The sequence below is a fragment of the Hippocampus bargibanti genome, linkage group LG05 (assembly GCF_051943395.1).
Source record: "Hippocampus bargibanti isolate YZ-2025 linkage group LG05, ASM5194339v1, whole genome shotgun sequence".
NCBI lineage: Eukaryota > Metazoa > Chordata > Actinopteri > Syngnathiformes > Syngnathidae > Hippocampus > Hippocampus bargibanti.
This window is the reverse complement of record NC_142738.1, coordinates 19830001-20037500: the sequence shown is the minus strand read 5'-3', so window position 1 is coordinate 20037500 and position 207500 is coordinate 19830001. Positions and strand designations below refer to the sequence as shown.

At 43.9% G+C, this 207500-nt stretch overlaps 3 protein-coding genes across 8 annotated transcripts in view; 2 read left to right on the top strand and 1 right to left on the bottom strand.

The window, feature by feature from the left end:
• The window catches only part of mtss1la (MTSS I-BAR domain containing 2a), a 37216-nt gene extending 30502 nt beyond the window's left edge, over nucleotides 1–6714 (top strand). The window contains exons 11-15 of one of the 3 annotated variants that reach the window (XM_088997199.1): nucleotides 2041–2115; nucleotides 2279–2434; nucleotides 2774–2950; nucleotides 3397–3562; nucleotides 4633–6714. In XM_088997199.1, the coding sequence (XP_088853325.1) occupies nucleotides 2041–2115; nucleotides 2279–2434; nucleotides 2774–2950; nucleotides 3397–3562; nucleotides 4633–5429 (1371 nt within the window). In that variant the 3' untranslated portion in view covers nucleotides 5430–6714. The remainder of the gene's footprint in view (nucleotides 1–2040; nucleotides 2116–2278; nucleotides 2435–2773; nucleotides 2951–3396; nucleotides 3563–4632) is intronic. The other 2 variants (XM_088997200.1, XM_088997201.1) reach the window with 2 other exon arrangements.
• A 19489-nt stretch (nucleotides 6715–26203) lies between these two features.
• Nucleotides 26204–204375, top strand: LOC148898164 (neural-cadherin-like). Of its 4 annotated transcripts, none has more exons than XM_088997193.1 (33): nucleotides 26204–27396; nucleotides 102744–102941; nucleotides 106508–106733; nucleotides 108489–108693; nucleotides 109773–109884; nucleotides 111133–111382; nucleotides 115157–115299; nucleotides 121616–121788; nucleotides 123600–123768; nucleotides 124843–125013; nucleotides 125157–125329; nucleotides 130168–130335; nucleotides 134968–135217; nucleotides 138712–138839; nucleotides 140206–140392; nucleotides 143501–143644; nucleotides 144856–145139; nucleotides 147606–149214; nucleotides 149981–150074; nucleotides 155292–155476; nucleotides 157115–157344; nucleotides 157822–158099; nucleotides 159519–159733; nucleotides 161633–161760; nucleotides 162650–162777; nucleotides 166047–166173; nucleotides 168311–168503; nucleotides 168703–168869; nucleotides 182011–182275; nucleotides 182857–183040; nucleotides 190033–190283; nucleotides 194659–194828; nucleotides 200087–204375. In XM_088997193.1, exons 1-33 carry the CDS (start codon nucleotides 26403–26405, stop codon nucleotides 200645–200647), a joined length of 8760 nt encoding a protein of 2919 aa, XP_088853319.1. In that variant the 5' UTR covers nucleotides 26204–26402; the 3' UTR covers nucleotides 200648–204375. The 4 variants fall into 4 exon arrangements, with proteins under 4 accessions (XP_088853319.1, XP_088853320.1, XP_088853323.1 ...); XM_088997194.1 differs by having other exon boundaries at nucleotides 194659–194813; nucleotides 200087–204374; XM_088997197.1 differs by lacking the exon at nucleotides 194659–194828 and having other exon boundaries at nucleotides 200087–200335.
• On the bottom strand, nucleotides 38974–42317 carry LOC148898165 (uncharacterized). Its single transcript, XM_088997198.1, has 2 exons — nucleotides 41204–42317; nucleotides 38974–41101 (listed from the first exon to the last, which is right to left on the bottom strand). Exons 1-2 carry the CDS (start codon nucleotides 41944–41946, stop codon nucleotides 39223–39225), a joined length of 2622 nt encoding a protein of 873 aa, XP_088853324.1. The 5' UTR covers nucleotides 41947–42317; the 3' UTR covers nucleotides 38974–39222.
• Nucleotides 204376–207500: the final 3125 nt, after the last annotated feature.

Here is a 207500-nt window from a genome sequence, read left to right as displayed (position 1 = left end):
CTCAAGAGCAGGCCCTGAACACCAGAGCCATCGAGGCAGGGATACACCAGACAAGACCCAAGGTGTAGGTTGTGCAAAGAGGTACCTGAGACAATCCAATACATAACTGCAGGGTGTAAGATGCTGGCAGGGAAAGCCTACATGGAGCGCCATAACCAGGTGGCTGGCATAGTCTACCGAAACATCTGTACGGAGTATGGACTGGAAACCCCAAGGTCAAAATGGGAAACACCTCCCAAGATAGTAGAGAATGACCGAGCAAAGATCCTGTGGGACTTCCAGATACAGACTGACAAGATGGTAATGGTAAAACCAACCAGATATCATGGTCAAGGGGAAAGGAAAGCCGTTGTCGTGGATGTAGCGGTCCCGAGTGATGGAAACATCAGAAAGAAGGAACATGAGAAAATCGAGAAATACCAAGGGCTCAGAGAGGAGCTGGAGAGAGCCTGGAAGGTAAAGGTGACAGTCGTGCCTGTGGTGGTCGGAGCACTCGGGGCAGTGACCCCCAAACTCGACGAGTGGTTGCAACAGATCCCGGGAACATCGGATATCTCGGTCCAGAAAAGCGCAGTGCTGGGAGCAGCACGGATACTGCGCAGAGCCCTCAAGCTTCCTGGCCTCTGGTAGAGGACCCGAGCTAAAATGGGGACAGACACCACCCATGAGGGGTGAGACGAGGATTTATATATATATATATATATATATATATATATATATATATATATATATATATATATATATATATATATATATATATATATATATATATACATACATACATACAGTAAAGTCTCGCTATATCGATAGTACTGCTTATTACGATACTATTTCTATGAACGCAAGGAGACAATTACATGCGCGCAGGATCGGATATATCGATCCTCCGGTTATATCGATATTTTTTCGGACTCCCGAGAATATCGATATAACGAGACTTTACTATATATATATCATCTCATTTTCCGTACCGCTTATTCCTCAATAGGGTCGCGGGGTTTGCTGGAGCCTATCTCAGCTGTCTTCGGACACGAGGCCGGGGACACCCTGAATTGGTTGCCAGCCAATCGCAGGGCACACAAAGACATACAACAGTCACTCTCACACTCACACTTAGGGACAATTTGGAGTGGTCAATCTGCCTGCCATGCATGCATATATATATATATATATATATATATATATATATGTATATGTGTGTGTGTGTGTGTGTGTGTGTGTGTGTGTGTGTGTGTGTGTGTGTGTGTGTGTGTGTGTGTGTGTGTGTGTGTGTGTGTGTGTGTGTGTGTGTGTGTGTGTGTGTGTGTGTGTGTGTGTGTGTGTGTGTTTCTTTGTCCATGTTAGTGCTTTGTTCCAGCTACAGCTGTTGTTAAAGCGCTATATAAACCAATATGTATGCATTGCATTGTATTTTGTACAGCCACCCTCATTTCAAGCTCATATAACTCCAGACCCATATCATAGTTCACTTGAGCTATCTAGCTGGCTATCTGGCTATCTAGCTAGCGATAGCAAGATAGCCAGGCTAGGTATATATATATATACAGTAAAGTCTCGTTATATCGATATTCAAGGGAGTCCGAAAAAATATCGATATAACCGGGACTATCGATATATCCGACCCTGTTTGCATGTAATTTTCTCCGTGCGTGCATAGAAATAGTATCTATATAACCGGGACTATCGATATATCCGATATCGATATAACGAGACTTGGATTGTATTGGATTGGATTGGATTTGCCTTTATTAGTCTCGCAGTGGAGACATTTACATTTCACAGCAGCAAAGTTATGAAATAAATGAAAGTAGAAGAGCAAAACACAGGAGCTGCTGGAAAGGCAGCCACTCTGAATAGGAATAGGCTCCAGTACACTCCGCTGCATAGTCTCTCAAAGAGAGAGACAAATGCATCCCTTCTCCTGAAATTCATCAGCAATCCTGTCCAACTTGTCGTATTTGTTCTAATCTCGGACACCTTTGTCTCACTGAATTAATGTTCATCTCTCCCTCACTGTTCCTATTCCATCTCCCTTCCCAGAAATCAACAAGCTCGGCCTCCTCTGAGGCTTCAGAAACCTGCCAGTCTGTCAGCGAGTGCAACTCCCCCACTGCGGTTAGTACTGCATGCGAGTCAGCAATCAGCCAAGATTTTTGATAACCCAGTCACAACTCTATACAGTGCAGTCATTGTGAGCTCGGTCTTTAAGAGGCCTACAGGCAATTGACTAGTTGTGGATGGTGAGCACTCTGACTCAGACTTGTGTGTCATTCTGCAGTTTGGCTCATGCTCATCCTTCGGCACCTTCCGCCCTGCTTTCTCTCACACTGGCACCATCAGGCCTCTGTCTGTCATACTTCCTGCGTCCCCCACATTTAACCACTCCCCCGGAACCAACACCCCCTCACCCACAACAAAGATTCCTAACTGGAAGGTTTGTTTTCATTTGCAGTTCAACTTTTGGGTTCCCTCACTTTCAACTCCGTTGCTTCTTTGATTCTCAAGTTGCCTGTCTTTAGATTAACCTTGCAGTCACCTTTTTGTTGCTCATCATTTCAGTTTAGTCTTTATTTCCCCATACAGTTATGGTAAACTGAGATGTGTCACTCATTCAACAGACTATAACTGGCTTGATACGCACCGTAGTCTGCCCATATCTTTCTCGGCATCTGATTGATCGATAAGCCAAAGGTCACGGATCAATCCGATGCTTTAATCAAAATGGAAGGGCGACATGTGCTTGGTTGTCTTATTGTCGCATTTGCTGCTCCAGGAGTGGGCCAAATCAAGCCAGTGTGAGCCATCGTTGGCCAGCACTTTGCAGCGAAGGAGAGAGTCTCTTGATAAAATCAGAGACGTCGAAGCTTCGCCCGGTCCGATTGGGTATTCTGGCCTCCAAGGAGATGATGCCCACCGAGCAAGACTCGCTGCAGGAATGATGGCAGCAAAGGTAGGAAATCTTAAAAGCAAACAAGCACTCGATATGTACATACCATGATCAATAGTTATCTCTAAAATCAACAAGTGAACAACTATAATTTAGAATCTTAGTAGAAGGGAAGAAGTTTCATCTTGAGCGAGAATATGTTCAGACTTGTCTGCATCCAAAGAAACTAAGTGATGAAACCTTCCATAAAAACAGCAAAAAAAAAAGAATCATTATTGACTGTTCAAACCTGTTTAGTCAGTTCTGTTCTTTGCACTTTAATCCAAGGCATTGACATTTCCTAATTTATAAAATCTAAAAGAATTGATCAAACAAAGACATGTACTTTGTGTGTCAATTGTGTTTAATGTTGCTGTTTGATGCCCAACTCATGTCAATGGCAAAATGACCCCATGATGGGAAAGATGCTCAATTGTATGATTCGGGAATTTGCTTGTGTTGTTCTACAGCATGGTGAGCCTTTGTCGCCAGCAGCCAGCACTCTGGCAATGGTATTGACCAGAGGCCTAAGCATGGAGCATCAGAAAAGCAGCAGAGACTCTCTGCAGTATTCCAGTGGCTACAGCACCCAGACCAACACCCCCTCGTGTTCTGATGACACCATACCCTCACAAGGTCAAACTTCAAACGTGGTCACACATACACACTCAAACACGGAAACAAAGAGTTATTTGGCTTTGGAGTGAAATGTCAGGTTTTTGGATGTTTTGCTGTTCCCTAACGAACAGCAAAATGGTTGAGTTGTTTCACATGACATTTATTGGTGAACAGTACCCCACCTATGTGAGACAAGAAGAGTCACAGAAAAACAGTTGTGGATATCCTTGGAAATGAATCCGTTGATTCATGACTCAAACACCTGATGTAAATTTTGCTCTTCGGTGATAAGATAGTTGAGGTCAAATAAGTGAAACATACAGTAGGACATGTACATTTAACGTCGAGAGAAAGTTAACCCATTCACTGGCAGACGTGCAAAAATGTTTCCACTTCAGTGCCAGGGTTTTTGTCGATCGAATTCCAGCACGCACAGAATATAGAGTTTTAGGACTACATGAAAATTCAATGCAACATAAGAAGCCTTTGACTAGCTTCTTTCATCAGAAAAGTGTTATTTCCTAATTTATATGGGTGTGGAGTTATTTGAGCTTGAAATGAGGGCGGCTGTCCAAAATACAATGTAATCCATACATTGGATCGGTTTGGATTTGCCTTTATTAGTCTCGCAGTGGAGAAATTTACATTTCACAGCAGCAAAGTGATGAAAGGAATGAAAGTATGAACTGCTGGAAAGGCAGCCACTCTTGCGGCGCCGTCTTGAAGTCAAAAGAACAAAAAAAACTAAATAACAAATAATATGCCAATACAAAGACACAGAGAGTCATTCTTAAGTACTTTCTGTACCCTCTTTGTTACATGAAGCAGTTCTAGATGAAAGAGGAGAGGATCAAAGCGTCTTTCCACCAGTGGATCGGGGACATCATGGTCGAATGTGCACGTCGACTACACGCTAAATGTTGAAAGCAAACACGCAGCTCTAGCATCCATTGACGAAAAGAGATTGTCTCACATCTCCTGTCCCACATAAATCATACATATTGGTTTAAATAGCGCAACAACAGCTGAAAAAATTTAAAACATGTACTGTGGAAAACACTTCAAACTTGAGTTGCTATCATCCCTAGGTTCTGATTATGAGTGCTACTCTCTCAACGGGGATGCCGACACTGAGGCCCAAACGGAGTTTGACACGTCCTCCACCATCCCGCGCCACAGTAACATCGCCCAAAGCTACCGCCGCATGATTCAAACCAAAAGGCCTGCCAGCACAGCAGGCCTCCCTGCAGGGAAAAGCCTGCAAGGTGCTTCTAATGGTGGCGGGGTTAGCAATACTGTAACTCTCTCCTCTGGAACGGCTACTATTCGTCGCACGCCATCCTCCAAGACCGGGGTGAGACGCACACCTTCTACATCTGGCCCAATTCCCATACAACCTCCCATTGTGCCTGTGAAAACCTCCACGGTGCCCGACTCATCGGGTTGCCCCAGCCCCTCCCGGCATGGTGGAAGTAGTGAAGAGCTGCTCTGCCCAGATGATCCATATGCTAGTGAATACATAAAAGCTTCTCAACAAAGAAGCCTCCCCGACACATTGTGGGCTTATGGAGGTGCGGACAGAACGTCTTACGATATACAGGCCCAATTTTTGGCCGCCCACAATGCTGAGGAGGACTCACAACTGGCCGCCAACCGCCACAGTCTGGTAGAGAAGATAGGAGAGCTGGCGGCCAGCGCTCATGCTCTCGGTGAGGGTCAGTTCCCTTTCCCGAGCTCACCATTAGGGCATTCAAATCATTGTGCACTCCAGCAATCATCTTCTAAAGCCCAAGGAGGCGTGGACATGTTGGTTACTATACGGAGGGGCGTAAAGCTCCGCAAGACAGTCACTGATGATCGTTCAGCCCCAAGGATCCTGCGGTAGATGAAGAAAGTGTCTTGCAGAAGAAATACGGCAGCACTCGTGTAATACACCAACTAATGCACAAAATAAAACATGTAGTATGTGCATGAAGATCATTTGAGCTATCAATGATTCTTCAACAACATCCATCATTTCATGTCATGTATGTATTTCATACGTACATATAAAGAAGCACCATTTTTCTCACATTTTTGATTTGATTTGTTTTTTTGACTGTGAGTCTTGTGACTCTTGCTCTCTGCTAGCAACCCCCTTTTTTCTGTTCTTCATGCTTCAGTTATCACAAATCTTTCCTGAATCATGTAAAGCTCTGTGACTCTATTTCCTCTTATGATTAATATAAAATTCTTTTCTTCCTCCACATTGCACCCTTCGTTGGAAAATGATGGTCGAACAGCTGTGTGAGCCTATCCGTGTGTCGTGTTTTCCTATCTTTACTGTACAAGCGCCATTATTACTGCTATGTTTCACAAGGTGAACAGCAGTTGGGTGATTCATCTAGAGCAGGAGCAATATGGCTGTTCTTTTATTGCTATATTATACTGTCGATATATTCTGCTATTAAACAAGCTTTTTACTGGTAACTATGTTATTTTCTTTGATGCAAAATTCAAAATCCATAGAAAGCTTCTTCAAAGAAAATCAATCGGACGGAGTTATTGCTAATATTTTTGACATTGTTTTTGTTCTTAATTTACTACTACAGTAACATTTGATGAGTTCAATTTCTTGAATTTTACAGTTGAGGTGAAAGCATGCAGAATATCTTATTACCTAAAGTTAAATTACAATTTCTGCTAATACAATGACAACAACGGCCCATTTGATTTTCAGTACGAAGCCTTTAATTCAGCAGTTTTGTAGGTTGTTCAGTCAAAATGCAAATGTCATGGTTCTAGATTGTTTAACACATCCGCATGATAGTGCAGAGGCCGTGGGTTTGAGTCCTTCCTGTGTGGAGTTTGCACATTCTCCATGTGCCTGCATGGATTTTATATAAGTAATCCGGTTTCCTCCCACTTTCCAAAAAGATGCATGGTGGGCTGATTGAACTGTCTAATAATGTGTCCCATGGTATGAGTGTGAGCGCATTGTAACATAATAAACATAATAATCAGTCCATCCATCCATCCATCAATCCATCCTCACAAGGTGTGCTGGAGTCTATCCCAGTTGTTTTCGGGCATTTGGCGTGGGTAGAATAATAAATATTAATATATAAAAAATAATAAATGATAATAATAATAATAATAATAATAATAATAATAATAATAATAATAATAATGATAAAACATTGTTACATTTACAACGATACAACTAGCTATGATTTCGATACAGCTGAAGCTCAGACAAGAACTGTCCAAAGAGGCAAGACTCGATCACATTTGGTCACTGCAGTCTTTCCAAAATTCAGATGAGGGCGCTGTAGATCCTTGACGAGCTGGCGAAAAAGCAAGTCACGGAAGATTATTTTTTGTCAATGCCTGTTCATTGCTCCAGGGAAGACATTTGGCAGGTGTGAGAGACAGTTAATGCAAGTAAGAACAGATGAGGAGATGTATACTTTCCTGGAATGATATCAGTGCCGTTGTCAATAGAAAACTGCTGGAGTGTGACAACATGCAGCAATCATCAGATTGCAACCGAAAAAAAAAAAATAAACAATCGAAGAAAAAAAAACATGGTTCAAACCTGTTCACACAAGCTGTCAAGAGTGAATACTTTCAAGAAAACAGACTAACCTGCATAAAAGAGAAGCAGCACACATTTGAAAACTCAACCAACAACATAAAGATACAATGAGATGGCAATGAGGTTAAAATCTTAGCGAAAGAAAATAGATGGTTTGAAAAGGGAATAAAAGAAGCTATTTTCATAAAACAGCAAAATCATCCACTAAATCGCCATGGTGGGTGAGGTTCAATTTGGATCGTTCGTACAAAAGACTTAGGCAACATAGGCTTAGTTATGCTGATGATGTTATGGTGATACCAGAGCAAATGGGGCAATCAGGTCAGTCGTAGATCTAATACTCAGTCAGAAATAATCAGAGTAGCCGCAGGGAGTAGTCCTCTGCTCCCCCCAATCTGAGAACAGGGACCAATCATTGCAGAGGCCGGCACAGTCACGTCTGGACAGTAAGGATATATATATATATATATAGGGCCGAAACTACCAGCAAAAGACTTTAGTTCACTGACGAAGCATCTCGGATAAGAAGCGAAACGTCCAACACCTTCAAAGAAGTTCACATGACGGCTGAAGAAACCTTTTCATTGACATCTCCTGTACGACTGAGAGCTTACACAGACATAAAGATACAAATGAATAGTCTTGAATGAATAGTTGAATGAACACAAATTCCTCAAATAAAAATATAAGATATAATACGTATATAGCCATCTTACTGTTCCTGATAACTTTTGTTGTTTGTTAAGTTTTGTTGTTGCTGTTGTTTTTGTTCTGTTATCATTGTGGGTTTTACCACACGTTCCCTGAATGAAGTAATGGTAATTTCCCAAAGAATAAACGTCATTCTTGGACACATTCACAATCAGTTCTTCAGGCCCTGCCGCATCTAATGTGTCGATCAAACTATTGCTCTAATGGTTAGAGTCATGGGTAGAGTCTAACCAATCAGATTTCAAGTTGGCAACCCAAAACGGGCGACAATCTTGAAGGCGCTGGTCAACGACAGAGTTTTCACAAACTATTATTGGCTAGTCACTAGCGGCTAGTGACTAGCCAATCATAGTTTACGAAAACTCTTATCAAAAGCCGCTAGTGACAAGATCAGATTGGCCAGAGCTACCACACTGTATAGATAGGGAGCGACATAAGCAAATATATTGTGTTGATTTAACAGTTTTGTCAACCCACAGTGACTGAAGGACGAGAAGAAATGAATTTACTTTTTCTAGAGGGACTCTTCATCCATCCATCCATTTTCCATACCGCTTATTCCTCATCAGGGCCGCGGGGGGGGGGGTGCTGGAGCCAATCCCAGCTGTCTTCGGGTACGAGGCGGGGGACACCCTGAATTGGTTGCCAGCCGATCACAGGGCACACAAAGACAAACAACAGACACTCTCACACTCACACCTAGGGACAATTTGGAGTGTTCAATCTGCCTGTCATGCATGTTTTTGGAACGTGGGAGGAAACCGGAGGACCCGGAGAAAACCCACACGGGCCCGGGGAGAACATGCGAACTCCACACGGGGAGGCTGGAGTGGGACGCGAACCGGCGACCTCTGCATTGTGAAGCCGGCATCCTAACCACTCAACTACTGGGCCGCCTGACAGACTTTTCAAGAAAAAATAAAAATAAAATACATAATTAACTCATTCACTGCCAGACGTGCAAAAATATGTCCACTCCAGTGCCATTTTTTGGTCATTTTCATTCAAATTGCAGGACCCACAGAATATATAGTTTTAGGACGACATAAACATTCAACACAGCGATAGAAACCTTTGACTCTCTTCTTTCATCAGAAAAAACAGTTGATTTGTAGCTGATTTGGTTCTGCAGCTATCGGCTGTTAAAATCAAGGCGGTTTGTTGTTATTGGCCCGATTTTTCTAAAAAAAAAACCCGATAAAATGAGCTTTTTCTGTATTGAAGCAAATTCAAGCAGAAAATTAATCAAGGACCGTATTTTTAACTTCGAGTGACACCTCAAACACTTGGACAGTTGTTTATTTCTATGAAACAACAAAATAAAAAATACTTTTGGTGACAAAACTACATTTACGTATTTACATTTATAACAGATTCAGAACCAGAAACACAGAACAAAAATAATGTATTTACAGATGTGTGCATGTAATTGAACTATTTACAAGTGTGTGCGTGAGCTGTATACAGGTGCATGCGTGAGCATCTGCGCGTGAATTTGGCGGGATACTGCACTACTTCGACCAGGCTCTGTAAAAATATTTACTAACATCAACATACTCTATCACCTTCATCCACGCTGCTTGTAAAATGCTTCACCATCAAAACAATAATCAATCAATGTGTGTTTTTCAAAACGCATAAATGTATGCACAACAAATTTGGTGGTCTGGTCTTGGATGTGTTATTAATTAATTAATTTAATTTTCACCTCTGACACGTTGAGAGCATCTTGCATGATTATTTGTGCAAGTTAATTTTAAAGCTGGTTGCACACATTGCTCCATAATTCATAACGCTGCTGTTTTCGGCTCAACCACAGTTTAAATACTATGGTGGGTGGAAGAAGCCTTTGGGGCATCACAGATCAAATCTAATTAGCCGTACCTAATGCATTGGAGAGATGTCTTTATATTTATCTTGCTCCTTAACTGCTTTTTGCCTGAGGATCTTATGAGAGATATCCTGAGGGACTCATATGCGCAAGAACACTACAATAAACACTTCAGTGTTACTGCTCCTGTCAGCATTTTGATGGTGCCAGAAATGACTCCTTGAAGGGGGCTGCATGGTTGACTGTTTCAAATATTCACTGTTACCTGGTGACTGAATTACCGTATTTTCTACTCACTGGATTATAAGGCTCAGCTTCAATAAATGAAATGTTTTCCGTTTTCCATATACAGTATAAGGCGCACTGGATTATAAAGCGCCTGGTCAGCTTTTGAAAAAAATGGAAGGCTTTTAGGTGTGCCTCATAGTGCGAAAAATAAGGTAGTGTACTTAAAACAAGACAATAAAAGCTGCATACTTTTACATATCACTTGACTATTGTATGTTTTTTTGTGAATCCTACGCATTCTCGCTAATATGGGTAGGCCAGCTATCAAAATGCCACTACCCACCCACTCAAAATTAAAATATATATTTTATTTTATCACACTGGCTATTATGTGTTCAAGAAATTTTAGTATTGAAAAGCTAAAGAAAGAATGAAATTGTATGTGATTGACATTAGTTCAGCAAGTGAATGAGACATCTTCACACTTGCTCCACTTTTCCACATCCAATATGGCTGCAACGTTGGCACAATTTCGTTTGACTCAATGTCTTTATAGCCACACCCTTCTTCAGGCTGAATTCTGGTGTCACGTCTGAAACTTGGCCTTTATTTTAACTTCTATTCATCTCGAAGTGACCCAGTGGTCCAGTAGTTAGCACGTCAACCTCACAGTGCAGCGGTACCGGATTCAATCCCAACTGTGGACTCCCTGTGTGGAGTTTGCATGCTCCCCTGGGGCCCACATGGGTTTTCTCACAAAAGTCCCTAGGTATATGGGTGTGAGCGTGAATGGTTTTTCGTCTAATGTGCCCTGCGATTGGCTTGCCACTGATCCAGGGTGTCCCCCACCTTGTGCCCGAAGACAGCTAGCGCTCCCCACGACTCTTGTGAGTATAAGCGGATGGGAAAATGAATGAATGAATGTTATGTCATGATTAAAATGGTATCCACAATTTCTTTATATTCACTGAGAATACTTCGATGAAAAGGTGTCTTCAGCCGTCATCTGTACTTCTTTGAAGGTGTCGGACGTTTCGCTTCATATCCAAGAAACTTCGTCAGCAAACTAAAGTCGAACTGGTAGTTTCAGCCATATATATATAGATCCCCACTGTCCAGACGTGACGGTGCCGGACTCTGCTATGATTGGTCCCTGCTCTCAGGTTGGGGGGAAAAGAGGACTAATTCCTGCGGCTACACTGATTGCTTCTCTTGTCTTGACTGACGACTGGCCTGATTGCCCAATTTGCCCTGGTATCACCTCATCAGCCTTACTAATCCCATGTTGCCTAAGCAGGCTGTTGTACGAACAATGCAAATTGAACCTCACACCACCATATCGGTTTAGTGAAGGATTTTGCTGTTTTATGAAAATAGCAGAATTTACTCCCCTTTCAAACCATCTATTTTCTTTCGCTAAGATTTTAACCTCATTGTCATCAAATGAGTGGTTGCTAGCTCTTAGGTGCAAATGTACTGCCGATTGAGGCCCACTAGTATTATCCCTGTGATGTTGATATAGTCTTTTTTTGAGAATTTGTTTAGTCTTCCCAATGTATTGCTCTTTACAATTTTCATGTTTACAATGTATTGAATAAACTACATTACTTTGTTTTTCATTTGGCACCCTATCTTTTGGATGCACTACTTTTTGCCTTGAAGTGTTTATCGGTTTGAAATTAGTAGGAATTTTGTGTTCCCAAAGGACTCTGTAGTTTCTCAGAGACTCCTGCAATGTAAGGTAATGCTACTTCTCTCCTTTTAATATCTTCGGAATTGTTGGTTTCATTCCCTATTTTTTCCTTTTGACATTTGTTCAAAGACCACTGCGGGTAACCACAGTTTGTGAGTGTTCTCCTGATGTTTTGATTCCTTTTCTCTACCTTCGACGCTTGTTGGTATTAGCTTTGCCCGAGGGTTCTGATAACTCCTAGATTGTGTTGTCGAGGGGGGTTATAATCGAAAAGTAAGTATTGGTCATTGTAAGTGGCTTTTCTGAAGACTTCTGTTTTTAGCGCTCTGTCCTCTTTTATAATTACTTTACAATCCAAAAAGGCTAGTTGGTTCTCTTTAATGTCCTCGCGAGTAAATTTATTGTTGGTGTCTACCGAGTTGAGGTGATCTGTGAAGGATTGAATTTCTTGTTCTTTAATTATGACGAAAGTGTCGTCCACATATCTAAACCAGTGCCTCGGTTTTTTCTCTGGGAAGGATGCGAGGGCCTGTTTCTCCATTTCTTCCATGTACAGATTAGCCACTATGGGTGAAACTCGTGAGCCCATAGCACAACCATGAATTTGTTTGTAAAATGTTTCCCTAAATTGAAAATACGTAGTGTTAAGGCAAATTTCCAATAATTGGCAAATATTTAAAAACTATCTTAGCTCAGTTGGTTGGTAACACAGAATATCATGTAGAGAACACCACAGGGTTTGTAGAGAGTATCAACGACCTCAAATTGGAGCCTGAGGAAACATTGACATCTTACGATGTGACTTCTCTCTTTACATCTGTCCCAACCCCAGCAGCTGTCTCAGTGGTGAAGACGAGACTGCTGGCGGACGCTTCTCTTCATGAAAGAACAAAACTTAAACCGGACCACATCTGCCAGGTTCAATTTGGATTGTTCGTACAATAGACTGCTTAGGCAACATAAGATTCGTCATGCTGATGCGGTGATGCGGAAAATTGGGCAATCAGGCCAGTCGTCAGTCAAGACAATAGAAGCAATCAGTGGAGCCGCAGGAATTAGTCCTCTGCTCCCCCCAACCGGAGAGCAGGGACCAATCATAGCAGAGTCCGGCACCGCCACGTCCGGACAGTAGGGATTCATATATATAGGGCCGAAACTACCAGTAAGACTTTAGTTTGCTGACGAAGTTTCTTGAATAAGAAGCAAAACGTCCGACACCTTCAAAGAAGTACAGATGATGGCTGAAGAAACCTTTTCATCGATAGACCATTCCTGTATGACTGAGAGCTTACACAGACCCACTGAAAATACTATTTTTGGGTAAAAAACTTGATGAAGTGCCAGTAATACTACACGGTTGTCACATAATTGGACTCTCGATCCTTATGTCTGCATACAGAGCAGCATGTAGTATTTTTAAAAATCATTTTCATCATCAACTTGGACTTGAATTGTTTGTTTCAGTTTGAGTGAAGGGAAGAGATTTAGTCAATTATTAATGAAGGTAGCATGAAGCCTTTTTTAATGTTGGATTGGATTGGATTGGATTGGATATGCCTTTATTAGTCTCACAGTGGAGAAATATCGGCTGCTCTCACCCGTATATACCCCTTATGCCCCATAGCACTTCTTTCTCTGATAGAAAAGAGGGATGATGAGGCCTCTTCATGTGTTCCATCTTAAAAGAAAAAAAATGTTAAGGCTTTATAGTTCTTGTGTTCATGTTGGTCTTTCAACACTAATCGCTCTGAAGTAAAGCACATCTGACTTTCTGGTCAGGCTTTATAATTGAATTAGACTTTGGCTACTGCTGAGATAAAATAAATAAGTAAATAAATAAATAAATAAATAAATAAATAGATGGATGTAATTTAAAACAGGTTCTTTTCTTGTGTCTCTCTGATGAAGGCGGAAGTATACGCCGAAACATGTCAGGTAATTGAACACCTAAAATACACTGTCTGTAAGAAAAGAATCTGTTTTAAATTAGATATCAAGTAGACAGGATTAACTTAATCCAACAAATAGATGGATGGATGGACTGACGGACGGATGGACGGGCGGACGGACGGACAGACGGACAGACGGGCAAACGGGCAGACGGGCAGACGGGCAGACAGACAGATAGATAGATAGATAGATAGATAGATAGATAGATAGATAGATAGATAGATAGATAGATAGATAGATAGATAGATAGATAGATAGATAGATAGATAGATAGATAGATAGATAGATAGATATAGATAGATAGATAGATAGATAGATAGATAGATAGATAGATAGATAGATAGATAGACAGGCAGAGAGAGAGAGAGGTAGAGAGAGAGAGAGGTAGGTGGGTGGGTGGGTAGGTGGGTAGGTAGGTAGATTGAATAGACATTGTCCAATTTGCATTCATGGAATGGTTCAACGAAAACTTTGAGAGGAACCGATTTCACACTGATTGCGATACTTTTCCACTCTTTGAGATTAGTATGGCAGTGCCTATCCGAAGCCTTGTGGTCATCATCTATCCATTGGTCCTCTGTCATAACCCAGTCATGACCCAGTGGTTATTGCGGTTGTTTCCATTCACAGGCAAGCGCTTGTAAAAGCATTAGTGTAGGTGCGATGGCTATTGTGTTGCGGTGACATTCCACACAGTTTGTTCCATTGTGCTCCAGCTGCCGCCCGCGACGCAGAAATATCGAAGGACTCACTTCTGGTTATCGCCTTGAAAATAACATTTTTCTGCTGATAGTGGACTACTAAAATTGCAGTGATGGATGGCGCTTTTACATTGACATGGAGTTTTCAGCCGTCACTTTGATGAATATTCACAAAGAATACAGATTAAGTGTAACTTTGGTATGGAATCAATGTGCATACATATGCCATACAACCCTCCACTGTCAACGAACACGAATATTGATCTGTATATGTCAAGTAGCAAGACAGGATACGTCAAACTGACGACGAGCCTCTCTGATTTCCAATTCAACACTCCCCTCATCTGCCACTTTGTGCTATTTGATATTTACACTTAAGATATATGACTTGTCATCTCGAGAACTTTCTTTTTGAGTGAGACTCATTGATGCAGTACTCTGGGCTCTTGTTTTACACAAATAAATGAACAGTAACTGCATCGGATGTTAACATACACTCTGAGGAAAGAAGTCTTATGATACACTTTTTAATCAATTGGGTTCAGTGTGAGATGTACATCTCAGAGAAATACATTTTACTTCCACACTCTATGAATTGGACGAAGGCATTGCCACCTTGCAAATCTTTCCTCAAAGAAATGACAAAACCTATGATGTCGACCAGGGGTGTCAAAGTAATTTTTTTTGCCGCGGGCCACATTGTAGTTACGGTTTCCTCTCCAGGGCCGTTCTGAATTTGGGGAAGCTGTTAGAACGTTTCATCACCTCCACATATTACATATAGAACGCACAATAAATTAATACATAACTTGTTTTCTAATTTGAGGTTAAACAAATGACTGTTATTGTGGTTTAAATGGGACCATTTGAAATTTGGGTTCGAACTTTAACAAGATTTCTGGCAATTGACACGCTTGTTTTGCTTTCGTGGGCAGAATAAAATGATGTAAAGGGCCAGATTTGCCCCCCGGGCCTTGACTTTGATAGCTGTGATGTAGACTATGGAATGGAATGCAATCCTGCTTGCCATATCCCCTTCCATTCATTTCAGCCATTATTCACTCCTCGCTGTTTTCAGAAATCGTCCCTGTCCCCCTCAAAACGGCGGCTGTCATAACAATTTTTAAAAAGCCTGGATCTGATCGCAATGACTTCAAGAACCTTCGCCCCATTTCTCACCTTCCTTTTATTTCCAAAATCCTAGGAAATGTTGTGTACTCCCAGAATGATCTCCACGAACCAATCTGGTTTCCGCCCCCACCACAGTACAGAATCAGCTCTCTTAAAAGTCACGAATGATCTTCTTTTGGCAGCTGACGCCGGTTTACTCTCCATCCTCGTCCTTCTTGACCTCACTGCAGCTTTTGACACCATTTCTTATCCAATCCTCCTTGACAGACTTTCCTCCATAGGGATCACGACACGCCCCTACGCTGGTTCCACTCTTATCTCTCTGGCCGCTCAAATTAACTCCTTCTCTTCACAATACTCTCCTATATCTTCTGGTGTGCCCCAAGGCTCTGTCCTGGGACCGCATCTCTCTATCAACTACCTTCCTCCCCTTGGCAATATTCTCCGTAAATTTGGTATACAATTTCATTGCTTTGCGGATGACACGCAGCTCTATCTCTCCAGCAAACCCGATACCTCTCTTCTGTCACGTCGGCTCGAGGAGTGGCGACAGAACTCGATGGACGACGAAAAAAAGGGAAGGGGTTGGATCCAAAATACACGATGGACAGAATAAGTTCAAGAAAGGTCTTTTACTGAGACATGCAGGGTAAAACAGAAGGTGAAGCAACCGAATAGACGAGCGGGACCAACATGCGTACTGCTGGGTGACAGGGTAACAATACTGAATACATCGGCACGGACCGAGCGGGAACAGGTGGCTTTATAGCCAGAAGCCACAATCAAGGAAATGAGCAACAGGTGAGTGAGTCCGGAGAGCAAGGAGGGGAGGTGCGCGCTCCTGGTGCTAAGGAGGATGTGACATCTTTCACCTTCTTCCCTTTCACTCTGCCTCGCTGAAATTAAATCCTGGTTTACCCATAACTTCCTCAAACTTAATAGTGAAAAAACTGAAATTCTCCTCGTTGGTACCAAATCCACCTTGAGCAAAGCTAACAGTTTCTCTCTCACTATTGACAATTCGATCGTTTCTCCCTCCCATCAAGTCAAAAGCCTAGGTGTCATACTTCACAGCACACTATCTTTCCAATTCCATATAAATAACTTAACCCGATCTGCGTACTTCCACCTACGCAATATCAATCGTCTTTGCCCGTCTCTCACCCCTCACACCTCTGCTATCCTCGTTCATAGTCTTGTCACCTCCCGGATAGTCTATTGCAATACAATTCTACTTGGTGTCCCTCAGAAACTTCTCCACAAACTTCAACTCGTCCAGAATTCTTCAGCCCGGGTCATCACCAGAACCGCATCCTTTCACCACATCACCCGCGTCCTCCAAAAGCTCCACTGACTTCCGATCAAACATAGAATCAATCTTTAAGATTGTCCTTTATACATTCAAAGCTCAGGACCACATGAGTCGCCCGCAGGCCTGTTCTAAAAATAGCTCAAATAATGCCACTGAACACCGGTAATAAATAATACACCATGTTTTTTTTTTTTTTTTTTTTCCTCCAACCATACGCTTTCGCGCTTTGACTACCGACAGGCAACAATATAAAAAAACGCCTTGAAAAGTGTTTAATATAAATCAACTTTGACCTAGTATAGTTGAAAGGTCAGTAATGTGGGCATGCGTAAACCGCGGAGTTTGTGGAGAGCTAGCGGGGGCAGCGAGAACGAGAGGAGCCAAAAATGGCTGAAAAAAGAAAGAAAACGTATCATTTTCACGATGACTGGGAGGTAGAGTTTTTTTTACCACTGTGAAAGGATCCTGCGTGTGTATTATTTGCGGGGCGACTGTGGCGACGGCAAAGCGGCACAATGTGGAGAGACATTTCACAACGTGTCACAAAAGCTACCATGCTAACTACCCACCGGGCAGCGCACTAAGAGCGGAAAAATCCCGTGAGTTAAAAGCAGCGTTGCGCAAACAGCAGTCTTTTTTCACGAGACCGGTTAAAAACTCCCAAAAAGCAACAGAAGCCTCGTTTAGAGCTACGGAATTCTTGATAAAGAAAAAGAAAGCTTTTTCAGACGGGGAGGTTGTCAAGGAAGCAATGATGTTAATTGCTAAAACTATACTTAAAGATGAGAAGTATGGAACTGATGTTCCACTCTCTCCGATGTTCAACTCGGCGCAACTACAATGGTAAGAAGAGTTTCGGCGATGTCTGGGAACTTGGCAGATCAGCTCGACCGGGATCTGGCGAGATGCAGGTGGTTTAGCATCCAGTGTGACGAGTCGGTGGACAGTAGGAGTACGGCGCAGCTGATGGTCTTCATCCGGATGGTGTATGATGATTTCTCCACCAAAGAAGAACTTCTGACAATACTACCCCTGAAGACAACTACGAGGGGAGTTGACATCTATAACGCGGTCAATGAGTTTTTGGTGGAGAAAAAGGTGCAGCGGGAAAAGCTAGTATCAATGACTACAGATGGGGCTCCTGCTATGGTCGGCCGACACACAGGATTCATCGCTCTCTGTAAAGGTGACTCAAACTTCCCAAACTTTCTGCATTACCACTGCATTATTTACCAGCAGGCCTTGTGTGCAAAAGTGATCGGCTTTGAGCACGTAATGACTCCCCTTCGTAAAGATCATTAACAGCATCCGCTCCAAAGCTAAACAGCACAGAACATTCAAGGAACTTTTGGAGGAGCTGTCAGCTGAATATTGTGACCTGCTACTACACACAGAAATACGATGGCTCAGCAGGGGACGGATTTTGCTTCGTTTTTTGTCACTTTTGGGTGAAATCAAAGAGTTCATGCAGTCCAGAGGTGAGGACACCTCACTGCTGGAGGACACTGAGTGGACACTTGATCTTGCATTTTTGACAGACATTACTGGGAAACTGAACAGTTTGAACTGTGAGCTGCAAGGCAAAGGTAAAACCATTACTGATATGATTAGTGCTTTAAATGCATTTAAAGCTAAGATAAACATTTTCTCTGTGCACTTACAGAGAAAAAGGGCGCTGCACTTTCCCTCTGTGCAGATGATGCTGAAAGACAATGCTTCTGCATTTGAGGCCTTTGACAAAGTTGCAGAAAAGTACTCTCAGGTCATAAACAGAGTTGGGCAAGAGTTTGAGAACAGCTTTTGTGACCTCGGTCAGCTTGAGCCATGTGTGTCGTTCATTTCTAATCCTTTCATGAACGTGGACATATCATGTATTGCTGAACACTTAAGTGCAATGTTCAGCCTGGATGCTGAACAGCTAGAGATGGAAATTGTAACACTGCAAAATGACCTCCCCCTCAAAGCCCATCAGACTGCACCAACTTTTTGGTGCTTTATTGACACAGAAAAGTACAGTGGTGTGTGCACAGCAGCTATGAAGGTTGCAAGCCTGTTTGGTTCAACTTATCTTTGTGAATCAGCCTTTTCTGACATGAATTTCATCAAGAACAAACACAGAACACGGCTCACTGATGCACATCTACAAGACTCACTCAGAGTTGCAGTGTCAAGTTACACACCAGAGTACAACACACTGGTGAAAAGCATGCAATGCCAGGCTTCCCACTAACTGACAAAGAAACAGATAACAGATTTGGTGTCCAGTTCAAAGTGTGATATAAATTATTTAAAAATCTGACTGTTAATTTTTTACTTCTTGTATTTTTGTATTTAATTGATTCATAGAAACACTGGATATGATGTTTTCATCCAAAGTGCTATGGACTTTGCATGCCAGGGGCGTCCTTCCCAAAGTAGTGCATGATTTGTCAAAAAATGTAAGTGGTTTGTTAAAATGAGACTTTTTCTTTTCCTACAAAAGTCATCATTTGAAAAAGTTTCGCTTAAAGAAAATATAAAATAAAGTGTTGCATATTGATTTTAATCTCCTTATATATTTATTGTGAGAAATAATTTAACATGATCAGTTTCTTCACATAGAGAAATATCACTAATTATTAATAATAACATAGATTTGAAGGTAAATTGAGCAAATTGGCTATTTCTGGCAATTTATTTAGGTATGTATCAAACTGGTAGCCCTTCGCATTAATAATTCCCAAGAAGTAGCTCTTGGTTTCAAAAAGGTTGGTGACCCCTGCTGTATAACATCCCAATAAAGCATTGCAGCATTTGTTATCTGCACACAAGACCATAACATACAAGACTCTGACAAGATAATTTCTAGCGCTTGAGGAACAGTTTTGTGAATATATCACTTTATTTGAAGACCAACGAGTCACTTATCTGCCTTTTTTTCTTTTTTTTTTATCTTGGTGGAGGGGTTACAGTGTCTCAAGGATACTTGCAGCGTCAATGTATGAGGCTTTATGGCCCTGACATGGTCACCCTGAGCAAATAGGTTTTCTGTGAAGGACCACACCGTGGACAGTTCAAAAACACCTTATAATGAATTAAAAAAATTGACTAAGTTTTCCCTCGCCTGGTTGTTGGTTTATGCCAGGCCAACCTCTGGAGTCAGGTTTGCAGTTGCAGTTGGATGGATACAGAATTGGGCTTTGTCTGATCCCCGGTGACTGAAAGCAAGCTCTTGGCATGTGGAATTTCACCTCTAGGGGAGTGAAAGCTTGTGTGCAAGGCAGAGACGTTCTGATGTGATGCTATTCAATGTGTATTAAGGGGACGCTATATGTGAATTTTGACTCACGAACTGCGATGCTAAATCATCCATTTGAAGTCCTGCTATATCGTACCATACCAAACCATACAGTTGGCTGTAAAAAAAAATAAAAAACACGTTTTACTTTCAAACTTATAGTAAATGTAATTGACGTCATGCACACTGTGATCGCATCATTTCTAATCACGGGCCCTCATGCTGGTCAAAGGAGACTACAATCCTGCTCCTCTCTCTCTTACGTACAACTGCAACTTCTGATTCATTTTCTTTTTGGCTTGTCCTGTTAGGTGTTGCTTCGGTCCATTGTCCTATTCCATCTCAAGCTATCCTCAAATTTGTCCTTAAAAGACAACTGGCTTCATGTCTTCCCTTAATGCATTTATTAATCTACTCTCTAGCGCTCTCTTGCCTGGAAGTTCCATCTTCACGACCCTGATATCAATATAATTGCTATCGTTCCTCTGGATTTGTCAAAATCAACAGTCTGTTCTCTTTAACTGTCCTCAAAACATCTAACCATGACTGGGCCTCTGATGAGCACATTTTCAATCCTGTCCAACCTTGTCACTCCCAAAAAATGTCAACATCTTCATTTCAACCACCTCCAGCACTGCTTCCTGTTCTTGCTAGAGTGCCACAACTCATGGCCTGATTCACCATGATCTAAACTTTAGCCTTCAGCCTTGCGCAGATTATTTTATCACATTAAAAAACCTGACAAAACAAACCATGCAGATGTACAAAGTTTCCTCACGGAAGGCACTATAGGGTATGTTGATTTGAAAAGAAGATTTTGTTTGGTTATTTATGATCGTATTGTAGCCGTTGAGGAATGAGCACACACGATGAATATGTGGAGACGTGTTTATTCCAACGGCTAACAAGTGGATCTGAACTGAACAGCAAAAGCAGTGCAATACATGCAACATGAACTGCCCCCTCCCTTGCACCTGCTGGGTGAGATGCCTGGTCCTAGTGCCCGCCACACAGCCCCCCCCAGAACACCCAGAAGGAAGGTCAAGGTGAAAATTTTGCAGGGGGCTTAACCAGCCTGCCCCAACGACTACGCAGTCCGTCATTAGGTGGTGTAGGTGATTCGGGCGAGACCTCAGTGGGGGAACGACACTCAACCCTGGCATGCCGCGGTGAGGCTGGAGGTTTCGGAGGGCGTCCGCGACGTGGGGCCTGGGCCGGCGAAACGTCCTCGCCTGCAACTAAATGAGCCGGTTTGAGCCTGTCTATTGAAATTCCCTCCCTCCGCCCACCCATATCGAGCACAAAACTCTTTTCACCGTGTTCGAGCACTCTAAACGGGCCGTCGTACGGCGGTCGGAGGGGAGAGCGGTGGGCATCGTGACGCACAAAGACGAAACGGGCTGACCTAAGAGCAGACGGAACAAATATTTTGGGGACGCAGTGGTGAATTGGTGCTGGAGTCAGGGGCTCTGCTGGCAAAAGGGGGAATGAAGGTGCACCCGAAGCTTCAGGCAGAAATTCACCAGGAACGCGGAGTGGTTGACCGAGCACTAACTCTGCGGGGGCGGCGTTAAGGTCTTCTTTAGGGGCCGAACGTAACCCGAGCAGGACCCACGGAAGCTGGTCGACCCAGTTACCGTCCGACAGCGCGGCGCGTAGCGCGGCTTTCAGTGACCGGTGGAAGCGTTCGCACATCCCGTTAGCCTGCGGGTGGTAGGCCATAGTGCGGTGTACCTGCACACCCAAGGACTGTGCCATGGCCGACCAGAGCTCGGACACAAACTGGGGGCCTCTGTCCGAAGTGATATCGGATGGCGTGCCGAAACGTGCGACCCAGGACGACAGAAATGCGCGAGCAATATCTGCCGAGGTCGTGGAGGACAGGGGGACTGCTTCCGGCCACCTAGTGGTTCGATCGACCATGGTGAGGAGATGTGTGCAACCCTGCGAAGGAGGGAGGGGCCCGACCAGATCCACATGCACGTGGTCAAATCTCCTGTCCGGAATTGGAAAAGTTTGCTCGGGTGTGCCTGTGGACTTTGGCGCGCTGACATGCCACGCATGCAGCTGCCCACTTCCTGACGTCCTTCCGTAACCCAGGCCAGACAAACTTGGCCCCAATAAGTTTGACTGACGCCCGGACGCCAGGGTGTGAGAGGGAATGAATAGAATTAAAAATTCGCCGACGCCACTCCTGCGGAACCACGGGACGAGTGCGACCCGTAGACACATCGCAGAGGAGAGCGGGACCCCCTTCACACAGTGCCACCTTCTCAAGTTTCAGGGCTGTGCCTGCTGCCTTGAGTTCGTGGATGTCCGGATCCTCAGATTGGGCGGTGGCCATCTCTGAAAAATCCACCCCGAGCTGGACTGGACACACAATCGCGCGTGACAAGCAATCGGCCACAGGGTTACATTTGCCGGCCACGTGCTGAATGTCTGTTGTGAATTTAGAAATGGCCGCCAAATGCCGTTGCTGTCGGGCCGTCACCTTTGACATGGCGAATGTGAGTGGTTTGTGATCCACATATGCGGTAAACCGGCGCCCCTCGAGGAGGAAATGAAAATGGCGCGATGCAAAATAGAGTGCTAACAACTCTCTGTCGAAAACACTGTACTTGCGTTCGTTATCTTGCAGTTTCCGACTGAAAAATGCAAGGGGCTGCCATTCGTTCTCCACAAGCTGCTCAACCACCGCCCCTACGGCAACATCAGACGCGTCGGTAGTCAAAGCTACCTGTGCGGTTGAGATTGGGTGGACCAGAAGACTTGCACCCGCAAGAGCTTCCTTGGCCCGTTGGAAGGATTGTGCTCGTTGCGGTGCCCACTCGACGGGGTCGTTAGCCTTCTTTTTTCTCAAGGCGCCGTAGAGGGGTTGTAGGAGGTCGGCTGCGTGAGGAAGAAACCGGTTGTAAAAATTGATCATTCCCAAAAACTCCTGCAGAGCCTTAACTGTGGCCGGGCGGGGGAAATCCACCACTGCTATTACTTTGGCGGGTAAGGGGATGGCGCCCTGTGGAGAAATGCGATGCCCCAAGAAATCGATCTTGGACAGACCAAATTGGCACTTAACAGGGTTGACTATAAGGCCGTGCGAATCAAGGCGCTTGAAAACTTCGGTTAAGTGCGACAGGTGTTCCTCCGGTGAAGGGCTGGCCACAAGGATGTCGTCTAGATAGACAAATACAAAATCAAGACCTCGCAAGACTGAGTCCATCAGTCTCTGAAAGGTCTGTGCCGCCCCCTTCAGGCCAAAAGGCATACGGAGGAATTCAAAAAGGCCAAAAGGGGTTATTACTGCAGTTTTTGGCACATCTTCTGCCCGTACCGGAACCTGGTGATAACCGCGAACGAGGTCAACTTTGGAAAAGATCACGGCTCCGGCCAAACGTGCGGAAAAGTCCTGGATGTGCGGAATTGGGTAACGATCGTGTGTGGTTACATTATTAAGCCGACAAAAATCACCGCACGGCCGCCAAGAACCGTCACTTTTGGGGACCATGTGCAATGGTGAGGCCGACGGGCTGTTGGAACGCCTCACGATGCCCAAGCGCTCCATCGTCGCGAACTCCCCTTTCGCCATTGCCAATTTTGCCGCGTCGAGGCGACGAGCGCGGGCAAAAACTGGCGGGCCAACCGTGGGAATGAAATGCTCTACCCCGTGTTTAGTATCGGCATTGGAAAAGGCGGGTGTGGTTAACGACGTTTAATCGGTCAGCAGGCATTCATAAACGTTACCCGATGTTAAATAATTTGCATGCGTTAACGCCCCGAGCCCTCCGGCCTCACACGGAAAAGTGGCGAAAGAGATGGCGTCAATCAAATGACGGTTGGCAATGTCCACAAGAAGTCCGTGAGCACATAAAAAATCTGCGCCAATTATGGGAACTGTGGTCGCGGCAACAATAAAGTTCCACTTGAATTCCCGTCTGTGGAAACGCACAGTCACCGACCTGGAACCGAAGTTAGCGATGGGCGAGCCGTTAGCTGCGCACAAGGCAGGCCCGCATCCACCTGCCATCTTGTCCGCAGCGGTGGGCGTCAGCAGGCTTACTTGTGCCCCGCTGTCCACAAGGAAACGTCTTCCTGACGAGGAGTCCGTGACGAAAAGCAGCTCGCTTTCGTTGCTGGCGCCCACGGCTGCTACTGGGTGTTGGGCGTTGAAAATTCCCGCCGTCTCGTAGGAGCAGGGAGGTGCGCAGCGTCGAGCCTTGGCGCCAAACCGCTGATGGAAATAGCAGGTGGCTTTCCCGCGCCGCTTCTGCGATCCCACTGCGGCCACGACGGTCGGATGAATTTGCACGGCTAACCGCCGTATCGCCAGAAGCGCTCGATCTGCTTCTTCCGCCAAGCCACGATAGTCGCTGGTGGCTAGGCGCGTCGAGTTAGCGAGCACGGCGCGCACTTCGGGTGGTAGCTGGCGAAGGAAAATGTGGGGGAAAAGGAATCCGCCATCATCCGCATTTAACAGCGACAGCATTTTGTCCATTAGATCCACTGCTGTTCCGTCGCAGAGTCCGGGAAGCGAAAGAAGTCTGTCTGCTCTCTCGGAGGCCGATAGCGTGAACCGTTGGAGCAGCCAGTGTTTGAGCGCGTCGTACTTCCTGCATCGTGGAGGCGCGCGCAGAAGTTGCATCATGCGATGCGTTGTCGGTTGGTCGAGGGACGCCACGACCATGTAATATTTTAGGTCATCTGTCGTGACGCCTTGTAGGTGGAAAAGTGCTTCCACATGCTGGAACCACGAAGCCGGGTCGCTGTGCCAGAACTCGGGCAACTTCGCGGCGTAGGCGGCAGCTGCGAGTTTGGGCGCCGGTCGTGGCGACATGGCCGTAGAAGAAACATCTTCGTCCGTTGCCATGAACATTTCCATTGTCGGGGTCACCAGTGTAGCCGTTGAGGAATGAGCACACACGATGAATATGTGGAGACGTGTTTATTCCAACGGCTAACAAGTGGATCTGAACTGAACAGCAAAAGCAGTGCAATACATGCAACATGAACTGCCCCCTCCCCTGCACCTGCTGGGTGAGATGCCTGGTCCTAGTGCCCGCCACAGTATTATTATTATTTCATGTTTTCTGTTCCAGCCATGGTTGTTGTAAAAGGGCTTGATAAATAAAGGTGAGTTGACTCCTCCTGTCAGGCACATCCTCAAAAAACGTTTTCATTGCAAAATCATATTTTTATTTAAACCTGTTGTGCTTGGCTGCTTGGTCATGCAGAAGCTCTGATATGCCTTTTTATGCCGTATTGCGGACAGAGGAAGGCAGTGCGACATCTTGTGAGGAACTGACATATAGGTAGCCAGGAGGACAGGGCAGGAAATTACAGGACTGTAAAGGCGAGTGTGTGAAGCGGCATGTGGTGTGTGATGGGACTGCCTGAACACCTGAATAGAAAGCCCGTGAGGGAAAATACGTTAGACAGTAGACAAGCATAATAATTAGGAAACTAGTCATCTGCAGTGTATGTCTCACAATTACTTTATCTGGCAAAAATAATCTGGTGTTCCTGTGCTTTATTGTTACCAGTGTTTTGCACTTTTTTGGTGAACCCTCCTTAAACAGATTCAGGTTTCCTTTCTTCCAAATAATCTTGACATTCGTTCATATTGCGGATGAACCCAACTGTTGATTTGGGCTCTATGAAAGTAAACTCTCTCTATCGCTCAATAGGTCTTTTTTATTTTCCTTTGCTTAATTCATCCATATTGTTTCAATATGTGACAAAATTGTCTTTGTCAAATCGATTCAAATTTTTTCTCTTGTAAAAGTTGTAGTATGGGATGCATTATTTGAAATGATGAAAAATGTATCAAATACAGGGGAAACGTATATGTTGACAGGCATGGCATTTAATAGAGACTATTCAAAAGCAAGGAGCAGCGGGCCAATTTAGGGCAATGTTGAAAGTCCAGACAGCTCTTTACAAGAACATATGTGTTTGCTCGGTTTGTTCATCCGTGACAGGCTGAGTGATTTTACCCTCTGTCGAGAACATTTTAATCTCAGGGCGGATTTGTGACACAAGTGCATGGCGAGGCTTTTTTTAAACTACTTGTGCACTGGCAAATAGAAGGGAGCTGCTGACCATCATGCAGGGTGGGGCACGCAGGGGAATAGCTGCCCCCCCGCCCCCGTCACTCCAGCAGCGCGCCCCCCTGCTAATGTTCAGCCCCTCCCTCTGCTTGGCGCTGACCGGCGTTGTGGGTTCTGAAAGCTCTATCTGAGCACAGCCGACAGCCTGCAGCGCTGTGGACAGTCTGAACAACGCCGTGCTGCGTGTGGTCAACACGCGAACGCCTCAGGATGCAAAAGCTTTAACTTCAAGGTTTCTCCAAGAAGGATTATACTTAAATATGAGGGCGAATCTTTTTTTCTCGTCTTAATTTTCCGTCCACCCCTGAAGCTCTCGGAGGCAGCTTTTATGTAACTTGCCACCAAGATGATTTGGGCTGTTTTTGTTCTCTTGCGTTGCCTTTTGACGCCAGCGGCTGGAAACGAAACATCGGAACGTCTGCCTTTCTTCTACGGCCATATTTTTGAGAACTCACCCGCGGCTTCGAAAGTGAACGGACTGAGCATCCCAGTGAAGCGCATCGGCGCGCAAAAATTGTGCCCGGTGCCGGGAATGCACCTTATAGTATTCGGCGACGGCAGCGAGGATTTCCACGCTTTCGCCCATCACAAGCGGGGGAATATATTGTTAAAAACTTCCAGCGTCCTGGATCGGGAGCTGCGCTCAGAATACCTACTGAGAATCGCGTTGTGCTGCCACACCTGCGCGAAAGATTCCGTGCTTGTCCTTGTCGCTTCGGTAAAAGTAAACGTTTTGGACACGAACGATAACGAGCCGACTTTTTGTCAACCGAAAGCCGTGCACATAACTTTAGACGACACCACTGCTATTCGAAGTGTTGTTTACAGGGTGAAAGCTGTTGATGCAGACAGTGGCAAGAATGCAGACTTGACCTACACTTCACTGCCCCAAAATGGCTCTTTTTATGCCGTCCCCAAGACTGGCGAAGTTTTGCTGCTCGACTCCATTCTGGGGCTCCAGTACGAAGTCCAAGTCTCGATTTTTGCCACAGATCACGGATGGCCTGCGTTGAGCAGCAAATACGTGGTGATCACATTTTCCCCGCGCAAGTGGTTACAGAATGCGGGTCGAGAGAGGCCCCGGCGCACGCCGAGAGCTTCACTTCACCCAGTGGCTTTCGTCTCCCTCAACGTGTCTGAAGATGCCAACATCGGCTCAGTCATCACGAGCCTGAGTCCCAACAGGTTCCTATCGGCCAGCTTTGATCTCATCTATCCGGATTCACAAAGCTCCCCTGTGTCTGTGGGTCGGGACAGTGGAGATATCACCATCACCAGAAGGCTGGATAGGGAATCAGAACCCTTTGTGGAGCTCACTGTTAAGATCCAGGACAAACGAGGTATGCAAATATTGCACGACAGTGTTACTAATGCCCACTTTTCATGCATCGCGCACCCCGTCTCTCTCTTTCTGCTGTTGTAGTATATGATTACTTGTCTAAGTTGTCTTGCTGTTCGGTGCCATATTATATGCTCACAAAAAACAGTTACAGCAGTAAGGTTTCATTCCACATGTGTGTCTTCAACTATAACTTGTTTGCTTCAGCCGAGGGCAGCCATGTCTCTGATTAGTGTAATAATTTTTCATAATGTAATATTTTTTTGCAATACATTGAGGTCTACCCATTCAGGGTCATCTTTTCAAATCAAATCCAAATTTTATTTGCATATGTCTGGCACGTTTCATGTATTAAAAATGCAATATGATGTGCTTCAGAGATAACGTCACCGCTGTCAAAGTCAAGGCCCGGGGACCAGATCTGACCCGCTACGTCATTTTATTCATTTTATATTGTTGTGCGTTGTGTACGTAATATGTGGTGCAAATGATACATTCTTATGGTTTCCCCAAATTCATAACCTCCTTCGAGAGGAAACTGTAACTATAATGTGGCCCTTGGCAAAATGTTTGACAACCCTAGATAACATCACCATAGGACATGCTTTCAACAAATAACAGAAACTTACCACTCTGATCTCCACTTGTCAATACAAAACCCGCTTTTCACGTTCTCTTATTTTTTGCATGGGTTTTCTATGCTTGCTTCCTCTTATAACACATAAACATGTATAACGTAACGTAAACACTTTAGAAAAAAACACATTAGTCCAAACTATGGTGAATAATATGTTATTATTAATAATTTAGATTAAAATCTCTGTGAAGACATACATCACGGTCATGATGCCCCACAATCATTATCAACAATATTTTAATAAGCCAGCAAACACATACATAAAATGCAACCCTCATTACTGATATTTCCATTTTCAAATGATCCCTTTGACAACATTTGTAATCATAATGTCTTAGGCAGAATAGGATTAGGAATACTGATGAAATACCGGTGGAAGTGGGGCATTCAGGCCAGTCGTTAGTCAGGACAATAGGAACAATCAGTGGAGTGGCAGGGAGTAGTCCTCTGCTCCCCCCCCAGGGACCAATCATAGCAGAGTCCGGCACCGCCATGTCTGGACAATAGGGATATATATATATATATATATATATATATATATATATATATATATATATATATATATATAGGGCCTAAACCAGGGGTGGGCAAACGCATTGGGTTCTAAAATTTGACAGAGGGGCCGGGCCAGGAGCATTTGGAGGGAGTGTTTGGGCCGGAAATACTCCGATCAAGTTATGTCCATAATTTATAAAATCACTTCAAATGACTTTGACTGAGCGTATTTTACAAAGATTCCACAGCATATAGCTATAGTTTACGTTTTAAGACTTGCGCTGAATATATGAAGTCTTGTTTTCGAGTTGATGACGATCCCCATGTGACGTCACGTTTGGACCGCCCCTGACCGAGAAAGCGACATACAATGCATTTTGGGTACTTTGTTTGGTCTGAAAACTTCGTGTTGGTCCGTGTTGATGGTGAAATTAGAAGGAAAACACATAAATAACGCCATGGTGAATCGTTGTGTGTTGCACCAAGACAACTACAGTAAAGTCTCGTTATATCGATATCGGATATATCGATAGTCCCGGTTATATCGATACTATTTCTATGCACGCACGGAGAAAATTACATGCAAACAGGGTCGGATATATCGATAGTCCCGGTTATATCGATATTTTTTCGGACTCCCTTGAATATCGATATAACGAGACTTTACTGTATTTGATATTCGCTGACACAAATTCCCAGCTGACAAATCAGCCCATTTCCAACGGCGCTTGGGCGCCATCTTCTGCTTTTTCTGGGTGCTACATTGCTGTCATTGACGGCTCGAATTGATATGGGAGGACTCCTAGAATCAATTGCAAACATTTATGCTTTCCTCTTCAGAAGAACAAGAACAAGAAAACATCTTCTCCGAATCTGAAGCCATTGTTTTGATTCTCGAGCAAGGCAAGACGTCTTGGCGTGACGTCACGAACAGAGGGGTGGGACCTTCTGAAACTGACCATTTCCGGATTCATTTTGAAGTCATTTTTATTGGTGTTTTTCATTTAACTAAAAATATCAGCCTGCCTGATTTGGGTATTTTAGATGCTATAAAACGTTTTTCTGATGTCAGTGGGAAACAAAAACAAAAAATGGTGCCGGTTGTCCTTTAAATGTAGTATGTACAAACCTCATAGCACAGTAAGAACACTACAACCCAATTTATTAACTGTCTTTCAAATGTGAAAAATATCCCTGATCAGTTAATAAATTTGTCTCAAGGAATATGCAAGATATGGCATTTACAGACTATTTCGCAGATACTTGGAGGAGGAAATGGAAATAGATTAAAATAACATATGCACTGTGATTTATCAAGATTGCGTCTGTTTTTAAGTTTCCATCGAAGGGGCAAAGTTAAAGAAATCAACATTTATTGAAAAATGGAATCACTTTCAACATTCAAAACATATTACACAACGAAATATTCAAGCTCAATAATACCTACTTGTGTTAAATTCCGCCAAATCATAGATGGTTTGTCCTGACTGCGCGCTCAACAAACTCCTCACTGACGCTCTCGCCTTCACGCGCTAACAATACACGTGTACCGTCGCCGAGCACACAAACATAGACTACCTGCAGTTGAAATTTGCATACTCGGCTCGGCAGCCAATCAGAAGCCTGCTTCTTTCTTCCGGACTTTCGCAAGCGTTACAAAGTCGTGCAATTGCATGTCATTTTCCAAAATAGATGCACAGAACCTCAAACTAGAAGAAAGATTCAAAAGAAGCTAACAACATATGTGACGCTACAAAATGTAAATTTACATTAAACCGTGACTGTAAAGTGTACGTGAGACTTATGAAAGGGGCTTAGTGGCTCGTAGGAATCAATGCAAACGTTGCATTGTGCACCACCGTGACAATCGACTACTGTAGCAAAATTTACAGCCATGCGCATTTGCCGTAAATTAAGCAAGGTAGCATTTGTAGTTGGTGCATTCTTGATTTTAAAAAAAACTTTATACTTTGTGACAATGTTTCTTAATGGGATTGGTCTCATTTTGCTTCAAGTTGGGAAAAATGGGGCAGGCAACTTTTCAGTTATCTGCCCTGTTGTTCGCTAGCTTTTTGTCATGAGTAATAGACACTGTTTGTACTATAATTTGGGCAAGTTCGGCGGGCCGGATTGAAAAGCCTAACGGGCCGTATGTGGCCCGCGGGCCGTAGTTTGCCCATGTCTGGCCTAAACTATCAGTAAGACTTTAGTTTGCTGACAAAGTTTCTTGGATAAGAAGCGAAACGTCCGACACCTTCAAAGAAGTACAGATGACTGCTGAAGAAACCTTTTCATCGATGGACCACTCCTGTACGACTGAGACCTTACATATATGTCTTAACGCTGGTAAACTATTTTTATAATGAGCTACTTTTGTAATCGTTCCGAGCTCAATGGTGCCCCGGGACAGCATTTGCTGACTGTGTTGTGGCATTGGTCCTTTCTAACTACTTTTAATATACTCGAGTTGCTGAAATTAAAGTGTTTACAGAATGAGTGTATTTAATGAGGTTGAAAATCTGTGCGTTCTTACACCTGCACACACACAAAAACACACTCACTACACACAGTTACAGCCATTTATTGATTAAGATGACAGATTACAGATATTTGGAGTCTTAAACAGGAAATTTCTAAAACACTGTGGAGTTTTCCCTCTTACTTCTCTAAGAAATGTAAGAATTTCAGTAGCTTGAGACTCTCTTCTGCAAATACATTTATTTTCGACATCCTTTATTTTTCTACACTGCACATGTTTTCAAATGTTACTTTTGAATGACTGGTGACCAGTACAGGGTGTCATGGCACCTTGACCAAAGTCAGCTGGGATAGGCCGTGGCTCCTCCCATGACACGAATGAGGAAAACAGACATGCTGGATGGATGGATAGATGCATTTTAGTTTCATCGATTGCGCTGATTGAAACAGTACAAACAATTTTTGAGGAGAAGGGCAAAATATATCCATCCATCCATCCATTTTACGGACCGCTTAATCCTCATTGGGGTCGCGGGGGGTGCTGGAGCCAATCCCAGCTCCAGTTTTTGGGCACGAGGCGGGGACACCCTGAATTGGTTGCCAGCCAATCGCAGGGCACACAAAGAGAAACAACAGTCACTCTCACACTTACACATAGGGACAATTTGAAGTCTTCAATCTGCCTGCCATGCATGTTTTTGGAATGTGGGAGAAAACCGGAGGACCCGGAGAAAACCCACGCAGGCCCGGGGAGAACATGCAAACTCCACAGAGGGAGGCCGGACCGGGACGCGAAGCGGCAACCTCTGCACTGTGAAGCCGGTGTGCTAATCACTTGACTACCGGGCCGCCAGAGCTAAATATATCTATTCCAAATATCCAAAGTCAAAGAAATGCAGTTTCTATGCATCATTAAATTCAGCAGATATAAGAAACTGTCGCCGGTCACTATATATACAGCAGGCAAAATGTGTTTTCTTGTTATGCAGAAGGAATTTGCTCACTTCAAAGGAAGTACCGTTTTTGCATTATAAGGTTGTTGATTGTCTGTAGTAAAAGGCCCATGATTCTAAAGTAGCTGATAATTATAGAGAGCACTAGCCTTGAATCACAATATAAGAGTTGAAAAATAGTGTTAATTTTTTGTTTTAAACCAGATTCTTTTCTTACAGGAAGAAGAAAAAATCTGTTTTAAATTAGATATCAAGTAGACAGGATGAACTTAATACAACTAGTGTTCATTTTGTTGAACAGAATAGTTTTTTTTGTGATTGTTCTCTTTTGGATGGTCACAGTGTAGGCACATTGCATGAGTGATTTTGTTGACAATTTAAGTTTCTCTGCTGCAACCTGGAAAATTAAAGCCCCCACTCGTGCATTTTTATTTTTATTTTACTGCAGATCTGGCAGACGACTGCTCCTTGAGCTTAGTATTCTTGTTCTTGACCACTCCTTTTATTGCCCTAGCAGTGTAGTTTGGGTCGTTGTCATGGCGGAGGCCTCATTCATGACCCCAAAATGAGATTTTAATGCAATATTTTACGGCACATGGTTGCATTCAGTGGCCTCTCTTTGAGCTAAGTCGCTCTGTACCGCTTTCAGGAATAGATAAAAAACATGCTTCCACCTCCATATTTGACTGTGGGGATCGTGTTATTTAGGCCATACTCAGATTTTGCCCTCCACCAATCACAGCATGTCTGATTAATGCCAAATAGCTCAACTTTGGTCTCATCTGACCACAGCTCTTTCTCCCAAGCCGGCCTCCACATTGCCTCTCAGAACAAGGGGGCATTGCAGCCATTGCAAGATTCCGCACTGTTATGACTCAGTGTGTTACCTACTACTTTCTTGTAGGACTGACAACGAACGAGCTTCTTTGAGGTTGTTCTCTCAACTTTTTCAAGATTGTCCTCAATTAGGCCATACTCAGCAGGTTCTGGTTTTGCTCAGAATTTGTAACCCTCCATAACCAACTCATCTAGCTCCTCTCGACATGAAAGAGTTGCGGCTTGCCTCTGTGTCCCTCCTGGCTGACCAAGCTTCTCATCTTATCTCTAAGGAAGAGCCCTCACCAGCCTGCCATTGAAACCCACTTTCTAATAATGCTGTAATTAGTTGTCGCAAATGGTTTTGTATATCATTGCAATCTTGTGCAGGTCTCTTTCATCTAGCCCATGGTCATAACTAGATTGGAAAGTAAGAAATTGAGTCCTGAAACAGGTATGCTTCAAACACACAACACATTGCGATCAGGAGTATTAAGTGGATTGTTTTGCACAGCTGGCACTTCGGCACCTGACATTCTGTGGGAGTCAGAATGTGTGCTGATCTGGAGAGGGTATACATTCTACAACATATTCTTCAACTTTAATATTGGTCTTTTTTTGCCTCAAACTGTTGACTGCCACTCTTCTGCCACAATCAATCAAAATCCATTACAATCAGGCACTGTAAATTGATTTTTCGGTGAACAAAATAGCCAATTGGGGACAAACAGCGAGGGAGAAAATTATTAATTCCCTCACTGTATGTTCAATGGACCAGTTACGATGACGCTATACCATCTAGCATTAGACTGCCGTGACATTTTGTGCACCTTTGGAGGCGCAACGGAAATGCACCACTCTTTGTGTAACATGTTGGTTATGTTTCAGCATGTGATTAAACTACCATTGCCATATCTTCTAGACCAGGGGTGCTCATTACGTCGATCGTGGAGGTAGTACTAGTCGATCACAGCGTCACAGTAAAAAATACAATTTGTCAGCCTATTAATACATCCTGTCACTTGATTGACATACAGGGCAACCATTCAGATGACAACTGAATTTTGACCTTTAAACAACGGCGCTAAACGCGGTAAAATTTACAAGCTAGTCAGCGAATTCCCTCAGATTTTAAGCTCTTGCTAAAACATATGGTGATCAAAATGAGTGAGAAAGCTGGACCAATTAAGGGGGCAAAACATATTACTTTCATACGGAATGGGAAAATGTGGAGTGCCATTTTCGGACTGTTCATGGAAAATACGACATTGACTTCCCACCGAAAAGCAAGCTGAGAAAGAGAAAGGTGGACGAACTACAATCCCAGTTGTCCGGACAGCATTCATTTTTCACTCAACATACTTCAAAAGCAAAAGCCGCCACCGAAGCATCGTTCCGGGTGAGTCACGCCATCGTTAAAAACAATAAGTCCTTCCAAGACGGAGAGATGCTAAAAGAAGCATTCGTTGAAGCAGCTGACTCCTTGTTCCGAGACTTTAAAAATAAGGCAGAGATATTATCTTCAATCAAAGCTCTGCAGCTGTTAGGACATACAGTTACACGGTGCTGTGAAGCCATGGCTGAGGATTTAACCCAGCAAATGTGGAAAGACATCGGAGATGGTGAGTGTTCTCACTGCTGAAGTCCAGGGCTCATGGACAGTTCTGGAACTTACTCACAGAGGAAAAGTACCCCAACATGAGGAAATGTGCTACCTCCTTGATTGCATTATTCGGCTCCACTTATTTATGTGAGTCAGCCTTTTCCTACATGAAGATCATGAAGTCCAAATACCGTTCCACCATGACTGATGAACATTTGGAAATGTGCTTGAGGCTGGCTGTTTTTTCAGTGCAAGTTATCAAAGTAAACTCAGGTAATTACAACAAATGTTAATAGTTATTCATTATGTTATGTATATGTAGTTATTATGTGGGTTGTGCAATATTGCCGTATTCTGTAGTGGGTAGATCATTTTGACTTGGTTGTTTGTATAAGTAGCTCGTATGCTGAATAAGTGTGAGCACCCCTGATCTAGACAGTACTTTTAATATTAAAGGCACTTTGTAAAATAAGCTCTTTATTGATGAGCTGCCATCCATTTTCCAGATATTTCAATGAAGTATGTACAATGATATCCATCTATTATTGAGATGGATGTTGAGGAATCTTTGGTTGACTGGGTGGCTTATGTGGTTGATTGACATACAGTAGTTGGTGACTGTGAAGAAGTTTTGGCAGCTAATCCTCGCAGAGTGGCACACCACCATGGCCCTCCTGCTCTCATCTACTGGCATTACCCTTCTAATCCGCCTCTAGTTTACTCTTTAGGCTGAGGGATTTGAAATCACACTGCTAGAGTCTGACAAGCCCTCAAATTAGTGTTGGAAAGGTGGGGTTCACATGTTGTTCGTGCAGCTTCTACATTGTGTGTTGCAGCAGGTGACATAGAGGGAAATGTGGAAAAGAAGACAAAACAAATTATACCCGGTAATTGTGCTGCGCATAGCAAGAAACATTGGACCTCGTTTTCGTTTGAATTGTCTGATGCTAGTTGTGTGTGTGTGCCGGATTATAATTGCATACTTGATTGAGTCCCTTTTTTGCATGGTGGTGATGCATAGACAAAATAAACCGCTTTAGCTGGAGAGACACTTAAATACCTTCCTCCATTTGATCTCTTCCTCCCAGGTAACACTCCCTTCCTGATCAAAGGCCCGGTATGTCCTTTTATACTTACTCCAGATTTCCACACAGAATCTTGATCGGAAGGATAGGCCTTTTCTTCTACAATGACTCATGCCAAATCCTTGCTCACAGATGAATGACGGAACCAGTCATCCTCACCTGATTTGTATTTGGGCTCTTAGCTTTTATATATATCTTTGTTGTGATGGTTGAAATGTATTGACCAGCAATTTCAAAACTCATTGGACAAATCAATCCATGGGCACAGTTTTTATTTAATTCTACTCGAGCTAATGTGTCTTCCTGAGATTTCTCTGGCACAACTCCCACTTTAAGACACAAATGTTTCCATGCAATCAGTACCTTTGATGATCACACTCGAGTGGCAAATCAACATTTATATACCCCGCCATTTTCATGAATGGCTGACATTTTTAGGTGTCAGTAGAGCCAGACGAAAAGGATACCTTTCCATCCATGCATCTGTTAATGACTTATGAATGTAGTTTGATTTAGTCAACTGACCGAAGAAGTTCTTTGCAACAAGGCCCCATGTGTTGCATCGTCTAATGAACTTGTGCGAGTTCAAAATGGTCGGTGAAGCTCCAAGTCACAATCTGAATGACAAACAGGAGCGCTTCATCATCTGTTTGAAAAATATTCAAGTCAAGTAACACTTCCTGCGTGCTGACCTTACAAATAGTCCAATATGTAAGGACCCAGGGCTCAGAAAGGAGGGAATTATTGTTGTTTCCTTTTACATTCTGGTAACATATTTCCATATAACAAATCAGTATTTTTGACATGTGTGCCTACCTTTGATGACATTCCAGAGTCAGACACTTTTCTTCCCTGACATTAACATTTATATTTCCCAATTTACTTATTTCTGTATTTGTGTTTTTCAATAATGCTTCGAACTTGCATGAAAATAGATACACGTTTCTGTTTATATGCATCACTGCGACACATCTGCTCCTCTGGATAATTGTTAAGCTTGCTTGTTGTTTAAGTGGTCCAAAAATGCACATGGCATCTGTTGCTTATTTGGCAGCCTGCTTTGTGATGTACTGGGCATTCCACCGAAGCGAGGCTTTGTTGTTGAAGATACGGCCGGTGCAACACAAATTTGGAGGGAAGAAATAGGTATAAAGTTAATCCTGCTGGGACGATGTCTCAATAACGTTGCACGTTGCAGCTAACATGATATGGGTGAATTTGACGAGGGGACAGGTGGACAAATGGGTGGATTTTATGGCATGTATTCATAGATATGACAACAGCGGGCCATACAATGCTCTTATCACGGTCAGATTGCTGCATCCTTTTCTGCGTTGTCTCCATTGAAGATAGGAGTTTGCTACCTTTCAAGGGAATGCTATTTTATTGGTGATGTATGAAGGTTGCTATGTTGAAATCACCAACATCCATCCATGCAGACGAAGGCCACGCGCTGGGTCGGGACAGATTTGCATGGGTCACACAAATAGTGTGGAGGTGGAGGAGGGACATATTATTCTCTTGATGTATGAAATAAAGTAGTGAGAAGAATAATGTTTGCTTTGGTCAGTTGCTCTAACCGTCACGGTTTGCGAGGTGGTGATGGTTGTGGATCCCAAATAAGCAGGCAGGAGGCAGCAGCAGGTTGTATTTGACAAATTGTCTAAAAATAAAGTCTGCAGGAACAAAATCTAAAACATCAAAGACATCCGAACAGAAAAGTACAAAGTATCAAATAAAACCACAAGTAAAAATCTGCCAAGATGAAACAAACCTGAATAGGTGCAGCAAACTCATACAATGACCTGACACGGAATGGTCATGCCGGGAGTCCTTTTAGCTGCCACTGATTGGAACGAGCAACACCTGTGCAGGTGCAGGCGGGGCCGACAGCGCCACCCGTTGGTTGTCAACCAGCTCGTGACAGTAACAAAGTGTTTATCCAGAAAAATATACAGTATATTTCCCACCTACCATGCTGCATATAAAAAAAATGTTATAATATGATAACAATAAGAGTTTTGACATGCTTATTGATGCGACAGTCATGAATCACTGGCATTTGTTCATTATTTGTACCTATTCATATACTGCAGGTTTGTGTCATTATTGATCACTTACAGTGAATAAAATGGATTCGTATATCTGAAATAAAATAATGATAGTTACTATCATTATTTTATTTCAGATATACTGAATGGATCCAACTGATATGCTGAATTGATCCAACTTTTGTGACAACCATACCTACTATCAGATAGTAGGTATGGGTGTCACAAAAGTTGGATCCATTCAGCCGATTTTGAAATTTGGGGATTTTTTTTGACCAAGCAAAACATTTGCATTTGCCAAATTGCAATTCGTCGACACATTTGCCTCTAAACTGCAACCATCCGTGGGGGATTTGATCGTATCCTGTCACAGCCTCTGCAATGTGAGGAAAAAAAAAAACAGGTAAAATCAATGGAAGTAGGCCATGACTCATGGCTCACAACAACCCGGTGTACTGCTGTTTGGTGGTGAGGGAGCGAGGGAACTCCTGAGCAGTTGTTCCGCTGAAGGATCGCACAGACCCACTGAGGGCAGCACTTCAGATTTGCTCTGGTGGGGACTCTTTTCTTTGGTTGTTCCCTCATGCAATCTCGTTCTTTTACGCTAAGAAAGATTACGTTATGGTATGTTATGCTTTAGAACCCATCTTAGACCAAAGGCGCATGAAATCTGAGAAGCAGTAAAAGAAAAAAAAGAAAGGACCCACAAAATATTTAATTGCTCCTTAATCTGGTGGGGTATAGGTTGCAGTAAAACCAGCTGATGACACAAGTGATATTGCAATTCAGGTTCCATGGTCTTGCGTAGAAGAAAAATCTGTGTGTGTTTGTGTGCCTTTGCATGTGTTTATTTTGCTTGTACAATACAGTATTATCCAGTTATCTATATTTTTCACAAGCCCTCTCAATGTACAGCGTATCATTTAAAACATATTAAATATCTATTATACATTGTGTTTATAATTTGGTAATATTTGAAAATTAGACCTTTATGATAATTGTGTCCACAGACCATAGACCCAAAATACCAGAGCTAACTCAAAATAGACCGACTAAACAATTGTATTTACTCAGGGTGCATGGAAGGGGGGATTACTACTGACCCGTTTAGTTAGAAGGGTTGTCTCTCCATTTTCCCTCTCCGTTTCACACTCCCACTTCCTTTCTGACTGCAAGTATGCTTCATGCTTTCTTTGGTCTTGTTTTCCTCTCGCCCTCCCATACCTTATTTGCCTCTGTGATAATAAAGAAAAGACCATTTCATAAAAGGTATTGAAATTGTACTGTACTTCAGATTTCCCTATGCGATTTTGAGCATGGTTTCTTGTGCGTTCCATAATTTAACATACTTTTACATTCATCTATCAAAGCTGCTGTTGAGTTTAGAAAAAGGCTGAAACCATCTCTGAATCAGAATCAGAATCAGAATCAGAATCAGAATACCTTTATTCGTCCCGCAATGGGGAAATTTGCAGTCCACAGCAGCAATTGAAGAGGGATGGGGTTGGGGTGGGAGTGAAAGGATAGAAAACAAGATATTCTAAGCATAACAAAATAAAAATGTCAACTGTATACTGTGCAAATGTAGATGTGCAAAAACCGTTCTATAAACAAGACTGTACATAGTGCAGAATCAAGAGATGCATTTAGATATATTGCAACAACCCATATTTACAAGTGTCCAGTTTTTTTTTTTTTTTCACATGTGATCATTGGGAATTGTGAAGCCTGACAGCAGTCGGTAGGAACGAGCGGCGGTACCTCTCCTTCTTGCAGCGCGGGTGTAATAGTCTCTGGCTAAAGGAGCTACCCAGAGCTGTCAGGATGGGCAGGAGGGGGTGGGAGGGGCTGTCCGTCATAGCTTTTAGTTTAGCTAGCGTCCGTCTGTTGCCCACCTCCTCAAGAGAGTCCAGCGAGCAGCCCACGACAGAACTGGCCCGCTTGACAAAGCGCTCCAGTCTTTTTCTGTCCCGGGTGGTGATGCTGCCTGACCAGCAGACAATGCCATAGTGGATGGCTGATGCCACCACAGAGTCATAGAAAGTCTTTAGGAGTGACCCCTGAACTCCAAAAGACCTCAGTTTCCTGAGGAGGAAGAGGCGACTCTGTCCCTTTTTGATTAGGGCATCCGTGTTTGTTGTCCAGTCCAGTTTATTGTTGAGAGTAACACCCAGGTACTTGTAGGAGGTCACCCTCTCAATGTCCGAACCCTGGATGTTCAATGGTGCAGGTGACGATTGTTTCCTGCAGAAATCCACCACCAGCTCCTTGGTTTTGCCAGTGTTGATCTGGAGGTGATTCTGCTGGCACCAGTCCACAAAGTCCTTTGTCAGTCCCCTGTACTCCCTATCGTCTCCCTCTGTAATGAGGCCGACAATAGCTGAGTCGTCAGAGAACTTCTGAAGGTGGCAGGTTGGGGTGTTGTAGTTGAAGTCCGAGGTGTAGAGGGTGAAGAGGAATGGAGCCAGGACTGTTCCCTGCGGCGCTCCGGTGCTGCAGAGAAGCCTGTCCGACTCACAGTTCTTTACCCTCACGTACTGTGGCCTGTTTGTGAGGTAGTCTGTAATCCAGGATGTGAGGTGATGGTCGACTCCGGCATGCTGCAGCTTGTCCCCCAGTAGACTGGGCTGGATGGTGTTGAAGGCACTGGAGAAATCGAAGAATGTGATCCTCACCGTGCTCCCAGCATTCTCCAGGTGCAGCAACGCCGTATGGAGGAGGTAGATGATGGCATCCTCCACACCGATGCTGGGCTGGTAGGCAAACTGCAGCGGGTCCAGCGATGAGCTTGCCAGCGGTCGCAGGTGGGCGAGGACGAGTCTCTCCAGCGTCTTCATCAGGTGAGACGTCAGCGCCACCGGTCTGTAGCTGTTGAGCTCTTTGGGGTTGGCAATCTTGGGCACTGGGACCAGGCATGACGTTTTCCACAGCTGTGGAACTCTGCCCAGCTTCAGGCTCAGGTTGAACAAGTGCTGGACAATGTCACACAGCTGGTCGGAGCAGGTCTTGAGGAGTCGGGAACTGATGTCATCCGGACCTGCTGCCTTCCTCACCTTCATCCTCCTCAGTTGGTTCCTCACCTGCGCAGTTGTGACAGACAGGCAGGAACCAGGAGGCAGAGTGGCGGCTGAGGGTGTGGCAACGGTTGGGAGGGCAGTTGTTGGTTGCGGAAAGCTGGTCGTGAGAGGGGGCAGGGAGGGTAAGGCCACAGTGAGAGTTGGTGCAGGTGCAGCTACAGGTGAAGTTGACGGTGGGCCGGGGGCGGCTGGCGTCTTGTCAAACCGATTGAAAAAGCGGTTGATTTCATCTGCCCAGTCCTTGTCTTTTTCGTTCAATGTCACTGGGCTTTTGTGGCCTGAGATGTTTTTCAGGCCCTTCCAGACACCAGCGACATTGCTGGCTTGCAGCTGCTCCTCCATTTTCATCCTGTAGGCCTTCTTCCCCTCTCTGATCTTCCTCCTCAGTTGGATCTGCACGGCCTTCAGTTCCTCTCTGTTGCCCGACACAAAAGCCCTTTTCTTCTCCTTCAGGAGGACTTTTATGTCGGGATTAATCCATGGTTTGTTGTTGGCAAAACACCGCACAGTCCTGGTGGGTACGGTGTTTTGTTCACAAAAGTTAATGTAGTCTGTGATGGTGTTGGTGAGTGAGTCAATGTCTTCCCCATGAATCTCAGTAAAGAGCTCCCACCTGGTTGAATCAAAACAGTCCCGCAGAGCTTCTTCCGCTTCTGTGGACCATCTTTTGATCGTGCGGGTCACAGCTGGTTGCCTCTGGACAAGGGGTTTGTACACAGGCTGGAGATAAACCATATTGTGGTCTGCTCTTCCGAGAGGGGGGAGGGGGGAGGGTTTGTATGCATCCTTGGCGTTTGAATAAAATAGGTCCAATATGTTATTGTCTCTGGTGGCACAAGTTACATACTGTGTGAATGTTGGGAGGGAGAATTTCAGGGAAATGTGATTGAAGTCCCCTGAGATGATAAACAAGGCGTTGGGGGACTGGGTTTGCAGCTTGTTTACAACAGATATGAGGGCATCGGAGGCAGCGCCGCCATTTGCCGTAGGGGGAATGTACGTCGTCACGGCTATGACGTGTGAGAATTCCCGTGGCAGGTAATGCGGCCGAAGGCTAACGGCTAGCAGCTCGATGTCCCGAGTGCAAAGTTTTTCCTTCACCGTGATGTGCCCAGGATTGCACCATTTGTCATTCACAAATACAGCAATCCCCCCTCCTTTCTGCTTACCGCTGCCTTCATTTCTGTCCGCTCGTACGAGTTGGAAGCCCTCCAACTCTGCGTGGGCGTCCGGAGTGATTGCCGAAAGCCATGTCTCCGTGACGAGTAGCAAGCTGGCTTCCCGGTACTCCCTCTGATGTCGCGTTAGCGCCGCCAGCTCGTCCATTTTATTTGGGAGCGATCTCACGTTCCCCATGATGACGGACGGGAGAACGTGTCGGTATTTCCTCGTTCTTTTGCGGCGATCTTTCCCGGCCCGACATCCTCGTTTCCTCCTCTTCAATTCATCGGGGATGTCTGGTGCGGCGGCCGCTAGTCCGCTATTAGCCCGCCACGCTAGTAGCTGGTCTCGACTGTAAACAATGGGATTCCGCGTGCGCGTGGATTCCCCGTTCACAGGAGCGATGATAAAGTAAAAAATAACGGCGATGAGCAAAAGAAAAGATGCCCATCTCCTCTCCGGAGGTTTATGGAGCGAGATCAGGCAAAACAAAAACGGAAAAGTAAAGAAGTGAAAAAGTAGACAAGAAAGGGAAAGAGCTGCTGTGGAGGCAGCCACACAGGGGGGCGCCATCTTGACTTGACTCTGCAACACAAATCGGACCTTTCTGCCATTTTAAGTTATATTTTGTCCATTGACTATCAGGACAAAATTTTCTCACCCATGAAGTTTCATGGCCATTTTTTTTCTTGTACAACAATTGTGTTTTTAATTAAATAGTTGGTTTAGCTTGTGCAGTACAAGTCTGTATGTTGAATTGTATATTGTAAGAATGTCACACTGGGCAATGAATTTTATTCTGTGGGTGGATTAAAAAAACAACTAATTTACAAAACACCAAAATCAATCATTTTGTTTATGAGTGTAAAAAACACAGACATAGTTAAGACACTGATTATCATACTACCACAACATACCAAAGGAAATCAATGGTTTAGTCACATTTACTTTTTTAATAGCACTGCAATGAATGGGAGAGTAGAGCAGAGAGGAAGAGTGGTGGAATGAAGGAGACAGTCAGTAATAAGAAAAGGAGAGACGAAGAGCATTCCTGGTGGTGAATGGAAATTATAGGCTCCTCTCTAGGTCTGGTGGCGATGTTGATCGTGAGGTACTAATGGAAGGGGGAGGCGTTTGGTCCCTGTGTCCTCCTTGTGTGGTCTGGTAAGGGTGCCTTGGTGGAGCTGGCAGAGCACACAGGGTCATTTAGAAAGGATGCATCCTCTTCACTGGCTCTGTCCGTTCCCATTGAATTGGCACAACTTCTGACATGGGGGTGACTGCTTTTCCTCGACACATGAGACCCTAACGTACGTGTTATTTTGCTGTTGTTTTTTTCCTCTTCTGTTTCTGAGAGAGGGGGTGTGTGGGTGGGAGAGAGAGACTGTGTGTGAGAGTGAGAGAGAGAAAAAGAGAGAGTTTAGAGAGATAGCAAAAGAGAGAGAGGGAGTGAGAGAGAAAGAGAGTGAAAAATAGAGAAAGAGAGAGCGACAAAGAGAGAGACTAAGGGAGCGAGCGAGAGAATAAAATAGAGACTAAGAGAGACAGAGAAAGAGAGAGAGAATGAGAGAGAGATACACACAGAGAAAGAGAGAGCAAGAGAGAGAGAGAGAGGGAAAGACAGACAGAGAGAGACAGAGAGAGTGAGAGATAGATTCGGAGCCCCGATTCTGCATGAGCAGGAATCCAACAGGTCAGGTAAAAAAGAAAGACTAATGTAAGTCTCTGAATATTAGCGTGACATACTTTGAAGAAGAAATACATGAAAACCGGGTGGCAACAGGCAACACAAAGGAAACTTTAAAGGGTTTATTGTATTCCTCAGATCAAAGCAACAACAAAACATATTCGTAGCAAACCCATATTTTTCTTTTTCTTGTAAATCTTCTCCGTATCACCAACCATGTGTTCATGCACTGCTGTTTTATGATAGAATTTTTTATATTCTCTCTTGCACTTGTAACCGTGGCTCGAAAAGTCCTACAAATAATTCATTGTTATTAAATTATTCCTTTGTATGATGGATTTGCGTCATATTGCACTTACACTCATGCAGGTTGTGATCTGGAGAGCAGATTTATGCAGACCTGCATACGCTCCTACGGCAAGGTAGCTGCATTTACATAATTTAATGATGCGGACACTCTTCTTTTCCTTTCGGCTTTTCCCCTCAGGGGTCGCCACAGCGAATCAATGTCCTCCATCTATCCCGGTTTTATGCATCCTCTTCTCTCACACCAGCTACCTTCATGTCCTCTTAATGATGCGGACATTCAAGGGTTTATTTTTTTTTTACCCGTGCAATTGCTCATTGATGGATGGCCTGGTTCCGTTAAAATTGTGTTTATACAACAATAAACAGATCCTGATAGAACAGTGGAACCCTTAAAGGACAACCTACACCATTTTTTGTTTCCTAAATGACATCAGAAAAACGTTTTATAGCATCTAAAATACCCATAATATTGATATTTTTAGTCAAATGAAAAACACCAATAAAAATGACTTCAAGTGTACCAAAACTACTTCAAAATTACCTCATAAAGTTTCAGTTTCAGAAGGTCCCGCCCCTTTGTTCGTGACGTCACGGAGAAGATGCTTTCTTGTTACTCATCCAGTTATGAATATGATTCAAATAGTTCTGAAGAGGAAAGCATACATTTTTGCAATCGGTTAAAGAAGCCCTTCCCTGTCATTTTGAAGCATCTGGAGTGCAAAGTACCGTCCTAGAAAATGCACAAGATGAGCTCCGTTGGAAATGGGCTGATTTGTCTGCTGGGAATTTGTGTCAGCAAGTATCAAATAGTCGCCTTGGTGCAACACACAATTCACCATGATGTTATTTATGTGTTTTCCTTCCAATTTCGCCATCAACATGGATCAACACAAAGTTTTCAGACCGAACAAAATACCCAAAATGCATTGTGTGTCGCTTTCTCGGTCAGGCGCGTTCCAGACGTGACGTCACGGTAAGTATCGTCACCAACTCAAAGACAAGACTTCCTGAATATTCAGTGTGAGTCTTAAATTGTAAAATACAGTAAAGTCTCGTTATATCGATATTCAAGGGAGTCCGAAAAAATATCGATATAACCGGGACTATCGATATATCCGATCCTGCGCCGAACTGCATTAAACAAAAGCCGCCAAAAGAGGGCAGCCAAGCGCCATATAAGAAACGGAGCTGGCCATTAGCTCCCTTTTTTTTGGGTGAGAGATGTTCCCCCAATGTTGGCTCAAAATGGCACATATAATTCTTTAATGATTGTAAACATGTATGCTTTAATCTTCAGAACTACAGTGTATTTGAAACATATTCATAACTGGATGTGTAACAAGAAAGCATATTATCCGAATCTGAAGCCATTGTTTGGATTCACAAGCAATGCAAGACGTCTTGGCGTGAAGTCATTTTTATTTGCATTTGAATAAAAAGTGACATCGGCTGTCCTTTAATACACAGTATGGAATGTTAATAATTTTCAAAATCATCGCGCTTCAGCAGACCAAACAAGAAACATTGTTGCAAAAAACGATTGCATTCATATACAGTACAGTGGGCATGTACATAACACAACAGGGAAACTGCAACGCTTACATCTTACTGTATTATGTATACAATTTAAAAAAGTCATCAATCTTCTTCTGCTTCCCATTTTTACCTTTTAACACAAACACTTCAATCTCGTCTGCTACACACGAGCTAGCGTCTGAAAATGAAAATGGCTCTGCTACACGGGTGCTGGGCACGTAACCAAGTCACCTGACCAAGTCGAACAATGGCGCGACTGATGGCGTGACACGTAACCAAGACACGTGACCAAGTTGACCAATGGCGCGACCGATGGCGTGTCACGTGACAAAGTCACACGGCCAAGTCGACCAATAGCGCGACCGATGGCGGCTCATGTGACCAAGTCGACCAATGGCGCGACCGATGGCGGCTCACGTAACAAGACACGTGACCAAGTTGACCAATGGCGCGACGGATATATCGATATAAACAACAAAAATGGCCGGCGGGGGATGAAAAGGAGCACTGTAATAACCGGAGTATCGTAATAACCAGGTATCGTACTAAACGGTACTAATTATACATAAAAAGACTAGAAATGTGCAAGGGAAATGAAAATAGTATCGTAATAAGCGGTACTATCGATATAACCGATATCGATATAACGAGACTTTACTGTATAGCTATATGCGGTGGAATTTCTGTAAAATACGCTCCTCAGTAGAAGTCATATGAAGTGATTTCACAAATTATGGACACAACTTGTCCGGAGGCATCGGGTGTCCTTTAATGTTGACGGCGACATGAGCCATACAAATTTGAATTAAATTTTCTGAAAAAAATTAAATACCTGAACACAACAAAACTACGTATCAGACGTCAGAATTTCATGTGACATCAAACACATTATTTACCTTCAGAGGACCGAACAAGAAAGCAACCACTTGAAGTGTACCCCTTGAGGCCCAAACCTAGATGCAAGTCTGTTTTTTCTTTTTTGTTTTTCCTGTTCGATGACTCTAGTCATAGAAAAGGCTGACCCAAAGTTTAAAAAAAGTTAATTTCCAGGTAGTCTACATTCAGGTATCAATGAATTCATGCATGAATTCATTAATTTAAACAGAAAGGATGGATCTTGACTTGCATCACAGGCAGTCTTGATTATCGTCACACCTGATAGTACATCTCCACCGAGTCAGCAAGACAGCATTGACTATGTAAAATTATGGGAATGACTCAGATTTTCCACAATCGGAGTAAGAAAATGCTGCATTGAATTGGAGAGACGAGAGACAGTTTTCAAATCATTGGTCTGCCTTTGTCTGCAAGATGACTGCATGCATTCACTGTCATGGCATCCCAGAAAATATGTTCACGAGTTGTTATGAGTGAGCTTTAATATAGCCCGTGACATCAAAAACCCATTTTGATGCATTTTTTTCTTGATAAACCATATATTTTAAAATTTTAAACTGGACCAGCAGATTGGTGCTGTTGTTAAATCCAGTTTCTTTTATCTCAGGCAGCTAGCTAAAGTAATACTTCTCCCTTCTCATGAGCACTTTGAAACAGTAATTTATGCGTTCGTCACACCGGGGCTTAATTACTGTAATTCACTTTACTTTGGATGCTTGTTCTGTTGCCACAAGAGGACACAAGCCAGTGTCTTATTGTGATGGTCCCAAGCCCAAATAAATACATAGGGTTGTGTCAGGAAGGGCATCCGACACAAGACAAACATGCAAATCAAACCTCTGAAGATGGAGGACACACATTTGCTGTGGCGACCCTTTGAAAAGAAAAGCCGAAAGGAAAAGAAGACTTTACTTGGGAGTCAGCCAACCCTCCATTAAGCATTTCCAGTTGGTCTATAATACTGTTGTTCACCTCTTGATTGGTACTCATAACAGGGAGCACAGAACTCCTACCCTGCCATGCCTTTGCTGGCTCCTTATACCAGTGACGTGCAGTGAGGTTCATGACTGGTGAGGCACTGACGTCATCACAGTCAGAATTACAAACATATGAACTCTACAGAGTAGATTATTCACCATTTGATTGGCAACAGTTAACGTGTTTTGTTTAAAATGTCATGTCAGAATTCTTTATATAAACTGTAGCGTAGAAAAAAAAGAATTTAAAAAAATGTTTTATCGTGTTAGCTTTACTTATAAATGAAGTCCATGCGCCGCTCCTTCTGAAGAAAGGCATCGATACCTTCTTTGTAGAAGCCTTCCTTATCTTTCTTCAATTTTAAAAGTCGCTCTATGTCAGGGCATTCGAGGCTAGAAGGCAGGGCTCGAGTGACGAAAGGAAAGCGGGTAGGTTAGATCCAAAATACACGGCGAGACAGATACTCGTGAACAAAAAGTCTTTACTGATGCACGCATGCAAAAATAACAGACGGCATGGAAGTAGCAATGGTGGCTTTCAGAATACTCCGACGAAGACGGTATTGCGCGATCGGTAAATATAGTCAGAAGGCACAATCAAGGGAATGACAAACAGCTGTGGGAACGCAGGTGCGTGATGATGGGAGGGGCCGTCTCCAGGGAGCAGCGGAGGAGGTGACAGGAGGGGCGGGGCGCGCCCCGGGCGGCGACGAGATGTGACAGTGCCCCCCCCTCAACGGACGCCTCTTGGCGGCCCACCAGGTTTGGAAGGGTGAGCCGCATGGAACGCCCGGATGAGAGACGGGTCGAGGATCCAGGCACGTGGGACCCACTGTCGTTCCTCCGGTCCATGGCCCTCCCAGTCGACCAGGTACTGCACTCCTCTGCCCATGCGCCTGGAGTCCAGTATCTCCCGCACGGTGTAGACCGGTCCGTCGGCCAACATTCGAGGGGGAGGTGGGGGGGGGGGGGGGGGGGGGGCGTGGGGGCTAAGGAGCTGGTTTCCACTGGCTTGAGGAGGGAAACGTGGAATACGGGGTGGATCCTCATGGTGGGTGGCAGCCGGAGCCTCACCGAGACCGGGCTGAGGATGGCCTCGATGGGGAAGGGACCCGTGAAGCGTGGGCCCAGCTTGGCTGAAGACCCTGCCAGCCGAAGGTCCCTCGTGGACAGCCACACCTCCTGCCCGACCTGGTAGCTGGGTGCCTGTCTCCGATGACGGTCCGCCACCCGCTGGTTCTGGGATGCGGTGCGTGTCAGGGCGTCCCTGGTCTCCTTCCAGACTCGGTGGGCCCGTCTGAGGTGATGTTCAATAGACGGGACCTCCACCTGGCCCTCCTGGGTGGGAAACAAGGGAGGCTGATAGCCACAGGCGGACATGAATGGGGACCGACCTGTGGCTGCGGAGACCAGGGAGTTGTGGGCGTACTCCACCCAGGGTAGATGCAGGGCCCACGACGCCGGGTTGTGGAGGCACACGCACCGGAGGGTCGCCTCCAGGTCCTGGTTCTTCCTCTCCGTCTGTCCGTTGGTCTGGGGATGGTATCCAGACGACAGGCTCGCCGACGCCCCTAGGGACCGACAGAAACGTTTCCATACCTTGGACACGAACTGCGGTCCCCGGTCCGACACAATGTCCGTCGGAATCCCGTGGAGATGGACGACGTGGTTAACCAGGAGTTGAGCCGTCTCGATGGCGGACGGCAACCTGGTTAACGGGACGAAATGGGCCGACTTAGAGAATCGGTCCACTACGGTGAGAACGACCACGGGAGGGGGGGAGGCCTGTCACGAAGTCAACGGAGATGTGGGACCAGGGTCTGGACGGCACCGCTAGCGGCTGGCGGAGTCCTGCCGGGGGCTGGTGGGAGGCTTTCCCACGGGCGCAGGTCAGGCAGGCCTTTACGAAGAGGGTGATGTCCATCGTGAACCCCGGCCACCAGAACCGTTGGGCGATGAGTTGGATCGTCCTGTTGACCCCCGGGTGACAGGCTATCTTGGAGGTGTGCCCCCAGACGAGCACCTCCGTGCGAAGAGGGGGGGGGGGGGTGGGACGAACAGGTGATCCTTAGGGCAGCCCCTGGGGATGGGGGTCGTCCCCTGGGCTTGCTGAACTTTTCTCTCAACCTCCCACCTCAGGGCACCCAGGATGTGCTGGGCCGGCAGGATGTTGGTGGCGGTCTCCTCCCTTTCTGCCGGCTCATGGATGCAGGATAGGGCATCGGGCTTGGTGTTCCGTGACCCTGGGCAGTAGGTGAGACAAAAGTTAAAACGGGTGAGGAAGAGTGACCATCGGGCCTGACGTGAGTTTAGTCTCTTGGCCGACCGGATGGCCGCCAGGTTCTTATGGTCAGTGTAGACGGTGAAGGGGTGTTTCGCTCCCTCAAGCCAGTGTCTCCATTCCTGCAGGGCCAGGACGACCGCCAGCAGTTCCCGGTTGCCGACGTCGTAGTTGGCCTCGGCGGGGCTGAGCCGGCGGGAGAAGAAGGCACATGGGCGTAGCTTCTGGTCCGTGGGAGAGCGCTGAGACAGGACGGCCCCTACTCCGGACTCGGATGCGTCAACCTCGACCGTGAACGGGAGATCCGGGTCGGGATGACGCAGAACAGGGGGATTGGTGAAGGCCAGACGGAGGCGGTTGAATGCCCCCTCAGCGTCGGGCATCCACCTGAAGGGAATCTTGGAGGACGTGAGGTCCTGACTATACCCGCGAATGAAGCGGCGGTAGAGGTTAGCAAACCCCAAAAACCGCTGGAGCTGTTTGCGCGACTTCGGGATCGGCTATTCCACCACCGCTTTAGTCTTAGTGGGGTCGGCCCTGAGCTGCCCCTGATCCACGACGAACCCTAGGAAGGACAGAGAGCGGACATGGAACTCGCACTTCTCTGCCTTCACATAGAACCGGTTTTGCAGGAGCCGCGCCAGGACCCGTCGGACGTGTTGCCGGTGCTCCTCTGCGGAACGAGAAAAAATGAGAATATCGTCAAGATAAACAAAAACAAAAACATTGAGGAAGTCCCTGAGCACATCATTGATCAAATTCTGGAAGACGGTGGGCGCGTTCGTGAATCCGAACGGCATCACCAGATACTCAAAATGTCCTAATGGTGTTTTAAATGCGGTTTTCCATTCATCCCCCTCCCGGATGCGGACCAAATGGTACGCACTGCGAGGTCTAATTTGGAAAAAATGGTAGCTGATTGAAGGGGCGTGAAGGCTGAGTCCATGAGGGGGAGGGGGTATTTGTTCCGGATGGTGATGTCGTTCATACTCCGGTAGTCGGCACACGGACGCAGGGTTCCGTCCTTGTCAATAAAGAAGAACCCTGGGCCCAGCGGAGACCGTGGCGGCCGGATGAGTCCCGCCGCGAGGGAGGAGTCTATGTAAGTGCTCAGGGCTTCCCGTTCTGGTTGTGAGATGTGGAAAAGTCTGGAGTCCGGTAATGGAGCCCCTGGCTGCAAGTCGATAGCACAGTCATACGGTCGGTGAGGCGGCAGGGATTGGGCGTTGTCTTTGCTGAACACCTCCCGCAGGTCGTGGTAGCAATGTGGCACGCCCTTGAGGCAGATGGCCTCGGGCGGGCCACCGCGGGAGGGGTCTCGCCCTGCCGTAGCCGACCGCAGGCAGTTGGCGTAGCAGTAGGGGCTCCAGCCCTGAATGGTGGGCCCCTCCCAGGAGATGGACGGGTCGTGGGTATTGAGCCAGGGGAGACCCAATACCAACGGTGCATTCCGGGAGGGCATTACTAAAAATTGGCGGTGTTCGACGTGGTTCCCGCTACCCAGAATTTTAGCGGGGCAGTGAGGTGGGTGACTCGGGCTAACAGTCTGCCGTCCAGCTGGCAGCCCAACGAGTCCGCCAGCTGGGGTTCAATGATGCACCCGTCGGCCCCCGAGTCCACTAGGGCCCGCACGGTTTGGGAGCTGGACGGGCCGATTAATTCGCTGTCCAGCTCCAACCGCGTAACGGGGGTTGTGGATTTGACCTCCAGAGGTCGCTGTGGTCGCCGTTTCGACGGGGACTTGCGTGGACCTGAGGTCTTCGGCTGGGGGCCTTGGGTGCGACGAGCCCCGGGGATAGTGCGGTCGTCGTCCCCCCCCCCCCCCCTATGATCATGGGTTCGGGGGATTCCTCCAGGCGCCGCATCCGCTCGCTGCCGGGTGTGGTAGACCTGGACCGGCTTCGGGGCACGTCGAGCCGCCGGCCGCGCTGCTCCCTCTGTCGCTCCCGAAGACGGTGATCCAGGCCGATGACTATGGCGATCAGGTCGTCGAAGGTGGTGCCAGCGTCGCGGGTAGCCAACTCGTCCTTGAGATCGGCGTTCAATCCGCGACGAAACACCCCCCTCAGCGCTCGGTCGCCGTAGCCGCTGCCAGCGGCCTGGATGCGGAAGTCGACGGAGTATTCCGCGGCTGAACGGGCCCCTTGGACGCAGTCCAGTAGTCTCCCCTCAGCTTCGGACTCCGTCACCGGATGATGGAAAACCCGGCGTAACTCGGCGACGAAGTCCGGGTATGAGGTGCGCAGCTCCGGTCGGGACTCTCGGATGGCCAGCACCCATGTCTCGGCTTCTCCCGTGAGCAGGCTGGTGATGAAGGCTACCTTCGCCTCATCGCTAACGCAGGCGTATGGATGTTGCTCAAACACGAGCGTGCACTGCGCCCGGTTTCGCCTGCGAGGCGTCAGGGAAGCGGTAGTTGAAGAGCGTGCCAACTCACGGGCGGGGAAGACTTGGTTGTGAGGGCGGAAATGCGTGCCTCAGCCGGCTCGAAGCGTTGAGCCAGCATGGTGGTAATTTGGCTGACTTCCGCGATGGCTCGGGCCAGCTGGCTCGAACGCTCCGCTTGCACGGTCAGGGCGGCGAGGAATCTGTCTTCGCCGGCGGGATCCATGGGTGGTCGGAGTATTATGTCACGGCACTCGAGGCTAGAGGGCAGGGCTCGAGTGACGAAAGGAAAGCGGGGAGGTTGGATCCAAAATACACGGCGAGACAGATACTCGTGAACAAAAAGTCTTTACTGAGGCACGCATGCAAAAATAACAGCAGGGAGAGGTGAGATCGGTGACGGCAGACCTGACGGCATGGAAGTAGCAATGGTGGCTTTCAGAATACTCCAACGAAGACGGTATTGCGCGATCGGTAAATATAGTCAGAAGGCACAATCAAGGGAATGACAAACAGCTGTGGGAACCCAGGTGCGCGATGATGGGAGGGGCCGTCTCCAGGGAGCAGCGGAGGAGGTCACAGGAGGGGCGGGGCGCGCCCCGGGCGGCGACGAGATGTGACACTCTATTTCTTTCATTACATATGTAATCCTCCATTCTGAAAATAAGGCCAAGCAACGCTGTGTTTACTGTAGCTTGCTGTCACTAATTCAAGGCGCAAGAAGAACCTCTGTAATCACCAGCGCCCCCTGTCATGCGGCAGGAGAACTGTGTGCCTCACCTATGCACACATTTTTTATCAAAACAAAATAAACACTGTAGTACAGTGTTTATAATGTAAAGTGATTCTACATTATATACACCAGCTAAACTGTAGAAATTTAGTTCATATACTAAAAGTGTTTGAACACTATAATAGTGATATGCAGAGGGAAAGCAATGTGGTCTCACTGCAGAGCAAGCCAGCACAGTTAGCATAGTAATTGCGCAATCCATGGTGAGGCTCAGCCGGCTGCTGCCTCACCGCTCGTCTCGACTTAGTATTTGAACGGTAAATGTGAAAATTCAGCGATTTTGAAAAAAAAAATCCAAAAATGGTGAAGTTAAACGGAAAAGAACTTTAAAGTACAAATCACGAAATAAATAGAACTGTTTCATTCATTTTTCATTTGCTATTTCCATGATGACAGGTAAGGCACGGCCTCACCTGCCTCCCCTGACTGCACGCCACGGCCTTATACATTTCAGACTTCTTTTACGATCCTTCTTCTTCTTTTCCTTTTGGCTTTTCCCTTCAAGGGGTTGCCACACCAAATCAGTGTCCTTCATCTTTAGAGGTTTGATCCGCATGTTTGTTTTGGCCAAGCTTTAACGTCGGATGGCCTTCCTGACACAACCCTGTGTATTTATCCGGGCTTGGGACCGGCACAAGAAGACATGTCCCTTTGTGGCTACAGAACAAGCAACTCGCTCAGTAAAAGGCTCCCAAACACAAAATATTAATCGGCACAGCAATATTCAAAAAAGCAAAAACTATACTCACCATTTGATGACAATGCTCTGATCTTACCGTGAAATGGGCATCTCTTTCCTTACTAATATTACATTGGATTGGATTGGATATGCCTTTATTAGTCTCACAGTGGAGAAATTTATATTTCACAGCAGCAAAGTGATGAAAGGAATGAAAGTAGAAAAACAAAATACATGTGCTGTTGGAAAGGCAGCCACTCTCGCGGTGCCGTCTTGAAGTCAAAAGAACAAAAAAACATCACAAACAGAACAGTCCTTTAAGATGCTTTATCATCCAGTCACAGTATCCTATGATTTGTTTTCAAGTCTTTAAATGGCCATCTTAGGACTGTGAGCTCCTCTGCCCCTACACACCTCCAGTCTGCGACCAGACATTATTAGAAGTACCAAGAACTAAACGGAGCCTTTTCCATTCCTAGCCCCTTTCCTGGTCATGACCTGCCACTGCCACTGAGCAAGCCCCCTTGCTCCTCATCTTTACATCTCAAAACTCATTTGTATTCTTTGGCATTTGACTCAGGCTTTATTTTAGTTTTACTGTGTTGTGCTTTCTGCTGTCTTCGTTATCAATGTATTGTTTTGTTGTTGTATGTGTGATGTTTGTTCCATGTACAGCACTTTGTATTCAGCAAGGGCTGTTTTAAAGTGCTCTATAAATAGTACACAGTTCAGTTGAATTGAGTTGAGTTAAATAACCGACAACTACAGCTACAGTTTCAGATTGAGACAGACAAATGATCATTTCCAGCAAACAGTTCAATTATACAATTCAACAAAAGTCTCGGTAATCACACAGAACTACAATTGATGCAAATAATGACAAATAGTTTTGTACTCTCAGAATCAGAATCATCTTTATTAACACAAAGGGAATTTGTTTCTGGTCGAACAAGCTGCACTAGTATCATCAGCAAAAAAAAATGCAAAGAGGCACTATACAATTCCATTTGGGCTACTGTTCAAAGAGTTAATGGCTTGAGGGAAGAAGCTGTTTAAATGTCTGCTGGATTTGGTGCGCATGGATCGGTAGCGCCTGCCTGAGGGGAGTAGCTGGAAAAGGTGGTGGGCAGGGTGCGGAGGGTCCAGTATGATTTTCCGCACCCTAGTTTGGAGTCTTGCAGTGTACAAGTCCTTGAGAGTGGGTAGGGCGGTGCCAATAATTTTTTCCGCTGTCCTAACTGTCCGTTGAAGTCGGATTTGGTCCATTTTTGTGGCGACCCCGAACCAAACAGTGATGGAAGAACACAGGATGGATACGATGACAGCCGTGTAGAAATGTTGCAGCACCTCCTGTGGCAGGCCATGCTTCTTTAGCAGCCTCAGGAAGTACATTCTCTCTTGGGCCTTTTTTAGGGTAGAGTTGGTCTTGACCTCCCACTTCATGTCCTGGGAGACTGTGATTCCTAGGAACTTGAAGGGCTCAACGGGTGACACCAGGCAGTTGGATAGTGTGAGGGGTAGCTGTGGTGATGGATGTTTCCTGAAGTCCACGATCATCTCTACTGTCTTGAGCGTGTTCAGCTCCAGGTTGTGACGGCTGCATCAGAGCTCCAGCTGCTCCACTTGTTGTCGGTACGCAGACTCGTCGCCGTCTTTGATGAGACCGATGACCGTGGTGTCGTCTGCAAACTTTATGAATTTGACAGCTGGGTGCGTTGAGGTGCAGTCGTTCGTGTAGAGAGAAAAGAGCAATGGAGAGAGGACGCATCCCTGCGGGACTCCAGTGCTTGTGGTTCGTGTTGAGAATGATATTTTCCCCAGTCTGACCTGTTGTGTCCGTCCTGTCAGGACCCACTGGCAGATCGTAGGGGACACTCCAAGCTGGAGAAGTTTGGGGATGAGGAGTTCTGGCTGGGATAATGGTATTGAACGCAGAGCTGTAGTCCACAAACAGGATCCTTGCGTAGGTTCCTGTGTTGTCGAGGTGGTCGAGGATGTGGTGCAGTCCGATGTTGACTGGATCCTCCACAGACCTGTTTGCCCGGTAGGCAAACTGAAGAGGATCTAGCAGACGTCCGGTGATGTTCTTTAGGTGGTTCAGCATGAGGCGTTCAAAGGACTTCATGACCACAGACGTCAGAGCAACAGGTCTGTAGTCGTTCAATCCCGAGGGTGCTGGTTTCTTTGGAACTGGCACGATAGTAGACTGTTTGATGCAGGATGGGACTTCACACTGCTGCAGGGATCTGTTGGAGATTCGTGTGAAGACTGGAGCCAGATGGTCAGCGCAGACTTTAAGGCAGGAGGGGGACACTTTGCCAGGTCCCGCAGCTTTCTTAATCTTCTGCTGCTTGAAGAGCCGTCTCACGTCCAGTTCGTGGATCTGTAGGGCAGAGGGCGGAGATACCGTAGTTTCTGGTAATGGTGGGCATATGAGGGAAATGGGGGTTCCCTTTTCAAATCGGAAAAAGAATGTATTAAGGTCATCAGCCAGACCATTGTTGTACACTGCTTGGGGTTATGGTAAACGATAATTTGTTATTGCTTTCAGGCCATTCCACACCGATGCAGAGTCGTTAGCGGACAATTGTTTGTTAAGCCTCTCCACATAACTCTTCTTTGCGATGTTAATTTCCTTTGTCAATCTGTTTCGGGCGAGTTTGTAAAGCGCTCGATCGCCGCTTCTAAATGCGGACTTTTTCTCTTTCCTAAGCTGCCTGAGTTTGGGAGTGAACCATGGCTTGCTGTTGTTGAATGAGCGGAAGGACTTTGTTGGTACACACATGTCCTCACAGAAACTAATGTATGTATAATCAGTGCAGTCGAAACATTCTTGTAGCGCTAGCTTCATCAGTCCATTTTTTAACTGTCTTGACTACCGGTTTTACACATTTGAGTTTCTGTCTTTATGTGGGAATTAAGTGCATTAAATAGTGGTCAGAAAGACCCAATGCTGCATGCGCAACAGACCGGTATGCGCCTTTGAGTGCTGTGTAACAGTGATCTAGAATGTTTCATTCTCTGGTGAAACAGTCAATATGCTGGTTATATTTGGGAAGTTCACGGTTTAGACGCTTTTGAGTAAAATCGCCCAAAATGATCAGGGGTGACTCTGGATATTTTAGTTCGAGTTGGTTTACATGGTCCGCTAGCGTTTGTATACACGCGTTAGCATTAGCTTGTGGCGCGATGTACACGGCGACGAGAATAAAGGAAGCGAACTCACGTGGCGAGTAGAATGGCTTGCAGTTGAGAGACAGTGATTCCAAGCTAGGGCTGCAGTGTGCGTCGAGCATCGTGACATCGGTGCGCCATTCTTCGTTGATGTAGAAGCATATTCCACCACCTTTGGATTTCCCTGATTGCTCCGTGTGTTGCTCTGAGGAGACGGAAGCCGTGTAGGTGTAGCGCGGAATCTGGGTGGCGGTCACTGAGCCAGGTCTCAGTGAAGCACAGCGCTCCAGAGCGTGCAAATGTTTTATTGTTTTTTTTGTGAGAAGAAGAAGTTCGTCCATCTTGTTTGGTAGTGAGCGTAGATTAGCGAGGTGGATCGATGGGAGCGGCGTTCGAAATCCACGCTGCCGTAGCTTGACGAGCACGCCGGCTCGCTTACCCCTCCGACGCTGGCATCGCAAAGCTTCGTACAGAGCTGTGTCACATCTCGTCGCCGTCCTGGGCGCGCCCCGCCCCTCCTGTCACCTCCTCCGCTGCTCCCGGGAGACGGCCCCTCCCATCATCACGCACCTGGGTCCCCACAGCTGATTGTCATTCCCTTGATTGTGCCTTCTGACTATATCTACCGATCGCGCCATTCAGGCGCCGTCGGAGTATTCTGAAAGCCACCCTGTTACTTCCGTGCCGTCAGATCAGCTGTCACCGATCTACCTCACTCACCTCATCCTGCTGTCCTTTTTTTTATGCGTGCCTCAGTAAAGACTTTTGTATACGAGTATCTGTCTCGCCGTGTATTTTGGATCCACACTCCCCGCTTTCCTTTCGTCGCTCGAGCCCAGCCCTCGAGCCTCAAGTGACGTTACATAATACTCCGACCAACTATGGATCCCGCCGGCGAAGACAGATATCTCGCCGCCCTCACCGAGCAAGCGGAGCGTTCAAGCCAGCTGGCCCGAGCCATCGCGGAAATCAGCCAAATTACCACCATGCTGGCTCAACGCTTCGAGGCGGCTGAGGCACGCATTTCCGCTCTCACGACCAAGTCTTCCCCGCCCGTGAGTAGGCACGCTCCTCAATTTCCTCTTCCCTCCCGCTACGCAGGCGAAACCGGGCGCTGCGCTCAGTTTTTAATGCAGTGCACGCTCGTGTTTGAGCAACATCCATACGCCTGCGTTAGCGATGAGGCGAAGGTCACCTTCATCACCAGCCTGCTCACGGGAGAAGCCGAGACGTGGGTGCTGGCCATCCGAGAATCCCGACCGGAGCTGCGCACCTCGTACCCGGACTTCGTCGCCGAGTTACGCCGGGTTTTCCATCATCCGGTGACGGAGTCCGAAGCGGAGGGGAGATTACTGGACTGCGTCCAAGGGGCCCGTTCAGCCGCGGAATACTCCGTCGACTTCCGCATCCGGGCCGCTGGCAGCGGCTACGGCGACCGAGCGTTGAGGGGGGTGTTTCGTCGCGGATTGAACACCGACCTCAAGGACGAGTTGGCTACCCGCGACGCGGGCACCACCTTCGACGACCTGGTCGCCATAGTCATCGGCCTGGATCACCGCCTTCGGGAGCGACAGAGGGAGCAGCGCGGCCGACAGCCCAGACAGCCACGCAGCCGGTCCAGATCTCCCACACCCGGCAGCGAGCGTGTGCGGCGCCTGGAGGAATCCCCCGAACCCATGATCGTAGGGGGGGGGGAACGACCACACTACCCCCGGGGCTCGTCGCACCCAAGGCCCCCAGGCGAAGACCTCAGGTCCACGCAAGTCCCCGTCAAGACGGCGACCACAGCGACCTCTGGAGGTCAAATCCACGACCCCCGTTACGCGGTTGGAGCTGGACAGCGAATTAATCGGCCCGTCCAGCTCCCAAACCGTGCGGGCCCTAGTGGACTCTGGGGCCGACGGGTGCATCATTGACCCCCAGCTGGCGGACTCGTTGGGCTGCCAGCTGATCGATCTCCACCCCCCAAAGGAGATGGTCGACCTGGACGGCAGACTGTTAGCCCGAGTCACCCACCTCACGGCCCCGCTCAAACTCCGGGTGGCGGGGAAGCACGTCGAGCACCGCCAATTTTTAGTTATGCCCTCCCGGAATGCGCCGTTGGTATTGGGTCTCCCCTGGCTCAATACCCACGACCCGTCAATCTCCTGGGAGGGTCCCACCATTCAGGGCTGGAGCCCCTACTGCTACGCCAACTGCCTACGGTCGGCTACGGCAGGGCGAGACGCCTCCCGCGGTGGACCGCCGGAGGCCATCTGCCTCAAGGGCGTGCCACACTGCTACCACGACCTGCGGGAGGTGTTCAGCAAGGACAACGCCCAATCCCTGCCGCCCCACCGACCGTATGACTGTGCTATTGACTTGCAGCCAGGGGCTCCATTACCGGACTCCAGACTTTTCCACATCTCACAACCGGAACGGGAAGCCCTGAGCACTTACATAGACTCCTCCCTCGCGGCGGGACTCATTCGGCCGTCACGGTCTCCGCTGGGCGCAGGGTTCTTCTTTATTGACAAGAAGGACGGAACCCTGCGTCCATGTGTCGATTATCGGAGTCTGAACGACATCACCATCCGTAACAAATACCCCCTCCCCCTCATGGACTCAGCCTTCACGCCCCTTCAGTCCGCAACCATTTTTTCTAAATTAGACCTCCGCAGTGCGTACCACTTGGTCCGCATCCGGGAGGGGGACGAATGGAAAACTGCATTTAAAACACCATTAGGACATTTTGAATATCTGGTGATGCCGTTCGGACTCACGAACGCTCCCGCCGTATTCCAAAATCTGATCAATGATGTGCTCAGGGACTTCCTCAATGTTTTTGTTTTCGTTTATCTGGATGACATTCTTATTTTCTCTCGTTCTGCAGAGGAGCACCGGCAACACGTCCGACGGGTCCTGGCGCGGCTCCTGCAAAACCGGCTCTACGTGAAGGCAGAGAAGTGCGAGTTCCATGTCCGCTCTCTGTCCTTCCTAGGGTTTGTCGTGGAGCGGGGGCAGCTCAGGGCCGACCCTACTAAGACTAAAGCGGTGGTGGAATGGCCGATCCCGAAGACGCGCAAACAGCTTCAGCGGTTTTTGGGGTTTGCCAACTTCTACCGCCGCTTCATCCGCGGGTATAGTCAGAAGGCACTCCCCCTCACTAACCTCACGTCCTCAAAGATCCCCTTCAGGTGGACGCCCGACGCTGAGGGGGCATTCAACCGCCTCCGTCTTGCCTTCACTAACCCCCCAGTTCTGCGTCATCCCGACCCGGATCTCCCGTTCACGGTTGAGGTTGACGCATCCGAGTCCGGAGTAGGGGCCGTCCTGTCCCAGCGCTCTCCCATGGACCAGAAGCTACGCCCATGCGCCTTCTTCTCCCGCCGGCTCAGCCCCGCCGAGGCCAACTATGACGTCGGCAACCGGGAACTGCTGGCGGTCGTCCTGGCCCTTCAGGAATGGAGACACTGGCTTGAGGGAGCGAAACACCCCTTCACCGTCTTCACGGACCATAAAAACCTGGCGGCCATCCGGTCGGCCAAGAGACTAAACTCTAGACAGGCCCGATGGTCACTCTTCCTCACCCGGTTTAACTTTTCTCTCACCTACTGCCCAGGGTCACAGAACACCAAGCCCGATGCCCTATCCCGCATCCATGAGCCGGCAGAAAGGGAGGAGACCACCACCAACATCCTGCCGGCCCAACGCATCCTGGGTGCCCTGAGGTGGGAGGTTGAGAGAAAAGTACAGCAAGCCCAGGGGACGACCCCCATCCCCAGGGGCTGTCCTAAGGATCGCCTGTTCGTCCCCCCCCCCTCTTCGCACGGAGGTGCTCGTCTGGGGGCACACCTCCAAGATAGCTTGTCACCCGGGGGTCAACAGGACGATCCAACTCATCGCCCAACGGTTCTGGTGGCCGGGGTTCCGGAGGGACATCACCCTCTTCGTGAAGGCCTGCCCGACCTGTGCCTGTGGGAAAGCCTCCCATCAGCCCCCGGCAGGACTCCTCCGGCCGCTACCGGTACCGTCCAGACCCTGGTCCCACATCTCCGTTGACTTCGTGACAGGCCTCCCCCCCTCCCGTGGCAAGACGGTCGTCCTTACCGTTGTGGACCGATTCTCCAAGTCGGCCCACTTCGTCCCGTTAACCAGGTTGCCGTCCGCCATCGAGACGGCTCAACTCCTGGTTAACCACGTCGTCCGTCTCCACGGGATTCCGACGGACATCGTGTCGGACCGGGGACCGCAGTTCGTGTCCAAGGTATGGAAACGTTTCTGTCGGTCCCTAGGGGCGTCGGTGAGCCTGTCGTCTGGATACCATCCCCAGACCAACGGACAGACGGAGAGGAAGAACCAGGACCTGGAGGCGGCCCTCCGGTGCGTGTGCCTCCACAACCCGGCGTCGTGGGCCCTGCACCTACCCTGGGTGGAGTACGCCCACAACTCCCTGGTCTCCGCAGCCACAGGTCGGTCCCCATTTATGTCCGCCTGTGGCTATCAGCCGCCCTTGTTTCCCACTCAGGAGGGCCAGGTGGAGGTCCCGTCTATTGAACATCACCTCAGACGGGCCCACCGAGTCTGGAAGGAGACCAGGGACGCCCTGACACGCACCGCATCCCGGAACCAGCGGGTGGCGGACCGTCACCGGAGACAGGCACCCAACTACCAGGTCGGGCAGGAGGTGTGGCTGTCGACGAGGGACCTTCGGCTGGCAGGGTCTTCAGCCAAGCTGGGCCCACGCTTCACGGGTCCCTTCCCCATCGAGGCCATCCTCAGCCCGGTCTCGGTGAGGCTACGGCTGCCACCCACCATGAGGATCCACCCCGTTTTCCATGTTTCCCTCCTCAAGCCAGTGGAAACCTGCTCCTTAGCCCCCACGCCCACCCCCCACCTCCCCCCCGGATGTTGGCCGACGGACCGGTCTACACCGTGCGGGAGATAATGGACTCCAGGCGCATGGGCAGAGGAGTGCAGTACCTGGTCGACTGGGAGGGCTATGGACCGGAGGAACGACAGTGGGTCCCACGTGCCTGGATCCTCGACCCATCTCTCATCCGGGCGTTCCATGCGGCTCACCCCTCCAAACCTGGTGGGCCGCGAAGAGGCGTCCGTTGAGGGGGGGGCACTGTCACATCTCGTCGCCGTCCTGGGCGCGCCCCGCCCCTCCTGTCACCTCCTCCGCTGCTCCCGGGAGACGGCCCCTCCCATCATCACGCACCTGGGTCCCCACAGCTGATTGTCATTCCCTTGATTGTGCCTTCTGACTATATCTACCGATCGCGCCATTCAGGCTTAATGAAATGTAAAGGTATCATTGTGTGTTACTGTACCTTCAAATGACAGTATTCTGAAAGCCACCCTGTTACTTCCGTGCCGTCAGATCAGCTGCCAACGATCTACCTCACTCACCTCATCCTGCTGTCCTTTTTTTTATGCGTGCCTCAGTAAAGACTTTTGTATACGAGTATCTGTCTCGCCGTGTATTTTGGATCCACACTCCCCGCTTTCCTTTCGTCACTCGAGCCCAGCCCTCGAGCCTCAAGTGACGTTACAAGCTGCTACGCCGCTCGCGAGCAGCCCCGAAAAACCTTGTAGATTTTGGTGCGCAAGGTTGGCTCTCCATCCGCAAGGTAGGCTGTCTCACTTTGAGGTCAATTTTTTTGTCATCATTCTGAAAACACACGGAAATTCAAGTTTCAAATTCTTATTTTATTTTAATTCAATATTTTTTACTGTAAACATAAAAACATACATACACACATGCACGGACACACACACACACACAAGCACACGCACACACAAGCGCACACACACACAAGCACACGCGCACACACACAGACACACGCGCACACACACACACGCACGCACACGCACGCACACACACACACACACACACACACACACACACACACACACACACACACACACACACACACACACACACACACACACACACACACACACACACACACACACACACACACACAAATAAAGCTGACAATGATTATGTCAATGCTAGTGACCTTGTAGGTCAAACTCCTCACATACTTCAACAATCATTGATCAACATAGCCAGACACTTGAAAGCGTGTGAGGTATTTCTGCATAAATACACACCCAACATTATAATACAATTACCAGTACTCCTACTGGTCAATAATTATCTACACTTACTGCACAACCATCATTGTATTGAATTGCACTGCTGATCACCTTATCTCTGCCTGATGAGTCTGCCCATTGTCGCATAGCTGTCATTTGAAGGTACAGTAACACACAATGATACCTTTACATTTCATTAAGTCTTTCGATACGTTTATGTCAGCTTGGAGTTGCTTATTATTGGAATACTAGCGAGGTTTTAATATTGGAGACAAATTCCTTCTGTATTCAACATACTTGGCCAATAAAGAAAATTCTGATCCCGATTCCGAGGATGTTGCCGTTCGCATTTGATGTGAGTCGATTGCTGCACAGGACAGATTTACCCAGTTTATTTGAAGACTATGGTTTTGGCATAGTACACAGAGCACCCATGTGAGTGTGAACCAATCTGAATGAAAAATCTGCAGGTGAAGCAAAAGCCAATTGAAAGAGAAATCTATGTAGTTGAAGGTGCTACGGTGCACTCACACTGAGACAAGAGAGCAGCTCGGTCACAGGGAAACACTCCCCATGCTTGAAGTGACAGCGGTGAAAGGCGCAACAGGTGGACAAGGGGGTATATATCTTCCCTTTTACTGCTTAGTTTGATGGTTTTTATGGCCACTTGACATTAAAAGAGGCAATTCTTCATGGACACGTGGACAGAAGCAGCCCAGAAGCAGCCCAGAAGCAAGACCTTTCTCTCCATAGTGTGTCTCTTTAATGGTAAAATGTTTGTAAAAAGCCTTTATAATGTGTCAGCCAAGCAGCTGGCTGTGTAAAAAATATCCCATGCCATATCTCAAGCCGATAAAATCGGATATATAGCTATATTCATCATGTTGATTTTCAATTATTGAGAATGTTTTTTTCAATTCCAAAGCGCGACAGTTCCATATACGCATCGGAGCTCTGCGCTGATGCTCCTTCCTTCTTACCACGCGCTCCTCAAGCCATGTATCCATCCAGCCGCAGACTGTCCAACAGCACCGACCTTTCCGCTGAACAAAGCGAGGCTGTGAAGATGCTGCCCATTACAGGCTCAAAAAGGCACAATCGCCCCAGCGATGACAGTCAAATGGCACCGACTTTCCTCACAATCAAAAACAGTACTGACAAATTTCATGCTGCCGAAAAGGTGAAACTGCTCAGCACAGTCTCCTCCATGATGAATGTCGTGGCCAAAAATGCTGAAAAACAATCTGTATCCGTTCCACACGACGCACAACAACACAAAGTGACAAATGAAAACACAAAAACAAGACAAAAACAACAAAAAAGCAAGCCGACAAATATTCAAGAAAAAAAACACTCAATATGTTGAAATAAAAGCGATTGTCTCTGTGTTGTATTGAAATGTGCCAGAAACAAGTGCACATGACACATATAAAATACATAAAAACAATGTATTGTTCCAGCTGCCAAACCTAACTTTACCTTAGTTTCGAACCTAACCTTACCTGCGTTTTGCGGACATTCCCATTAATTAATCAATGCCGTTTTTCACGAAATATTTAACTTCCTTCCAAGTTCTCCCTTTCAATTCTCCTGTTGAAGCCTGAATGCAGTTCATGCATTCGTCTTTGCCTGGAACCTTGAGAGACCTGATGGAGTCCATCAAGGTTTTTTACTTCCCTATATAAAATGGGACAGTAAATTAATATTCCTCCAAAAGTTAAGACACAGACCAGTGCTGTCTAAAGTCATGATTGGTCTGTTTTGTAACAGTTTTGTAGTTTTTATACATCAAATGATAACACATTCACAAGCCACTAGATAACAGTTTAGCTTCAGAGATCTTCACCAGCTCCGCCCTACCATCCAATTTACCTATTAGTAGTAAACGCAGAATAAATATATTGAGTTCTACAAAATCAGGAATATGTACTTCAGTGCTATGTTCACGATGCAGGTCTGAATGCAATTCAGATTTTTTTCTGTGGGATCAATTTATTTTGTAAGGGTTCACATTGCATGAAGAAATGCTTATCTATTTACTACTGAGAAAAAATGATTTTAAAGATTCCATTCCGATTTCTATACACCATCGACGTTAACTTGAAGTTGTTCAATACTAAATATCCCATAGAATTGTTATGAGGAGGAAGAGATATAGAATTTTTTTTTGTAGGATAACAAAACATTATGGTAATCAAAAACAAAAATAATCATATTTCCCCTACCCATACAGTATATAGACCCCTACCACTGTTGCTTGTCAGATGATAACTCAGTTTCCCTTTTGTTTGCTGTGGTGGAACAGGCACCTTCTTGACGATCACGATCTGCACAAAAAAAAAAAAACAGGTCTCTTGTTTCTATTTATAATTGTATTTTATTTATTGCATTCTATTTGTGATTGTATTTTATTTATCATAGTACCTATGCTTGTCTGGAACTGGAAGGTGTATTATTATTATTATTATTATTATTATTATTATTATTACTATTGTAAATACAAATAAAACACAACATATGTGTAACATCTGTAATATACCCGACAGCAAACACATAACTGGATTTCGGGTGGGTACGTTGCTGTCTTAGCATCAGTGACTGCTTGTCCCTCCTCCCACTCTCCTTGTGCAAGATTAGATTAGATCACATTACATTACATTACATTACATTACCCTTTATTACACTCACAGTGGAGAAATTCACAAATATTGTTCTGAATTTACAATTATTTTCTGTGTAAACATGAATATATACTGACATGTATGACACCAATGGTCTACAATTTTCGGGAAGGCATTGAACAAAACATATTTTGACCTATTTTTTTTAAGTCATAAACATACCAGATGATTGTGGCGATGATGTTGATGTAGGAGTACATTTTGTCATATCTTTATCGTCCTCATAATCAGTGCCTGACATATCAGTGTCACCACATAGTTTTTCTGAGGAACAGAGGAAACACAGATAAAACTTCAACTGGCAGAGAAAAAAATGGGTGCAATTATTTCCTAAAATATGCAGATGTGTTCTTACCATGGGGATCAATGTTGATTTCATCCAAATTCTTGCTATTAAACTGGGACAAACTTCCCATTTCCAGAGCGATGAGTACCTTGCTCATTTTCGCAAGCTGCAATGGCCCCTCCGGCAGCCGATAAAATTGACGGTGCACTCTGATGTCATGGCCCAGGAAGTCTGCCAGCTCTTCCATTTCATTGTCTTTTAAATGGAGAACTTTGGACATTGTGGCCATGTGCTTTCTCAATTTTGTGGAAGACAATGCTTCCAGATTTTTTTCCCCGCAGTTTCGGGCTATCTGACGAATTACATCAGATCCTCTAAAGTGACTGGGAGCTTGTGGTCTTGCAAAAAAGAATGTGTTTTCATCCAGTATCCCATATTCATGACGAGTATTGGCAAGTACCTTCATGGATGTCTGCACTTCAGGTGTAAAGAGAATGGGAACCTTTCGCCCTCATTTACCTTACATCTGTGTAAGCTCTCAGTCGTACAGGAGTGGTCCATCGATGAGAAGGTTTCTTCAGCCGTCATCTGTACAAAAGTGAAGGTTTCGGACGTTTCGCCTCCTATCCAAGAGGCTTCGTCAGCGAACTAAAGTCTGCCTGGTCGTATCGGCCCCATTTATATATCCCTAATGTCCAGACATGGTGGCGCCGGAGACAGCTATGATAGGTCCCTACTCTCAGGTTGGGGGGGCCGAGGACCCCTCCCTGTGGCCCCACTGATTGTTCCTACATTCCTGACTAACGACTGGCCTATTACCCCCACACCCACCGGTATCACCTCATCAGCATAACGACCCTCATCAGCATTACGAAAGTTGCCCAACCTGTTTTGCCTAAGCAGGCTATTGTATGAACGATCCAAATTGAACCTCACCCCACCAGACCGGTTTAATGAAGGATTTTATTGTTTTATAAGAATCGCTTCTTTTACCCCCCCTTTCAAACCATCTATGTTCTTTTTTCCTTTTAAAAGTCATGACCTTCATATCAGAACCACTGTATGAAGCTGTTTGCTGGTGTTCTGAGTCAGATGAGTCGGCACAAGTCACACGTCTTTTCTGTCTCTGTGGATATATATATATATACAGTAAAGTCTCGTTATATCGATATTCAAGGGAGTCCGAAAAAATATCGATATAAGCGGGACTATCGATATATCCGACCCTGTTTGCATGTAATTTTCTCCGTGCGTGCATAGAAATAGTATCGATATAACCGGGACTATCGATATATCCGATATCGATATAACGAGACTTTACTGTATCTTCTTTTCCTTTCGGCTTTTCCACAGCGAATCAATGTCCTCCGTCTATCCCGGTTTTGTGCATCCTCTTCTCTCACACCAGCTACCTTCATGTCCTCTTTGACCACATCCATAAACCTCCTCTTCAGTCTTCCTCTCGGTCTCCTGCCTGGCAGTTCAAGGCTCAGCATCCTTCTCCCGATATAGTCACTCTCTCTCCTCTGGACATGTCCAAACCATCTCAGTCTGGCCTCTCTGACTTTCTCTCCAAAGCCTCTAATATGAGTTGTCCCTCTAATGTACTCATTCTTGAACCTATCCAACTTGGTCACTCCCAAAGAAAACCTCAACATCTTCAGCTCAGCTACCTCTAGCTCTGCTTCCTGTCTTTTCTTCAGCGGCACCGTCTCAGTCCAAACATCATGGCTGGCCTCACCACTGTTTTATACACTTTTCCTTTCATCCTAGCTGAAACCCTTCTATCACACATTACACCTGACATTTTTCTCTAGCCGCCCCAGCCGGCCTGGACACGCTTCTTCACCTCTTTTCCACAATCTCCATTGCTCTGGACAGTTGACCTCAAATACTTAACATCCTCCACCTTCTTTATCTCTTCCCCCTGTAGCATCACTCTTGCATTTGGATCCCTCTCATTCACACACATATATTCCGTCTTGCTGCTACTGATCTTCATTCCTCTCCTTTCCAGGGCATATCTCCACATCTCTAGTTTCTCCGCCACCTGTTCCCTGTTATCGCTACAGATCACAATGTCATCTGCAAACATCATGGTCCAAGGAGATTTTTGTCTAACATCGTCTGCCAGCCTGTCCATCACCATAGCAAACAAGAAGGGGCTCAGAGCTGACCCATGGTGGAGTCCCACCTCCACCTTGAATTCCTCAGTCATACCGACAGCGTACCTCACGACTGTCTTACAGTCATGATACATGTCTTGTACCGCTCTGACATACTTTTCCGTCACTCCAGACTTCCTCATGCAATGCCACAGCTCTTCTCTGGGCACCCTGTCATACGCTTTCTCCAGATCTACAAAGACACAATGCAATTCCTTCTGACCTTCTCTGTACTTCTCTATCAGCATTCTTAAAGCAAACACTGCATCTGTCGTACTCTTTTTTGGCATGAAGCCATATTGCAAAAATGTTCACAAATGTTCACTTCAGCTACTCTTTGCCAGAGTTTCATTGTATGGCTCATCAACTTTATTCCTCTGTAATTAGTACAACTCTGCACATCTCCTTTGTTCTTAAAAATGGGCATGAGTACACTTCGTCTCCATTCTTCAGGCATCTGTTCACCATCTAAGATCTTGTTGAATAACCCAGTCAGGAACACCACCGCCACCTCTCCAAGACACTTCCATACCTCGATTGGTAAATCATCAGGCCCAAGTGCCTTTGCCCCCTTCATCCTCTTCAGCGCCCTCCTCACTTCATCCTTGATAATGCTTGCTACGTCTTGGTCCACAACAGTCACGTCTTCTACTCTTTGTTCCTTCTCATTTTGCTCATTCATCAATTCTTCAAAGTACTCTTTCCTTCTTCCGATCACACTACTGGCACCTCTTAATACATTGCCATCCCTATCCTTAATTACCCGAACCTGCTGCAGGTCCTTACCATGTTTGTCTGTCTCGCCAGCCTGTAAAGATCAGTCTCACCTTCCATGCTGTCCAGCCGAGCATACAAGTCATCATAGGCATCTTGTTTGGCGTTTGCCACCTTTACTTTAACCGTGCGCTGCATCTCCTTGTACTGCTGTCTACTCTCATCCGTCCTCTCACTGTCCCACTTCTTCTTTGCTAACCTCTTTCTCTGTATACACTCCTGCACCTCCCCATTCCACCACCAAGTCTCCTTATCTACCTTTCTTCCACTCGATACACCAAATACTTTCGGACCTGTGTCTCTGATTATGGTCGCTTCAGTTTGCCAGTCATCTGGAAGGACCTCTTGCCCTCTTACCTCCTTCCTAAATGTCATGCAACACTCTTCCTTTTTCAACTTCCACCATTTTGTCCTCATTTCAGCCTTTGGTTTCTTCATCTTCCTCACTGCCAGCGTCATCCTACACACCACCAACCTATGCTGTCTGGCTACACTCTCACCAACCACTACTTTGCAGTCACTGATTTCCTTTGCGCCATTGACACAAAATGTAGTCTACCTGTGTACTTCTGCCTCCACTCTTATAGGTCACCCTATGTTCCTGTCTCTTCTGAAAAAAGTATTCACAATAGCCATTTGCATTCTCTTAGCAAAGTCAACCACCATCTGTCCTTCAGCGTTCCTCATCTGGAGTTCAAACCTGCCCATCACCTCCTCATCATCTGAAGTCTCCACCAATTACAACCCTCTCACTTCTCGGGATGTTCTGTATGACTTCATCAAAGTCCAACCAAAATTTCTCCTTCTCCGCCGGCTCACATCCTACTTGTGGGGCATACCCACAAACAACATTGAACATCACGCCTTCAATTTCTAGCTTCAGACTCATCATTCTATCTGATACTCTTTTTACTTCTAAGACATTCCGAACAAACTCCTCTTTTAAGATAACCCCAACTCCATTTCTATTTCTGTCTTCACCATGATAGAACAACTTAAACCCTGACCCTAACCTTCTAGCCTTGCTCCCTTTCCACCTGGTCTCCTGGACACACAGTATGTCTACCTTCCTTCTCTGCATCATGTCAACCAGCTCTCTACCTTTACCTGTCATTGTTCCTACATTCAAAGTTCCTACTCTTAGTTCTATACTCTTGGCGTTCCATTTCTCTCTTTTCCTCTGGGCACACCTCCCTTCTCTCCTTCGACCAACAGTAGTCCATATTCCACTGGCACCCTGAAGGTCAACAGTACCAATGGCGGCCGTTGTTAACCCGGGCCTCGACCGATCCGGTATGGATGACAAAACATCATCCGGTGTGGGTCCTTGGGCAAGTCCCTTCACGCTAATGCCTACCTCATAATGATGAGAGACAATAAATGGAATGACATGCCGGCTCAGACGTCGCCCGGCCAAACAAGGTCTGCGTCAGGTGCTGGGGAACCAGAGCTCCTGGATGAAAAATGGGCTACTGGAACAAAGCGGAGATGGGCGAGATGCGATAACATGGCTCTGTTGGAATGCTACTACTCAAATAACCCTTGTCAGAGGGGTTACATGCAGAGAATGGGGGCTGAATGGTTACTTCGAAACCCACAGTCACGGTTGACCACGAACCAACTATATCCAACAATATCCACAAACGGCAATTGCTATCACAACTTGAGATTGATGAGGTACAACACAAATTCCGAGGTGAAGGGCCCCAGGCTGCCACATCAGAGGAAGAGGTTCAACCAGAGATTGGGAGGCAAGCCCCAATGAATGATGAGATTGGGAAGCCAGCCCCAATGAATGAAATGCTGAGCGAAGCAGCAACTGACCTGAGAGATAAGATCATGGCAAGATTGAAAACTGGGCAACTAAGAAACCGATTACAACGGCTATGGGAAGTACCACCTGAAAGTCTCATGGAAACTGTGAATGCAGCACTGAGAACGATCCCGACCGGAACGATCACGGAAACCAATGAGCTTATATACGCCTCAGCATCAGTGATCGTAGAGATGCTTGGCTACAAGAGCAACCATGAGAAGCACGAGATTCATTACCCACCATGGAAAAGACGGTTGGAGGCTAAGATCAAGGTGGCTCGGAAGGATGTGAGTCAATTGACGGAGACCCAGAGAGGTGTGAATAAAAGGCCAATACCCAAGAGGTACATGCAGATAACCATACCTGAAGCACTCGAAACTGCCAAACAAAGGCTCCAGGCCTTGTCCAGTTGCCTAAAGAGGTACACGAAAGAGAATGAGGCCAGAAGAATAAACAGGCTGTTCGCAACACAACCTGCGAAAGTGTACGCTCAGTGGCAGGGTTCTAACAGCAGAGCAGTCCCTCCAAGGCTGGAAACTGAAAGATACCGGAAAGGCATATGGGAGAAGGAGGTCGCACATAACAGCAGTGCACAATGGCTGGTGACTCTGAAAGAGGAGCACAGCAACCTCCCTGAACAGAGCCCAGTTACCATCACAGCGGCAGATATACAAGAAAGAGTTTCAGGTATGAAAAACTGGACGGCACCAGGCCCGGATATGGTCCACACCTCCTGGCTAAAGAAACTCACAGCTCTCCACGAGCGCCTAGCAGCACAAATGAACCAGTTGCTGATGGATGGGACTCGCCCAGGATGGCTTACCGAAGGGAGAACAATCCTGATCATAAGGATTCCTCAAACGGTGCAGTTCCTTCCAACTATTGGCCAATAACCTGTCTCTCCACAACATGGATACTCATGTCAGGCACAATTGCGGCTAAGATAAGTGGACACATGGATCAATACATGAGCAAAGCACAGAAAGGCATTAGTAGAGATACTAGAGGTGCCAAACATCAGCTGCTGGTTGACAGAACAGTCGCACAAGACTGCAGGTCCCGACATACCAACCTGTGCACAGTCTGGATTGATTACAAGAAAGCATATGACTCGATGCCACACACATGGATCACCGAATGCTTGGAGTTGTATAAGGTCAACAGGACCCCTTGATCCTTCGTTGCAAACTTGATGAGGATGTGGAAAACCACACTTGAAGCCAATGGCAAGCCACTAACGCAAGTGTCCATCAAATGTGGCATATGGATGACATAAAGCTGTATGTTAAGACCGAAAGGGACATAGACTCCCTGATCCACACAACCAGGATCTACAGCAGTGATATCGGAATGTCATTCGGGCTGGATAAATGTAGTCGGATGGTGACTAAGAGAGGCAAGGTATTCCACACTGAAGGGGTCTCACTCCCTGAAGGAACAATACTAGACATTGAAAACAGCTACAAGTACCTTGGTATACCACAGGCCAATGGCAACCTCGAACTAGCAACAAGGAAAGTGGCTACGACCAAAAACCTCCAGCGGGTGAGGCAAGTCCTCAGAAGCCAGCTCAATGGCAAGAACAAGACCCGGGCAATAAACAGCTATGCCCTGCCAGTGATCAGATACCCTGCAGGAATAATAAGGTGGCCAAAGGAAGAGATTCAGACCACGGATGTTAAGACCATGCATGGAGGGTTCCAATTCCAAGTCCAGCACCCTGAGACTGTACACAAGCCGTAAGGAAGGAGGCCGGGGACTAGTGAGTGTGAGAGCCACTGTCCAGGATGAAACATCCAAGCTCCATGAATACATCAAAGAGAAGGCTCCAACGGATGATGTACTCAGAGAATGTCTCAGACAATGGGGAACAGAGGATGAGGTGCTGGAAGAGGGACAATAATGGGAGGACAAGCCCCTACACGGGTGTACCGCCGAACCATAACAGAAGTGGCTGATCTCAAGAAGTCCTATCAGTGGCTAGAGAGGGCTGGCCTAAAGGACAGCACAGAGGCACTCATCCTGGCTGCTCAAAAGCAGGCCCTGAACACCAGAGCCATAGAGGCAGGGATATACCACACCAGACAAGACCCAAGGTGTAGGTTGTGCAAAGAGGCACCCGAGACAATCCAACACATAACTGCAGGGTGTAAGATGCTGGCAGGGAAAGCCTACATGGAGCGCCATAACCAGGTGGCTGGGGACAGCACGGATACTGCGCAGAACCCTCAAGCTTCCTGGCCTCTGGTAAAGGACCCGAGCTAAAAAATTGGGGCACAGAAACCACCCATGAGGGGTGAGGCGAGGATTTATTTATTTTTACTGCCGCAGTTGGTTTTTCAGAGTATTTCAGTGTGGGGGACTTTGTCTCTCCAGGATAGCCCAAGGATGCATTGTAGGCACTTGATGTGGAAGGCCTCAAGCATCCTGAGGTGGCAACTGTACAGGGTCCATGCTTCGCAGCTGTAGAGGAGGTTTGACACAACAACAGCCCGATAAACTGCAGTCTAGGTGTGGAGTTTGAGATCTTTGTTTTGAAAGACTCTCCTCCTAAGTCTGCCAAAAGATGCTGATGCATGTTTGATCCGGTTTTGTATCTCTCCGTCGATGCTGCAGTCGTCAGGGAGAAAGCTGCCCAGGTATTTGAAAGAGTCCTCTATTGCTAGTTGCTTATTGGAGATAGTGGATGAACTGGAGGAATGGATGCCCACTGACAGATTACGTCAGTCTTTTCTACATTGTCACAGAGGCTGAGAGACTAGCTTGTAGTGCTTCTGGTGTGTGGGCCACAACTGCACAGTCATCTGCATATTGGAGTTCGCTGACTTGCTCTGGTCTTACTTTCGTGACTGCATGGAGCTTCCTGGTGTTGAATAGATTTTCATCAAGGTGGAAATCTATGGTAACCCCACTGTTATTTCTCTCATGGAGCAACAGTGTCACACACAGGAGGAAGTTGTTGAACAGGACTGGTGCGAGGACACTTCCCTGGTGTACACCAATCTGCCACATTAGGGTCGCATACACTCACACAGTTTTTTGGTCTGGAATGCCCCCGTGGGGACACTTTAGCAAATGTCATGAAACGTCTTTAAAACATGGTTTGAAGTTTCTCAGAGCAATTTTCCTATGGGCACCTCATTTTGAAGTCTCTCAGAGCAAAAAAAAAAAGAAAAACGGTTACACACACACACACACACACACACACACACACACACACACACACACACACACAATAGTCTCTAATTAGTCACAGTATAATCAGAATCAGAATCATCTTTATTGCCAAGTATGTAGGACACACAAGGAATTTGTTTCCGGTAGAACACGCTGCACTAGTATCGTCGTCAAAAAAAAACTGCTAAGTGGCACTATACAGTTCCATTTTGGCTACTGTTGAAGAGTTCAAAGAGTTAATGGCTTGGGGGAAGAAGCTGTTTAAATGTCTGCTGGATTTGGTGCGCATGGATCGGTAGCGCCTGCCTGAGGGGAGTAGCTGGAAAAGGTGGTGGGCAGGGTGCGGAGGGTCCAGTAGGATTTTCCGCGCCCTTGTTCGGATTCTTGCAGTGTGCAAGTCCTCGAGAGTGGGTAGGGCGGTGCCAATGATTTTTTCCGCCGTCCTAACTGTCCGTTGAAGTCGGATTTTGTCCATTTTTGTGGCGGCCCCGAACCAAACGGTGATGGAAGAACACAGGATGGATTCGATGACAGCTGTGTAGAAATGTTGCAGCACCAGTATAAATCAAGTTTTATCAAGTTATATTCTGTATGCTCACTCACGTGCCTTGTGAGTGAAATCATAAATGCACGATTTAGGCATGAGAGCAACTGTGGGTGTACTTAGGTGTTATCATGTTGATGTATACTTTTACCTCTGCTCATGACAAGCATGCACTGTTTTATTAATTAAAATAACTAAATGTTCCTTATAAGTTGACTGAAAAATATTTGTTCATGCTTTTTTGATAAGTGGAAATTGCTAGCATTTGGAGATTTATTTATTTATTTATTTATTTGGGTGGGGGGTGACATATCTTATTGGTCTGTTTTGTTGTTGGAGGGCGGCGTTGTCTTATAAGTAAGCCTTAACATCAATTGATTGGAAGTATTCACAGAGCAAATACAACAAAAATAGCTGAACTAATCGTAAAATGACAAAAAAAACATAATTGAAACCTGCACCTCTGCACTATGAGGCAAGGTGTTTTGATTAATCAAAACACATTGTTGGTGTTTTGATTTAGTTGCAGGAAATTTAGGTTCAACTAATTTTGATTTTCACAGTTTCATAAACCATTTGTTCGTCAAAGGTCTTCTCGTTGCCATGTTTTTCTGTGTGTAATCTGCATAGGTATGATAGCCAACATTGAATGTCTGTAGTGCTTGAGCTAAAGGTAACATACTGTATATAGTATAGACTAAACAAGAGCGGTTCATGACTGACTGTTGAGGGACCCCGGATATTAGAGCCAATCGATCAGATTTGAATATTCCAATCATCACAAAATAAGCACACCATTTTTGGAACGTTCCATTGAATCATACCGTGGGTTCCGGCCTGTTCAATCAATCCTATGTATCAAAACAATGCACTTAGATCCAATAAGACTTGCACTGTCAGTGTCCCTGTGCTCAGTGTTCCATTTTATATCATTTGTTAGATTAATCATCTCTTTCTGTACCATGACAGGGTTGAAAATGTGATTAGAATCTATCAAAGAGTCTAATTGAATTGAAAAGGTTGCTGAGTTGATTGAAAATCACTTACTTGACAATCTTGGTTATGAAGGGAAGGTTTGAGATTGGTCATCTCAAATTGGTAATTTGATAGATAACAAGGAATCTTTTTCGGTCTCTTTTTTGAAGAGAGACTTGATGGCAGCTCTAGTGGTTCAGGAAATTTGCCTGACTGCAGTCAGCAGTTTATTATTTGCTGTTACTCAGAATTGATTTGACATGAGTTTTGAAAAAGTTAGATGGTATTGATTCAAGATAGATGATGGTTTCAGATGCTGAACTAAATTCCGTATTTTTTTCCAACCATATCCAATTCTGATCAAGGTAATTCAGTTTTTTCCCCAGATGATTTCAATGGCCTTTTTTGAAGATTGGTGCCTATGCTCTTAGCGTACAAACTAGCAAACATTCTGTTCATATCGCCGTGTCTCTAGTCAACTACCCTGCCTCTCTGGGCATTTCGGTACCACACAGATGCATAATCCGGGGTGCAAAACCGTTTCCAACTGCACAGATTACATGTGGCGTTGACAATATCCTCCACATCGGGAGATCTTGCAGTTTAGCAGCTAAAGTCTCGCCTGTACCGCGGTGAGTCTATTTCTGTTCCAAAGTCAAGCATGGCGTACTCTGGGGCGTACTTCACTTGGACGGCCCTCATTTTGATGCTAATGAGGGATGCTGCTAGCACTGACTTGAAACAGACAATGTCTATGCCAAAATGTACCGGTGCAAGGTCTTACAAATTACCCAAAGAAAGACAACTGTCACTCTGTATTGATGAAATTATTATGAATATAAGTTTTGTTGTCTTTTCCCACTTGTGTGGGAAAAGACAAATCTGAAATAGTGATTTTACTCCACCATTTTTGCATTCAATCTATATTTTCTTTCGAAAAATAACTTTACAATGAAGACCAGACAGAGACAGATGAAAAGAGATGAAGGAAAAGAGAGAGATAAAGACTCCTGTGCTGGAGAAAAATGACAAAATCACTGATAAAGAGAGAGAGAACATACAGTGCAAATAATAGTCTGCTTCCAAAAATGAAAATGGCCAGAGTGATTTCTGGTTATACTTCCCACTGGGAGTACCTATTAAAAGTGCAAATGTGAAACACCATTATGAGACATGTATTACATTTTTTTACATATTTTTCAGTTTGAAGAAAAACAATCTTTGTCTTTCTGTTGTTAAAACTGTTGAAGAATATTAAAATGATGTTTTTCCAAAAAAAAACTTACCCCATCTTATGTCACTAATGTAATTTATAATTCTTTCAAAACTCATCACAGTTTAATAAAACTGGTCAATCAAAGACTGTAAGACAGAAGGCATAAACGGATAATGGAGCAATGTGTCAATCATTTTTTTCCGTGCATGCCATGCGCGTGCACATTCACAGCTCGGTTGTGCTTTTTTGAGTGATGGTTAAGTTAAAAAGAACTGATTGGACAGCTGTCAAGAGTAAATATATACAATGAATAACTGATATCCTACTTGGACTGTTGCATTGCTGGGCCTGGAAAACTATGCCTTAAATTTGAATTTTTAACAGCGAGCTAAGAAAGTTAAAAAATGGACTTTATTCTGGACAGTATAAAGGACAGTATAAAACCAGTCACAGGCAATCTATTTGTGACTTGTATTGAAATCATTTGATTTGACTGTAGTATTGAATACACACATATTTATACAAGGACGTGGGTACTTAAATGCATATCAACTGCCGTGTCAACCGTTGAGACCTTCAAGTTCCTGGAAATCACAGTCTCCCAGGACATGAAATGGGAGGTCAACACCAACTCCATCCTGAGAAAGGCTCAACAGAGGATGTACTTCCTGAGGCTGCTAAAGAAGCATGGCCTGCCACAGGAGGTGCTACAAGATTGATCTGTCTACACAGCTCTCAGTGAATCCATCCTGTGTTCTTCCATCACCGTTTGGTTTGGGGCCGCCACAAAAATGGACGAAATCCGACTTCAACGGACAGTTAGGACGGCGGAAAAAATCATTGGCACCGCCCCACCTACTCTCAAGGACTTGCACACTGCAAGAATCCAAACAACGGCACAGAAAATCCTACTGGACCCTCCGCACCATGCCCACCACCTTTTCCAGCTACTCCCCTCGGGCAGGCGCTACCGATCCATGCGCACCAAATCCTGCAGACATTCAAACAGCTTCTTCCCCCAAGCCATTAACTCTTTAAACAGTAACCCAAATAGAACTGTCTAGTGCCTCTTTGCAATTTTATAATGATTATACTAGTTCTACCGGAAACAAATTCATTCTGTGTTCTACATACTTGGCAATAAAGACGATTCTGATTCTGATTCTGATCACAATAAATAGTTCCGAAGATCTTCTGGACTTTTGCATTGTGTAATTTTCTCAACCTTGACCTCCTTAAATTTTAGTTGAATACCCCTGGCATACATGAAAGCAACCAGATGCTTTTTGTTGGGAAAAGCAAATGGATGAGTGGCTGCAATGAACTTTCTGAGCTCGCGCATGCCCTGAGTTGGAGAGGGAAACATTGCTCAGGGAGATTCAGTGAAGCCACAAATAAATAACTCCTATTTCACCAAGGGATAAAGTGTAGGGAAGCATGCAGCGAATGATGCAGGATTAAGTTTGATGTTCACCAAGAGAAGAGAGGAGAAAAAATGGCAGTTGAAATCGGAGTTGAAACCATGATGCTCTCTTTTATTTCAGCCAGAAAGGTGCACTGCTCAAACAGGCTTTCATTCCGTCATTTGTCTCTATCAGCAGCCATCTCATAGAGTTAGCGTGTACCGGAGAAGCTATCTTTCTTTCTCTTTCTGGTTTGATGATGGAGAGGTAATTTCACTTTTGTGGCAGCGTGATCCTAATGCTGAGGTGGGTGAGCACATGAAGGGATGGGGAAAGAATACATCTGGATGGAAAACGCTGAGAGAAAGCCAGCCTCCACATTGGCTCACACTTGCAGACTCAATAGCTATGACATAGAATTGTACAGCTCAAAAATCTGTTTAAATGAACCTGATCTTGAAAATGCATTTTATTCAGGTTAATGATGTATATAATAATCATCCTCATTGTAATTATCATCATCATCATCAGGGGTGCATATAAGCGGTGTGCCAGTGCACATAAGTGTGGTAATATAAATAATGCCCTCCAGTTCAAGTCTGTCACCGTGCTTTTGCGCACGAGATTAAAGGAGCACAAGCACTCACTTTGACTGGTTGAAACTAGAGGTGTGGAGGTATGCCCTGGAAAGGAGAAGAATGAAGATTAGACGCAGCAAGACGGAATATTTGTGTGTGAATGAGAGGGATCCAAGTGCAAGAGTGATGCTACAGGGAGAAGAGATAAAGAAGGTGGAGGATTTTAGGCCAGACTGAGATGGTTTGGACATGTCCAGTGGAGAGAGAGCGACTATATCGGGAGAAGGATGCTGAATCTTGAACTGCCAGGGAGCATACCGAGAGGAAGACCGAAGAGGAGGTTTATGGATGTGGTCAAAGAGGACATGAAGGTAGCTGGTGTGAGAGAAGAGGATGCACAAAACCGGGATAGATAGAGGACATTGATTGGCTGTGGCGACCCCTGAAGGGAAAAGCCGAAAGGAAAAGAAGAACAAGAAGACTATTGTTGACTTGGAGTATGACATATTTTTGTCATTGAAATGTCTATTGGATTGCCCTTCATAAGCTATTTTCCTGCTATTTACACTTTTTTGTCGATGGAGGAGTAGTGGGGGGCTGGGTAACTACCTTTGCACACCGAAGCTAAGAGCACAATCATGCTCAAATCAGACACAGTGCAAATGTTAATGATCCAAATAGAAAGTAACGTGAGAGTATTTCCCAGCAGATGTGCCCTTCTGCAACTGTGTTTGACTGTAAGACTGACCGAGGAAGGACATCATCCAGCAAATTGACACCATCCACTCTGAAGAAGCTTTGTATTTGTCAAGGGAATTTCAATGATGGTTACGCTGACTTTGCCAAATGCTGTGGTACCCCAGGATATCAGAGCAGGTTCCACCGAGCGCCCCACTGAATGACAAAAGCATTTTGGCAGACTCAGCCAGGCCCAAAATCTTTTACAGACCCATCTTTTTCACTGGAGTGTGAAATTATTTTCGCTCCCTGCTCATTATAGGATTTTAGAATGCATTACAGTTAGAGCTTTTATGGAGTGCCACGGCATTAATTCAATTTGCCCTGTTCACGCTTTCGTATTATCACGCTCGGTTCACGCAACAGGGGGAGGAAGTCGCTGAGCAGTGCACGCTGGCCTTATCTCGAAAGGATATAAACTACACTACCCAGCTCAATCAGTGGCTTCTCTCACCATTCATCCACCATTCCTCTTCCTTTCCTCAACATGTCGTTTCTTGTGGCAGCCTCCATCCCGCCTTCAATCCTCAATCTCTCTCTTCATTTCCCACTGAGCTGATGATTGATGGAGGTTGTCCTCAAAGCCCTTTCGAGATCTTTCCATAGAAACATCAACAGGCACACACACACATGCACACACACACACACACACACACACACACACACACACACACACACACACACACACACACACACACACACACGCACACACACACACACACACACACACACACACACACACACACACAGACCCACGGGCCAAAGCTATGCGCAAACGAACGGAGCCACACGCGTTTAATAGGAAACAACGTTCGCCTGAGACAGAACAGATCCTCCACTGCAACCAGAACTTTGTTCTTTGTGTGCTCAGTGCATGACCACACCCGACACAACATTTGCTGTTGTGCAAATGCGCACTTGTGGGCTGAACATTGCAAACGCATCAGAGTGGCGCAGCAGCGGGAGTGCAGACTCTGACAGGGTTGCTCGAACTTAAATATTGCGTGCTCGCATGAATGCACAGTGACAAATCGCACAGGAACACGGTTTATCCATTGTCCGCACTTTGCTGTAGAGTACACAAAACATGTGGCATCCAATTTAAGTTGCATGCATTCTGCTTTACATCAGCATGTGACTGATGCGCGGCTTATAGGGAAATGGCAGAGGAGGAGGCGAGGGAGAGGATAAAGTCCTCATTTAGACAACTAATCCAGCGAGCAGCCTGTGCTGTGAGAACCATCATCTCCTGTCATTAGCGGCCAGCAAGATTAAACAAGATCAATGTTTATGACGCCATGTGCTCAAGTCAAATGTACTATTAAAACTGCTGGATGATTCATTCTGTGATAATCTGTCATCATAAATATAGCCGTGCACGATAATATTGAACACACAGTATGTAGGAGAGCAACTGAATCAGATAGAACAGCACCAAATCAAAGTCTTTATGCAAGACATTTTCACCAAATGGCCATGACTCAAAGTAAAGTTTAGATTCTGACACTCATTTCAAATATTCCGGCAAACCTTATTTGCAAGAGTGAGCGCATATTTATTCCACAACGGGAGGCGCTTTTTGAGTCAGAGCTTCCATAAAATGCACGGCAGGCAAAAAAGATGATCACCTCAGACATGCATATTTGTGAATGAATTACTGAATTCATTGAGAGTGTTGTAGCAAAAAGGGCCGCGCTAATTATGAGTCAATAATGTGCAAATAAAGAAAAAAGTGGGAAGATTCCAGCACTTCAGAGGGAATTACGTGGCATGTTTACATGCATGCTCTTTTCTTCGTCAACTTTTCCTTTGCTTCATTTCGAGTAAAAGAGCTTAGCAGGCTCTGTCCTCAGCTTCAGGTCTTGATCGTTAATGTGGGGCAGCGGCGCGTGTCTATGTGGTTCTACGGCATGGCTGCCATGGCTAACGACACAGAGGCATCCCACTTCCTTCCTCCTCAGCACATCACAGGGCTGTGCAGACCATATGGTGTGATTGGATCACAGAATTAAAGCCGCTCCCTGTCGAAGTACAGCAGCAGAACACCACTGATGTTCAGTGGGTAAGACCTGACACAAATTTGAAGCTGAGTTCAAGTAATACAAAAAAAAGTCGACACAGACGTGATCAAGTCGGAAACACACAAAATCTAACCAACTTTGACCACGTCTGTGTAAGCTCTCAGTCGTAAAGGAGTGGTCCACCGATGAAAAGGTTTCTTCAGCCGTCATCTGTACTTCTTTGAAGGTGTCGGACGTTTCGCTTCTCATCCAAGAAACTTCGTCAGCAAACGAAAGTGTTCCTGGTAGCCTCTGCCCTATATATATATATATATATATATATATATATATATATATATATATATATATATATATATATATAAAATGTCATGATGATGAGGTGGTACCAGGGCAAATTGGGCAATCAGGCCAGTCGTTAGTCAGGACAATAAAAATCAGTGGAGCTGCAGGGATTAGTCCCCTGCTCCCCCCAACCTGAGAGCAGGGACCTGTCATAGCAGAGTCCGGCGCCGCCACGTCTGGACAGTAGGGATATAGTTGTATTACATTTATCCTGTCTACTTGATATCTAATTTAAACCAGATTCTTTTCTTCCAGACAGTGTATTTTAGGTGTTCGATTACCTGACATGTTTCGGCGTATACTTCTGCCTTCGTCAGAGTGTCCGACACTCTTCAAAGAAGTACAGATGACGGCTGAAGAGACCTTTTCATTGATCAACTTTGACCACCTTTTATTTTAGAGCATCACATTGTTTTTTCCGCTTTCTCTCTCATACATAGTCAAACTGCCATTCACAAGTATCCAAATGATGAAGAACATGATGTCCTCTAGATATTGTTCATGAGCTCCGAAAGGGGCTACATTATGTCTCCTTCGAATACATGCGCAGCTCTAATCAGCAGTCATCTCGCTGTGAGGGAGCAAAATAGATTAAATTGCCTCGCCGAGAGATGGGCGTCATCTTCAAACACAATCATTTTTGCTGTCTTCATTGTGTGTATGTTTATCAGCCAGTAGACTTTAGTCAAAGTCTGGATCCTTTCTCTATAAAGGCAGTTTTATCTGTTCGGCAAAAGCTGCGTCACTGAAGAGCAATTTAGTATCACACGATTAGGGAATGTTTGCCATTTCTGTAATTTCTGTACTTTATTCTTTGGTAACATTTTTAGCTTGTCAAGTGTTAATGAGTTACGAACATCCTTGGTCAAAGTTCAGAAGGAAAATCTTTCAAAATTTCTGAGTCTCTGGGTTTTTGCACCCGGACTCTGGCCCCCTGAGAACAGAGCGCCAACCACTCTCAAGCTCAGTTAATTGGACCTTGGAGTGCGAAAGGTTGCGAAATACAAGACCAAATAGATAAATAAGCACAACTATACTGACTCAAGCTTCAATTTGCCATCAGTGCTTTCTGGCTAAAAGGGTGGGCAGAGTGGTTGATTCATCGCCACGCTTAAGGATGGTCCTCTCAGCTCTTGGACTCTTGGACACATTTCACCCTCAGACTTTGTGAAGTGACAGCAACAGTCTGTCACAGCCCATTCTGTGACATACAAATTGTTGTTTAAAATGTTGTTTTGTGAGTGGAGGCAAAACAGCTCCCACTTTAATCGATAGCGCAAAATCAATGCAGCTCCGCTGGGAAATGCCACCGAAAGGCTGTCTGGAAAGCAAAGGTAAAGCAAAAGAAAAGTTGTGTATTAAAAGTGAAAACAAAGGGTGTCGAGGGCTCATTGTGTCAGTAAAATGAACTTCATTGCTTTGTTGTTTACATATCTTTCCAATTGAGAACCTGAGAATGCGAAATGTAGGGACACTGGGTCGCAATTCAGTAATTGCCTCAATTACTGCCTCCCTTGTAGCCCAACGTGTTCAAATTAATATAATGAGAATGAGAATAGAATGTCCCCACATGGGAAAAATGTCACCGAAAATAAGCGTGTTGTGCTCATTTGTCACGCAGGTCCAAAACAGTTGGAAAACACGCATTATGGACTGACTGATAGGAGGGCGAGAAGAATTTCGCCAGAGAGCACCCGCCTCCTTGCTTTTCCTGTAGTAGACAACATGTGTGACGATGGGCATCAATAATGTAGACTTGCATCTAACATGGGTGTCCTCAGCTGGCGTGTAGTCTGCCCACTCACCTCTCCCCTCGAATCTCACGCACACACAGATATATGGAATTGAGTATTTGGGGCTAATGCTGTGGTCACTGCAGTAATGAGATGTGCATTGCTGAAGCAAACAGTGGCAGACATTGTCTCTCATTCCACATCCGCAGCATTAGTCAACCGACCCTGCTTTGACATCTGCATGCACAAACCTTTTGTCATTCTTACCCATTTTTCAGATTAACCACTTTGATATGCCACTCCAGTATCCCAGGCATGTCATGTTAATTTTGGAGGCAGGTGTTCAGATTCTCTTGCTGTGGGGGTGTCAAAAGAATCAAGTATTCACACTAATTGTACCTTGCAAAAGAAGGCTAAAGGCTCGACAGTGCAATTTTGTGTGATAACAACGCTACTTGCCTCTGAATTGTAAATTTGCAAATATTCTTCGTATTCTGGATGGGCGAGCTGTGAACACTTGAAAATTGCAATACTAGGAAACCTCAAATCTTGACTGCCTTCAAAGCACACAACAAAACGTACCACTGTCTTACAGTAAATTGTCGACCAGTATCACCAATTGCACACATTTTCATTTAGAGGGACAGTGCGTAAACAAATTCTGTGAACATGACTTATTAGAGTATGGGGCCTTGCACTTTTTCAAAGGGCATGAACATCTTCTCAACATGCCCACAACATGATGATTGAGACAAATAATATACTGTAGAGTAGTACGCCTGCCCTTTGCCTGTGAGATATACTATAGACGCTGTTATCCTACCCTCATCTGCTCTGTACACGCACACCCTACCCCACCCCGCCACCACGGTAGTTTGTCTCTCTTGCCCTCTGAACAATTTAAGATTATGTTTCACCGAGCTGATCTCACATCAGTCCCGTACACCTGCTCTCTGACTAATCGGGCTGCCCTTTCCTTATCGCCTTCTCCAGAATGCACTCTCCTTTTCGCTTTTCATCCTTCCATGCATTTCTCATTGCCCCAGGAGCGTCCACTTTTGCCTAGCGTAACCTTTCTCTGTCTCAAGGTCATGCTCTGGAACCATGCAGTCAATAGTTAAATGATGGCCTTTTGATGCCTTGAGTTGCTCAGTCTCGTCATTACTTCACCTTCATTAATTATTCTTTGTGGTCAGTGCGCTGTGTTCTTTTCAGCAAAGTTTTTCTGAATGCTTAAACTAACTGATTCATATAGAAAAAAATATCAAATGATTGATATTGTCTGCAAAAAAAGGAGGCATCAACATTCTTTTGTACTAAATTTGTCATTTTGGATGAAACAACTAAGCATTTTCACTCAATTTCCACATGAGTAACACTCCTAGAAAAACACCTTAATTGGCTATTATTTACACAATTCTGCCAAATGTCTGGTCACACAGTCAGAATTTTTTTTTAGATAATTACTGTAGTTCTCTTAGCAATCAGATTTGAGCAATATAAAAAAAAGCCTACATTTAAGCTGTCAGTGTGAAGTCCGGTGGCGGAAGCAGGAAGTGTGCAATGAGTGAAAGATAAGACACGCAGTTGAAGAGACAAAATGGAGAGAAAGGGGCAGTACACAAAGGTAAAGAAGGAAGGAGGAAATCGGAAATGGCATTATTGATGTCATCAGAGCGACAATAGTGACTATGAAATCAACCATGGGATGACCCAAAGGGATAAACATAACACAGAATTAGTTTTCCCTCTACAGTGTAATTACTTGACAGTCGTGTGTGTCTGTGTGTGTGTGTGTGTGTGTGTGTGTGTGTGTGTGTGTGTGCGCGTGTGTGTGTGTGTGTGTGTGTGTGTGTGTGTGTGTGTGTGTGTGTGTGTGTGTGCGTGCGTGCGTGCGTGTGTGTGTGTGTGTGTGTGTGTGTGTGTGTGTGTGTGTGTGTGTGTGTGTGTGTGTGTGTGTGTGTTGAAATACAGTAGTGACTGTGCCTTTTGATGTGTGTTTCCAAGTTTTTTTTCTAAGGCTGTACTTATAGGTTAGTGGAACAGAACTGCACACAAATTCATTGTGCTTTTGTTTGTTGAAACTGATTGTTACTTTGACACTGTAACACCTTACGCTAACGTGGGAGTGAGCCAAAGCACCTCTGATTCAAAAGACATTGCAAGCTGTATCGCAATTGTTTGATGATATAGTTCAATCAAGATGCAAATGAAAACAAGTGGTATAGAAAATGGCATATATGAAATACAGTATTGTCAGCATATACCACAATAGTACAGAGTAAACAGGGAGCTCCTACAAGCAACCACTGTTGTTGCATGATCAAATGTACAATACAGTATATGATGGCAGAGTGTCGTGAGACGACGTAGGTAATATTAAATTAATCAGTATAATCGAATTGAGTGCAGGGAGATCTGCAGGGCCATAAAAATAAATAGTAAAATATAAGGTATATTTTTAACGATGGTGAGCCTAACCACATAAAAAAATGAAGGTAGTGAAATTACCCAGAAAGTAGCGTAGGGTTCATGGGGCTAATTAAAATTTCCAAGCTTGGCATATCATTATGTAAACCAATTAAGGTTATCACAACTCTACTGGAGGTGATCTATGTGATAGTGTGTTGAAAGCTGCCTACACTCTCCTCGAGTACCTTGCATGTGCTCTGCTCACAGCTTTTTTTTTTATCCCGTCTCCCCTTTCCAGGTCTGGGAAACCCGACAGATTCATTATGCGTAATACCTTTGAAAATAATATTTATTTATTGGTCCTGTTCATAGACAGACTTCATGCAAAATGAAGTGGTGGCTTTGCATGTTGTACTTTACATTGTTGTACTTATCCGCATGTTGTGGCTTTACATTGTTGTACTAATTGATAATCACCCGGATTTGGAATCTTAATTCTATAAAAATGGTGGTGGCATGGCACCGTCATTGTTTCCTTTTTTTTCCAATTTCATTGAAGTATCTTTCAGTGAAAGACATTTCATCAGGCTAAATCAACTCAGACGTGGAGGAACACTTTCCTCCAAGGAAAACCCAAGATGCATTCTTTCCATTGACTTTATTGACGGAGAAGTCATGTTTTGTTTACTCTGCTTTCACTGTTGACTGCTATTCATTTTGCTTCATGGTTACCTCAGTCCAACAAACTCACGAGTGTTGACTTGTTAAGTGTTCGTCTGTGAAATCTTCCTTTTGTGTGTAGTGTGTTGTGTGATCCACCTCAAGTTGTGGATGGTGACCCAATTTGAGAGTCAATTTGTTTTTCCACATTAAAATCAATCACTCCAATTGATTGCTTCAAAATGACATATTAATGCAGTGATAAAATAATCAATCTTACTGAGAATGTGTTGCTGTGTATTAGTGTATTTTAAGCAGTGAAAAATAGCCATCGCATCCATGTCTTTTCATGATGTGCCAGCACACTCATGGAAACAAGAGCCCACATTTATTTTAAAAACAAGTGTTACCAGGAACTATCAGAATGTAAATACAGCACAATACGACCTCATCGAGTTTGAGAGACATTTGTTTTTGTGACTGTGCCCAAATAGAGCTTCACATTTTGTGTTTAGTTAGAAAAAGACACAAAAGCCGTTGATTATAATACAGTACTATTACATTAATTAAAGAAATAAAGTAAAACATGCTTTTAGGTAACTCAATAATACATTGTGGTTTTCATCATAAAACCAGTGCAATTCTTCCCCGCTACAGTCAATGCTCATGTAGAGCACATTTTAATTCTATTCATTCTGACATGTCTAGAAAATAGCACTTCTGTCAAACAGAACAATGAAGCTCCAACAAACGTGTTTGCTGAATACAAAACGTTTCCAATCCTTTTAGTGATGATGTCTTTGTGTTTATTCAAGGAAAGTCTTACTTGCATCTCATGGAATCCTTAGTTAATTATAAAATACTTTCACTTTCATCCCTGTGGAGTCATCAGCGGGATGATGCAAATCCATTGGAATGTTCTCACAAAGAACTCGTTTTGGGTCATGTAAGTATATCAACCTTTGTTATGGTCTGCTTTCTCCAAGGTCCTTTGTCAGATCCATACGTGACAATTAACGAATAATCACATCTTTGGATAAAATACCAGGCAGAAACATGAAGAGGAGACAAAACATTTCTTTAATCTTCTGTCCAGAAGGGAGGCATGTTCCCTCAACAGAGGTGGAGGAAGAGCGTCAGCCACCTGCCCCCTTCCTTGATGCATTCATAACATTGATGAATCAGGGCGTGGTATGCAAAACCCCCTAAACCGCAGATTACCATTTACGGAAAGTCACCGTTCTAGAAGGGAAGAAGAAAAGACGTTCTAAATAAGTTAAGTTGTTTTAGGTGCATACGTGATTGATTCTTCTGTCACCTTATGTATCTATCACCTTCAAACAAAAGGAAATAGAGATTGTATTCAGTGGCACGCATTTTCAACTATTTATAGAGACACCTTGCAGTTCTAAAATAGACGTGTTGGGGCCTCTGCTCATATCCAAACAGTCCCCTGTTGTGAGTAAGTAAGAAAAACAAATAAATAGCTGTGAGGCAAATACAAAAACAGGCAAAACAAAATGTTAATCTGATGTATTCATGCTCTGCTGCTCATCCTAATAGAAAAAAACCCTCCACAGATTATTAATTGTGCATGAATAGTATGTAGTTTAATTGTTATATCCTTCACCATATACTGGGCTGTATAATTAACGTTTTAAATATTTATTTAGTTTTTTTTCTGTTTGTCACATTCATTATATAAACTGCAGTGGCTATTTTAATGACCATGTTATATTGTGAAATATAAACCACATACCACTCCAAATAAGCATGTGCAAGACTGACTTTTGCAAACTAAAAGAGACAACATTAACGATGACATCCCGGTAATCACAGTATCCCCTTCAATCAATGAGAAGGTTTCTTCAGCCGTCATCTGTACAAATTTGAAGGTTTCGGACGTTTCGCCTCCTATCCAAGAGGCTTCGTCAGCGAACTAAAGTCTGACTGGTCGTATCGGCCCTATTTATATATCCCTAATGTCCAGCCATGGCGGCGCCGGACACAGCTATGATAGGTCCCTACTCTCAGGTTGGGGGGAGCAGAGTACCACTCCCTGTGGCCCCACTGATTGTCCTACATTCCTGACTAACGACTGGCCAATTTCCCCACTCCCACCGGTATCACCTCATCAGCATTAGGAATGATGCCTAACCTGTTTTGCCTCAGCAGGCTATTGTATGAACGATCCAACTTGAACCTCACCCCACCAGACCGGTTTAATGAAGGATTTTGTTGTTTGAAAGGGGGGTAAAAGAAGCGATTCTTATAAAACAACAAAATCCTTCATCATTGTCAAACAACGCAGAGGGACACGGAGGGCAAACATCACAGGTTGTGAGTGCCATAGAGGCCCACCAAGATGTTTAAACTGTCAAAATATTTGTCACGGCAGTCAGTGTTTAAAAGGCTCCAGGTTTCTTTTATCTTAAGTGCGTTTTCTTTTTTATTGAGTGGCAACTAGCTTTTGGGTGGCTCATGTTTATAGTTTCTACTGCTTTTTTTTACATCTGCATATTTCATTCTTTGCAATAACCAACATTTTTTTTCTTCATGGACTGCAAGTACTGATTTAGATTCATGGTGTCAGCCATACTAAATGGGTGTGGACACAACTAAGTCGTGAAAGTACTTACGTGGGCGCATCAAATTTTTGTACAGTGAGACCTCAACTTACAAACACCTCAACTTACAAACTTTTTGTCTTACAAACGTCAAATTTATGAAAATTAAACCTTATAATAAACACTATTTTCATAATACACACCCACCACGGCTGGCGGAGTGATCTTCGGCGGAAGCACACGACCGAACAGCACCAGAGGTTAAGTTACCAACAGTGGAAGCTTATGGAAGGTGACTATCCTTCCATAAGCCACCAACGACCATCAAAAAGGTACAGAAGACTTTATTTTACAGCAGTTTATTTCTTTAATTACAGTCCTCATATAATGTGCCTCTCTTTGTGACTTTATGATACAATTCCCTTTGACCTCCAACGCCATTTCATCAAGCCATAAATGACCATCACAAATGTAAATAAAGTGACTTTATGATACAATGCAGTGTATTTATTTCATTACAATACAATAGCACATTTATTATACACAGAATAAGGTATGTTGTGTGTAGTTTTAAGGCTTATTTAGTTGACAAGTATATTTTATGGAAACCCGGGAACGGATTATTTTAATGGTTTCCTATGGGAATTTTGTTTTTGAGATACACACTTTTCGCCTTACACACTCTGTCTGGGAACCAATTAAGTTCGGAAGTTGAGGTCTCACTGTATTTTATTACCTGGTATTTTCTGGTTTGGGCTACCAAAGGCCTGCATAAGCCCCTCCCCTCCCCAAAAAGGTTTTGTGTTAAGGTTTCTAAAGTCCTGAAACCAGTGGCGGGTCGTGGATTTCATTGCTCGGCCTTCAGTAATGCTGCGTCTGAATCAATCCAACTGAAAAAAGTGTGATGTGGAGTGTGTTTTACTAAGTCAGAATCAGAAAGCCTTTAATCGTCCCACAAAGGGGACATTTGTAAGTCCACTAGAGGGTACCATTAGCCAGAAAATAACTGACCGACCTTTCTTAATAAAGTCCGTCTTTATCAGTAAATCTCCAACCAAATCCATCTCTTCTCCTCCTTCAGCCATTGTGGGTTGAAAAAACTGCTATTAAATTGTGCAGCTCGCTAAAAGTGCTAGCTCTGGCCAGTATGCTCTTATCACTAGCGGCGAGTGATGAGAGCAGTTTTCGCAAACTATGATTGGCGAGTGACTAGCCAATCATAGTTTGGGAAAACTCTGACGTTGAGCAGTGCCTTCAATAAGGTGTTGGTATCCCTTTTGTGTTGTCAACTCGAAATCTGATTAGTGAGAGCAACAGTATGACACATTTGTTGCGACAGGGACCGTAGAACTGATTGTGAAGGCGTCCAGGTAGATTTCTGACCCTGGTAACAAATGAAACACAGGCAATGTGGTGTGACAACATATTTTCAAGTGTTAAACTTCAGTCACAAGCTTGTAGTTGACGTGCACATTCCACCATGACGTCCCTGATCCACTGCTGAAAAGGATGCTTTGATCCCCCCTCCTCTTTCATCGAGAACTGCTTCATGTCACGAAGAGGGTACAGAAAGTGCTGAAGAATGAATGTCTCTGTCTTTGTGTTGTCATATTATTTATTTAGTTTTTTTTCTCCTTTATGTTACTTCCCGGTTGAGTGAACGCTGGTGCGTGTGGCTGCCGCTGCTCACCCACAGAACACATATCCTGGGACTGTAAAGTGTCCTTGAGAGTTTTGAAAGGCGCTTATAAATGAAATGTATTATTATTATTTTTACAGTGGTACCTTGAGTGCGTAAGGCGAAAAGTGTGTATCTCAAAAATTAATTTCCCATAGGAAACCATTCAAATGAGAATAATTCGTTCCCAGGTCTCCATAAAATATAATTTTCAACTAAATAAGCCTTAAAACTACAAACAATATACCTTATTCGGTGTATAACAATTGTGCTATTGTATTGTAATGAAAGAAATACACTGCACGGTATAATAAAGTTGTTTTATTTACCTTTGTGATGGTCATTGTGATGGCTTGATAGAATGGGGTTCAGACTCCTCTTCCTGTGTTATGAAAGTCCGTTTAGGCATCTTTTTCCAAAAGAGGCCGGGCGCATCTGCATTAAATACTTGCTGAGGAACGTAGCCTTCTTCTTTCACCATTTCGAGGAATGATCGCTTGTAGGCTTCGGCAGCTTTACTGTCAGAACTGGCCGTCTCACCATGACGAGTAATGAATCCCTGTACGGCGCTTAAAGTTCTCGAACCATCCGTTGCTAGCTTTAAAATCATCAATAAACGGCGAACTTCCAGGTTGCCGCATGACGACATTGGTGTGAATTTGCCATGCAACACACGCACCTTTAATAGCTTCTTTGTTGTGAAGGATGGTAGCAATGGTGGACTTAGCATATTGCTATTGGGCCGTGGAGTCAGACAAACGCACACCTTGTTCTATTTCTCAATGATTTCCTTCTTCTCCTCGACTAGTTTTGTTTTGTGTCTTTTTCGGCTGAACACGAGCCTGTGGTGGGGTCTTTTTCGGTCCCATAATAGCAAACGTATCCGTAAAAAATCATTGAAGACGATCGACGTGTGCACTCAGTGAAAGGGGGTGTGGAAAGGTAGGCCGGCTGGGCCGCTGTTTGGTCGTATGGTTTGGTGTTCTTCCGCCGAAGATTCTTCCGCCAGCCATGGTGGGGCGGCGCTCCATGTGTATCAGTGACGTGCAGTCAGGGGAGGCAGGTGAGGCAGTGCCTCACCTGTCATCATGGAAATTTCAAATGAAAAAATAAATTAAACAGTTATATGTATTTAGTAATTTGTACTTTAAAGTCTTGTCCATTTAATTTCACCGTTTTAGGATTTTTTTCAAAATCGCTGAATTTTCACATTTACCGTTCAAATACAAAGTAGAGACGAGCTGTGAGGCAGCAGCCGGCTGAGCCTCACCATGGATTGCGCACTCACTATGCTTACTGTGCTGGCTTGCTCTGCAGTGAGACCGCATTGCTGTCCTTCTGCATATCGCTATTAAAGCGTTCAACACGTTTAGTATATGAACTAAATTTCTACAGTTTAGCTGGTGTATATAATGTAGAGTCATTGTACATTATAAACACTGTACTACAGTGTTTATTTTGTTTTATTTTTATCAAAACACTGTGCGTAGGTGAGGCAAACAGTTCTCCCGCCTCATGACAGGGGGCGCTTGTGATTCCAGAGATACTTCCGACTCCACGTCTGCAGAATAATAGAATTAGAGACAGAAAGCTACAGTGAACAGTTAGCAAGTAAAGTGCAACCCTGCAGTCATGTCCAGCAAGAAACCGCCTTTTCTGCTTTTGCTGCCTTCTGTTCTCAACTTTTGACAATGTCTGGACTCAAATGGGATATTGCGACCTGAAAAATTTACAACGGAGCCTCATCAAAAATGAGCGAAGACTCAACATCAGCATCCACAATGCTAAGGTAAAGGAGAACCGGGAGATTTTAAAAGATCTCATCAATGCCACCTGCTTCCTTGCCAAACAACAGCTGGCATTTCGTGGAAATGATGAAAGTAAAGGCTCTGCTAATCGTGGCAACTATGTTGAACTATTACATGCTTTCTCTGAGAAAGATGACAGGATAGCGAGTCATTTTGGGACATCCACTGTATTTTCTAGCCTGTGAAACAGAATACAGAACGATTTAATTGAAGCAGTTGGTGATGTCATTAGAAATGACATTAAAAAGGAGATCGGTGCAGCCCCATTTGTTGCTGTAGAAGTAGACGAGATTGTCATTTCCAGCACTGAAAACATACAGTCGGAACAGGACTGATCAAGGACGACTTTCTTCACTGGCAGTGATCTCCGTTGAGACAGAGAGACTTTTAAAACTGAAGAAAGATAAGGAAGGCTTCTACAAAGAAGTTATCGATGCCTTTCTTCAGAAGGAGCGGCGCATGGACTTCATTTACAAGTAAAGGTAACACGATAAAAACGTTTTTTTTAATTATTTTTTTCTATGCTACAGTTTGGATTGGATTGGATTTATTAGTCTCACAGTGGAGAAATTTACATTTCACAGCAGCAAAGTGATGAAAGGAATGTAAGAAGAAAAACAAAATATATGGGCTGCTGGAAAGGCAGCCCATATATTATATATATATATATATATATATATATATATATATATATATATATATATATATATATATATATATATATATATATATATATATATATATATATATATACGTCAGTGCTTCACCAGCCATGAACCTCACCGCACGTCACTGATGTGTATCCTGAAAAGTAGTGTGTATACCAAGGTTTAATTTTCATAAATTTAGCGTTCGTAAACCGAAAAAAGTTGTAAGGCAAGGTGTTCGTAAACCGAGGCCCCACTGTATTCTTCTTCTTCTTCTTCTTCTTCTTCTTCTTCTTCTTCTTCTTCTTATTATTATTATTATTATTATTATTCCTATTACTACAACGCACAGTGCATGCCATTTTTAAGGGTTCTTCGCATACATCGAAATATGCCCATATTTACTGCTACCGGCTCTTCTCAATCTAGACCATGTGTTTAATTAACCTACCATGCCCACCGGGGACATACCTGTTTATAATGCTCAATGAATGTGTGCGTGTGTGCGTGCGTGCGTGTGTCTGTGTGTGTGTGTGTGTGTGTGTGTGCGTGCGTGTGCGTGTGTGTGTGTGTGTGTGTGTGTGTGTGTGTGTGTGTGTGTGTGTGTGTGTGTGTGTGTGTGAAAGCGAGAGAGGGAAAGAGTTAGAAAAAGACAGCGTGTTTGTTTTCATTTCCCGGCGTTGCAATTCATTGTGCAGTCTACCGGCGAATAAGGCGCTTTCACAGTTTTTGTCGAAGAAAGGGATTAGTGAATAAATTGTTGACAGAATTGTCATTGATTATCTACTAAATGGCACTGCGCTGACATCGACTCCAGTAACCGCAAATGTTACATGTGAGGGGCCCCGCTAGATTGTGAGAAACCAGAACAAAACATATTGTTATCCAGGGCTTGAAATTTGCGGTAGTCTGGTCTCCCGAGGCGACTTAATTTCCCATTTGGTGAGTTTGTTCAGTTACTAGCCAGCCCGGTTGACTAGTTGAAAATATATTCTAAAAAAATGTTTTTAACTTGAAAATATAAACACATCGGCGGCCCGGTATTCGAGTGGTTAGCACACCGGCTTCACAGTGCAGAGGTTGCCGGTTCGCGTCCTGGTCCGGCCTCCCTGTGTGGAGTTCGCATGTTCTCCCCGGACCTGTGTGGGTTTTCTCCGGGTCCTCCGGTTTCCTCCCACACTCCAAAAACATGCATGGCAGGCAGATTGACCACTCCAAATTGTCCCTAGGTGTGAGTGTGAGAGTGACTGTTGTATGTCTTTGTGTGCCCTGCGATTGGTTGGCAACCAATTCAGGGTGTCCCCCGCCTCATGCCCGAAGACATCTGATAGGCTCCAGCAACCCCCGCGACCCTAATGAGGAATAAGCGGTACGGAAAATGAGATGAGAGATGAGATATAAACACAGCGTTAGCCGAACCTCCGTACAGTACGTGTAAACAAATGATAAATTGTGCTGTTGAATGTATTACCACTGTGCATGTATATCATGCTTCTCGTTGAGTCTCGCGTACTCTCACGTGATATGACAAACTGATTTCAATACTCTTGACCATATTATCGTCCATATAAATACTTGTCTTTCTTGTTTACACCTTCAACTGTCAAAACAGCTTTATAATGTGGAATTTTTTGAAAGGTGTTTTGAAAGGCCGCCACTTGAAGCGGGGTAAAAGCGACCAAGGTCGGAAGAAGAGAAAAGGGTTGCTGACAATGAATACAAGACAGAAAAACGTCAAAGGCTTTAAAAGTCTGCATGGGAGCACGTCCGGCCCAAGCTTCATTGCGATGTGACCGCCGACTCATGTTTTGTACCCCGTGTTCTGTGTTTCATAATAACCACAATTTGACGCGTTGGTATACGGCAGTTGCAATTTCAAGTATGAAAGTGTCGTCGCACACGAGGGCAGTGAAAATCACCGTCGAGCAGTGGTTGCAGAGACTGCCGGTGCAGCTGTTATCGGTAGTAGCCCTGCAAAAAGAGTGATCCAAATGCTTAACAAGGTAACAAGGCTTATGATCATGTTTAGAACATGTCATGGAAATGCGAAGCATGCATGGCCTTTCACGGATTTTGTGTGGCAGTGTGACTTAGATGACATGATAACATGAAGTTGGCAGGACCCCTCCTTTGCAAATATAGCATTCTGCTGACTTAATTCTGTGGCTCAATTTTATTTCATTTTATTTCATACTTATTTGTCAAGTTTTGCAATGTCCTAATTCTTCTTTTTTTATTTTATTTTATTGAACAACAGGATCAAAATAGTCTTGAAATACAATAAAATGCATATTTACTATTGTAGTTTTCTATGGCATTTTTACACAAGGAAGAACTTACTGAGATCAGACACATTGTGGCTAGTTGATTTTCTGATTGGCTAGTAAAATTGTGATGTAACTAGTCCGGCTGGCTGGTAAGAAAAAATATGAATTTCTAGGCCTGTCAGCAGTGGTAAACAGTGAGCCAAACTGACAAGTGACTGGATGCACCCTTTGGATGCAGTCAATGGCCAAGATCCCATGCAGCATGGCTTTTTAGGCTGCTTGGACCATAATATAAACTCTCCAGAGCACATAATCAATACAAAAAAAACCTAATACATATGTAAATGAGAAGCTCTTCTCATTGCTGTTCTTGGATAAACAATGGATGTTTATCATCACAGGAACCAAACATGTCTGCTTACTCAGTTACGTAATTTGATACAATACACATTTAATGAGACAGACAGCAAAATTCCGATTTGCAGCTCTCATGTCAACACTCGGGGATAAAAACGTAAAGAACGAACTAGCACCGCAGGTCGTACATTTAATTGCTCTTTATTTGCACATGCAGTTTGTTCCTTCTTAAAGAGCTATTTTCAAAACATATTGCGCTCATGAGATACCGGTCCAAAGACATCCACAGAGTATGACAGCTGAGTGCAGTTTGCACCTGTCTCTTCCCTGATTGCACACATGGCAAAGTATAAAAGTCGGCTTGAAAACCGTGACGGTGGCGCATTAAGGAAGATACTCTTGGCAAAATGTATACAACTTTACAAAATTATTAAAATACTGCACAGAGTATGAAACGTATTAAAAACATATAAAATAAGTTTCTGTGCAAAAGACATTGTGTTAAATAACATAATAATAATAATAATATAATTTATAATTTAACATTTGCAAAACTGTAATATAATGATATTTTCACAACGTTTTGTATCAACAGACAATAAAAGTAGCGGCAATATGACAACAGTTTTTTTTATATGTGTTATTTACATCACTCACATAGCATGTAGCTATTAGCGCTCATTTTTTATCATTTGCATCGAGTTGTGCAATTCCTATCGAATTTAAATACCAGTTACATTCTGCTCGAAAGTTGTGACGCATTTCACAATCTGCGAGTGCTTTGTGAATGAGACTATTTGCTGTATTTTTCCCTTTCAGCGCCATGCAAAAGCAACACAATCCCTGGGTGAATTCGGCTCTCAATTTGTGACAAGCCATGTGACATGACTTGTGTATTGGATCACGTCGATTCAAAGGAGGTCTCTAAAATTTTTGCCGGTGTACTGCATGTACAACATTTTATCATCGTGTCTGTGTACATAGATGGTGCTCTTATGATCCAATCCAAACAAAAGTTGGACAAAAGAGGGAATTTTTGCCAACTTTTGTGTTTCTGTTCCTTTACCCATACCCACCGATTTGAATTGCGTGGATGTTTATGCCCTCATTATCTCAGAATTTGGTCTGAGCCACTGTTGTGTAGTTGAGTGTGTGTAGCAGCAGGGTGGCTAAATTAATGTATTCCACACACTGTTCAGTCTCCAGCTGTCATCTGCAAATTCTCCTTCAGGTTTAGAGCTTGGCTGAGTCATTTTTTGTCTATGTTTGTGTTGTGTGTGTGTGTGTGCGTGTGCGTGTGCGTGTGCGTGTTTGTGTGTGTGTTTGTGAGTGTGTGCGTGTGCGTGTGCGTATGTGTGCGTGTGCATGTGCATGTGTGTACGTGTGTGTGTGTGTGTGCGTGTGTGCGTGTGTGTGTGTGTGTGTGTGTGTGTGTGTGTGTGTGTGTGTGTGTGTGTGTGTGTGTGTGTGTGTGTGTGTGTGTGTGTGTGTGTGTGTGTGTGTGTGTGTGTGTGTGTGTGTGTTAGTGCATGCGTATCTGTGTCAAAAATTATTGACAAAATATTACTCCTCGCTGAACTGATATTAACTTTCCATTCACCTGCATGTAAGACTTCTGTCTCGCTTGGGCCATTTCACTTTTTGCTTGCGGACATACATTATCTGACTGCATGCAAATGTTTATTTAAAGTATTCCCCACTGGATACAGGAGAAGCCATGAATCGATAACAACCCTAGGCAGACAGGTTTACAGGGTGGCAAGGGATAGTAGTTACCACCTTTCCCAATTATCCTTGACCTCCAGTTGCCACCCTTGGCTGTGAGCAATGAATGTATCAATACTAAATGTTATTTTCGACCTCACTGTCAAGCGGGCGCACGGGATGTGGAGAGCCCTCCAACGTTGGGTCATGGCTGCCATTCTGGGTAAGAAGGCCGATTATGATGTTTGTTTTTCGGTCACTCAACTCAGGGAATTGCCCGAGGTAAAATAGGGTAAATGACATGGGGGGGACCTAGCTCGCTGCGGAAGGCCTCTGGTGGAGAGGCCATGAACATTGCAACATTTTTGAATAGCTAGCTCATACAGTTCCAAAGTCAATTGAAACATTCCAAAGTCCCATGAGCAGCGTGGACTTTTACAGCGAAAAATGCTCATCCCACGGTATTGCTTTTAGTTTAAGTCCTTCTATCTTTTATAAACATTTCAAGAATGCAGGCAGACACAGCATAGTTCAGTCAAAGTTGAATGCACTCTCATATTAATACAGCACAATAGTTTTAGTTTTATATCGAGCTGTAAAATTATTGTGTTGTTTGCGATTAATTAATTACAGCTGTTTTGGGGCGTTACTTGTTATTAATCGAGCTAATCTATTTATTTTCTCTGCCTTTTCCGTCTCTGCCGGTAGGTTGCCTTTTTCTAAAAGCCCTTTTGATGTGTTGGCTGACTGTGTTGGAGTTGTTGTGGGGAAACAACTATCAGTCACAGCCTGAAGCCACATTTATTGGCTGCTATTATGTTGGGCTTGTTTGGGCAAAGGTGATAGATAGCTCACAATGGTCGAAGGGGGTTCTGAAACCTGTCCCAGCTGTCTTGCAGAGCACTCAAAAACAAACAAAACAGTATATTCCCCCCCTGTGGTCGAAACTAAAGGTTGCAAGTAGGACTTTGACTTGTTTCAAATGAAGCAGAAAGTAAATGGCTCGGATTGCATCTGTCCAAGTCTACTGAAAAATGCACTATTTTATCTTTTATGTTTTGATCTGCCGCAATAATGTAATGAATTTTAAATGAAAATAGTGGTTTACTCAGTAATTTTTTAGGTGAGACTAAAATAGACATAGCTGCTCTGCTGCATACCAGATGAGAAGAGAAGCCATACTTACAGTATTTACTCCCGTTGCATTCACCTTTGCTTGTTGTGTCCATACTTCATTATCACTCCAGAACTTGATTTTATTATAATTATCTGCCATGGCTCTGATTAGTGTTTGTAACAGGCTAATTAGATGCAGTCTTGTAAAATCATGGCTACCAGTACCAGAGAGACATGTAATGGAAAGACACCAGCAAGATGCAAGGACTGTGTCATCCGCAGAGATTTGATAGTCAACTAAATATTTAAGAATTGGAGCTATCATATGTAGATTGATTAAAGGCCCTGCTTTACACTAAAATCTTTATGCTGTACCATTCTTTATCGAGTGAATTGTTACGTTTAACAAAGCAGGATCATGCTTAAATCACAGAAACCACAGCTGTCGACATTTTGGCGATATCATCTGAGCATTGATTAGTTTCTCAGTACCCATGATACAGTGGCAATTTATCCGAAATTAACTATTGTCAAGATCCCGACGAGAACTTCTCTCAGTATAGAGCAACTTTAAAGCTTGGGCAGGCAGATAGATTAATGATTTCCCCATTGCTTCTTACCCCCTCTGTTATTATCCTTCTAACAATCCTTTTAAGAACTGTCACACACTTTGCAGCATTTATGTTTCTGTTGTGGGGTCTACGGAGGGTAACATACTGTATTTCCCATCCAAGTGTATTTAACTCTAAACCGATTTCAGAAGAAGGAATGACTTTTTTGTTGGTTTCAGCTCATACACACACACACAGACACATATACATATATATATATATATATATATATACAGACACATATACATATATATATATATATATATATATATATATATATATATATATATATATACACACATATACATATATATATATATATATATATATATATATATATGTATATATATATATATATATATATATATATATATATATACATATATATATATATATATATATATATATATATATATATATATATATATATATATATATATATATATATATGTATATGTGTCTGTGTGTGTCTGTGTGTGTGTGTTTGAGCTGAAACCAACAAAAAAGTCATTCCTTCTTCTGAAATCGGTTTAGAGTTAAATACATACATATATATATATATATATATATATATATATATATATATATATATATATATATATATATATATATATATATATATATATATATATATATATGTATATGTGTCTGTGTGTGTCTGTGTGTGTGTGTATGAGCTGAAACCAACAAAAAAGTCATTCCTTCTTCTGAAATCGGTTTAGAGTTAAATACACTTGGATGGGAAATACAGTATGTTACCCTCCGTAGACCCCACAACAGAAACATAAATGCTGCAAAGTGTGTGACAGTTCTTAATTATATTAGATAATTATAATAAAATCAAGTTCTGGAGTGATAATGAAGTACGGACACAACAAGCAAAGGTGAATGCAACAGGAGTAAATGCTGTAAGTATGGCTTCTCTTCTCATCTGGTATGCAGCAGAGCAGCTATGTGTAAATCTTCAACAAGTGCATGACAGGAGACAAAATATGGGATCAAATAACAGAAAATGCCATAGGCGCACTTGCCTTCGCAGATTTGTTTGAAATTCACTGTACAAGCTCAAACTATCAAGGCATTTACTGGTATAAAATGTCATATGGTGGATGACAAGAATGCAAAGTGTGCTTGACCGAGACTCATAAGTATGCTGTTGTGCATGTTTGTGTGTGCGTTCCATCTTGCTGCAAGCCATTCTATTTATGTTTCCTGCTGTTAATGATATCCTTGGGTAGTTGCTACATAAAGTTCCTCAGTGCCCTGGTGAATAAAGAGAAAAGTGGTGTCACGTGCCTATGTGCATGTATATATGTACGCTTCAGTACGCCTATGTACACGTATATCATGCCTGTGTGTACATTGAGTGTACAATGCCCATAGTAAAAGGACACACACTGTGTGCGGGATGAGGGATAAGTGGTAACATTAGTTGCAGGGGATCATAGATACACAACATATAGAAGATGCTCATCAGGAAATAGAGAGGAAGAGGCAGAGGTTTGACACATTGAACGTAATACTACTATACAGTTCGTAAGCCAAGGTATCACTGTATATATATATATATATATACACACAAATACACACAGTGGAACCTCGGTTTTCAAACGACTCACAGTTCGAACAAATTGGAGTCCGAACAAAAAATTCGAGAAATTCTTGCTTCATAGTTCAAACAAAAATCGGAGTTCGAACGCCGGTACGACGCGTGAGTGTGTACGCGAGGGTGGGATGGTGAGCGGCGTGCGGGTGTAGATCGCTCTCTTCGTGACCAACTCTTCGTGACCAACTCTCGCGTTTAATATAGGTGTATGAAGTGTTTTAGCCCCTAATCGTGCCTCCAAAGAAAGTCAGTGCAAGCATCAAAGCTGCTACAAGTGAAAAAAGAAAAGTAGTGCGTACAACTATTGCATTTAAGAAAGAAATAATAGCAAAATATGAAGGAGGTGTGTGTAACGTTACGAACACCTCGGGCAAAACACCTCGGGCAAAGCAACATATATATATATATACAGTAAAGTCTCGTTATATCGATATTCAAGGGAGTCCGAAAAAATATCGATATAACCGGGACTATCCGACCCTGTTTGCATGTAATTTTCTCCGTGCGTGCATAGAAATAGTATCGATATAACCGGGACTATCGATATATCCGATATCAATATAACGAGACTTTACTGTATATATATATATATATATATATATAGAGGGCGGCCCGGTAGTCGAGTGGTTAGCACACCGGCTTCATAGTGCAGAGGTCGCCGGTTCGTGTCCCGGTCCGGCCTCCCTCCCCGGACCCGCATGGGTTTTCTCCGGGTCCTCCGGTTTCCTCCCACACTCCAAAAACATGCATGGCAGGCAGATTGACCACTCCAAATTGTCTCTAGGTGTGAGTGTGAGAGTGACTGTTGTATGTCTTTGTGTGCCCTGCGATTGGCTGGCAACCAATTCAGGGTGTCCCCCGCCTCGTGCCCGAAGACAGCTGAGATAGGCTCCAGCAACCCCCGCTACCCTATATATATATATATATATATATATATATATATATATATATATATATATATATATATATATATATATATATATAAGATGCCAATGTTTACCGTGGCTCCAATTTGAGGTCTTTGATGCCCTTTATAAACCCGTGGTGTTCTCTACATGATGTTCTTTATTACCAACCAAAGGAGCTAAGATAGTTTTTAAATATTTGCCAATGTTATATGTTGAGGAGTCAATGCTACAAACAATGGGTCTGAGGAGGAACCCTTCTTTATGTATTTTTGGCAATCCATACATACATGGACTTTCCCGAGTATAATATAAAATACATCTGTTTGGATTGGATTGGATTGGATGTACCTTTATTCGTCTCACAGTGGAGAAATTATTAAATTAAAGTTCTGAAAGGAAGAGGAAAGGAAAGAAGTAGAAAAACAAAATACAAGAGCTTGTCGATTAGTTTTTCTTTCTCTTACTTTTGGAAACAGTCTATTATTTATTTCTTGCAACTATTGGAAGGGAGCCTTTTTTAGTTGCTCATAAGTGTTAGAATCACTCATTAACCCATTTATTGTATCTTCATCATCCAATGTGTTGAGAAGCACTGTACACTACCCTTGTCTGCTGGTAAAATAATAATATTATCATCTTTTTGTAGAGTAGTTAACTCCTTTCTTCTAATGTTATGTTGGACGGTGGTGGTTTGGCACTATCAAAGCAGAGTTCTGGCACCGCCACCTCTGTCCATTAGGGATACATATCGGGCCAGAGCAACCAGCACAATTTTAGTTCGCTGATGAAGCTTTTCGGATGAGGAGCGAAACGTCTGACACTTTCAAAGAAGTACAGATGACGGCTGAAGAAACTTTTTCATCGATGGACCACTCCTGTATGACTGAGAGCTTAGACAGATATATATATGTTCCTGTAGTTTTGCTCACCCGAAAATTTGGTGTTCCTTCCAACTAATGCTTTAAGTTGTCTAACTGATCCACATGTACTTGTGTATAAAGTACTTGAAGTAACAGTTGTAATGTTGTGTTTTTCTTCTGTTTGTCTTCCGATGACAAACCAGATGCTTTAAGGGTACAAATATAGGAACTGACCTCAACGTTCCAATACTTTTGGCGATGAATGTCAAAATCAGATATGCACTCAGTGACGGGTTACATGTCTGTGCTCCAGATTCAGCTGGCTTCCCGTCCACCCTGTAAACACACACACACACACACACACACACACACACACACACACACACACACGCACACACGCACACACACAGATACCCCCCCCCACACACACACACACACGCACACGCAGTCACACACACACACACGCACACATACACTTACATGACAGCTGTCACTTTCAGTAGCCATAGTGCCATTACTATTGACTCTTTCCTCCAGGCCCTGACTGGTACTTGAACAAGGTGAAGCTGACGATCACTGATGTCAACGACAACGTCCCTGAGTGGAGCATGAAGCCTTTTCCATACCAGGCTGGAATGTCGCCTGATGCCACTGCAGGGACCTTTGTCTATCAGCTCTGGGCCCTCGATGGGGATGAGGGGAGAAGCGGGGAGGTGGAATATTTTTTGGCTGATGGTAAGATTTTTGCTACTAACATTCACTCGAAAAATAGTAGGTTGAATTGTGTGTGTGACGCACAATGGAATCATGGGAATAAGTAAATCCATGTAGTCAGGCCGTGGTACAGTCACTCAGAGAGACAGCCACCGGCACTCACACATTCATTCATGCATCCTTGCGCTATTATTTTTTTTGGGGGTCCAAATTACAGCATCTTTCATCCTCTTAGTATCTCATTCCTAGGCATGTTCATAGTCATTTCGCAATTTGGGCCATTTTCTGTGCACTCCTGCAGATCTACTCCCCACTTTGCTCTGGTAATTATGAAAAGGCACACAGAAAGTGTAGGAGGTGTTTGAGGGGATAGAGGTTTGTTGGCATGTCAGAGACGGAGGATGTCCTAATCTTCCCAATGAGATTTTACGAAACACTACTGACTTCCCTTTGAGTCATATTAATCTATTGCAGTTCATCCCTGACGAAAGGTAAAGGGTAATTGCCATGACAGAGCCGAAACTCATGCTTGCCCAATACTATGGGTCCACTAAGTAATTCTGAGCAAGTATGGCATTATTATTTCAATTGAATTGATGTAAACCTCATGTAAAAATAATGTATTATGCCTTTGTATTCTGCGGTTCTGAGTGCGGTGTACTCCACCGTTGATATGGGCTGTTCAGTCCTTGTATAACATCAGATTTGTTCCTCACAGTAGTTAGGTATTCATCAAGCTGCAATCTTCTACTCTCAGGAAAGTATTGTTTCGAATGAGAATCCATCATTTACAAATTTGAGAGCATCATAGTTTTCCATTTATCAGTTTGTCTTTGTTTCGATCCCTCTCTCGTGATGTGTATCGTGACTTAAAGAACACGATCATGCATACCTGTACATCATCAATGCCTAGGCTCTAATTTAAAGACAGGGTGAGAAGATTAATTTTCTTGGAGGATCTCGAAGTTGAGCTGCTGACCCTCCACGGGGAATGAAGCTAGATATGGTGGCTAAGGCATATGGTTAGGGTGCCTACTGGATGCCTTACCGATGAGGTGTAACAGAACGTCCTACTGGGAGGAAGCCCCAGGGTAACCCCAGCGCACGCTAGAGAGAAGGTGAAACCCATTCTCATCCTCAGTGTAAATCTAGCTCAAATGTGTGCACATAGGTAGGATTTTCTTTCTTTTGCTAAATTCCTAGACTTGCACGGGTGGAAGAGGAGAACGGTAACGTGTAAGATCTTCCCTTGTGAACATTCTCGATGGCGAAGCATGTGACACTGGCCCATAATGTTCTCAGATTTATGAATGAAATACACTGTCATCCAACGCACACCTCCTCAAAGCTCAGAATCTGTCATCCTGCACTTTGACCAAATCCACGACCAGGCTGTGCCAAGTCTTAGTAGCCTTGCTTTTTATGAAATCTAAAATTGAAAGTACTTTTGGTCACCAAATAGTCAGATATGGGGGGTGGGGGGGGTTGTGCAATAAAATACACCAGAACACCCCTGGAAGGGTAGCGCAGTCTCACCCAACTCCACCCCCCCCCCAAAAAAAAAAAAAAACTGGCACAATTACCTCTGCAGGAAAATATGGACGCTCTTGTTTTTACACCGAGCTTTGTCTCCTTTATATCGGCAAAATGGCAGGTTTGCCAGGGGCACATCCGCTCTCTCCGCTAGAATGCCCATTGAGGCGCAATACAGTCTGACAAATTCCCAAACACGTAACACAAAACAAAAATGAAAATGAAGATGCACCCGTTTTTACGTCGAGCTCTAGCGCACTTGTCCACGGATAAAGGGCCCTGTGACCTACCGATTGCAGACAGACGTACAGTAGCACAAGATGGAGGTAAGAAAAAGTCAAAGTCAGCTTTATTGTCAAACGTGCTAATATGCATGACATACAGCAAAAATGAAATTACCCAGCGTGCAAGACATGCAAGGCACTTATAACGTGGCTAAAAGACATACAATTGACAACAGACAATACTTATAATTTCTGTATGTAAAGTGAGGTAGTGTCGTCTGGAAAGTGAGGCAGTGTCGTATGTAAAGTGAGGTAGTGACATATGTAAAGTGAGGAAGTGACGTACATAAAGTGACGTAATGTCATAATTGCAAAAACAATGCACTCTTTGAGAGGTGTCTCCCCTCCCTCTTCTGTGCACAAAAACTGTCCAATTCACTATTTGCAATGATTAATTTTTGCCTTTGTTACCATTAAAATGACAATGCTGTTATTGTTTTTCTCCATTACTATACACAATAGAAATTGCTACCAATGATCATTGTCGAGCTTTCACACGTTTTATTGCTCACTTTCTTGTAGAGTTTTGGTTGCCACAACTGTTTTTATTTTGCTGTGTGCAGGAGGAATTGTTTTCATTTTTGTTATTGTTTTGGGGCTTCAACGACGCTTTAAATGTGATTTCCATCCATCCATCCATTCATCATCCATCCACCCACCCAAACATACCCATCCATCCATCCATCCATCCATCCATCCATCCATCCATCCATCCATCCATCCATCCATTTTCCAATTCGCTCATACTCACGAAGGTGTGCTAGAGCTCTTCCCAGCTGTCTTCGGTCAGTAGGCAGGGCACACCTTGAACCAGCCAATCGCAGGGACAAACAACCATTCGCGCTCACATTTACTTACACGAGGGACAATTTAGAGTTTTTTTAGAATGTCGGGGAGAACATGAAAAATCCACATAGGTAGGCCGAAGCTGCAATTAACCCGATACCTCTGTGCTGTGAGGTCGATGCGCTAATCATTGGACCAAGAGGCCGTCCCAGAGATGTGATTTTGGTCAACTACTTTGACAATGAGAGAAAAAAAAACAAGAAAAAAAAACAAAGAGGATGATGTAATATATAAATACAGCACACATTAATCAATCAGTAAATAAAGTCTTGGACTCACTGACTTCACAACACCACATAAACACACACACAAACACACACACACACACACACACACACACACACACACACGCACGCACGCACGCACGCATGCATGCATGCATGCACACACACGCATGCACACGAAATCACACACACGCACACGCACGCACACACACGCACACACACACACACACACACACACACACGCACACACACACACACACACACACACACAGACACACGCAAACACACACACATGCCCATCCACGCTCACACTTGCATTTTTGAAAATATAGCAAGCAAAAAATATTGATTAAAAGTGATGTATGTAGATTGAAAGAATCCCACTAAAATAAATTAAAACCAGATATGGTGGGGGTGAAATGAAATTAACTAGATCCCAACAAACTAATTTATTGACGATAGCGTGTCGCAAAATATGATGCATTTTCAAGTGCCCCTTTCACCCTTCCATTTTTCTGGATGTAGCACAGAAAAAATGAATGTAATATATGTATAATATAATATTTGTATAATATGTATAGTGTGTGTGCGTGTGTGTTTATTGAAAATATTATACTGTGTGCATATATACAGATACACAACCAGTATAATACCCCAATGCTCAACTTGGTATATTATGCAACTGTTGATTCATTTATAGGTGGTGATGGCTGCTTTGCTGTGGACAAGCAGACAGGCCAAGTGGTGACGACAAACCAAATGCTTCAGAGGGACCGAGAGTACTTATTAAGTGTTGTGGCAATTGATGGCTTGGGCGGACGCAGTCCGCCTGCTATGCTCTCTGTGATAGCAGGAGCCCGGCCGCCACAGTTTACCAATATGAGCTACTCCATCTCCATACCAGAGAACACGCCTGAAGGACAGCCGTGAGTAGCGCGTGTAAAGAGTAATGAATCAGGCCTGATGCAGGCAAACAACATCATTATCACCCCCTACATAGTACACTGAACTACATTACTTCATCACATTCATATTTCTCAACCTTTAGTGGAAGTGCAAGTTTCTGTCCAACATAACAGCCTCTCTTGGGCGAACAGGAATTCAGCTTTATCAGTAACTCACAGTAACTGACCTAAACCCACATGTCACACTTAATGAGAATCATTGCAAGACGTTCCATGTGCCCAAAAAATGATTTTCAATTTTCAGGGCTAATTTGAACCCGAGTCCACAATTCCAACCAAGTTAGGAAAAGACCAATTTCAATTAACAATTTTAAGGCTGTGTGAGGTGTGTTATGAAGTCTTAAAAAAGGACAGTGTTGAGAGTTCTGAATTTTAAACCTGATATATATTTCTGAAGTCTGTGGTCATCATGTGATCGATCAGTGATTTTAATGTAAAACATTACAATAGTCTACAGACGACACCACACATATATATATATATATATATATATATATATATATATATATATATATATATATATATATATATATATATATATATATATATATATATATATATATATATATATATATATATATATATATATATATATATATATATATAATTGCTTTCTTGACTGGCTTAGCGTGTTTCAAAAAGTGTTTTAAAATGGCCCCTTCATCCTTCCATTTTTCTGTATGGAGCCCTCAAATGAAAAAAGGGTGGACACCTCTAATGTAAATATATGGGTGTGTTGCGTCTGTGTAAGCTCTCAGTCGTACAGGAGAGGTTAGGCAACTTTCGTAATGCTGATGAGGGTCGTTATGCTGATGAGGTGATACCGGTGGGAGTGGGGGTAATAGGCCAGTCGTTAGTCAGGAATGTAGGAACAATCAGTGGGACCACAGGGAGGGGTCCTCTGCCCCCCCAACCTGAGAGTAGGGACCTATCATAGCTGTGTCCGGCGCCACCATGTCTGGACATTAGGGATATATAAATAGGGCCGATACGACCAGTCAGACTTTAGTTCGCTGACGAAGCCTCTTGGATAGGAGGCGAAACGTCCGAAACCTTCACCTTTGTACAGATGACGGCTGAAGAAACCTTCTCATATATGGGTGTGTTGTATGTGGTGTTTTCATCTTCAGTAAGGAAAAGAGGCCATTTTCTCATCATTGATAGGGGTCAATAATATAAAAAAAATCTGTAAATATATTTAAAAACGCGAAACACATATCCCGCTAGTCAATCCAATTGCATTAGAACAATCCATCATCTTTGAGCCAAACCTTTGTGTTTGTCCAAATTTTATCTGCATGTAAGAAATTATACTACTGAGAAGAGCATTGAGTTACAGCTTTCAATATCATCAATTTACAAATGTAAATGTTGATGTGTTGAGACTCAGCCATGCATCATTTGGGTGACACCATGCAATTGTTTGTCGTATTGATTCATATTCCATGCCACACACACTTAAGATGGCACATCAGTGAATTCCATTTGGAGTCTACAAACAGTAATATTAGCATAATCAAATTTAATTATGAGAAAGTATTGACAAGCATCAACCGATTGGATTCTTAACATTTGGCCAGCTAGCCATGTGATGGCTTCATGATTGATATATAATATAAGAACATGTTTGGATTTTAATGAGCAATTTCCCTTCTTGGCAAATGTTCAGGACTTTTTGCCCTTTTCTCTTTTTATTTTTGGGTGTTTCTTTTACAGCTTCCTAGTTGTTCTTGCCATTTCCTTCCAAAAGCAGCCAATTAGCTACAGCCTGCTGATCAATCCGAGCAGCCTTTTCAGTATTCAGCCTGAGTCGGGGGAGATCAGTTTTACCCGGACGTTGGATTATGAGAGTGACCAGCGACGCTACCTTCTGATGGTGCGAGCCAACGAGGATCAGGGAAGCCTGAGCTCAGCCGCAGAGGTTAGTTTCATTTGAATAATGTGATCCAACCAGCTAAACATGAGTCACAAAAACATGCAGGCACTCTGGTCCGAGAGGACAGATAGATTTCATCTATGCTGTATGTCATGCATATTAGCATATTTGACAATAAAGCTGACTTTGACTGTGACTTTGACTGAAATAACTGTTCTTATTTGACTGAATTTCACTGTAATGAAAATACAGTACTGTACTGGTTTAATACTTTGTCCTTGCAAATGTGGGAGACCAACTGGCTTTCTCGCAAATGCTCGGTGTCTCAAATTGGCTGACAAGGCCACCATGATTCCAATTCAGCATTAACATGCTAACACTAACACTGCAGCGGAGAATCAACTTTTATTTGTCTTTGTATGAAGGAATGACATTAAAATCTTAGCAAATATTTCAGAGGCCCAAGTTGTTTTTTCCCTTCATTTTTTCTTTCACTTTTCGGTGTGGGGGTGACAGTAATTCTCTTGTTGAAAGTATCATCCAAAGATGAGCCGCATGAAATATAGAACACACTTGGCAAAAGAACCAGAATCTAAAAATGCAATTCACAAACAGAACATTTCTAGATAAAGTATTCATGAATTCAGTCTGATTTCATGTAAATTATTAATCCAAAGAGTTTGTATCCCAATTATTATGCCAGGCAATTACTCCCCTCCATGGGTTGAGAAGGAAATCTTCCTCTACGCAGCGGCAGAGCCTCGGAAAACCTTTTCCAGCTATTTTCGGACTATTACTCAGCTGTCACTTCACACTTTACACACAACGGTGACACAGAGCTCAGAGGCTTGGAAGGCAGCGGAGGGTCTTTTGTCTAAAACACACAGTGAAGCTCGCACATGATCATGAACATTTCTATTTTGGGCTTTGGGGGAATTATGGAATGGAAGGTAAAGAATTGGTTGAACTGGTGACTTAAAAAAGGCAAGATGCAATTTGGATTTATTTTTCGGCCAGGCTTCTGTGCAGAAAAGGTTTTATGGTGGTCTCCTGGATTTAAAGGAGAGAGGCTAAATTTCTACTCAGGTTTCGTTTCTCCTCTCCTTTGCTGTGGTGCTAATCAGATTCAAGTACTGATAACCGATGAGAACGACTGTGTCCCAGAGTTCATCCAGTCCATCTACAGCGTAGATGGAGTTCCAGAGACCGTGACCACAGCAACATCTCTCCTGCAGGGTAAGCACTTGACATGATGTTTTAAATCCAACTCCTCCACCCTCACAGTGTTGTGAAAACCATTAAACAAAGAACAAACAAACAAACAAACGCAGAAAAGATCAAAGGAGGGCCTTAAGAGGAAATGTAAGTCATTTTTTTTTCCAGAGAAACATTATGTTTGACTCATAATGGTTCTACAGTTTTACACATTTGAAAATGAGGTCTTGGTCATGAGGGGTCTGTCATGAGCTAATGAAAACAATTCTGAGAAGTAGGTATACGCAGTATGCATGTCAGAATATCTCTGCTGCATAGGGCTGCCTTGCAATGATAGTGTGAGGTTGCGACTGCTTGTTTGGCCGTTGGTCTTGTCCAGTATTAGAGATAAATGACACTTTAATCAAATTCATATTTGGCTGTTTCAACACAAAATTACATGTGTGATTACTCTCAGCATGTTGACTTTTTGTCAATTATATTACACAGCAGGTATATGCAATATGATTATATTTACATATGCATATGCACACCTACAAACAAAAGCATTCAATGATAGCACCGCTGCGTTTTAGATTTAAAAATGTTGGACGCTTATTTTATTAAGCAGTCACATGACGGTGGAATGTGTATCCCTTGTGGGCCTTCACACGTGATTCCTCAGCTCTTAAAAGTATTGCCTTTTGGAACCCATTCTGTGTGGGGACATTTTAAGATTTTAATTTGAAAAGAATGGAACACATACCCTGCAGTGCTGTACACTGCAAAGCGATTAGTGACAGGAAATGGCAACAGTTTCAAACTAAAGCACTGGCACAAACAGTGCAAAAGGAGCCCTGGAGAATGAACACAATGATTAGAATGATCCGAATGTTAGGAAAGGTCTTTTTTAACATACACAGAGCAGTTAAATATTGCAATACTTAAAACATGTAGCTCTTAACATAAGTTTTATAATTTCAGTGTGGCGGGGGCACATGATGTGCTTTCACAGAAGGGAAAGTAAATGTGCTTTAAGATGCAATTGTAACGCCTGTTCTGAGGCGTCTCAGACGAATAGTTCATCTGCACCCGAAAATTGACCCAGGGGCTCCACAATAAATTGCCAAGTAAGCAGGTTTTACAGCTCAATGCATAGTCAAAATGTTGACAAGAGATATTCTATCATCTTACATGTAGGAATGGAACAATGAGGCTTCCACTTGAAATTGACCTGCTGAGTTTGATGAAGAACATATAAATAATTGTATTTTTTGCCAATGCTGCCAGTGATGGCCACTGACTGTGACTCTGGATTAAATGCTGAGCTAACCTATTACACCCTGAGCCCGGACTTCAGCATTTCACCGCATGGAACCATCTTCCCTGCCGTTCGGCTGGACTACGAGAGGCCGAACCATCTCTATGAATTTGTGGTGATGGCAGTGGATGGTGGTGACGGGCCACACTCAGGCACTGCCACCGTCCGTGTGAGGATGGTTAATGTCAATGATGAAGCCCCAGAATTCTCCCAGCTTGTGTGAGTAATTTTAACACGTCCAAATGCTATTCCTCTGTAATATTCAGGAGATTGTCCAAGATTTACCTTGTAAGCCATCCGTTTTCTCGACTACTTGTCGTGGGTGAACTGGAACATATCCCATCTGAGAAGGGGTACACCCTTGACTGGTCACCAACATACTACAGGGTGCATATTGATGAACAATTACCACTGAAAAAGGGACTGTACTTTTTTCAAGTTCAATGTGCATAATGTACATCGTCATGTTCTGTCTTGATCGTGTTTCAGCTCCAGCTGGAGTGAAGGGTGTTCCCCACCAAGCCTTGCTGTGTATTTTAGACCTGCCAATCATCAAAATGCAAGCTCAAACTGAGGTGACAAAAATATTGATCACAGAAATAGACAAAGAATTAACCGAAGTCACTGGTCACACGAAACCAGGTAAAACAATGCATGAAACAAAAAGCGCAAAAGCAAAGTTCAATCGTACTCGGAGAATACACAAACAAAATATGAAACATATCAGGCAAAAATAATCAACAGCAATAATAGAATAACCACCATTCTTAAAAGCAGGATCTATGAACAAACTAAGAATGTTTATGAATAGTGTCAAGAGGACGAGAAAATAACACCTGAAGCACAGCACTGAGCACAGTCAATAATGTGACAGTTTCCCAAAATGCACAGCAAGGATTGATGGGAAAACACGGCACAGATGCGCCTGCTCTAGGAAAACACCCTTCTTTCCAGCTGGAGCTGAAGCATTATCAGGACAGATCATGACAAATATGTACACCCCTAAATATTACGTTTATCAGAGATAATTATAGCACTTTTCTTGATCCCTTTCACACATTAACGAGAAGATGCTCGACAAACCAAGCGATCTTCAAAAACCTTGTTTGTCCTGTGGCATCATGTTTCAGTGGGGTATGTTTTAACGTCAGGTAAACTGTGGTCTCGTAGAGAGAGAAAGGTAGTTGCATCAGAGATACAGGTTGTTATATCACACAGCAAACTTGCCTGCCTGCCTGCCTTCAGTAACAAATAAATGTGTTTCATGTCGCAAGACGTGTCAGCTTTAGGGTAATGTGGTACACTTTCCAAGTGTTCCCCAGAAAACTATACACAATATAAATTTCAACAATATACACAATGTTGGGATGAAGTTATCATGTGTGGAGACAGGGAAAGATAAAACTATTCCTTTGTTATGTCATTTTCAAAACAGACATCCTTGCTTTAAAAATATACCAAGAATACAATTTTTGATGATGAATTATAAGCAATCAACTAGTTAGCTCGGTGTTGTAAAAACATGTTATGTGGCGCACGAAGGAATGCTCACCAAATGTGACACATTTTTTTCCCCTGTAATTTATGGCCTGAGAGCAGTTTTCAGAGAAATATATACCACAATTGAGCTTTTATCATTGCATTTGGATATGTTTGTGATTGTGTATGACATTTTCGAGCTTACACACAAATTCAATGTGTAATGCCACATAACTCCATTGTCAACCTATGGATCCCCCGGACAGCATTGTATGCCTAATTTAAAGTCACATAGCAACGCTATCAAGTTTAAGTCAATTGCTTCTTAATGTTTTCCACGGCGTAGGGGCCGTTTCCATCATTGCTGTGCAAACATGCATCCTATCCTTTTATAAATATTAAACTTCTATCATACACGAACAAAATCATGAATTAGATAAGTGGCGGTGTGGCTCAATTGTAAGATATACAATACAGTACCCTCTCATTGTGAGCCAGACATAATTGAAATGTGATGAAAACGTCAAATACGCAATGCTGCAACTCAAAAAAAATATTCAAAGAATGTGCAAATGAACACAAAAGGTCAGGTATAATTATGCAGATTTTGTAGGGATGTATCCTTAATATTACATGTACTGATTAGTTTTTGGTTCTCTGTTGTTTCATGTCTCTTAGCATTCAAGGGAAAACTTTTGAAACATGAACTGTACTTTTCCAGGTGAGCTTCATGAAAGATGCTCTGATTATTTGATCAGAAAGCATATAAGGCAACCCAACCCCACCCCTGTCCTCTCCCCAAAAAAAGACACACGGACATGACAAGAAACTGACGTCACATCACTTTAACAGTCAGCAATCACACAACTCTTTGTCAAATTTTCTGTGACTTTGAATTCCGGGCAGTTTGCCGGGGGAAGTTTGGTTGTGGTGCGATGGAAGAAGGGCCATAAAAATCAAACACAGTGACAGTTTCTGGTCTGCGCTGTGTATGAAATTAAAAGTAACACCAGATGTCTTAAAATAATCCAACACTCCCTGGAGTGGTCCTCTCAGTTCACATTTAAATGAGTTACAAAAGAGGGGCAGACAAGCAGAAGAGCACAAATGTAAATATTCTGGATTCTTAATGTAGGACATCGCTGTGTTTTGCATGGAGCCTGATAATTTTCTCAACTGTTGGAAGATTCTGCAGGAAGACAAATCAAGGGAGTGGATGTGTGTTAGCCCTACAGCTGTGGTGATGTTGCCTCTGAGGTGACTGACAGATTGCAGGTCAGCCATGATGCCACAGACCCTGCTGCGGCTTGGCGGAGATGGATCAGCTATCGGTGTTCTTCTGTAAACCATCAATCACCTCTGACTTGTCAATGCAGACATGGACACACCACTGCCGTTACGCTGCAAACACACACATACAGTACTTGCACTGAAACAACTCCAAATCTTACAGTGCAGGACTTCTGCTGATGAACAAAGTTAAACTGTGAGAAAGAAAGTTTCTTCAGCCGTCATCTGTACAAAAGTGAAGGTTTCGGACGTTTCGCCTCCTATCCAAGAGGCTTCGTCAGCGAACTAAAGTCTGACTGGTCGTATCGGCCCCATTTATATATCCCTAATGTCCAGACCTGGTGGCGCCGGACACAGCTATGATAGGTCCCTATCCCCCTAGGGACCTATCATAGCTGTGTCCGGCGCCACCAGGTCTGGACATTAGGGATATATAAATGGGGCCGATACGACCAGTCAGACTTTAGTTCGCTGACGAAGCCTCTTGGATAGGAGGCGAAACGTCCGAAACCTTCACTTTTGTACAGATGACGGCTGAAGAAACCTTCTCATCGATGGACCACTCCTGTACGACTGAGAGCTTACACAGATGTGAGAAAGAAAGAAAGAAAGAAAGAAAGAAAGAAAGAAAGAAAGAAAGAAAGAAAGAAAGAAAGAAAGAAAGAAAGAAAGAAAAAGAAAGAAAGAAAGAAAGAAAGAAAGAAAGAAAGAGAAAGCGTCTTTTGAAAGCGTCTTTTGAAAGACCCCACCACTCCCTTACTTTGTTGTTCTTACTCTCTTACTTTCCTCTCCTCGTGTGAACCTCTCACCACTCACATATTACTTTGCTCGTCGCATCAGTGCCAGCTTTCTTTTGCGCCCTCTTCTCCACATTCCATTTCTCTTCATTGGAATGTCCTCCATGAGGCACAGTTCATCCCCAGCTCAGAGTACTGTGTTCCAGAGGGGGTAAATCGCTCTCCTGTGTCTTGCTGGGCATCTCACTGCCCAGCACTTTAGAGCGGGCAAATCACTGTTGACATTTTAAAAGGCACTGGATCGAATAGCCCACGGTCGACTTGGGATGTGAAAGCACCGTTTGTGCAATAACTCCAGCGTGCCACGAGACACAATCATTTGTTTCTGGTCCAGCCAACTAAGAAGACAGGTTAAATCACAGTGACACAGAAAAGCCCCAAGTATAAGTCTCATCCTTTGCCCTTGTTAAACTTTTTTTCTCTGCAGATATCGAACGTTTGTTTCAGAGGATGCAGGCCCCAACACCCTTGTGGCCACAGTCCTTGCCAAAGACCCTGACGGCGATGGGATCAACTATTCCATAACGGCTGGAAATGAGGAGGGAAACTTTGTCATTGACAGCCAGAAAGGTGAGGTTATTTCATTTCACAGCCATTCTTCACATTTGCTCTTTCTCTAATTGTCAAACAACTCCACCAAATCACACATTCAATTTTCCTTCATAAATGCCTGTTACACGAGGGCCCTTTTCTCTCAGTTTCACATTGAAGACAGTATTGTGTTTACATTCACAAAGAAAATGTATATATGAGTTCAAACATCAAAAAATTAAAATTAAATTAAAAGTGTACTGTCATGAAATAGAAATACATTTGTTCTCAACAGCTGAACAGATTAATTCAACAAAATACTCTGCTCTAAAAAAATAGAGGAACACTTCGAAAACACATCAGCTCAAAATGGGGGGGGGGGATGATCTTGAATATCTTTCCTGATAATGAGCAGGTGATGTACTAGTAACAAAAGGATGCTACATAATTTGATTAAATCTGATTAAAATGATCACCCTATTGATGGGGGAAATCAAAGATGTCAAATAATTTGAAATTTTCTGTGCACCATTCCAGACAGTTGAATAGGGAAGAACATACAGGTACAGCGGTACCTCAGTTCTCGACCATAATTCGTTCCAGGACCCTTTTTGAAAAGCGATTTTTTTTTTTCGAACACTGAAACCACCTCTTTGCTTCTGTCACTTGCGAGTTGACAGCGGGGGGGCGGTTCTCAACCTGCTGTCTATTCTCTAACCACGGACACGGGGGCATTTATATGTACCTGGACTCTTCCTTCGATGCACGAGTGTATCCGGTCCGAGGTATTTTCCCTGCGTCCCGTAAATGTATGTCATCTTCCGGGATTGCATCATTCGCTACGAGCCACGCTGACTCCACTTTCTCGGCGGGTTTCAAGACTCTGAAGTACATTTTTGAGTCAGGGTGTAGTCCGAAGCATGCTTCTGATTGGCTGCCGGTGCCGAGTATGCAAATTGCCAAACGAACGTTCGTTTGGCAATTTGCGAGAGGATTTAACAAACATTATGTGTCATAATTTTTCGCGTCTTCGAACGTTCGTTTGGCAATTTGCATACTCGGCACCGGCGGCCAATCAGAAGCCTGCTTCGGACTATACCCTGACTCAAAAGTGTACTTCAGAGTTTTGAAACCCGCTGAGAAAGTGGAGTCCTCATAATATTAAGCAGGCAAAACAACGCAAACGTTGTACGCCCGCACGCGACAACAGTTGGTCAGGAGAGAGGGATACGCCCGTGCGCCGCTCAGCTCCCCATCCTCTCAGCTCCCCTTCCTCTCAGCTCCCCATCCTCTCAGCTCCCCATCCTCTCAGCTCCCCATCCTCGCATACGCACTCACGCGTCGTATTGGCGTTCGAACACCGATTGATGTTCGAACACCAAAGCAAGAATATCTCGTATATTTTGTTCGAACCGATTTGTTCGAACAGTGAGGCGTTCGAGAACCGAGGTACCACTGTACTTAGACACTAGCTCTGATTGATTGGCTTACCATGACACATCACTCCACCCTTTAGCCAATCACAATCACTTCTATCGCATCTTGCCAGGGCACCGTTGAAGTGTAGCAACACAGAAACTTTGGCAAGTGTTTGTCCCTGCTCATTCAGTTAGACAATGCTTTTCAGACAGCCTAGAATCATAAGAAGTCGTGCGCTATTCTCGAACCTGGGCGCACCCAAAGTCTTGGATAACAAATAAACAGACCAGAGTAGACGAGGTACGGCCGGTAGTGTCTTCAATTTATTCATAGTAACGTGGTATACGCAATTCCGACCGAAAAATAAGTGAATACACCTCTGCCTATGATCCAAAACCAGCAGCAATCGCAATGGCATTTGTCACCCAGCCTCTTCAATTCAATTTCACAACTGCACTATCATACCTTCCAATCTCCAGGCTGTGTTCCGCGAGGGCCTCTTCTCTTTGTGTTATCACTTTTATATTCCTTTCCTCTACCTTTCTGTATCCTCAAAGCAAGAAAACTTTGAAGCTGATATCCTTTGTTTCCTGCAATTCCACCACATGGCGTTTCATTCCCCGTCCCACGTAGTAAAGAGGCCTGGCTCATGAAATAGTTCATGTCATTGGGAAACAAGGTTGACATTTAGGTTGTGACTATTAGGCGCAGAGCCTCTATGGGGAGCCTGAACCTCAAATGCATTGGCCAAGAGGGGTGTTGAGCTCACATACATATATCAGCATTCTCTCTTCAATTATGAGCATGGAAAGGGATGAATGAATCACAAAGCGAGCGAATTAAGAAGCCTCTTCGTTCTGTAACTTGAATGGTTTTTCCACACTACATGGGCTGCTTTCTCATTCTTTAGCCTCTGATGATCTTATTACTGTTAATAACAGTAGATGTTGACTCACAGGCTACAGCTTTTTATCACACCTTTTATCTTGACAGCTCAATGAAAGTAGACAAAGGGGTAAAAAAGCACACCAGTTGCTGAGCCTAATTAATGTCGAACCTGATTTACTCAATACTTTGTTGTTGTTTTTAAGTGGATGAAGCAGCAGCAAATCGAGTAACTTGATACAATGCGTATTTCAGAATCAGAATCAGAATCAGAATCATCTTTATTGCCAAGTATGTAGAACACGCAAGGAATTTCTTTCCGGTTGAACACGCTGCACGAGTATCATCATCAAAAAATTGCAAAGAGGCACTATACAGTTCAATTTGGGCTACTGTTCAAAGAGTTAATGTCTTGGGGGAAGAAGCTGTTTAAATGTCATCTGGATTTGGTGCGCATGGATCGGTAGCGCCTGCCTGAGGGGAGTAGCTGGAAAAGGTGGTGGGCAGGGTGTGGAGGGTCCAGTATGATTTTTCCGCACCCTAATTTGGATTCTTGCAGTGTGCAAGTCCTCGAGAGTGGGTAGGGCGGTAACAATGATTTTTTTCCGCCGTCCGAACTGTCCGCTGAAGTCGGATTTTGTGCATTTTTGTGGTGGCCCCGAACCAAACGGTGATGGAAGAACACAGGATGGATTCGATGACAGCCGTGTAGAAATGTTGCAGCACCTCCTGTGGCAGGCCATGCTTCTTTAGCAGCAGTGACGTGCGGTGAGGTTCATGGCTGGTGAGGCACTGACGTCATCGATGACGTCACCGCTCGTCTCTACTTCGTATTTGAACGGTAAATGTGAAAATTCAGCGATTTTGAAAAAAATCCTAAAACGGTGAAGTTAAATGGACAAGAACTTTAAAGTACAAATCACTAAATACATCTAACTGTTTAATTTATTTTTTCATTTGATATTTCCATGACAGCTTTCCATGATGACAGGTGAGGCACTGCCTCACCTGCCTCCACTGACTGCACGTCACTGTTTAGCAGCCTCAGGAAGTACATTCTCTGTTGGGCCTTTTTCAGGATAGAGTTGGTGTTGACCTCCCACTTTATGTCCTGGGAGACTGTGATTCCCAGGAACTTGAAGGTCTCAACGGTTGACACCAAGCAGTTGGATAGTGTGAGGGGTAGCTGTGGTGATGGATATTTCCTGAAGTCCACGATCATCTCTACTGTCTTGAGTGTGTTCAGCTACAGGTTGTGACGGCTGCACCAGAGCTCCAGCTACTCCACTTGTTTTCGGTACGCAGACTCGTCACCGTCTTTGATGAGACCGATGACCGTGGTGTCGTCTGTGAACTTTATGAATTTGACAGCTGGGTGCGTTGAGGTGCAGTCGTTCGTGTAGAGAGAGAAGAGCAAAGGAGAGAGGACGCATCCCTGTGGGGCTCCAGTGCTCGTGGTTCGTGTTGAGGATGATATTTTCCCCAGTCTGACCTGTTGTGTCCGTCCTGTCAGGAACCTGAGGATCCACTGGCAGATCGTAGGGGACACTCCAAGCTGGATAAGTTTGGGGATGGCGAGTTCTGAGATGATGGTATTGTACGCAGAGTTGTAGTCCACAAACAGGATCCTTGCGTAGGTTCCTGTGTTGTCGAGGTGGTCGAGGATGTGGTGCAGTCCGATGTTGACTGCATCCTCCACATACCTGTTTGCCCGGTAGGCAAACTGAAGAGGATCAAGCAGAGGTCCGGTGATTTTCTTCAGGTGGTTCAGCACAAGGCGTTCAAAGGACTTCATGACCACAGACGTCAGAGCAACAGGTCTGTAGTCGTTCAATCCCAAGGGTGCTGGTTTCTTTGGGACTGGGACGATAGTCGACTGTTTGAAGCAGGATGGGACTTCACACTGCTCCAAGGATCTGTTGAAGATTCGTGTGAAGACCGGAGCCAGCTGGTCAGCGCAGACTTTCAGGCAGGAGGGGGACACTCTGTCAGGTCCTGCAGCTTTCTTGATCTTCTGCTGCTTGAAGAGCCGTCTCACGTCCAGTTCGTGGATCTGTAGGGCAGAGGGCGGAGATACTGTAGTTTCTGGTAATGGTGGGCATATGAGGGAAATGGGGGTTCCCTTTTCAAATCGGCAAAAGAATGTATTAAGGTCATCAGCCAGACCATTGTCGTACACTGCTTGGGGTGATTGTAAACGTTAATTTGTTATTGCTTTCAGGCCATTCCACCCCGATGCACAGTCGTTAGCGGAGAACTGTTTGTTAAGCCTCTCCGCATAACTTTTCGTTGCGCTGTTAATTTCCTCTGTCAATCTGTTTTGGGCGAGTTTGTAAAGCGCTCGATCACCACTTCTAAATGCGGACTCTTTCCTAAACTGCCTGAGTTTGGGAGTGAACCATGGCTTGTTGTTGTTGAATGAGCGGAAGGACTTTGTTGGTACACACATGTCCTCACAGAAACTAATGTATGATGTTACAGTGTCTGCATATTCATCCAATGTGCAATCAGTGCAGTCTAAGCATTCTTGTAGCGCTAACTTTGCTTCATCTCTCCATTTTTTAACTGTCTTGACTACCTGTTTCACACATTTGAGTTTCTGTCTGTATGTGGGAATTAAGTGGATTAAATAGTGGTCAGAAAGACCCAATGCTGCATGCGCAACAGACCGGTATCCGCCTTTGAGTGCTGTGTAACAGTGATCTAGAATGTTTCCTTCTCTGGTGAAACAGTCAATATGCTGCTTATATTTGGGAAGTTCACGGTTTAGACGCGTTTGATTAAAATCGCCCAAAATGATCAGGGGTGACTCTGGATATTTTTGTTCGAGTTGGTTTACATGGTCCGCTAGCGTTTGTATACACGCGTTAGCATTAGCTTGTGGCGCGATGTACACGGCGACGAGAATAAAGGAAGCGAACTCATGTGGCGAGTGGAATGGCTTGCAGTTGAGAGACAGTGATTCTAAGCCAGGGCTGCAGTGTGCGTCGAGCATCGTGATATCGGTGCACCATTCTTCGTTGATGAAGAAGCATATTCCACCACCTTTGGATTTCCCAGATTGCGCCATGTCACGGTTGGCTCTAAGGAGACGGAATCCGGGTAGGTGTAGCGCGGAATCCGGGTGGCACAGCGCAGTAGAGCGTGCAAATGTTTTATTGGTTTTTGTGAGTAGAAGAAGTTCCTCCATCTTGTTTGGTAGTGAGCGTAGATTAGCGAGATGGATTGATGGGAGCGGCGTTCGAAATCCACGCTGCCGTAGCTTGACGAGCACGCCGGCTCGCTTCCCCCTCCTACGCCGGCGTCCGAAAGCTCCGTACAGAGCTGCTACGCCGCTCGCGAGCAACCCCGAAAAACCTTGTAGATTTTGGTGTGTCGGTGAAAATAGTCCAAGAGTGGATTCCCCAATGCTCAGTAATTCTTCCCTCGTGTAACTGAGTCACGTAGGGTCGCAAAAAAACAAATGAAAATGACAAAACCAGGAACAATACTCGGGAGCGTGTGACCGAGGCTGCCATTTGCGGCGCCATCTTGGATCCCTTTGAGGTGTGACAAGTCACCACTGTGAAATTCTCATCTCATTTTCCGTACCGCTTATTCCTCATTAGGGTCGCAGGGGGTGCTGGAGCCTATCTCAGCTGTCTTCGGGCCCCGAGGCGGGGGACACCCTGAATTGGTTGCCAGCCAATCGCAGGGCACACAAAGACGTACAACAGTCACTCTCACACTTACACCTAGGGACAATTTGGAGTGGTCAATCTGCCTGCCATGCATGTTTTTGGAGTGTGGGAGGAAACCGGAGAAAACCCACGCGGGTCCGGGGAGAACATGCAAACTCCACACAGGGAGGCCGGACCGGGACGCGAACAAGCGACCTCTGCACTGTGAAGCCGGTGTGCTAACCACTCGACTACCGGGCCGCCCCACTGTGAAATTGTTTTTCGAATTTCAGCGACATATCTGGTTTTCAGATTTTTGTACTGCCACCTGACCACATGCAGTTTTCATTTTCACTATCTCATGTCGTTTAATTTGTTCGTGGCCTTTTCAGGTTTGATTCGACTCCGTTCTGCACTCCTACCCAAGCTTCAAGGCCTTGAGTACATCCTGAATGTAACAGCCACAGATGACAATGCATCAGGCGGGCTCCATCCAATCTCATCCACTGCACGAGTTATTGTGGGAGTTGATGATGTGAACAACAACAAACCTATATTTGAAGGGGTGAGCGACAAGTTTTCTGTCTGTCTGTCTGTCTGTCTGTCTGTCTGTCTGTCTGTCTGTCTGTTTGTCTGTCTGTCTGCCTATCTGTCTGTCTGTCTGTTTGTCTGTCTGTAACACTCTTTTTGCTAACACTACAGTTTATAAAGGTGAGTAAGTTGTATTTTTGTAACTCATAGAAGTGGTAGAATATACATTTTTCTCCACAACTGCCAAGTTCCAATCAAAGAGAAGCATTGACCATTTTGTGTTTGGGAGCCTTTTACTGAGCGAGTTGCTTGTTCTGTAGCCACAAAGGGACATATGTCTTCTTGTCCCGGTCCCAAGCCCGGATAAATACAGAGGGTTGTGTCAGGAAGGGCATCCGACGTAAAAGCTTGGCCAAAACAAACACGTGGATCAAACCTCTCAAGATGGAGGACACTGATTTGCTGTGGCGACCCCTTGAAGGGAAAAGCCGAAAGGAAAAGAAGAAGAACATGCTTTTGGTTGATGCCAACTTGAATGAAGCCTACACAATCAAATCCTCTTCCCACACTTACTTGATTTACTCGCGTTTTATCCACATTCTCCTCATTGTGTTCTGCTTTGACAAATTGAAAGTGAAATATTTTTAAAGTAGCAAAAAAAAGCATTTTGCATCATATATAGATGTTAACTCTTTGTGGTAGAGAGCACTTGGGTTAATGAATGCTCAGGTACTGTTCTACTCTAAACTCTCTATTTGGCTATCAATAATTTGAAGAGCATTTTGCTAATAAGGTGCCTGGTGTTCAATTATTCAGATTTTTCTTATCTCAAATCATTACTGTCCATTGAAAATAATAGAAATGATATTTGTGTACCCAAAACACATTTTTGGACAGTACAGTACTGTGTTGTAAAATGGGAATATTGCATCGGATAAGAAATATATTCGATGCATTGCTTTGCCTCAGTTATCTTCTTAGGTATGTATACACACGAAGAAGATGCTATCCAAGCAAACCACAGCAACAAATTTTGATGGCATGTTCAATCCCCCAGTAAGGCCATAAAAAATGATTTCATTCTACTGACAATATGTTTGTATGGGGCCTTTCGCATCTTGCCTAGATACGACAAGGGTAATTACAGGATATTGATTTCGCTGTGCGACTTTGGCTCAATTGGTAGAGTGGGTCAACTGATGACTGAAGGTTTGGGTCTTTGAATCATGACTGTTTTGTTTTGTTTTGCTTTTGCTGGTACTTGCTGGTCACACCATAAGAAGTAGCACGAAAACACGACAAAACCGTGTCGGGCTTTTATTTTTTCAGGTAAACCTGCTTAACTATTTTGGTCTGAGCAGGGGTTCATACTTGGTGTGATTCGTTGAATAAAATGCTGACATTGTCTGTGCCAATGTGTATGGGCCTTGAAGTCTTCTGTTCTTTTATTGTTCTTTGATCCATTTCCCATACTTAAGTTGTGCATGCCTGCTCCTGCTCTCATCTTTCTCTTTTTCATGGCCATTTGGTTGAAAGAGATGCATTTATAACTGATTATAAACCACAAGGGCCCTATGGAGAAGCTTTTTATCTGGGGTGTATGTTCATTAGAGGTAATGGATTGAGTCCTGGCAAAAACAAAGCTGCTCATTGCTGGATCTTCAAAAGGTTTCACTCGAGTCTTTTCACTTTCATAGATGGGGTCTACTGGGTCTCGGTCTGTCGGTAGAAACAGGTTGTGTTTCATGTGAACCTAATTAGTTTATCTTGTTTTATTCTCAGTTTGCCAGCATTTTACCTCATGTGTGGAGATTCTTCAGCGTTTTTTTCCCCAACTTATTTCAGTGCCAGCAATATCGTGAGCAGGCGACAGTGCTGGAGAATAAGCCAACAGGTACTTTTGTGTTACAAGTGCATGCTGTGGATGCAGATGAGGGAGCAAATGGAAAAGTCAAATACGGCTTAATGCACAGAGACAGCGCCATGCCTGCCTTCAGAATTCATCCAGACTCAGGTAGAGCAATCACAGACATTCTTAGCTTGAACTCATCAATTAAACATTGAGTGCAGACTATGAAGCATTGTAATAGTTTTAATGGACTTCAACTTCAGCTGAGAGCAGAGACTTTCACTTTAACTCTGGCTTTTTGCGCTTATGGGACCCCAAAAAAAACAGCAAAACATGAATCCATGAATCCATTTCTTGTACCAATTGAATGCTGGGAAGGCTAAAAATATCTATTAGGTACAATGGAACCTGATTAATACAACAACCACAGTGTGGCATTTCATTTCTAAGACACCAAATTAGTATGTCCTCGAAACATTTTCTCAATGAAGGACATGGCGTACATTATTTCCTATATCATTGCTTTATGCTTAATGATGATCTTGCCATTGGCTTGCATAAAAAGTGAACAATTTTAACTACAGTGTTAGCTGCGGGAAACACAACATCCTAACCGTCCTCAATAGTCTACCAATTTGGTTCTTTTATTGAGTTAGAATATGGAATTGACAGGAAGCATTGTAAGATCTAACAGAATAAATATGACTAAATATTTTGTGCAAAGTGATATCTGAAAATGTGGGGCCTTATTTTTGTTCTGGGCTCACATATAGCACACTTATATGGGTGACATTTTCCTTCTCGCTGTATTTTGCTTGGCTTTGCAATTGCAGACTTGAATGTAACAGGTAGTTAGAACCTTTATAGTGTTTTCCTGGCATTGTTATATCACAAATTTGCATCAACATATAGACAGTCCTGAAGGAACGTAAATTGCAGTGTACCACTTTCGGATTATGCAGTGGTTGTGGGCAATTGGTCATCGCCAGTCTATCAATATAAAGCCCATGATGTTAAATCGTCATGCGGTTGTCAGCCTCATTATCATCTACAATGTTAAAAAGTCTTCAGTCAAAAATAACCTGTCAACTGATACTTCCTATGACGATTGGTGTAGGTGTAAAGGAAGGATAAACGCATGAATCGATTGAGAATGTTTGAACGTATTGTTGGATATGTAAATAGTCACTCAACTGCCAACATTTGACAGCTGATTACTCGTCTGTTGTGCCCATCCAGGATTTATCGTGACGGCCCAGAGGTTTGACAGAGAGCGGCAAAGAGAGTATTCTGTTACAGTGACGGCCACTGATTGGGCTGAGGAGCCGCTCATTGGAATCTGTCAGCTCACTGTCCAAGTCGTGGATGAGAATGACAATAGCCCCAAGTTTGAAAACATGCGCTATGAGTGTAAGTCATTTATACCTACTACTTTACATTAAAACGCATAACGTTTTGTATGCAGTATCAAGTTAAAACAAATAAAATAAATAAAATACATTTTTACTTCAATGACCAGAGCTCTCATATCATCTAATGCGTGTCCCCTGTAGACTTCTTGAGAGAGGATACTCTGATCGGCACCAGTTTCCTGCGTGTGGCAGCTCATGATGATGACTTTGGAACCAACGCAGTAGTAACTTACTCTATGTCTACGGAGCAACCAGAATACCTGAAGGTCAATGCGCTCACTGGATGGGTGTATGTGAACCAGCCAATATCACAGGTCAGTCAAATAAGACTGCAGATGTGCAAACACACTTATTCACACACTGTGCTTGTATAGTCTATACAATCACAGTGTGCAATATTTTCAGATGGAAGAGAATGGACAAGAAGAATAAATTGAATTGAATGACAGATAGATAAAACGAAAGTAGACAGATTAAACAATAAAAAATAGAAACCACATCGCGTATGACACCAGATATACAGTAAGGACAATTCAACACGTGCATTATTTTAAATAGGATGCATTGTCTTCTTGAGCTAATCATTCTGAATAGCCAAAACCTTGATTTGAGAGCTCATAGCTGCCGGAGACAATTCATTTACTTTCATTTGAAGTTCTTTAGCTGTAATAATTAGGTATATTCACGTGAGATGCTTTGTGTGGCACTTCATAGTTACTAATTAAAAATAACATTCACATTTCCGCGGCCCGGTAGTCGAGTGGTTAGCACACCGGCTTCACAGTGCAGAGGTCGCCGGTTCGTGTCCCGGTCCGGCCTCCCTGTGTGGAGTTTGCATGTTCTCCCCGGACCTGCGTGGGTTTTCTCCCGGTCCTCCGGCTTCCTCCCACACTCCAAAAACATGCATGGCAGGCAGATTGAACACTCCAAATTGTCCCTAGTTGTGAGTGTGAGAGTGACTGTTGTACGTCTTTGTGTGCCCTGCGATTGGCTGGCAACCAATTCAGGGTGTCCCCCGCCTCGTGCCCGAAGACAGCTGAGATAGGCTCCAGCAACCCCCGCGACCCTAATGAGGAATAAGCGGTACGGATAATGAGATGAGAGAGATGAGATTCACATTTCCAAAATAATGGCATGATGTCTGCGTACGCTCTCAGTCGTACAGGAGTGGTCCATCGATGAAAAGGTTTCTTCAGCCGTCATCTGTACTTCTTTGAAGGTGTCGGACGTTTCGCTTCTTATCCAATAAACTTCGTCAACAAACTAAAGTCTTACTGGTAGTTTAGGCCCTATATATATCCCTACTGTCCAGACATGGCGGTGCCGGACTCTGCTATGATAGGTCCCTGCTCTCAGGTTGGGTGGAGCAGAGGACTACTCCCTGCAGCTCCACTGATTGTTCCTATTGTTCTGACGAACAATAGGAGCTCGCCATTTTGTCCCTCTTTTTTTTTGGGGGGGTGAGAGATGTTCCCCCAATGTTGCCTCAAAATGGCACATATAATTCTTTAATCGATTGCAAACGTGTATGCTTTCCTCTTCAGAACTACAGTGTATTTGAATCATATTCATAACTGGATGTGTAACAAGAAAGCATATTATCCGAAGCTGAAGCCATTGTTTGGATTCACAAGCAATGCAAGACGTCTTGGGGTGAAGTCATTTTTATTGGTGTTTTGCATTTGAATAAAAAGTGACATCGGTAATACACAGTATGGAATGTATGGTAATTTTCAAAATCGTCACGCTTCAGCAGACAAAACAAGAAACATTGTTGCAAAAAAACGATTGCATTCAAATACAGTACAGTGGGCATGTACATAACACAACAGAGAAACTGCAAAGCTTACATCTTACTGTATTATGTATGCAATTTAAAAAAGTCATCAATCTTCTTCTGCTTCCTATTTTTACCTTTTAACACAAACACTTCAATCTCGTCTGCTACACACGAGCTAGCGTCTGAAAATGAAAATGGCTCTGCTACACGGGAGCTGGTCACGTAACAAACTCACGTGACCAAGTCACGTGACCAAGTCACGTGACCAAGTCGACCAATGGCGCGTCCGACGGCGCGTCCGACGGCGCGACCGACGGCGCGACCGACGGCGCGACCGATGGCGCGACCGACGGCGCGACCGATGGCGCGACCGATGGCGTGACCGATGGCGCGACCGATGGCGTGTATCGATATAAACATAGCAAAATGGCCGGCGGGAGATGAAAAAGAGCACCGTAGTAACCGGATTATCGTGAAACCACGAATCGTATTAAACGGAACTAATTATACATAAAAAGACTAGAAATGTGCACGGGAAATGAAAATAGTGTAGTAATAAGCATTATTGTCAATATAAACGATATCGATATAACGAGACTTTACTATATATATATATATATATATATATATATATATATATATATATATATATATATATATATATATATATATATATATATATATATATATATATATATATATATATATATATATATATATATATATATATATATATATATGGGTATATATATATATATATATATATATATATATATATATGGGTAGGGCGGTGCCAATGATTTTTTCCGCCGTCCTAACTGTCCGTTGAAGTCGGATTTTGTCTATTTTTGTGGCGGCCCTGAACCAAACGGTGATGGAAGAACACAGGATGGATTCGATGACAGCCGTGTAGAAATGTTGCAGCACCTCCTGTGGCAGGCCATGCCTCTTTAGCAGCCTCAGGAAGTACATTCTCTGTTGGACCTTTTTCAGGATAGAGTTGGTGTTGACCTCCCACTTCATGTCCTGGGAGACTGTGATTCCCAGGAACTTGAAGGTCTCAACGGTTGACACCAAGCAGTTGGATAGTGTGAGGGGTAGCTGTGGTGATGGATGTTTCCTGAAGTCCACGATCATCTCAACTGTCTTGAGCGTGTTCAGCTCCAGGTTGTGACGGCTGCACCAGAGCTCCAGCTGCTCCACTTGTTGTCGGTACGCAGACTCGTCGCCGTCTTTGATGAGACCGATGACCGTGGTGTCGTCTGCGAACTTTATGAATTTGACAGCTGGGTGCGTTGAGGTGCAGTCGTTCGTGTAGAGAGAGAAGAGCAATGGAGAGAGGACGCATCCCTGCGGGGCTCCAGTGCTCGTGGTTCGTGTTGTGGATGATATATTTCCCAGTCTGACCTGTTGTGTCCGTCCTGTCAGGAAGCTGAGGGTCCACTGGCAGATCGTGGGGGACACACCAAGCTGGAGAAGTTTGGGGCTGAGGAGTTCTGGGATTGATGGTATAGAAAATTCAGGCCATTTTTTATATCACCACAGAAATAATTTGTTGACTCTGAATCTGTAAAACCTTCAAATGCAGTGAGTTGTCAATGGAACTAAGGGCTTAACAATTCTATTATTCTCTTACGAAAGTATTGTAGCATGAGATAATGCAATGTCACATCACAATTCTGTTTTCACTTCCAATAAAAAAATTCATTATTCAGCCAGCACAATTATTTGGTGAAACTAAAGAAAAATATTCTTGTCTGTGATGTCCATTGTGGAGACAGTCACAGCTGCTTTAATGGACGATTGAATGGCAGCCTTGTGATTGTTCAGGCCGAGCCGCGTCTTTAAATTAAATTTACATTAAATGTGTCAGATTAAAGGTAGAAAATATCCAGGAAACCTGTGCAATGTAATATTAGCGAACTTTTTCAATTATTCCCCTGAACAATGTGTGAACTTGCATACCTTTACTGTCTTTAGCATATGAATAACATCAATAAATTCCCATTAGGAACAATGTAGTAATTTGAATGTGTACCATATTACATCTTTTCTGCAAAATGAGGCTGTGAGAAGGACAACAAACAACCTAATAATGTCCCAGACCAGACATTTTAAACATTACAATTCATTAATAGCACATTTATAATTGGAGTTATAATACAACTAGTGGAGCATGATTCAGAAACCACCTGGAGCCATTCTTAAATTTACAACAGCTTTGTTCAGTGTAGGTTTGGACTTTTAGTTTTGCATCAAGTCAGTTGAAGAAAGTATGATAGACTTTTGATACCCACGCGCTAAAAATGGTGCTGAATAATACACAACTCTGAGTGCTATCACCAGTTTCTGGCTCATGAACGGCTGCATATTTGAATAAATAAGAGATTTAAAGGACAATCGACGTCTCCGGACAAGTTGTGTCCATCATTTGTAAAATGGCTTCAAATGACTTCTACTGAGCGTATTTTAATAAGATTCCACCCCATATAGCTATATTTTACGTTTTAAGACTCGCGCTGATTATTCAGGAAGTCTTGTTTTTGAGGTGGTGACGAGTCCGTACATGACCTCACTAAAGGAACGCCCCTGACCGAAAAAAAGACGCATTGTAGCGGTCCTTCCATCACGTCAATGTATTTTGCTGTAATGTTTAGTCTGGGGACCTCATGTTGCAAGCTCCATATAAGGAATTTATCAGCCTGTGGAAACGGAGGTGGTCACAGAAGGTCGCCATTATGTGCCTCTTATTTGGTGAGAAATTTCCCCTCAATGTTGCCTCAAAATGACAGGGAATAAGTTCTTTAATCGATTGCAAACGTATGCTTTCCTCTTCAGAACTATTTGAATCATATTCATAATTGGATGTGTAACAAGAAAGCATATTCTCCGAATCTGAAGCCATTGTTTTGATTCTCCAGTTATGCAAAACGTCTTGCAGTGACGTCACGAACTGGGGGCGGGACTTTCTGAAAATGCCCAATTCGCAGCTCAATTTTTTGCAGATTTTGGACACTTTAAGTCAGTGGTCTCAAACATGCGGCCCGCGGGCCAACTGCGTCCCCCGAAAGAATATTTTGCGGACCGCATTGACATGAAAGATTAATGCTAGTGCGGCCCGTATGATTGATATTAATGAAACTTGTGCGTGGAGCTGAACAAACCGCTGAACAAACCATGGAACAAACCACCATTTTGGAGCTACAGCGGGAGTTTAATCACAGATTTCATGTAAACATAAAAAGTATCAAGTGTGCTTTGACTATTTGCTCAACCCAACCAAAAAAAGGAAAGAAAAACTGTCAGCTTTCTTAACCTCAAGGACACCCCTTACGTTGTTTTTTTTTTGGGCCTTGTGCATTTTGAATTCAGAGAAGCTACATCACACGAGACATCAGCGCAACTGATGGAGGGAACAGGAGCACCTCTGTGGAACTGGCTGTTACTATCACCAACGTCAAAAACCAACCACCACAATGGGAAGAGGAAAGCTACACTGTCATCATTCCTGAAAACACGTCCAGAGACACACCTATAGTGGTAAGAGTGCCCTTTTGAAGACATGCAAATAACTTGCATTGTTATTTGTTTTTTTATTTCATGATAGAGCAGGGGTGTCCAAAGTCGGTCCTCGAGGGCCGCCGTCCTGCCTGTTTTCCAGCTCTCCCAGGAGCAACGCACCTGATTCAAATCATCAGGACCATTTTGATGCTGCTTCAGAGCTGGCTGACGAGCTGATCATAAGCAGGATGGCGGCCCTCGAGGGCCGACTTTGGACACCCCTGTGATAGAGCATGACGAATAACTGAAAAACAGCACCCAGCCATCCATTTCCGATGTCTGACGTCATCCTCCATGATACACGGAGTAACCTGCTAATTAAAGAGACTGATGGACAAACATGACATTTCATTTTTCTCTCTTCTGTTCACAGTCCAGCCTTGGTGGAGGTCATGCTCCACTGAGCACTTTTGTATTCTGAGTAATGGCAGACTTCTGTATTTGATGAAGCTCTTACAGTGTACTGATTTACAATTAACTGAACAGTCATTAGGAATCGTGTGGTTCGCTCACCCTGTCACTGACTGGTGGCATGTCGAGCTTTATAACACCGCTTGTGAGTCAGATTAGACTGTTTTGTATGTTTCCCCAGGGACCTTAAAACAAATATGGAGGACTGTATAGAAAATAGATGGATGATGAAAACATACTGTCAGTTATCCAGGACTTTAAATATTTTTTTCTTAACTCAATACTTCTCAGTTCATTTTTCGCTCTCGATTTGAAATAGGGTTTTTTTCCTCATGTGAAATTCTCATAGTCTGCCCCTGACTGTGTGGGAGTTCTCACTTCTTGTACACCTGAAAATGTAAACACGTTCACATGCCCTTAAAAAATGTTCAAGGAGAACAGCAATTTGTCCATTTCTGAATTCAAGCACGTTAATTTTCACTTCTGTGCTGCTCAAAAAATAATTGTCCTGCCGGGTTTTCGAATAAATGACTGTTATCTTTTTTGGTTTGTGTGTGTGTGTGTGTGTGTGTGTGTGTGTGTGTGTGTGTGTGTGTGTGTGTGTGTGTGTGTGTGTGTGTGTGTGTGTGTGTGTGTGTGTGTGTGTGTGTGTGTGTGTGTGTGTGTGTGTGTGTGTCAAATACAGTCAGAATTGTATATCTCTTTCTTTGAGATCTAAATCTCAATGATGATATTTCGACACGAGTGGACTTGTTTCACTGTTTTGTGATTTGTGACTTGACCTGTTCAAAACTGAAAGAATTGAAATGCCTCAAACTCGGGAGTAAGAGTAAAAATACTTGATACATTTAACTTGAGTTGATGACATGACAAGTTGATTTGACAGCCATGATGCTTGTTTATTTTACATGCTAGATGTTACCAAAATGCAGTATCAATGTGTTGATAATGCAAGATGTGCATTCAACATCACCACACAGTAAAGAGTTGATGACTTCTGTGAAATGATGCTGTTGCCTCATGCTTGCAGCTGCTCTGCTAACAACTTTGTTTGCTCCTCTATATTTTACGGTGATAAACTGTCAGAAAAATGCTGAAAACAAAATATGCTGTGTTTTGTAGCTACATCCTTGATGGATGGTCTGACTGAGTGTAAAATGTGCCAACAATATTATTGTATTCTTTTTGTAATTACGTCCTGCAAAAGGTCGATTTCATCTTATTGTTATATGATGAAACACACACGCTAAATGTTTAATCTGGATGAGCACTAATAATCTAAACCGTTATTGTTCTTATATTTGTAATGAAGGTGGCACACCTCAAAGAAAGACCGTCATTCGTTCCCTGATCTCCTTGCCTTTATGACTTAAATTGGATTCCTATGAAGGAAAGGCAGTGGAACGCAAGCGGGGTGGTGGTAGGAGGCAGCAAATTACAATGGAGGCAATATATTTTAGAGATAAACTGACAATTTACGTGACATCATGACATCATGTATGATTACGTTTTATGTTATTTTACTTTTAAGAAGAGTTGCTAATTGCAACTTCAAACTGCGCTACTAAAAATAGCATTGCTATGAATCACTTTTTAATGACTCAACTTCGCGATTTCATGAACAACGCAACTTGTTATTTAGCTCTGTGAAAACGGGTTTTGCTCTCAGAGGCACCGTGTTATTTGTTTTTAGTTCACCTCAACAAAATCACAAACAGTGCACGACAATATGAGACCTGGTCATACACAGCAGAAAGTGGTGCGATTAATCATGGTGCATTTTTGCATTTAATTATTTACAAGGTATTTTCATGTTATTATAAGATGTTTTAATAAAGTATACATAATACAGAATGTTGTTTTCTTTTTTCAAAAGAAACATTTCAATAACATGAGCTGTTTTTTCGATGAGAAGGTTTCTTCAGCCGTCATCTGTACAAAAGTGAAGGTTTCGGACGTTTCGCCTCCTATCCAAGAGGCTTCGTCAGCGAACTAAAGTCTGACTGGTCGTATCGGCCCCATTTATATATCCCTAATGTCCAGACCTGGTGGCGCCGGACACAGCTATGATAGGTCCCTACTCTCAGGTTGGGGGGGGCGCGGGACCCCCCCTGTGGCCCCACTGATTGTTCCTACATTCCTGACTAACGATTGGCCTATTCCCCCCACTCCCCCCGGTATCACATCATCAGCATAACGACCCTCATCAGCATTGCGAAAGTTGCCTAACCTGTTTTGCCTGAGCAGGCTATTGTATGAACGATCCAAATTGAACCTCACACCACCAGACCGGTTTAATGAAGGATTTTGTTGTTTTATAAGAATCGCCTCTTTTACCCCCCTTTCAAACCATCTATGTTCTTTCGCTAAGATTTTAACCTCATTGTCGTCAAATGAGTGGTTAGTAGCTTTTAGGTGCAAATGTACTGCCGATTGAGGCCCACTAGTATTATCCCTGCGATGTTGATAAAGTCTTTTTTTGAGAATTTGTTGAGTCTCCCCAATGTACTGCTCTTTACAATTTTCATTCTTACAATGTATGGAATAAACTACATTACTTTGTTTTTCATTTGGTAGCCTATCTTTTGGATGCACTAATTTTTGCCTTAACGTGTTTATCGGTTTGAAATAAGTAGGAATTTTATGTTGCCAAAGGACTCTTTGTAATTTTTCAGAAACTCCTGCAATGTACGGTACTGCTACTCCTCTCCTTTTAGAATCTTGAGAATTATTGGTTTCGTTCGCTATTCTTTCTTTCTGACATTTGTTGAATGACCACTGAGGGTACCCACAGTTAGTGAGTGCTCTCCTGATATGTTTTGACTCCTTTTCTCTACCTTCAGTGCTAGTTGGTATTAGTTTAGCCCTATGCTGGAGGGTTCTGATAACTCCTAGTTTATGTTGTAAAGGGTGGTTAGAGTCAAAAAGTAAGTATTGGTCAGTGTGCGTAGCCTTCCTAAAGACTTCTGTTTTTAGCGCTCTGTCCTCTTTTATAATTACTTTACAATCCAAGAAGGCTAGTTGGTTCTCTTGAATGTCCTCACGAGTAAATTTAATGTTGAAGTCTACAGAGTTGAGATGATCTGTGAAGGATTGAATTTCTTGTTTCTTAATTATGACAAAAGTATCGTCCACATATCTAAACCAGTGTCTAGGTTTTGTCCCTGGGAAGGATGTGAGGGCCTGTTTCTCCATCTCTTCCATGTAAAGATTAGCCACTATGGGTGAAAGCACATAGCACAACCATGGATTTGTTTATAAAATTTTTCCCGAAATTAGAATGAAAATTGTAAAGAGCAGTACATTGGGGAGACTCAACAAATTCTCAAAAAAAGACTTTATCAACATCGCAGGGATAATACTAGTGGGCCTCAATCGGCAGTACATTTGCACCTAAAAGCTACTAACCACTCATTTGACGACAATGAGGTTAAAATCTTAGCGAAAGAACATAGATGGTTTGAAAGGGGGGTAAAAGAGGCGATTCTTATAAAACAACAAAATCCTTCATTAAACCGGTCTGGTGGTGTGAGGTTCAATTTGGATCGTTCATACAATAGCCTGCTCAGGCAAAACAGGTTAGGCAACTTTCGCAATGCTGATGAGGGTCGTTATGCTGATGATGTGATACCGGGGGGAGTGGGGGGAATAGGCCAATCGTTAGTCAGGAATGTAGGAACAATCAGTGGGGCCACAGGGGGGGTCCCGCGCCCCCCCCAACCTGAGAGTAGGGACCTATCATAGCTGTGTCCGGCGCCACCAGGTCTGGACATTAGGGATATATAAATGGGGCCGATACGACCAGTCAGACTTTAGTTCGCTGACGAAGCCTCTTGGATAGGAGGCGAAACGTCTGAAACCTTCACTTTTGTACAGATGACGGCTGAAGAAACCTTCTCATCGATGGACCACTCCTGTACGACTGAGAGCTTACACAGACGTATGAGCTGTTTTTGTACTGTCTGGGAAAAATAAAAACTGTCTGCGAACATCCTTTCAATCTTTCACAAAACCTGAAAACTGCAAATTCACTCGGCTATGTTCGCAAGCCTTCACTCAGTGAGAGTCTGAAACCAAGGACAGTGCAAGAATACAGCCTATTACTCTATGGAGGCTCGAGGAAATTGTACCATGATTATCCATCAAGTGTCGATTATGTTAAGAATAAGGCTGGTTTGTTTGTCTTTGGAACTTTTTCAGACAATCAAGGCAATTTCTCATCTTGGTGATCCGAGGGTGACCTATAATCTAGAGGATGGAATGGTCCCGGAAACAAACATGCCAGTTCGTTTCTACCTCTCCCCCAATCGGGAAGATGGGTCTGCTTCCATCCTGGTGTCAGAGCCTCTGGACTTTGAAGCAACGCCCTTTTTCTCTCTGAGAGTGCGAGCACAGAACGTGGCTGCAGTGCCGCTTGCAGCTTTCACCACAGTTTATGTGAATATCACAGGTATGGCTGTTATGTCTGTCACTTGCTTATTAGATTGCAATTTCACCACCTTTTTTTTGCTGAATACATTCCACCACCTAATATTCCTGTTGGAAAAAAAGGAAACAAAGTATGCATTGAAATTACTCATTTTACGTCAACAGATGATTGGACAAAAAATAAAATCATCTGGAGCGAGAGACATTTTTTTTTTTAAAGTAGATGTTTACAACTATTTAAAATTACCTAAGATGTTGATGATTTCATTTTGTGCAACCACTTGACCAATTCAGTAAATTCACAATTATGTTATTTTTCAGTGCATAATGTGCTGTTCCACAAGGGAGAGACACTCACCAGGGAACTCTTCCTTTTAAAGGACAACTGACGTCTCCGGACAAGTTGTGTCCATAATTTGTAAAATGGCTTCAAATGAGTATTTTAATAAAATTCCACCGCATGTAGCTATGTTTTACGTTTTAAGACTTGCGCTGAACATTCAGGAAGTCTTGTTTTTGAGTTGGTGACGAGTCCTCACGTGACGTCAGAAAAGGACCGCTGTTCTCCGTAAAAAAGACGCATTGTAGCGGTCCTTCCATCACGTCAATGTATTTAGCTGTACTGGTTTTTTTTTAAACCTTATTATACATCCAAAAGCCGCCAGCAGAGGGAGTCCAAGCTCCATTGAAGAATTTATCAACCTGTGGAAACGGGCTCATTCATTCCTCACAGCTCGGTGGCCATTTTATTGCCTCTTTTTGGGTGAGACATTCCCCCCCCCGCCCGTTTGCCTCAAAATGACACGGAATAAATTCTTTAATCGATTGCAAACATGTATGCTTTCCTCTTCAGAACTATTTTAATCATATTCATAACTGGATGTGTAACAAGAAAGCATATTATCCGAATCTGAAGCCATTGTTTTTATTCTCCAGCAATGCAAGATGTCTTGGCGTGACGTCACGAACTGGGGGCGGGACTTTCTGAACATACCCAATTCGCAGCTCACTTTTTTAGACTTTGGACACTTTAAGTCATTTTTATTGGTGGTTTTCATTTGAATAAAAATATCATACTGCGTGTTTTGGGTATTTTAGATGCTATAAAACGTTTTTCTGATGTCAGTTAAAAAACAAAAAAGTGACGTCGGTTGCCCTTTAAGGGAAAGAATACACGTTTGAATTCAAAAGAATTAGCTTACTTCAGAAACAGTCACTTTTGTTTTGGAAAGTATACTCTCCAAAACAAAGGTAAGTCACATCTCTTTATGAAAAGACATGACTTGCCTTTGTCTCATGGTCTCATCATTTACCAAATTTCAAAAACTGGTGACGCCTATGTGATATACGTGATATATATATATATATAGTAAAGTCTCGTTTTATCGATATCGGTTATATCGATAGTACTGCTTATTATGATATTATTTCTATGAACGCAAGGAGAAAATTTACATGCCGCAAGATCGGATATATCGATAGTCCGGTTATATCGATATTTTTTCTGACTCCCGAGAATATCGATATAACGAGACTTTACTGTATATATATATATATATATATATACAGTAAAGTCTCGTTATATCGATATCGGATATATCGATAGTCCCGGTTATATCGATACTATTTCTATGCACGCACGGAGAAAATTACATGCAAACAGGATCGGATATATCGATAGTCCCGGTTATATCGATATTTTTTCGGACTCCCTTGATATATATATATATATATATATATATATATATATATATATATATATATATATATATATATATATATATATATATATATATATATATATATATACAATGAGATCTCAACTTACGAACTTAATTGGTTCCCAGACAGAGTAAGGCGAAACGTGTGTATCTCAAAAAAAAAAAAAAAACATTCCCATAGGCAACCATTAAAATGGGAATAATCCGTTCCTGGGTTTCCATAAAATATACTTTTCAACTAAACGAGCCTTAAAACTACACACAACCTACCTTATCCTATGTATAATAAATGTGCTATTGTATTGTAATGAAAGAAATACCCTGCACTGTATAATAAAGTCACTTTATTTACATTTGTGATGGTCATTGATGGCTCTTAATTAACACCTGTTGCTTTCTGACTTGTGAGGTCTTACGAAACTGAAGCATAACATTATCATTCATCATGTTGATGATTCTCATAGCCTTTTCCTCTTGAAAGCAAATCAAATTCTCTGTGTTGATGACCCCATTATGGTCAGCAACAAGCTCATCGATGTCATCTGCATTCACTTGGAGTCCCGTAGGTGCTGGCAGAGATTTTATTACAACAAAAGGCGCGAGTCCGATGATTCCACGGACGCGGAATAAAACACGACCAAATAAGGCGGGCGGGGCAAATAAAATGGCACACTCGCGGTCGAAAACTGGAAAGCAACAAACTTACGCGATCACGTCTAACAATCACCTCGTGCAAAGCAAACTGTTGGATTTGCCAGCACAAGACATAGCGATGCGCTTTCGTCGTAATCATGTCAGTGGTGAGGTGACAGTGACTCGTTGAAATGAAATGAAATTGAAGTGTCGCGAGCGGCGGCCCCGCCCGAGCTGTCAACTCACACGTGACAATTTAGCGTGACTATTGACACGCTGTTCCGGTGTGTGTGAAAACACTAGCTCTGATTGGCTTACCATGACACATGACTCTATCCTTTAGCCAATCACGATCACTTTTAACGCATCGTGACAGGGACAGAGAAACGTTGGCAAGTGTTTGTCCCTGCTCATTCAGTTAGAGTCTAACTGAATGACAATGCTTCCCAAACAGCCTAGAGTCATAAGAAGTCGTGCGCTATTCTCGAAACTGAACGCACCCCAAGTCTTGGATGACAAATAAACAGAGCAGAGTAGACGTGTACGGCTGGTAGTTTCTTCAATTTATTCATTGTAACGCACCACAACACGAGCCTGTGGTGTTTATTTTCCGGTCCCATAATAGTAAAATTATCAGCAAAACGCTCCAAGTAGGCGATCGACGTGTGCATTCAATGAGAAGGGGTATGGAAAGTAGCGCCGCGCAGTTCGATCGTGCTTCTGCCGAAGATCACTTTCGCCAGATCCGAAGGTCGTGTATAATAATGGGAGTCTTCGGGCAGGAAGCAGGGTACGCCTTAAACTGCTTGCCAGTCAATGACAAGACATACATTGACAAACAACATTCACAATCAGGCCTCAAGATAAATTAGAATAAGGGGTAACTGAAAAAACACACGCAGGCATGACGAAACTCCACAGGAAGGCCAGAGCCCAGGATTGAACCCATGTCATATGTACCGTGAGACTGACAGGCCAACCATTCGACTGATTGCAGTGTTTTAACATCTAATTTCACATACATACATGTAACATTTCATATTTATTTGACATGCATATGCAGACATAGATTAACAAACATGATTACAGGGAGTTTGGCAATATCATAAAATACATTATGAAAATTTACTGCAACTACTGTAATTGTCTCTTCTCTCCCAAGATGTAAATGACAACGTGCCATTTTTTACATCATCTATCTACGAAGCAGCAGTCACCGAAGGGGTAGAAATTGGAACCTCGGTCCTTCAGGTGTCTGCTCATGACAAAGACCTAGGTCGTAATGGAGAGGTTTGTACTTGTTGACTTGACTATTGGCTCGTGTTTTGTGGGCAAAATAAATCTAAAAACAATTAACAGAAGATAATATTGACTGTGTTTTATGTATTTATTTATTTTTGGGAGCATAAATAAACCTTAATTTGCTTTGTTTTATTCATGGCTCAGTGAAGGGATGGTGATGCATGGCAAAGGGAAAGTAAATGCTGGAGGAGGGGTTCACAATTATTCATCAACATGACTGCGGGCCACATCGGACAACGCATTTTCTCACTAAAACATAACAAAAATGTTTGTTTCAATGTTGTCAAAATATATACAAAATATATGACCTTAATAAATTACATTTTTTAACATTTTCAATGCACGTATGAAAGCTCCAATATACTCACAAAATATTTGAAACAAACCATATATATTGAGTATTTATCTGTGTTTGTAAAAAGAAAATCAATTAATACTACCGTTTTTTAATAATCTTATGATCCATTTATTTGCCTATTTACTTAGTTTACTTTTATTTTATGCTGATGTAATTATTCAAGTGGCCTCCCAGAATGGGGCCGCCGGTTGCCCATCCCTGGGCTACATGATTCACATAATCTATTTTGGCCCTTATGCCAAATAGTATAAAACCTAATAAATATTGATGAACGGTATTAGTAATCACTCTCACAAAGACTGACAATGACAGCAACTAACAAAAAGGATTGAGGAAAACACCAACATGTTGCCGGCGAGTGCCCGGATGAATCTAAGGACAAAACAAATCTCCAATGTTTCTCACAGTTTGTTACAAACATAGTTTACAGGTGATAGGCATTGAAATTATAATTTCTCTGGGTGCAGTTTACTAAGAGACCTCCATCAATAATATTCTACATATTAATATTCATCTGTTTTCCACCTTGTTAAATCATTCCTATTCATGAACATTATCGGTGTCGTCATATAAACGAATGAGATTAATAGTTAATAATGGCATAATTAAAGGTCATTTGAGCAGATATGTCATATTGAAAGTGTTGGTGAAACGGATAGCCCTTTGCACGAATTATTACCCAATAAGGTATTCTCGCTTTCAAAAGGTGGGTAATGCTTGCTTCATAAAATATTTGGGAAATAAAAACAAATATTTTAGACGACTCCTCACTCATGTTCAGTTCATTGAACCATCAATGTTCTGTAACAATCCCAAACGTCTCCAGCAAAAAGGTCTCTAAGTGTGTAATTGTCAGTGTAAATATCATTGAAACGGATAATCAGTCTGGTTTCCTTTATGACCATTGGATATGTCATATTAACTTTTTTTAACTTTACCAGGTTGTTTGTCAAAATCAGCCTTGTGTCAGTCATCCAGATTCCCTTGTGTCCACAGATCACTTACTCTCTGCTGAGCGATAGTAGTGGTGACCATCTTTTATTCAGAATAGAACCCAAATTTGGGATTATCTACACAGAAGCCATTTTTGACCGGGAGGCCCGAAGCTCCTATTTGCTGGAAGTTCAGTCAGTGGATGGACGAGAATCTGCTCGGCCTGGCAAGAACAAACAACCCAACTCCGGTAATTAACTCAATAGTCGTATTCAGTCGGTTCTTATTAGTAGAGAGTGCTAGGGTAGAGCTGAGTTACCTTATTAAAGAGACAAAAGTTAAATACTAATGTAAAAAAATGTTTTAAGAGAAAAATATTGAAATTGCATGTTTGTTAATATTTTTTTTAGATGAGCCATTAATAATGTTGTTGAACTGGAGTCGCTGACTGCTGAATGTAGCATCATTTATACGATGATGTAAGTAACTGTCTTAGTTACTTTCATCATCGGTAAAATAAGTAACTTTCAAATGAGACAATCGGTAAAGTGAAAGGGTAACTTTGGCGACAGAGTCTGTTAATTGTTATTCCAACTCATGACTGCAGGACAGTATATGACTTAGTTGCACAATTACTCTTGAGTTTTAGTCTGGTTTCAACTCCTGGAATTGGGTTGGCCACTCCATGACATGAATTTTATTCATCATGAAATGCTGCCTTCTTACTCATCTGTTTGCAGTCGTCCAGTTGGAAATCCCATTCGATGAAAAAAATAATAATTTCAAGAGCATTTCCTCATTGGCATCAGACAACACATCCTCTGAAGCAGTGACGTGCGGTGAGGTTCATGGCTGGTGAGGCACTGATGTCATCACAGTCAGATTTACAAACATATGAACTCCACAGAGTAGCTTATTCTCTATTTGATTGGCAACAGTTAACGCGTTTTGTTTAAAATGTCACGTCAGCATTCTTTATATACTGTATACAAACTGTAGCATAGAAAAAATGAATAAAAAAAGTTATTATCGTGTTACCTTTACTTATAAATGAAGTCCAAGTCTCTCTGTCTCAATGGAGATCACTGCCAGTGAAGAAAGTCGTCCTTGATCAGTCCTGTTCCGACTATGTGTTCAGTCTTTTGTGCTGAGAATGAGCGCTCCACTGATGCTGTAGAAGCTGGAACAGTAAGCACGAGCTTCAGCAACTTTGTCGCTTCAGGAATAGTTTCAATGAGATCCTTCTTGGCCAAAAAGCTGAGAAGTTGTCCAGGAGATTTACATTCATCCCTCACCGTTTGTGAGCTATACAGTCCGGTGTTGGTCTTCCTTTAATTATTATCTCCTGCTTTGATTTAAAGTCCAGTTTAGAAAATTCTTTCAATTTCAATTGAGATATGTAATCCACCATTCTGAAAATAAGGCCAAGCAACACGAAAAAAATGACTGGATGGTTGCATGTACTTGCTAACTGTTTACTGTAGCCTGCTGTCACTAATTCTATTATTCTGCAGCCGAGGAGTCGCAAGAAAAATCTCTGTAATCACCACCGCCCCCTGTCATGAGGCAGGAGAACTGTGTGCCTCACATATGCACACAATTTTGATTAAAATAAAATAAAATGAACACCGTAGTACAGTGTTTATAATGTAGAGTGAGTGTACATTATACACACCAGCTAAACTGTAGAAATTTAGTTCATGTACTAAAAGCTTTTGAACACTTTAATAGCGATATGCAGAGGGACAGCAATGTGGTATCACTGCAGAGCAAGCCAGCACAGTTAGCATAGTTATTGCACAATCCACGGTGAGGCTCACCCGGCTGGTGCCTCACCACTCGTCTCCACTTAGTATTTGAACGGTAAATGTGAAAATTCAGATCCCAAAATGGTGAAGTTAAATGGAAAAGAACGTTCAAGTACAAATCATTAAATAAATATAACTGTTTAATTTATTTTGTCATTTGATATTTCCATGATGACAGGTGAGGCACAGCCTCACTTGCCTCCCCTGACTGCCCGCCACTGCTCTGCAGTATTCTGAAGTTTTTGAACTGATCCATGACCCTTGGTTTGTAATAAATAGCCAAAAGGATGAGAAACAGCTCCATGCACGACGCTTGTGCCACCCCGCATTTTTCACAAAAACCGTAATTTCATTTTTCTGATGACTCAAATCATGTTTCATCTCACATAAAACAAGACCCTGAGACATTCTTTCATTTTCGGCTTGTGTTTAATTTATCATTATTCAGTATCTGTATTCAAGATCACTAAATACAGTACTTTAACGTTTGACACCCCTTGGAAGAGAGTGATCTCGCGAATTAACGGCTGCTCTTTGTGAGTCGCAGTTGTACGTGTGCCTAAAAAATATATATTGAGCTTTTACTTGAAAACAGCACTCGTTGACATTATTTCCACTTTCACCCAGGGTCCCCTGATTCGTAATTGGATGTATTCTTCCACAATAACCATGCTGCTTTGTGCTTCTTCCTGTTGAAATAGTTAAGAAATTTCTCACCTCGTTGGAATTTTCACTGCAACATTTTGAACAAAAAGAGGCACTTCTTGTTTACAGTGCTGTCTGAGTGGCAGTTTGGGTGTCATAAATCCTCTCTTTGTATCTAGAGTGACGTGAATATGACATCTATTTTCCAAAGTTAGTCTTTGCAAACGTTCGTGAAGGTGGTATATACCTAAAGTCTGATGTTTTCAAACAGAAAAAATGCCTGCCTTAGCTGTGTCTTATGTGACGTATCTCCCACATCCAGAAGGACTCATCTGCTATGCAAACATTACCTGTGTCTCTTCATCACCCCTGGGATACACAAGTAGAGGGGTGGATAGGTATAAAAAACACTTAAAGGCAGCCTCAGTCGCCCACATTTATCACTTTCTCTTCCGCCTTTAAATTAACATATCACCTATGTGTTTTTGGGATAAGATAATTTATGCTTTTTTTCCAAACACGCAAAAAAAAAAGCCAACAACATCATGAAAGTGGAATGAGCAAAATACAGATAAGACAAAAAACATTTGTCAATTCATAAATATTTAACAAAGACAACACAGTTATTGTCTTTTTCGCGGGTTTGCTAAAAGGAATCTTAGCATTTGCTTCATTCATTTATTTAACATGTTAATCACGATTCTATTGTAAAACCAAGAGTTTATGTAATTTGCGTCAGGGCTTTTGTCATATAACTGCGCTAAATAGTCAATATGTGCCACTTTTCTGTGTGTACCGTGCTTCTCTAACAAATGTGAAAAGGATGCACAATGATGCTAAATGCGCGCCAAAATGAATTTGTGCCATGCCTTTTCTGATTCTTCATTTTCATCCTTTTGGTACAGACACGGCATATGTTCGTGTTTTCATCAGCGACGTCAACGACAACAAACCGGCCTTTGTTCGGAGACTTTATGAAGTGGCTGTGGATGAGGACGCAGATGTGGGATTGGCTGTTGTGACTGTCAGTGCTACTGATGAAGATGAAGGTATGCCTGATGAGCCAACTGGGTGAGGGGTAATAGAAGGTTTGGCACTTCTTACAAATGAAACCCAAAGAAACCAGACAACTGTTTCTGTTATTGTTGGACTTTTTATTTTGTAGATGTCCGTCTTCAGAATACAGCAATTGTGTTTGGAGTCTGTTGTGCGAAGTAGTTATTTTTGTAAAAGAAACAAACTCATAATAATAATAAGTATACCATATACATAAAATGACCCCATGAATAATCCGATCCAATCTGGACTCAGCCAAAATTATTTGCTGACATAATTTTAAGGTACGGGATTTATAAACACTAATGGTTTGGTAATGCACTGATGTACATATGTTCCAAAAAGAGTGACAAGCTCCCACTCAGTGGGCGGTTGGGATTTAAGCAATAAAGCAGTTTCTCATTCTGCATACAGTAGGAGACTGAGATCCCTTTATCAGGCCCGTTAAGGTCTGTTAATCAAGTATTTATGGTGAGCGGGGGTGCTGCAGCACAAGTGGTGACTAGTTGTGGAATAACACAAACCCCCAATATTAAAATGTTGCACTGTTTCACTTCTTTCCTTAATCTATTTTGTTTAAACCCCCAACCCGGGGCTTTGCAGTTGTGAGCCTGCCAGGCCACAGTGGCAGAACTGGGTGCATTTTGTCAGTTTTGGTTCTGTTAATAGGTCAGATTAGAGTATTTACATAGGATTGGGGCTATTTAAACACAACAGGGTGATTGAAAGCAAATGCTGTATATTCTAGGAGATTATTTTATCTCTTCTGATGTCAAACCCTTTTAATGAATGCTTTCCATGCAGACAGCGAGAAAGTGGGGGGTTTTAGACAAGCATTTCTGAGTCAATACTTGGGCAGTATAAAGTCTCAATTGTATTCAGTAATCAAAGCAAGAAATAGAAATGACATATAAAAAACGACTTCACTAATGTTGGAGAAAATGAGGTATAATACCCTTGACGTTATATTTAACCTGTTCCAGACAAAAAGTATCCTACTTCAGAATGCATATTGCTGAGATTATCAAAATGTTTTATTCCTAACTGGGGAAACAGTATTCCAATTGCTATGCCCCCTAAATTTAGCTTTCCTCTTAAAAATACCACCTCAAGTCTGTTTTCTTGCTTTGATTTACAACTGTTTAACATCAGAATAGAAACAGACATTTTATATTTTCACGTATTGTTGCCATTGCTGTCACAGGGGCCAATGCCAAGTTGCGCTACCAAATCACATCTGGCAACAAAGGTGGTGTTTTTGACATCGAGCCAGAAGTGGGGACAATATTCATTGCACAGCCACTGGACTATGAACAACAGAAGAGGTACAAACTGCTGGTTCTTGCCTCAGATGGAAAGTGGGAAGATTATGCTGCTGCAGTGGTAACCGTGGTAAATAAGAATGATGAGGCACCAGTGTTCTCCATGAATGAATACTATGGATCAGTCACAGAGGAACTTGATGGGTCTCCGGTCTTTGTGTTACAGGTGAGATACGTATTTGCAATAGAATTTTACACGATAGCTAGTGCCATGGCCAAGTGGCTAAACGATGACTGCTTAGAGCATTGGTGTCAAATTACAGTCTAAGAGGGGCACTATTTCGTGTTTAGATGTTTCCTTTTGATAGCACATCCGATTTAACTGATCAGGATCATTATCAGGCTCCTACACAGCTTGGTGATGAGCGGAATCAGGTTTTTTAGAAAATGGAAACATGTAAAACATGCAGTATAGTTTCCCTCGATACCGCCACTTTGACACCTGTGCCGAAGAGCCTGAGAGGGGTTGGGGGGGTGTTATCGCTGTGCTTGTGTCAGTTCTCTTCAGGTTTATTACAGTATATGTTCCACTCTGGTAATCGAGGGAGATACCAAAATACTAAATAAGGTACTTTTTAGCCTGTCACATACATACATTGTCCTTCAGTATTAATCGATATCATGGTTGAATGTCTCGTGCCTGTGCTGTGAGTATCTTGTGCATGCCCCATCATTTATTGTAATATCGGGATTTATTCGCCACCTTCATAGCACAATCAACATTACAGTACATTGTAATAACACAATTATCTTCTAATCTAAAGCTATTAATAACGGCTGTCACTGTATGTGTCAAACATCCATCCATCCATCCATCCATTTTCCGTACCGCTTATTCCTCATTAGGGTCGCGGGGGGTTCTGGAGCCTATCTCAGCTGTCTTCGGGCACGAGGCGGGGGACACCCTGAATTGGTTGCCAGCCAATCGCAGGGCACACAACGACGTACAACAGTCACTCTCATATTCTCACGTAGGGACGATTTGGCGTGGTCAATCTGCCTGCCATGCATGTTTTAGGAGTGTGGGAAGAAACCGGAGGACCCGGAGAAAGCCCACGCGGGCCCGGGGAGAACACGCAAACTCCACACAGGGAAACCGGGCCGGGACGCGAACCGGCGACCTTTGCACTGTGAAGCCGGTGTGCTAACCACTCGACTACTATGTAGACTACTACATGCGTCAAACAATATTATGTAAATGGTTAAATAACATTATATTTTGAAAAAAAAAAACATTCCGTCTGTTGGACTAGTGTAGCTTAATCCATGCTTACACCCATTTTCAAATGATGACGGTTGTGGGTGTTTTCAAGCCTTCCTATCCCAGCTGTCTTCGGGCAGTAGGCGGGGGTCACCCCCAACTCTTTGCCAGGTGATTGCAGCATGAACAAGCATCCCTACTTCTAATCACACCTTGGGACAATTTAGAGTGTTCAATTAACTTGCCGTGCATGGGTTTGGAATGCGGAAGCCGGATTACCCGGAGAAAGCCGCACATGCACAGGAAAACAAGAAACTTCACACTGGAAGGTCAGAGCTGGAATCGAACGATGCACATCTGCACAGTTAAAGGACATCACTTTTTTGTTTCCTAATTGACGTCAGAAAAACGTTATATAGCATCTAAAATACCCAAAACACGCAGTATGATATTTTTAGTCAAATGCAAAACACCAATAAGAATGACTTAAAGTGTCCAAAAACGACTTCATATTGAACCCGGAAGTGGCCAGTTTCAGAAGGTCCCGCCCCCTTGTTCCTGGTGTAACGCCAAGACGTCTTGCCTTGCTCGAGAATCAAAACAATGGTGTCAGATTCGGAAGAGATGCTTTCTTGTTACTAATCCAGTTATGAATATGATTCAAATAGTTCTGATGAGGAAAGCATACATGTTTGCAATCGATTAAATAATTTATTCCGGTCATTTTGATGACATGTGAAATGTGGTGACAAACTCTTTCGTACTCACAGTACCCAAAAAAGGCAGAAGAGGGCAACAAAGCTCCGTGGAAATTGTCTCCTGGGACGTTTTGTAAGCGAACATCAAATAACCTGTAGAAGTCTTGGCGCAACACACAATGATTCACCATCGCGTTATTTATGTGTTTTCCTTCTAATTTCGCCATCAACACGGATCAACATGATGTTTTCAGACCAAACAAAGTACCGCAAAATGCATTGAGGTGAATCAAGGTATGTCCTCTCTCGGTGAGGGGCATTCCTTCAGTGATGTAGGGTGAGGTCTCGTCACCAACACAAAAACAAGACTTCCGGAATATTCAGCGCGATTCTTAAAACGTAAAATATAGCTATATGCGGTGGAATCTTTGTAAAATACGCTCAGTAGAAGTCATTTGAAACGATTTTACAAATTATGGACACAACTTGTCCAGAGACGTCGGTTGTCCTTTAAGCTGTTATGCTAAGCAGTTGATGACCGTGCTGCTCTGTGTATCTTCACCCATTACCAAAAAAAATTTGGAGGTCTGAACAAAGAAAAACCTTATAGATATTCTTAAGAACTAATGATGGCCTGTTTTGTCTTCACGGGCAGCTATAAAAACAGTAATCTGCTGGGTTAAAAAAAAAATCAATAAAGATGAATTTCCTTATGTTGACTTTATCTCCACAGGTAACAGCGACTGACCCAGACAAAGATGCAGACCAGGGGGCAATACGATATTCCATCCATGGCCAAGGGGCAGAGTCCCACTTTATGATCAACGACATTACGGGCGAGATGTATGCCCAGCGCACTATGGACCGAGAAAAGCGTGCTGTTTGGCGCTTTGTCGTCATGGCAACAGATGAGGAAGGCGAGGGATTAACTGCTTTTACCGACGTTATTATCAATGTGTGGGACATCAATGACAATGCACCCACATTCTCATGCCTGCCAGATAATTGCCTGAGTAGCATCAGTGAAAACTCGCCTCCTGGAACTTTTGTTGTGGAAATGACAGCAGTAGATCTTGATGATGCCGCTGTAGGCCAAAACGCAATCCTCACCTACAAAATTACTGAAAATGTACAGAATGATAACAATGAATACCTATTTACAATGGATTCCACCACTGGTACCATATCAGTGGCATCTGACGGCCTGGATCGGGAGTTATTGGACAGTCACCGGCTAGTCGTCGAGACCTGCGATGGCGGTGGAATGACGAGCACAGCAACTGCCACCATTTTCCTCACAGACGTTAATGACCATGTACCCAAGTTTCAAGAAGAGATGTGCGATGCTCGTGTGCTCGAGAATTCTGATTTGGACACTATCATCCTGGAGTTGGCTGCCATTGACCCTGATGCTGGTTCATACAGCCAGCTGGCCTTTTCTGTGGTAGATGGAGACCCAGAACAACAGTTCTATATGATTAGCCGCGGACCGGACAAGAAGGGTGTTCTGAGATTAAAGAGGAAACTGGACTTTGAGAAACCAGTGGAGCAAAAGTTTAACCTAACCGTCAAAGTAGAAGACTCTGACTTCTCTAGCCTTATCCAGTGTTTGGTTGAAGTTGAGGATGAGAATGATAATGCTCCTGTTTTTGCACAGAGTTCTCATCTCCTGTCCCCTTTGAAGGAAGACGTAACTGTGGGTACCACTATCATTCAAGTAGTGGCGACCGACTCTGACTCTGGTTCAAATGGGGAGATTTTGTACAGTATTCTTCCTCAGTCCGATCCATATGGACAATTTACAGTGAGCCAGTCTGGTATTATTACAGTCGCTAGGCCACTGGACAGAGAGACCATGGCCAATTATAATTTGGTTGTAATAGCGATCGATCAAGGTAAACCAGCTTTGACTGCCAGTGTCATTGTCTTCTTGCCACTGATAGACGTAAATGACAACGGTCCAGAGCTTGAGACAGTCTACAATCCCATGGTGTGGGAAAACAGTCCAGCACCTCAAGTTGTCATGTTCAACACAAACTCCACATTGCTTCAGATTTTGGACAGAGATTCCCCACAGCATGGGCCTCCTTTCCAGATCTCCCTTCCTCCAGTGTATTCAGCTGATTTCCACCTTCAGGATCACGGGAATGGCTCAGCCACACTCACAGCGCTGCGGAGATTTGACAGAGAAAGGCAAAGCAAATTCCTCTTACCACTGATTGTTATTGACAGTGGACATCCACCAATGAGTGCCACAAGTACACTTACGATAATCATTGGTGACCACAATGATAATGCCCATCACCCAGGGGAGAAAGATATCTATGTGTATATACATAGGGGTAAGTTGCTGATTAACTCTCATTTCTTCCTCTTTTGTTTTTCTGACTAAGTGCTTGATGAGGACAAAAATTAGGGTACAGCAAAATATTTTACTCCGATTCATGGTTGTGCATTATGGATTTGTAATTGTGCTGTTGTGTCTTCTTCAAACCCTTGACTCCAAATCCAAAGAACCTCAGAATATCCTATTACAATTCGGAGTCATCATGAATATGTTTGTCTTTTTTTAATGGATCTGCTGGCATAGTGTGGTTAAGAAAGCCATTTAATATTTTATTGACATGCAAAACTGCCTTAAAGTACTGGTAATGGTGGAAAACAGGAGCACTGTGACTCATCCAGTCTGCCATTGTTTACACAGCTACAGTCAGACACTCTGGCACTGCAGGCTGATAATAACATAATCCATACTCAGATAGACTGTCTTCCTGAAGCCCACTCTCAGACGTGGAGCGCTGGGAGCCTATTCATCCTAGCAGTGGGCTCCACAGTTATGATCATAAGTAGACAAGAATGCAAGATAAGGAGATAAGTTTTGGCATCAGCAGAATACATCCCGAAAGACTGTGTGTGTGTGTGTGTGTGTGTGTGTGTGTGTGTGTGTGTGCGTGTGCGTGCGTGTGCGTGTGCGTGTGTGTGTGTGTGTGTGTGTGTGTGTGTGTGTGTGTGTGTGTGTGTGTGTGTGTGTGTGTGTGAGTGTGTGTGTGTGTGCGTGTGTATGCGTATATGTGTGCATGCCTGCCTGTCTGTGTTTACCTTAACCAGGAACGACGGAAAATGTAATACTAGGGAAGGTATATACGCTCGATCCTGATGACTGGGACAACAAGATGTATAATCTCGAGACAAGTGCAGTCAAGTAAGTGCTTCATATCATATGTGAAGATGAACTACCACTGTTGTTAAATATTGGATTGGTTTCTGCTTCTTTTTCTCTTACAAGTGATAATAATTTATACCCGAAGAATTTTACATGAAACCTAAGTAGTAATTGATTGTCCGTTCTGTACAAACCCAATTCAAAGGACTTAAATAACAAACTAAATACATGTTCAAATATTTATACACACCCATATCCACAGTGCAGAGGTACTGTTTTCAATTCCAGCTCCACGTGGGTTTTCTTCGGGTCCTCCGGTGTCCTTCCACATTCCAAAAACATGCATGGCATGCTGATTAAACACTCCAAATTGTCCATAGGTGTGAATGTGAGCAGGGATGCTTGTTCGTTTTTGTGTGCCCCTCAATTGGCAGTCGGTTCAAGCTGGAGCCTACCCCACCTGAAGACTGCCATGACCCTAGTGCGGATAAAGCGGTTCAGGAAATGAATAAATGACATGAATTAATGAATGAATGAATGAATGACATATTTTATTCAGTTTTTGTTTTGACCAAAGTGCCCTAACTTCATTAGAATTGGGTTTGTACATGAAGCATCTACAGGCTAGTGCATCAGTACACATTAAATCAATACGTCAGCGAACTGACAAAGCCTCTTGGATAGGAGGCGAAACTTCCGACACCTTCAAAAAAAAGTACATTGACATTTACATTGACAACCAAGCACAGTGAAATTGACGAGAAACTCAGCCTGACAGAAATACATTTTCTTGTCACTGTCACTTTTGAAAAGGAGAAACATTTCCATATTTCAATATTATTGTGACATGTCACATTGGCAATTGATTCGCTGAGTGTTATGCCACTTCACTCCTGTCAAGTGAGCAAATCGACGTAACATTCAGCCACTTCCTGTTTTTCATGTAATGTTGTGCTGGGCAAATGACCACAAATGTACAAACCGTCATCTGTATGTCCCAGCATTGAACATATGCCTTCCTTGCTATACACATCGAGTAAAAAAAAAATTCAATGGGGGGAAGTCCATGGGAATAATATCAAACTTTTTTTAAATTCTCAGGTTGAAATGGTCACAATTGTTCAAAAGGAAAAGTTGGTCACCTCTAAGAGTGCCTTGCCCAAAATGCACCGTGCAATCCGGTGATCTGCTAAGGGCTTTATTCCATATGAAGGCGGCATCGGACAGCTTAATTGGTCCACTGTGTTTGGTGATTGCATAACTCAATGTAACAAGGCTATGGATGAATCTATCAACGGCTTAAAACTTGTAAATAAAATTAAAAAATGAACCGTGTCACATTAAAACCCCAGGGTACAAAGAGTGGGTGTAAAGTTTTTGATGTTTCTCTTTATTTGTCGAATGGTAGTTGTCAGATCTCCCAGGGAAGTGACACGCACATGTATCGCAGAGCTTGATCGTGGCGTGGGGTCGAGCAAGTCGTGCTGTGAAATTCCGTCCGACGATGTGCAGGTCTCTGCGAGTTGCCTGTCTGTCTGGGTCCGAATCATTCTGATCTTCTGTCCCGCGACAGCTGCGCTTTTATACCATTTTCAAGCGTGGAAAATGTGTCAGGCTGAGACACACATCAAAGAAATCAAAGGGCTTGAAAGACATCAAAGCCGCGGTGAAAACCTCTGAATCCCATACTGGATCGGTTGAGGCCCGGGTTAACAACGGCCGCCATTGGTACTGTTGACCTTCAGGGTGCCAGTGGAAAATGGACTACTGTTGGTCGAAGAAGGAAAGGAGGGAGGTGTTTTCGGAGGAAAAGAGAGAAATGGAACGCCAATAGTATAGAACTAAGAGTAGGAACTTTGAATGTAGGAACAATGACAGGTAAAGGTAGAGAGCTGGTTGACATGATGCAGAGAAGGAAGGTAGACATACTGTGTGTCCAGGAGACCAGTTGGAAAGGGAGCAAGGCTACAAGCTTAGGGTCAGGGTTTAAGTTGTTCTACCATGGTGAAGACAGAAAGAGAAATGGAGTTGTTAGGAATGTCTTAGAAGTAAAAAGAGTATCAGGTAGAATGATGAGTCTGAAGCTAGAAATTGAAGGCATGATGTTCAATGTTGTTTGTGGGTATGCCCCACAAGTAGGATGTGAGCTGGCGGAGAAGGAGAAATTTTGGTTGGACTTTGATGTCATATGGAACATCCCGAGAAGTGAGAGGGTTGTAATTAGTGGAGACTTCAATGGACATGTTGGCGCAGGAAACAAAGATGATGAGGAGGTGATGGGCAGGTTTGGACTCCAGATGAGGAACGCTGAAGGACAGATGGTGGTTGATTTTGCTAAGAGAATGGAAATGGCTATTGTGAATACTTTCTTTCAGAAGAGACAGGAACATAGGGTGACCTATAAGAGTGGAGGCCGAAGTACACAGGTAGACTACATGTTGTGTCAACAGCGCCAGCTAAAGGAAATCAGTGACTGAAAAGTAGTAGTTGGTGAGAGTGTAGCCAGACAGCATAGGTCGGTGGTGTGTAGGATGACGCTGGCAGTGAGGAAGATGAAGAAACCAAAGGCAGAAATGTGGACAAAATGGTGAAAGTTGAAAAAGGAAGGGTTTTGCATAACATTTAGGAAGGAGGTAAGACAAGCACTGGGTGGGAGAAAGGAAGATAAGGAGACTTAGAAGGTGGTGGAATGGGTAGGTGCAGGAGTGTATACAGCAGGAGTGTATACAGCGAAAAAGATTAGCAAAGCAGAAGTGGGACACTGAGAGGACGGACGAGAGTAGACAGCAGTACTAGGAGATGCAGCGCACAGTTAAAGTCGCGGTGGCAAAGGCCAAACAAGAGGCCTATGATGACTTGTATGCTCGGCTGGACAGCAAGGAAGGCGAGACTTATCTTTAGGACAAAGGACAAAGATGGTAAGGACCTGCAGCAGGTTCGGGTGATTAAGGATAGACATGGCAATGTATTAACAGGTGCCAGTAGTGTGATGGCAAGAAGGAAAGAGTACTTTGAAAAATTGATGAATGAGAAAAATGAGAAGGAACAAAGAGTAGAAGACGTGACTGTTGTGGACCAAGACGTAGCAAACATTAGCAAGTATGAAGTGAGGAGGGCGCTGAAGAGGATGAAGGGGGGAAAGGCACTCTGGCCTGATGATTTACCAATCGAGGTATAGAAGTGTCTTGGGGAGGTGGCGGTGGTGTTCTTGACTGGGTTATTCAACAAGATCTTAGATGGTGAACAGATGCCTGAAGAATGGAGACGAAGTGCACTTGTGCCCATTTTTAAGAACAAAGGAGATGTGCAGAGTTGTACTAACTACAGAGGAATAACGTTGATGAGCCATACAATGAAACTCTGGGAAAGAGTAGTTGAAGCTAGACTAAGAGCAGATGTGAACATTTGTGAGCAGCAGTATGGCTTCATGCCAAAAAAGAGTACGACAGATGCAGTGTTTGCTTTAAGAATGCTGATAGCGAAGTACTGAGAAGGTCAGAAGGAATTGCATTGTGTCTTTGTAGATCTGGAGAAAGCGTACGACAGGGTGCCCAGAGAAGAGCTGTGGTATTGCATGAGGAAGTCTGGAGTGACAGAAAAGTATGTCAGAGCGGTGCAAGACATGTATCATGACTGTAAGACAGTTGTGCGGTGTGCTGTCGGTGTGACTGAGGAATTCAAGGTGGAGGTGGGACTCCACCAGGGGTCAGCTCTGAGCCCCTTCTTATTTGCTATAGTGATGGACAGGCTGACAGACGATGTTAGACAAGAATCACAAGAATCTCCTTGGACCTGTCACGGTTTGCGAGGTGGTGATGGCGGGTGCGGATCCCAAAAAGCAGGCAGGAGGGAGCAGGAGGTTGTTTGAAAAATTGTATTAAAATAAAGGTCAAAATATAAAACATCAAAATCATCTGAACGGAAAAAATACAAAGTATCAAAAGAAGACCAAAAGTATAAAAGTCCGCCAAGGTTAAACAAACACATGCACAGCATACACAATGCATGCAACAAACAAACAGCAAACAATGAACCGACACCAGATGGTGCCGACAAAGCCCCCCGTTGGTCGCCAACCAGATCATGACAGGACCATGTTGTTTGCAGAAGACATTGTGATCTGTAGCGAGAACGGGGAGCAGGTGGCGGAGAAACTAGAGATATGTAGATATGCCCTGGAAAGGAGAGGAATGAAGATCAGTCGCAGCAAGACGGAATATATGTGTGAATGAGAGGGATCGAAGTGCAAGAGTGATGCTACAGGGGGAAGAGATAAAGAAGGTGGAGGATTTTAAGTATTTGGGGTCAACTGTCCAGAGCAATGGAGAGTGTGGAAAAGAGGTGAAGAAGCGTGTCCAGGCAGGCTGGGGCGGCTAGAGAAAAATGTCAGGTGTGATGTGTGATAGAAGGGTTTCAACTGCCAGGCAGGAGACCGAGAGGAAGACCAAAGAAGAGGTTTATGGATGTGGTCAAGGAGGACATGAAGGTAGCTGGTGTGAGAGAAGAGGATGCACAAAACCGGGTTAGATGGAGGACATTGAATCGCTGTGGCGAAGAGCCGAAAGGAAAGCCGAAAGGAAAAGAAGACTATATATATATATATATATCAGAATCAGAATCAGAATCAGAATCATCTTTATTGCCAAGTATGTAGAACACACAAGGAATTTGTTTCCGGTAGAACACGCTGCACTAGTATCGTTGTCAAAAAAACTGCTAAGTGGCACTATACAGTTCCATTTTGGCTACTGTTGAAAGAGTTCAAAGAGTTATATATATATATATATATATATATATATATATATATATATATATATATATATATATATATATATATATATATATATATATATATATATATATATATATATATATATATATATATATATATATATATATATATATATATATATATATATAAAACTACGGATGACGCCAATTGAATAGATTTCATCCTTGTAACCACTAATAAAGAAAACAAAACTAGGTCGAGTGGCGGCTGGTTAAATTTTCATCGAGCCAGATATTGGATACACAATCCATCCATTCATCCATTTTCTGACCGGCCTATCTGACAGGGATCGAGGGCTTTCTGTATCCTATCTCAGCTGTCATCGGTCACGAGATGGGGGTCGTACATATATTTTGTATATCTTGTCATTTATTTGTTTCATTATTGTCACTCTTTCAACATTAAAGAACAAAGTAATGTTTCATTTTCCTCTTTAACCCAAATTTTGTTCTCTCAATCAACAGATATTTCAGTGTGAACCAAAGCTCTGGACTGCTGACTATTCAACCAAACACACCACTGGGGAGTTACTGGATGAGTGTTGGGGTGTCTGATGGCGTGTGGCCCGATGTCAAATCTGAAGTTAGAGTTCATGTGAGAGATCTGGAGGAGAAGGCAGTTCTATCATCTGCCTCACTACGTTTGACCGGTATATTTATGTCCTGTTGCTACAAGTAAAAAAAATAAAATTATATATATATATATATATATATATATATAACCATTAAAATGAGAATAATCCGTTCCCAGGTCTCCATAAAATATAATTTTCAACTAAATAAGCCTTAAAACTACACACAGCATACCTTATTCTATGTATAATAAATGTGCTATTGTATTGTAATGAAAGAAATACACTGCACTGTATAATAAAGTCACTTTATTTACATTTGTGATGGTCGTTGATGGCTCTTAATTGACACCTGTTGCTTTCGACTTGTAAGATCTTACGAAACTGAGGCATCACATTATCATTCATCATGTTGATGATTCTCATAGCCTTTTCTGGATGGAACTGTTCAATAAAAGCCTGCACATCAACTCCTGAATAGCCTGCTTCTGCTTGCCCTCTTGAAGGCAAATCAAATCCTGTGTTGAGGACCTAGTGAGCTAGTTTTGGTTTTATTGAATACCAAAAGTATTTCGACACAATGCGTCACTTTGCTCTGTTTAAAACCAGAGTGAAAGTCTATAGTAATGACATGCGCGTCATCCGATCCGTGTACCGGGAACTAGCTAACATTAGTTGTACCACCTTGTGGTCTAATCAATTTGTCTCCAATTAAGTGTGTTTGTCAAGGGTCCGTCATGTCCTTCATCTACTCAAAGACAGAGATGAAGGGTTCCTGGTAAACGACATCAAGATTAACAACCAGAACCTTTTTGACGTTGTCGCAACAGAAAGTGAGGGTCTCGGCTTGCACATTGATGCAAAGAAAACCACATGTATAGTCATTTCCAAAAATAAGGCGCCAAAATGAAATCCCAAACCTGTATTTTCAACAAGTTGAGTGTTTCAGCTACCTATATTCCTTGGTGACATCGGATGCTCTGTGCAAACCACAAATTCGTTGGCACATCGGAAAGACAATATACGCGTATCTTTGCATGAAAAACATTCTCATCAATCGAATGCTATCCATCAACTTAAAAGTTTTTTTCTAGAAGATATTTGTTTGATCTTCTAGAGCAGTGAGTCATGAATGGTCATGCGGTGGATATTTCAAATCTCATCTCTAGACAAGGTCACAAATGAATACATGTTGAGAGCGGTAGACACCCGTGTGCTTCTGTGGATAATTAAACATATGAAATTCAGCTTCCTGGTTCACGTGATACGAAAGAAAGGTCTGAAAGAACTGAGAAATGGGGAAAGAAATTGCGTGAAGGCCAACAGATAACCTTCCTCCAAAATTTCATCCTTGGAGATGTGCAAACTCACTGGGGAAAAGTGAATAACAAGTTTGAATGCCACGTCACCGTTGGTCCAACTTTGAATTGGCAATGGCACTCAGAGACGAGAGGTTTTCAAAGTGTCCAACTTCTGTGAGCTCACCAGATCTTTATCGATGTGGGTAATAATTTATTTTTCCTCCTCAAATCAAAGCATTCTACCTCATTTGTTAGCAATTTTAACATATTTAAGTGGATCAATAGTAGGAGATGATGGACTTCCTCTTGCGCCCATAGAATTGAAGACTATGTAGGCTCTGACCTACTCTGTGATTGTCATTGTTGAGTCGTACTTTCACATCCCATGAACCTTTCCTCTCATTGTCTCCCATAGGCATAACCTCAAGAGATTTTGTTGACTCTCATGTCGAGAGGAAAAGTCGGCTGGAGACACTCTGGGACTTTCTGTCTGAGATCCTGTCCGTCAGAACAGGCAGCATTAATATTTTCAGCATTGCCGACAGGGGGGAGAAAACCCTGGACATCCATTTCTATGTGCTGTCTGAGACAGGTTTCATGCATTCAGAGATGCTCCATGCGGCTCTTGCTGCACATAAGAAGAAGGTATTTATCCTGATTAGAATTACAGATTAAAAGAGTGCTTGAAATTTACACAAAACACTTTGGGGTGAAAGATGAAGAGACAAAACTGCAATATCCTCATTTTATTTCGCGCAAATGTTCCTATTTTTACTGCTTCTTTGTTCTTTAATTCTTCTCTTGTTAGTCTTTGCGTTTCTCTATCCCATTGCATTTTCTCAATGTTGGTACTGTACTGCATTCTTTCATTACCCCGTCAGACACAAAAATACTCCACTGCTTTAGCAAGCCCCTTTTTAAATTTTGAAATAAATTGATGTTTGTAGATTAGAAGATGTTTTATTGTCACCAGCCAAAGTCATGTTATACTTTGCTCTTCTCATTAGAATAGGACTTCACATAATTTTAAACTCTGGATGGTCTACACACTTTGTGTGTTCACTGACAGTTATTTCCTAATAATGTCTCCTACGTCTTTGTTCCTTCCAATTCCTTCTGCAGCTACAGTCACTGCTGTTTGTTAATGTAAGCCAGGTGCAGGTGGATGAATGTGTGCACGCTGACTGCAAAGCATCAGGCGGCTGCACTACGCAATTGACCATCAGCGAGTCGCCGACCCTGTTTGACTCTGGTGCATTGTCCTTAGTCTCAGTAAAGGTGACGACCTCAGCCGTCTGTGGTTGTATCGCCAGAGAAATGACTCATCAAAGCTGCTCCTCCTACTCCAGTAACCCCTGCCTTAACGGGGGAACCTGCATTGATGCCCAAAACGGATACAGGTGAGACCAAAACCAGTGGAGTGTCTCCTCTCTCTTAGTGATCGACAGGATCGACTGAAAAGTCCCGCTGAATGAGGCTAGAATTATGAGCATGACTTCTCAAGACAAAAATCTCTTTCACCTACCTTGACCTGACTTTCTTACAACTGCTCTGCTGTGCCGTTAGTTGAATACAGATAAGCAAGTTTTTCATAAAACGTCTCACCATACAGGATATATCCAAGTATTTTTTTGCTTAGGGTGAACCTTGTATTTTCTTTTATTACTGATGGAATGTTCCTTTGTCCCAAGTTAAAAATAAATATTCACATCATGCACATTAACATAAACCATCACACTTCACAGGACGACTGTAATTATCGGGAATCCTTTAAAATGTGCAGTCTCTATGGGACTCAAAGACCCACTATGCAATACAGTCCAGGCTCACACTAATGCCCAGATTAATATAAATATAGGGCATGGGTATTAATCCAACTTGGGCCCCCACTGTCTGCTCACAACTTCTGAAGATCTAATTTAATTCCAATTACATGAACATGCGGGTTTGTCACAGCCACATTCTTCAAAGCGAGGATACACAGAACCGATTTGTTCTCTTATCTTTTTTTTCTTCTGAAAGTTGGCTGTGTTGTTGTTGCTCTGCTCCCTTGAGCTTAAGTTACTATGTGAGTGAACATCACCCTATACGCGTCAAATACACTCTATGATTCATTCTGTAAAAACTAAAATTGTTATATTTGCCACTGTTGTGTGTGGACATAACAACCAGCTCCAGGCAGCCATTGACTCCATAACGACAGTTGGAGGAAAAAAAAATGTCACTTCACTTGAGTTACTCATGCAGATATAGCTTTCATGAGTCTGGGCAGTGAATGAGTGAGAGCTTCTGCTTGGTCTGAATATCCGTATGCATAACGCTTCACTCTGCATAAGCCATCTATATAGGTGAGCATAGATCAGTATTCCTGACATGCGTCGCCCCTCTGCAGAATAAACAGTGATGTTGCCCTAACAGTCTCAATGCACACAGCTTTCCTCGGGCGTTGCATGGAAATAGATGAGCATGACATTATCAGCACAGCCACCTTGTCTCACTTAACGTCAGAGCAGGAGACGAACAGATCAACCAGTCAATCTGCTCCATCAAAGTGACAAAATAAGATATTTTTGTTGAGGTTTTATGGTTTTATGTATCTTAACCAATGAAGTAATTTCACAATGAACTTTGACTGCGAAGAAGCAAAAACAAACCGCTACTACAGGGGTGCCGAATTGTCGAGATACGAATGTGACAACAATGTCTCACTTGCCAAAGAAAAGCCATGCTCAAATTGGTGTGAAGACTTCTAAACAGAAGGTTTCCTTTTGTGGTATCTTGATTATTTTTCAGTTTTGTCATTCTCCATGGTGCTACAGGTGTCGATGTCCTCCTCAGCATGACGGGCCGGACTGCCAGCAGACAAGACGTAGTTTCCTTGGCAACGGCTACGCCTGGTTTCCTTCCATAAAGCCATGTTTTGATAGCCATCTATCTCTGGACTTTATGACAGAAGAAGATGACGGACTGCTGCTGTATGCCGGCCCATTGGCCACGGTTATGCCTGGAGATGCTGAAGACTTCATGGCCATAGGTAACGGTGTGTCTGGGTAATTACATGTGTGCCACAGGGCCTCCGGAAAATTATTGCTTCAACTCTTGACGAGTTGACTCTAATTACTGGACGGTAATTTAGGTTCAGCAGATGCAAGTGTTTATCCATCCATCCATTATCTGAACTGCTTTATCCTCATGAGATTTGCATGTGTGCCGGAGGCTACTCTAGCTGACTTTGGGCAGTTGGCAGGTTAGACCCTGAACCAGTTGCCAGCCACGATGACATATGAATAACTTGTCACATTCCGAATTTAGAGTGTTACAACTCTTAACTCAATCCATTCCACAACCCCACCCCATACACAGAAAGGCACAGACTGTTTATTGTTGTGCAAACACATTGTTATTTTTTTAAAACCTCAACAGTCATAATGCCCTCCCATTCATAAAACATGTTTTGACTGTTGTTCGGAATCAATTATTTCTTTTATACATGATTATCTCAGTTGAATTTGACCAGATCGAGACATTTCAAGTGACTTTAATAGAAGTGTGATTCTAAACTCCCAAAACGTCACCCTGTTTACAATACTACTAACCTATTTTCGCACAATGCACCGTGGTTACAAGTTGCTTTTTTCAGTGTTACCCCACATGTCATTAATTCAGGAATGATAGTAAACATGCAAAATACTCAATGTGTTGTCATTTGCAGTCAATATTGTGTTTTGCTTTCCTTAGAACATTGATGCACTTTACCAGTTTTAATTACACATTATTATTGTGCAGTTATTCGATTTAAAATCACATCCCAAAAAGTATTTTTCTGGACTCATTGAAATATTGACATTGTCAATCAAATATGGAGCTTGTTGTGCTCTTTTAATTTCCAAGTTGAGTGAATGTAGTTCTTTATTCAAATTCAGTGATAATTTATTCCCACATTGCCACTATTTTTTAACATTTGTTTTTTTTTTCGTTCTGTTCCATCAATGTTACTGTTATTGTCAATAACTTGCTTTTCAATTAAATTGTCTAATATTGCAATGTGACGTTCCCCCCCATCCATACTTTTGACAAATAACTAAGTAATTATTAATTGTGTATCCAACGTTTGCTTTATTTGCTGTTCATTTGTGAAATTTGAAAAATGCTTCATTGTGACTTCCTTTTGTTAAATGGTTTGGAAATGTTTTCTCAAATTTTACTGGTCATTAGTCACACCAGCTGCCGCCTTAATAGGTTTCAAGTTTGAACTACCCAAAACAATGCATTACAAATGTAGTGTGTGGGATTCCATGAATTAGAAAGGAAAATAGAATACACGGTGTACAGTAATGTCAGTTTCAAAAAGTATGATTCTTCTTAGTTTTTGAAATAATGAAGTGATTTATCACATGTTGTATTCAGATGGCAGTTGTAGGAACTGTTCCCACTCAGTAACGATGTGGGTACGGCTGTGAATGGTTGTTTGTCTCTCTCTGTGCCTTGCGACTGACTGGTGACCATCTCAGCATGTAGTCTGACCGAAGTCAGTGGGATAAACTCCAGCACCAAGATAAACACTGTTGAAAATGGATGGATGGATTTGGATGAATCTAGTTTCAATAGTATTTGCTGAATGTGTCACTAATACTACAGAGGTGCCATTTGGTTTGTTGGGGCAATTCGCCATACAGGTTTTCCATTGGTGTTACTCTCCCAGTTATTTTTCAAATTGAATGCCTGTTTTTACATTGAGGATAATGTTCTCTTTGTCTCATGACAATTCTTCCTGCATGTGTGAGCAATACATACAGCATTGAGCATTTATTCCTTGACGCTACTTTTCTTCTTGACCTTGCCCCCGTGTGGTAAAAAACAAACTGTAGTTGCCTTAGTATTCATTTTTATTCATGCATAATAATGTTTATTTACTGAACTGTCTTTCGAACAGAACTGATTGGTGGATCTCCCAGTCTGAAAATAAACCATGGTTCTGGTACACTTGTTCTCCAGTTATTAAACAATGCTGGCCTGGCTGACAGACGCTGGCATCGCCTTGATGTGAGGAGTAACAGTAAAGTAAGACCATTATATTTCTGCTCTGCACATATGGATATGACGGGACAATAAAGTTCAAACTTTTGATCAGATATTTTGTTCAGTTCCGTACTCAACTCTCAATTCGCAACTCAATGGTATATTTATAGAGCACATTCAAACAGCCAGCGCTGCATATGAAATGCTGTACATGGAACAACTATTATATACACAACAATAAAGCAATAAATCAGTAACAAAGAGCGTAGAAAGCACCCAACAGTAAAACTAAGATCAGGCCAGTCATTCTGAGGCAAATGTCACAGAATACAAATGAGTTTTGAGATAAACCATTATAATCCACATAATTTCACAGTGATTTGAACATGATTTGTGAAGATATTGAAGGCTTAGAGAACTGAGAGGAAATAAAAATGCAAATACCTGTACTGTAGTATTAATTGCTCGGTGTCGACACACAGTCTGGCTCTAAAATTGTAACACAAACAACTATAATGCACGCTATGCTGTAGTTGTTGGGCTGTCCTACATTGCTTGCGTGTGCTGTAATGCATCAACTCATCTATCCCTAAAATATCCAAGACTGTATATTGGTAATGCACTTGCATGTTGGAAAGGAGAGCCACCGTCAAGATGAAATACCCAAAGAACCGTAAAACAGTGAAGCACTCACTCATGAAGAGGCTCTTAGGCACAGACAACGCCCTAAAAGTCACACTTTTCAGATCTTTATGCAACCAACTTCTGTTCATCTTACGAAAGTTCGTGAACACACCAGACAATTTATTTCCATTGCATTTTTTCCAAGTATGTGTTGTTGTAATCCGCATAAATTACTTTAGAGTGTATGGGGCGGGTAAAACATACAACAGATTGTGTGTCCCTGTAACATGGGTGTCCCCATTTTCAGGAAGTGCGCTTTACTCTGGATCGATGTTCCACTGCAATTGTCATGGAGACAGAAGGAGTCGACTCTTGGGCGATGACAGAGGACCGCTCCTCCTGTGAAATTCGAGGGATAACACCCAAACGGGACAAGTACGTTCTATCAGAAACAGCATCAAGGACAACACAACATGCAAGATAAACAGATGATTCACCCTGTTGAAAAGATAAGTACGAGAGCATAGTTTAAGTATGTGGAAGAAGACCAGTAAAGACACATTCTTGGACACCTTTCCAGGCATGTGCTTGAGTCAATGTTTTTGTTTATTTGTTTGTTTGTTTGTTTGTTTGTTTGTTTGTTTGTTTGTTTGTTTGTTTGTTTGTTTGTTTGTTTGTTTGTTTGTTCATGGTCACAGTGGAAGAACTGTTCCGAATGACACAAACCCACACTCCTTTATAGAAATAAATACATAGCAATAGCAATAAACAACACTTACCTGAACATCTATTCACCACTTATATGTGTTGTACTCCATCTTGCGTTTTATGGTGACTCGAGTTTAGCATCATGTCTGGGCCACAGGATTAAGAGAAATCCATCAAGGCCTCAAAAATGTAAACGCTTTTGAAGTAACAAGCAATTTTCTTGAAATATACATTTAAACATATGAAACACGTGCCCATGGCTATAAGTCATCCTAAACAATCACCCTTCTATCCATTTTCTCCGCTTATCTACACGAGGACAGAGTTCCCCTTAAAATGTAAATAATTTCAAATATCTAACCATAGTTGTCCCTCTGGTGTGCTCATTTTAAATCCTACCCAACTTGGTCATGCCTAGAGACAACATCAGCTTATTTTCTGTAGCTCCAGCTCGGCTCCAGATCGGCGTCTGTCTCTTCAGTTCCATTGTCTTGAATCCATACATCATGACTATTCTCACCACTGCCTTACAAGCCTTCTCTTTCATCCAAGCTCAAATTCGTCCTTCCCCCATTCCCATTTGCTTGTATCCATTTTTTTCAACAATTTACCACACTAAATATTGTACTGGTTGGTTGACCTGAAGTCCTCTCTATTCGTAGACACCCGGTTGCAAAGTAAAAACTGCCACATCATGACTTCCGTGTTGGTGCAAGGCTCATTTAGCTTGTTAGGAAATTTACCATAGCAGATGGCTCTGAGCCATGCCGGGTGTTCCAGTATACAGAGGGTGATTATGATTTCACACATACCCAGGGAACCTGACAATTTGTTGGCTGACATTAGACTAAACTTTACACCCGCTGGAACCATGGCCAACCTTTGGCGTAGGGAGAATCCTGCAATTTTGGTGAATTTAATTGAGGTGCAAGGAGACAGTATTTTGTCAGATTTATTTGTAAATATTACAAGAGCGTGCATCAAACCGCCTATCACACAGGTGTCAAATCTGGCCCGCCACATCATGTCATTCGGCCCACACACAGGTGTCAAAGTCAAGGCCCGGGGGCCAAATCTGGCCCGCCACATCATTTTAATCAGCCGACAAAAGCAAATTAAACTTGTAAAATTCCATGATGGTTGCTAAATTCGGAACCAAATTTTTAAATTCTCCCATGAAAACCACAACAGTATTTTTTACTTCAAATTTGATTCATTAATTTACTGTGGGCCCTGTGTGTAATATGTGGAGGGGATTAAACATTCTAGAGGCTTCCCCAATTTCATAACAGCCACAGAGAGGAAACTGTAACTACAACGTGGTCCGCGGCAAAAAAATGGGTTTGACAGCCTTGCTCTATCACATTGAGCTTCTGGCTCATTGTTCTCTGCGCTACCTTTGTCTTCTGAATATTCCTCACCCCAACTGTGTTATCTCACCATCCTATGCTGTCTAGTCCCACTATCCTCTGCCACTATCTTCCAGTCAGGAGCTACTTCGGATTACATCATCACCACAAGATACCATCTACAGTACATGTTGGGTTTCAACTACGCTTTATAGGTTAACCAATATTCCAGCCTATTCAGGAACAAAGCATTTGCCGCAGCCTTTTCCATCCAGAATTCCTCTTTTTTTTAGTTCACATGTGGGGCGTCACTATCAATATTAAAGATAACAGCCTCGAGTTCAAATTTTAGCCTTATACATTGTTCTGACACACTCTTCACCTCCACGACATTCAAACCTGAATCAAGATTTCTCGTTATCATTTCCCCGTGTCAACCAAGTCCTTATCTTTTCCTGTCACAGTCCCATCATTCAAAATTCTTCCCTACTGTCTGGTCCAGCTCTGTGCTTTCTTCTTGATGTTCTGCCTGTGAACCCACTTTCCACCTTTGCGTTTGTCTTGGATCCAAAGCAACTTAATTCCCCACCTGTGATGTGACCTGTAGTTCAATGGCACTGATGACAGTTCCCCTTCACCGTGATTGATTCAGAATCAGAATCATCTTTATGGGCCAAGTTTGTAGAACACACAAGGAATTCGTCTCCGGTAGAACATGCTGCTCTAATATCATCATAAAAAAACATGACAAATAAGTATGGGAGTTAAGTGGTACCTCTCAGGAACAACATTGCAGTGTACAAAGCAGAGCTAAAGTGATCAGTGGTAGAATGAAATATGATAACAGTCAATGCAGAAAATCAGTGAATCATTTTAAAGTGATCAGTCGCTGTATTTGAAGTACAACAAGTGTGCAATTCAATCCGATTATTTGGATGAATGCTCAAAATTGTTTGAGCGGATACCCGTCCTGACACAGCCCTGATGCATTTACCCGGGCTTGTACAATTTGTGTAGCCTGCGTGAAAAAAATGTTTACAAAGTCACTGCAAACTAATCCTTCACCCAGTTTTCATTTCATTCCAGGCAGTGGACAAACACATTTTCTCTGTAGGGAAAGTTACTGTGAAGAAACAAATTCAAAATGTGGCGTTTCTGTTTTATGGAATCTCTCTAGGCTTATTCTAAATGCAGCAATAGAACCATCATATTTTAATACGAACAACTTGATTTATGCAGATTCTAGGACATTCAACTGTGCACACTTATTCTGCAGGTCCCCGCTTTATTCTCATTGCTGTTGTTCGTTCTTTAGAGTGTATATGAAATGTAAGGAATATAGCATGGACGTTTTATTATAATGAATGCAACAAAGGTCTGTTTTCGTTTTCCTTCTCCAGTTCTATAATACGCCATGGTTTGTGCTGGTGTTGTGAGCTATTTTCAAAATGAAACGGAACAGGAGCAAAAATGTGACCTTTGTTGTCGAGAATCAATCGAAGTGATCACGAGCTCACCGGGTAAAGAATGGAAGCATACATTTGAGTGTTGACAGCTCTTGTGGTTTTTACTCTCCGCAATGCCTTTTCAAATTACGTTCTGTTTTCTTCTTGTTTCATCAATACTTTCATTTTATTTATGTGCCAGGTATCTGGATGTAAGTCACGTGTTACAACTCGGAGGCGTCAACATGAATATGACTGAATATGAGTATCCACAGCTACAACACAAACACTATGTTGGATGCATTAGAAACGTCCGTTTGGACAGCAAGGTAAATGTAGTGGTACCATTACTTATTTCTCATTCCCAAAAATAATGGCGGTACAGTACCCATACACTGTTTTTTCTCACTTTTATCATTGTTTGAGGAGAGAATATTAAAATAAGTTCAAGGTTGTGCTGCTGAAGAGAATATTGACAACTTACAATTTTGTCTTTGAAGTTATAGCTATGCATCTAAAGTCGAAAATAAACATTGTTATTTTCATGTACTATATTATTACTTATATATTATTTATTTATAGTGCAACGGCACTATTTCCCAAAGTGAGGTGGGATAAGAGATGCATTGGATGGATATATCTTTTTTATGACAGAAATGTGCAATGCCTGCAGTTCTTCAATATTTGAAACACTACCTTTTTCTTTTCCTTTTCGATTTTCCCTTCAAGGGGTCGCCACAGCAAATCAGTGCCCTCAATCTTTAGGTTTGATCCGCATGTTTGTTTTGGCCAAGCTACCTACCTGGTCTTTAAAAATATGATTGAATGACATATAAATCATCAAAGGAATTTAAATGTTTTTAGTCAAAAATAAACACTATGTTACGCCAAGTGCATATTAGAAGAACAAACTTACATATTCAAAAGATTATCAGTCACCACAAGGGCCATTCAGCCGGCCAAAGTCGAGTTACAATAGTCACATGCCATAAAAGTGACTTCAAGAGATCTGCTTTTCTCAGTGTGTTTAATAAAACATGTCTAAAAGCTAAGATTTAAAGTTACCTTCAAAATTGCTTTGAAATCAACAGTTATTTGACTCTGAAATCAGTAGTGCAGACTGGCTTTTGGGTCAATCAAGAATGGGACCGCAAATGTTGACTCAGCGCATTGCCCCTGGAACACTTTTTTATTGTCCAACTATGCATTTCAAAACTCATCATATGAAATACTAAGGATGGCAAATCAATTTAATCATTGGTTAATTAAATTCTGATTAGACATTGGAATGTCCTCCACACACAGCTTGGTTTCTAGTACCGGTTCTTCCTAGAGTTGTTGGACTTCTCCAATGGATTTGTGCACGTTGAGGCGCTGGAGCATGCTTTTGCCTCCACTTTGTCCTCTGTACAATAGGGTTCACCCCAGTGGACAAGTGGGTGGGGGGTAGAACTTGTCCTGACTGATGTTTGTGGCAATGCCCCGAACAGTCGTTGATTATTTTTAAACTATAAATGTACCATTTGAAGCACAGCGTGGTTGTATTTAAGTTCGCATTACACTAAAGTTATTTTGAAAAGCTGATTTGAGAGTGTCCTTAATTGCTAAAGCATGCATCTCACAGCAATTGTGCACAAGGCAAATGTTTTTTTTTTTTTTTTTGACAAGGTTCGTTCAAGGTTGAGAGATGTTTGCCAGATACGTGTAAACAGTTTTTCTGGTCGCCATCAAAATTTCAACATGAACATTTTTAATGTAAAAAATGTCTGTGGCCAATAAAACTAGTCTGGCAAAGGTCTTTGCAATGTGCGATGTTTCGCAATTTTGAACAAACCCTGATGACAAACCAGCATTCTGGACATTTGCAAACGCTCACAAGAGCTCGATGCTCAACGTGATTGGATTTTGGATTCGATTTGCCTTTATTAGTCTTGCAGTGGAGAAATTTACATTTCACAGCAGCAAAGTGATGAAAGGAATGAAAGTAGAAAAACAAAATACGTGAGCTGCTCGAAAGGCAGCCACTCTCGCTGCGCCATCTTGAAGTCAAAAGAACAAAAAAGACTAAATAACAAATAATATGACAGCACAAAGACAATATGACAACACAAAGACATAGAGAGTCATTCATTCTTAAGCACAGGTGATGCCACCTGAAATAAAATTACATCTACTGTATCTTAGTCCTGTAATTTAAGCAGATGGAAAAGGTACAGTACATAAATTGTCAATCGTAGAAACAAGGTTATGCTCGAATTAGAGCAATTACGTTTCCTGAGTGCACACATATGTTGGATTGCCACAGGAACATAAAAAATGTAGTGCTTTATTATTCATTGCAAATACATATTATTTGATTTTATCCACATCTAATTACCCAATTACTCAAATATTTAGAACTGCAACAATATTTCACATTTTTTATATTATTATACACCTTTTTTTCTGCTGCCCCCTTCTGCTCAGCTTTATGACCTGGGTTCTCCAGCTGAAACAGTAAACAGCGTGCCAGGGTGCTCTTTCATGGATGACCACTGCACCAATACAGAAGAACAACACCAACCTGCCTCCTGCGGCAAGACAGGTCGCTGTAATGTTGAGTGGGGTCCTGTCAGCTGCCAGTGTGTATCAGGCTTTACTGGGCCACAGTGTGATCAGCGTAAGCATTTTGAATCATGTCTGGGAAGTTTCTCAGAGCAAAGAATTTTAGAAATAGCACTCTCCTCCTCAAGTTTCAAGATTTCCCCCTTTCCTGTCCTGCGCAAAATCGGCTGCGTCGAACATAGTGATATGCTCACGTACGTCCCAGTTGACAGCTAAAATAATTGAACATGCTTTGTGTGTTCCTGATGGACAAGCGGCTCCAGAGTTCTCCTTTGATGGACGCAGCCAGGTCCAGTTCCAGCTGTTATGGTCCCTGCCTGCAAGACAGATAAGAGTCGAGGCTGGGATTCGAACACGTTCTGCATTTGGCGTTATCTTCAGCTTGCTCTCTCAGGAACAAAATGAATACCTCCGTTTAGAGGTGAGTTCTGGTTTCTTCACGATGACAGCTCTGATTGTTTTGTCTGTGTCCCATTAAAATGGTCATTGGATCCCTAATAGTGATTGCTTGTCAGGTTGAGAGTGGGTAATATTGGGGTTGGTGACATATTGTTGGCGACTGAGAGTACTGTTGATTCACATGGGCATTTTCCCGCAAATTCTTAGAGTAGGCCTGCAAATGGTGGCTTCTAAATTTCAAAAATAAATTCCTCTCTTTGACTTCCAAGAGAAAGCATGTGCACTGTAATTGGACGACAGAGTGCACTTTATTGAAAGTCATATTTCTAGCAGTGTACTTGAAGGTTTTGACACTGCTCACTTCAAGTTTACATTGCCTGACAGTGTGCCAAAACTTCCTTGGAGTGAGTTGTCAACCTAGAATGGCTCCAAGGAGTTGATGACGAACACCATCCAGGGGTGGCAAAGGGGAAATACTGCCATGTTTTTTTTTTCATTGCTTCGGAAAACTAGTAATCCACCATACAAATGCAGTCAATTTACACTTTCTTCTCAGGGATGCAATGCTGACAGACAAGACATGAAGAGTGAGGTTATGATTTTTTTTTTTTTTTTTTTTTTTTTTTGGGGGGGGGGGTATTAATGTCTTTCATCTCATTTCATGGCATGTCAAGGGCAAACAGCATAGCTGTTAGATGATGTTTGGACTGTCACTACTTATAAAATCACAGCTGTACGCACAATCAGAGCTGTATGCACGAGCCTGTTATACTGGAGTTGAATTGTAAAATTACCTCACCTTGGAAAACCTCTTGTGTTTGTGGTGTTCTGGTCGAATGCCTCATACTTCTTTGGGACTGTACGAGACATCAGGAAAATTGTAGCTCTCCCTAAGTGACAGCAAGTGGTGGGCTTCTCTTTTGATAAATGTTTACAGCAGCACAAGGGAGCCCTTAGCACAAGGGATCCCTTAGTCTTGACTTGTCTTCAAGAAATTGATACAGGATATAATAAAGGTTTTGTACCAAAGATTGACAGAGGTCAGCATCACACGAGAGAATATGTCTGTTGTGTATTTATGATGAAAGCAACAAGAGAAGCCTCGATGGAAGGATGTACCCTGCCGGAACTGGCACCCATGTCACTGGAAGCATATGATGTGTATGTCTTGGCCAGTAAAATTAAAGGGCACTGCCCTAAACATGCGTGCCGCCATCTTAGATTAATGTTTCATACAGTGAGACCTCAATTTACAAACACCTCAATTTACAAACTTTTTGTCTTACAAACGTCAAATTTATGAAAATTAAACCTTATAATAAGGACTATTTTCATAATACACACCCACCACGGCTGGCGGAGTGATCTTCGGCGGAAGCACACGACCGAACAGCACCAGAGGTTAAGTTACCAACAGTCCTTATGGAAGGTGACTCTCCTTCCATAAGGCATCAACGACCATCAAAAAGGTAAATAAAACTTTATTTTACAGCACAGTTTATTTCTTTAATTACAGTCTTCATGTAATGCGCCTCTCTTTCCAAACACTAATTCCCTTTGACCTTCGACCTCCAACGCCATTCCATCAAGCCATAAATGACCATCACAGATGTAAATAAAGTGACTTTATGATACAATGCAGTGTATTTTTTTTCATTACAATACAATAGCACATTTATTATACATAGAATAAGGTATGTTGTGTGTAGTTTTGAGGCTTATTTAGTTGAAAAGTATATTTTATGGAAACCCGGGAACGGATTATTCCCATTTTAATGGTTTCCTATGGGATTATTTTTCTTTGAGATACACACTTTTTGCCTTACGCACTCTGTCTGGGAACCAATTAAGTTCGTAAGTTGAGGTCTCAATGTATAGTCGAGTGGTTAGCACACCGGCTTCACAGTGCAGAGGTCGCCGGTGCGCGTCCCGATCCGGCCTCCCTGTGTGGAGTTTGCATGTTCTCCCCGGACCCGCGTGGGGTCTCCGGGTCCTCCGGTTTCCTCCCACACTCCAAAAACATGCATGGCAGGCAGATTGACCACTCCAAATTGTCCCTAGGTGTGAGTGTGAGAGTGACTGTTGTATGTCTTTGTGTGGCCTGCGATTGGCAGGCAACCAATTCAGGGTGTCCCCCGCCTCGTGCCCGAAGACAGCTGAGATAGGCTCCAGCACCCCCCGCAACCCTAATGAGGAATAAGCGGCACGGAAAATGAGATGAGATGAGATATATATACACACCCCTAATGAATGGTGTATTTGCATTTACTTTTTCCATATATCAGGCGCACCAGACAAAGATGCATCTTCATTGAATGAAAAACGTTTTCCAAATATAATATATAAAGTACATAAAAGTTTTCTAAATATAAGGCACACCACATTATAAGGAACTACAGTAGAGGCTGGTTGTGCACTACTTCTTCTCCGGGAGGGCGGAAATGGAGTCGGTGGATGCTTACAGTATTTGCGGTAGCTGTTGTGGCTCATTATAACTTCACATATAAGGTGCACATGTGTATAAGGCGTAGGGTCATATTTTGAAGAAAATGAAGGCTTTTGGGTGCGCATCATAGACTGTAAAATACTGTAATTCCCACAGCATTTACCTAATCTGGATGTAGATATCGCCTATTTAAAACTGGCAGTTTTAAATTAAAGAACACTCTGTTTCTTTCATTTAAAATCCGTTGTGGTGGTGTTGAGTCAAATAGATGAGAATTGTATTTTTTCACGTGACAAAGTTACTTTTGCAAGAGCTAAGCTCATTCCTTCATTGTGATTATTGTCAGGAAGAAAATACACGTAATATACACTCCTCTTTCTCAAACGGATATGGATTATGACGCATCTTTGTGTAACCTGTGGTGCCCCACCGCCTTGTGTTTAACAATATTGATGATGCACAGTAGGATTTCTGGTATTGGTTGTGTATAATTGTGTCACTTCACAAAGCCTGACCAAAACACTTGAAAACAATGCCCTCCTTGGCAATTATATTGATATAGCAAACAAATATACCATACCTGACGACAACAGCAGAAAGCAATGTGCTCCTCATCAATTATATTGATACAGCGTACTACTACACAAGTCGTATGGCAGAGCAATGTATCAAAACACTTCCACCCATCCATCCGTTTTCTAGTTTGCTTATCAGCACAAGGGTTATGGGCGTGAACAACTTTTCATATACAGTATATATATACAGGTAACATCCGACGAAGAATAATGAGAAGAATACACAGGCTGTTCGCAACACAACCTGCGAAAATGTACACTCAGTGGCAGGGTTCTAACAGCAGAGCAGACCCTCCAAGGTTGGAAACAGAAAGATACTGGAAAGGCATATGGGAGAAGGAGGTCGCACATAACAGCAGTGCAAAATGGATCGTGACTCTCAAAGAGGAGCACAGCAACCTCCCTGAACAGAACCCAGTTACCATCACATCGGCAGACATACAAGAAAGAGTCTCAGGTATGAAAAACTGGACGGCACCAGGCATGGATATGGTCCACACCTACTGGCTAAATAAACTCAGAACACTCCACAAGCGCTTAGCAGCACAAATGAACCAGTTTCTGATGGATGGGACTCACCCAGGATGGCTAAACGAAGGGCGAACAATGCTGATCATGAAGGATTCCTCAAAGGGTGCAGTTCCTTCCAACTATCGGCCAATAACCTGTCTCTCCACAACATGGAAGCTCATGTCAGGCATCATTGCGGCTAAGATAAGTGGTTACATGCATCAATACATGAGCAAAGCACAGAAAGGCATTGGTAAAGATACGAGAGGTGCCAAACATCAGCTGCTGGATGACAGAACAGTCGCACAAGACTGCAGGCCCCAACATACCAACCTGTGCACAGCCTGGATTGATTACAAGAAAGCATATGACTCGATGCCACACACATGGATCACTGAATGCTTGGAGTTGTACAAGGATAACAGGACCCTGAGAGCCTTCGTTGCAAACTCGATGAGGATGTGGAAAACCACACTTGAAGCCAATGGCAAGCCACTAACGCAAGTGTCCATCAAATGTGGCATATACCAAGGTGATGCACTCTCCCCCCACTGCTATTCTGCATAGGACTGAACCCCCTCAGCCAAATAATCATCAAGACAGGCTTGTGACGCTACTCGAGGCAAGGACGCCGGGCTCGAGTGGCGAGGGAAGGAGGGAAGGCTTGGATCCGAAATGCAACGGCGAGACAGAGATCAGGGTAAAGTCTTTTACTGAAACACGCATGCAAAACAACAAACTCATAAGGTGGGGAATGTGCGTAAAGGCAATGGAAGAAATAGCGAACCTGACAGCAAGGTAGTAATGGGGGTGACTTCCGAAATATTCCGACGGAGACTGGATAGCGCAATCGGTAGATATAGTCAGAAGGCACAATCACGGGAATGACAAACAGCTGTGGGAACCCAGGTGCGTGATGATGGGAGGGGCCGTCTCCAGGGAGCAGCGGAGGAGAGACAGGAGGGGCGGGGCGCGCCCAGGACGGCGACGAGATGTGACAGTGCCCCCCCCTCAACGGACGCCTCTTGGCGGCCCACCAGGTTTGGAAGGGTGAGCCGCATGGAACGCCCGGATGAGAGATGGGTCGAGGATCCAGGCACGTGGGACCCACTGTCGTTCCTCCGGTCCATAGCCCTCCCAGTCGACCAGGTACTGCACTCCTCTGCCCATGCGCCTGGAGTCCAGTATCTCCCGCACGGTGTAGACCGGTCCGTCGGCCAACATCCGGGGGGGAGGTGGGGGGGTGGGCGTGGGGGCTAAGGAGCTGGTTTCCACTGGCTTGAGGAGGGAAACGTGAAAGACGGGGTGGATCCTCATGGTGGGTGGCAGCCGGAGCCTCACCGAGACCGGGCTGAGGATGGCCTCGATGGGGAAGGGACCCGTAAAGCGTGGGCCCAGCTTGGCTGAAGACCCTGCCAGCCGAAGGTCCCTCGTGGACAGCCACACCTCCTGCCCGACCTGGTAGTTGGGTGCCTGTCTCCGATGACGGTCCGCCAACCGCTGGTTCCGGGATGCGGTGCGTGTCAGGGCGTCCCTGGTCTCCTTCCAGACTCGGTGGGCCCGTCTGAGGTGATGTTCAATAGACGGGACCTCCACCTGGCCCTCCTGTGTGGGGAACAAGGGCGGCTGATAGCCACAGGCGGACATGAATGGGGACCGACCTGTGGCTGCGGAGACCAGGGAGTTGTGGGCGTACTCCACCCAAGGTAGGTGCAGGGCCCACGACGCCGGGTTGTGGAGGCACACGCACCGGAGGGCCGCCTCCAGGTCCTGGTTCTTCCTCTCCGTCTGTCCGTTGGTCTGGGGATGGTATCCAGATGACAGGCTCGCCGACGCCCCTAGGGACCGACAGAAACGCTTCCATACCTTGGACACGAACTGCGGTCCCCGGTCCGACACGATGTCCGTCGGAATCCCGTGGAGACGGACGACGTGGTTAACCAGGAGTTGAGCCGTCTCGATGGCGGACGGCAACCTGGTTAACGGGACGAAGTGGGCCGACTTGGAGAATCGGTCCACAACGGTGAGGACGACCGTCTTGCCACGGGAGGGGGGGAGGCCTGTCACGAAGTCGACGGAGATGTGAGACCAGGGTCTGGACGGCACCGGTAGCGGTTGGAGGAGTCCTGCCGGGGGCTGGTGGGAAGCTTTCCCACAAGCACAGGTCGGGCAGGCCTTCACGAAGCTGGTGATGTCCCTTCGGAACCCCGGCCACCAGAACCGTTGGGCGATGAGTTGGATCGTCCTGTTGACCCCCGGGTGACAGGCAATCTTGGAGGTGTGCCCCCAGACGAGCACCTCCGTGCGAAGAGGGGCGGGGACGAACGGGGCTGAACTTTTCTCTCAACCTCCCACCTCAGGGCACCCAGGATGCGTTGGGCCGGCAGGATGTTGGTGGTGGTCTCCTCCCTTTCTGCCGGCTCATGGATGCGGGATAGGGCATCGGGCTTGGTGTTCTGTGACCCTGGGCAGTAGGTGAGAGAAAAGTTAAACCGGGTGAGGAAGAGTGACCATCGGGCCTGTCGCGAGTTAAGTCTCTTGGCAGACCGGATGGCCGCCAGGTTCTTGTGATCCGTGTAGACGGTGAAGGGGTGTTTAGCTCCCTCAAGCCAGTGTCTCCATTCCTGCAGGGCCAGGACGACCGCCAGCAGTTCCCGATTGCCGACGTCATAATTGGCCTTGGCGGGGCTGAGCCGGCGGGAGAAGAAGGCGCATGGGCGTAGCTTCTGGTCGGTGGGAGAGCGCTGGGAAAGGACGGCCCCTACTCCGGACTCGGATGCGTCAACCTCGACCGTGAACGGAAGCTCGGGGTCGGGATGACGCAGGACAGGGGGGTTGGTGAAGGCACGACGGAGGCGGTTGAATGCCCCCTCAGCATCGGGAGTCCACCTGAAAGGGAGCTTGGTGGACGTGAGGTTAGTGAGGGGAAGTGCCTTCTGACTATACCCGCGAATGAAGCGGCGGTAGAAGTTGGCAAACCCCAAAAACCGCTGAAGCTGCTTGCGCGTCTTAGGGGTCGGCCATTCCACCACCGCTTTGGTTTTGGCGGGGTCGGCCCTGAGCTGCCCCTGCTCCACGACAAACCCCAGGAACGACAGAGAGCGGACGTGGAAGTCGCACTTCTCTGCCTTCACGTAGAGCCGGTTTTGCAGGAGCCGCGCCAGGACCCGTCGGACGTGTTGCCGATGTTCTTCTGCAGAGCGGGAAAAAATAAGAATGTCATCTAGGTAAACAAAAACGAAAACATTGAGGAAGTCCCTGAGCACATCATTTATCAGATTTTGGAAAACGGCGGGCGCGTTCGTGAGCCCGAACGGCATCACCAGGTATTCGAAGTGCCCTAAAGGTGTCTTGAATGCTGTTTTCCATTCATCCCCCTCACGGATACGGACCAAATGGTAGGCGCTGCGAAGGTCTAATTTAGAAAACATGGTGGCGGACTGAAGGGGCGCGAAGGCCGAATCCATGAGGGGGAGAGGGTATCTGTTACGGATGGTGATGTCGTTCAGGCCCCGGTAGTCAACGCATGGGCGCAGGGATCCGTCCTTCTTCTCGATAAAGAAAAACCCTGCGCCCAGCGGGGAACGCGACGGGCGAATGAGTCCCGCCGCTAGAGAGGAGTCTATGTAAGTGCTCAGGGCTTCCCGTTCCGGTTGTGAAATGTGGTAAAGTCTGGAGTCCGGTAATGGAGCCCCTGGCTGCAAGTCAATGGCACAGTCATACGGTCGGTGGGGTGGCAGGGATTGGGCTCTGTCCTTGCTGAACACCTCCCGCAGGTCATGGTAACATTGTGGCACACCCTTGAGGCAGATGGCCTCGGGCGGGCCAACGCGGGAGGGATCTTGCCCTGCCGTAGCCGACCGTAGGCAGTTGGCGTAGCAGTAGGGGCTCCAGCCCTGAATGGTGGGACCCTCCCAGGAGATGGATGGGTCGTGGGTATTGAGCCAGGGAAGACCCAATACCAATGGAGCATTCCGGGAGGGCATGACTAAAAATTGGCGGTGCTCCACATGGTTCCCCGCTACCCGAAGTTTGAGCGGGGCCGTGATGTGCGTGACTCGCGCTAATAGTCCTCCGTCCAGGTCCACGAACTCCTTGGGGGGCAGGAGGTCGATAAGTTGGCAGCCCAATGAGTCTGCCAACTCGGGATCGATAATGCACCCGTCGGCCCCCGAGTCCACTAATGCCCGCACTGTTTGGGAGCTGGAAGGCCCAGTCAATTCACTTTCCAGCTCCAATCGCGTTACGGGGGTAGGGGGTTTTGCCTCCCGCGGTCGCCTATGTCGTTTCTTCGACAGGGACTTGCATGTGCCGGAGGTCTTTGGTTGGGGGCCTTGGGTGCGGCGAGCCCCGGGTTCGATGCGGTCGTTCCCCCCACCAATCAGCATGGGTTCGGGGGAAATCTCCCGACGTCGCACGCGCTCGCTGCCGGCGTTGGTTCTCAAGGACCGGGTTCGTGGCTCGTCGGGCAGCCGACCGCTCAGCTCCCTCCGTCGCTCCTGAAGGCGGTGATCAAGGCCGATGACTATGTTGACCAAGTCGTCGAAGGTGGTGCCAGCGTCGCGTGTAGCCAGTTCGTCCTTGAGATCGGAGTTAAGCCCGCGACGAAACACCCCCCTCAACGCTCGGTCGTCGTAGCCGCTGCCAGCGGCCTGAATCCGGAAGGCGACGGAGTACTCTGCAGCCGAGCGGGACCCCTGGACGCAGTCGAGGAGTCTTCCTTCTACCTCAACTTCCGTGACTGGATGGTGGAATACCCGGCGAATCTCTGCCACGAAGTCCGGGTAGGAGGTGCACAGCTCCGGTCGAGACTCCCTGATGGCCAGCACCCACGTCTCGGCGTCTCCCCTGAGCAGGCTGGTGATAAAAGCTACCTTAGCCTCATCGCTAGCGTAGGCTTGCGGCAGTTGTTCAAACACGAGCGCGCATTGCATGAGAAATTGCGCGCAACGCCCGGTTTCGCCTGCGTAGCGAGAGGGGTTGGGTAGCGGGAGCGTTTGCCCACCCGCGGACGGGGAGGACCGAATTGTGAGGGCTGCCAGACGTTCCTCGACCGTCTCGAATCGTTGAGCCAGCGAGGTGGTGATCTGGCGGAGTTCCGTGATGACTTGCGCCATCTGGCTCGAACGCTCCGCTTGCATGGAGAGGGCGGTGAGGAATCTGTCTTCGCCGGCGGGATCCATGGGCGGTCGGAATATTATGTGACGCTACTCGAGGCAAGGACGCCGGGCTCGAGTGGCGAGGGAAGGAGGGAAGGCTTGGATCCGAAATGCAACGGCGAGACAGAGATCAGGGTAAAGTCTTTTACTGAAACACGCATGCAAAACAACAAACTCATAAGGTGGGGAATGTGCGTAAAGGCAATGGAAGAAATAGCGAACCTGACAGCAAGGTAGTAATGGGGGTGACTTCCGAAATATTCCGACGGAGACTGGATAGCGCAATCGGTAGATATAGTCAGAAGGCACAATCACGGGAATGACAAACAGCTGTGGGAACCCAGGTGCGTGATGATGGGAGGGGCCGTCTCCAGGGAGCAGCGGAGGAGAGACAGGAGGGGCGGGGCGCGCCCAGGACGGCGACGAGATGTGACAAGGCTATGGACACGGCCTCAGAAATGGAGCTGCAATCAGTCACCTCCTCTACATGGATGACATAAAGCTGTATGCTAAGAGCGAAAGGGACATAGACTCCCTGATCCACACAACCAGGATCTACAGCAGTGACATCGGGATGTCATTCGGGCTGGTGAAATGTAGTCGGATGCCGACTAAGAGGGGCAAGGTAGGCCACACTGAAGGGGTCTCACTCCCTGAAGGAACAATAGCAGACATTGAAAACAGCTACAAGTACCTCAGTATACCACAGGCCAATGGCAACCTCGAACTAGCAACAGGGAAAGCGGCCACGACCAAATACCTCCAGCGGTTGCGGCAAATCCTAAGAAGCCAGCTCAATGGCAAGAACAAGACCTGGGCAATAAACAGCTCTGCCCTGTCAGTGATCAGATACCCTGCAGGAATAATAAGGTGGTTAAAGGAAGACATTCAGACCAAGGATGTTAAGACCCGAAAACTCCTCACCATGCATGGAGGGTTCCATCCCAAATCCAGCACTCTGAGACTGTACACAAGCCGTAAGGAAGGAGGCCGGGGACCTGTGAGTGTGAGAGCCACTGTCCAGGATGAAACGTCCAAGCTCAATGAATACATCAAAGAGAAGGCTCCAACGGATGATGTACTCAGAGAATGTCTCAGACAATGGGGAACAGAGGATGAGGTGCTGGAAGAGGGACAGTCATGGGAGGAAAAGCACCAACATGGGATGTACCACAGAACCATAACTGAAGTGGCTGATCTCAAGAAGTCCTATCAGTGGCTAGAGAGGGCTGGACATCACAGAGGCACTCATCCTGGCTGCTCAAGAGCAGGCCCTGAACACCAGAGCCATAGAGGCACGTATATACCACACCAGGCAAGACCCAAGGTGTAGGTTGTGCAAAGAGGCACCTAAGACAATCCAACACATAACTGCAGGGTGTAAGATGCTGGCAGGGAATGCCTACATGGAGCGCCATAACCAGGTGGCTGGCTTAGTCTACCGAAACATCTGTGTGGAGTATTGACTGGAAACCCCAAGGTCAAAATGGGAAACACCTCCCAAGGTAGTAGAGAATCATAGAGCAAAGATCATGTGAGACTTCCTGATACAGACTGACAAGATGGTAATGGCCAAGAACCAGATAGTGTGGTCATAGATAAAGGGCAAAGGAAAGCTGTTGTCGTGGATGTAGCGGTCCAGAGTCATGGAAACATCAGAAAGAAGGAACATGAGAAACTTGCGAAATACCAAGGGCTCAGAGAGGAGCTGGAGAGAGCTTGGAAGGTAAAGGTGACAGTCGTGCCTTTGGTGGTCGGAGCACTCGGGGCAGTGACCCTCAAACTAGACGAGTGGTTGCAACAGATCCCAGGAACATATTGGATTTCGACGTCAATCGCCTCCAAGGAGTTTTTTTACGGATACTTTTGCTTTTTTGGGACCGTAAAAGACACCACACGCTCGTGTTCAGCCGAAGAAGACATGAAACAAAATTACAATCGTGTAGAAGAATCGGACTGGATTGGATTTGCCTTTATTAGTCTTGCAGTGGAGAAATTTACATTTCACAGCAGCAAAGTTATGAAAGGAATGAAAGTAGAAAAACAAAATACATGAGCTGCTGGAAAGTCACTCTCACTGCGCCGTCTTGAAGTCAAAAGAACAAAAAAAACTACATAACAAATAACATGACAAAATACACGAGCTGCTGGAAAGTCACTCTCACGGCCCCGTCTTGAAGTCAAAAGAACAAAAAAACTACATAACAAATAACATGAGAACACAAAGACACACAAAGCAGTTCCACATGAAAGAGGAGAGGATCAAAGCGTCTCTTCACCAGTGGATCAGGGACATCATGGTGGAATGTGCGCGTCGACTACAAGCTAAATGTTGAAAGCAAACACGCAGCTGTAGCATCCATTGACGAAGAGATTGTCTCACATCTCCTGTCTCACATAAATCCGACAGTTCCACATACGTATCGGCGCTCCTTCTTATCGCGGGCTCCTCAAGCCATGTATCCATCCAGCCGCAGACTGTCCAACAGCACTGACCTTCCGCTGCAGCGGGGCTGTGAAGATGCTGCCCATTACAGGGGCAAAAAAGCACAATGGCCCCTGTGGTGTCCAGCGATGACAGTCGAATGGCACCGACATTCCACCCATTCAAAAACAGTACTGGCATATTCATGCTGCCGAAAAGGCGCAACTGCTCAGCACAGTCTCCTCCTTGATGAATGTCGGGGTCACAAATGCTGAAAAACAGTCCGTATCCATTCCACACGACGCACAACAACACAAAGTGACAAAAGAAAACACAAAACAATACAAAAACAACAACAAAAAGCAAGGCTGATGAGAGCACTTGCTGACGGCTGCCTACTCGGGCGCCATCTTGGACTCCTTTTTGGAAGAAGGAGATCATTGAGAAACACGATGTGCACATTTGTCTGATTTAGCCGCTTAGCGGATATGCTAAGTCCATTTCAATGTGTATCATTGTGTTCAGCTGATAGAAAAGGATTGGCATGATGTTACCCTTTGATCCTTGAAATCAGCATGGAAGAATTTGTGGACCGTATGCATCCTTGAGAGGGACTTTGAAGGATTTGGTCCTCATGACTGTGTTATTTTGGACAACATTGTTTCCATTGGACAGAACATGGGACGCAAAGTGGATGCAGATGACATCGAGGAGCTTGTTGCTGACCACAATGAGGTCCTCAACACACAGGATTTGATTTGCTAAGTGAAATGATGTGCAGGCTTTTATTGAACAGTTCCATCCAGAAAAGACTGTGGCTATGAGAGTCATCAACATGATGAATGATAATGTGATGCCTCAGTTTCGTAAGACCTTACAAGTCAGAAAGCAACAGGTGTCAATTAAGAGCCATCAACGACCATCACAAATGTAAATAAAGTGACTTTATTATACAGTGAAGTGTATTTCTTTCCTTACAATACAATAGCACATTTATTATACATCATATAAGGTATGTTGTGTGTAGTTTTAAGGCTTATTTAGTTGAAAATTGTATTTTATGGAGATCTGGGAACGGATTATTCTCATTTTAATGGTTTCCTTTGGGGAAAAAAATTGGGGATACACACTTTTCGCCTTCCACAATCTGTCTGGGAACCAATTAAGTTCGGAAGCCAAGGTTTCACTGTATATGTGTGTGTGTGTGTGTGTGTGTGTGTGTGTGTGTGTGTGTGTGTGTGTGTGTGTGTGTGTGTGTGTGTGTGTGTGTGTGTGTGTGTGTGTGTGTGTGTGTGTGTGTGTGTGCGTGTGTAATGGAAAGGAGCGAATGGGAATAATGTGTTTTGTGTGTGCGTGTGTGTGTGTTTGTGTGTGTTTCTGCGTGCGTGTGTGTTTGCGTGTGTGAGTTTGTGTGTGTGTGTGTCTGTGTGCGTAAGTGCGTGTGCTTTTGCATGTGTGTGTGTTTCAAAGTTTGCAGTTCTTTGTTGTTGCCGATGTATTATTTGTTTGTGTATTAATTTTAATATGTATTTAATGATTAGAAACAATTTCTTTTCTTTTGCATCTACAGGTATTTATTTTGGACTTGTGAGCAATTTATAAGTATGTGTTAGTGTGTTTGCGCGTATTTGCATGTCTCTTGTGGGTTATTTGAGATGTCTTGCTGAGTGAGCAATAGGTAATGCAGGCTGGGCTGAATGTGAATTATTTTGCCCCTCTGTTTCCAATTAAGATTTGAACATGGAGGAACTGCAGTTATTGGAGCCCCTCATTGGTTCAGTCCATCGGGTTCATTCAGCCTTAACTGTGGAAGATAATTGTTGGCTTTTGTGAAGGCAGCCACTCTCACAGTGCCATCTTTAAGTTAAAAAAACTGTGAACCCCATTTTTATAGTTTGGATCACACAAATGTACTATAAGTGATAATAAAGCATGTCATATAATGTCGGATCAGTCCAATGTATCACAAATCCATCGCAGAATTACAGTTTTAATCTGGAATCTGTCCATGTACAAACTGATGTTTACTATGCTGTTGAATATTTTAGGTTGTTCAGGGATTGCTGGCCGTTTTCTACAATCTCGGAGATGGAGACTACAACTTGACGCTGCCGTTCCACCACCTGGATGATGGCGACTGGCACAAATTGGAGTTGGATCGCTTTGGCCGAGAGTTCACCCTGCGCCTGGATGGAGGCGGAGGGCGTCGAGAGATAATGGCTTCTCCTGGGCGGAGTCAGGAGATCATTATTGACCCCTCTGTTGTGATGCTTGGAAACTCTTTCCCATCGGGACACAACAGAAGCTTCCTTGGTAGGTGGACACTAATTGGCTAATAGGACGAGTTAAAAGTTCAAAAAAGTATGTCGGTGAACCAATTGATGGCTAAACAGCATTACTGATGGCTAATAAAACCTCGAGTTAGCAAGTTAGTGTGTAGAGACTCGGGTACCTGGAGGAGTTGACCATCAATTACATTGAGGAACACGTTCATTTTGAAATGCTGTTACCTATCCTAATGCATTCTCACGATGGGGCTGGGAGGCATCCTTCGGTTTTCGGCTCATAATCACAAATGACACTGCGGTATTGCTCTCTATTTAAATGATGTGATAGAACTCATTTACCCAAAGACTGAAAAAGAAAAAATGCTGTGCAGACAATGTCGTCCTAAAAAACATTTTAGCTTCAGGGCTGTTAGCTGTGTTTGTGTACATGAGGGCATTAGTACTCCTTGGTCTGTAGATGTGACGTTGGCTCAATTTTAGTTTGTGAAATTTTGTTGCATATTTAAGTTGACTCCACGCAAATGATTAAGCTTTTGTGCATCACAATTTTGGTGAAATACTTTGTCTTATTGTATATTTGTCGAACTTGTTTCTCCTCCTTTACAGGTTGCATGCGAGACCTAAGATTAAGTGGAAGATCCATTTCCCTCGACAGGAAGCAGCCTTCAGAGGGGCTTCAGTTGGTTTCTTCTCTGGGCGTATCCCTTGGCTGCTCTTCAGAAGCCTGCAGGAAACAACCCTGCACCCCTCCTCTCGTCTGTGTAGACCTCTGGAGGCAACATGAGTGCAGGTAGTGTAAAGTGTAAGAATAATACATACCCCTTGAAGTTGGCACATTTTGGCATGTTGTACTTTATTCTGTGGCACACACGCAACCATGCAACCATTGGAGCGATGCTAGTTTGCTTTCGTGCCTTCTACCTAAGCAGCCACTCCAAGTGGAACTCAAAGAGTGCTGTCACACATTCTGTCCTCTATAAGAACCACCCGACCCCGTAGAAAATCATGATTTAGGTTAGGTGTGTTTCTGTCATTCTCCAGCAAAACGGGCAGCTGTCATTGATGGACCTTCCGTCAGTAGTGACAGAATGGCCAACTCTGTTCATAAAAATCGCCTCCCTGAGTACAAATAATGAAGCAGCATTTCTTACTGTATTGGTAGCATGTTGAAAGTCAACAACGTTACTCTGAATGTTAAAATTTATGTGACTACAGCTCACACATGGGACCCAGACTGGTGAGAGCAAGCAAGAGTCAGAAGTGAAAAATATTCTGTAGTTTTGTATGAAAGAGGACCTACTACTGAGAAGCCAATCTTAGCCTCTCTGTCCCTTTTCACCTTTTTTTACAGGCAGTGAACAATTGACTCAGTGGCATAACTTTGAATGTGATTAAACCGCCAACAATATTTTTTTTCCTTTAACCCGATGGATTTGAAAGACTGTACTGCCATAATCTTCTGATTTTATTCGATCACTAACAATTGGGCAAATGACCAATCAAAAGGAAGTTTTCTTCTTGTTTTTCCTGAGACCTTAAGGTTTAGCTTTAGTGTTTGTTTTCCCCGTGAATCTTTCTGTGTGTTTTTGATCATTATCGGTTTGCCTTCATGAGGGCCATCCTATCAGTTTTGCAACATTGAGCAGGAGTGGATGCAGAGTAGCCCAATACACTTCAGTATTAAGCCAGAGCTTTTTTACAGATGTTTTCTATTAAGTTCTAATCTCTCCTCTGTTTTTGAGCCTCACCAGTGGTTTGCACCTTGTTGTAAACTTTCAGTATTCACATTCATGAAGGTGTTGCTCGATTACAGACTTTGACAATGATATATCTTCCTCTATAAGCATGTTCTTGAACTGCCTCGATGTTTTACTCGCCAAGGAGAAAAATATGCAATCATGCACTTTATTTGCTGTTGGATTTGTTTTGGATTTGTTTCTTCAATTTATATTGTGGACGTGTTTGTCTCATCTCATCTCATTTTCCGTACCGCTTATTCCTCATTAGGGGCGCGGGGGTTGCTGGAGCCTATCTCAGCTGTCTTCGGGCACGAGGCGGGGGACACCCTGAATTGGTTTCCAGCCAATCGCAGGGCACACAAAGACATGCAACAGTCACTCTCACACTCACACCTAGGGACAATTTGGAGTGGTCAATCTGCCTGCCATGCATGTTTTTGGAGTGTGGGAGGAAACCGGAGGACCCGGAGAAAACCCACGGGGTCCGGGGAGAACATGCAAACTCCACACGGGGAAGCCGGACCGGGACGCGAACCGGCGACCTCTGCACTGTGAAGCCGGTGTGCTAACCACTCGACTACCGGGCCGCCCGGACGTGTTTGTGTGAGGTTTCTTTTGCTTTTGTGGCTTAATGATGGCCTCCTTCATCATCTCATCTTCTAGAAACATTACCTCTTTACAGTTGTACATCAACACTCCCACTGTGCATTTAGCAAATGTAAATAACTTCCAAACATCATCATTATGATCATATTTATCTGAAAAGTTATGACACAAAAACGTGGTACAATACTGTAAATAGGTCAATAAAGTCGTAAATTAACAGCTTTCTTTTGTCCGAGAATATGAAAGACAAGAGCATGCCCTTAGCCTACAAATTATTATAGTCGGTCTACTGTTGTTAACTTCAAACGAAGGAGAGTGCAAGGACGGTGGCCTACTTTTCACCTTGAAAAAGACACAGTTGTAACAGCTACATTTAATTATAAACTCGCTTTACAAATCACCCAACCCTCCTCACACACAATACAAAATACAATACCAACACACACACACACATACACACACACACACACACGCACACACACACGCACACACACGCACACACACACACACACACACAAACACACACAAGTGAACCTCAGACAACTAAATAAATTCCAATCATTTTTCATTGATCTATCTACGTGTCATCGGTTTATCAATCTTCCATCCAATGTAACCAGATTAAACAGTATTTACAAAAGCAATAATAGGCTATCATGAACCTTGACCTTTGCAAACATGACTTATTTGTCATGAAGTAATAATATAAGAACATATCAGTGGTTCTTAACATGGATGCCATCGCTGAGCCACTTTCAGGAGTTTAACAGAGTGACATGTATCATTTGTGTGCATACATGGGTCTATCCACCCAGAAAAAGGCATTTGCACACTCTACTTGGTAGGTCCAATATTTTTCCAAGAGGGTATGCATAAGACCCCATATGATGAAAAAGAGAAATGGATTCAGTTTTCCCTTGCCCGGACGCGGGTCACCGGGGCCTCTCTCTGGAGCCAGGCCTGGAGATGGGGCTCGTTGGCGAGCGCCTGGTGGCCGGGCCTACACCCATGGGGCCCGGTCGGGCTCAGCCCGAAGAGGAAACGTGGGTCCCCCTTCTCAAGGGCTCACCACCCGTGGGAGGGGCCAGAGGGGTCGGGTGCAATGTGAGCTGGGCAGCAGCCAAAGGCGGGGACCCTGGCGGTCCGACCCTCGACTGCAGAAGCTAGCTCTGGGGACGTGGAATGTCACCTCTCTTACAGGGAAGGAGCCTGAGCTGGTGCACGAGGTTGAAAAGTTCCGACTAGACATAGTTGGGCTTGCCTCCACACACAGCCTGGGTTCCGGTACCAGCCCTCTTGAGAGGGGTTGGACTCTCTTCCACTCTGGAGTTGCCCACGGTGAGAGGCGTAGAGCAGGTGTCGGCATACTTATTGCCCCCCGACTCGCCGCCTGTACGTTGGGATTCACCCCAGTAGACAAAAGGGTTGCTTCCCTCCGCCTTCAGGTGGGGGGACGGGTTCTGACTGTTGTCTGTGCATATGCACCAAACAGCAGTTCAGTGTACCCATCCTTTTTGGAGACCTTAGGGGGTGTGCTGGAGAGCGCTCCCCCTGGGGACTCCCTTGTTCTGCTGTGCGATTTCAATGCTCATGTGGGCAATGACAGTGGGACCTGGAAGGGCGTGATTGGGAGGAATGGCCCCCCGATCAGAACAGGAGTGGTGTCTTGTTATTAGACTTCTGTGCTCAACACGGATTGTCTATAACAAACACTTTATTCAAACATAAGGGTATCCATATGTGCACGTGGCACCAGGACACCCTTGGTCGCAGTTCGATGATTGACTTTATAGTTGTATCATCGGATTTGCGGCCTCATGTTTTGGACACTCGAGTGAAGAGAGGGGCGGAGCTGTCAACTGATCACCACCTGGTGGTGAGTAGGCTCCGTTGGTGGGGGAAGATGCCAGTCCGACCTGGAAGACCCAAACGTGTTGTGAGGGTTTGTTGGGAACGTCTGGCAGAATCCCCTGTCAGAAGGAGTTTCAACTCCCACCTCCGGCAGAACTATACACATGTCCCGGGGGAGGTGGGGGACATTTAGTCCGAATGGACCATGTTCCGTACCTCCCTTGCTGAGGCTGCAAATCAGAGTTGCGGCCATAAGGTGGTTGGTGCCTGTCGTGGAGGCAATCCCCGTACTCGCTGGTGGACACCAGTAGTAAGGGATGCCGTAAAGCTGAAGAAGGAGTCCTACCGGGCTTATATAGTCTGTGGGACTCCTGAGACAGCTGACACGTATCGACTAGCCAAGCGGAATGCAGCCTCTGTGGTCGCCGAGGCAAAAACACGGGCATGGGAAGAGTTCGGTGAGGCCATGGAAGCCGACTTCCGGCGTCTCGGGAGGGGAAAGCAGTGCACCACTAACACTGTGTACAGTGAGAGTGGGGCGCTGCTGACTTCTACTCGAGACATCGTGAACCGGTGGGCAGAGTACTTCGAAGACCTCCTCAACTCCACCAACACGCCTTCCTTGGAGGAAGCAGTGTCTGGGGACTCCGAGGTGGGCCCTCCGATCCTTGTGACTGAAGTCACCGAGGTGGTTAAAAAGCTCCTCGGTGGCAAGGCCCCGGGGGTGGATGAGATCCGACCGGAGTTCCTAAAGGCTCTGGATGTTGTGGGGCTGTCCTGGCTGACACGCCTCTGCAACATTGCGTGGTCATCGGGGAGAGTGCCTCTGGATTGGCAGACCGGGGTGGTGGTCCCCCTTTTTGAAAAGGGGGACCGGAGGGTGTGTTCCAACTACAGAGGGATCACACTCCTCAGCCTCCCTGGAAAGGTCTATTCAGGGGTCCTAGAGGGGCGGGTCCGTCGGAAAGTCGAGCCTCAGATTGAGGAGGAACAGTGTGGTTTTCGTCCCAGCCGCGGAACAGTGGACCAGCTCTACACCCTTAGCAGGGTCCTCGAGGGCGCATGGGAATTCGCTCAACCACTCTACATGTGTTTTGTGGACTTGGAGAAAGCGTTTGACCGTGTCCCTCGTGGAGTTCTGTGGAGGGTACTTTGGGAGTATGGGGTACAGGAGCGGCTGATACGGGCCGTTCGGTCCCTATATGACCGATGTCAGAGTCTGGTTCGCATTGCCTGCAGTAAGTCGGAATCGTTTCCAGTGAGGGTTGGGCTCCGCCAAGGCTGCCCTTTGTCACCGATTCTGTTCATAACCTTTATGGACAGAATTTCTAGGCGCAGCCGAAGCGTTGAAGGTTTCCGTTTTGGTAGCCTCAGTATAGCATCTCTGCTTTTTGCAGATGATGTTGTACTGTTGGGGCCTTCAAGTGGAGCTCTCCAACTCTCGCTGGAGCGTTTCGCAGCCGAATGTGAAGCGGCTGGGATGAGAATCAGCACCTCCAAATCTGAGACAATGGTTCTCAGTCGGAAAAGGGTGGAGTGCCCTCTCCGGGTCGGGGAGGAGATTTTGCCTCAAGTGCAAGAGTTTAAGTATCTGGGTGTCTTGTTCACGAGTGAGGGTGAAAGGGATCGAGAGGTCGACAGGCGGATCGGTGCGGCGTCTGCCGTGATGCGGACTTTGTACCGATCTGTCGTGGTGAAGAAGGAGCTGAGCCAAAAAGCAAAGCTCTCAATCTACCGGTCGATCTACGTCCCAACCCTCATCTATGGTCACGAGCTATGGGTTGTGTCCGAAAGAACAAGATCCCGGATGCAAGCGGCCGAAATGAGCTTTCTCCGTCGGGTGTCCGGGCTCTCCCTTAGAGATAAGGTGAGAAGCTCGGTCATCCGGGAGGGGCTCAAAGTCGAGCCGCTTCTCCTCCACATCGAGAGGAGCCAGATGAGGTGGCTCGGGCATCTGATTAGGATGCCCCCGGGACGTCTCCCTCGTGAGGTGTTCCAGGCATGCCCCACTGGAAGGAGACCCCGGGGACGACCCAGAACACGCTGGAGAGACTATGTCTCCCAGCTGGCATGGGAACGCCTAGGGATCCGCCAGGACGAGCAGGAAGAAGTGGCTGGGGAGAGGGAAGTCTGGGCTTCCCTACTGAAGCTGCTGCCCCCGCGACCCGACCCCGGATAAGCGGTAGTAGAAGATGGATGGATGGATGGTATGCATAACAACAAAGAAAAGAAAGAGACTTTGTTATGAAAAGGACATAAATACAGTAAAGTCTCGTTATATCGATATTCAAGGGAGTCCGAAAAAATATCGATATAACCGGGACTATCGATATATCCGATCCTGCGCCGAACTGCATTAAACAAAAGCCGCCAAAAGAGGGCAGCCAAGTGCCATATAAGAAACGGAGCTGGCCATTAGCTCCCTTTTTATTTGGGGTCAGAGATGTTCCCCCAATGTTGCCTCAAAATGGCACATATAATTCTTTAATGATTGTAAACATGTATGCTTTAATCTTCAGAACTACAGTGTATTTGAAACATATTCATAACTGGATGTGTAACAAGAAAGCATATTATCCGAATCTGAAGCCATTGTTTGGATTCACAAGCAATGCAAGACGTCTTGGCGTGAAGTCATTTTTATTTGCATTTGAATAAAAAGTGACATCGGCTGTCCTTTAATACACAGTATGGAATGTTAATAATTTTCAAAATCATCGCGCTTCAGCAGACAAAACAAGAAACATTGTTGCAAAAAACGATTGCATTCATATACAGTACAGTGGGCATGTACATAACACAACAGGGAAACTGCAACGCTTACATCTTACTGTATTATGTATACAATTTAAAAAAGTCATCAATCTTCTTCTGCTTCCCATTTTTACCTTTTAACACAAACACTTCAATCTCGTCTGCTACACACAGGCTAGCGTCTGAAAATGAAAATGGCTCTGCTACACGGGTGCTGGGCACGTAACCAAGTCACCTGACCAAGTCGACCAATGGCGCGACTGATGGCGTGTCACGTGACAAAGTCACACGGCCAAGTCGACCAATAGCGCGACCGATGGCGGCTCATGTGACCAAGTCGACCAATGGCGCGACCGATGGCGGCTCACGTAACAAGACACGTGACCAAGTTGACCAATGGCGCGACGGATATATCGATATAAACAACAAAAATGGCCGGCGGGGGATGAAAAGGAGCACCGTAATAACCGGATTATCTTAATAACCGAGTATCGTACTAAACGGTACTAATTATACATAAAAAGACTAGAAATGTGCAAGGGAAATGAAAATAGTATCGTAATAAGCGGTACTGTCGATATAACCGATATCGATATAACGAGACTTTACTGTATATGCAATATAAATTGATACGAGTCTTGGCAGGGTCAGTTACTCCTGTCTCCGATTACTACATACCTACGGAGCAGTTTCTGTTATGCAGATATACAATAGAACGATTTACAGTATAAAGGATTTACAATCAAGAGTGCATTCACAGTATGTTTTTGCAAAAACTTTACCTATGCATAATTAAGCCTCTTGTCTCATTTTTGATTTCCTTTCTCAACAGGTGCCCTCCAGGTCACATCACGAAGGAGAGCTCTTCTGGCAAAGCGTGCCTCTATACACTGTGCGCTAGCCGTCCGTGTCGCTATGGCACTTGTGTGGCTCATTCCCCCTCACGTTACACTTGCCGATGCCACGAAGGGTACCGCGGACGGCACTGCGAGGTGACACTCGCCATGTTCCATAATGAAGACGGCAATAGCCTGAGCCTGAGCTCCATGTTTGCCATCAGCATCTGTGTGATGGCCTTTCTAGGTAGCTATGTTGACTATGTGCTCTTCCATTTGTGGTGACTTTACGTTTTCTTGTTTTCTTGTAATATCATGACACACTTTTGATCATTAATCATTTTGGTTTGTTACATTGTTTGTTCATGCAACGCTGCTATCCAAAACATGTAACGCACTGGATAGCAGTGCCATCCTTGTGTGTGTGTGTGTGTGTGTGTGTGTGTGTGTGTGTGTGTGTGTGTGTGTGTGTGTGTGTGTGTGTGTGTGTGTGTGTGTGTGTGTGTGTGTGTGTGTGTGTGTGTGTGTGTGTGTGTGTGTGTGTGTGTGTGTGTGTGTGTGTGTGTGTGTGTGTGTGTGTGTGTGTGTGTGTGTGTGTGTGTCATAACTGATTCAAGCAGCAGAATTTGCACTTGTGTTCCAAATTAAGAGTCCTCTCCTACCAATCAGGAAAAAGGTGGGGGGGAAAATCAGCATTGCCAAAGAATCAGCATGTCATGATTTGGAAGTGGAATGTCCAAAATGTCTCTTGAGAATCAGCAGACTTCTTCATTTTTTCCTGTATTATTCCTGTGTCCCCTGTCATTTTCAATGTGACATTGTGGATTCAAGTCTTTATTCTAAGCCTTAACTGTCATCTGTCCAAATCATTTTATAGCCAAGTCTTGCCTCATTTACCTGGAATGATTTTGTTTTTCCTACTAAGGACCCATTACCCTTGCTATTGCGCAGCATCTTTTCACAACACATTTACTTCACCGATGCGCCTATTGTAGGCGTTCGGGTCAAATGTTGTCCCCAGCAGATCACTGAGTAATAATTGATGAAAGACAGAGAAGCTATGCTAATTGCTAACCTAACGTGTATTCGTGAAGCTCCAGAATTAAGTGTTTGGGTGAAGTTAATGTGAAGTCTATTCAACTGCGTATAACAAGACAGTAGGCAATTTAATACACATGTATCCGAACGCCACTTAGCTGATAGGGGTCACCTAGATGTTCAAGGGTAAATTATTTTCATTTAAAATATTGACATATCAGAATCAATATCGGTATTTGTCATCACAACAGTGTTACATTTGTAACTTTTTTTTCCAAATCAATTTAGCCAATTTAAACCATAGAACGCATTTAGAAAAAAAATAGTTCAAACTGAAAGTTTATATTTGTGGTTAAAATTGTTCTACCAAAAATGTTTTAGACAAGGAACTACAGTTTGCTGCTTTGCACAATGCAAATTTATTAAAAAAAGAGTCATTTATATGGAAAAGAAACTGTGTTTTTCATTCCTTTTATTCTTGTATTTTTTTTTATTATTTAACAAAACCATTACTTCCAGGCTCTGAGATCAACCTGAAAAAAAGATCCTTATTGATCAACAAATCTAGAAATATACACTCTAAATATACAGTGTTGTCTTGCTACTGTATTGCAGGCTTCACAAGTTTTGGGGTGGTTTTGTAAGTTTTTTTTTTCATTCAATTCAGACAAGGCGAAAAAGGGGATGACACCATCATGTAATGATGGTGAGACTGAGGAGGTTCACTTTATACTTTCTAATACAGTGGATATGCAACTGCCTCGCTATTTCGGTCGAAATACGGTTGTTGAATTACATCGTGCAAGTAATAGTACTTGTTTTTTATTTTATTTTATTGTATTTTTTGTTTGCAATTGCAATAATTGCATTATTTTCCTTACTAATGCCATCAACTCTAGACTGTTATTTTTTGTCTTGTAGTAAAATACTACACGTCAAGTGACTAATATAGTCCTCCAACAAAGGTGCAGAGTCCACAAGTGGAAACAATCTAATAAAGGTGATGCTGGATGGCCTCGTAACTTGTGAAAAATATTGCTTGGAAGGTTGACTTTATATAACCAACGGCGTCCACTTTTGTTGCCTTTTTAAATATGTATGTGCTGATACCCCAGTGCACACAGGGCACTTAAAAAGACAAACTGACACTTTTTCGCCATGCTTAAGTTAATTCCAGAGGTCTTTGGGGCAATGCCTGGTCCTTATAAAAGTAGAAGGGCAAATGTGTGTGAGTGCCTTGATTGCTTTCACTAGTCTCTGTAGGCCCGCCATGTTGTTTATGAGTCTTAGTGTCAGAGACAGACTTATAAAATCCTTGTCCTGCTCAGTACATTAGGCCCCTGCCTCCATAGCAGACTCTCCTGCAGGCCATGTGACCTTTGCCGCAACTCTTACTGCCGCACTGGAAAATGAAATGTATAGAGCAGACCTCAACATATGATAATGGATTAAAATTATATTCTACCTGCACATGCTCGTTTGAAGAAAGTGCTGTCCAATTAAAGTAGGCTGACACAGTGGCAAAGAAGTAGTACGAGCAGGTTACGCCAACTGGTGAGGAATATTTTTTTAAGAAAAAATAAGCAGTCTCTTTTGACTTACTTCATTTCCACGGCTTTTAATAAAGCAAGTTGATTAAATACAGTCCCAGAATTAAAGGATAAAGCTGTTTTGCGCCATGAAAGGTCCTGATAAGAGGTGGAATAAAATGGATAATGATCGTCCCGTTGTACAGTACGTACCTATTTAATGAACAGCTTTGTCAGCGCAGGAAACTCCGTGGTACATAAGCACTCACATCCAGTACACACTCTACTCACTTGGTGCTAAATTAAAGGGTGACTCCTGCTTTGCCTCAGTGAGCATTAAAAGTTAAAATGATCATCCATTATTAAACTTTACATAAGGCATCACAGATTGACTGGCGTGTGAATTCGGCGTGTATTGACTGAGTCAGGCCTATGTCTGAATGGCCAAGCCTCATTAGCCCATCGTCAAATCTGTCCGTTTGTGAGCAAAGAGTGGGACAAATGACCCCCCTCATAGGCAATGGATCATGTGAAGTGTCTGCTTTGTCCCCTCAAACCAAGTGATGTTTTTCCAACTCTTGCCCATCTCTCACCTGTCTCATTTCCTTCTGTTGTCCGATCAGTTCTCTTCCATCCCTACCTCTCATGTTTCATGCTGTCTCGGTGCTCCGTACTCCTAATTAACCTCAGACTGCAGTTCCAGCCAACTGGGTCAAGTGTTTTGATCAAGACGTTGGGGTTGTTTTTGCCCACTCATGCATAATGCAGAAAGCAATGCGGGTCGCGTTAGCCCTTAGAAGGCAACGAGGTATCGGCATTACGAATGGATGGCGGTGGTTTTTGTGTCCACCCTGAGTGATTATCGATTACGTCACACAACCCTTACACATCTCATCCCGGAGTAGCCGGTGGATGCAGGCATAAACTCATGACAAAAATTGTCCAAAGGTGACACTACAAGCCCCTCTGCATTGCGCACAAAATATATGCTGTTCTTTTATGATCAGCTGAAGTGTCAGTGGCACTCATCGGGATTGTGGTATTTTCTGTGATGTTATCTGGGCCCGCTCAGACAACTCACACGCAAATGCAGAGGTGTGGAAGTGAATTTGCTCGAAATACTGTAGATTTTAATTAGTAAAAAGTGTTTCTGGGTGGTGACTTTATAATGAATATTTGCCTGTCCAAATGGACTGAGACTGCTGCTGGTGCATTCTTCTCTTTTGAAGCAAATGACTGTACATCGGACTAATGTGATTATCTCACATTTCCCTGATGACTTCCAATTACACCGACTCCTCGAACGCTGAAAACTGTTCCCATTTAGCGTGGTGGGAGATTACATAAAAAACAAGGGCAGGTGGAGGCCACATAAGTACTAAAAAAACAAGAGCACTGCCTTACTTAATTAGTAAAGAATTGGCGAGGTGAGGGAAGCATCAAGGTAACTACAGAGAGAAAAAAATAGGGGGAAAAAAGATATGTCACTGTTTACGAGTATTTATTATTTAAATATTTACTATAGAAAGACGGGTGCGATTAATTGACTTTGAAGGTCGCTCCACCATGTTGTATAATTCGCCACACAATTGCTTTGATTGACACGTACGCTTCAGGACTTTGGGCTTTGGCAGGATTCGACTGTGTGTGCGCTTCGTCGAGCCAGCGAGGTTTTGACTTAAAGCAAGGGAAGGGTAAAGATTCAGTCAAGAGGCCTCCAGGGAGCTGCTGTCTTTGACAAGACAGGTAAGGTAGAAGTAAAAGGGTGCGAGGGCCTCTGTGATTGTGTTCTACCTCTAAAACCAGATGGATCCTTTTGGACCAAATTATAGACCAAATTATAGTCAGAAAATGTCAGCGGCGTTGCCACGCGCTGTCTGCTTTTTCAAAATGATCATGTTGTGCTGGAAACACATGCTGTTCCTTCACTCTGTGTCACATCATTCACCACGTTCCTCTCATGTACATTTAATTTACACCATCATATATTTGATGTACCTCTTGGATGGGGGAGGAGGGCAAGCCAAAGCTAACCTGCTCTCTGGCACCCCTCAGTGTTGATGCTGGGCCTCTTTTTGTACTCCTGCTGGAGGAGACACAAGGGCCTGAAAGAGGCTGTTTACCACGTGTCGGCACACCACGGCGAGTGGGAAGATATCCGGGAGAATGTGCTCAACTATGACGAGGAAGGAGGAGGCGAGCAGGACCAGGTAGCAGGCGTTATAGTACGCGATTACTTTTTCAAGTATATGCATTGCAACTTGTTTTCAATGTCGATGCCTGGAGTGCTTGACTAAACGCAGTCACCAGCACTGACCTAACCTGAATTGAACCTGAAATGAATAATGTTCATTCCATCAGATTTTATTAATTTAGTGCTAGAATTTTGTTGATTTTTTTTTAGCAACATTTTTCTTCGCTGCGTTGCATTGGTAGTTTTATGTGGCAGTTGAGTCATATCAGACTTTACTCACAATGCGCTGTCAATCTGGATAACTGCTTAAGAAGAAAAGGGAAGATGCAGAAAAGTAAAAATATAAAAGCTCTTTCATTAAAGGTATTTCTGTTAACGTGTCACCGTGTAACATGTTAACGTGTAATTTGTTTTTCCAGTTGTTCAGACATTCAGCTCCAATACTATTCCAACATTGCAATGATGTTAACATTACGACTTACAACATTGAGTAGGTTAACAAGTGTTTTGTGTCACCAATTTTTTGATTTGGAGTTAAAACAGCACGTCCGGGAGTGGAAAAAGTATTGTGTTAACCATTATTTCTCATCACACTCATGTTCATTGATTTTTTGTTTCCTTATTAGAAAAACATAAGATGAGTTAAGACAACCTTTGTTGGACTCACAATTGAGAAATTTGCAATTCACAGCAGCAAAGTTATGAAAGGAAAAGGAAAAGAAAAAGAAGTAAAAGACCAAAATATACTACCTGCTGTAAAGGCACCCACTCTTGCTGAGCATCTTGAAGTTAAAATAATAACACAAAAGACACAGTCAGTGATTGAATCTTCAGCACTTTTCTGCACCTTCTTTGTTGTATGAAGCAGTTATAGATGAAAGAGGAGAGGATCAAAGGTACCTTTTCACCAGTGGACCATCCAACAGCACCGATCTCTCCGCTGAAAAAAACGAGGCCGTGAAACATGCTGCCCATTATAGGCGCAGAAAATTTCGTCTGCTCTTCAACTCTGCAAGAATTCAGCATGGAATCTAGGATATCCAGCAGATTGGTCATATACTTTTGGAAATGTTCAGTCTGACTTGGCCAAAGGCTGATTGCATATTCTGCATACCTGCAGTGTCTGCAGTGTCCTGCCTGTTGAATGGCAGGATGTCTGATTTCTTTTCCGAGCCGCACTCCATCGGGAGCAGGCTTGCTGCCTTTGATTTACAGAAAGCCGGCGGGTAAAATTATGTTAAGGTCCTGAACAGTGGAAGTAGTGGAAGTAAAGCAGAGTTGACGGCCTCACACAAAAGTGGAGCATTTGACTTACAGCAGTCTGGGTAAAGAAAAAAAAATCTGATTTGCTGATTCATTCATTTGCGTACACACACATGCACACACACATATATATATATATATATATATATATGCACTCTCCCCACTGCTGTTCTGCATAGGACTGAACCCCCTCAGCCAGATAATCGCCAAGACAGGCTATGGATACCGCCTCAGAAATGGAGCTACGATCAGTCACCTCCTCTACATGGATGACATAAAGCTGTATGCTAAGAGCGAAAGGGACATAGACTTCCTGATCCACACAACCAGGATCTACAGCAGTGACATCGGAATGTCATTCGGGCTGGAGAAATGTAGTCGGATGGTGACTAAGAGGGGCAAGGTAGTCCACACTGAAGGGGTCTCACTCCCTGAAGGAACAATAGCAGACATTGAAAACAGCTACAAGTACCTTGGTATACCACAGGCCAATGGCAACCTCGAACAAAAAGGAAAAGCGGCTACGACCAAATACCTCCAGCGAGTGAGGCAAGTCCTCAGAAGCCAGCTCAATGGCAAGAACAAGACCCGGGCAATAAACAGCTATGCCCTGCCAGTGATCAGATACCCTGCAGGAATAATAAGGTGGCCAAAGGAAGAGATTCAGACCACGGATGTTAAGACCCGAAAACTCCTCACCATGCACGGAGGGTTCCATCCCAAGTCCAGCACCCTGAGACTGTACACAAGCCGTAAGGAAGGAGGCCGGGGACTAGTGAGTGTGAGAGCCACTTTCCAGGATGAAACATCCAAGCTCCATGAATACATCAAAGAGAAGGCTCCAACGGATGATGTACTCAGAGAATGTCTCAGACAATGGGGAACAGAGGATGAGGTGCTGGAAGAGGGACAATCATGGGAGGAAAAGCCCCTACACGGGATGTACCACCGAACCATAGCAGAAGTGGCTGATCTCAAGAAGTCCTATCAGTGGCTAGAGAGGGCTGGCCTAAAGGACAGCACAGAGGCACTCATCCTGGCTGCCCAAGAGCAGGCCCTGAACACCAGAGCCATAGAGGCAGGGATATACCACACCAGACAAGACCCAAGGTGTAGGTTGTGCAAAGAGGCACCTGAGACAATCCAACACATAACTGCAGGGTGTAAGATGCTGGCAGGGAAAGCCTACATGGAGCGCCATAACCAGGGGGCTGGCACAGTCTACCGAAACAACAGCGGAGTATGGACTGGAAACCCCAAGGTCAAAATGGGAAACACCTCCCAAGGTGGTGGAGAATGACCGAGCAAAGATCCTGTGGGACTTCCAGATACAGACTGACAAGATGGTAATGGCCAACCAACCAGATATCGTGGTCATAGATAAAAGGGAAAGGAAAGCCGTTGTCGTGGATGTAGCGGTCCCGAGTGATGGAAACATCAGAAAGAAGGAACATGAGAAAATCAAGAAATACCAAGGGCTCAGAGAGGAGCTGGAGAGAGCCTGGAAGGTAAAGGTGACAGTCGTGCCTGTGGTGGTCGGAGCACTCGGGGCAGTGACCCCCAAACTCGACGAGTGGTTGCAACAGATCCCGGGAACAACATCGGATATCTCGGTCCAGAAAAGCGCAGTGTTGGGAACAGCACGGATACTGCGCAGAACCCTCAAGCTTCCTGGCCTCTGGTAGAGGACCCGAGCTAAGATGGGGGACAGACACCACCCATGGTGGGTGAGACAATGATTTATATATATATATATATATAATATTATATATATATAAAGTCAGAAAGGCCAGACTGAGACGGTTTGGACATGTCCAGAGGAGAGAGAGTGACTATATCGGGAGAAGGATGCTGAGTCTTGAACTGCCAGGCAGGAGACCGAGTGGAAGACCGAAGAGGAGGTTTATAGATGTGGTCAGAGAGGACATGAAGGTAGTAGTTGTGGGGGCGGGGGTTCTTCGGGTCCCGCGGTTTCCTCCCACATTCCAAAAACATTCATGGCAGACTGATTGAACACTCTAAATTGTCTGTGTAAGCTCTCAGTCGTACAGGAGTGGTCCATCGATAATAAGGTTTCTTCAGATGACGGCTGAAGAAACCTTTTCATCGACTCCAAATTGTGTGAGTGTATTTGTGGATGAATGTTTTGATTTCTGTGTGCCCTGCGATGGCAAGCAACCGGTACAAGGTTTTTGCCGCCTATCGCCCGGAGGCAGTTATGATGCAAGACATACCATTGTTCTTTTCGCTTCTAATTTCGTCACATAAATAGACACAATTGATGTGAACAGAGCTGAATGTATTGAAGTTAATTACTGTTCCAGGAAACATTTGCTAGCAAGGAATGAATCACCGAGCAGCAGTGGGAGGAATACACATACTTTATGTCTTATTCAGTTTTCACTCTGGATTTTGACATCCTGACTGACATCTGGCAGACATTTTGACATATTTTTGGTTGTGTTCTCCATATTTGTTTTCAATTTTTTTTCTTCACTTTTGCTGCACTATTTAGCTGCTATAAACTTTTGTATTTATAGACTTGTTCTTAATAAAAATATAACATATTATTTTGACAAAAAGGTGATCGAAAGTTATAGATTTGTTACTTCGAAACATGCAGTCACACAAAATCACATGATGCATGAGTAAATTCCTGTGGATTGTATTACCCACTCATACTATATTATAGCTATTTGTTTTTGAATAGTGCACATGCCATCATCAAAAAATAAAATAAAATAAAATAAAATACACAGATTGAGGACGGCATTTACATTATACGTTTTTTCTTCCCTTTCATTCATATGCTTTGTGATGTGACAAATTTGAGCATTTACCTTGTTTTGGTAAATATTTCAAATGATGCAATTAATTAATACCTTGTATTAAAAGGTACACCTAATTATGCCCACATGAAGGAGGCTGGCAGAAGAACCAAAAAGCAGTGACAGAGCACAAGTACACCAGTTATCCATGCATCCATACATCCATTCATTTTCTCAAGTACTAGTCCTCAACAAGGTCGTAGGTTCGTGGTTCTATCCCGCCACCCACTGAGAATAGAACATGAAAAAAATAAGAAATTCTAAATGAAAACAAGAGCTTTCAAGATATATTTTCACCTACATTTAAATAGATAGGAGATATGTAGTGATAATGATGAGTCAAGTTGTTTCATTCATTTGTCACAAGCTTTCTGCCTGTACGATGCAAAAAAATGTTCCTCTGAATCATTTGCTGAATTTTATAAAGTCCTTGTGCAGAAACTGCTCTTCATTTAAGATACAGAACCATGGTGGGGCGCAAATTTCATGTACCCAGAGCTGAATGTTGATCTATTGACATTTGACCACCGTCCAACCAGCTATAGTACAGGTATACTCAACCCAAGCGTGTGTGTGTGTGTGTGTGTGTGTGTGTGTGTGTGTGTGTGTGTGTGTGTGTGTGTGTGTGTGTGTGTGTGTGTGTGTGTGTGTGTGTGTGTGCGTGCGTGCGTGCGTGTGTGTGCGTGTGTGTGTGTGTGTGTGTGTGTGTGTGTGTGTGTGTGCGTGCGTGTGTGCGTGTGTGTGTGCGTGCGTGTGTGTGTGTGCGTGCGTGTGCGTGTATAAACTATGACTGTTCCGTTAGCAGCATCATTCATTTTCAGATTGCATATCGGATAAACCCATACAATCAGGAACAAACCTACAATCAGCTACCGAAAACAGCCATGTGAGTCAGTTAGCTGAAGTTAAGCCATACAAAAGGCTGCTAATTCCACAATTTTAAGAGCTACGGTTATGGCTGGTTCCTCTCTTTGCAATCAGATAATTAATTAGTGGTCTCATCAATTTGCCAGCATCTCCTTCTTCCAGCTGGTTCTTCATCTCCGTGTCAAGAGCAGTTTCATTTGCTGGCGTGTGAATGAGCTGAGCTAGATTTGTGTCACGTGGCACTTTGGATTTTTATCAGCTCCTCAATTGCTAAACAGATTCCACAGGACGCTATTTTATTAAATACATCCACTGCTCTTCTTGCTTTTAGAATGCTTTCAACATGGCGGAGCTGCAGCGTTCCCTACATCCAAGTCCAGCACAGTCCCTTCGCTACAGCTACCCACAAGGTATCATCTCCAGCCCCGCAAATAAGTCACCCCACCCGGACAGCAGGAAGGGGCTGTCGAACGGGAACTTGAACGGCAGTGCCATCATCGCTCTGCGTCTGGCCGTACCGCCTTCAGAGACCGAGACGCTGTCCTCCCCTCTGACACTCCGTCGCTCAAAGAAGCCCCTCTCCTTCTCCAGCCAGGACCTGGCTCGCTACCTGTGCGAGGTCATCAGAGACATGGAACACCCTGAGGAACAAGGCACCAGGACAACTCCCCGTCGTCCATCCGGGAAGGTGCGCGGACTGGCGGAGGTGCGCTCCCTTAGTGCATCTCAGGGCGCAGATATGAGGAATCAGGGGCCCCAGAGCAGCAGGATGGACAAGTTCAGAACCCTCCAAGCGATGGTCAGTGACCTTAGGCGAGACTCGAAGCCTTCAGAGGACCAGCGAGGCAAAGTGAAGGAGACCAGAGGACTGCACTGTGGGAAGAGTGGATGAGATAGTTGAACAATCCAAGAAGGTGAATAAATCCTAAACGTTGCTGACAAATCCCAAAGGGAAGTGATGATTAGGATGATTTGTGCTCCTTGAGTTATGAATCACTCCTAATCTAAATGTACTTTATTGTACATGTACGTTTTGAACGTTGGACTTCTTGCATACCAAAATGAAGGAATTAATGAGATGTCTTGTTTACTTGGCATTGCACTGTACAGTCAAGACTCTACAGTTATCACTTTTGGAAGGTCCTTCTGTCAAACGTTTACTCAAAAAACTATGAATGCAATATTTTAAATTTTGTTGAAAGTTTTTGTCTGTGATTTCCTAAATTTACAACAACAAAAAAGAAATAAACAAGCGTAGACGATTCCCTTGGCAGAAGAGGGGACATTTCCCTTCAGAATGGTGATTTTTGAACAACGTGCAATAGAGTTCAAGGAAACCGCAGCACAATAGCCTGAACAAACGAATATGTCAGAGTGGTGTTGTCCTGCATGATGCAAGTGGTGGTCACAGCATCCCTGACAAGTTTTCTTCCTACTAAATATGTTCTGTTTGAAGCTTTTGTTGAGGAAGGAAGGAATTTACGAACACTATAAACCAGTCTAGACCATGTCAGCGCTCATTTTGACTTATCTGCCCTGTGAATGTATTGCGGCAATGTGGGAAGTGATTAGCACATCTGCCACCAAGTCAAAGGGTTCTACAGATCTGAGTTTGAATCTCGTGTTGAGCATGTTCTCCGGACACTCCGGATTTCATCCATATTTGAAAAATCTGCATGCGAGCTTGATTGAAAACTCAAAATTGCCATTAGATACCGATGTACAAGTGAATTGTTGTTTCTTTACGTGCCATGTGGTTGACTGGTGACCAGTCCTGGGTGCACCCTGCCTTACAACTATGGTCAGCTGGGATTGGCTCTAGCCCACCCATGACCCAAAAGAAGCATTGTGAATAACGGACGGGTGGACGGGTGTCTCGAAGCTGTGAATAAGGGAAGTCAAAATAAAAGTGTTGATGTTTTTGTTGAGTGTTTTGTCAAAAAAAAGTGAGAAAGGGTCAAAAAAGGTGTTTACATAAAAGTCTGCAAGTGGCAAGTTAACCATACATGTGAGTCATGAACCCATTTATGTGATAACAAAACATTTTCTTCATTTGCTTTTTCAATTACTTTTTGAATAAACAAGTAGCTTTGACATTATTTGGGGTTTGGTTAACACAGGTTTACATAAAGTCATGGTTTCTTCTGAAAAGTGCTCAAAAGTGCTGACCAGACAGAAAGCACATGACAACATTCTTGGCCTATGCAGAATGTGAATAATCTGCTTGAGTTAATCTGTCTGGCTTCATTACTGGCAATGATTGAGGATGGCATTAACACAAATAATACAGTCCGTGTTTTCGGTTTTCCATCTACAAGACAATATACAGGTAACATCCGACTTACAACCAAGTTCCGTTCCGACCAAACAGTCCTGTCAAAATGGTCCGAAGTCGAAATCCTTCAAAATGTTGAATAGAGACTCTGAGGCTAAATGACTCGCAAACTCCCCCCCTCTTGTCAATTGCTGTGCGAGAGTGAGATGCTGGCTGTGTCACCGTTTGCAAGGTGGTAATGGCGGTTGTGGATCCCAAAATAAGCAGGCAGGAGGGAGCAGCAGGTTGTATTTGAGAAATTGGATTAAAATCAAGTCAGCAGGAACAAAATCTAAAACATCAAAATCATCTGGACAGAAAAATACAAAGTATCAAAGAAAACCAAGAGTAAAAGTCTGCCAAGGTGAAACAAACTTGACAGGGTGCAGAAAACACATGCACAGCATACAATGCAATGACCTGACACCAAATGGTCGTGCCGGGTGTCCTTTTGACTGCCACTGATTGGAACGACCAACACCTGCATGGCTGCACGCAGGGTCGACAGCGCTACCCGTTGTTCGCCAATCAGAACGTGGCAGTCTGCCACTGATCGGGACGACCAGCACCTGTGCAGGTGCAGGAGGGGCCGACACCGCCACCCGTTCGTCGCCAACCAGATCATGACAGGCTGGCTGGCCAAAATTGTGTTGCGGTGCTAGGATTAAAATGTTTAAAATAGTGTCTGGAGTTTGTGGTCGTAAGTGCGGGTGGTTGTAATCGAGCTGGTCGTAAGTGGGATGTTACCTGGGATGTTACCATCTGGAAGGTCCTCTTGCCTAACCACCCGCTTGTCTTACCGCCTTCCTAAATGTCATGCAACACACTTTCTTTTTCAACTTCCACCATTTTGTCCTCACTTCTGCCTTTGGTTTCTTCATCTTCCTCACTACCAGTGTGATCCTACACACCACCAACCTATGCTGTCTGGCTACACTCTCACCAACTACTATATTGCAGTCACTGATTCCTTCAGAAGCCGTTGACACAAAATGTAGTCTACCTGTGTACTTCTGCCTCCACTCTTATAGGTCACCCTATGTTCCTGTCTCTTCGTAAAGAAAGTATTCACAATAGCCATTTCCATTCTCTTAGCAAAGTCAACCACCATCTCTCCTTCAGCGTTCCTCATCTGGAGTCCAAACCTGCCCATCATCATCTTCTTTGTTTCCGGCGCCAACATGTCCATTGAAGTCTCCACCAATTACAACCCTCTTACTTTTCGAGATGTTCTGTATGACTTCATCAAAGTCCAACCAAAATTTGTCCTTCTCCGCCAGCTCACATCCGACTTGTGGGGCATACCCACAAACAACATTTAACATCACACCTTCAATTTCTAGCTTTACACTCATCAATCTGTTACTCTTTTTACTTCTAAGACATTCCTAACAAACTCCTCATTTAAAATAACCCCAACTCTATTTCTCTTTCTGTCTTCACCATGGTAGAACAACTTAAACCCTGACCCTAAGCTTCTAGCCTTGCTCCCTTTCCACTTGGTCTCCTGGACACACAGAATGTCTACCTTCCTTCTCTGCATCATGTCAACCAACTTTTTTACCTGTCATTGTTCTTACATACAAAGTTCCTACTCTTAGTTTTATACTCTTGGCGGTCCATTTCTCTTTTCCTACGGGCACATCGCCCTCCTAAAAGTGCTCATCGTTCAATTTAAATGGCAGTGACATTAACCATCACAGGGACAGTTTATGCATGCCTCTTTGTGCTCGTTGTCGACACCCGCGTGTCCTTGATGCTTGACGTGACAGGACATGAGAAGCTAAGAGGATGGTTTTACTCTCCCTGGAGTATTTATTCTTTTCATTTAGATTTTTCAGAATTAATGGATCGCCTATGCATAAGTAAAATCAGATTAGACATGATGAAGCGGTACATCTGCTTCCTATTAAAATTATTAATACCCAAGTTTGAATCGCTAGTTGCTCGGCTATTACTGAGTGCATACCGCCCCCTTTTGATAACTATTTGCAACCACACGAAACGTGCGTTAGTTTAGTGATTTGATCAAACGTCGTGGAATAGAAGGATGCTTGAGCTCCCATCGCATGACAAACAAATGTCAAATGTATTAAAATAAACCTGGTTGTTAAAACATAGCACAATTTTTAAAATTAATTCTAAAGGGCAATGTAGGATCAAGTTAAAATCGTAACAGCAGTGCTATTTCACTGCATGCCTATCATATTATGAAACCACAAATATGTTTATTATATTTTGTTTTTCTACTTTCATTCCTTTCATAACTTTGCTGCTGTGAAATGTAAATGTCTCCACTGCGAGACTAATAAAGGCAAATCCAATCCAAACTGCAGACTGAAATCTTGTTTTCCATTTTGAGCGACCATGTTAAAAAAAAAAAAAAAAAACAATAATGAGTCAACCACTAAAATGTGAATGTTGTAACGCGATATAACACCCAAGAAGCTATCAAACTTCATGAATCTATCAAACTTTAGGGGACACTGTAAGTCAATAACAAAGGAAACTACACGAAATGTAAATTGAAAGATAAGCATAATAACAATACAATAATAGAGTTCCTGTTGTTTTATTCGTCTAAACTGTTTACATCTTTTATATTTTGGTATTGGTGATTGCAAAAAAAAAAAGATCCAAGTTCAACTATTAGTAATCGTGGAACTCAAAAACAATCACCTTTCAACGTCTAAGCTCTCGTCGTACAGGTGTGGTCCATCGATGAGAAGGTTTCTTCAGCCGTCATCTGTACTTCTTTGAAGGTGTCGGACGTTTCGCTTCTTATCCAAGAGGCTTCGACTTTTAGTTCGTTGACGATACCTCTTGGATAAGAAGCGAAACGTCCAACGCTATTCAAAGAAGTACAGATGACGGCTGAAGAAACCTTCTCATCGAATCACCTTTCAAGTTTCACAATATGGCTTTTTATGACTGGTGTTCCTGTTGAGATTAGATAACTTTTATTCGTCTCACATTGGAGAAATTCCCAATTCACAACAGAAAAGTCATGAAAGACAGAAGAAAGGAAAAAGAATAAGTAGAAAAACAAATATAGGATCTGCTGTCAAGGCAGCCACTTCTGCAAAGCCATGTTGAAGTCAAAGTAACACAAAAGACACAGACTATTAACTGTTATATCAATATACATTATATATATATATATATATATCAGAATCAGAATCATCTTTATTGCCAAGTATGTAAACACACAAGGAATTTGTTTCCGGTAGAACACGCTGCACTAGTATCGTCGTCAAAAAAAAAAAAATGCTAAGTGGCACTATACAGTTCCATTTTGGCTACTGTTGAAAGAGTTCAAAGAGTTCAAAGAGTTAATGACTTGGGGGAAGAAGCTGTTTAAATGTCTGCTGGATTTGGTGCGCATGGATCGGTAGCGCCTGCCTGAGGGGAGTAGCTGGAAAAGGTGATGGGCAGGGTGCGGAGGGTCCAGTAGGATTTTCCGCGCCCTAGTTTGGATTCTTGCAGTGTGCAAGTCCTCGAGAGTGGGTAGGGCGGTGTCAATGATTTTTTCCGCCGTCCTAACTGTCCGTTGAAGTCGGATTTTGTCCATTTTTGTGGCGGCCCCGAACCAAACGGTGATGGAAGAACACAGGATGGATTCGATGACAGCCGTGTAGAAATGTTGCAGCACCTCCTGTGGCAGGCCATGCTTCTTTAGCAGCCTCAGGAAGTACATTCTCTGTTGGGCCTTTTTCAGGATAGAGTTGGTGTTGACCTCCCACTTCATGTCCTGGGAGACTGTGATTCCCAGGAACTTGAAGGTCTCAACGGTTGACACCAGGCAGTTGGATAGTGTGGGGGTAGCTGTGGTGATGGATGTTTCCTGAAGTCCACCATCATCTCAACTGTCTTGAGCATGTTCAGCTCCAGGTTGTGACGGCTGCACCAGAGCTCCAGCTGCTCCACTTGTTGTCGGTACGCAGACTCGTCGCCGTCTTTGATGAGACCGATGACCGTGGTGTCGTCTGCGAACTTTATGAATTTGACAGCTGGGTGCGTTGAGGTGCAATCGTTCGTGTAGAGAGAGAAGAGCAATGGAGAGAGGCCGCATCCCTGCGGGGCTCCAGTGCTCGTGGTTCGTGTTGTGGATGATATATTTCCCAGTCTGACCTGTTGTGTCCGTCCTGTCAGGAAGCTGAGGGTCCACTGGCAGATCGTGGGGGGGACACCAAGCTGGAGAAGTTTGGGGATGAGGAGTTCTGGGATGATGGTATTGAACGCAGAGCTGTAGTCCACAAACAGGATCCTTGCGTAGGTTCCTGTGTTGTCAAGGTGGTCGAGGATGTGGTGCAGTCCGATGTTGACTGCATCCTCCACAGACCTGTTTGCCCGGTAGGCAAACTGAAGAGGATCTAGCAGAGGACTGGTGATGTTCTTTAGGTGGTTCAGCACGAGGCGTTCAAAGGACTTCATGACCACAGACGTCAGAGCGACAGGTCTATAGTCGTTCAATCCCGAGGGTGCTGGTTTCTTTGGAACTGGGACGATAGTAGGCTGTTTGAAGCAGGATGGGACTTCACACTGCTCCAGGGATCTGTTGAAGATTTGTGTGAAGACCGGAGCCAGCTGGTCAGCGCAGCCTCTCAGGCAGGAGGGGGACACTCTGTCAGGTCCTGCAGCTTTCTTGATCTTCTGCTGCTTGAAGAGACGTCTAACGTCCAGTTCGTGGATCTGTAGGGCAGAGGGCGGAGATACGGTAGTTTCTGGTAATGGTGGGCAGACCGGGGAAATGGTGGTGTCCTTTTCAAATCGGCAAAAGTATGTATTTAACTCATCAGCCATACCATTGTTGTACACTGCTTGGGGGGAAGGTAAACGAAAATTTGTTATTGCTTTCAGGCCATTCCACACCGATGCAGAGTCGTTAGCGGAGAACTGTTTGTTAAGCCTCTCCGCATAACGTTTCTTTGCGATGTTAATTTCCTTCGTCAGCCTGTTTCGGGCGAGTTTGTAAACTGCTCGATCGCCGCTTTTAAATGCGGATTCTTTCTCTTTCCTAAGCTGCCTGAGTTTGGGAGTGAACCATGACTTGTTGTTGTTGAATGAGCGGAAGGACTTTGTTGGTACACATACGTCCTCACAGAAACAGATGTATGATGTTACAGTGTCTGTGTATTCATCCAATGTGCCCGTTGAAGTTTCAAAGACGCTCCAATCAGTGCAGTCTAAGCATTCTTGTAGCGATAACTTTGCTTCATCTGTCCATGTTTTAACTGTCTTGACTACCGGTTTTACACATTTGAGTTTCTGTTTGTATGTGGGAATTAAGTGGATTAAATAGTGGTCAGAAAGACCCTATGCTGCGTGCGCAGCAGACCGGTATGCGCCTTTGAGTGCTGTGTAACAATGATCTAGAATGTTTTCTCCTCTGGTGAAACAGTCAATATGCTGCTTATATTTGGGAAGTTCA

Excerpts from the sequence above, each read along its gene's own strand:
- LOC148898164 (XM_088997193.1), top strand. The coding sequence starts at position 26,403 with ATGATTTGGGCTGTTTTTGTTCTCTTGCGTTGCCTTTTGACGCCAGCG. Across the intron at positions 125,014-125,156 it reads TGAAAACATGCGCTATGAGT|ACTTCTTGAGAGAGGATACT; the intron begins GTAAGTCATTTA and ends TGTCCCCTGTAG. Across the intron at positions 140,393-143,500 it reads GAACAAACAACCCAACTCCG|ACACGGCATATGTTCGTGTT; the intron begins GTAATTAACTCA and ends CTTTTGGTACAG.
- LOC148898165 (XM_088997198.1), bottom strand. The coding sequence starts at position 41,946 with ATGGGGAACGTGAGATCGCTCCCAAATAAAATGGACGAGCTGGCGGCG. Across the intron at positions 41,102-41,203 it reads GACTGTTTTGATTCAACCAG|GACTGTGCGGTGTTTTGCCA; the intron begins GTGGGAGCTCTT and ends CGTACCCACCAG.